The following is a 288358-nucleotide window of genomic DNA, read 5'->3' on the forward strand; positions in this document are numbered from 1 at the left end:
TGGGCACATTCCCAGTGGAGGGTGTGCAGGAGGCAGCTGGTCGATGTTTCTCTCTCATTGATGTTTCTAACTCTCTATCCCTCTCCCTTCCTCTCTGTAAAAAAGAATCAATAAAATATATATTTTTTAAAAAGAGCATATCATTATTTTGCCTAGCAAGTTACCAAATAATAAAATAAAATTACACACTTCTGTGGCAAATATGTGGAGATATTGACACTCATTTTCACTAGTAGGGATGAAAATTGGTACAGCTCTTCTAGAGTGTAGTTGGCAATTTTGATGCCCTTTAAATCATTTTTGGGGGGAGGAAAAGATTCTATATAATAAAAGGCTAATATGCAAATCAACCGAATGGCAGAACAACTGGTCGCTATGATGTTCACTGACCACCAGGGGGCAGATGCTCAACACAGGAGCTACCCCCTTGTGGCCAGTGCACTCCCACAGGGGGAGTGCTGCTCAGTCAGAAGCCGGGCTCACAGCTGGTGAGCATGGCGGTGCCTCTCCCACCCCCGCGGTAGCACTAAGGATCTCTGACTGCTGGTGGGGAGTGGGCCTAAGCTGTCAGTTGGACATCCTCCAAGGACTCCCAGACTGTGAGAGGGTGCAGCCGAGCTGAGGGACCCCCCCTGAGTGCATGAATAATTTGCAATGGGCCTCTAGTATTAAAATAAACAAAACAATACCAGAGGAAAGATGGAAATGAAAAACTATACCAAGCAGTAGAGAGAAGCAAGGGAGGAGGAAACTAAAGTAAAAGAAGTATGGGTCTTCACCTGATCTTTGCCAAAGAGTCAATATTTGTTGGAACTCTGAGTACCTTCCCACAGGATCTAAATTATGTAAAGTATTGCTCTAGGTTAGAAGTCCAAATCAATTCATGGTCTCACTCTTCATCAGACACTTAAGGATCTGTATGCTAGTTCAACCAGTTTTAATAATGCAAGAATCCAGTGATCTATGCTGAGAGGGAATTTTTTTTTTTTTCCAATCGAAGCCAACATGATTAATTTTTCAGCAGCCATTATTGTGCTAATGAGCCATTTCTTATCATGTTTAGATGCTCTGGGTATGGGATTCCTATAACTTATGATAACAATTTAAGTACAGGCCATGTGAAAGTAGTCAACCAAAATGAAATATACTGTCTCACACTTTTGCTTCCTTTTTTGATGTTGGTTTTTTGTTGTTGTTTTTTGTCAATACTGACACAGTCTAGACCAAGTAAAGTCCACAACTGAGGAAGTTAGACAGATAACTCAGCCCCTACCTATACTATCAGATGCGGAACTTCCTCATGTCAACCTTTTCTTCCTGTGGTGAAGTTATGCACTAAAATACTGAATAAAAACGCCATCAATAATAGACTCCTCCTATGTTGCTTTAAAGACTAAAGCTTTCAGTAGAACGACAGAAAATTTTAAGAATGAGTTGTGAATTTCTAGAGAAAATGGTAGCTTGATCATAGTAATTTAACCCTGACTCCTTCTAAGAAGCTTACTAAAATGGATCTATATCCATACAGATTTTTATTGGAGCATCCTTAAATCCGTGTTGTACATTGGAGAGGATTCAGTCTAAGGTGAAGGAAACTCACACTGTCCTTTCTGATTCAGCATCCATGTTTCACGGGAAGACAGAAAAGATCCTAGCAGCACATGACCACAAACATCCTTAACTTGAACAGTCAAACTTGGAGGTAAAGATGGGCCCTGAGACAAATGAAGAGCAATCCTCTTGAAGCTCACAAACACTCCTACAAAACATATCTAAATATAAAATGTAAAATTAAAATCCGTAAAAGGAAAGAACATGAGAACAGCTTTGAATATCTCTTCCCAATACTGAATTCCAGAATATAGCAGTGCAAACTTTTCAGAATACATTATTGTGTCTCGAGAGTCTATATCTAGCTTAGTCATTCTTTAAGTGAAGCCCCCTCCCATAAATATTATTTATCTTTGTTCTGAAGGATCTAGTTGATGGGAGAGCATAAGGGATATAGACAGAACCATAAAAATAACCATACAAGCTGAAACTGTGCAAAGAGATCTTTGTTCCATGACCTTTAAAAACTTTCATCAAGACATTAAAAACTCAGTTGCTGTCAGTTAGAAATTTATAAGGGAATAAAAAATAATAAAACCAATATTTATTTGATACACTGTAATTTAAAACGTTAGATGCAGTGAGAATGTGTGTTATTTCTTTGTAAATAACCTTATCAAGTTTCAACTGTGCTTCTCATGGTATAGCTTACTATACAGAGCAAGCATCTTCTCTATACTTTGGTAAATTATGTTCTTTTCTGAATTTGGATCATCTTCCAACATTTCATCTTTTGCACTTTCAATGTCATAAAAAAAAACCTCTGAATGTTCCTTTAATGGGAAGTTGTTTCTCTGAGTCACCTCCTCGCAGACATCTCCATTCTGTCCATGGCAGCCACTGTCCTCATCCGTGTCGGTAGGTTGACCTTCACTAACTTAGTCTGGTTGCACATCTGGAACCACTGGAGCAGCAGCAGTGTCTGCCTTCCCATGGTCAGGTATTTCTTCTCTAGTTCCATTTATGTTCTCTTCAAATTTTACTTCCGGTGTTATCACTTTTTGTTTCTTTGTGCACTTCCTTCTTTGTTGATGAAAGAGAGCCACTTCCCTCTTTCAATTATTCATTCCTGTCAAATGTCACATGGGTTTTTCATGAGGAGACAGTACAACTATGTGATGTGTGTGTGAACTAACAGGTCCACAGTGACAAGTCACCCACAGACTGTGAAAGAAGCGATGCGGCTGGCCACTGAACATAATGTGCATCTGTTATCAGGGAACAATTTGTGAACTGAAGAGCTAGCAGAAAATTTGTACTTTTTGCAATTACAGTTAATATCTCATGGTCACTGAAATTTGACCTGTGTTGTTGGGGGCCTGGTGTTATTTAACTAAACCATGGTAACTGGCCAATATTATGATTTGAAATCACAAGAATGAACTGAAAATTTACAACTATTAGTAATTTGGCAACATGCAAGATCACAAGGTAATTTTATAAAATGTAGTAGCAGTCCTATATTGTAGCAATTACTTTTAAAATTTAAGCTTGTCATTGGGTATCACTTTCAGCTGCTTTGTGGTAATTTAATAACCATTCACAATAGCAGCAAGATGTGAATTGTGTAGAATCACAGAAGTTGTAAACCTTCTCATCAGCACCCATTTCTACCTCTTTCTAGGTTGCCTTCCTGTATAATTGAGGCTAGAAGCCTTAAAACTATGTGCTCCATCCTCGGTTACAGGTCAACTTGGATAGGTGGCCTGGTTTTCACTAAGCAGAACCACTAAGTGGAACCTAGGTTGGGGGGGAGAGTAAGCAGCATGAGGCAGCAGGTGCACAGGAAAGTCAGATCTTCTGGTGACCTTGATGACTGAGGACTTGTGTTCCTCCGAAGCGGCTGTGGCAGGGTTGCAGGCATCCCGGACGTGTCAGAGGTGCTGATGGCAGGGACACATCCGCAACATGCTTCTGCTAGAACAGCCCTGTGGTGTGGTCCTGCCATTCCCATCTGGCTGCTTGTTCCTGCATATCTCGCATCTCAGCCTGGTTCTCCAACTTCTCCAGAGGTTCTGAGAACAACTCAGTCTTTTTTTCTTTTTAAATAAACAATCCTTTTTCTGCTGACACTTACAGGAGGATTAAGCAAGAGCCCTGACCAATACACTTAGGAAAAGATTTACCAGTAGATATTTGGTATGATCAATCTCACTTACTGAGATTTATGATAATGAAGACATTAGTAAATGGAAACTGCATTCGATTTCTTTTGCTGTGTAACAAATTACCACAAAGCAGCTGAAAATGATACCCATTGACAAGCTCAGTTATATGTAGGTCAGAGGTCTAGATATGACATGGCTGGGTTTACAGCTTGGGATCTCACAAGGCCAAAATCAAGGTGTTGGAAGGATGTACTCTAATCTGGATCTCAGAGTCTTCTTCCAGGCTCATGTAGGCAGATTGCAGAATTTAGCTCTTTGCTGGTTGTTGGTCAGGGTGCTGTCAGTTCCAAAAGGCCATTCCTTGGCCCTTGCAATATGGACCCTCCATCTTTTTAAAAAAATATATTTTATTGATTTTTTATGGAGAGTAAGGGAGAGGGATAGAGAGTTAGAAACACCCATGAGAGAGAAACATCCATCAGCTGCCTCCTGCACACCCACTACTGGGGATGTGCCCGCAACCAAGGTACATGCCTTGACCAGAATCGAACCTGGGACCCTTCAGTCCACAGGTCAACGTTCAAGCCACTGAGCCAAACTGGTCAGGGCTTGGTCCCTCCATCTTCAAAGCAGAAGTGGAGAATCTCCCTCATATGGAACACCCCCTTAAACTTTAATCTCTCTTCCAGGAGGGGCCCAAGTCCTATTAAGGCCACACCTGGTTGGGTCCAGCCCACCTGGATAATCTCAATTTTGACGAACTCAAAAACCAACTGGTTAGTAACCTAATCATGGGAGTGATCTCTCCTAACATTCCCAGGTCCTGCTCTCATGCAAGGCCCTGACTAACACAGAAATCAGGCCATGGGAGGGCATAAAAACCCTAAGTTATTTCACAAGGAGAATGCAAATGTTATTACAGTCCTACCAGAATATTTAGGTACAACTTTAAAATACACTACTTTTCAAATAAATAAAAAAAAGAGCAGGTAGAAACATGCTATCAATTTTGAAAAAGAAAATATTTAATGGATTTTACAGAGTCAAATACAAAATTATATTATTCTTGTATTGATTTTAAATTTTTCATTTCAAAGTCATACAACTGAGAGCGCTGCACTAAAACAGCAATAAGGGGAACAGCTCATTGGAACAACAGGAAAAAACAATGGAAAGACCAGAAATAGTGGAAATAAATCCAAATATTTATATTATGGTTACATTTGATATAGAGTTTATGTCTAACCCATAAGAGAAGAATTGATTATTCATTAAATAACGTCGGTAGAACTGCTTAAATATCTGTGAAAAATAAAATTGTAAGCCTGATTTTTCCTACACACTAAAATAAATTCTACCTAGATTATAAATATAATTCATAAAATTAAAGTATGAAAATGCAAAAGGGAAAATATATGAATATCTCATTACTGAGTGAAGAAGAGAAAAACATATAGAAAAGCACATATGTTTGATGACAACTGAAGACCTTTTGGGCCCCTAAACCACCACTTAACAGGCAAACAACAAAAGGCTGCAAGTTTTATGAGAGATGTTTTAATAGTTCTTTAAAGATAATATGGAAAAGCGTGTGTGGCAGGGTTGCAGGCATGAACAAAAACAGACAATTTACTTAAGGGAAAACTCAAATTGCCAACAAGTTTTCAAAAAATATTTAGTCTAACTATTCATCAATCAAATGCAGTTAGTTAAATAATAATGAACACTTTCTTTTTTTTTGCCTTGCAAAATGCAATGAATTTAAAGTATGTTACTAAAGATATCCAGAAGCTAACCTTCTTTTTCACTGCCCATGAACATACAAGCTGGTGATGTTTGTGAAAAGCAATTTGGTCTTGCTAAAGGCTTTAAAAAATGTGTATACTTAATGTCTCAGAAATTCTACTTATAACTATTTGTAGCATGTTACTTTTATATGTATTTAGCAAACATATAGTGTGTACTATCTGCCAGGCTCTGTTCCAAGGACTTTGCAAATATTGACCCATTTAACCTCATGAGACAGGTACCATTATCATTATCCCAACTTCATAAATGGTTTAAGCAAGGCACAGCGTGGTTAAATAACTCACTCGCTGTTGTCACACAGCCACTGAGGGCAAGAGCCAGGATTTGAACCCAGGCAGCCTGCTCCACAACCCAAACTTCACAACTCTGTGCTCTATAGCCTCTCATGGAATCCATGGAATTCAAAATGAATATTCTCAAAAGTTGCCCCTCAAGAATTATCCCACTGGCACTCAAATTATCTTTATAAGGCTCTCTTCAAAATATTCTCCTTCAGCTAATACCAAACTTGCTGCTCACAGGACAACTTCTTGAAAAAGTTGTTTACATACATTTTTCCTCCTCTTCAACTCCCATTTCTGCCTGGGCTCACTCCAATCTGGCTTTCACACCCACTACTTTACTGAAATGCACTTCTTCAAACTCATCAGTGATCTCCTGCTGCAAACTCCACTAGACACTTCAAAGTATTATCATATTTGAGGTCCCAGCAACATTCAACAAAGTTGACCCCTCTATCCTCCTTGTTGTACTTTCCTTACAGCTTCCATAGCACTTTCGTTTCCTAATTTGCTTCCTACTATTGGAGCAACTTCCTTATTGTCTTGCTTGCTATACCTTCTCCTTTACCCCACTTCTCTACCAATACCCTCTCCTTTGATGATTTTAACCTATCTCTTGCTTCAGATTTCATCTATGTGCTAACCACTCCCTAATTTATTCTCCATCTCAAACTTTTCCTCTGAGCTCCAGACTCACCTGTCCAACTACATATTTGGCATCTGTAATGATTGATTTTATGTGTCAATTTGACTGGGCTAAGGGATGCCCAGATAGCTGATAAAACATTATTTCTGTGTGTGTCTATGAGGGTGTTTCTGGAATAGCTCAGCATTTGAATTGGTGAACTGAATAAAGCAGATGGCCCTCCCCAATGTGGGTGGGCAGCATCCAATCTAGAGAGGGCCCAAATAGAATGAAAAGGTGGAGGAAAGGCCAATTCTCTATCTACCCTTGAGCCAAGACATCCATCTTCTTTTGCCATCAGCCATTGGAGCTCCTGTTTCTCTGGCATTCAAATTCAGATCATAATTTACACCAACAGCTCCCCAGTTCTCAGGCCTCTGAACTCAGACTAAAATACCACTGGTTTTCCTGTTCTCCAGCTTACAGATGGCAGATTGTGGGACTTCTGGACTTCCATAACCACATGAGCTAAATCCTATAATAAATCTCTTTATATCTCTACTAGAGGCCCAGTGCACAAAATTCGTTCATGGGAGGGGGAGTGGTCCCTCAGCCCGGCCTGCACCCTCTCACAATCCGGGACTGCTGGTTCCTAACTGCTCTCCTGCCTGATTGCCCCTAACTGCCTCTGCCTCTGCCTGCTGGTCTGATCACCCCTAACTTGCTCCCCTGCTGGCCTGATCACCCCTAACCACCTCTGCCTCTGCCCCTTTCCTAAGCAGCAGCCTGGCCTCCCTCTGCAGGAGGCAACCTGGCAGATTAGGGGAAGGCGCCGCCCCCATTTCCCCACTGCTCCTGCCACTGCCATCCTGAGCCTGGACCCTTCGCAGCAGTACCTTGGCCCTTCACAGCCACTGTGGCTTTGTCCGGAAGGATGTCCAGAAGGTCATCTGGAAGACATCTGCCCTAATTATCATATTACCCTTTTATTAGTATAGATATCTATATCTATATCATCTGTATCTATATCTAATCTCTGATTGGTTCTGTTTCTCTGGAGAACCTTGACTAATACAGCATCTCTACATGGATATGTCACAACTTATTAAAGCTAAATTGTCATAAACAAAACTCCTGAATCCTCACACCCAAGTACTTCCATCCACTCCCCTTCCAAATCATTTTCCTCCACTACCGACCTTATCACAGTAAATGGCACCCTGTTGTTCAAGGCTTGAAGTTAGTTGGAAATTCTCTACTCACTCCATTCAGCCACAAAGTCCTAATCATTTATCTCCTAAAATAATTTTTTAATCATTCACTTTGCTTCATCTTTACTGCCACCCCTCCAGCCCAAACCATTACCACCATATCTCTCCTGGACTTCTGGGATAACTTCCTAACTGTTCTCCCTTCTGCCATGCTCAGCCCCTACAATACAGTCTCCACATAACAATTAAAGTGGTCAGGTAATGTCAGTCACCTGCTTAAAACACATCAGTGGCTTCTGGCACCCAAAACACAATGCAGGCTTTTAAGACCTACAGGATCTAGTCCAGTGGCCACAACATTAGTAACAAAGAAACAGAATTTCCAGAGGATGAGGCCCAGAAATCAGGATTTTAAAAAGATTCCCAGGTGATTCTAATGTGCAGCCAAGGTTGAGAACCACTGATCTAGTCCTTTCCTGCTTCAACAATCTCATCTTAGTGCCCACTCCCTCTCTCATGACCTTCCCTTGGGGTTTTTTACTTCCACGCATTATTGCATTCATAGGCTACTGCCCTGGATCTTCTACTCTTAACCTCTCAATTTATATGTCATTCATCAGAATAATCCACCCTGACCACACCAACCTAAATAAATCAAAAACAAATACCTCTAGATTAGTGTTTGTTTTTATAGAACTCCTCAGTTTGTAATTACCTGTTGCAATAATCTTTAAATGTGTGTGCAATAAAGAGACTGACATCTTTCCTTTTATTGCAGTATAATTGACATATAGCATTGTGTACATTTAAGATGCACCATGTGTTGGTTTGAAATGACTATATATTGCTAACGATTACCACCATACTGTTAGCTAACACCTTTATCATCTCATACAATTATCATTACTTTTTTCTGTGGTGAGAAAAATTAAGATCTAGTCTCTTAGCAACCTTGAAGTTTATAATACAGGCTTGTTGACTAGAATCACTAGAATCACTGTGCATTAGATCTTCAGAACTTATTTATCAACTAATTACAAATTTGTATCCTTAAAAAAATATCTCCCCAATTTCCTCACCCCCAGACCCTGCTAACCTCCTTCTACTCTCTGTTTTTATGAATTTGACATTGTTAGATTTCCCCCAATATATGTTATCATACAGTGTTATTTTTCTTTTTTCTTTTTTTTTTTTAGCTTTTGTCTTTTTCTGTCCAACATACCTCACTTAGGATAATGTCCTCAAGGTTCATCCATGTTGTCACAAATGGCAGGATTTCCTTCTTTAACAAGGTTGATATACCACTTTGATATTTTCTGCAATATCAGTATCACATGTGACCATTGATATACCACTTTGATATTTTCTGCAATATCAGTATTACATGTGACCTTAATTAGCTTCCAGTTCCACTTTTGTTCCTCACACTAAATATGCCTATGCTTGCCCCAGGATTCAGCTTTATCCTGCTTCAGTCCGAGGTTGACTCATACAGCCTTGACAAAGCTCTGTGACCTCACTGGCTATGTGAGAAGAATGAACAATGGAAGAAAATTAAGCCAAACAAAGTTAAGTCTCCTGTATTAGACTCTTCTGTTCTTCTGGGAGGGGGCAGAGGGGCATCACAGGCTGAAAGAGCCAAATGGACAGCCTTGTAAGATCTTATACTAAAAAAAAAAAAAAAAAAAAAAAAAAAAAAAAAAAATTTCCTTGCCCTAGCTGGTCTAGCTCAGTGGATTGAGCATCGCCCTGTGGACCAAAGGGTCCCGGGTTTGATTCCTTGGTTGTAGGCTCCTCCTCAGCCTAGGCCCTCGTCGGAGCATGTGCAGGAGGCAACCAATTGATGTGTTTCTCTCACATGGATGTTTCTCTCTGTCTTTTTCTCTCTCCTCGACTTTCCCTAAAAATCAATGGAAAAATATCCTCAGGTGAGAATTAACCCCCCCCCAAAAAAATCATTTATATTACATCTAAAGTCTACCTTTTCTTTTGTTAACATCAGCACATATTTTAAGCATATTCTTAAACATCATTGCTCTTTTTACCCCCACATGCTTGACCAACAACAGCAATTTGCCACCAAAGCTCAGTATTCATTTTGCAAACTATCTTTGTTAAGTGCTCCAAATTCCCACCCTACGGGGTGGGCGCAGTCTCGATCACCCACCTTCCCAGACTGTGCTCTATGATAAGTCCCAAAGAAGCGCCGTATCTGCAGGGGATACGGCTTGCTCAACCCCATTAACAGTAATAGTGTGAACCATCATAAGCCATTAATTTTGATGAGATCAGGTTCGGATCACCTCAAAGAGTCAACGGAAGCCACAGGAGACATTGAAGTATTCCCACTTCGGTTCCTGTAATGAATAAAAATGTGAAAGTAGTTACAGTCCACCTGTCAGCCAGGCACCACAGGCCCAAGGAAAAGTTCACCCTGTCAGCAGCTGCAAGAGAAAAGTGCCAAGGAATTATTGCATTAGCCCTGTAAGAGTCCAACAGCCAGAAGATGGGGGTGAAAGGCAGAAATTACCCTGGGGTCCTGAAAAGACTTTTTTTTAAGGGTGAGTAATTTTTATTTCTTAAGAATTCAGCAATCCGGAACAAATTATTTGCTCGAGAGTCTGCAGTAATCCTGGGGAAATATATGAGGGCCCCAGGGCTCACTTAACCAACCTCATGGACATCTCTTTTCAACAACAAGAGGTGGGGAGAGAAGACTGAGATGTTGTTCTCATAACTCATGAGCACATTTGGAACAGGCAATTTTGTTTTCAACGTTCATTACTCATTAATATTCAATTTAGGTTTTATCTTTGTAGATGTGTATGACAGACATTTGGGAGCATCTAGTTTAATATAAGGGGTGTGCAGCAGCTTGCTTGAGCATGAGACAGGTTCTCTCCTGCCGAAGAATGAGATTCACTGGCCCCTCCCAAGGGAGTGGGGGAAGAGAGAAAGCAGTGATTTTGCTTTTCTGACTTGCAAATATCTTATAAGGGGAAAATCATAATTCATAGCCCCATATGTATAAATGTTTCCAGCAAGTTTCATTTTGGAGGTATCAGCAATGAATTTTCTGCTAAATAAAGCAGATCCAGACACTATCCTTATAAAACAAAATGCATTTAGATTTTGACTATGAAATGTAATCTCTGGGTGCAGCTAATTCCAAATCAGCATTAAAAAAATATATAAGAGCCACAATAGAAAAATGATCCACAATTACTAATTATTGTACTATTTGGGATCTCATTTCTTTTCTTGTAAGTTCTGCTCGGGTAACCACTGTGAATATTTGGTACAGAGATGAATCAATAAACATTATCCCTAATTTTTGTCTCCAACATTAGAGATGCAGTTTCGCTATTTTTCATGTAACTAGTATGATGAGCTCAGTAACAATTCCTAAAAATATCCAGGTCCCAATTTCTGGTACCTGTGAACGTTACCTTATAGTGAAAAAAGGTGACTTTGCAGATGTGATTAAGTTAAGGGTCCTGAGATGTGGAAATTAGCCTGGATCATCCAGGTGGGCTCCAAATGCAATCACACGTGTCCTTAGAAGAGAGGCCCAGGGAGATTTTATTAAAAAGATAAAAGAGGAGAAAGCGATATAACAAAGAAGCAGAGAGAGACCTGACCGTGCTACACTGATGGCTTTAAAAATGGAGGAAAAGGCCACAGGCAGAGAACACGGGGAAGTCAGCTCTAAAAACTGAGGGAGGAAAAAAATAGATTCTTTACTCGAGCCTCCTTCACTTTGACCTCCAGAACTAGATGAGAATAAATGGTAGTTATAATCCACCAAAATTTAGGGCAATTTGTTGCAACAGCTGTAGCAAACTAATACAAGTGGTTGTTGTCACATTTTCTGTTTTTATACTACTGGTGGGTAAAAACACAAAAGAACTTGGACTCACAGACATTTGGCTATATGATAATAAGGAGAAATCTCCAACCTACTGGTCCCATACTTTACAATAAGAGGGTGTTTTAACTTCATTAAATTAAATGACAAATTGCTAGTAAATTAAGTTTAGAAAGATAAAGATAGATAAGGAAAAAGAAAAAGAAGAGGGACAAGGAGAATGAATAGGAGGAAGATGAAGAAAAGAAGGAAGGGATTGAGAGCGGGGCGAGGGTGGGGGGGATGATAGATACTTGTGCTGTTTACTAGTGTGTCCGGTTCATCCCCTTCAGGGTGCAAGAAAGCACTCCCCTGCCCCTGAGGTTTAGATTTGAATAGTCTATTTATATAGTCTAGCAATGGGTTACAAGCAAAAGGAACATGCATCATTTCTACATCAGAGCTTTTAATTTCCTGTGCATCACCCTTCAGCGCTCTCTTCAACTTACTGCAGTGGCCAGTAGAGGCTGGTAGAGGCTCCAACAACCTGTGTAGATTTTTAAGTGGGAACAACATGAAAAAAGCCCGCCCCCATAAGACGTCTGCAGTTTATTTTAATCAAAGAATACATTTCTATTGGCCAAAGTCACTGATATGGTAGTTATTGGTTGCAGTAATTCAGCAATAACTGTTACAGACAGATGGGTGGGTGGGTGGATGGATGGATGGATGGATGGATGGATGGATGGATGGATATAGAAATGGAATGATAGATGGACAAATACATATATCAACACAAAAAATAGGTACATAGCCTTAGGCGGTTTGGCTCAGTGGATAAAGCATCAGCCTGTAGACTGAAGGACCCCAGGTTCGATTTCAGTCAAGGGCACATACCCAGGTTGTGGGCTCAATCCCCAGTGTGGGGCATGCAGGAAGCAGCCAATCAATGATTCTCTTTCATCATTGATGCTTCTAACTTTCTCTCCCTCTCCCTTTCTTTCTAAAATCAATAAAAATATTTTTTTAAAAAATAGGTAGATAGATACATAGACAGATTAAATTATAGTGACCAATAAAAGACTAACTGGATGATACAGTTTCTGCAGGGTGGCAGGGTGGAGTCACTGTGAGGAGGAACATCAACCAGTACATGAAATATCCACTCCAGGAGTAAAGAGAGAAGCAATGAGTCAGAGAGCAGTGCGTCTGGATACAGGATAACAGAAAACTCTTAAATAATTATGGTTTGGGGGCTTAATTGGTGGGGTGAGTTTTCTGGGTTTTATTCTGGGGGATTTTTTGCATAATAAATCCAGTCAACCATTCAGTGCCAGAATTTCCAAAGTTATGTAGGTTTCTCCCTCATAGTCAGAAGCGGGCTGCTATATCACCAACCATCGCCTCTGTCATCCAGGTAGGAAGAAGGAGAAAAGGGAGGGGATAGTGCCTGGAACAAGAAAGTCTGACTGTGAACCGAATATCCACATGAAAAAATATGAAGCTGGTCCCTTGCCTTACACCATATGCAAAAACTAACTCAAGATGCATCAAACACCTACATGCAGGAGCTAAAACTATAAAACTCTTAGGCCCTAGCTGGTTTGGCTCAGTGGATAGAGTGTCAGCCCACAGACTGAAGGGTCCGAGGTTCAATTCTGGTCAAGAGCAGCCAATCAATGTGTCTCTCTCACGTTGATGTTTCTCTCTGTCTCTTTTCCTCCTTTCCACTCTCTCTAAAAATCAATGGAAAAATATACTCAGGTGAGAATTAACAAAAAAAAAAAAAGGAAAGAAAGAAAGAGAGGGAGGGAGGGAAGGGAGGGAGGGAGGGAGGGAGGGAGGGAGGGAGGGAGGTTAGGAGGGAGGGAGGGAGGAAGGAAGGAAGGAAGAAAGGAAGGAAGGGAGCTCTTAGAAGAATATATTAAGTATAAATTTTTGTGACCTTGGATTAGGCAATGTTTATTAGATACGACACCCAAAACACAAGCAAGCAAAGGAAAAATGTAGATACATTGGACTTCATGAAAATTAAAAACCTTGTTTTTCAAAGGAAAAAATCAAGACAGTGAAAAGGCAATGCAAAGAATGGGATGAAACATTTGCAAGTGATATATCTGATAAGGCTCTAGTATCCAGAATACATGGCTATCAAAATGCAACAATATTAAAACAAATAATCCCATTAAAAATTGGCAAAGGAACTAAATAAACATTTATCCAAAGATATGAAAGTGTCTAATAAACACATGAGAAGAAGCTCAACATGCCATTCTTAATGGGAAATGCAAAGCAAAACCACAATGAGATACCACTTCACACCCACTAGGATGCCTATAATAAAAAAGGCGCACAGTAACAAGTGTTTGCAATGATGCAGAGAAATCAGCACCCTCACATGTTTCTGGTTGGAATGTAAAATGATGCAGTTGGTTTGGGAAACTTTTTGGCAGTTCTCAAAAAGTTTAGCATATGCACCAGAAAGTCCACTCTAGGTCCAAGAGAAATAAAAGCAACGTCACACAAAACCAGACACACACATGTTCATAGAGTAATAAGAGAAATTGTAAACAACCCAAATGCCCATCAACTGATGAGTGGGTAAATAAAACTTGCTATATTCTTACAATATAATATTATTCAGCCATAAAAACATGTGAAGTACTAATGCATGCTACAATATGGATGATCCTTAAAAATATTATGCTAAGTGAAACAAGCCTTACACAAAAGGCCACATGTTATATCTTCCATTTATATGAAATGTCCAGAATGGGCATATGCATGCCAACAGAAAGTAAACTATAGTTTGCCAGGATATGAGAGAAGAGAAATAGGAAGGAACTGCTAATGAGTAGGAAGTTTCTTTTTAGGGCGATGAAAATATTCTAAAATTAAATACTGCTGGGGGTTACAAAACTGTGAATATATTAAGTCATTGAATTGTACACTTTAAATGGATGAATTGCAAGGGTTGTGAATTATACCCCAATAAAACCATTAAAATCAAAATATACAAACTAAAAAAAAAAAACAAACAAACAAAGAAGGAATGAAAACAACAATAAACTCCCCTAGGAACCCCAAAGCAGAATTGTTCCCCAGTCTCATTGGCATAACTGTTTTTACAAGTAGATGAAAGCACCTTTCTGGGATGATGACTTCAGGGACCCTGGAAAAGTCTCTATGTCACCCACAAACACTGCCCAGGACAACTCAGCATTACCTGTAATGAGAAAGACAAAGACCCAGGCTTAGAAGTGAATCAGGCCCTGGTTTTCATTGCAGTCCTGCCGCTGTAGAGAAATTCACATCCTCTCATTAGTCTCTGGAGCATGCGGTCAGGACTCAGCCCATTTCCCCTCTGGTCCCCTTCCATTTTTGTGCAGATGGGCCTATGATGTCTTCCTTCTCAAAGGCCTGCCAAAGCTGTCCTCAGGCTGTCAGGGCCCAGAGTGCCTGAGGATGCTCCCAACCTTTGCCCAGTGACTGATGGTACAGGGTAGAAATGCTGCAGTCACCTAGCCCCCTTGAAGACATCTCTGAATTAAGACCCAGAGCTTTGTATTAAGAAGAGAATTTGCCCTAACAGGTTTGGCTCAGTGGCTAGAGCATCAGCCTGCAGACTGAAAGGTCCCAGATTCTATTCCGGTCAAGGGCATGTACCTTGGTTGGGGGCACATTCCCAGTAGCGGGTGTGCAGGAGGCGGCTGGTCGATGTTTCTCTCTCATCGATATTTCTAGCTCTCTATCCCCCTCCCTTCCTCTCTAAAAAATCAATAAAAGTATATTTTTTTTAAAAGACCAAGATAATTCTAATCAAGATTTAAGAGCGTCCTGTTTCTGAGCCAAAGCTAAGCACCTTTGCTTGACTTCCTGCCCTTCTCTGTCCCAATTTCCCCTCCCACCTAGGAATATTTTCTAGCATCCCTTCCCCATGAACCTTCATCTCAGAGTCTGCTTCTAAGCTAGCCCCAGTTGCCTTCCCTACGAAACGACAATTATAAGGATAACAAGAAAAAAGCTCTATGATAACAACACGGTAGGTCCTTGATAGAGATTCTTCTCTGACTTCCAGCATCCTCACCAGTGAGAACATTTCTGTCCTTAGCTAACTTCTTGTAGACCACGAACAGAAAGACCATGGGAAAATGAAGGATATAGTGGAATGAGTGAGTGAATAAATGGGCAACACTGGGAAAAGGAAATCTTGGATCCAGCATAGCATAATGGTTGGGAGTGCAGACTCAGGAAAGCCAATCTAAGCTTGAATCTCAACTATTCCAGCTACCCTGGCACATGATTTCTCTGAGACTCAATTCTCCCCTCTGTAAAATGGGGATTATAATAGCACAGCTCATTAAATTGAGAGGATTAAATGAGACCATGAATTGACAGCACCTAGCCTAAGGAAAACTTAGCTGTTGCAATTGTGGTGGTGGTGGAGGTAGCTTGTATTATAGTTGTAGTAGCAGCAGTAGCAAAAGTAATCTGGGGGCACCAAAACAAACTTTACTGGCTTCACAATTTTGCCACAATTGACATTAGATCCAATTTGACAACCAGGCTAAATTCCAAGCACCTTACAGGAGCTGTGGTTTTCAATTTCATTCCAAAGGATGAAACCCTGCACCTCATGTTGAGTGCTGGAAGGGTTTTGCCTGGTGACAGAAGGGACTAGGCTTCTGTTTCAGGCAGGTAACATGAGGCAGAGATTTTAATCAGCCCCCAAGGGGTCTTCCTAACACCAACCAGGCTTCTGGTACTGGGAGAAGCACCGAGGCTGTCAAACCGACACTTTGCTGAGCAGGGAAGCCTCATAAAATAGTATAACGTGTGTATGTGTGTGTGTGTATGTATATGTACTTGTTTTTAATTTTAAAAGGATGGAAAATGAGTGGCAGTAGGACTCAGAGAGACATAAATTATACAGTGTGGCTTGTCAGTCGGCAAGCACAATGAGACAGAAGAAGTTTGAGGAGTCAGTAAACACACAGCTCAGACACAGCTCCCTGGAAGGGCACGCTGTGGGCATGAGTGCTACAAAGGGCATCCCAGAAAGTGGCGTACACCTCACCCGTCTGAAGCAACTTTCCTGGGCAACCAGAGACAAGTGTCAGTGGACCTGGGTAAAGAGAGGCACTTCAGGCCGTCTGACTCAGGTTCAGTTCAACAAGTCTATTCTCCCCCAAGAGCCAGAGGGATCCTTTTCCAACCAATACCAGTTCATGTCACACCCCTACTCAAAAATCCTCTAGTGGCTCCCATCACACATTGTATGAATCCAAAATTCTTACCATGACAGGGAAACCCCAGCATAATCTGGCCCCTGGATCCTTAGTTTACCTCATTTCCTGCCCCTCCTCGCCTCTGGACTGGACTGCAGCCCACTACCCTCGTTTGTCTTCCTCAAATTTGCCACGTACACACCCTCTCCAGGACCTTTGCTTCTGTTGTACCCTCGACCAGGAATGCTTCCTCTTCCCCTCCCCAGGTATCTCTGAGGCTTGCTCCTTCTTGCATTCAAATCTCTGCTCCAGTGTTATCTCTCAACTCAGCTTGCTACCCAACATATAATGAATTTATTTGTGTGTGTGTGTGTTACTAGCCTTTCTTACCCTAGACAGTACGTTCTATAAGGACAAGGACTTTGTTTATCCCCTGTGCCTGGAGCTGAGTCTGACATTAGTCGGCACTCAGTATTTGTTTAATGAATAGGTGATTGAATGAATTAATTCACTGAGTGCATGTTACATACCAGGCAACTGTGTTCAACAATAGAATTCCACAGATAAAGGACCTTAGAATCCAGATCTACAGTGTCCACACGTTCACAGGTAGCTACTGAGCTCCTGGAAAGGTGATCATCCAAACTAAGATGTGTAGTAAGTGTAAAATATACACTGGATTTTGAAGACTTAGTATGAGAAAAGAATGTAAATTTCCCCAATAATTTTCTATATTGACTACGTTTTGATATGATAACATTTTGGATATATTGGGTTAAATGAAATATATGATTAAAATTAATTTCATCTATTTCCTTACACTTTTTTAAATGTGGCTGCTGGAATATTTTAAATTACATATTTAGTTTGCATTTAGGGCTTGCATTATATTTCTATTAAGCAGAGATGGTTCAAGGGGAGCGGTGGCTAGTAAATGGGTTATGTCCAAATAGTATGGGTTAAGAAAGAAAATAAAAAGGTTTTTTTAATTGTCAACAAGATGATATAGGGAGCTTAAGTGAGAGACGGTGTGAACAACCTGGGTCTTCAAAGCCTGCTGGGGGAACTGATGTATTACATGTGTTTATAAAGCAACTCTACTCAATTGAGTATCCACCAAATCACCTGGGGGATATTGTTAACGTGCCGATTCTGACGTAGGTCTAGGATGGGGCCTGAGATTCTGTGTTTCTTACAAGACCTCAAGGTTTTGTGGACCACACTCTGAGAAGAGAAGTTCCAAAGGTCTGTTTAGAGTTGGCCAGGTGGCCTTTTCCAGGGCGGATGGAAAAGACTTCGGATCATTAGAAGCCTCAGCCAAGCTCTTCCAGCATCTCCCTGCTGCTTGTAGCAGGATCCAATTTCTCAGCTGCTAACGCTGCGTTTCAAAAATTCCTCACCGTCCAAAGCTGCTGCCCTGCCATGGATGCCTGGAGGAAACGAATCAGAGAAAGTCGATTTGGGAATTCATATGATGTGTAATTTACTAAGACACCGCCAGACAGATACCCAGGGCTTCACTGCTCATGTTGAGCCTGGGACTCGGACTGCCATAACTTCTCCCAAAGTCAGCGCCCTCCATTCAATACCCCTACCCTCTCTCTCCAGACTCACATTCTGCACTCTGGGGTTCCCTGAGGAGGAAAAATGGGGCACTTAGGGTCTAGTTAGCCAATGACTTAATCTAAGTAGTTATCTTGCAACTCACCTGCTTTCCCATCAATAGGCGAAATGCCAGGCAGGCTTAGGGGATTGTAGGCTTGTCACCACAAAGAGTGTTCAGGGTCTCAGGTAGGCATTTATGTTCAGATTATCACATATAATATTTTTGGAACCCAGTAAATTACAAGGCAGAAAGAAATATCTGAGAGAAAGGCTATAGGAGAAAGATATGTAAACGTGGATGTACATGTGCCAGGGAGTGGGCTGCTGGTGACATGGTAATCACGCAGTGTGAAAGCAGAAAATAATACGGGGAACAGTGAAGAAATGTAATGCGAAGGCATAGAAGTCCCATTAAGGTGCATGAACTTTATCCTGAGGGCAAAAGGAGCTGATGTCATAAAATAACAGGGAAAGAATTGATTTGGGAGGGACCACCCTGGAAGTGGAGTGAAGGGAAGATTTAGGATCAGCAGAACCAGGCACAGGACCAGTTGGCAGCTTCTTACATCATTCTGGCAACAGAAGATAGAGACCTGAACTTGGAGGACTTCAAGAAACTTTAAAGAAATTAAGTCAACAGGACTTGGAGATTGAGAGTGAGGAGATGTGCAGAGAGAGGAATGCAGCCTGATTCTCTGGTTTTTAGCTCAGGTAAAAAGACAGATGACAGTGCTATAAAAAGAGACCACACACACATACCCCAAAGTTAGTGTTCTTAGGCTTGGGCTTGGAGAGAAAGATGAGCAGTTCACTTCGGGACATGATGCTTTGCAAGTGCCTAGAGAATAACCAAGTTCACTGTTGCAGCAAAGTCTTGGATACATGAATCTAAAACTCAGGAGAAGTCACAGCTCGAGACAGATTTGAGAGTCATCCAACACAGGTGGACATTAAAATCATGAGAGTAGATAATACTGCCCAGGGATAGTACACAGGAAAAGGAAGGCTATGAGCAAAGACAAGGCTGAGGAGGAGAGGAAAGGTAACTGGAATGAAGTGAGGTATAGGCACCATCAAGAGAAAATATTGATAAGGAATGAAGAAGGGCTTCAAGGCCTGGGGGTGGTTAACATCATCAAATGCAGAATCCACCAAATAGGAAGAGCAGAAGTACATTAGATTAGGTTGTCAGGTCATCAGGGACCTGTTCAATAGCTGTCTCAATAGAATATTGGTGTCAGAAGTCAAATTACAGGAAATTAAAGAATAATGAAAAATAAAAAATAGAGAAAGTAAATGTATTCAGTTCATAGAAGCATTATTTGAGGGAAGGATGGAACAGAACAGCAACTCAAAGAAGACATAGTTCATGAGAGGGTTTGAAGCCTTTTCCCCCGTATTTTTGGTTGTTTGTTTTAGAATGAAAGCACATTCACTCAAATGGAAGAAATCTGAATTTGAAAGAATATGTAAATTCTGGGGCTAGGGTCTGGTATCTGGGAGAGAACTTTTGATTCATAGTTATAACATACAAACACACACACCAGCATATCACATAGTGATAACATACATACTCATGCACACACACACTACACATACACACACCTTAAAGTTATCGCAGTGATATATACACATCAAAGTTATGTCACAGGGTGATAACACACATACACATCAAAATTATTTTTTGACCATAATCTTAAAGTCCATGCATTGCTATCCTAAGTTTGAACTCTAATAGGATTGCGTAGATTATTTGATCAGAAAATCAAACACCCAGGTTAGAGTCCTGGCTCTTCTTTCAAATGGTCGTGTGGCCTTTCCATCACTTTGTTCTTCTGAGATTCAGAAACCTTACCTGAAAAATTAGACAGCTGAACTGGATTAGGAGTGACATCTTAAACACCAGCTCTGATGGGTTACACAGGCTGCTCAGCCTGCTGTGTTGAAAGGTTTCTGAGGCTATGTCTAAGTTTAGCAAGCAAGACTATTATAACAGACCAGCAATGTCTGCCATGAGCAGGAAAATAGTAGTGCTGAGTGTTTATCATTTCTCAACCCCTCAATTAGAGCATACTATGATTCATTGCATGCACTATCATCCTATCATACATTATGACTTTGGCCCAGTAAAATGCCCTATAGTCATTTTTACCACTTAGTTAGTCCAAATCCCCCCCCCACACACACACCATTTTTTAACCAAGGGAATGAATGATACTGAGATCACTCCTTCTGTGATTCTATTCAGAAATTAGATCTGAAATCCTGTTTAGATTTCTATAGGCTTCTATAACAGCTAAACCATTTATGAAATAAATCATTGGTTGTAAAATCTGCCTTCAGAAATTTGAAAATGCATTGATTACTGACTATAGGAGATAGAGTCTAGAATATCTTTATTGTGACAAAACTTCTTTTCAAGCCAGATCTGCTGATCCTTTCTTGCTAGATTCAAATGGCATACTTACAGCATTTCTAATACCCAAGTGCGGGATCCCATGCCCTGTTCCCTACATCAAGGTCCATTGCTCTACAATAATGCAGGTGCCATCACAGAAGTGTGTGACAGCTAGTTCTCTAAAGCACAGTGATGGAAGATTCCCTCCTCTCTCAGCCGTCCCCAAACTCCCATCTGCCTGTCCCCTCAGGAGGTGAGTAGGCAATCTCTGGCTGTCTGCGAACATCGCTTCCGACCCATTTGTTCCTTTAGCTCCTGGAGAAACTCCACTGACCTGTGTGCTTCTCCTCCATTGCCTCTCTTTGATATCTTTCTTCTCTCTAGTCATTTCCATCTCATTGCTCTTTTCAGCATTTGGAGACTCTCTCGGGCGAGTTCTCCGTATTACTGATGCAATTATCCACAGGGTCTACTGGGCTATTCCTAACCCCTTCAGGATTCTGCCAACTCATTTTTTTATTTCAAAGGCATTATTCTTATTTGTCTGGCTTCTTTTTTTGATTTTTTGCCTTCCTATAAGCAACCTTACTTTTGATATTTATTGTCTTATCTCATCTTTAATCTCGTGTTTCATGGAATCCAGGCTTAATGGAATTATATTGAAAGGCCAAGCAGATGCTGCTGTAAATTACTTTTGTTTCCTGCGGTAAATCTTTTTTCAAGTATGTCCTTCCCTTGCCTCCTGTGAGTTCTGTTCTTCTTTTATGCGTCAAAGACTTTTCAGAGGCCTCACACTGATATGTGTGGATTGTTCCTCCAGCCTATCCATGCTCAAAAATGAGAATTCTACTACACAGGACTGCAGTCTTCAGAAATGGGTGTAATTAAGGTCTACAAACCAGATGCTTTCTCAGTTTCAAAGGAAGCCCCCACTTTAATAGGAGCAACCAGGATGAGCTATATAATTTCCAAAGTGTAAATACAGGGCCCCTTGTTCAAAAATTATTAAGTTCAAGATGATGACAGCAATATATTAATCCAACTATAGGGCCCTTCTAAGGGAGGGATCCTGTGCTGCTGCTGCAAAGGTCATATACCCTCAAGGACCAGCCTATGAGGGCAGGGCATGGCCTCCACCATCCAAACCAAGGTACTGGACCACCAAGTAGTTCTTATCAGGAAGTCTCTGTAAACTGGTGCCTTTAAAATGATTTTCAAATCTTAGCGCTGCCCCCCCCCCACACACACACACACACACACACTCACCTAAATGGTATAAAAGGGTTGAATGGTAGTGGCTGAAGAGTGAGGATTTCTCTAGAGCAAGGTATGAGTGTGCTGTGAGAAGCCCCCTCCTCAGTGAGTGTGGCATTAGGGACATCTCTTGAAGAGATGTGGACAGGGAGGAGATGTGAGCAGTAGTGAGGGAGCAGCTGCAATCCAGAGAAATGCAGTCGTGTTTCAGGGATACGTTTCAGGTGTGTCTGGGAAAGAGTCTCGATCTTGAATGTCTGCCAAGCCAGGAGAGCACCAGATAATGGGGGCACCGGCCGAGAATGCCCTATCCTGCCCCTGCCTCCTGGTCTGGGTGCCGGGTCCGAGCAGCAAGCAGAGCAGAGAGAAGGGAAAGGAAAAGCTTTATATTAACATTTAAACTGTTACCCAGCACTGAAACGGGATGACTTTGTGACTGGACCAGGCAGATAGCTCACCAGGGGCCGCGGGGAGGAGCCAATATGGGGGGCTTGCACGGAGTGGCTTTCTAATTGGCCCTCCTCACATTTCGCTTGTTTAAATGCATGGTGTTTGTGCCTCTTTTATGGATCTTGTTAAGTTCTGCCTGTTTGCTGGAGAGAGACCTCTTGTTGGGTCTTTGGATTAAGCACCAGTTGCTTTTTTTATGATCCAGCATCACAAAGGGAGCTGGAGGGAGCACGGCCTCTAGCAACTTCCCTCAGTTTGGTGCAGCGTCAGGTCCCGGTGCCAGGCCTGGGGAGATGTACCTCCTGCCTCAGGACACCCTCCCAGGTCCCTGCTACTGCCTCAGCGGGGCTGACATGCCTTCCTGTCCCATTTCCCACCACCTGCAAGCCTTCCACTGCAGGAACAGCTTCCGCGAATTCTGTGCCTAAAGGTTGGAGGGGTGGGTGCTGCTGTCCACACTGAGTGTAAGCTGCAGAGACTGGGCGCCACTGGGGAGTTCCCCACTCAGGGTGACCTGAGCCCTTTGTGCACCAACAAATCTCTTTCACTCTCTGCCCCTCAGCCTGTCCCTCCCTCCAGCCCCAGCCCCTTCTGCTCTGAGCCACTGCCCACCAGCAAGCTTCAGGGAGGGCATCGGATCATCTAAAGAGCATTTCAAACACCGATAGCTGGGCTGCACCCAGACCCACTGCAACCAAACAACCAGGGAGCGAGGCTCAGACATCTGGGCTTTTCATTACTCTCCAGGCAATTCTAATGGGCGGGGTGACTCACAGGCTGTTCCATATTTTGCTCAATTCAGCCTCATCTTGCAGAAATTTCTCATAGCCTTTGGCATGTGGGTGACAGTGTTTCCTATTTTTCAGTGCTGACAGGGATTTTTCTCATATTATTATATTGAGATCAATTCAGATTTGTCTGCAAGACAAGGAAGACTCTCCTAACTGTCAGCGTTAGGAAATAACTGTGTGACCGAAGGGAAATATGAAATCTTCCTCCGCAGAGCTTGGAAAAACAAGCCAGAGTGGCCTCATTTTCTGCAGCTGTTTGGGGGGACAGTTACTGGGCCCAGGTCCCTTCTCAGGCTGTGGATTTACACTGGAACCCTAATCAAGCACAGAAATAAGAGTCCCTCCATCATTAGGAATTCCCCGGGGGCAATCCTTCCTTACTGAAGGGGTAGAAATGAAGGATGATCCCTGTGTACAATGAGTAAACAAATCCAGAACCTTGGTGATCCAAATTCCTCATCTCTCCATAATTGCAATATTTTATTGATGTTTGAATTTGAAAAATGCATTGTTTACTGCAAGAAAATGTAGAACTTCCCCCAGAGAAATCAAATCGATCTTGATGTCTATTCCATGCAAATTTAAATATTAAAATGCAAAGATCACAAAATGTGTTGGATTACATTCAGGCTCTAACTTGTCTCTGTCCATTACCCTAAGCATCAGCAATTATTGTCACTTTGTGCCTTAATAACCTGGCACATTTGTCCACTCTTTAGGCAACTGAGCATGCATTTCCTCAAGGATTTTGTTCACCTTCATTTACCTTCAGAGCTTGGAATGGAAATCGCACCATCTCAAATATCTGGCTTCCTCACGCAGACCTTCTCTACCCCAAGTACAGCAAGCAGATTGCTTTGTTCCCTTGCCATCCTGAGCACTATCCAGGTGCTGAACACAAGAGGCCGTGAATAAATGATGAGACCAAGTTTTAGCTTAGAGCTTGCTGAGTTCCATTTGCATAGCTATAATGTCAGATTCATTATTCATGAGCATATGCTACAATGGCCCTCCCCTTATAGCACAATCCTCCACTGCCTCTCACTCCCAGATGTGTAAGATGAACCACCTCTCCTGCAGCTTGGAGCAATTTCTCCTTTCCAAGCGCACAGAGGAATGATGGCCCTATTTTTTATGCAAGTGTGGAGTCTTAGATGCATAACATTTACAACCTAACATAAAATAAAACTGAAGGTTTTGATACTGAAAGTCATAAGCATATTGGGTCAACAAAAACAGCAACAAAAAACTAAGGAGCAGGGACTCCCTTTAGAATTATGGTGGAGGAAAGGATTGGCCTGCTCATAAATAGAAGTAAACTATGATGGTGTATTGTAAGGGGCATGCTGTAAAGTCTTTCCTAATTAAAAAAAAATTCTGCCCTAGATAGTGCTTCTCATGCCTAGGACTCCACTACTAAAAATTGTCAGGAAACATTGTCACTTATAGAAGGAAAATAATCTTGAGAAGAATGACATTCTGGACACTGTGATTTACTTTAGCAGATCACTATCCTCTCTGTTTATAAGACTAGTCCACTCTTATGTGGCATTTCCTATGTGCCAGGCTGTATTGTTCCAAGTGCCTTCCACGTACTAAATCATGTGATACTTAAATAGCCCTAGGATGTAGATGATATCATCATCATCATCATCATCAACATCAACATCATCCCACCACCATCTTTATTTTTCAGATGAAGAAAGTAAAACATAGAAAGGGTGGGGAACTTAGCCAAAGATACATGAAAGAGTCAGGATTTGAACGCAAGTAGCCCAATTCCAGAATCTGAATGTAAGCACTATCTACTTCTCTCATATGTTTAGCACATAATTGGTTTCTCTCATGGCCTTCAGGGGGCACCATATATGTAAAGGGCCTCTTTCTGGATGTCTGGAGATAACAGAGACAGTAGAAAAAATTCTGAAAATAAGAAATGGAAAAACATGCTGGGTGGGTCAGGGGACAAAGCACTAAGTTTACTATTGTGCATGATCTGCCCTCCAACCCTATGACCTTTGTCCTCATCTCCTACCTGTCTCCCCTTAACTTCCCTTCTGACCACTCTGTCCTCCCTGGAAGAATTTGATGCACCATAAATGTTCCCACTTCAAACCCTTCATGCTCACTGTTCTCTTTTCTTGGAATGCTCAGAGGTCCCCATTGATCCCACCTTTACCTCTTTCCATTGTCACCCCTCAGAGAATTCTTGTCTAACCACCCCATAGAAGATAACGCCAGACCATCTCACTCTCTAATCCATCATCCTCTGTCCCCTTTCCCTGTTACAATTTTCTTCACAGTGCTTATCACCATCTGACATGCACATTTACTCATTTATTTGCATATTCGCTAACCCCTACTACAATGCCTCTGCAATGTGAACTTCATGAGAGAAAGAACTTTTTGTTCACTTGGTTCACTGATGTACTCCCAGCACCTAGAACTGTGCCTTCCACAATAGAAGCTCACTACACATTCATTAAATGAATGGATGGATGACTCTGAGCTACTTGCCTTACAATTCTTCCAAAGCCTTATCTCCAACTGAAAGATAAAACTTGAGATACATTATAGGTCTGCCATGTTATATCTGGTTATATACATCTAAGGCAATAATTTAACAAGGCCCAGTGACAAATCACTGGTCTCCTTAGTAGTGATGTTTAGACCAGATACATTTTTAGATGGAAACAATATAAATATGATTATTGCACAAGTACAAGTCTTTTGGCAGAGATGCTGGTGTGTTGTTCCTGGTACAGATCTTGGAAGCATTAGGCATGCACTCTATGGGAAATAAAAGTAAAAAAAAAAAATAGATTGGATGTTGCAAAAGTCAAAGTCTTACAGTTAAATGTGGGTTTAAGTCTGGGTCTCCTGCTCATTGTTATATGTCTTTTGGCAAATTAATTAACTTCACTGGGCTTCATTTTTCTCATCTATAAAGTGGGAATGCATAGCAATCTGGCAACATTGACCTTGCAGAGCTATTGGGAAGATCAATATAGGTGCAAGTGATTAGCACATAATTGGTTTCCTATAATTTCTCTAAGTCTTAAGCAAAGTTGGCATGATTTAGTCCTAGGTTGAAAGCATAAAGCAATCAACAAGACTTTATTTAAAAGGGAAAAATGAAAACATAACATTCACAAGATCTCTAACCAAGTATAACCGATCTTCTTCTTTGTTTCTAACAGCTCCCACAGTTCTACTTTATTAACTTACTTAACAAATCATTAACAAAATTAATTTATTTACTGGGCTCTCGCTAAATGCCAGGTATCACCATGTAGGAGTTGTGTCTTACTATCTCTCTTTTATGATTAACACCTATGGTTAAAGATACCTTTACTGGTCTTCCCTTTCCCAGATGCAAATGTAGAATGAGAAAACATTATCAGTACTTAAGATGCGCTGGGTTGGGGATATTGTATAGTGAGACAAACAACTAAAACTGCCTTGAGAAATACTTATTTTAGTATTAGATTAAATCTATGGATAGCAAAGGGTAGATAATGCAGCTGCAGCATAGAGCAGACATGAAATGATTAGTTTGGGCCCAGAGTCATTTGTTCTTTTAGTTTATGTCTAATCACTGTCTACTTCTCTCATGGGACCATTAATTTCCACATGCATGGCCTCAAGTCGAAGAAGAAACGTTGCATGCCGTAAAGTCTTATTTTATTATTAATTAGCTCTCTCCAGGCTCAGTGGATGCTCCACGTCTTTCTGTTTCTGTTGGGGAACAGACTGTCTCAGAGCTGTTATTTAACAGCCCTTTAATGGCAGAACTGCATGAACAAAGGACTTACATTCATTTCATTTCAAGTGGAGAGCTGCTCCAAGCAACTCCAGGAAGGGGTCCCTGAAAATCCCAGCAGAGGTAATAGGGGGCATGACACTTGCATTACACAGCACTTTTCCCCTTCTAAGTGCTATAGATAGTATCTCATCTAGGGTAGGCGAGTCAGGGATGTGTCTTGCCTCTCCCTGAACAACTCTAAGTCTGGGAGGCACTGGGGATGGTCTATGAAGTCAAATCCTTGTCCCAGGACTTATAACTAAATGGAGACAGAGTTGAAACTAGATTGCAAGCTTTTCAATCCTTGTCAATTGCTCTTTTCACAAGATCCTTCCCTCTCTCACCCATATTCTTTGGTCCACATATTGAGCTTTTGTGATTTGTCTCTGTCAGAGGTGGCCAAAATTTGATAGGCCAGGTTTCTTTGAGTGACACCTCTTTGATGTGGTATAACTGTGAATCACACAGAGCAAAATTGTTTCTAAGAGAATCCCTGAAGGAAGTAGGAATTATTCAGTCTCATAACTATTATGGTTCTTGCTTGTATGGTGGGAAAAGTGAAACACGGTCTTCAGGAACTGGTAAAATTATCGTTGGAGAAATTGTGGTGTCCCTTTCCCCACTGGATGCTGGGGGCGGAGTCCTTATGATATCTTGAGAAAAAGAATTTCCCGAGACTTGCATGGGAGAGTAAATGATTTTTATTTGCGTGGATTTGCATTTCTGCATTTCCAAAGTCCCATTTTCTTTACAGAAGTGCAGCTGGGACTTCAGTAAAACTAAAAGCAAAGCCAGTGTCCAGAGCTTCTGTTCCATTTTTCAGCTGTGTCCACTTCAGCTTCAGGATAGTTACAGTCCATTAGTCCATTGTGTGTGGGGGTCCCTCGGCCATGTGGGCCAATACAGGAGAGCACATCCTGAGCAATAAGATTCCCAAGAGTATAAGAGGAACCAAGGGCACAAGAGGGAAACTTCTTTGTTTAGGGGATTAAATATCCCAAATTTCACACCATGGCAGGGGCCATGGCCATGACCTGTTCCCGGGTATGACTGACAGACAAGTACCTTCCTGACATCACCCCAACTTGACTGAGCATACATCTGTTCTCCTCCCTGTCCCATCCCTTCCTCCAGCAATCTACAGGGAATAGACCAGTGGCTCCCTGGAGAATATAAAGCTTTAGTTTCCTGGTGAAGCTGCCCAAATGACATGCCTATAATGTTTGGACTTTATTTATTCCTTTCCTATTATTAATAACTTGGTTAATTGCAATGTTATCAAAATGTTTTTCATAAACTAAGTGAAGAGTCAACCAATTACTGTAAAAGAGTAGTCTATTGGTTCTACCTAAAAGGCAATAATACTTCTTGATTATAAGCATTTATTTAATTAAAATTTTGGAACTCATATTGTTAACAGAAGACAGCAAGAACCAGGGAGTCAGTTGCTTTGATGGAAATAAATTTCATACGATCTCATGAAAACCAAAAAAAGGAAAAGGAAGGAAAAAGAATACCCCCAAGATTTCTAGTGGATTTTCACCTTATAGAAAGAGCTGCTTTTTTTTTCTCTTTTTAGAAAATGTAAACAACACATTTTCATTACCATCAAATTTGTAACAGGTTTTACTGTCCAAAACAATGAAGCAGTGTGAACTATCTCAGAGAGATGACTGATTTACAATTTAAAAAAAAAACTTTTCATTAAGGGGAAATGGGTCTAAATTATCAATAAATCTAAAAACAAAATAGTTTTAACTATTATGTTATTTCAAATATATTACAGACAAATTGGAATTAACAACCATATCTTTTTGCATGGTTGGTTTAATGAATGAATGATCATTTATAATGAGCAGCACTCCTGGGCATTAAAAACAATCTTGTTTAAATTTTTTTAAGGTTACTTTCTTCTTTTATTGGGAAGCATACACAGGTCACATCACAGAGTGGAAAGCAGCCTGATGCCACTTGGCAAGATCCAGGACAATGGTGGGCAGAGCCAGGGATACTCACAAAGGTGAGAGAAAGTTGACCTGACTGGGAATCTAACCGGCAACCCTTTGGTGCACAGGATGTCGCCCATCCAAATGAGCCACTCTGGCCAAAGTGTTTACATTTTTAAAAAATTTATTTTCTTAGTAAACACATCCCCTCCTCATTATCCCTACTATCATCATAAAAAGAGAAAACATGTTGACACTTGATATTTTCTCAGTAGTCCTTTATTTCTAACACCAATAGAATTATCTCTGAATCTTACTTCTAGACCTTAAGTCAACAAAATTGAACAGTATATGAATTTAATTCTATAAAAGTTTCAGTTCTCAGAAAGTAAAGCTTTGAAGAAGTCACCAATAGTCTCTAGCACCTGAAGACCTAGTGTATATACCTACGACGTTCATTCACAAGGTTCCAAACGTACTCTGGCTTCTTGGAGCACTTGCTCTTGGGTTGCTCCTTCTAGGAACCTAGCTACTATACTGAGGGAAGCCCAAAGCACAGGGGATGTCATGGGAGGTGCTCCAGTCTACAACCCCAGATGAGCTGCCAGCTGAGTTCTCAGCAACAGCCAGCATCAACTGCCAGCCACGTAAATGAGCCATCTCAGATGTGCTTTGCAGACAAGATTTCAGAAGACTTCGACTTCAGATAAAATCTGGCAACACCTTCAAGAGAGACCCTAAGCAAGAACACTCCAGTTGAACCTAGTCAACCCAGACTGATGGTAAGATGATAAGACATTGTTGTCTTAGCCACTTAAGTGTTAGAGTGGTTTGTTATGCAGAAATAAATTACTGGAAAAGTCCTATGGCTAGACATTTTGGTCTTGATTTCATTTCCTTTGGTTCCCTGCTGCTGGGTTTAAAGTCAGTCTCTGGATCTGCTTGTTTAAATGCAGACAACTTTCTGATTTCTAACTAGCCCCATCTATTTCCCTATCCCACAGTCATCCTTTCCCCACAAGTGAAATCACTGGGCACACTCCACAGCTCAGCCTTCCTGTATTCTGAAACCAAGTCATCTTTCTGGACCTCTTAAATCTCAACTCCTTGTCTTGATCAACAAATCTACCAGTGGTTCTCAACCTTAACTGCATATTGGAATCACTTAAGAAGTATTAGAAATATCTATGGTTACTAGTTCCCACCTCAGAGATTCTCATCTCATTGGTCTAGAACTCTAGATAGAACATGGTTTCTCTGTTGTGGCACTATAAACCTTTTGGTCCAGAAAACTATGTCATGACGTGCTATCTGCTATATTGTAGGATCTTATAAACCCCAGTAGCACCTTTACAGTTTTGACAATCAAAAAAGTCTCCAGATGTTGCCCGATGTCCACTTGGGGGTAAAGTCACCCCCAGTTGAGAACTGCTCGTCTAGGGATTAGCCTGGGCATCAGAATATTTCCAAACTCCAGGGAGATTCTAACCTGGGGTCAAGATTGAGCTCTAGAGTATGCTGCTTTTTCAGTTTAAATTTGTACATGAATCACGTGGGGATCTTGTTGAAATGCAGATTCTGATTCCGTAGGTGTGTGCTGGGCCCAAGATTCTGCATTCCTAACTTGCTTTTGGGTAATGCCAATTGGGTTCTTAATCCATTCACTGTGTAGCAAGGAAATAGGCTTTGCAGCTTGCCTAAGGGCTGTACTTACACTTGGTATTTTCACTTGGGTACTCCCAACTACCTTACTCCAATTGCCGTCAGAGAAAAATGGTTATTGGTGATCGTTGAAACAGGATGCCTATATTCTCCACAGTAGGCAAATATGCCAGAAAACATGGTAGCGGAGAAATTACTCTGAGTTAATTATTCACTTCTTAGGGAACAGTGTACCACAAACTGCATATTGAATTTCACCAGGGTAGAAAGTGCCAGCAGATTAGGGGAAAACTTCCCTACAGTTTGCTGCCTGCAGTTGCCAAGGAAGAAAGCCAAACAATGCCTTGAGCTGCCAGCCTTTTTCAATAATACACTTCACGTTGCCAGTCGGCAGAAAGGCTGTGAGTGGGACCAAGATTTCCCCCTGCTGCTCAAGCCCACCTTCAGCATCCCTCCCGCATTTAAACGTTCACAGCTTTAACATATGTCACAGGGGTTAAACAAATGAGTTGAGAGAGTAGATTTTCAGTTTGAAGAGGGATTTCAGGAAGTCAATTCTAGTCCCTACAGGACAGAGGTCAATCTACAACTGAGTCAAGATGGACTAGCCTTCTGGAATTTACACAGAATGTGGAAAGGTTACATCTTCCTGCACTCACAATACGGGGATGCAGAGGGTTTGTACAACTCTGTTCTGCATTGGCTTCTACCCAAGAGAAATGCTCTCGTTTCATTTTGGTGGTATTTATTTGTACCAAAATCACTTCAGAAGTAATTTCTCTTTCACCAATATGTTTCAAGGAACGTGACAATGCTAGTGGCTAAGGGATCTTCTGAGCATACTATTTAAATCATACTGACTCCAAAGAAGAAAAAGGCATCTCGGTGTCTGGGGATCTATAGTGAAATACAAACATATCTATGGGTCCTCTGATAGGCTCAATGTGTGACATGCAACACCACTGTACTTGGCACCCAAGAGAGAAGGGGGGAGTATATAATTTTGACTATTGACTGTCCAGAGAAATAATTCTAATTAATTTTAGAGAGTTTTTAAATTTAGAAACTGTAAAGATTTCTCATCTTCTACTTTTCTGCATGTCCCTTAGAGAAAATTCTAAACAAATATAAGTACATGGACATGACTTAATTCTGAATAGATCTGCTCTGAAACTCATATCTACTTTCTTACTATGGAGAAGGGGATTGACCGTGAGAACAAAATCTCAAGTTCTCATTTACCTCTCTTTTTTTGGAAATCTTATACCCAATCAGACTCAAGAATTGGCTCCTGGCTGCCTTCCTCTTGACTATACAGAGGCCGCCAAAAGTAGGTTTATAGCTGTGACTATGCAAAACACAGAGTTTATTCTTGTATTATTATTTAGTAATTATTGTATTATTTATTTGTATTAGAACTATAAACCTACTTTTGCCCACTCCTGTGTGTGTGTACATGCATATTAGAGGCCTGATGCACAAAATTCGTGCAAGAGTAGGCCTTCCTTCCCCCTACTGCTGGCACTGGCTTCCCTCTGACACCCGGGACCCAGGCTTCATCAGAAGGTCATCTGGTCTAATTAGCATATTACACTTTTATTATTATAGATATATCCCAGCTCCTCTCAGATAAGCCTCCAGGAACATTTAGCAAGGTCTGGAGACAAGATTGCTTGTCAAAACTAGGGAATTGCTATGTCGTGGATAGGGACCAGCGATGCGGCTAGATGCCCTGTAACACAAGAAAATTCCTCACAGCAAAGAATCATCCAACCCAAACTGTCAGCTGTGCTGCTGTTGAGAAAACCCGTCTTAGATTTTTAGAAGTTCTAAAGGCTGCTAGAGACTGTCAGCCTCCTCTTACTCCCCAAAATTCTACTCTGAGATAGAAGATATAAGAAGAGGACAAGAAAGAAGAACAACTCATATAAGTAATTCCTTTGCTTCTCCATGAGGACAGAGATCTTCTCACTGTTGTTCCTCTCTGTTACCCCGGAGAGGAACAGTGACTGAGACATAGTAGATACTGAATAGACATCTGTGGGAGGAAGGTATCAGCCCCACCCCTCAGCTCAAGGATGTCCTCATATAGAAAAGCTATAAAATTAGCTGTCTTGTGGTCAGCAGGCTTTTCAGGCAGCGTGGTACAGCACAGTGTTTCCCAGCCTTTAATGTGCATATAAATCACCTGGGCTCTCGTGAAAAATGCATAGGTAAAAAAAATGTAGGTTTTGCTTCACTAGTTCCAGGATGAGGCCTGAGAGTCTGCATTTCCCACCGGCTTCTAGGTGAAGCTGACAAGAGTGTCAGTCACATTGAGCTTCAAAAGTAAGCTACCTCTAGACTTGACCCAGGACATCGACCAATTTCTCAGCCTCCCTGTCTTATTGTAGATAACAAGAAAATAAAATCTCTGCTTTGCCCATATAAATTGTTGTGATGACTATGATCCCCGGGGGGGGGGGGGGGGGGGCAGGAAGACACCTACTAAGAAGGACTCTCAGTGGCTAACTGGGCTCAAATTTTAACAAAGGGCCTAGCAGCCATTTCTGCACAAGGGCCTCTCAATCAAACTGCCCTTCATGGAGAAGCCAGCACTGAACTGCCTGCTTGCACAGTTGTCACCTGAGCCAGCCCTTATAATGGAGTTCCTAGAATCCTATTTCACCCAATAAGACTGGGACTTTCCCCATTCATCGTAGCTGTATAGCTCTGGCCAATCAGAGTGGCTCTATTCTGACCAATCAAGACAGTGCTTTTTGGACCAATCAAACTGCAAAGATTTGGAGTCCTTATATCCATGAGGATAGAGCAGTCAGGCAGGAACCAGGGGAGGGGTCTCCTGCCCATATAAGCCAGCTCCCCTCTGGATAGGAGAGTGTGCTTTCACTTTCCAGGGAGGAGTAAAGATTGCATCTCCCTGGCTGAGCTGAAGCTTGGAAGATGTCTCATCAGAGCAGAGCAGATCAGGCAACACCATGAGGAGCAGAGCTGTCTACCTAGAGAGGAGTCTGGCCCCAGGGCCACCAGGACCCAAGGCTGCCTGATAGCCACCTCACAGCCCTATTTTCTTAGCCATGCTGTATCCACAGTCATGCTGTGTTACAACTGAGCTGTTTTGCAATGAATTAAGTTTCCTTCTTTACCGCACCCAAAATTGGGGGTTCCTGTTTGCATTGAACTGGTGCCAGCTAGTCGACATGACCAGATAAAAAGATTATGTCCTTCCAGGCTGGTGTGGCTCAGTGCTTGAGCTTTGACCTATGAACCAGGAGGTCATGATTGGATTCCAGGTCAGGGCTTGATCCCTAGTAGGAGGCATGCAGGAAACAGCCCATCGATGATTCTCTCATCATTGATGTTTCTATCTCTTTCCCTCTCCCTTCCTCCCTCTGAAATCAAAAAAAAACTTATTTTTTAAAAAACAGATTATGTCCTGACATGATCTAGAAATTTCATAAGGAACATCAGAAATCATACAAACCAAACTCTTCAATATTTAAGTGAGGAAACAGGCCTAAAGACCTTAACTTGCCCAAGGTCACACTGGTGATTGGCTGTACAGTTTGAACTAGATCCTCCCCAACTCCAGCTCCTGCCATCCTCCCCCGACCCCTCCTCTGCTTGCTGGCTGCACACACTGCCTGGTGCCTAGCACTGCAGGTCTGGCTGCTGTTTCGTTGTCTCTGCTTTTGTTGCATAATACCTTGGCCAAAAAATGAGCCAATTGCTCCTTCAAGTTCACCTGCTACTCCATCCATGTCTAATTGCCACATCCAGTAGGACTGTTGGCTGTGGCCATGTCTCTGAAATCAGTCGTTACATTCTACTGTTCCATTTTGTGCATCACGATGTCCTTATGCTGGGATTAGCTCCCCTGATGTCTGAGAGGAGCACAAACCAAATTAACCACAGGCAAAAAGAACAGTGAGCCTGGTGCCAATCAACAGAGCAGGCACCAAGCTGGGATTAAACCCCACATTTAAATTCCCTGCGCATGCTCCAGACCTCTTCAGAGGGAACACAGCCCTTCACTGTTTATACCAAACCCTCATTAGTCCAACAGCCTGTTGTCTTAATACTAAAAACTTGTTCGTCAATAGCAATTTAGGTGAAGGGAAATTACATTTAAAGAGAAATGTTCTATCATTTATAGGTTCTCTTTAAGAATCCTCTTCTCCAATTCTCTCAAAGTAATCTTGGGTCTGCTTTTCTTCTTCTCCTGCAAAGTAGATAATAGCCTTCTGAGAACCCAGGTTGTATTCCTGTCCAGTGTCTTTTGCCTCCCAGTTGAAGCGTTCCTCAGAGTCTCGTGGATTTTAAGTGCCATCTAGTGGTCAATCTTCAAATATTAAAAATAATGCTATGAAGTTTAACAAGCAGCATTGGGTCCCCGGGTGATGGGATAATCTCTTTAACTAAGAATCACCAGATGTGCCTTATGTGAATTACCAATATTCAAACATTTTAAATACTTTTTTTCAAATATTATGCATATAGGTTTAAGCATCCTTTTTAAAAACTGTCTTGTAACTTCTCAATTAAAAAGCAAGATCCTTATAATTAGACCTTGTCTATTAGACACTAGAGACAAACTGGAGCATTCTGCCTAAATTTTTAATTTGAAAGATGGGTTTTTAAACCATAAGAGGAGCTTTGCCCTTCAGGGTATCTTTCATCAGTGTGTTCTATTTGCTTTGACAACTCCACCCACTTCTTTCGTTACAGAGAAGAGAAACAACTCAAGATTTTATCCTACAGAGAGACAAAAAAGTCTTTCCTTCCTTCTTTTTTCCTTGGAAAAGGGAGAGACTGGAATGATGGCAACTCCCTTCCCTTCCTCCACCCACATAAGCCCTCATAACTGCCCCTTTCTAGGTTTGGATTCTCCTGACCCACCACCTGTGGGAGAGTGAATCCGGCCGTGTGCTATAGTACTTTGGGCTCCACTGTCCATATTCTGTCCAATGGCATGCAAGCCAGGGTGGGCAGAAGTTAAGAAATGTGTGTACAGACTTCTCACCAGATCATAACAGAGCTGGAGTTATGATTTTGATTTCCAACTCCTGGTCTGACGCTTCTTCAAGATCAAAGGGAGTTGTAACAGAGTGCACTTATAAAAGTAGACCCAAGGTACTCAGAGAAAATATATATAAGTTAAATATACAGCCAGAGAGATATGAAAACAGATGTCCCTTTTACAAGACAAATGGAGAGTTCAGAAGGAATTTTCATTTAAAAAGTTAGATAGCCTTGAACAGCAACTACTATTAAATGCTAGCTCAATATAATTTACTTCACTTTATTTTTTTAATAACATTTGGTTCTTCTGAATAAAAATTTTAACTATAGAAAATATAGAAAGTAGCACAAAGTAAAATATTAGTTATCTCTCATACATTCTGTAAACACACCCCTATTAAAGTATTTTTTTCTATGTATGTCTAGATATGAAGATTTAGATCATATATATATATATATATATATATATATATATATATATATATACACTAGAGGCCTGGTGCACAAAATTCATGCACAGGTAGGGTTCCTAGGCCTGGCCAGCGATCAGGGCCGATCTGTGGGGTGACTGGTGGGGGAATCAGGCCCCCGCCACCTGCCTTGGCTGGCCTGGCCCCGCCCACTCACCGGCCCACACCCTACCACCACCAGGCCAGCAGACTGGGGGCAGCTCCTGTGTTGAGCATCTGCCCCCTGGTGGTCAGTGCACAGCATAGCAACTGGTTGTTCCACCGGTAGTTCTGCCCTTTGGTCGATTTGTATATTAGGGTTTTATATAGATAGATGACTCCTAGAACTTGCCTTGCTGGGTCAGAGGATATGAATGTGTTGAAGTTTCAGGCTATATAGCAACAAACTGATCAAAGGAGTGTAATATCAATGTACTCTCACCTGCACCTTGTATGAGTATAAGGATGTCATTTTCTTTGATATTTTCTGCCAACCCACCCTCCCCTCTCCCCTCATCAGGATATCTCCTTGAGCATACAGTAGGCCAATTAAAAGGCTCAATCATCTGTTAATTTCACAGTGTACACTTGTGGGCCTTCTGACCTTGAAAGTGTTAGAATTAGCCCAGGGTCTCTCACAAGGTGCATATAGGACAGTCACAGTGAATCCCCTGGCATCTCAGGAATCCCCTGGCGTTCTGACTTTTTTGTATAAATGTGTGTAAAATTCTGTCTAAACTTTGCAGTCACTTTTTTTCTCATGTAGTGCTACCTTACATACATGCAAGTCTGATAAGTAGCCAATATGAAAATTATGTTCTCTCTCTTCCATGTTGGCACAAAGGGTCTTTTGTTTGTGATACTGTTTATTGCTCTAACAACCTCATGAGAATACCTATGTTCCACACACCAGAGTCTCTGTGGGCATGGTGACAAGTAGTAATGATAGAAGCCGACAATGTAATATGGAGACATTCCACCTGATTTCACTTGATAGAATATTTTACAACTGACACATTTTAAGAGCTACCATCAGGTTTCCCTGACTTCTTATACATTATTATTTTCTGGATAACAGGTGGTATTCCCCTATTCAAAAAACAAACAAACAAACAAAAAAAAATCTTGAAATATTTTTAAGTATGTACCAAAACCATTCCTCAAATTGATAAATTCTCATCCAAATTTAAAGAAAAAAAAACATCTTCTTGTTAAAGTTTGCTTTTTCATCTCTGTTTAAGTAAGCAGGGGAAGCTCATCAGTTTTGCCTACAGCGGAAATCAGGGACTTCAAATGAAAACCCCCAAGTTTTCTCCTCTCCGAAACTGTCAGATGAGGTTTTCAACTCTGAACTCTAACAAAATAACAGGATTGGTCGAGAATGACTAAATCCACATTTAAATTAGGTTTAACGCTATGGACTTCCCGATATTTGACCATTGTTTATTTAGGAAAAAAGTGGCCATTCACATGTCAAGAGCTAATGGAATAATTTATAATTTATAATTACCAAATCCTAAGTAGTAGTTCACTGGAAGCAAGCATCCTGAGGTGTCACTGCAGTGGGTTGCCGTGTTTGCTACCAGCCCCTCGTTGATGTGCCGCTGACTGCCAAGCAGGGAGGGGCTGGAGGAATGTTGTCTATGAGAATCATCTCTGATAGAGATGAGAATCATCTCTGTGGGGGCTAAAAATTTTAATACTTTTCCTCCCACCTTCTAAGTTCTTTTAGCTGGGCTAATAATCAAATTAACAAAGGCAGATTAACAGGAGAAAATCCGATTTTAACACATGTGCACGGGGAATTCACAGAAGCATGAAAATTCCAAAGGCAGTGAGGTAACATTGGGTCTATAAGACATTTTGGACAAAGGAGAAAAAGATGGGGGCAGAGTATTAGATTTCAGAAGTGAAAATGGGCCATGTAAAGGTAGGTAAGGAAAAGGGGAATATACAGGGTGGGTCAAAAGTAGATTTACAGTCCTGAGTACACAAAACACTGCATTTATTCCTGTATCACTACTTATTAATTATTATATTATTTCCAGAAGAGTAACTATAAACCTAATTTTGCCTCACCCTGTACACATCAGGCAAATTCTTTCTAGGTGACTCAAAAACAGTGGGACACAAAGGGTATCTAGCTAAGAGGCCCTGCCGGAAGCCCTCTTATTTACCATACTTAATTCTAATTAGGCTAAGGCAGCATCCTAAGATCTCCTTCCTGAAGCAGTTTTCTCTGTCTCCATCTCTCAGGCAGGAAATGTGGGAGGGTCAAAGGTTCTTTCTGAGCCTTGTTTCTTAATAAACAGCTTAAAATCAGTATCCCTCAGGGCAGCAACACTTTGTTTCCCGTCTTCTCATTCAATTCTGCAGATTCCAATTCATGGCCCAGGCTGGTCTGGGCTATTGTCATCAGGTTGGTCATTTCCTACTAGAACAGATGGTTAAGTGGAGGCAAGGACAAGGGAAGGATTCCATCATTCACATGGGAAAGGAAAATGACTGAGCTGGACACATCCTTGGACAGAGCAAGAGGCAACACCTTGACCCATCTATGCTCCACCTGCCATCCTCACTTCCTGTGCTGGTTAGCAAATGACTAGGTGGGGATCCAAAAAAGTCATAAGACATGAGAGGAGTCCATCTAAAGAGAACTTTAGCTTTTCCTTTTCACCGCATAGAACGGAGAGAAGACTCCCTCTGGGCCCCAAGCTGAGATGCAGAGACCTGTAGGAAGGGGAGATGCATCTCATAATGAGGCAGTGTTTGAAGTAGACTTGCTAATTAAGTCTTGACCCTCCTGTGCCTGAATGAGCTAAAGGGATAAGAATCAGTGAAAGGTGGCAGGACAAAAGGGGACATCACATCAGGAAAAACCTGCAGTCCCACCCTTTGTCATGCCCAAGATATGTCTTTTCCATTGGGTTAGAGCGGGCATATCTGCAAGGTAGGTGGGCCTGAGCGGCCTTATTATTATTCAAGTAGGATCTAGAAACTGTGGAGAAATGGCTGGGAAGCAAGAAGAGAGAAGTGGTGTGGAAAAGCAGAAGCCAGAATCACAGCTCCTAGGGAGGCCAACTGTGCACTTTGGAGGCCGTCTTGCAAAGGCCTCAGAAAAACCCAAACATAGATGGATCCCAAGATAAACAGCCCCTTATGCTTACACACAGAGAGATCAGCCATCCAACATAGTTGGCTGGGAAAGCTGCCGTGTGTAAGAGAGGATTGCAATGGTGCAAGTAGCAAGGCCTCTGTCTTTTTACTCTGTTCCCTACCCACTGCCCCAACTCAGAGTAGCCAGGAGAAGTGTAGGAGCTAACCACCCCACCTTCCCAGTACTAATCTGTCCAGCTATAGGCCAGGCATCTCTTGGGAATAAGGTAGAAGATGAGGCTTGAGTTGAACTGGATTGAGCTTTAACACCTACATGTGCCCAAGAGATAGTTAAGAGGCAAGAAGGAAAAATGCAACAAAGCATGATTAAAAGCAATGGAGGGAGAAAACATTTTCATGCTCCTATGTCACCAGATTCAGACTGTTCAATAAGCCAGTCACACTAGTATCTGGACTGCTGAACTCATTGAAATTTCTGGGTCTCCGTGGTTTCATTTGCTCAAAGTTCAGTTTTGACAGTATAATTGAGTTCTAAGACAAAGAATCACCAGTAACAAGTATAAAGGAGATGAAGATAAACTTCATTTGGAAAAAAAAAAAAACTGCATCAAATTAAACTAAATAGAATTTGTAGTTTTGTTTCAGCTCATGCCTGTCACGCACAATGCCCAGGGAGCAGAAATAATCAAGTCCAAATAGCATTATCAACAGAAGGGGGTCGTGGGGGAGGGGGATGAATTTGGTTTATTTAATTGGTGGGGTATAGAAAAAAGAATAAAGCTAATTGGACCTTGTATTCAAAAAATATCTAGTTGGTTAAATGATTTTTCACACTTCAGTTGTCTCAAAAATTCTGATGTATAAGTCACAGGTCACAGTAATACATTTATTCTAACATGGCTGCCTTTCAGAATTTGATGTCCTAAAGTTGAAGACATTGAAGTCAGATATAATGAGGCTACTTCACACAACGCTTTTCCAAGGTTAAAAGAGGTGTTAACTACTTTACAAATCTTCACCATAGTCCAGCCCCACCACAAGGTAAAAATCAAATGGACATTATTTACTCATTATTAGAGAGATGTCTTTTGTTAGAATCATTAAACCCAAATATTATTTTCTCCAGGTCATTAAATTGGAAATTTTCTTATGAATGTTAATAATATACTTAGCTTCCTGCAAGACCTTGTAACTATATTAGTTCTTTTACTTTCTTTGCCTTGAGCATTTAGGATCTTGGAGTTAATATCCCTGGAAATTTACGAAGCTTGTCTAAAGAGATGGCCACAGTGATTTAACTTATATGTTAAATAGCAACTAGATTATGGGTAATTCCTCATCCGTCCAGAACTTCTTGAACTTCAAATTGTCACACTTACCGATTTTCTTAAGACAAATCTCTGCTCTTCAGACACTTGAGACAAGTATGTTTCTTCAAAGCAGTTTTAAAGTTCAAATATAGCACATTTCTAACCATCTGCTTCTACAAACCTTCAATGGATACTTCAAACATTAGCCAGTTTTCAGTCTCCTGTAGCTGAAAGCAATGTCTGCATGTCCTTGCCATGAGAAACGCGTGTAGCTTCTATCTATTCAGCAACATCTAAGTAATGGAGAGTTGAGACAGGCATGGTATTGACAGACTATACTGTTTATGGCATAAAAATTATTATTTTCACTTCTTCAAGGTTATGATTCTTTTTCATTTCTTCAGGGTTGTCGTTGCATTTCATAATTTGCTAATACTCTATTTCACTTTCAAGGATCAGAAAGCGCTTGTGTGACTACCCTTTGAGTATGACTAGCTCTCCAATGCTGTTACGTACAGTACAAACCCAACAATTTCAATTCTTGACGGCACTCTGCCTAGACTCTGCACTGATTTTGCCATTCATTATGCAAATCTCAAATTAATAAGATGGTGTTTTTCTCTGAATGATATATAATTATAGTCTTTCACTAATCTAATTCAATTCAAATTGGTTTCTCCTATAGTAAGTACAAAATAGCTCAGTTTTACTCTCCATGACAAAGCGAGATCCAATCTCTCTTCCTTGTAAGATTAGGCTGACAGGAGCATACTTGGATGGCCTGAGGTTGCAGGGTGAGAAACAGGGCTGTATTTGAGGCAAATTATGTAAAAGCCAAGCAAGGAGTCTTAGGGATCAATGTGAAAAGGCCTGGTGGAGAGCTAAAAGCATCAGGAACACCAAACAAGAATAAGAACGTACCCAAGGGGTTGTTGGAGGCTGAGCCTAGATAAATCTCCAAGTACTGGCAAGCACTTATAGGTCCTTTTTTATATAGGACCATGGCATTAATAGAACATTTAGAGGCCTCACCAAAACATGTTCACATTCTTTTTTAAAGATGAGACTCAAAAGTACAAGGTAAATCTTGGCCTCGATTTTCTGGAGATTACTCTAACCTTAATATCTTTGGAGTTAACTTTTCTCATTTCGGAAGTTTCTCTGCTGTTATAGACTGAATTTTGTCCCCTCCCTCCCCTCCAAAACAATCCATATATTCAAGTCCTAACACCCAATGTGACTGTATTTGGAGAGAGGGTCTTTAAAAAGGTAATTGGGGTTAAGTAAGGTCATAAAGGTGAGGCCTTAATTCAATATGACTGGGGTCCTCATAATAAGAGGAAGAGACACTGGGAATATATGCAAAAAGTGCTGGGGTCCTGCCCCAGCAGGTTCAGGGGTTCCCAAAGGTGTGGACGGAGTTGGCGAAGAATGAATGACACAGAGACAGTGTTCAGTTTATCAGCGTAGCAGGGTTCTTCTTTTATTGTCCTGTTACATCTGTATTTATACCATTTGATCCTATAAGCATGCCTCTATAACCACATCGTGGTATGTTTTGGGTAACCTTCTACAGTTCCTTGTTTCATTACCATAGTTTCTTATCTGACCTTTACCAAAAATCCTGTCTCTAGTTCTGTTGAGTTTAATCCTGTCTAGGTTAATCTCTGTGTTCCATTATAAGGGCTATTCCAAGATCGCCGCTATACTGATAAGCTACAAGGAAGTGACTGAAGGAGATTATCCTACCCAGAATAAAGGTTATGTCCTCCCAGCCTTGCTGCTTGCCTTCCCTGGGACTGCCCTGTACCAGTGGATCTCCAAAGGTATAGGCTTTGGTGCTTTCCCTGGTGGGCAGACCCCTGAGGATGTGGGCCCAACAAGTCCCAAGTTTATTGCCAACAGTCTTAGTCCAAGTTCTTTATAAGTAGTACATGATATTTCTGTAACACTAGGGGGTTTCACCGATTTATTTTCTTCCTTAGTCCTGTTAATCCCTAACTCCAGGGGAAAATCCTCACCTGGGGAAACTACCTTTCTCCGGGAGGTGGTCCTGTAAGCAAACGTATGCCATATATGCCAGGTCCCTTGAAACATAAGCTGTGCAGATGTTTCTTCCCTGCAGCGACTGTGTCAAGCAGCAAGGCCGGACCGGCTTCCGGAAAATTCTTCCAGTTTTATTTTTTAAATGACAGCACATGTAAATCAGCGGCCACCTCTGGGATTGGATTGTTTAAGACTCCAAAGACCTGTTTGTGACTTTGCCAACAGGTCAGTCCAAGGCTTAACCCTATATTGGCTCCCCACAAAAAAAGAGAAAAGACCATGTGAGAACACAGTGAGAAGGCAATCACCTGCAAGCAAAAAAGAGAGGCCTCAGAAGAAACCAAATCTACCAACACCTTGATGTTGGACTTCCGTCCTCCAGAACCTGGAGAAAGTAAAATTCTGTTGTTTAAGCCTTTTGTTATGAGATGCCTCAGAGATATTGCTCATCAGGTTCCAGACCACCGCAATAAAGCAAGTATCACATTCAAGTGAGCCATAGTCTTTTTGTTGGCAGAGGGTCTTGCCTTCAATTTGTGAAATGCAAATTATCTATTAAATCCAATAAAGCAATGTGAAATATAACGAAGTAAGCCCGTAATTTGTTATGGTAGCCCTAAAAACTAAGACATCTGGCGTATCATAGATATATCAATTTCATAGATCCTAATAAAAACATGCAAGTATTTTTATTTACCATTGTGGCATCTAATTTAACAAATGTTAGTCCATTTGCGAGAGACTAGAGTTCCTGTAAGGGTTTTTTATTGTATAGCAAAGAGTATCATAATTATTTTTATTGTTTCTACATTCTGTGTAACCACTTGGACTGCTGTAAGATTTAGTATGCAAACTAATGAGTAGGTGATTTTCACCACTTCACCACTGGGGTTTAGCCTAGCTCCTCGAGCTTCCATTCTTGAGCCATATCTATTCTTTTTGTATCTTTTTTTTTCTTTTTAGTTTTACTGTCATTTTCTTCTACTCTCTCATTCATTAACTCATTCCACTGGTATTTATTGAGCACCTATTAATGTTCCAGGCACTGTATTAGATACTAGGTATAGATACTTTCCTACCTACATGGAATATATAGCCCAGTGGGCGGTACAGAAGAGGAGAACTAACATAAATATATAACTTACTAATGTGCTGTGAAGAAAATGCATAAGGTGCAGTGAAAGAGAGTAATGAGAGGTGTGGGGTGTTAGGCAAATGGTTTCTAGTGCTTGGCATGACCAACGCCATCTAAAGAAGCAAGTTGTTCTCAGTTGTTGGGGTCCAACGACTTTTTTATTTTTTAAATGATTTTCTTTTTTTTTAATTCCCATTATGAACTGGTTTGCTCAAGCAACTACAACACTTGCTAGCAGACATACGGTGAAAATGGCCTGGCTCAGAGTCGCACAGATCTCTCACTATCTCTTGACCGCCTCCTGTCACGCTCCCATCCCCCACCGCCTCCACCACCGCCACGACCACGGTCTCTACACCGAGAGCGACGCTTCCGGGACCGGGACCCGGACCTCGATCGGTGCTTCTTGCGCTGGCGCCCATACAGCTCCCGCCGCAGCTCTCTGGAAATGGGCTTCAGATGCATGAAGTTGCAGAAGCCGCCTCGTGCACACTCTCCCATTTCATATTGGCGGCAACAGGCTTCCCGGAAGTCGGTCACGGGGGAAAGCTCAGCGTAGATGGGCTGCCCGTTGAACCAGCGGTTGTTCAAATCAAGGACAGCTTTCTCCGCATCTTCTTCACAGCGAAACTTCACATACACGTTTCCAACGAGGTGATCTCCAAGGTTATCACAGACATTCATCTCCTCCACCTCGCCGTACTTCTCCTCCATTTCTGTGAAAACCTCCTCAAAAAACTCATCATAGTGTTCCTGCCTCTCGACATCGCTCACAGCACAGTGCAAACCATCAGCAGACTGGGAAGAGTTTTGAGGCTTATGATAAACGTTCAAGAGGGCAATGGTCTGGCTAAAGGTGGGTTTATTGTGCAACCGAGAGCATCTGTCTCCATGACGACATGCTCCAATTTTGAAATAAAATGAACAGTTGACTTTGTCCTTCTCGGTGCCGAAGATGGAGGCCAAATACTCCGCCATTTCCCACCAGCCAGCAGCGCCAGTTGTTGGGGTCCTGCCCCAGCAGGTCCAGGGGTTCCCAAAGGTATGGACAGAATCCACGAAGAAGAAATGACACAGAGACAGTGTTCAGTTGATCAGCAGCCTAGCCAGGTTCTCTAGTCAGGGTCTCCAGCCAGGTTCTGGTTCTGTTCTTTATTCTCCTGTTACATCTGTATTTATACCAGTTGGTTTTAATCCTATCCATTCTATTCCAAAGGTTAGGGCGTTTGTTAGCTTAAGCGTGATTGTTCATAGTTAAAGTGATTAACTACCCGCCTGGCACTTAGTTAAGGGGCTTTACTGATTTATTCCCTTCCTTAGTCCTGTTAATCCCAAACTCCAGGGAAAAATCCCCACCTGGGGAAACAACCTTTCTCGGAGAGGTGACCTTGGTTTAAAACACATAGCGCTAAGTAGGGAAGCAAACATATTAAGAACAGTAAGCCATATACGCCAGGTCCCTTGAAACATCTGCTGTGCAGATGTTTCTTCCCTGCAGCGACTGTGTCAAGCAGCAAGGATGGACCGGCTTCCGGCACTCAGTGACTTCCAGTTCACCCTGGAAGGGGCATGCAGGAGGCAGCCAATCAGTGATTCTCTCTCATCACTGATGCTTCTAATCTTCTCTTCCTCTCCCTTCCTCTCTCTGAAATCAATGCATACCCTCTACTGGGAATCAATCCACAACCCAGGACTTCCTGGGAATTGAATCATCACCTCCTGGTTCATGGGTTGATGCTCAGCCACTGAGCCACACCAGCTGGGCAATAAAACATATTTTTGAAAGAAAGACTCTGATGTGGATAAGAAAAAAGAATAATTTACTGATGTTGAGATGGATCTGTCAGCTAATATAGGCCACATTGGGAAGTTTTTATCCTTCAAATATCAAAATGTTTTTAACAGCAAAATAATCTGATCCAAGTTAATTTTTTAAAATAGGTATTTAAAAGTCTTGAGAAGATTGTCAAGGGGCAAGAGATGAGATTGGGAGACCCAAAACAAGACTCTATCATTGTCTAAGCCAAAGGCCATTGTGGATGAAATGAGTGTAGAGAAATGGAATGGGATGAAAGGAAACTGGCATGTCCAAAAAACCGTAGGTCATTTACTTAACAATGTGTACATCTTGCTGGTCTGATGGGAGTCCTATGGCATATGGGTAGCTGCCGGACCTTGTGTTTTGGCAATAGTCAGGCACGCCCAGAGGTTCTAGGATTCAGGTGGCTAAAATAGAGGCCCCAAAGTGATGCAGAAGAGACACATACAAGGTAAAGGAAATGGCAGCATCCTGGCGCACACATTTAAGAAGAAATTCTAAATGACAGTGAGTTTAGCACATGAATACTGACACACCAATAAGAAAAAATCTGTTTGTCTCCATGAACACAGGCAAAAAATAATTAACGACCTGTGTTTCCAGAGAAGCCAGGCTTCTTTGGTATTTATCAGGCTTAGGCAGGAGAATGCCTTTCCTTTATCTGGACTTTCAGAATGCTGCTGGGGATGAGAGTTTTAAATGTGAAGGGATATGCAACTTCTGTTTGATCTCCGACTTTGATTTTGAAAAGTAAAAATGTTAGGGTTCCTTTTCCACATCGAAATGTCTCACCCCATGAGGTGTATCTGAGCATCAAAGGGTCTGAGAAAAGAAGGTGAAGATCATCCAAACGGAAGGGGTCCATGAAGACACTCACGTCAGAGGATTCAGTGTGCGGGTCTGCCAGCTTAGCTGCCTCTGATGAATTTTTTGAGAAAAGAATCCAGCCCTCCAGCCTATTTCAGAAACCCGTGGGTAAGAGGCTCATTAGCGCTGCGCTCTGTTTCTGGTGTGTTTTAAATAAGCCAGGATTCTATGTGCTGTGTACACAGCGCTTTCAAAAACACAGAGAAGATTTGTGTCTGCCTTAAAAGGCTAAGGTACAGGTAATTTGTCAGAAGACCTGCTTCCTAGAGAAAGGATGCGTGCAAATGGCATGAAGGGGAGTGAGATTGGAGGGCTTTACCCAAGCCAGGCAGCACATTATCTGACATAGAAGCTATTCCATTCCCAGCAGTAGGTATAACAACAGGAAAAGGAGCCCAACATGTAATTACTGGGGAAAAAGGAAAGAAGAATAATCATAATTTCTGGGGGGAAAAAAAAGCAGTCTTTTGGTAGAAATTCTGGATGATTCTACTAGACTTTCTCACTTAAATCGTATTACTTAAAGAAATACCCTGGCGCCTGGCCTGTGGAGCTCAAGGGTTGAGCATCAACCCATGAACCAGGAGGTCGCTGGTTGGGGCACATGCCCAGGTTGCAGGTTCAATCCCTTAGCTCTCCAGTGGGGGGAGGGAGGTGCGGGAGAGGACCAAGTGATGTTTCTCATTGATTGTTTTTCTCTCTCTATCCCTTTCTCTTCCTCTCTCTCTAAAATCAATAAAAATATTGTTTTTAAAGAAAGAAATACTCTGGCAATTTTTACTAAAGCTTTAGAAGATGTGCAAAGGCACCAGTGTGTGAACATGGGAAAATTTTGCTGCAAACAATATTTGTGTTGTTTTGTTACCTAGCCTCTCCGCTGCAAGGACCTCGGTTGTTTTGCAAGAACCTTTGTTGAACTGTTTTGGGAACAGACTGACCTGCCAGCTACAATTAACAACCACAAACGGTTGTAAACCATGTACAGTCTTCTCCGCAGGTTCCAAACTCCAAGCATAAAGAAAAGACAACCCCTTCGCCTTCATTGGCAAAGGCAGTGCTGTGGACGAGGCACTTTTACCCAGGAACCAGACCATCTTGTCTTGCCGGTGGGATGACTGGCAGGGTGTTGACCCTCTCCGAGCCACACCTTCCATTTCTACAAAGGGAAGGAGTTGGAATAAATGACCTCTAACCTCACTGCTTTCTGTTCTAATGTGGAGCCTCTGAGTCACAGTAATGGACTGGAAGCTTCACGCTGAGAAGCCAAAGATCATAGAAAGCGCCGCTGAGGAAGGTCATGGGAGACACGGGCAGATTTGGAGGCTTTGTCGGTGTCTCCCTGGATGGGAGCGCCACCTGCGGAGGCTCCCGGTTCCAGTGCTGAGCTTCCACCTGCAAATCTAACCTCTTACACCTTTGGAGCTCCAGCCAACGTGAAGGGAGCCTGTGTGCGCACATCAAAGCTGGAGCAACGTGCTGCAGAAACCCCAGCCTGGAGCCAAAAGCAAAATCGTGGCTTTCATTTGAAACCTGCCTTCTGAGCAGACTAAATTTGTGTTTAGGAGGAATAAAATGTCCCGGTTTTATCGCCTGCCTGAAAATACTTACATTTTACCTCCTAGGCAAAAATAGAATTAGAAAGCATGATTTTAGTGAATTAACGCTCTCAAAAGAATGGACTCAAAGGACAAAAGAGTTTCTCTTGGTCTCCCAGTGTTTCTGGTTCACGGTGTGGCTTGTCTCGTTTTGTTGATGGTGGAAAACAGGCTCTTCCAGGGGATCCCTAGGAAAGAATCCTGAGGATCCATCCAGGGGAGATTTGTTCAGGAAGTCTGCCCCTCCCCTGGGTTTCCAGGGTCCCCTCTACCTCCATCCTGCCATGGGAACTGTCCAGCCACGTCTTCAGCAGGGCCAGAATGAAAGCCAATGTCCAGAGCGTTGGCTTCATAGCCCTTTGGAGCCCGGGTAGCCTTCTGCAGGCCCCAGGCAGCCACCAGGCCTGCATGGTCATGTGTTGCCAGGCGAGAGAAAACGTGCAAATGCATGGGGCAGGTGCAGGTGAGTGAGAGAGAGAGACCTCTTTGCCTCTTGTATTATAACCAGGAGTTTTTTCAAAATAACCAAGCATCTTCCCAAGTTTTTGTGGGCTTGCATTGGGTCCATCCCCCCAGCCAATGACCTTTCCCCAGGTTAGACTGACAGTGTTTTATGCTGAAGTACCTCCCCCTGCACCATTTTTACTTTATTACCCATGTGCTAATCTCCTCCCTGCCACCCCTCCCCCCCCACACACACACAATCCTTTACCAGAGCAGGGAGGGGATGGGGAACAGGGAGGGGTATTAATCCCCTTGGAGAGACCCTGGGTGCGATTCCTTGGGTGTGAAGCAAACAGGCTGGGTGTCCCCAGCTGCCCATGCTTAACAATTTCTGACTTCCCTTGCTTTCTTCCTTTTAATAACTAGCTGACCACGGTAACAAGTTCATGATAATAATCTGGAATGCAATGCAACAGAAGAGGGTGCAGAACCGTTTTTAAATCATTGTTGTGTTTGTTGTCACCAGGTGGCATTTATAGAATTAGTAGCACCCCCGCCCAGAGCTTTGCAAACCTCAGTCAAGAAATCATTTCAATTGCCTTTTCCGTTTTTGATAAAAATTAATTTGATGATGAGCCAGATATCATCAGCATGTGAGATGCTCAGTATATAGAATATAATATGAGAAGCCAAAGCAGAAAATAGCTTTTCAGAGTTTTCTGGGGTAGGATGCAATGTTTCAACAGATAATGGGAAATAAAGAACATACGTCATGGAATAAGGTTATGCTAAAAGGTGTTTCTAGTTTATCTGAATATCTAAAAGAGGCTATTTTCTATCCACTGCCTTTTAAATGCACCGAATGGCTTCCTTTGAGTGCAGCAACAATAATAACTACCACTTGAAAGGTTAAAGTCCGTGGTGGGGGGTGGGAAGATTGGGGCAGGCTAAATAGCCATCTCAGGCAGTGAACAAAGAAAAGTTGAATTTATTTAAGGAAAATGGGATGAGAGATGGGGATATCCAAAAGGAAGGGCTACACAGCACTGAGCCAAATGGTTTGGCATCCATGATGGCAGCAAAAATATACTTAGGACAGTGAAACAAAGGAGGGCATAGATGAAGCAACAGGAAAGCCTGGGAAAGCCCAGGCTGGGCTGCTTCGGCTCAAAGGGGGCCTTGGAGACATGTTCAGGGAGTTATCCTGGACGAGCTGCCGCTGCCCATTGCTCTTCTGGTTGCAAGTCTCATGGGGTCTCTTAGAGGTTGAGGATATGTTCATGTTGGGGGAAGGACAGGGGCATGCTCCTTGGAGGGAGAGCGTGCACTGGGTCCTTTGTCCTGAGGGTATTTATCTCTTTTTTGCAGGTGGAAACCTTAGGGGAGGACTCAGGGAGGGTCTTAATAGAATATTCATCAGCTTTCCAGGTGTGCTCTTTCAGGGTCATGCTCTTCACTGATTAGTCAGTGCCAGGGCAGGGGTCATTAGTCAATATAGCAGTTCCTGAGACAGCCATGGTGCCACGTGTCTGATCTTGCTGCTTTTTTGGAGCCTGGAGTTGAAATACAACTGAGGCCTCCATGTTATCTTTAGGGAGGAAAAGGTCAGGGGATCTAAACCACCTGACCAGCGATATGAAAAATCAGGGGTCCAAACTGCATGACCAGTGATATGCTAGGGGAGGATAGGTTACCTGGGGCAAGGTTCTTGTTCTCCCAGTTTAGCCCCTTGCCAGGCATTCAGGGCTTTCTGCCCTGGTGACTTTCTGTAGCTGGCCCATTGTCCTTGCTCTGCTAATGTCTAATATCATCTATTAAGTGCTTTTCTGTTTGGGATGTTATTTTAAACATTTCATTTACTCATTCAACCAGTAGTTATTGAGCACAGACTACTTGCCTGGCACAGTAGGAGGTGCCAGGCATAGAGTGGTAAAATCCTCCCCCACCTACACCCTCATGGACTGTATACCCTAAAGCAGTGGTTCTCAAACCTGTGGGTCGCCAACCTGTGGGTCGCGACCCCTTTGAGGGTTGAACGACCCTTTCACAGGAGTCGCCTAAGACCATTGGAAAACACATATATCATTACATATTGTTTTTGTGATTAATCACTATGCTTTAATTATGTTCAATTTGTAACAATGAAAATACATCCTGCATATCAGATATTTACATTATGATTCATAACAGTAGCAAAATTACAGTTATGAAGTAGCAACGAAAATAATTTTTTGGTTGGGGGTCACCACAACATGAGGAACTGTATTAAAGGGTCGTGGCATTAGGAAGGTTGAGAACCACTGCATTAGAAGGTAAGGCAGAAATTACATATACATACTCATTCATACACGGTTACAAACTATGACTAGTGTAATTTAAATTTAAAAAAGGTAAGATGCTAGTCTGGGACATTATAACTGGAAGGTAGTGAGGGAAGCCCTCCTGAGAAAATGTCTTTTGAGCTGACACCATCTAGTGACTGGCAGGAGGAAGAACACCAAAGACAGAGAGGGAAGGCAAAGGCTTTTGGGGGTAAATATTACCCTTATCCCCATTTAACAAATAGATAAACTGATGCTTAGAGAGATTAACTTCGCCTAAGGCAATGTAGCTAGTAAATGACAAGCTAGGAGTCAAATACAAGTGTGATACCAGAGCCCCAATAATGAAGGAGCTTGTGGGAAATTCATTCTTAGTTATTGCACTGGTGAGTTCATCACATCTCATGCTTCAAATAGAAAGCCTGTCCTCCGAAAGTATCAGAAAAAACTCCCCACATCATGTACAGCATCTTACAGTGTCTGGCCAAATCATTATTGTCATTATTATTATTTGGCTCCTCAGAAACTCCAGGCGTTGGAGCACTGCCAGTGGCAGGGGATATGAGATTCACTGAACCAGAAGCATCAGATCATAAATCCTGATGCCATTTTGAGAACAGTAAAAAGCAAACAGCCCATAACACTATAGAGCACGAAGATGAACAAATATCACCTTCCCCCTGAATATCAGAATAAAGTGCATTAGACAAATAAAAGGCTTTTATATATATAAATAAAAGCCTAAGCGAGTGAATGATAGAATGACCGGTTGACCGGTCGCTATGACGTGCTCTGACCACCAGGGGGAAGACACTCAATGCAGGAGCTGCCCCCTGGTAGTCAGTGCACTCCCACAGCGGGAGCACCACTTAGCTGACAGACAGGCACCAGACGCATGGTTCACAGCTGGCTGCCGCAGCCCAGAGACCACGGTGGAGCGGCAGCAGGTGCAGCAGGGCCGGGATGAGCAGGAGCAGCAGGCAGGAGCGGCAGGCAGCTTGGACTGCTGGTTTTGGCCCAATCCCCACAGGATACTCTGAAGGACCCCACCGGTGCACGAATCCGTGCACCAGGCCTCTACTCAAATATAAAGGACATCGAAAACCACTGATGGAAAGCAGGTGGACAAAATAGATCCCATTCTTCTGACTGGGTAAACCAGGTTTCACAGGAGTTATCTATGGAGCTGTCAGAGGCATCTGACCAGGTTCTGCTCCTGATCAATGCCCATTTCTATTTGTTCTTAAGTAGTACTAAAAAGATAATAATTTATTAGCACAGGGGTCTCTCCAAAGTCATACAGTCCAGTTTAGAGCTGAGAATGGACCTCGGGAATGCTGATAAGACTGGATTTATGCCAAGTGTTAAAAGGTAATTTTCAAAAAAGGGAAAATTCTGACTCTTATACAGATATAAAACGGATACATGTTAAAGGTTTTACTTAATTCATTATTCAGTAAAGAATCTGGTAAGATGGAAATTTGGTTCAAATGAGAAGCCAAACAAGAAACAGATCTATTGATTGGGAAGATTAAAATGAACATGCAAATGGAAGCCAAACTGGCTTCTTCCATAGTAGAGGAGAGGAATCAATTGCACTTCTACTGTACAAGACAAAATTCACATGTCTACATACAGAAGTTGTTTTGCATTGCTCTCAGTTATCTACTACTTATACAGTAGCAAAATAATGTGAAGACAATGGAAGTCTATCCTGAAAATGGGCTTTAAAAATTGCATGACCCAAGCACAAATTTTTTGCCCCACATAGATGAAATAACCACCATAGCAGAACTTGTCATCTCAGCCAAATCAATGCATAATCTAAGGACAAAGGAAAATTTAAACTAAGAGGCTTACTTCTCCCTGTTGAAAATAAAGAGATTTCCATCCTTTCCTTTTTCTTGGAGCATTGACTTTAGAAAACATAAAATTGTAAGTACTTTCTCCTTTCTTTGAAAGCTATATAAATCTTTTTGAAAACTAGATAGGCTTTTTGTCAGCTTTATAACCCAGAAATGTCTTTTTCAAAGACCTGGGCACCGCTTTTTGAAATGCAAACATCAAGGGAGATAAGCTAGAGGCCTAACTTTGGTGGGTGCCTTGCTCCAAGTTGCAAAACTACCTCTTGTCATAATCATATGAGAAGTTTGTTTTTTCTCTAGATAAAACCGATGAGCTAAAACAGATGACCATCCAATTACAAGATTAAGTGAGGATGAACTATGTGTGACCAAGCGTTCTGACAAGTCCTCTTGAGAACAAGATATTGTTTATCTTGGGGACACGTAGGTGATGAAATGTATCTACTTGGCTATACAGAGGGGTGCATTTCCTTTCTGCCTTTGCCATCTTTTAGCAGATTGCCTGTGAGGAGCATCACATTCTGGCTTAATCCTTATTCAATAATAAAACAGTTTCCTTTTCCTACTACCTTTGTGGAGATTTTCTGGATTGGGGGAATAGTTTTGTTTTTAGCTACATTTCCCCAACAATCATCAACCTATCCAGCTATACCATGAATCCCAGAAGCATCCAACTAGATGAAAACCCCGTGAACCAGACTGCTTGCTTCTGATCATTGCCTCCTTGTCTCCAGGCTCAATGTGGACCCCTTTTGCAATCAACAAAAGAGCACTGAACAAGCCACGCCCACGCCAGGCTTGAAGTAGACCATCAGTAACGCATCTGGGCTGGAGGAAGCAGTCAGGAGGCCTGAGGACATAAGATAGCCCAGGAAAAAGGGAAACACGGGGAGCAGGGATGGCATCCCTTGATTGTTTTGTTAAAGAGAAAACCACAGGCCCCAAATGGTGTCACTCGTACTAAAGCCCATGACAGCAAACCTAGATTTAATACCTGATCTAATTGTAGTTTCAACCTGTCCCAGAAATGTAATTTTAATCAACCAGTCTGGAATTTTCTGGTCAAGATCCATAAGGTAATCTGTCTCATGGTCCCTCCATCCACTTACCCCATAGTAAGAAGAGGCAATCTGCATGATAAAACCCCTTGCCATTCCCTCCTCCACCCCAAATAAAATGTCCTGGGGTAAAATAATCCTTTCTTTTCTTTTGTGAATAACTCCCTTGCCCCACCCTTCTTCTTACAAAACCCTGCCATTTTGTGCAACCCCTTCTAGTAGCTAGAAGAGCTGCTGCCTGATTCATGAATTGCTTAATAAAGCCAATTAGATCTTCAAATGGACTCTGTTGAATTTTGGTTTTCAATAGTTGTTACTGTGATTGATGAGGAATATAAGACATTTTGGGGGAGTAGACAGCAGCCTGACTCTGTACCTAGTTAATCAGTATCCCTAATGAACATTCCTGTTAGCCTATCATCACTGCCCCTTCCTTAATTATCTGGTCTTGCAAGGCCTGTTTACCTAAATACTCACATTTTACAGAGGCCATAAACCATGAAAAATACATAATCCCTGGAGGGGGTTATCAGCACTAGAGCTAGGCTAGCCCTTTAGGTGTGGTCTCATAGCCCCCATCCCAATACAGGGGGCTTTTTGCAAAGTCTGTGAAAGGTCTGGAAGTCTGATCCTTATTTGGGGGACAAAGAAACCAAAGGGTATAAAGATAAAGCTTCCTCCATATTGGTTTGCTCAGGGTTTGGAAACAGGCTCCCCTGGGTCACGTACTGGCATATCTGGAAATAAATGAGTTTCCCTGTATCTCCCAGTACTCCTGTGTATTTTTCAGTTGCCTGGTAAATTCTGTAACATGATCACCAAGCATGGTAACTTGGCTCCCCAAGTATCACCAACACAACCTGTTGGTAGACAAAACTGAGTTTATGGCTCACCACCATCAAGGGAGAAGGCCACCTGGCACAACTTGTCAGCGACTGAAACGGAGTAGGTAAGTCAGAATGTATTGAGAAGTGGAAGTTGGATTTATGGCAGGTCTTTCGAGGGAGATTGAAAGACAACCTTGGGGCTTGATGGGGGTTGTGCAAGGATTACAATGCAGCAGTCGAGGATTGGTGAAATCAGCAAGGTGAGGATTTTGAGAAGAGGGATTTACTTTTAAATCTTATGGTTCAAACCATCTATTGATGTTTTCCATTAAAGAGTTGATGAGTCTTTTGGGAAATGTCCATAATGAACACTCAAGCCATTTGCCTGAATAGAAAAGTTATGCTAATGAAGACAGAAATAGTACAATGCCATATTAATGAGAACAGTAAGGCACAGCTGTAATTCTAGATGTCCAGCCTGCATGTGGGGGTAGATGGTTTTGACTATCAGCAGTACAGGCCAAAAACTCCTGTGCAGGAAAGAGTCTCTTTATTTTTCTCTAACTCAGCTTATTTTCTATTTTGGACCCTGTTCAGTTTTTAATATCCATACTTATTAATATTAACCTGAATATACACACGAGGTTTCTGAAGCAGAGCAGATTATCCATGAACACAGACAAATATAGAAAGATTTATGTTCCCAGAGATGCTGGTTATACTGGAAAATTAATCTCAGTGTATTAGGGTCTATCATGCCACTTTCCCAAGGCCTCATCTGGGTTTCAGGGGCTTTCAAAGTACAAGGCAAGGAGAAAAAGTGATTTCTGGTTGTCTATGCTGTCTGTCCTCCAAGGAGCCCTCCCTTCTGGCCCTTGTTCATCTGTCCATCATTTATCCCTGAGGTCTCCCTTCTCCCTCTCACCTGGCATGGTCACCCTACAGCAACTCTCTCTCTCTCTCTCTTTCTTTCTCTCTCTCTCTCTCTCTCTCTCTCTCTCTCTCTCTCTCTCTACCTCTCTCTCTCCCTTTCCCTCTCTCTCACTCTCGCTCTCACTTCCATGTTGGGATAACGCAGCTTTGGGTAGGGTGGGGTCATTTCTCTGAAGCTGTTCAACTGTCCCTCTTGATTCAGACTCAACTTGCATCCTTCTAAGTCAGTGGTTCTCAACCTTCCTAATGCCATGACCCTTTAATACAGTTTCTCATGTTGTGGTGACCCCCAACCATAAAATTATTTTCGTGGCTACTTCATAACTGTAATTTTGCTACTGTTATAAATCATAACGTGAATATCTGATATGCAGGATGTATTTTCATTGTTACAAATTGAACATAATTAAAGCATAGTGATTAATCACAAAAACAATAGGTAATTATATATGTGTTTTCTGATGGTTTTAGGCGACCCTTGTGAAAGGTAGTTCAACCCCCCCAAAGGGGTCGCGACCCACAAGTTGAGAACCGCTGCTCTAAGTCCTGCGGTCTATCCAGGGAACATGGCACAGGTCCCTCCACATACCTTTCCTCTCTTTCCTTCTACCTTTACTCCCCCAACCCAGTGAATCTTAGAAAATGGAGGAAACCATTGTTGCCTCAAACTCCTAACATTGCATCTGTGTCTCTCTACTCTTCTATATCTCAGCCTCGGCACTACTAACATTCTAACAGATCATTCTTTGTAGGTTGAGGCTTGTCCTGTAATTCTAGAACATTTAGTAGCATCCTACATATACCCATAAGATGCCCCCTACTTGGAAAATCAGAAATGCAACATATTTCCTGCAGGGAAAATAGCCCCATGTTAAGAACCACTATCCTAAAAACTTGAATTTTGATGAAGCAAAAGCCAAGAGAAAAATCCTTAAGTATTTCCCTTTCTGTGTGCTTCATTTCTCCCCTGAGATACTAAACTCAGGATAGCCTCCCTGTGTGGACAGGAGCAAGGCAAAGGGAAAGAAAATTTGGTGAGGGGAGAACATAAATTAATATTTTATAATGACACTCCTTCCTCTGACCACTCCATCTCAGTGCTACTCAAGGTCATCTGGGGACTCATTAAAAACTAGAGGCCCAGTGCACAAAAATTTGTGCACTCGGGGGGGGAGGGGGCTCAGCCTGGCCTATGCCCTCTTGCAGTCTGAGACCCCTTGGAGGATATCCACCTGCTGGCTTAGGCCCATTCCCTGAGGAATCAGGACCAAACTGGCAGTCAGACATTCCTCTGGCAGCCTGGCAGCCCTCGGGGGATGTCTACTTGCCAGCGGAGAGCAGGGCTAAGCTGCAGTTGGACATCCTTAGCGCTGCTGAGGAGGCGGGAGAGGCTCCCACCACCACCGCTGTACTGGCAACCATCAGCCTGGCTTGTGGCTGAGCAGAGCTCCCCCTGTGGGAGCGCACTGACCACCAGGGGACAGCTCCTGCATTGAGCATCTGCCCCCTGGTGGTCAATGTGTGTCATAGTGACCAGTCATTCCCAGTCATTCTGCTGTTAGGGTCAGTTTGCATATTACCCTTTTATTATATAGGATGCAGAATCTCAGCCCCCATCCTGTACCTACTGAATTAGAATCTTGGAGATTGGAACTCAGCACCCTATATTTTAACAAGACCACTTATTAATGATTCTTATGCCATGTAAAAGTAAATAAAAACTTCCAAATGAGAACAAGCAAAGGCTATTTATCCAGAATTTGTTCTAGCAATGGAGTCAGCCACCATTAGCTACATTTGGCAGCCACTCAAAAAACAAGCACAGGAATAGGAAAGCTTTACAGTGGGGAAAAAAGGGAAGGCTTTGAGTATGCACGGATTGGAGATTGTTAACGTGAGGAAGCTGAAGAAGGCTAACTAGGGGTGGGGTTTCCTAAGTCACTGGTTGGGAAAATAATTTACTTTCTTGATTGATTCTGAGCTGGAAGTGGGGGCAAAAAAATCGATGAAAACTGGCAGTTATTGACCAAGTTCTAACGGTTCTGGGCTGATTGCTGCAGAGCTTGTGGTTGGACTTCCCAGGCTGGTTGCTACAGAGATTGTGGGTCAGGACCTTTTGTTCTATACAGTCTGGCCATTGTCTGTTTGTATATTCCATCCCTCAATGACTAAAACTTGAGAATCATTCTTCTTCTGAAAACACCCGCTGAGCTACTTCCAAGAAGGTGCTGCAGATTCCACGAAGGTGCCCTTAGGGGACTGGCAGTTGAGTGGCGAGGAGAAGGACACTGAAAGCACCTGCTGTGCAAACCACAGGGAGGCAGAGGGCCATAAGGGAAGCCCTGAGGACGGGGAGGAGGGAGTCATTCCCTCTGACAGAAAGATCAGGGAAGCCTCCCAGCTGGTGTAGCATGTGTGTTGAGCCGTGAAGGATCATTGGGATTTGAAAACAAGAAGGAAAACTAAAACCTCCTATTTCTGAAAAAATAAAAGATTTGTAATCAAAGGAGACAGTCTGTAAGGCTCAAAAATAAAATCTGGTTTCTTTAGGTTGGAGACAAAAGACTGGTCATGCTATTCTCCTAGCGGTCCAACTATTGTTCTTTGCTGTATCTGTCTCTTTGTACCAGAAAAAAAAACATAAAGGTCAGAGCCAGTTACAGACTGACGTGTGTTTAGAAGCAACCAGCCCTTGCCTTCTGGCAGGGGGAGTCTCTGTCCCTGGCCAGCCCTTACAGATTAAAGACACTCAAATAGCAGCACGTGTGTCCCAGAGGGAAGCCTGGGAAAGCCCCAAATCCTAGAAGGGGGAAGAAGGTGGACAGTCATATGAATTGAGAACTGGAGAAGGGACAAAGAGGAAGGGTCGAGAGGAAAAATGGATCCCACCCAAGGATAAAAAAGATGTGAAATGTGAAAGGCTGAATGAGGCAGGAAGGGCCAGAGGAGGAGGAGCCTTCCCCAAGAGCCAGTCAGAGCCTAGGAGGGAGACGGAAGCCAAGTTTCCATGGGGGGAAAGTGAAAAGGCAGGGGACTATTTCATACCATTGAGATTTCAGAAAAAGCAGAAGAGTGGCAAGTGAGCATGTCTCCAGGGCTATGTCTCCTCACATGTAGAAAGTTCTAATGCTCAGAGCCTGTTAACTACCATGCCCACCCACAGCACAGAAGTGGGGAGCTCATTGGTTAAAGCTGCTCAGTGAGTCCCAGAGCAGGGGAGGAGGAGGAGGACCAGTAGGGGCAGTAACACAGGGATCTGCCATGGCTTCCTTGCCAGGGAATAAGGAGAATGCAGCAGCCTGTCTTCCATCTCCCTCCCAGAACCAATAGTTCCTCTGCCTTTCCCCCTGTCATTCCTGAGCACTCAATTTTTATCTTTATCTTTGCAATACGAGGAAAGCAAAAGGAAAACTATTCTTTTAAGTTCTCTTGTCTTCCAAGAAATAGGTTAAAAGACAGATCCTCTTAGATCAGTGGTCGGCAAACTGCAGCTCACGAGCCACATGCGGCTCTTTGGCCCCTTGAGTGTGGCTCTTCTTAAGCCTTAGGAGTACCCTAATTAAGTTAATAACAATGTACCTACCTATATAGTTTAAGTTTAAAAAATTTGGCTCTCAAAAGAAATTTCAATTGTCGTACTGTTGATATTTGGCTCTGTTGACTAATGAGTTTGCTGACCACTGTCTTAGATATTAATCAAAGTTCAAATGTGGATACTCCCTCAAATCCACAAAAACATTTTCTCTAACTCATTTCTCAATAGAAAGCATTGTTTCTGATTAATTTTCCCAGTGAGTATCCTGAGCATAAAGACATGGCACATTGGTTGGGCAGGCACAATTGTCACAGAGAGGACCAGCCCTCAGCTAAACGGTCAATTAAGTTAGTCTTTCTATGAGGGAAAACCATGCAAAGAAATTAATATTTGGTAGCAGCTGTATGTGCCAAGCACTGGGATAAGCACCTTTACATAAACCCACATTTAATTTCAATAACAACCCTGGGAAGTCAGCACTGTGATCCGTGATTGACAGCTAAAATACAGGTTAAACTAGGTGGTTAACAAACCAAGTCACCCCATCAGAGAAGGAGGCCTGCACGCTGCTGTGCTGAATCTCAACTTCTGCTCCCTTTGCCTTTATGACAATTTTTATCTGCCAACCTAGGTGCTCAGCTTTCACCGTGTCTCCTTCAACTCCCACAGAACCTTGCGCATTGAAAAGAATTGGTTGCTGATCCTTTCAAGCGATGTTTTCCCAAATGTGCCCTAGAAAACTGGTACCATAAACTATGGGTTCCACAGGCAAATAAATTTGGAAAGCACTTGGCTAAACCCATGTAAACATGTTTTCACTGCAGGACTTCTAGCAGCCTGGTTATGCACATTGTGAAATAAAAAGGCAGCTATAGCAATAAGGTGGAGTGAAATAAAAAAGCAGATATAACAAAAAGCTGAGTGCAATTTGATTCTCCAAAAGGGGATACTGTGAAACAATATAATACAGTGGTTAAGTTCCCAGGCTCTGGGACCAGGCGGATTAGGTTCAAATCCCAGATCTGTCACTAGGGTCTTGGGCAAGTTACTTAGCCCCCTATGCCTTGTAAAAGCAAGATAATAATAGAACTTACCACTTTCATAGGTATGGCAAAATGAAAGGATACCTTAAAAGTACCTTTAGAATAGAGCCTGTGCAACTGCCAGGAAAATGTGCCTCTCAGACCTCCTGCTGCAGGGAGCAAAATTGACTATCTGAATAATGATAGTTCGTTTAAATAAAAACAAGTGATTTTGACTCAGCTGCCAGCCCTCTGGATCCATCACTGTATTTGTGCTGAGACCACATTTTCTCTCTGGCAGTGCATAGAAAAGGCATTTTAGGCATTTCTTACTGGGGAGGGAAGATAGAGGAGATAAGAGCAGAAGAATCTTCAAAATCAAACTGCATATCTACCAACTACCCAGCTAAGCATATATGACTGGCTCTATCTGGCATAGGAAATAGACTCTGCTGGAATTTGGAGACATAAAATAACCTGTAAAACTCTAGTTCTCTTCCTGCCTTTGGACTCTATGAATCTGAATTCTCTCCATGATAACCCAATTTGCCCTGGTGGAGCTAGGAATAAAATGGGGGTGGGGGTCAGGCAGGATTGTATAACAGCAGTTCTCAGTCATTCATGGGCTCATTCACTCACTTAACAAACAAGTAAACAAACTATGTACTTCCTGGTTTCATTCCTAAGTGCTGAGAGGTAAAGTGATACAAAAGTCAAACATGAAAGCAACTTCAACAAATTCTTTAAACACTGTAAGAGAGTAGTACGCGCTACAAGAATGCTGAGGAGAAAGAATTTGACTTTGCCTAACACTGAGAACAAGTTTTTAGGGTGACAGAAAAGTAAAGGGCATCCAGGCAGAGAGAACACGGTGTGGAAAAGAGTGGAAATGTGAAAGAAAGAGCACAGGTTGCCCAGAAAGCTGGTGCTAATCTTAACATTTAGAATTAGAGTTCATGATGGGAGGACAAAGTAGAGATGTGCAGAGGTCAGATTTCAGTGGGCTTCCTACAGCATGCTAAGGGCTGTGCACTTAGTGGTCCCAGTGAGCTAGCTGGACATAGTGGTTCTAGAGATCACGTTAGTGAGGATGTGCGTTTACTGCCATTTGGGGAATCCATTGGAGAAACAATGTAAAAACCTGTTGGCAGTATCTACTAAATTGGTACATATGCATGTTCCATAACACAACAGTAATGCATGCACCTGTCTATTAAAATAAAAGTAAAATTTTAAAGATGGTGTTCTTGTCATGTAAAAAGGGCAAAGAGCCATGCAGTCCTACATGGACTTGAGCCCCAAACACTTGGTATAAGAGCACTGAAAGTCTCCCTTGAGTGGGTTGGGCCCAAACTGGTTGTTGTAAGGCCCTATTGGTTCACTAGAGGCCCAGTGCACGAAGTTCTTGCATTCGGGGGGAGGGGTCCCTCAGCCTGGCCTGCATCCTTTTGTAGTCTGGGAGCCCTTGGGGGATGTCCAACTGATGGCTTAGGCCCGCTGCTGCGCTCGCCAGCCATGAGCCCAGCTTCTGGCTGCACTGACCACCAGGGGCCAGGTCCTGCATCAGGCATCTGCCCCCCTGGTGGTCAGTGCATGTCATAGCAACCGGTTGTTCCACTGTTCAGTCGCTTTGCACATTAGCCTTTTATTATATAAGATGACATGCATAAAAAGGCAGGAATGGAGCGCATGAGAATATGCATGGGAACACATTGCATTAGTGCTTTGTCCCCAGAAGAAAGTAAGCCCATTCTGTTGAAAACCATCTGTATACAATCGATTTGAAGCACTTTGAAATTATAGGAAGGCCTATGTTTTATCATAACAATGCAATAAATACTAAAAAAAAATATGACCTCTAATAGAGTTGAGATTTCAGAGAGGCCTCTGAATTTTTCTCTCTAACAAGTACCAGGGTAAACTGTTGTTAACCAAAAGGAGAGAAATATTCTAAATTTGAAAAAAAAAAAAAAAGTTCCAGGGTCCTTGTATTCTGTGACTGTTCTTTGGGCCCTAATTTTATACTCTGTGCTCAACTTTTTTAAATCCACATTTTAAAAATCCATGAATATTTTATGAGCTCAGCCTAAATGTCCCATCATCACCGATTTCTTAGACTCTTCTGCTCCAGAACTGATCATTAGTGAATTCATTCTGTATTCTAGTGGTTGTCAAAAGCAGTTCTGAAGGTGTTACATTGAAGGGTTTTTAATGAATTTATTGGGGTGACATTGGTTAATAAAATTATATAGGTTTCAGGTGTACAATTCTATAATACATCATCCATAAATTGCATTGTGTTTTCACCACCCCAAGTCAGAGTTTTGACATTAATTGATGATCGCTTAAACTCATCATAACTCTGCTGGGATTCAGAACAGCAGAAATTAGAAAGATGAATTTCAGGAGATGAGTCCATTGAAAAGAAATGGAACTTCAGAATCATTACTGTTGAATGCTCAGTGTTCTGTGACATCCACATAGAACGTAATAAGGGCTCCTGGCTGCAGTCAAGCATGGGGCCCTGGTGGAAAAAGGGTTTATTCTGCATGTGTCAAGCAAAGCTGGACCGAATCAGCAGTCCAACTTCACAGTCCTATGTCCTGGGCACACATGAGAAATAGGTTTGCCTTATCCTGTTAACTCGTTAAAGATGAGTGTCTCCACAGGGTGGGGAGGAAACTATTTAGGTGGAAAAAATGAAGAGTTCTTATTTCAATTACTACCAAAGGATTTGTAGAAATGGAAAATGTCAGTCTGAAGCTAGCAGACAGGAATCAGGGCCGTGGAATTCCATCAGCTTTGACAAGCAAGTATTAAATGAAATTATGGAGCTGAGAAGGAAATAGAGCAGTTTTCCTTGGAGACAATGGGCACTTGCCTGGCTGTGCCTTTTGAATAGCTCATTGGGAGCTGGATAAGTTTCTTGATATTACAGAGCTTTCTGAAAACAAGCAAAGATAATGAAATGATGATGAGATGTGTTAAAATCAATAAGTACTCAAAATCCATAAGTGCCATCTCAGTGTGGGTCCACATTTCTCTGGGCTCACATCCTCAGAATCAAAATCCAATGAACACATTGGCTTTCCTTTAGTTTGCTTTACTCTTCAAGACTCCACAGTTTGTTTTGTTTTGCTTTGTTTTCATTTGTACTCTAACCTAACAGGCTTTCCTGATCATGAGAAAGGCCATGTGCCAAAGGTATGGAAAAATATGGAGGAATGTCAAAGGTTTTATGAAGACCCTAACTCAGTGACAGTAAGAACATAATTCGCTAAGCTTTTAAGAAATATTGAATTTAGCTCCCTCCCTCCTTCCTTCCCTTCTCTCTTCCCTCCCTCCCTCTTTTCTGTCTGTTACATTTTAGGCATAAAGTGTGCTTGAAGTGACCTATTCGGCTGACCCCCATCATGAACCGTGCTTTTAGAAGAAAGAAAGACAAAACATGGATGCATACGCCTGAAGCTTTATCAAAACACTACATTCCCTACAATGCAAAGATGGCTACTCACTAAATTCCCGGAGTTCGGATGGGACATGAGAATGACTGGGATAATCAGCATGACCAATACCCTTTCCTCTTCCCTTGCATTTACAGAATCCCAAAGGAAGGAATAAAAGCCAGCAACTAATTAAAAAAAAAAGAAATATTGAATTTATTAAAAGAGTTAATAGCCACACCTCCTCTAGCCCTCTCTATCCTTTTACTTCTCACAGCCTCTGCATGAGGAAAGGGATACATTTATGCCTAATTTACAAATGAGTAAGCTTCAGGCCTAATAAAAGACTATTGAATATTTTAAGTCACAAAATGGGTTAATTTTGTACCAGAGTTTCAATCCCAGGCACCTTCATTCCAGAGCCCAATATACCATTTTATCTCCCAACTCCTGGCTCAGTTGACTTGTTCATGAGGGATGTCCAGTGAGCCCTTCCAGCAAAAGGCAGAAAAGAACTGTTCTCGCTACCACTAGTGTCCCATGCCGCCAATCAACTGATGGAGGTCAGGTATCTGAGATGCAATAGTAAGTTTTGGAATAGATTGACATTCTCATCGATTCCAATGGTGTTACCAGTGACCATAGTAATGTAAATCACAGCATTGTCAAATAGCTTTCTTGTGCACATTGCATTTAACCTTGCTCCTCAAACCATTTATAAAATTGGAAGCTAATATATAAACCATCACAATGATTATATTTTCATGAATCTAGCATGTACCTCACATTCCTGTGAGTTTCTTGTCCCTTTTAAATATTTTTTCTGGTAATGAAAATACTATGAGCTAACACAAAGGATCATATTGTCAAGTTAGATTCACAAACACAGAGATCTGATCTAGTTTTGACTCTCAATAACTTTAAGAATTCAAATAATTACAAGGCAGAGATCATGTGAAAAAGTCCCAACACCATGGCTGAGGTTCTTTTTGCTACATTAGGACATGCTCTGGCCCAGATTAAATATTCAAGGTCTTTGTGAGATTGGTACAGGTAGCATTTATACAAAAGGGAGCTAATTTAGTCAGGAAGCATTTCTATGTATTTCGATAAGTACATAATTTATGTGATATCTTCCCATGACTTATGCTCCATAAACCCATAGATTACAGGTGTATTTTACTATAAGCAATTCTAAACAGACCAGACATCTATTGCTGGAAGTATGTCATAGATGAGTATCTCTCACTATTAAATATCACTAATCTGTTTGCCAGAAGGTCTATCATTTACAAAGCACATTTATAAAGGAACTGGACCAGGTCATCTTTCTCTTTCCCCAATCTCCCCTCCATAAAATACTAAGAGAATAAAAGCAGGGTTGCTGCTAACCCTTTTTCTTCCCAAATACTAGTCATCTTTGAAAACAGAAAAATGCAACATGAGAATAGAAATCACCTATAATTACAAAGCATCCTCTATCAGAAATATTTACTATTAAGAATAGTTTACTTTGCTTCACTCTAATCATTTTGCTATGCAGATTACATTTCTATGCAAATTGTTATTGAGAATCATATACTCTCTATGTGATGCTTTCAAAATAGCTTATTACTCTTGAAAATACATTGAAACTATATTCCTATTTTTCTAAATAGTATTTTTAGTGGTGTTATACTATTATGCATTTGAATAGATTATTCATATTTAATAAATAACCATATATATATATATATATATATATATATATATATATATATATATATAAGGTTAATATGCAAAGTGTCCCCTTGGGAGTTCGACCAGAAGACTGGGAGTTTGATCGCTTGCTATGACGTGTGCTGACCACCAGGGGGCAGCGTGGAAACATGTCAGGTGACCAGCAGTGGTGGTGGGGTGCTAAAGGAGTGAGGGAAGGAGGAGGCAGGGAGGTGGGGAACCTGATCAGCCCTGATCACCAGCCAGGCCTAGAGACCCTACCTGTGCACAAATTTCATGCACCAGGCCTCTAGTTATTGTATATTTAGATTATTTTACGCTGTTGTTTTCCTCCCATAAAATTTTCAATGTATTCTAAACTCCCAGTGAGGTATTTAAATAGTAGGACTGAGCTGTTTCCCAATGCTAGATGTTATCACTTTTTAAAAAAATTTTATTACCTATACCAGCCTAGATCTCTGAGTGGCTACCACTAGTGGGCCCTCATTTAGCTCCACACTGGCCATGTTACAGGAACAAGAGGTAAACTATTGTGTTAAGTTTTTGATATTTAGGGGCTGTTTGTTACTTCAGGATAACCTAGTCTGTTCCTACTGTTACATTTACAATTTTTTTCCAGTGTTTTAAATTTAAATTTAACTAATAGTGCTTTTACTATATAAAAGTATGATGGCAAATATCTTGAGCTTTTTCAAAAATTGTGGGTTCCCCCTTTGCTTTTACTAATTAAAAGCGTTTTGCTAAGTAACAATGAGATAACCAACCATTCACCTGTGTGTCTTCCTAAGTCTTTTACGGCTTTGGTTTTTACATTTAATTATTCTTTTCTACCCAGCATTGTTTTTCCTAATCGCTGGATTAACGTATACTTGAAGCAAATAAATTGTGAAAAATGTAACAATGAACAAATGAAATAAAGACAAAAATCATGTTATTTAACATCCAAAGATAACCAGTGCTAAATATCAAATTAGTATGTTGTCAGTAAATCTTTTTCCTGTGCAGAGACATACATTTGAGTGAACAAATGGAATAATACTTTATGTAAATTTTTGAAGCCCACTTTTCAACTACATAGAACATAAATGTTTTCAGATAAGTACTTTTTAAAAAATGTCTGCTTAGTATTTTGTTAAGTGCATATACCAAACATATTTTTTATTTAAAACGAATTTTTTTCCAGATTGTCAGTCTCTTGCACTGCAGTCTCAGTTAAAACACACACACACACACATAAAAAACTATAAAATCAAAACTAATAAACACTTAAAAATGTAATTTTTAATTCATCAATAAGGGGTCTTAAAATTGTTCCAATGTTTCACTATTATAAATAACAGTGTAAAGATTATCCTTATTACATATGCCAGGTAGCAACGAGAAGGACAATGGGGCACCCACTGAATCCTGGCGTTAGCAATGGAGTGCTGCTCCTTTGAAGATTCACCACCATCTTCAGATCTTACATTCTTCTGTCTTCATATCCCTGCCCTACTCCCCTTCCCTTGCCTGGGGTGTTGTTATCTAGCCCACATGTAGAAAATGTAGGATCTCTATCCACCTGATGATTTGATTCTCTCTTTGGTCTTGTTTTTAATTTATTCCAGAAATATTATTATGACTTGTGCTCATCATTTCAGAAAGCCTCCTTTGTGTACATTTTTATTGTCCCAATCTTATTCTGGTTACATACCTCATGTCTAATTAGTTCCATATATTTCAATAGCAGATGATAGTCTGGCTCAGCTTAATTACAGCTATTGATTCAAGATAATGATATAATGGTGATAAAAAGACCACATCTTTTTTTTTTTCATATTTTGAAATTTACTATAAGCTCTTCTGTAGCTCAAAGAGGATCCTGTTTTAATTGCTCAGTTCTGATGTGTCAAAAATCACATTTTGGTATTATTTTTTGCCCAGCTGGCTGTGTGAGCTTTTAGATTGCAATCTAATCTGTTTTATAAACTTTTTTTTTAACCTAATTCCTGGCTTTATTCCAAAATTAGATATACTGAATACAGTTTTAGTTGCTAATTCTCTTGAACATCAGTACAACAAAATAGAGGCAATATTTCTCTTTGTAGTCTCTTCTCAAGTCCAGGGATAACTGGTATAGTTTGCAGTAATGCCAGGAAAACACATTTCTTAGTATCCCACTGTTTATAGATCTCTTAAACATCATCCAGTAAAGCAAAAAATAAAGGGATGGACAACTGCCCTATAAGAAGAGCCAAAAACAATTGGGAATCCTATATAATAAAAGGCTACTATGCAAATTGTCCCTTCAACCGGGAGTTTGACCAGGGGGCGGGGCTGGCCAGCCAACCGCCCGTGGCCCCTCCCTCCTGCCGGACCCCACCCATGCATGAATTTGTGCACCAAGCCTCTAGTATATGTATAAAATATATGTACAAAATAATATACATATTATATTGAAATGTCTCCCAAAATAAAAAGATTCCATTTAAATTCAACTGGTGGATTCTGCCCAATATTCCTCTCGTTTTAAAAGACTATTTTTTTTTGTTTTTTTTGTCTTCTATCTCATATGCTAAAGGACACCTATTTAGGTTATACTACACATAATTTGTGTCTAAATCACTGAAAGTGAGCGAGGCTTACTCTTGTCTCCCTGACTCATGTTCAAAGGGTGTCTATAGAATTGCATTTGTGAACTGATGAATACTGGCTACATTAGCTTTAGTTTGAACATAGTTTACCTGATAAAAAATATATAAACAAAGTTGAACAAAGGAAACCATGTAGTTAAGGGCAGATCAGCACATATCTTTCTCTATGGCAATGGTTGGTGCAGTCCTTTCTTTCCCATCTCCCAGAGGAATAATTACTCAAGTTCTGCTTTCTGCTCACCTGCCTCCTCATGTCAAATTTGGCATCTCTATTGCAAGATAATTGCTGCCTAGAATATTCAATTAGCTTTTAATTAAATATTGCTCATTATAACTGCAAGACAATAAAACATAAGTCATTTGATTAGCCAAAAATTCAAATATAAATTACATTCATTTTTATGCCAACATGCACTTTACCTAATGAGACATTCGTCGTCCTGTTATAAAAAAGAGTGTATGTCATCTTATTTCCTTTTAGGATTTTTTTAATGCCTGCAAGTAAAGTTTAAATATCGCATGCAACAATTCATATTTTTTTCTTTATCCCTGCATTAACTATGTAGGACAGAAAGTTATATACAGTTACATACAATGAAACTTCTTCATCACAGCAGGTGTTTAGATATTAGCTTAATCCCTAATTTTTGACTATGTCACTTTATATATCAAAATTTATTATCTGTTAGAAGAGAGATGTCTTTTAACTTAACAATGTATTTTTTCTGATTGTAACAGTCATATAATTATATAAAAACTTTTGAAAATAGAAAAGAGAAACCTATTAATAGATGGATGTATTTTCTTTGGCTCTTTCTTTCTAAAAACTTTTTTCTATGTTTCTTACTCTGCTTTTTAAAATTAAAGTTATAGTATGTATTGTAGCATTTAATTCTCCTTTTAAAATTTAATATTATACTATGACCATGTACCATGTCACTAACTACCCTGAAACGAAAAGCTACATAATATCCCATCATACAAATCAAGTATGATTTTTGGACATTAGGGTTTTTCCATTGATTGTTCACTAATATAGGTACAAGTTAGACAAATATATTTATGCCTAGATCTTGACCACATCTCTGCTGATTTCCTTAGAATTGACTTCCAGAAATGAAATTATTGGGTCAGAAGTATTAAAGGAATATTGTAGTCTCAACTCCTTGTGTCTTTACAGGATTTGGACAGACCAGGTACAAACACTTTCAGCCTCTGTGTAGACCTTGAATTTGATCTTCCCATGGGAAGGTTGATTGACAGGGTTGGAGAATTGGAGGGAGCTGATATCCTCTGATATAGGTATGGTTTCTGTGATGTGCACTCCACCACACTGCCACCACCACAACCCCAGCAAGGAGAGACTACTATTTAAAGTGTCAGAACCTGTAAGAGATATAGAAAGGATGTCGGCAGTAGGGAGTCAGAGCTAGTAGAGCCCAAGGTCTAGGACTGGAAAGAGGGAAAAAAGCCCCAAATTCTCTGATACATTTTACTTGATGAGCCTCAACTTTGGAACACTTCGTGCTCCTTGATTCAGTTTGGGACTCTATCCACAAACCCAAGTGGACAACAGGGGCAATTAGCAGGATTCAGGCAACAAACTCTTCACTAAACCTCCAACAAAATGTTATAAAGCAGGAGCTCAGGGAATATAGGACAATAAATTCACACTCTGAAACACTCTTTCTTATAATGCATAACAGTGATAGAGAAAAATATGAAAGCAAGCAACAAAACAAGTGAAAACTGTTCAAAAGCAGCAGATAAATGTACTCAGACAATACAAAGAAATGCAAAATGGGAGCTGGGCTAGACTCTAGATCAAGAAATAAACAGGAGTAATTAGAGATTCAGTTCCTATGAATTCATGGGGAATAAAAATGATATATTGGTCTGGGCAGGAAATCTGAGCAAAACCCGCTGCCTAAGACAGGGTTTGGTGAAGGATCTCCAATTTATGAAAGCAAGCTAGCACTATCTACTATCTGCCTAGGACTGCAGATTATGGAATCCATGGGAGGACAAAAGAATAGGTGAAACAAATTCCAAACAATGCTTAGAGAGACATTTAATAAACTTAGTATGTCCCAAGTGGAACTAATTTAATAAAAGAGTCTGAATTACTTTTAAATAAATGGGTCCTTCAATGACAAAAGTAAAGGAAATACAGTCATAAAAGAGAAAATGAAATTATAAAATAAAAGTAAGAAGAAATTTTAAAAGGACCAGTGAACATAGAAAATAGAAATCTTAAAAATAAAAATATGAGCATAAAAACCTTTTAAAATCAATGAATAAGATAAATTCTAGAAAGGATAGATAGAGTTGAAGGATGAATTAACTAATCAGGAAATAGTCTAAGGATTCACCAAAAGCACAGCAGTGAAGACGGAAAAAATTGTACACACATACACATATGTGCATGTTCATATATACCTGCACATACACATGCATGCATATGTATAGAGCAGTAAAAGACATGGAAGAAAATTTTGAGAAATATCAACTTTTGTCTAATAGGAATCCTGCAGACTAGAGAAAGAGTAGGGGAGCATTTTTTTGTAGGTTAATGCCTGGAATTTTTCCAGAATTGAAAGCATATGTCCTCAGATAAAACATGGGCTTCAACTGCTAAGATAAATTAAAAATAAATTCATATTTAACTACAGAGTAGAATTATGAAACATCCAAAAAAATCTTAAAAGCTACCAGAGAGAAAAGATATATTATTTGAAAGAAACACTAAGATTGACAGCAGATTTATCATTTTCAAAAGAAGATTTCAGAAGATAATAAAATCTTAAAAGCATTGAGGGATAATAACTGTTAGTCTTGTTCTTATTTTTATTTATTTATTGACTTATTTATTTATTTTGGTTTGTTCTCTACAATCTCTGCAACATTTAAATGTTGAAACATTTCAGGGCCCAATTCTTGGACCTCTTCTTTCTTTATCTCTTCTTACTGCCATGAACTGGCAGTATCATCTGTGTGTCCAAGAATTCTGTTTCAGTTTCCTATTGTTGCATAACAACAACCTGGACAAAATGGATAAATTCCTAGAAACACAATCTTCCAAAACTCAATAAAAAAGAAGCAGATCTAAATAGGCCAATTACAACTAATGAAATTGAAGCAGTAATCTAAAAACCCCAACAAACAAAAGTCCTGGACCAGGTAACTTCACAGGTGAATTCTACTAAACATTCAAAGAACTAACGCCTATACTTCTCAAACTATTCCAAAAAATTCAAGAGGAGGCGAGACTCCCAAGCTCATTTTACAAGGCCAGCACTATCCTAATTCCAAAACCAGATTGACACTACAGAGAAAGAAAATTATAGGCCAATATCCCTGATGAATGTAGATGCTAAATCCGCAACAAATATTAGCAAACTGAATCTAGCAATACATTAAAAAGATTATACACCACGATCAAGTTGGATTTATTTTGAGGATGTGAGGTTGATACAATATCTGCTAAACAATAACTGTGATACACCACATAAACAAATTGAAGGATAGAAATCACATGATCATATCAATATATGTAGAGAAAGTATTTGATAAAATCCAGCACCCATTTGTGATAAAAACTCAGCAAAGTAGGACAAGAGGGAACATAATAAAGGCCATATAAGACAAACCACAGCCAACATCATACTCAATGGGCAATAACTAAAAGCATTTCCCTTACAATCAGAAACAAGACAGGATGTCTGCTTTCATTACCCCTATTCAATGTAGTACTAGTTAGAGCAAGAGACAAGCAGAAGAAATAAAAGACATCCAAACTGGCAAAGAAGAAAAACTGTCATTATTTGCAAATGACATGATACTGTATATAGGGAACCCTAAAGACACCACCAAAAAACTACTAGAACTGATAAATAAATTCAGTAAAGTAGCAGGATATAAAACAAATCCCCAGGAATCAGTTGCATTTTTATACACCAACTAGTGGCCCAGTGCACAAAATTCGTGCACGGGGGAGGGGGGCGTTCCTCAGCCCGGCCTGCACCCTCTCCAATCTGGGACCCCTCGAAGGATGTCCTACTGCTGGTTTACAGGGATCGGGCCTAAACCGGCAGTCAGACATCCCTCTCGCAATCCGGGACTGCTGGCTCCTAACCACTCGCCTGCCTGCCTTCCTGCCTGATTGCCCCTAAGCACTCTGCCTGCTGGCCTGCTCACCCCCAACTGCCCCCTGCCACTGGCCTGCTTGCCCCCAAATGCCCCCCCACCAGCCTAATCACCCCTAACTGCCCCCCCTGCTGGCCTGCTCACCCCAAACTGCCCCCTGCTGTCCTGATCACCTCCAACTGACCCCCACTGATGGCCTTCTTGCCCCCAACTGCCCCCCCCCCCGCTGGTCTGCTTACTTCCAAAGGCCCCACCCCCCACCAGCCTGGTCACCCACAACTGCCCTCCCCTCTTGGCCTCTAACCACCTCTACCTCGGCCCCGCCACCATGGCTTTGCCCAGAAGAACGTCCAGAAGGTCTCCAGGAAGGTCTCCCAGTCTAATTAGCATATTACCCTTTCATTAGTATAGATAGAGGACTGGTGCACGGGTGGGGGCCAGCTGATTTGCCCTGAAAGGTGTTCTGGATCAGGGTGGGGGTTCCCTTGGGGCATGGGGCGGCCTGGTCGAAGGGCCTGTGGTGGTTTTCAGGCCAGCCACACCCCTATGGGTAAGGGTCCCCGCTGGGGGGGCATGGCCAACCTAGGTGAGGGGCTGATGGCTGTTTTCAGGCTGGCCAAGCCCCCCAGCGGGGACCCTCAACCCATGAGGGTGTGGCCAACCTGGTTGAGGGGCTGATGGCTGTTTGCAGGCTGGCCACATCCCCTTTAGGGTAGGGGTCCCCACTGGGGTGCCTGGCCAGCCTGGGTGAGGGGCTGAGGGCTGTTTGCCAGCTGGCCATGGTCCCGGGAAACCCAGGCTCCCAGACCCTCCTTGAGTGGAGGCCACAGCGGCTGGAAGCAGGTATCTGGGATTTATTTGTCTTCTATAATTGAAACTTTGTAGCCTTGAGCAGAGCCCACTGCCTGTCAGGGCAGGCAGGAAGCTTGGTTTCTTCCATCGCCAGGGGCAACCTAAGCTTCCTATTTCTCCAGCTCTGTGGCTGCCACCATCTTGGTTGGGTTTATTTGCATACTCGCTCCTGATTGGCTGGTGGGCATGGCTTGTGGGCATGGCTTGCAAATGTAGTGGAGGTATGGTCAATTTGCATGTTTCTCTTTTATTAGATAAGATAATGAGTTACCAGAAAGGGAAACTAAGAAGACAATCCTGTTTACAATTGCATTTTTTAAAAAAACAAACACAAAAACCTAGAAATAGCCCAAGCAATCAATGATTGGCAGCCAATCAATGATTCTCATCATTATGTTTCTATCTCTCTCTTCCTTCCTCTCTGAAATCAATAAAAATATATTTTTTAAAATTCTAGAAGAAAACATAGGCAATAAAATCTCAGACATTTCTCTTAGCAATATTTTTTTTTTTCTGATATATCTCCTAGGCAAGGGAAACAAACAAACAAAATAAACGCATGGCACTATATCAATCTAAAAAGGTTTTTCACAGGAACGAAAAGCACCAGCAAAATGAAAAGACAACCCACTGAATGGAATAACATGTACCAATGATACACCTGATAAGGAGTTAATATCTAAAACTTATTAAAAAAATTATGTCCATCAGTAGATGAGTGGATTAAAAAACTGTGGTACATCTACACAATGGAATACTATGCTGCAGTAAAAAAGAAGGAGTTCTTACTATTTGCAACAGGATGGATGGAACTGGAGAGCATTATGCTAAGTAAAATAAGCCAGTCAGAGAAAGATAAATATCACATGATCTCACTCATTTATGGAATATAATGAACAACATAAACTGATGAACAAAAGCAGATCCAGAGACAGAGAAATATCTACCAGACCATCAAACCTCAGAGGGAAGGTAGGGGAGGGTGGGGATAAGGGGGAGAGATCAACCAAAGGACTTATATGCATGCATATAGGCCTAACCAATGGACATAGACAACAGGGGGTGAGGGCATGGGTGAGGGCATGAGTGGGGGGGATAGGAGGGTAATGTGGGGAAAAGGACACATGTAATAATTTAATCAATAAAGAAATTTAATAAAAGAAATTATAAAACTCAACACACACACACACATATGCACACACACACACACACACACACAATCCCATTAAAAGTAGACAAAAATCCTGAATAGACACTTCTCCAAAGAGGGCATATATATGGCCAATAGACATATGAAAAGATGCTCAACATCACTAATCATCAAAGAGATGCGAATGAAAACCACAGTGAGATGTCATCTCATACCTGTCAGAATGGCTATCATCAATAAATTAACAAACAAGTGTTGTCCAGGATGTGGAGGAAAGGGAACCCTCACGCACTGTTGGTGGTAATCCAGATAGGTGCAGCTATTGTGGAAAGTATGGAGCTATGTCAAAAAATTAAAAATGGAACTGCCTTATGACCTAGAGATTCCACTTCTGGGAATATATTCAAAGAAACCTGATACACTAATTAAAAAATATATATATGCACCCCTATATACGCTGCAACATTATTTACACTAGCCAAGATTTGGAAGCCGTCCAAGTGCTCATCAGTAGTTGAATGGATAAAAAAGCTGTGGTACATGTCCACAACAGAATACTACTCAGATTTAAAAAAAAATAAATCTTACCTTTTTCAGCAACATGGATGGATCTGGAGAGCATTGTGCTAAGTGAAATAAGCCAGTCATAGAAAAACAAATATCATGTGCTTTCACTTATATATGGAATCTAGTGAACAAAATAAACTAAGAGACAAAACAGAAACAGTCTCATAGATACAGAAAACAGACAGCTCAATCCATACTGGGGATTGAGCCTGCAACCCAGGCATGTGCCCTGATGGGGAATCAAACCATGGCCTCCTGGTTCATAGGCTGATGCTTACCCACTGGATCACACCAACCGGGTACAAGTGGAATATTGGCAATTGATGTAGCTGCTTGTGAAATAGACAATGAAGCTACCTGATTTACACTGCGGGCTTAGAATGCTTAGAATGGTGGCACCGGGGATCGCTGAAATGAGGAAAATAATGAAAATTATATAATGTAAATAGAAAGGCTGGTTGAAAGGGTTTAAAAAGCAGTTCCCCCAGATCCTCTCAAAGGTCTTTTTAAGATTGTGTGAATAATATATGTGAAGCACATAGAAAAGTGCCTGGCACAAAGCAAGTGTTCTAAATATGTTTGCTATTATTACTCCATAATACGAAGCTAATAAAGAATTCTATAAAAAAAAAAGTGGAGAAATACTAATATTAGCATACCATATAAAGGGTGATAAATAGTAAAGGACTCATCTAAAAGAATTTAAAGTTGTTTCATCTAGGTGGAGGGAAATACGGTGTTACTAGAGTTTTTTATTGGAAGCCTTATGGAAGATTTGCCTCCACAATTGTGTTATAAATAAAAACCTAAAGGAAATAAGTAATAAAAGGCAGGGAAATTGTCTGGTATACTGGCAAATACTCCCCAGAAGAAAGTTGGTATAACAATATTTATACCAGATAAAATAGAATTCAATTATATAAGAGGGATAAAGAAAGGCATTACATAATTACAAAAGTATAATACTTTTGAACTTGTGTGTTCCTAGCAGCATAGCTTTACGAGAGATGAAGCAAAAACTGACAGGATTATAGGGAGAAATGTTTTTTAAAACATACAAAATCTTATTACCACAGTCAGAAGTTGATATATTAAGCAAAGGAAAAAATAGGATATTGATTATTTAAGCAATAACATTTACAAACTGTTAGATATTCACAGAGCCCTGAACCCCACAAGAATTTAATTACATATGGGATACTTACAAAAGTTGGCCAGGCTCTGAGTCAACAAGAGAGTCTCAACAAATAAAATGAAAATTAAAACTCCAGATTATATAGACCTCATTCTATGACCACAATAAAACTGAATTACTTATCAATAGAAAAAAAAAGAACATTTTAAAAAGATATCCACATGTTTGACAACTTAGAAAAATGGCCTCTTAAATAACTCATAGGTTAAAAACAAAATAACAATAGAAATTGCTAAACAGTGGTTAATAATGAAAGCTCTATATATCAAAAGTGGTGAATACAGTAAAGCAATGCTTAGTGTTAGATTTGTGCTTTTAAATGCATATATAAAAAGCCAAAAAAGATATAAATTAAATAAGCTAACTGTTCATCTCAAAAGCCAAAGTAATAATAACCATAATAATAATGAAAGAAAATACCTAAAGTAAGTAAAGACTTTATCAATGTCAACACCCTGGTTTTAATGTTGCACTATACTTTTGAAAGATGTTATGTTTGGGGGAACTAGGTAAAGGATACACAAAATCTCTCTGTATTATTTTTACAAGTACATGTGCATCTATAATTATCTCAAAATAAAAAGTTTATTTTAAAGAAAAGACTCAAAAATTAATTAATTTTAAAAAGAAACAGACCCAATCAATAAAACAAAAGACACTTAAAAATATCTTCACAAATCTCTATAAAATTGATTTTCAAGAGTAAAAAAAAAACATTGCAAAAATTTACACATAGAATTGAGATTTTTATATAAAAGATTTTTATATAATATGAAAACTTTATCAGACTAGAAGTATACACTTGAATAACATGGACGATTTTCTAGAGAAATATAAATTAGCAAAACTGACTCAATATAAAATAAAAACCAAAATGTACCAATAACCACTAAATAAGTAAGTAATGAAGTTTTCCTCACTCTCCCAAGTAACAACTGCCTACATAGTTTCATGGATGAGTTTCACCCACACTTAAATGAGCATGTAATATAGTGCTTTTTCATAGAATATTATGAAACCACAGATGTAATTTTATATTCTCTAAGAGTCACACTAAAGAGGTGACATTAATTTTAATAATGCATTTTATTTACAATAGCCAAAATATGTCATTTTGATAAATAATAATAAATAGAAATTTTATTTTTAAAGTATTAATGAGATAGTTCACATACTTTTTTATACTAAGTCTTTAAAGTCCAGTGGGTATCTTATATTTACAATATATTTCAATTCATGCTAACCACATCCAGTGCTCACTACCACACGTAACCAGTGATTACCATATTGTACAGCACAGCTCTAATCTCTATTTTAGACACGCTGTTTCATATAATAGAAGAGGGAAAGCCTGACACCAAAACAAGAAGAGTACAAGGAAAAAACTGTAGACCAATCTCACTTGAAGCATAAATGGAAAAATTCTAAAATACATACTACATCAAATGCATGTGAAAAAGCTGAAGGTCAAGAATATCTAAGACAATTTGAAAACAAACAAGGAAGTAGAACTTGGCCCACCAGATATTAAAGCTTTTATGAAAGCTAGGGTAAGAGAATTGTGTGATATTGGTGTAGGACCAAATAGGCCAAAGGAACAATATTGGGAACATGGTATGTGACAGAAGGCAAGAATGTCCTGTTCAGTTTGTAGAGCTAAGATAATTTTTTACCCATAATTTACATTTTAAAAAATTAGATCTACACTTTACATTCTACATAAAAACATATGCTAAATGTTTTAAAGACATAAATATGAGTGAGAAATGACATTTTAAAACTCTAAAAGAAAATATGACTTTGTGGTAAGGTCTCTTAAACAAGATCTCTTAAACAAAATCCCAAAAGCACAACTTATTTAGACAAACAATTTATTTAGGTACATTTTACTACATTGAATTTAAAACTTCTGTAAAACAGAAAACAACACGGAAACAAAATTTAAAAATCATTCCCAGGCTGGGAAAATATATTTACAATGATAAGACTAACAAAATAATAGGTCTAGAACATATTTTTTAAATGCCCAAACATTAATAAGGAAAAAATTAACACACAGTTCTAATCCTATTTTAGACACACTATGAAAAATAGACAAAGAATATAAAATAAAATAAAAATACACAACAACAACAAAAGAAACAGCCCAGCTGGTGTCTGTGATTCAGCGGTTGAGCGCTGATCTATGAACCAAAGGTCACGGTTGGATTCCCAGTCAGAACACATTCCCCGGATTGCAGGCTCCACCCCTGGTACCGGATGCACAGGAGGCAGCGAATCAATGATTCTCAGCATTGATGTTTCTATCTCTCCCTCTCCCTTCCTCTCTGAAATCAATAAAAAAAATATATATTTTTAAAAAGAAACACATGACCAATAAACATGAAAAGTGTTCAACCTCACCAGTGATCAGATAAATGCAAATTAAAACAATAATGAGATGGCGTGCACACTCAGCAGATTGGTAAAATTTCAGAAATTGATGATTCTGGGTATCATTGAGAATGTGGAGCAATGGGAGCTCCTACACTGCAGGTGGGAGTATGAATTTGAATAGGCACCCTGCAATTAACAATAGCTCATAAAGTTGATAATGTGCAGGCTCCATCACCCAACAATTAAGCTTCTAACTAAACACCCATAAGAAACTCTTCTTATTTATTACACAGACCAATTGAATCCTCACTTTGGGTCCTGTCTTTACCCCTCCAGACAAGGCCCAGAGGAGGCTCCAAGTATATTACTGTGCTTTCTCGTAACAAATACAAAAAACCGCTTCCTTGAGATTATGCCACTGCGCAACAATACAAAAGTTGCTACAGTAAATTTTGTTTAAAATAGCAATTGTCCTTCCTATCACAGATATAAATTTCATCATAGTAAGAAATTGTTGCCAGGAGAAGTAATAAAAATGCAAGTTATCTTTAAGTGCAGTTGCATTGAGAATAAAGTCCTACATCCTTAGCAGGCCGTGCATGCCCTCCTACTGGCCTGACTCTCCATCATAATGTTGGCCCACTCTCCCCTAGCTCTTCCCCACTCCAGCACATGGAGCATCACCAGCTCCTTGAACTCACCTTGTCTCTCCCACCAAAGAGATCTTGCTGTTCCCTCAGCACGAAAGCTTTCTTCTCTACCTCTTCATCTTGCTAATTCATGCTCAATTCACAAGAAGCATTTCTTGGCAAACAATAAATATTTGATAAGTAATTTTGGTCTGACATAGACTGGCCAAATAATCAAATGATTCGTCCTGTTTAACTATTTGTCTTCAGAGTTGAGTCTAGCCTAACACCCGCTAAAATCAGGTCACAAACTAGGAGCTGCACCCCGTCCCAAGAAGAGACAGGTGAGTGTGGTATTAAAATGCCAGTGGGAACAGGTGCAGGATCAGAAAGGTGAGCCATCTTTGAGAAAATGTCCATCACTATTGAAACATGACATGAATGGGACTATTAAAAGGAATGTCCTCTAAGGCAAGACCATCTCAAGGGCACACAGGAGTTCTTTTAGGTGTAGGGATCTTGTCATGGTCCTGCTGAAAATATCCAAATTGGTGTTTTTAAGACTTAATCTGAGCTTACAACCAACAAAAACTCCATTTGGATCATTTTGGGGGATTTACCTAGCCACGTGATGCCATGGCATAATCAAAGTACCTGGGTGGGGTCCCCCAGAAGGGACAGCCTCCCACCTTTGAAACCAGACCACCTACTGTTTGGCCCTGGCCAACCCGGAAGTTCTTAGTCACTGGTTCTCAGAACAGTGTTGTTCTGTGTGGTTGTCTGCCTATTTGCTCTTGCCAAAATTCCCAGGCTGGCAGGTTTCTTAGGGGGCCAGCTATCTGTGTGAACCTGTAGCACTCTAGATTCCGGGATTAAATAGGCTGACAGATAAAGGATGATATGATATTCAAATCGTACCTCTCTGGAGCACTGTGAATGTCCCAGCCTCTCTCAGCTGCCCCAAGCTTCGGTGGTCTACATGTTTTGTTCTGGCATGCCATGCCCTCCTAAGGCAGACTTGTCCAGCTTCCTGGAAAACTGGTATATACACATTGGGTCAAGAAGTTGACCAGTGCCTCAGTCCATCATTATTTAAATGAAAAGAACCAACCACCCAGAATTCCATGAAACATCCTGTCCTGGTACCAGGACTGAGGGTATGGTAGAAAGTTTCACAGTGTTAAATCCTGCAGCAGGATGAAAGTTCACCCATAACCCAGCACTCTAGGAGGAAATGGCTGGGCTCTCTCTCAACTTCTTGATGATCAATCACCAAAAACAACCATATATATGTTATCTTATAAGTTGTTCTCTTATTTCAACTTAAAACATTTTTCCTGCCCCCCCTTTCCTCACTGTACCTTAGTTTCCGCATCTAATAAAATATAATAATACTGACCTCCTGGAGTATTTGTGGTATTAAGTTATCACTTAATAAATGGAATATATCCCATGTAAGGCTTTGTAAAAATATTTATTGCAATACAATCCACACACCATAAAGTTCACACCTTTAAAGTCTCAAAGGTCAATGATTTTTAGTTTAGTCACAGAGTTGTACCACAATCTTAATTTAGAACATTTTTATATCCTAAAAAGAAACCCTGTACCCAGTAGCAGTCACTCTCTATTCCCCTCTCACCGTAGCCTCTGAAAGCCACTAATCTACTTTCTGTACTTTTCATCTAAATGGAATCATACACTATCCGTTCTTTTGTGGTTGGTACCTTTCATTTAGTACAATGTTCTTCAAAGTTTGATTTGCAAGACATTTAGAATCATCTTTGGCACATGGTAAGTGTTCTGTGACTGCTACTGTTTGCAATTATTTCCTGGGCTTATTCTTTTTCAACAACTAAGTTCCAATTCTTTCTGAAATTCGTGATTTTCCTCTCTCTGCAGTATTTTCAACTCTTCTTTTCTATTTTCATCTTTGTCATGACATATAAACCCTCTCAAGCCTATCCAATATCTAGTTACTTCCTATCTCTCTGTCCAGAGAAAATGAATTTAAAAACTAGTCGACTGTTAATGCCACATTTTCCTATTAATTTCTCATAGCTAGTCTAGCATTTGGTTGTACAAAGGGCTTCTTCTCTTAAAATTGCCATTGACTCTTTGAGATAGAACCTCAAAACCACCATGTTTGATCTATTAACTTGAACTTCATGAAATGACCAATATGCAATCACTTTTGTCTTACAAAATTTGGAATTTTATATCATTCAGTCTGTCGATGCCTTCCAGCCAAAAAGTACCAGGACCACCCTAGCCGGTTTGTCTCAGTGGATAGAGAGTCAGCTTGCAGACCAAAGGGTCCTGGGTTTGATTCTGGTCAAGAGCCGGTACCTTGCACGAGCCCGTGCACGAGGCAATCAACCAATGTGTTTGTCTCATATCAGTGTTTCTCTCTGTCTTTCATTCTCCCTTCCACTCTCCCTAAAAATCAATGTAAAAATAGCCTCGGGTGAGGATTAACAAAAAAACAAACAAACAAAAAAAGAGTACCTGGATTACACCTGCAGTTGAGCAGGGTTGATTGCTCCTTGCGGTGAGGGAGAATGAATATACACCACGTGAGTTAGAAAACATAAGATTTGAGCTTGTCTTAGATGCTAACCCTCCGTAGAGGGAAGGAAACAGGGCTTTGCTCTGGGCTGGATGTTGTCAGAAAGCAGAGACAATTCTGTAACCGGGTATCTTAACAAATCTAAGGTAGGAGGGGAAGTTAGGGTGAAGCTATAGCTGTAATGGACAAAGAAGCAGGAGTCACTCACATCAGCCAGGATAAGGGAATGTTAGTTTCTTCTGTGATTTGGACAATGTTCATAGGCATGATTACAGAGTAGTCTTGTCTTTGTCTTGATCCCTTACGGCCACTGAATGACTTTGTCTGATGTTGATGTCCTGTACAATTGTTCGTGTTCAACAGAAGAGCCTAGCTGCAAGTGCTGGGTCAGTACGTAGCAGCATTGTGGCCTGATGATAGCATCAGGCCAACTTCTGGATGTCAGAGACTGCATTTCTACTTCTCAATCTTCCTTCTTCAGCAAAGGCAGGTGATATCCATGATATTCAGGTTCTCACTGCTGCTGAGATTTTGCTGACCAAAATCAGGGATGTTCAGAGAACAGAGCCTATAGTTCAACTAGGGTTAATCCCTCCTCCTTCTGTCATAGAATGAGTTGTTGAATCGTCTAACACAGTGGTTCTCAACCTTCCTAATGCCGTGACCCTTTAATACAGTTCCTCATGTTGTGGTGATCCCCAACCATAAAATTATTTTCGTTGCTACTTCATAACTGTAATTTTGCTACTGTTATGAATCGTAATGTAAATATCTGATATGCAGGATGTATTTTCTTTGTTAAATATGTTTTATTGATTTTTTACAGAGAGGAAGGGAGAGAGATAGAGAGTTAGAAACATCGATGAGAGAGAAACATCGATCAGCTGCCTCCCGCACATCCCCCACTGGGGAAGTGCCCGCAACCCAGGTACATGCCCTTGACCGGAATCGAACCTGGAACCCTTCAGTCCGCAGGCCGACGCTCTATCCGCTGAGCCAAACCGGCTTTGGCAGGATGTATTTTCATTGTTACAAATTGAACATAATTAAAGCATAGCGATTAATCACAAAAACAGTATGTAATTATATATGTGTGTTTTTTTTTTTATTGCTTAAAGTATTACAAAGGGTATTACATATGTGTCCATTTTATCCCCACGCCCTAGACAGTCCCCTAGCCTCCCCTATCCCCCAATGTCTTATGTCCACTGGTTATGCTTCTATGCATGCATACAAGTCCTTTAGTTGATCTCTTACCCCCCTACCTCCTGCCCCGCAACCCTCCCTGGACTTCCTGCTGCAGTTTGACAATCTGTTTGAGGCAGCTCTGCCTCTGTATCTATTATTGTTCAAAAGTTTATAATGGTCTCTATTATCCATGAATGAGTGAGATCATGTGGTATTTTTCCTTCATTGACTGGCTTATTTCACTTAGCATAATGCTCTCCAGTTCCATCCATGACGTTGCAAATGGTAAGAGTTCCTTCCTTTTTAGAGCAGCATAGTATTCCATCGTGTAGATGTACCACAGTTTTCTAATCCATTCATCTACTGATGGGCACTTAGGCTGTTTCCAGATCTTAGCTATGGTGAATTGTGCTGCTATGAACATAGGGGTGCATATATCCTTTCTGATTGGTGTTTCTGGTTTCTTGGGATATATTCCTAGAAGTGGGATCACAGGGTCAAATGGGAGTTCCATTTTCAGTTTTTTAAGGAAACTCCATACTGTCTTCCATAGTGGCTGCACCAGTCTGCATTCCCACCAGCAGTGCACAAGTGTTCCTTTTTCTCCACATCCTCTCCAGCACTTGTCGTTTGTTGATTTGTTGATGATAGCCAGTCTGACAGGTGTGAGATGGTACCTCATTGTTGTTTTGATTTGCATCTCTTGGATGATTAGTGACTTTGAGCATGTTTTCATATGTCTCTTGGCTTTCTGAATGTCCTCTTTTGAAAGGTGTCTATTTAGGTCCTTTGCCCATTTTTTGATTGGATTGTTTATCTTCCTTTTGTTGAGTTGTATGAGTTCCCTATAAATTTTGGAGATTAGGCCCTTATCAGATATGACATTGGCAAATATGTTTTCCCACACAGTGGGTTTTCTCATTGTTTTGTTGATGGTTTCTTTTGCTGTGCAGAAGCTTTTTATTTTGATGTAGTCCCATTTGTTCATTTTCTCTTGCGTTTCAAGTGCCCTAGGAGCTGTATCAGTGAAGAAATTGCTTCGGCATATGTCTGAGATTTTGTTGCCTTTGGATTCTTCTAGAATTTTTATGGTTTCCTGCCGTACATTTAAGTCCTTTATCCATTTTGAGTTTATTTTTGTGTATGGTGTAAGTTGGTGGTCTAGTTTCATTTTCTTGCATATATCTGTCCAATTTTCCCAGCACCATTTATTGAAGAGACTATCTTGGCTCCATTGTATGTTCTTGCCTCCTTTGTCAAATATTAATTGAGCATATTGGTTCGGGCCGATTTCTGGGCTCTCTATTCTATTCCATTGATCTATATGCCTATTCTTGTGCCAGTACCAGGCAGTTTTGAGAACAGTGGCTTTGTAATACATCTTGATATCTGGTATTGAGATCCCCCCTACTTTGGTCTTTTTCAGGATTGCTGCAGCTATTCGAGGTCTTTTTTTATTCCAGATGAATTTTTGGAGAGTTCGTTTTAGATCTCTGAAGTATGCCGTTGGTATTTTAATGGGAAGTGCGTTGAATTTATAGATTGCTTTGGGTAGTATGGACATTTTAATGATGTTGATTCTACCAATCCATGAACACGGTATGTTCTTCCATCTGTTTATGTCTTCCTCTATATCTTTTTTCAACGTCTTGTAGTTTTCTGAGTAGAGGTCTTTTACCTCTTTAGTTAAGTTTATTCCTAGGTAGCTTAATTTTTTTGGTGCGATGGTAAACGGGATTGTTTTTATAATCTCTCTTTCTGAAAGTTCACTATTGGTGTATAGAAATGCCTCGGATTTCTTGGGGTTAATTTTGTATCCTGCTACATTGCCAAATTCATGTATTAAGTCCAGTAGCTTTTGGATGGAGTCTCTAGGGTTTTGTATGTATAATATCATGTCGTCTGCAAATAAGGACAGTTTTACTTCCTCTTTTCCAATTTGGATGCCTTTTATTTCTTCTTCTTGCCGAATTGCAATGGCTAACACTTCCAGTACTATGTTGAACAGGAGTGGTGAGAGGGGGCATCCCTGTCTTGTTCCTGTTCTTAGGGGAAATGTTGTTAGTTTTTGTCCATTGAGTATGATGTTGGCTGTGGGCCTGTCATATATGGCTTTTATTATGTTGAGGTATGATCCTTCTACTCCCACCTTGCTGAGAGCTTTTATCAAAAATGGGTGTTGAATTTTGTCAAATGCTTTTTCTGCATCAATTGATATGACCATGTGGTTTTTTTCTTTCAATTTGTTTATGTGATGTATCACGTTTATTGATTTGCGGATATTGTACCATCCTTGCATCCCTGGGATAAATCCTACTTGGTCATGGTGTATATGATCTTTCTGATGTACTGCTGGATCCGATTTGCTAAGATTTTGTTGAGGATTTTGGCATCTATGTTCATGAGGGATATTGGCCTGTAATTCTCTTTCATTGTGTTGTCTTTACCTGGTTTTGGTATTAGGGTGATGCTGGCTTCATAGAATGAGCTTGGAAGTGTTCCTTCCTCTTGAATTTTTTGTAGTAGTCTGAGGAGGATAGGTTTTAGTTCTTCCTTGAATGTTTGGTAAAACTCCCCTGTGAAGCCGTCTGGTCCTGGGCTTTTGTTTGCTGGAAGCTTTTGATGACTGCTTCAATTTCTTCCATAGTTATTGGCCTGTTGAGATTTTTAGATTCTTCCTGATTGAGTTTTGGAATGTTGTATTTTTCTAGGAATTTGTCCATTTCCTCCAGGTTGTCTAGTTTGTTGGAGTAGAGCTGTCCATAGTATTTGTTAACAATCATTTGTATTTCTGTGGGGTCTGTTGTTATTTCGCCTCTATCGTTTCTGATTTTGTTTATTTGGGTCCTCTCTCTTTGCTTCTTGGTGAGTCTGGCTAGAGGTTTGTCAATCTTGTTTATCCTTTCAAAGAACCAGCTCTTGGTTTCATTGATTTTCTGTATTGTTTTTTTGGTCTCTATGTCATTTATTTCTGCTCTAATCTTTATTATCTCCTTCCTTCTGCTCACTCTGGGGTTTTCTTGTTGCTCTCTTTCTAATTTTTTGAGTTGTAGAGTTAGATGATTTACTACCATTTTTTCTTGTTTTTTGAGATAGGCCTGTAGAGCTATAAACTTCCCTCTCAGGACTGCTTTCATTGTGTCCCATAGGTTTTGGATTGTTGTGTTTTCATTGTCATTAGTTTCCAGGATGTTTCGAATTTCTTCTTTGATTTCATTGGTAACCCAATCAATATTTAATAGCATGCTATTCAGCTTCCAGGTGTTTGAGTATTTTGGGTTGTTTTTATTGTAGTTTATTTCTAATATTATGCCATCGTGGTCTGCGAAGACGCTTTTTATGATTTCAATTTTCTTGAATTTGGGGATACTTTGCTTGTGACCCAATATATGGTCTATTTTTGAATATGTCCTATGAGCATTTGAGTAGAATGTATATTCCCTGGCTTTCGGGTGAAGTGTTCTGAAGATGTCTATTAAGTCCATCTGATCTAGTGAGTCATTTAGGATTGCTGTATCTTTGCTGATTATTTGTCTAGAGGACTTATCCAGTGCTGTCAGTGGTGTATTAAAGTCCCCTTATATATGTGTTTTCCGATGGTCTTAGGTGACCCCTGTGAAAGGGTCATTCAACCCCCAAAGGGGTCGCGACCCACAGGTTGAGAACCACTGGTCTAACATGACCTGCTCAGTAACACTGAGGACTCTGGATGAGACATATTGGTCAACTGCATAAAAACCAAGTACCTGAAACAAGATCATTATTTATTCACCTTTGAGTACAAACCTCAGGTAATTGTAACACCTGGAGCTGTTTAGAAAGCCAGGTACCTTTTTTTAAAAAATCTTAGTTATGAACTATTCTACTTGTTCTCTAGTATTTAAAAAAATACAAAGTTATTGGTATAGCACAAATTTTCCTTCACTAGTTAAGAATAATTCAAAGGCTATAGGACTATCCATGATAATTCTAGTTAATGAATTTAAATTTAAATGAGTTTATTGGGCTTTCAGAGACAAAGTTGTGTAATTTTTGCTACTCTTTTCCAGTAAGGTTTTTTTTGTTTGTTTGTTTTTTGTGTGAGAGGTATAGCCCATATGCATAAAGGGAGTTTTCCTTACAGGAAAATTTTCCACGTTGCCTGCACTTGCCTATTTTTACAGGTTTCTGAGCATTCTTTTCAGGAAAATATAATTCCTAGTACTTTTCAATTTCTAAAAATTTCTAACAATTTTTCTGAAAACACAAGTTAAATTAGCATGTGGCAGAAAGGTATATTTCACATACATAGTACTATACTAGTAGGTACATTATATTAAGAACAAATTCAACTGGAGCAGACCAAATGTTTGTCGGTCAAGTTGGGAAAATGCCTTGAATGAAGTTAAATAGGTTGGTGTGTCTCTGAAGAGCATAAATTGATTGTTTCAGGAAGATCCTAATATTACTTCTCATTCCTGGGTTTTGCTGGTAATAACTTTAGCAAAAGTATTTTGCTAATATAAGATCATGGCTTAATTTTTATAAGACTAAATAGAAGTTAGAATTAATGATGTGAGTGAAATTTAAGTTATGGACGGTCCTATAAACGATAATCTACCTTTTGAACTGCTTGAAGGAATAGTTACTAAATTAGTCTGATGACACGACACCTATTACTTGAGAAAAACACTTCATAAAGTTTTGTTTTTTCTTAAGTGGTCAAAGGCCATACAGAATCCACATAATAGGATGAAGATAAAGGATATCATTGAGAAGTCTTTTTGTTAGTTTAATAAGGGCTATCAAAATAGAACAATAAATAAGATTACTAGTAAAGAAAAAGCAAACGGGTAATGAAGAATAAGAAAATTAATCTTCCATTGTCTTGGGTGGAAGCTGCTTTTTCTGTAGTCAACAATGTGTTCCATCATCTTGGGTGGAAAATTTCTATAGTCAGAAGCTTCTGGATAATTCCTAAAAATCCTAAATTTAAAGTCAGAAGAAAGTATATGTCTTTTAAGTTGAGATCAACATCCCGGAGTTTTAGTAGGGTGTGGATGGTTAACATTGCCAGGTGAGCTGTATTCCATTGAGGCTTCAAGGCAGTTTTTTCTCTAATACCTCCTTTGGAAAATTCCATATCCAGGTTTCAGAATATGTAGAGTCTACTTAGGTAGGTGTTTTAGAAATGCAGCTTGCTGGTGAAAAAGCTGCAGGCATCATATGAATCTCCTGTAGCATTCTGTCATATCAGCTTGTAATAAGTTAGAACCTACTATTGGCAATAACATCCAAATGCATGAGGCAACCTGATTTTAATTCACAAAGAGACAACTTGCAATTTTAAGAAGAGATTGATCTTACTGCATCAAGGCTAATGGCAATAATTTAGGTATTAGAAATTTGAGGTTTTATAGAGCTTTGATAGTTATAGCCTTAGAATTTTGTGTGTTCTCATTTTTCCCGGAGTCGTAGATAAAGATAGTGAAGACTTTGGTAAAAGATAAAGCAAGAATGAGATAGATGTAAAAGATAAAGTAAGAATGAGTAGATAAAATACCCTGTATTTTTATAATGCCTTTCTCTCTCTCCTCTCTCTCTCTCTCTCTCTCTCTCTTTCCTTTCTTAAGGAGCTTGAATTGATGTATGTTATTCAGGTATGTGAAAGATGCTCAACACCACTAATCATCGGGGAAATGCAAATGAAAACCATGATGAAATATCACTTCACACTTGTTGAAAGGAACACAATTTAAAAAAAAAAAATAGGTGTTGGCAAGTTATAAAATTTCAGTTATACAACAGGTATAAAACTTCAGTTAAACAAAATAAAATTTTTTTCTGGAGATCTGCTGTACAACATTGTGCTTATAATGAACAATGCTGTTCTGTACACTTAGAAATTTTTTAAGAGGGTGGATCTCATGTTAAGTGTTCTTACCACAATCAAAAAAACTTTCAGTAAGTAAACCTACTGGCTAATTTGGTTAATAGCACAAGACCATTGGGAGCAGGACCCTGTATGTTGTGACCCTCTGGTTGCAGAACAAGGCTCCTATCGTAGTAAGTGCTAAAAAAATAGATGCTGAAAAAAATGAAAAAAAAATTCAGTGCATACTTTTATGGATACATTTTCACAATATATATTTTTTAATTCCCAAAAAGCGTATAAACATGACTTCCCAAAATGTTGTCTTCTGAGAACTTTTGACATAGACTGCTTTAAAAATTAAAATATATCCATTACTTATAACAAGAGAGAATAAAATAAATAGCTCTCTAATAAGAAAGGAAGCAATTTCCCAAAGATTATTTGACACAATCCTTCTGTAAGTAGCATCTTTCTCACTAGAGGGAGCACAGAACACACTGATCAATGGCAAGAGAAGCTGAATAAAAAGCCGTTTCACTTTAGGGGGAAATGGTCTGTTTGAGTATATATGACATCTATTTCCAGAAACTGGGAATTTTTCATATGTCAATTTTCTTCAATTATTAACCGCTGAAATTTTAAATTGTACAAAAGGCGATTAATGCAAAGCTTCCTAATAGTCAATAAGTTAGCATTGTAAGTAAGTATACTGTGGGTCTAATAAGAGATGTGGCATTATCCTTGTTCTCTTATGAGAACATATTCCTGGCGTTCATGAGAAAGAGCAAATACTATAAGGTAGTGATGATTATGGCTACCCAGAAAGGCTGTTTGAGGAAATTCTTGTTCTCTGGCTGCTCTTTTCCTGTTTCCATGTATAACCCTGCGAGGCATTTTAGCCTTTAAAGTTGCACCTTCTTGGGTACATTTGAGGAAGAGGTCTCTCTCATAGCCAGTCCTAAGCCAGTGTGTCCAGCAGCCTGTTTCTATCTCCTCTGGCACTCTCAGCTCCAAAACTGAGGAGACATCAAGAAGGTGCTGCCACCACCCTGACCTCAGGGGCCAAACCCTTCATTCCCACTAAAGACCGTGGAAGAAAGTTTCACTAAAGGCTTGGGAGGTGAGAGGGGGGAGTGGGGCAGCACTATATCTTAAAGTCCCTGTCCCTTTACCCTCTGCAACTGGGAACTTCTCCCTGGCCATCATTATTCCTCAGGTTCCATCCCACTACCATCCCCAGGATGTAACACCTTACTCTACCCTTTGAAAATTTTCCCATTTCTCTTGATCTTGGACTAGAGTTCCAATATTTCCTATGCAAGTATGTCCCCAAATATTAAATGGGACATACCTTAAAAATTCCTCACTTATCTGAAATTCAGATTTTATTAGACATCCCCTCCACCCCCACCCCCACCCCCACCCCCGCCTGCCCCTAAATGTAACAACCCCAGAGCATTTACTCTTCTTTCCCTGGGGTCAGGGGAGGACGCCCACGGTTTCCCCCTTTATTAAACAACTTCTGTTTCTTTCGTCCCCTCCCATCCAGGCCACACCCAGAGAAAACCACTTATCTCATTTCTCTCCCTTAGGACAAATATTTGGCTTATGTTTTAAATAGCAGAGTTCTTTTCTGTCTGTCCCGGTAATCTATCACCTGTTTGTTAACATATTTGCAGCCTCCAACAAGTTGCAGGGATCAATTTGTTCTCGGGTTTCAGAATAGCGTCATCCACACATTTAGTCCATTGAATTCATGTTCACTCCGTCTTCATATAGTAAGTGCTGGCCATCAAGATGCCTAAGAGAAGGGTCTGTCTGCGGAGGCAATGCGGTTTAAAACCAGCAGCTGTCCCACATCGGCGGATGGCTCTGAACCTCGCTGAAAACACTGAAGTCACATTTCTCTTGGACGTAGATTGTAAATGGGTGACATTTGAAGGGAAAGGACAGCCTTCTGGAACGCCAACGTCACACATATTTTTCTTAAATTTCTCCCTTTCTGAGCAAAGTGTTTGGAAATGTATCCCTTAAAATAATCCTTTCTATGAACCTTTTGGAAAGTCTTGCACTTTAAAACAGGAAAGGAAACATCAGGAGTATGAGCCGAATCCCAGCAAGAGGAATTGAACTAAATGTTTGTTTGCCCCACAGGGATATATGGTCAGAGGCACCGAAGTAAGAATGGGTTTACCAAGGGGACCAACCACTCTGAGTCCATGGTGAGAGAACTCTCTCTTCCTCCCGCTCCCCCCGCATCTTTCTAAATTACACCCCTTTTTCAGATACAGTTTGTTTTCTTGTGGACCGAAGCGTTTAACCAGGTTCTATGGATGCCTAGAAGCAATCATAAGATTTTCACTTATTTGTACACCTATCGTTTATATGTAGATCTTACTGTTCAGCTTGCAGAAGCAATACACACACATCCCACACTTCTTTTTGTTTAATTCCTGGTTAGAGGGAGAACTTCACTCTCTCCAGAAAGCAGGAAACAGAGACTGGGTTCCAGGCCGGGACGCGGGCAGAGCGATTCCCAGGCAGGGTGGCACCAGGACACCTGGGAGTGCTGCTCTCCAAGGCACTGAGTGCGGGCGCCAGGGGGAACCTGCCGGCACCACCCGCACGGGCCGGCCTCCCAGCGGGAACACAGCCTCCCGGGTCCCAGGTCCACCCACTCCCAGGAGGCAAGGCACGCATGCGCAGAGCGAAGAGGGCGTGGCCAGTGCGCGGAGCGGGCGCGCGCAGGCAGTGGCCGGCGGGAGGCGGGGGCGCGCGCGGCGTCGTCCGGCGGTGACCTGGTTGGCTGCGCCGGAAGTGGGCGCGCGCGGGGCTCCCAGGTCTCGGCCATGGCTCACAGGCCGAAAAGGACCTTCCGGCAGCGTCGAGCCGACTCCAGTGACAGCGACAGCGCGGAGGAGCCGTCGGTTGAACCCGGGGCGCCGGGGGAGCAGGCAGTCCCGGGCCCTGCGGAGGAAGGGCCGCCCCCTGAAGGAGGCAGCGCGGAGGCAGCAGCAGAAAGGCCCCTTCGCGTCCGGGGCCCTCGGGGCCGGGGCCGGGGCCTGGTCTGGGCCACTTCTCGGCGCGCGGCCCCCGGAGCTGCTCCCCGAGCGGACGGCGGCTCGGGCGCCCCAGGTGACTTGGGACGGCGGGGCGGGCGCCCCAGGTGACGGGGTATGGCGGGGCGGGGAGAGGCCACTAGAGGTTTCTGTAACCCGCTGCTGACCACGAGCGACGCGCAATCGTGGGATGGTGAGCGCGTCGGCCGGCCCGCAGCCCGCATCTCCCCTTTGGGCGCCCGGGGGGAGTAGAAGGGACCCAGCGCGGTTTGGAGGCACATCTGCACCATCAGATGAACCATCACCAGTTATAGCTTTAGTGCAGGACTTGCTGTTTATCTTAAATCGTCACAAAAGAGTTATTTGCGAAAACTGAGATAAAAATAACTATATATATATATATATATATATATATATTCAGTAACGGTACATTGATGATACTGTGGACTGTGTCAATAAAGGCGTGAAATACAGTGCAGTAATTTTTAAGTACCTATGTGTTCCTAAGTATAGGATTCAGGCAGCATAAATGTGTTTGCATAGAATGTGTGTTTTTCTACTCTATGTAAGTCATCTTGTCACCAGAAAGGGACTGGTTCTGGAATGGGTCTGCCCCTGCCATGGTCTGGAACGTGTGGGTTCTTGATTTCGTAGGACAGGAGTCCAGGTGATTTTGAGAGTGTGTTTATTACACGTGGAGCAGAGAAACAAAAGAAAGGCTTAAGGCAGACGAGGCAAGATCACAGCAGCAGGAGTGAGCCCAGCCTGGGCTGCGTGGACTCGGGGAACGCGTTCCCCAGGCAACAGGAGAGCCCTTGGAGACAGGTGCAGAGCGGCTGCAGCCTGCTGCTCTCCTGGTTGCAAGTGCCCTGGTTGCAAGAGAGAGCACACACTGGGTCCTTCGTCTTAAGGGTTTTTATCTGTTTTCCAAAGGCCAGAGATTTAGGGGAGGTTTAACAAGTGGCTCTCAATAGAAGATTCAACAGCTTTTCTGGTGTGTCCTTTGATATATGCTGATGAATCAAAATGAGCCAGTAGGGGAATGTGGGACCGTTTCTCTGGTCAGCTTCACTGCTTTACTTTTATCTTGAATTTGTTTGTCCCTAATTGGGTTTTGGTATTTATCATTCCCTGACACCCCCACCCCCCACCCCCATGAAATTTAGTTGAAAGCCCTGCTTCTCCACTGGTTAACTTTGTGACTTTGGACGTGTTATTTAGCCTCTCCAGTCCTGATGAGGACACTAGTTCTCCTCAGTAATAGCACTTACTTTATAGAATTGTGAATATTAAATGAAGTAAACTATATAAAACAAATTCCAATGTGCCTAACACATTCTAAGTGCACATTCACTTTGTTGTTTTATACTTATTCACTACAACTATTTTTTTTCTTTTTTGTTTGTTTTCTCTGGTGTTCCCTTTCCTCTTCTCATTGCATCCTTTAAAGGAGTATTGTACTCCTTTAAAGGAATACAAGTAGGGTAAGTCTTTGTATATTTTTTAGACCATCCATTGGTTTCAGAGAGAATGGAAGTTGGAGAAAGATCTGTATGTCTACTTTAAGTTTGTGGAGTAAAGTTAGAACACCATATTATACATATGCCATGGTGTTGCTCAGAATTTTAATTATTGATTCTAATATCCTGTCTCTTTTTGTTACATTAAAAAATATTCCGTTAGAATGCAGAACAGTTGATCTTTCAACAGATGAAGAGGATGGAACATACGATGCCTCAGAAACTAAGGATGATCAGAGTTCATCTTCCAACAGCTCTAGCTCTCTGGAAGAAGAATTTTCATCAATAGGTTGGTAATTTTTGTGATTGTTGTTTAAGAACTTTATTTCTAATATCAGTATTTTCTGTACCATTAATCTTATTATTAATAACATAAACTGTAGTCAAGTATGAGGCAAGTAGGTCATTACTAATGATGGTCAAAGTTTCTGACCATTACATTTCTATTACATAACATGCCCAAGGTCAGACAGCTAATAAGAAGCACAGCTAAGATTCAAACCCAGTCACTGCCCTAGAGCCTATGCCTTTTTTTAAAAAACATGTTTTTTATTGATTTCAGGAAGAGAGAGACAGAAACATCAATGATGAGAGAATCCTTAATCCGCTGCCTCCTGCAGGCCCCACACTGGGGATCGAGCCGCATCCTGGGCAGGTGCCCAGACTGGGAATCAAACCATGACCTCCTGGTTACATATTGGTTTCCAGTTACTGCCACGGACCAGAAGTAGCACTTCCATAGCTAATGCTTCATAGCACTTTTTGTTTTTCTTAAGCACTGGTTATTTGAAATCCCTCTCTTTTTTTTTCTGTTTAAAAAATTGGAACATTTCTGCATCTCCAGGAATTTCACCTTTTTGTAAATTTACTTTCAAAGGAATTTGGACCAGTCTGTGGGAAAGGTTAGAAAATAATTACTTAAGCCTCAATGACTTGACACCCCTCATTAATATTTTGAAGTGCTTGAAATGGTAAAAATTTCTCTTGCCATTTTGTTTACCTTAGTATTTTGCTGATGAAACCATTTCTTCCCACCGTGTAAAGATTAATTTCAGTTTAGATCATGCATGAAGAAACGTGTTTTGAATTTAAAGAGTCCAAATTAATAAGGTTTATACTGTATAAAATAAAGAAAAATAAAACAAAGCTCTATTTAAAAATGTTACTTAAATATTTTTTCACCTGGTAAATGAACCTGATTATCTCCTGTGCACTTTTTAACATCTCACATTTATTCACATGGGAATCACCACACTACCTTGAAGGCTACCTTGGCTCTGTGATGATTGTAGTATGTTTCTCACTTCCCTATATGCCTGGATGTCCAATGGAGAGGGGTGGATCATAGTATAGTGTCCCTGTTACTTTGTATGTCAAACTAGTCTATCACCAACTAACCTGTTTCTTCCTGGCTGAAGAAACAAGTACATATTTAATTTATTTACAATACATGAACATTAAGTCTTTGTATTAGGTCTATTACCAACTAACCTCTTCAGTTGTAACTGACTGAGCAACTCCTGCTAGGCCCTCTCCCATCTCTACCCTGACAATTCAGAGCTTCTGGAAATGAGAAATGGCTAGCCCTCAATAAAAAGTCAGCAACAGCACCTGATGACTAAAGAATTAAAAGATATATTGGAGTGGTTTCAGTGTATTATCTAATACTTCTTCATTTGGTTCATTTAAAGATAAATTTTAAAAATTAAATAAAAATTATTTAATCTCTGTCAAAATAGTTTTCTTCTATTACAGAAGTATACTGTCATTTACATTCATATCAAAACAGTGAAAAAAATTTGAAAACCAGTTTGTTTTTTTTACTGTGAAGAATATTTATATCTGTTGGTTTTTGGTTTTTAATATCCTCCTCTTTGTTTCTTTTAGTAAATATCCCTGATGCAGCTTTTATTCAGGCAGCCCGCAGAAAACGTGAATTGGCCAGGGCCCAAGAGGACTATATTTCTTTGGATGTAAAACATATTTCTACCATTGCTGATACGAAGAAAGATAGTGATGAAGATCCTGAGAGTGAGCCCGATGACCATGAAAGAAGAATACCATTTACCCTAAAGCCTCAAACACTTAGACAAAGAATGGCTGAAGAAACAAGTACATATTTAATTTATTTACAATATATGAACATCAGGGCTTTTTATTAGGATATAATATTATGATTAAAATCTCCATAAAAGCATAATGTAGTGTCTCATAGTCTAAAGCCGTGGTCAGCAAACCATGACTCATGAGCCACATGAGCCACATGTGGTTCGTGAGCCATGGTTTGCCGAGCCGCAGTTTGCCCACCACTGGTCTAAAGGATATTAAAGTGTTTTTTATTTAATACCAATTTGGTCCATGACATCATGACCTCTAAAAGACATGTTTGTATCAAAATTTTATCAAAGGGTATTATAATATTATTTACTACTAGAGGCCCAGTGCACGGATTCGTGCACGTGGGGTGCGTGGCCTTCAGGGATTGGCCAGCTGTGGGAGCAGCCACTCATCCCAGTCAGCCAAACGATGCTCCCACTATGGGAGCTCACTAACAACCAAGGGGCAGCTCCTGCGTTGAGTGTCTGCCCCCTGGTGGTCAGTGCACATCAGAGTGACTAGTCAACCAGTCATTCTGTTCTGGTTGTTCCGCCGTTCGGTCGCTGGGCTTTTATATATATAGACTAGAGCAGCAGTCGCCAACTGGTGGTCCGTGAGGTTCGAAAGTTTGGCGACCGCTGGACTAAAGGCCCAATGCACAAAATTTGTGCATGCGGGAGGGGGGTCCCCTCAGCCTGGCCTGCGCCATCTTGCAATCCAGGACCCCTTGCTCCTAATTGCCCGCCTGCTCACTCCTTACCACTTGGCCCGTCACTCCTTACTGCCCGCCTGCTCGGTCCTTACCACTTGGCTCACTGCTCCTTAGCGCTGCCGTCGAGGCCGGAGAGGCTCCTGCCACCGCCGCTGTGCTCGCCAGCCATGAGCCCAGCTTCTGGCTGAGCAGTGCTCCTGCTGTGGGTACGCACTGACCACCACGGGGCAGCTCCTGCATTGAGTTTTGCCCCCTGGTGGTCAGTGCATGTCATGGCGACTGGTCGTTCTGGTTGTTCCGTCCTAAAGGTCACTGGGCTTTTATATGTATAGTAGAGGCCTGGTGCACAAAATTCTTGCACAATTAGGGTCCCTAGGCCTGGCCGGCTATAAGAGCCGATCTGCGGGGCTACCAGTGGGACAATTGGGGGGGCCTTGGCTGGCCTGGGGCATGTGGGCTGAGGGCAACTCCTGCATTGAGCATCTGCCCCCTGGCTGGTCAGTGCGCATCATAGCGACCAGTCATTTGCTGTTCAGTTGATTAGCATATATTGGGCTTTTATTATATAGGATAGATCATTTGATCTCCACTTGATCTTTTTGACAGGTTAAAAAAATTTCAAAGTCTTATTTTTGGTATTGAAAACTTTCATTGTCACCTTTATAAAGATGTGTTTTTATTGATTTTGTGGTGTTTGGTTTTTTTAGAGTGAAAGGGAGAGGGGCGGGAGAGAGAGAAACATTGATTAGCTGCCTCCCACACACAACCCAATTGGGAATTGAACCTGAAAACGGCATATGCCATGGCCAGGAATTGAACCAATGACCCTTCAATGCACAGGACAATGCTCAACCAACTGAGCCATGCTGGCCAGGGCATATAAAGATTATTTATTAAACGTGTAACATCTTCAGGGATTTTAGGTGTCAGGTATTAAAATCTTCCCTGCTATAATAAACAATTTCCTCAAGCAATAATCTTTAGATCTCAAAGGACCATTTTTACATTTCTCATTTATAAACAATATTACGTTTTGCCAACATTTTTGTTACTTCAGATACTATTATTTCAGAGTGAGAGTTGGTTCCTTGTAACCCAAAAATTATTTTTAAATATTTAGATTCTCATGCAGAATTGAGAAACTGATAAGAAAAATCAAATGTTTCTTTTTTTTTTTTCCAGGCTTTATTTTTTATGAGTCTATGATGTTTTGAGTGGGGCAGTTGGGTGATGAATACAGTTTCTGGAATTAAATTGAGAGATTCAAGGCCCAGCTTCAACACTGTCTTCAGACAAGTTATTTAACCTTCTAATAATTGTGTTTTCTCATTTACAAAATGAGAGTAAATATTGTGAAGAATAAGTTAACACATCTAAAAGGCTGCTAAGCCAGCACATAATAAGCCCCCCAAAAACATTAGCTGCTGTATTAGACTTGGAAAAATACTGAATATTTATACATGAACTGTTGTTTTTTTTCCTAGCAACCGGAAATGAAACAAGTGAAGAAAGTCAGGAAGATGAAAATCAAGATATTTGGGAACAGCAGCAAATGAGGAAAGCAGTTAAAATCATAAAGGTAATATTTTTTTATGTCATGTATTAAGTTTCCTGTGGCTCCTATAACAAATTGCCACAAATGTGACAGCTTAAAGCAAGAGACGTTTATTCACCCACAGTTGTGGCGTCTGGAAGTCTGAAAACAAGGTGTTGCAGGGCTATGCTCCCTTTGAGGGCTCTCAAGGAAAATGCCTTTTTTGCCTTTTCTACAGGGATAAACTAGAACACACCGTAGAGGGCTTGCACCTCCAAGTGTTCCTTGCTTTGCGACTACATTACTCCTTTGCCTTCTTCACATGGACTTCGCTGTGCTTCTACACCAGTGGTTCTCAACCTTGGCTACATATTAGAATCACCTGGGAATCTTCTTAAAATCCTGATTTCTGGGCCTCATCCTCCGGAAATTCTGTTTCTTTGTTATGGGGTGGGGCCACAACATTAGTAACAAAGAAACAGAATTTCCGGAGGATGAGGCCCAGAAATCAGGATTTTAAGAAGATTCCCAGGTGATTCTAATGTGCAGCCAAGGTTGAGAACCACTGTTCTACAGTGTCTCTTGTAAGGACACTTGATGGATTTCAGGCCAACTTGATAATTTAGGATGATCTCACTTAATTGAGATGCTTCACTTAATTATACCCCACACAGACCCTTTTTCCAAGTAAATTCATATTTGCAAGTTCCAGGGGTTAGAACATAGACATATCTTTTGGCAGGCCACCATTTAACTCACTACACTATGTACATACATGCTTTTCCCACTAGATTTTAAACACTTTCCACATATTTATTACAAGCTACTTGAATGTGTCTTTATCTATTTTTATTTATGATTTCAGAGAGGAAGGGAGAAAAAGAAAGAGATGGAAATATCAATGATGAGAAAGAATGATTAATCAGCTGCCTCCTGCATGCCCTACCCTGGGATCAAGCCCACAACCGGGGCATGTGCCCTGACCGGAAATCAAACTGTAACCTCCTGGTTCATGGGTTGATGCTCAACCACTGAGCTATGCTGGCTGGGCTGTATCTTCATCTTTAATTGTATAGTAACTGACAGTACTAGTATATAGTATATGGTAGGTTTCTTAAATGTGAAGTTTAAACAAATGGGTTTAAAACAAAACTCACAAACAAAAAGAATATTGTACTTGGGATCAGAAGTTCTGAATTTGGGTTCTAACACTACCACTAAAATATACGTTCCAGCCCAGCCAATGTGTCTCAGTGGTGGAGTGTCAACCTAGGAACCAGGAGGTCATGATTTGATTCCTGGTCAGGGGTTTCTGGCTCCATCGCCAGTATGAGGTGTACAGGAGGCAGCCAGTCAGTGATTCTCTCTCATCACTAATGTTTCTCTCTCTCCCTCTCCCATTCTCTCTGAAATCAAAAAAAAATTATATTTAAAAAATTAAATATACGTCCCATGAAGTTAAGAATTATTAACTATCTTGTTCAGTGTTACATCCCCCAGTCCCTGGTATTGTGAGTGCTCTATAAATATTTATATGACTTTGAGCAAATTATGTAATTGTTCTAAATCTCAGTTTTTTAAATCAATAACATGGGAATGATAATGTTACTTAACTGAGTAGTCTGTAATGCTCAAAATTACAATGATCTAAATCACAGTGCTTATAAAAGGTTTTATTTAATCTTTTAGTAAAAACTAAGAAAGTATTATAAAAATCTCCATGTTATTAAAACTAAAAAACTAAGTAAAGGTTGGTCTTTGGTTGTAATTTAGAAGTTTCTGACCAGGGAAATGATTTAGAAGGCTATTTATGACTATAACAGGCTTAGTCCTATTTTCCTCCCCTCCCCCCTTTTTTATTAAAATTAGTATAACAACATTAAAAAAATACTTTTGAGGAAAAACATGCCACAGTACTTATTCTTAACTACTCAAGTTTGCATAATTCCTTTTTACTTTAGATAATAAACCAAACTAGCTTTAAAAACACCGAGAACCATGCTTTTGTGAAATATAAAATTTGTGCCCTGTCCGGGTGGCTCAGTTGGTTGAAGTATTAGTCCATACACCAAAAAGTTTCAGGTTCGATTCTTGTTCAGGGCACACACCTAGGTTGTGGGTTTGATTCCCAGTCAAGTGCATATGGAAGACAACCAATCAATGTTTCTTTCTCTATCTCTCTCTTCCTCTTTCTTTAAAAATCAATTTTTTAAAGCCATGTCCTCAGGTGAGGATTAAAGAAAAAGAAAAATAAGATTTTGTAATTTGCTGCTTATATGTTAACTTAAACTTCTTTATTTGAAAACTGAGAATTTAAAAATATTCTATTGTAACTATGAAAAATGCCAATGGCATAGAATTTTAAATTGATCTAGTGAAACCTTGAAGCATATAATCTGCTTTTATGTTATTAATAATTGTAAGATTAACGAATGTTGAAAACTAATTTTAATATTGTTTTTAGGGAAGAAACATAGATCTTTCTCACAGTAGTGAATTTCAAACAGTGAAGAAGTTCGATACTTCCATTTCATTTCCACCAGTAAATTTAGAAATTATAAAGAAGCAATTAAATAGTAGGTAAGTAATATTCATATTAAAATTTACACTTGTCCTAGATACTTAATAGTGAAAAGTTAGCACTATATGTATATTATTTTAAACTATTAAATACAAGTATTAATCTTAGATTGATAGGAAAAATAGCATCACCTATGTTACCACACTAGCAAAACTGATTTCTTTTTTCATATATGTCTTTTTAATCTTTATAAGAGGTATGTATTACATGGCTACATTCAATAAATTTCAAATTCTGCGGGGTAGGATATTTTTCCATTGATTTTTAGAGAGAGTGGGAGAGAAAGATCGATGTGAGAGAAACACATCGATTGGTGGCCTTCTTCACATGCCCTGATCAGGGCCCAGGCTGGGGAAATTCTGTGGGTTTTTTTACTTAGTGTTGTTATAAACATTTATCTGCATTGTTAAATAGCCCTTAATTTTTTAAATATTATATTGGGAGTGATGACACCAAGGTGCCAGAATACAAAACTCTAGATGTTATTCCTTCATAGAGATACCAACTTAACAACAATATGTGTTTTAAAAGCCTTTTGAGAACACCAGAAACCAGTTAGGAAGTCACAGTACCCCAGGTAGGCTCAAAGCCAAGAATAGTCACATTGTAGTGGGTAAAAAAAGCCATTTCATTTCATCTGCATCAGCCCCTCCCATAAGCCATCACTCAACTCATGGCTTCTCCATTGGAAGGGAAAAAGAAGAGTGGAACATACATCCAACATTCTTTCTTTTAGGGAGACTGCCCAAAGGACTAATTTCTGCCTTGTCTATCTTGGAACACTAATGGGGAACTGTCATACCTTGAATGCCTGGGGCCACAGAAGATAAAATAGAGTTCAGTGGCTTACTGCAGAGCCAGCCAAAGGGAACAAGAGACTATGAACTCCTGACAAAGAAATCCACAAACCTCTGTATTTGGGAAATTTCATGTAGAAGCCCAGAGAAGATGCATCCCCCTTAAAAAGTTTGAGAAAACACCCTCTCCCTAAAGAATCTCTAGCCAGGCTGATTGGTGAAGTTCCTCTCCAGTACAAAGCATTTTCAAATACACAAAACAAAACAAAAATAAAAAACACATTCAAAAACGGAGAAATTGCTCAAAGAAACAAAGTAGATCTTCAGAACCAATCCTGAAGAAACAGAGATCGTGAATTACCTAAGAATTTATACTAATCCTCTTAAGCTCAGTGTGCTATAAGAGAACACAACTAAATGAACTCAAGATAATACATAAACAAAGTTAGAATATCAACAGAGAAACTATAAAAAAAACCATTCTGGAGATGAATACAGTAATTGAATTGAGAAGCTTGCTAGAGGAGATCAATGGGCTTGATCAAGCAGAAGAAAGAAACAGTGACTAGTAAGACTGGTCATTTGAAATTATCAAGTCAGAAACAAAGGAAAAAGAATAAAGAAAAGTGAAGAAAGTTTAAGGGATTCATAGAACACCATCAACCAGAACAATATATACATTATGGAAGTCCAAGAAGAAGTAGAGAGGCAGAATCGGGCAGAGAGTTTATCCTATATAATAAAAGGGTAATATGCAAATTGACCCTAATGGCAGAACAACCAGGAATGACCAGTAGTTATGACGTGCACTGACCACAGGGGGAGTGCCGCTCAGCCAGAAGCCAGCTCATGGTTGGCCAGCATAGTGGCGGCGGTGGCAGGAGACTCCCGCCTCTGCAGCAGTGCTGAGGATGTCCTACCCACAAGGAGTAGGTCTAAGCTGTTAGTTGGACATCCCCCAAGGGCTCCCAGGCTGCCTGAGGGATGTCTGACTGCCAGCTTAGGCCCAATTCCCCTAGGAGCGGGCCTCAGCCAACAGGTGGACATCCCCAAGGGGTCCCGGACTGCAAGAGGGTGCAGGCCAGGCTGAGGGATGCCACCGAATGCACGAATTTTCATGCACCGGACCTCTAGTGAATATATAATGACCAGAAACTTTTAACAATCTGTGGAAGGAAATGAATTTCAATAACTTCAAAGGACTCCAATGAGATGAAGCCAAAATGACTTACACTGAGACACATTATAATAAAATTTTCTAAAGGCAAACAATTTTGAAAGCTTCTAAAGCACCTTATCACAAACAAGGGAGCCCCATAGATTTCTCAACAGAAACAGGCCAAAATGGAGTAGGATGATATATTCAAAAGTTCTGAAAGAAACTGCCAACTGAGAATACCACATCCAGCAAAACTGTTCTTCACATATGATGAAGAACTACAGATCTACTCGAATAAATAAAAACTGAGGAAGTTCATCACCACTAGATCTGCCTTAGAAAAACTGCTATGAGAAGTCCTTCAAATTGCAATGAAAGGACCCTAGACAGCACAAAGCATACACAAATATAAAGTTCTCTAGTAAAGTTAAATATATAGACAAACAGAATTCTGTAATACTGTAAGGGTGGTATGAAAATTACTTTTAATTCAGATATAGAAATTAAAATATAAAAAAACAACTATGTTGAGTGTTTCCTTCCACGACTCGCGTGGAGTAGGGTTCGGTATCTGAAAGAGGAGCCACACAGCAAATGAGAGAAAAAGACACGAGATAATTTTGCAATATTGGGGGACCAGGCGGCAAGTCCCTAAGGACTTCTCCTCTGTGCTCAGGCCTCACCAAGCTTTTATTGATCTGGGATGCCCCTATAGCATAGCCCTAGGCAGGTGACCCCCTGCAACAGGCAGACTAGCCCATCAGCAAGGATTTACATAATAATAAATGGGGGAGCAGTTTCAGCTACCACTGTCTGGACAAACAGAGGTGGCGCCTAGCTCCGACCTTTGGGAGGGCTTCAAAGGCACCCAGCCTTCGGGGGGTTTCGGGGAGTGCTCTGTCTATGCTTATCAGATAGTGAAGGCAATAAACAGTTTCCCACACAACTATATATTAATGAATATAAAATTTAAAAATGTAATCTAGGACTTTAATAATAAGTGGAGGGGAAGATGTAAAGGAGAAATTTTGTATGTGATTATTACCAAGTTAGTAGATTATTACAACTTGAAAATGTTTTGTAGCCCTAGCCAGTTTGACTCAGTGGATAGAATCTCAGCTGCAGATTGAAGGGTCCCGGGTTTGATTCTGGTAAGGCCACATACCTCGATTGCAGGCTCCTCCCCTTCTTGGGCCCTGGTTGGGGCTCATGTAGGAGGTAACCAATGGGTATGTTTTTCCTCACATCTAGTTTTCTGTCTTTCCCTCTCTCTTCTACTCTAAAAATCAATGGAAAAATATTCTCGGGAAGATTTAAAAAATAAATATATACATACATACATACGTAAAGTGTTTTTGTAATCCCTGTGGTAAATACAAAGGAAATACCTATAAAAGAGGCACAAAAAAAAATGAGAAAAAACTCCAGAGCATATCACTACCACCCTCTCCTCTCCCCCCCCAAAGAAAGCAAGGTAGAAAGACAGAAAAAGAGAGACAAAATTGATATAAAATGGTTTACAAAATGGCAGTAGTAACTCCTTCCATTGCAGTAATCACTTTATATATAAATGGATTAAACTCTACAATCAAAATACTTCCAGTGGCTGAATGAATTAAAAAATAAAAAAAATAAGATCCAACTATTTGCTTACATTAAAGAAGGGATATCTCAAATCAACAATCCAATTTTACACTTCAATGAATTAATTAAACCTAATTGCAGACCCTAGCCAACCATAATTTTTCTGGCTATGGTTTCTATATCATATAGTTTTACACTACATTATCTACCAAATATAGAATTATATGATCCAGCAGTCCCACTTTTGGATACATAGACAAAAGGATTGAAAATAATTGGAGAGCTATTTGCACATCCATGTTCATTACAGACCTTAATTGTAATAACTTAGAAGTGGAAGCAACCAAGTATTCATCAACAGTTGAATAGATAAAGAAAATGTGGAGGTGTCCGAGCTAACATGTGAACACCGGGAACGGGTAGGCCTAACACACGAACACTGGGAATGGGTCCTGCTCCTACAGGGGCCCTGGCCTGGGAGCTAACGTGCGAACACCAGGAATTTGTCCCGCGAAGCGCGGGCCCAGGGACCCCGATTCTCTGGGCAGGAGGCAGCACCAAGCACCAGTGACTTGACTGTGTTTCTCATCACCTGCACCTGGGATCTTTGATTCCCTGTGCATTCATACTAAGAGCCAGTGACTCCAATTCTTGGTGCATGGGCACACAGGGACCCTGATTCTTAATGCGAGGTCACGCGAAGCAACAGAGACTCTGATACTGGATTCTTGGGGAACTCTGACTCCTAGTGCATGCTAGGGAGCTCTGATTTTCAACACGCTCCAGGGGGGTCTCTGTTTCAGCATGGTGCAGGCAAGGTCTCTGATTCTAAGGACGCACATGAGGCCACATTGAGCACTGGCAACACTGACTCTGAGCAAGCCTGGTTCCCACCAACCCACAACAACCACACATCTTAGTGTCAGAGCTCTTCAGTGACACTAGGGTGGTGTGAGGCTCCCACTGCACACGGCCCAGGCCCACGCAACTCAACGTTTGAACCATTGGGAGATAATCAGAATGAAGAGACGACACAACACCCAGAGGAAAGAAAATGAGGAGTCGCCAAGAAAGGAAATTAATGAAATTGAAGCATGCAACATGACAGAAAAAGAATTCAGAATAATGGTTGTACAATTCATTCACCAGATGGATGAGCAAATCAACAACCTATGCAAGAATCAGGAAGAAATGAAAAGTGATATAGCTACAATCAAAAACACCATGGAAGGTTTCAACAGCAGAGTAGAAGAAGCAGAGGACCAAATTAGTGAGTTAGAAGATAAGGTAGAGAAACAAGCTCAATCTGAACAGCAACTGGAGAAAAAAATTAAAAAGCAGGAGGAGAGCCTAAGGGAGCTTTGGGACAACATGAAATGAAGTAGCATATGCATAATAGGGCTGCCAGAAGGACAAGAAGAGCAGCAAGGATTAGAAAATCTATTTGAAGAAATAATGACAGAAAACTTCCCAGATATGGGGAAGAAAAAGTTACACAAGTACAGAGAGTTTCAAGCAAGATGAACCCCAAAAGACCCACACCAAGACACGTCATAATAATGATGGCAAATGTACAAGACAGAGAATCTTAAAAACTGCAAGAGACAGAGAGTCACCTACAAAGGGGGTCATAGTTGTTCAGTTAAATGGTTTGACATAGGAAACATTTTATAGCATTTTATAGTGAAATAAATATATGGAAATCTTCATTTGTAGCAGTTTTTAAATATTATGTTATCTCTGTATTCTAGCCCATGGCTATTTTTGTAAATAAAAGTTTTATTGGAACTTATGCTTGTACATTTATGTGTTGTCTGGCTGATTTCATGCTATAACACAGAATTGAGTACATAGTTGCAACACAACCATCTAGCCTCCAAAGCTCAAAATATTTACTATGCGGACTTCATAGAAAAAATTCTCCAACCTTAGTTCTACATCAGTGCTTTTCGCTAGTGATGTTAAATAATGAGGTTGCCTTAATTCAAATTATTTTTGTAACAACTTAACTATCATTTATTGTTTTCTTTCAATACTCTTTTAGTTGGAAGAACTAGAATTACAACTATTTCATGTGGTATTGCATATAACTCAGGATTTTATGCAAAAGGAAAGGACTGAAAATACCCTGTTATTAGCTTAAGCACCTAAAAACCTAAGTGTCCTTTCCCACCTTTCCCTTCGAGTCCGCTTTCTTTGTGATGCTCTCCTCTGCTCAGCAAGTCTCATAAGCCCAGGTTTATGTGCTTGTCAGTTTCCTTGCTGGTCTCTGTAAGGTAGCTTTGAAAAACTTTCATCAGACTGATACTTACTATAGTAGAAATGAAAGTATGAAAAATAAGTCAGTTTTTATTTGTCTTTATTATATTTCTATAGATTAACATTACTACAGGATACTCACCGCTCACATCAGAGGGAATATGAAAAATATGTTGAAGATGTCAAGAGCTCAAAGAATGCCATCCAGAACCTAGAAAATTCATCAAATCAAGCTCTAAATTTTAAATTCTATAAAAGCATGAAAATATATGTGGACAATTTAATTGACTGTCTTAATGAAAAGGTACATAGCTATAGATATTGATATCATCTATTTTTTATAGAGAAATTCTCATATCATGTGATTTACAAAAAGCCTAAATTCCACAACTAAATACTTACCTCTAGTATTTTTCCTTATACATTTTTATATACTATGATATTAAGCATTCACTTAATGTTGGATAGCTAGGAAAGTATAAAGTTTTGTATATAAATGTTTGCGTTAAACTTTCATCTGTTTAAGAAAAATTCCTAAAAAGTGAATTATTAAGTCACAGGGTCTAAATATTTCTAAGGCTTATGAAACATTGCTAAACTATCCTCAAGAAAGATTGTATGTTTTATTTTTAGTTTACTACATTAAAAAAGGTTATTTTTATATATTTACTTTTATCTCAGACAGACCCTTTGTTTTACTAACACATGTAGTTTTTCTTCTTTTGAATTATTTTTCCCCTTTGCCCGATTATCTTTGGTTCAATTGGGGATTTTTTCCCCCTTTTTTTCTTGTTTTATTTTTTTTTCCCCCCCAGCTTTTTATTGCTTTAAATTTTTAATTCTTTATCCTACTTGATGTAGATAAACTTTCTAGTTTGTTTTGTCTTCTGGTTTTGTTTTTGCATTGGTTTTCCAGCATCCACTTTTTTGAAATACTGTGTTAATCAGATTCATGAATCATTTTTTTCCTTTATAGTTTCTGTTTTTTTATATACACTCTAAGTCCATATATTAAGATCTTGAGTTCCTTTTTTTTAACCATTTTAGAAATACAGTACACTCTACTTTCTGCATTTTTTATTTACTATTATTTTAAGTTGACCACCTTTTAATATCACTTGGTAGTTACTTCCTGAAGTATTTATTACAATGTAGTTTTCGTCATTCATCCTTAAAAAATCACACCGTTAAAGTCTTACTGGTCTACACATTGATGTGCCCATAGCAACTGTGAAACATCATTGGAGTAGAGGAAATTACCTCAGAAATATAAGAATGCCAGTTTCAATTAATCACTCATTTCTGCCTCACAGCTTTTTTACCTGTCTAGTCAGTCTCTTCCATTCTCCACTTTTTATAATTTTACCAGTTTCCTCAAGTCCCCCCCATACCACAAACAGGCTGTTCCCTCAGCCTGTAAAAATGGCTACACCCAACAACCCATCATTTTCTCCTCTTCTATCTCAAACAAATAAAATTCTTCTTATCTATCCACTCTTATCTATGTTCCTGACTTCAGCCCATTTGGTTTCATTATTTATGATATTTATAGCTCTGCTAGTACAGTAAGGTGATTTTCTGGTTTTATTAATATTGACAATATTGGCAGCTAGGTCTGTTCCTCACAGCATTCTTTTTTTTTAGCTGAGAGGTGATAGATAGTATGCAAATGTTTGTATGAGAATTGAGCATATATACATGCTAATACATAAATAATTACATTTTATTATTTATTATTGATGATCCACAAAATGTTACTTATATATGTATTGCAGATTATCAACATCCAAGAAATAGAATCATCCATGCATGCACTCCTTTTAAAACAAGCCATGACCTTTATGAAACGCAGGCAAGATGAATTAAAACATGAATCAACGTATTTACAACAGTTATCACGTTAGTGTTTTACATCTTCAATATAATTCATTATTCATTATGCCAAATTATTAGCTAGAGAATAAAAATATTCCTGTATTTAAAAATAATGTTTTTAAGTATTTTTCCATGAATCTTTAACTGACTCCATTCTAAAAATCCCAAAACATTTACAGCTAGGGTTTTAAAAGGTCTTAAGTCTTAAGACTAAAAAATAAAAAATATAACTTCCAATTACTTCATATTGAGACAAAATATGTATATGGCCATTTAATGACTATTTTGATATGAGTTGACATAAATTCATAGACTTTGTCAGAAATTTAACTTTATAAAATTTCCATGACCCTTCCACAGATTGGTTATGGAAGTTAAAGAAATTCTGGTTGATTTCAGTATAGACTTACCTATAAAATCTCATTAAGATTGGGATGCTTTTAGTTCTCACACTGGTTTTGTATTTTCTAAGTTGTCTCCCTTTGATTAAGGTGCTCAAGGACAGTGAAAGTAATGGGACTATCAAGTAGGTGATAATAGCAAAAGCAAAATGACTTTCAAACAGGACATTGAGTTGGTCATGCATTATGGTATATGCCAAAATAGGAAATAATATGAATAACATATTGGTAATGCAAATGTATCTAGCACTTAGCTACATGGACCACAAAAAACTGGTGAAAACTATTAAAACAGGATCTGAGACAAAGAAATTAGAGGAATTTTGTTACTGTCCTCAATATATATTTTCTTAAGTTCACAAACTCAATGCCTATTAATATTGTGATAGGGAATTAACATTGCACTTTCATTGCATGATGTAATATAGAATTTAAGCATATGTGTTTAGATAGATAGATAGATAGATAGATAGATAGATAGATAGATAGATAGATAGATGTAAATATATATATACATACACACCCAAGATATTACTTTTGTTTTCAAAGTATTTCACTTTATTTCTTTTGAAAATAGGCAAAGCTGAGACATCAACAAATGGAAGCTTGGCTATAGATGAAAAAACTCAATGGATTTTAGAAGAAATTGAATCTCGAAGGTAGCTATATAAAGTGAAGACTTAAAAGCACCATTGAGCAAGTATTTTTCACTATTTAAATATAATGAACTACATGGTATAATTAACCATAACCTAACAAATTAATTTGTGAGAATGATGTAAAACCAAAATATAGCTTAGCAGTCTTAATTAAATATAATTTAAACCCTCAGTCCCAGGGTTTAAGTACACACTGGTGTATTTGGATCAGTCAGAAGGAATAAGTAAAATGGCATTTATGAGGCTGGAAATTGCTGCTAAGTAGAAGCCAGTCCTGATTGTATTGTTACCCATTCTTCAAAGTCTGTAGCCTATGGGAATATCCTAAATGGGAAGATAAGAAAAAAGAGGGAGACAACCAATTCAAAATAATGAAGCTTAAATGTCAAAAACATTAACATAAAATTGTGTGCCAATATAATGCTGTATTTCTGAGCATTTTAAATGAATTATGACTTCTACTTTCTGTTTTAAAGCATTTACTTTCAGCAGGAGCTATTTGTTTTTCATTGATTTTCAGTTTATTGAAAAATACAGGGCACAAAGAAGACAAGCAAGGGCACTTTCTGGGAATTGTGATCATCAGGAAGGGACATCTAGTGATGATGAACTATCTTCAGCAGACATGGCTGACTTCCAAAAAAGTCAAGGTCAGCCACCAACTTTTTAATGTATCTTTATTCGAAGTGGGAATTACTTCGTATTGATTGCTCTTAAATGCATAAATTGTATAAAATAGGAAATTTTAGGGGGGAAAAAGTGTTCTTGGAGACTTTTCCTACCTTTGAAAAACTGGGATAAAATGGAGGAGCATTATGAGTATCACTGCATGTTTATAGTTTTTTTCCCTCAGCCTTCCTCATTTCCTGTTATAAAGGAACCATGAACATTATGGGTTTCATTGCTCACCACGTACTTTCTGTAGTATTATCACTTGTAATTTAAAATAACTGAATATAGTAAAGCCATTTTACCATTATGAGAAGGTAAAAAATGTATAGTTGAAAGAGTTGTGGGCTTTGCAGTCAATGAGATGGCTTTGAAGAGGGCCTCCATTCAAGTGTGATCTTGTACAGATTCCTTGACTTCCCTAAATCTGATGGTGTTTGCTTGCTTGTTTATTGTCTGTAATAGGCTAGTAACACCTAACTTTTAGGAAAGATAGTTATGATGAAATGAGATCATGTATTTGTAATGTTTTGTCATATAGAAGGGGTTCGATAAATGGTAGATTTTGTTAGTATTGGTATTACTAAAGTGATTTTTTTAATAAAAACTAGTTTATATGTCAATATCAAAGGAAAGTTTTCAACTCAGTTGATTTTGTAGTTATATATGATTGCTTTATAGGAAGCTCGGTTAAAATGCGTAACAAAGACTCATTTTGTTCACAGATGACATTTTACAGGATCATAAGAAGATCTTTGAAGATGTGCATGATGATTTTTGTAATATCCAGAATATTTTGTTAAAATTTCAACAATGGCGAGAAAAGTTTCCTGATTCTTACTATGAAGCTTTCATTGGTTTATGCATACCAAAGCTTTTAAATCCCCTAATACGAGTTCAGTTGATTGATTGGAATCCTCTTAAGGTATTTAAGCTTAACATGTGAAAAATCCTGATCACATTAGTTACTTAAATTCCCTTGTTATTAGGTTAGCTATAAAATACCTCACCTTTAGAGTTGGAGTTGATAGTTGGTGATTTGGAGTAATAGTCTACATCTACCTTTTCTTGGTTTACACTTTATTTTTGAGGCTGAGTGACACTAAACACCAGTAAAGGAAACATTTTTTTTTTTAAAGCTGCTGCTTTGGTAAGTTTAAGGTCACTCAAAAAATAAAGGTAGTTTTAGGCCTTAAGAATTTTACAGTCTTGGGAAATCGACATGTACCAGTTCTGAAGTTGGAGATGACATCTTGGGAATAGTTAGTTAGTGAAGCTAGTGCATTGAGGAGGAGGAGGGATTTTAATGGGGATTTGAAAGGTATACAGGACTTAAACGGGAGGGGAAAGAGGAAAAGGTATTTTGTAAAGGTGCATAGGGAGAAATAGAGTTCAGGAGGTAGACCCTGCACAGTGTTCAGGTCCTAAATTAAGATGTATGAACTTGCTTTGGTAAATAATGGGAGGAGTGACATGATGAAAGTAATGGTTTGGGAAATCCTAGCAGTAGGCTAACTTAGAGGGAAGGAAGATAAAAGGTGGGGGTATATATTGGAAGGATTTGCTGTAGCTCAAGTCCAAGGTGATGAATTTCTTACGTAGGGTGGTAGTAATGAAAAGAGAAAAAAGAGTTGATTACAAGAGGTGTTATAAAGCAAGAATCTGTAAAATGCTAAGTATAAACCTAACACCCCACATCCATATATACCCCAACATTTGGATTCTGGGTTGTTAGAACAATGGTAGTTTCATTAATAGAAATGGGGACTTTTCAGAAAGGGAACAGTTTTTGAAGGAAGTTTCACTTTATAGAGAATGAAATAATAACAGGACATCTGTCTAGATATGCCTGATAAGGAAACAGAAATGAGATCATGAAATTCTAGGAAGAGAGGGGAGCTGAAGGTGAAGATTTAACAAAGAGAAGAATGGCGTCATGTCCTTTTATCTTTCTCTGCCCTAGTCATGCATGGCTGTTGGCTCTGTATTAGGTTCAAGGCCATACAGTCTTCATAGTATAGGAACCAAGCTTCTCTCAAAGTGGTAGGTAGTTGATGGCACAGCAGCCTAGTTGTTAACCACTCAAGCTGAATGGAGTACTCTGTTAGGTCCAGCAGAGATCCATTAATTCGTTCATTCAACAAATAACTGGCCATTTGTTATTTGCCTAGTAAGCTAAATCACAGGCAAAATACACATTTGTTCTTATGAGACTTGAGGGAGCCAGAAATGAATTTTGCACAAGGTAAATAAATTTGTATAAATAAATAAGAATAGCACTTATTGAGTTATCTTCTTAAAAATGTGTATTTTGCTCCTGACAGTGCTTGCAGTATAGTCAGCTTTTAACATACAGCGGGCATTTTGGGATTTGTCATAAAAATGTATGAAACGCATGCATATTGCATAGACATCCTGTCTTACTCTTGTCATCCTGCCTAGCTTTGGTGTTCTAGTACTGTATATATGGAGTTAAAATATGGAATTATTTGCTTTTGATCCTTAGAAAGCTCCAGTAGTTACTGAAAAAGTTAGCCATTTAAAAATAAGCTAATGCATAAGAATTTATTTATAACTGATAATTTTATTTATAAGTTTGATTCCATAGGTTTAAAACAGATGCCATGGTTCACATCTATAGAAAAATTTATAGATAATAGTATGGAAGATTCAAAGAAGGAAGATAGTTCTGATAAGAAAATCTTGTCTTCTGTCATCAACAAAACAATTATTCCACGACTTATAGGTACTGATTAAATTGTTTTGGGGCAAAATATAAGATCATTATTTTCTGTTACAGTTACAATTTTTTTTCTTAGAAGTTTTTTAATACAAGAAAATGTAATAAGCAGTAAAAATCAACAGGTGTCATAATTTAAGCTGGTTAAAAAATGCTTGTTGGTGCAGTTAATTTGCTATCAAACTGTTGATAATCTTTAGCCTTTAGCATTTGTGATATTAGTATTGCTTTTATAACTCCTAGGTCATTAATTAGTGGCACATTTCTATCCCTACTACCTGTATTATTTTCTCTTCCCTAACTTGTCCCCTTAAGTTTCTCCTCAGTACTGCCCTGGCCAGTGTAGCTCAGGGTTCACTTGAGTTTCATGGTGATGAATTTAAAGTGTTGTTTTTTCCAGCCACTTTTTAGTTGCATGATTGCAAGAACAGACTCAGTGACAAGGTGGATTTAACAAGGGGTGGTTTAGCCAGAGAAATTCAGCAAAACCCAAAAGGACAAGGAAATTGAGGATGCATGCAAATATGTAATGGTAATGATTGGTGTGGATTTTAAACCACAAAAGGCAGCAATCTTTGCTAAAAAGCTTCAGTTGTTTATATATAACAAGCAAAGCAATTGAGTAAATAATTGTGCACCACTGAAATTTTTGTTTCAGACTTTGTAGAATTCATATGGGATCCTTTGTCAACCTCACAGACAACAAGTTTAATAGCTCACTGCAGGATGATTCTTGAAGAACATTCCACTTGTGAGAATGAAGTTAGTAAAGGCAAACAGGTAATAATTTCTAGAGTTATAAATTTCTTAATTTATTTATAAATCAATATAATTTATTATAAGTCTTTGTTTACAGAAGAAGCACAAGAAGTAATTATCAGAAAACAATTTGGGGGGAAATATACTTAGTTCTGATTTATAGAAACTAGGGCTCTGGCCAGTGTGGTTCAGTGGTTAAAGCCTCAGCCCACCAAAGGGCTGTGGGTTTGATTCCTAGTCCAGGGCACATACCTCAGTTGCAGGTTCAATCCTCCACCCAAGTTGGGGAGCATTTGTGAGGCAACAAACTTATGTATGTGTGTCTCTCTCCCCATTCCTCCTTCCTTCCTTTCACTCTGTCTGAAAATCAAGGGAAAAAGTATCCTCAGGTAAGGATTTAAAAAGACAACAACTGCATTTTAATGAGGGTGTAAGTAAATAGGTTTTCTCATACAGAGCCAGTGGGACTATAAATGGGATACCACTACTACTTCCTAAATACATGGGCAAGAACTTTCATAGCAACGTTATTCATAATAGCCCCAAACTGGAAACCATCTAAATGTCCTATCAGTAGCATTCATGCAACAGAACACTGTACGGCAGTGAAAATGTACCAACTACAGTGACATGCAATAACATGGATGAACGAAGTTCTCTGGTACCCAGTTGATATTTTAACACCTAATTCGGTGTGTGTACAAAATAAATTACTTCTTTTGGTAAATATATTTCAACCCATGACTATCACTGATGCTTTTAAATTTTCAAATAATAGGACTTACTTAAATCCATTGTTTCAAGAATGAAGAAAGCAATAGAAGATGATGTTTACATTCCTCTGTATCCAAAAAGGTAAGAGCTATTAATGTCTAGATTGTATAAAATAATCATGTAATACAGATTTAAGAATGCAATACAAAAGAAACTATACTAAGTATTTTCAAAGTATACATTCCCTATTTAGACACAAATTAAGATTTCAATATTTCTCAGTTACTTTCTATATACCATGTCCAAAGCTTGACACTTGGAGATAGGGTGGTTTGTTTTTAATGTTATTCTTAAGAACATGATAGGTGGCATAGCAGAGTAATGAAAAGCCCAGATTCACCATTTATAATAATAAAAGGGTAATATGCTAATTAGACCGGACAGGGCTCGAGGGAAGCCCAGGTCCCGGGTGCCTGCGGGCAGCCGGAGGGAAGCCAGCTGGGTCCCAAGTGCTAGAGGGAAGCCGGTGCTGGCAGCCCGGGGAAGGAAGGCCTACTCTTTCACAAATTTTGTGCATCGGGCTTCTAGTTACTAGATAATGACCTTGGGCCTTTCTCTGTCCTCAAATGTAAAATGGGACATTAAATTAATGCCCACATTAAAGGACAGTGTGAAGATGAAGAGTGCGCCAAACAATGCCTGGCACAGAGAAAGCACAGCAGAAGGCCTGGAACATCACTGTGGGGCCAGAAACTGCATCTGTGAATTCTGTATTTACTTAAATTATGAAAGTATTATTTGATGCATGTTTATACATTTGCTAAGAAGACATCAGTTATAGTTATGGATCATGATCTGAAGCTACTCAGCAAGTACTCACAGGATTGAAGAGTTAAATGTTATATTTAAAATAAAAAGTCTTAGTCCATCCCACTCCTGACCTCCATCCACCCAATTTTTGACCTTTCTCCACTGTGTACATGAATGCATGCAATAATAATAATCAGTAATTTTTTTACCTTTCCAGTTTCTTTATGCAGTTAGAATTAAATACTTATATATTGTAATCTTATTTCCTCGCCCTTTCTAGAGCAAAGAAAGTATATTGTAAATAGTTGTACACTGGTTTTTTGACTTAGTACATCTTTGAAATCTTCATCTAAGTAGTTTGTCATCATATATATCATCATAAAAGTAGTTTCCTCATTTCTTTTTTAAGCTGCATTAAATATGCTATCATGTAGGTGTACTGTAACTGATGGGCATATAACTGGCAAATTATTACCAACAGTGTTGTGAATAATGTTATAGATATTCTGTACATGTGTAAGTATATCTACAGAAGCCATTCTCAAAAATAGGTTTGTTAGGTCAAAGTGTGCATGCATTTGTAATTTTTATATTATATTCCATTAAAGTTTAGTGTGATTGGTTAAAAAATAACACTCAGTTTTTTAAACTCTGTTTCTGAAAGATTAACAGTTCTTTGTATTTTCTCCTTTGTCTTTCATTTCACATTAGTGCTGTAGAAAACAAAACATCACCACATTCAAAGTTCCAAGAAAGACAATTCTGGTCAGCTCTAAAGGTAAGCAGAGAATTGCAAAAATAAAAAAGAATTTTCTTTTATCTCCAGTTTACTATATATTCCACTAGTAGCCCACTGCACGAAATTTGTGCACATTGAAAGGGAATTAATTAGAGGAACGTAATTTGGACTCACTGTCTAATATCAATAATATGTAAGCGTGAGGCAGTCCACGTTTCTGAAATTCAATGACATGAATTTTAGCTATTACTTTGCCAAATAAATGGAATTTACAGATATCATTTAAAAGAGCATTCAGCTTAATATTAAAAACTGGCTACCAAGTCAGGTCTGTTTTCAACTTTTTGTCAGCATTGTAAATTGTTTGCAGTATCTGCCCATTTGGGATTGCATGTCATGGTTACAAATAAATCGGGCTTGCCATACTTCGTTACAATTGCCATAGCATCCTGATATTGCTGCTGCATGTTTCTGGGACTACCCTCAGAAGATGATGGAAGTATTATCATTTTACCAATCGGCACATTGTCATTTTCAGATCTAGATTTGAGATAATCCATCAATCCACTATATTTTTCAACTCTCAACTTAGATTGGTTTGCTTTGATAAAATTTATCTGATTGGCCTCCATTTTTTAATATGAATCCATGATAAACTGTTGAGTTAATTTTCCTGCATTTAAAATAGGATTGAATGTGTCCCGCACAGAGAGCTCAAATCCATAATACTGCATTTGTGTGACTCGTGTCCTTACATTTTGTCTAGTATTATCGTTGATTACACTGTTGTCTCTGAGTCTTAATGCAATATCTGTTCCCCAGCCTTTTTCACCATGTGGGAAAAGAATAGGATATGTCATTGCATCTAATGTAGGAAACAGGATATTGATTTGTTTCATTTTAGTGGCATTTGGATTATTGGGATCTGGTTTACAATGAATGAGCAAGTCCCTTTCAAAAGGAGGTTCTCCATCTTGGTTTCTGAATATGACAGCAACCTCGGTTACACGGAGAGAATTATATCTACCTGGGTCACTGTTACGATCGTATTTAATCGCCATTGTTACTTCTGTGGGAGCAATACCTTTTGCTGCTTCAGATTGGGCTTTTCTACCTGATGTAGCATCTTGTACGATTTTGTTAATTCATTTATGTCATGCATGAGGTTGTTGATGTTGATCAGGAGTCTTTCTGAGAAGCCCTGGTTTTCTGGTATTGCTAATCTTTTACTTGTAGCTTCAGCTGTATCCAAAATAAAGAGTTGAGCAAACTTCTGAGAAACACCATCCGAAGGATGTAAAGTTCTAGTACAGTGATAAACTTGTCTGTGTATTCTAAAACAGTATGGCCCATATCCTGATGGTGATGCAATATTTGCACCCATGGAAGCAAAAGAACTATTTATGGAACAAATATTTTCCATGAAATTTTTACTGTCAGAATCTTCATTTGTCATTAATCTTTTTAAATATGTTGGGTAATCTGGAAAATGTATATCATTTGGACAGACTTTCCCTTTGCTATAACATCGAGTAAATTTCCCATCGGATGGTTTTTCATCAGAGAAATTTAGTGATAGGCAAAATTCACATCAGTCATTCCACCACAACTATGTTCGAGAATTGCATCCTCATATACTCCATTTTCACTGAGAAGGCAGTTCCTACTGATATTGGTAGTACTTGTTAATGACTATTTTCTAGATATATTCTGTCATCGCCACCGCTTTCTTTCAACTTCAAAGGCACATTGGTCTTTAGACATTTTCTGTCAATAATGCCGGTGTTTTTTGGCATCAGAGTGACGTTTTTACAGTAGCTGATGTTCAGATACATCCTGTCGCAGGCGCTGCCTTCTTTCAAGATCAGATGCACGCCGCTCTGCAGACATATTCTGTCGATAACACCAGCATCTTTCGGCTGCAGAGCCACGTTGTATCAACAGTTGTTCTTTAGACGTAGTCCCACCTCTCTACTGTCACAGTCTGAGATGCAGGTGAATGAGAGTCCTGGCTATCAGGCTGCTGAGAGCTGTCTGACCAAAGGCTGATTCTGGCTGATTCTGTGGTGGTGGGACTTCCTCCTCCCTGCTGTTAGTTTCCACAGCTGTGATGAGGAAGGTGGGGTGACAGAGGGAGCCGTGCCCTCCAAGCTGCCCTCTCTCTCGCTCTGCTCTATGTCCAGTGGTCTCCTGCTCTGCCAAGCCCTCCAAACCTCCACGCTCTCTGCCAGCAAGGTCCCAGGAGCCCGCAGGCATGGCTAGGTGCAGGCGGCCTCGCCTCCCAGACCGGTGAAGGTCCTGGGAGCCTGCAGATGGGGCTACGGCCTCACCTCCCAGGCCTGCGAAGGTCCTGGGAGTCCACGGCCACGGCCACCCTTGCCTCCTGGGGTGCCTGACAACTGCGTATGCAAATTAACCGCCATCTTTGTCAGGTTAATTTGCATAGTCACTCTGATTGGCTTGTGGGCGTGGCTTGAGTGTAACAAAGGGGTGGCTAATTTGCATGTTCCTCTTTTATTATATAGGACTAGAGTCCCGGTGCACAAAAATTTGTGCACTCAGGGGGAAAGGGGGGGTCCGTCAGCCCGGCCTGTGCCCTCTCGCAGTCTGGGACCCCTCAGCGGATGACCACCTGCTGGCTTAGGCCCACTACCCGGGGAATTGGGCCTAAGATAGCAATCAGACATCCCTCTGGCAGCCTGGCAGCCCTCGGGGGATGTCCACTTGCCAGCAGGGAGCAGGCCTAAACTGCAGTCGGACATCCTTAGCGCTGCTGAAGAGGCAGGAGAGGCTCCCACCACCACCGCTGTACTGGCAGCCATCAGCCTGGCTTGTGGCTGAACAGAGCTCCTCCCATGTGAGAGCGCCCTGACCACCAGAGGGCAGCTCCTGCATTGAGCGTCTGCCCCCTGGTGGTCAGTGTGTCATAGTGACCAGTCATTCCCAGTCTTTCTGCTGTTAGGGTCAGTTTGCATATTACCCTTTTACTATATAGGATAGAGGCCTGGTGAATGGGTGGGGGCCGGCTGGTTTGCCCTGAAGGGTGTCCCGGATCAGGGTGGGGGTCCCCACTGGGGTGCCTGGCCAGTCAGGGTGAGGGGCTGAGGGCTGTTTTCAGGCTGGCTGGTGACTGAAGCTCCCAACCTCTCCTTTTTTTTTTTTTTTATTCTGGGATTTATTTACCTTCTATGGCTGTCATTGGAACTGAGAGCCGGCTTTAGCTCTGAGGCTCGGCTCCAGCTCTGAGACCTCGGCTGCTGAAAGCAGGTTTCTGGGGTTTGTTTAGCTTCTATAATTGCAACATTATTTCTTAGCGCACAGCTCAGAGGCCGGCAGTGGCAGGCGGGGAACCTTGGCTTCCTCCATCACTGGAGCAAGCAAGCCTCCTGTTCGCTTCAGCTGTCTGGCTGCTGGCCGCCATCTTGTTTGGCAGTTAATTTGCATATCGCCCTGATTAGCCAATGGGAAGCGTGTCAGAGGTACGGTTAATTACCTGTTTGTCTATTATTAGATAGGATTACTATGTCAATGAACTTCTATAGAGGACTAGACTATCCTTGCCACATAGTCCCTGTTGAACTATTCAGCTTTGGTGCTGTAGTGTAAAAACAGTCACAGACAATTCATAAACAAATGAGCATGGCTGTTTCAATAAAACCTCACTATGGACACTGAAATTTAAATATCATATAATTTTCACGTCACAAAATTTTCTTCTACTTTTTTCAATCACTTAAAAATATAAAAACCATTCTTAGTTCACCAGCTCTGCAAAAACAGACAGTAAGTTGGATTTAACCCACAAACCATAGTTGGCTAACTGCTGGTCTAAAAGGTAAAAGAAGAATTCAATGCTAATCAGTGGCAACGGGGATGATAAAGAGAAGATGGGTTCAAAAGATATGTAGGCTGAACCACTGTAAGGACTTTGATGACTGATTAGTAACATGTGAAGGATGTAGAGTGCTAGCCAAGGTTCTGACGTTAGCAGCCTGGTAATTTATGACATTCTTTGGGGACATTGGAGGGGATATAGGAAGAACAGGTTTGGGAGGAAAGATAAGATCTGTTTTAGACATAGTAAACTGAAGATTCCTGATAGAAGGTCTAAGAGGCAATTGGATATGTGAGTCTGAATTATAAGGGACAAATCTGAGCTAGAGATTTGGGGATCAACCACATGTGGTATTTGGAGCCATAGTCATGAATACAATCTTTGGAGAGATTAGATGAAGCATGAAAAGAAGGCCAAGGACAGGCCTTGGGAAACACTGACACAACAGGTGGGCAGAGAAAATGGAGTCTCAAAGAAGCCTTAGAATGAACTATGAAACTTAGAATGGTCACAAGAGAGTTCTGGCATCAGGGAAACTAAGCAAGGGGTTATTGAGAATTAAGACAGTGTTAAAATGCCACTGAAAAGAATTAGGAGAAAGCCTGAAAATGTTTATCAGAGTTTACTATTAGGAGATCATAGGTGAGCTCAGCAAAAATAGTTTCAGTAGGGTGAATTCATGTTTGTCATGTGGTTGAGGCGGGAAAAAGGCTTTCCAGGAAGAGGGAGCAGTATCACAAGGACAATGTATAAAAAAGCATTGCATATTAGTACAATTTCATGTAGATTAGCACTTAGAAGTAATAAATACAGTACTGGAAAGAAAGTTGAAAGCACTAAAATTCACAAATAGTTCTGGATTTAGAGGAGGGAAAGGCAACCCATATTAATTGTATTAGAATTTCTTTTGAGTATTTTATCCAAGTTATCTCCAAACTTACAGGTTATTATTAATCTTATATATACACACAATGAGGCTCTCGGGTTTGATTGATTTCTGAAGGTCCACATTGGTAGCAGCGGCACTGGCTTAAATGGCAGTCCTTTGAATCCTGGGGCCCTGTGGTCTTGCATATAGTGGCTCCAGACTCTGGGAGAGTATGGATTTATAAAGGCTCCCAGCAAATTTATTTGAGATGGATTTTGGATGGTTGTCCTAAAAAATGAAAATAGGATGAGCAATTATGTGGAGGTTGGAATGTATATGTATCAGGCATTTATTTAGACATACTTTTTATTCTAAAATTGACAGTTCTAATTAACTATTTGTAGTGAAAGATTAAAAGAGTTTGACCAACTTATTATGTTTGTTGGAGACTAGTCTAGTTTTCCTTTGGAGATAAGGTACATAGTCACTTGACATGTTATTTTTTGTAGCTCTTCCGTAATATTCTTTTTTGGAATGGACTCCTCCCAGATGATACCTTGAAAGAGCTAGGCCTGGGGAAGCTACTAAATCGTTACCTTATTATAGTTCTTCTTAATGCCGTGCCTGGTCCAGATATCGTTAAAAAGTGCAACCAGGTGAGTTACATATGATTCTAACTTTATTATCTTTTTTTAATTCAATTTTTTAATATCTATCTTGTTGCAAAATAATTAAAATTGTAATGTTCACATAATAATACACAAGTCTAACAGACTAGAAATCCAGAGAGACTCCTCAGTATTTAAAAATTAGTATATTGGTTAATTGTTTACAAAAAGAATGTTGGATCCTTATCTCTCACTAAATACCTACATAAATTTCAAGTGAAATAAAAAATTAAGTGTTAAAAATTAAATAAAATATTGTACTAAAAAGATAAATAACTGTGATGATAAGGGAGTCCTTCCTGAACATGAAAGCAAAAGAAATTATGGAAAAAAGTGATAGATTTGATAAAGATATAAAACTTCAGTGGCTCAAAAAAATATTAAAAAAGGTATCAAGATTTTTCACTGTTAAAACTGGAAGATGGGTTTATTGAGCCCATTATACTTATTCTTTCTCCTATTGTTTATGTTTGAAATTTTCTACAATAAAAAGTTAAAACAAAAGTGAATTGAAATACAGAAATAAAAGTTGTCAGGGGTGGGCAAAAGTAGCTTAATACTAACCTATAATAAAAGTGAAATATGCAACTTGACCAAATGGCCGAACAGTGGAACGACTGTCTGGACAACCACTATGACACCCACTGGCACCAGGCCAGCCAAGGCAGGTGTGATGCGATTGGTCGGGGGCCCAGCCATTGTCCCAGGATCGCCCCGCAGAGGGAGGCCCAGGCCACCAACTGGCTGGCTGCGGCGGGTGTGCGGGGTACAATTGATCGCCCCAAAGAGGGAGACCCAGGTCACCCTCTGCGGGGTGATTGATGGGGGGAGAGGGGGCTCTGCAACCAATCGTCCCACAGAGGGAGGCCCAGGCCACCAGCCGGGGGTGATTGATGGGGTAAAGGGCTCTGCAATTGCCCCAAAGAGGGAGACCCAGGCCACCCTCTGTGGAGTGATCAATTGGTGGGCTCCGGGGAACCAGGGTGGGAGGTGGGGGGCCAACATCATGCAGCCCTTCTTGATGATTTTTCTCCCAGAGAACAAAATCCAGTAGGGGCCTATAGGGCAAGGAGCCCCTCTCCCTGTCTCCTCCCTCTTAACAGCTGCACCCAGACTAGTTATCAGCGGAGGCCCCGCTGCTCTTCTTGGGAGCGCTGGTGGAAGACGATGGTGATAGCAGTCGAGGCAGGATCCCAGGCAGCCTGGAGTACCTCATCCCTGAGCCCCCGCTTATCAGTGCCAGGCCAAGGTGGGGAGTGGAAAAGTCCTCAGGGGCGATTGGGGCCCACAGCCGCCGCTTGCACCCGCTGACAACGCTGAGCAATCAGGCCAGTGCTGGGCACCGGCAGTGGGTGCAGGTGGCAGCTCTGGCACTGGCTGCAGGTGCGAGTGGGGCCGGCGCTGGCAGCAGGTGTGAGAGGCGGCTGCTGACCCCAATTGCCCCTCAGGAGGACGGGGAGGTGGAGAAGCCCTGAGGGCAGATTGGGGCCCATGCCAGGCGCCGGCAGCAGGTGGGAGCAGGGCTGGCACTGGTAGCAGGTGCAAGCGCTGGCAGGGCTGTGGTGCGTGGGAGCAAAGAATTTTCAGTAACCACCAGAGGCTCACCCCGATAACAACCAGCACCCCACCTTGGTCTGGTGCCCCTGCTCACTTGCTCCACCATCCCACTGCTGTTAATGCCCACCATGTCCCACGTGCACCACCTGGTGGTCAGTCCACATTATAGTGACCAGTTGTCCTGCTGTTCGGTCTATTTGCATATTATGATTTTATATATATAGATAAGGAAGAAAGGCTGCATGCAAGGGGGAAAGGGGGAGGGATGGCTTCAGTGTCTGTGGTCCAGGATCCTGGAAGTCCGATAACAAGGTAGTTAATTTTCTGTGATGTTAGCAACAGATCCACCTGTTCCTGGGACCTTAGAATGGTCAGCCTTCCTGAGGCAAACTACCAGAGGGGGTCAGGGTCCAAGCATAGCAACCAAATGAAAGTGTCTCCTGTCCTTTATCTGTTCTCAAAATGTATTCTTTTCTGAGTAATGGAACCATCGAGCCCAGGTGTCTCTCTCCGTTTACAGCCCTGCTTTCTTCTTGTAGCACGGCCCAATTTCCCAGGGTCTGTAGGAAAACCTCTTCCTTATAGTTAGTAAGGTGAATAATCATTAAACAACTGTGGTCCTGTTCTTATTGTGTGCCCTTCCCCCATCGCTAGATCACCCAATATCTTAGTGAAATAATACTAAATGTGTTTTATAGCTGTGTAAACTAAAAGTGTTATGTGTGGGCATTTCTAGTGTTTAGTTGTAGTGTTTTGTACAGATTTAATGGCTCAGGAATACAGAGTATAGGAAGTATTACAAGTACCACTAGAAGGTATTCGTAAAGAGTAGTCTATTTTAACCTCTTAGTATTAAAATATAATTGCTTAAAAAGTGTATAACCCCTTGACAAAGAAAGGAAAAATTCTCAAAATTTACCTGCATGATCATTATGAAGATTAACTGGCACCATGTTAGCAGAAGTTCTTAGATGATAACTGTCATTATTAAAACCAACCATGTGTTTTGATTAACAGATAGCAGCATATTTACCAGAAAAATGGTTTGGAAATTCTGCTATGAGAACATCTATTTCCCAGCTAGAAAACTTTATCCAGTTTTTATTGCAGTCTGCACATAAACTATCTAGAAGTGAATTCAGGTAATGCATATTTAATTGTACCTCCATAAGCATAGCTCAAGGATTCTATTATATTCTCAGCAGTTTTTAGAAAGACTTATACTTTTACAAACCTGTTGAGACTATTGCTGTAGAATCAGTAGGTATTTTTATGTGCAACCTTTGGAATCACTATTTTATACTCACACCTCATGCATCTATATAGTTAATATTTTTAAATGTAAATCTCTTCCAAAATAAGCACTTCCAGAAAACTATAGCACAGGGGAACTTAGGATTAAAAATGTAAATTTAAAAAAAATGTAAATCAAAAGTTTTTAATTAAGCATGTTTTTTTTAATATGTTTTTTAATTTTCCTGGCCATTTTTAAAGTCTCAACACTTTTTAAGTACAGGTCTGCAGTTTGCAGCCTGGTGTTTACCCACAGTAGCCAGATCTCTGTTTTGCATATCTTACTCATAACATTGGATGTTTGGGGCTTAAGAACAATAGTGATCTAGTGAACCACGTCTCCGAAACTAGAAAGCCCAGACCTGTGTTGTGGCTTTAGATGATGCCTGTGGGGTAAATACTCCCACTGAGGCTCCCACCAAACTAGCCCATAGAAGCTGGTAGCAGCATACCACAACTCAGATTTCTGATGACAGATCTGCTCTGTGCTTTTCTGGATTTGACATTCACATTAAAATGTGCCAGAATACAATACACAAAATAGTATGAATTTATAAGTATGTGGAGAAAGTAGTAGCATCTGAATGTATAATGCTATTTTAGATACTGGTTTAAGGTAAAGTTTTGTTTCAGATAAACAAATGATGATTCACTGTGCTCTCCTACATTGCATTTTTAAGGGGGAAATGCGTTGTGGTTTTTTTTGTTTTTCAGGGATGAAGTCAAAGAAATAATTCTTATTCTGGTGAAAATAAGAGCTTTAAATCAAGCAGAATCGTTCATAGAAGAGTATCACCTAGACCATCTTAAACCAGTAATTAACCAAGTTTGAGTAAACTTTATAGGGAAGTACTAACGTAGATTTAGTACAGTCACACTCTGCTCCTTTGCTGGGGGCGAAAAAAGCTGGTGCTTCTTTATTCCTAGTAATGGAGTCAAGGATTTGAAAACAAAACAAAGCACGGGTTTCATCCCTTCACTCCCTGTTTCAGGAAAGGCTGCCCTCCTGATTCTGTGGAAATGAAGCACATGGGCAGTTAAGAGTTTAACATACGTATTTCCCTTTGATTCTTGTGGCAGCTTTTCCAATTTAAGGGAGAAGTTGGCGAGACCTTGCTTGTAGCTGCTTTGACTTTAGCGAGTCTTCTGTCCTGGTCCACAAAAATGCCTTTTAGTTCTCTTCAATTTAATTATTTAAAAGTGTAAATCAAAAGCTTTATTTACAAATCAGTTTAAATGGAAATCTTAATTGGAATGAATGAATGATTTGTTAAGTATTAACTGATTACGGCTTTTTAAGGCTTTGATAATTAATGATTATCAAATTGTCCTTCAGAAATATATACCAATGTATTGTACCAACACAAATGCAAGAGAGGCCAATGAATCCCCCAGCAATCATTTTTTAACTGCAAATTTAATAGGTGAAAATATCTTATTTGAATTATGTGTTTGGGCTATTACAGAGTGAATACTTATTTTTTGGCCATTTGTAATTCTTTTTGACATGTTCATTCATTGTTTTCCTATGGATTTATGAGAGCTTCATATATTTAAAGATAATGTTTTGCATGTCCTGTGTCAGTTGCCATTTTTCATTTAATTTTGTGTATATTTTGGTATAATAAGACATTACTTGTTGGGTAGTTTTTGTCGTAAAAAGCCAATTTAGATAAGAAATAGGTATTTTAAGTATCAGACCATGTAATTCATTTTCTGGATAAAATATTTGTATAATTAAGAAAGTCTGAGGCAAGGGTTAGAGTTGAATCTTTTTCAAAGTAGAGATTACTAATATTTCTTAAATCTATTTGTAAAATAATTCAGTGGCAACCCTAAAGATTATCAGGAAAAAAATGGATTTTTTTGTAGGATTTCAGCATTTGACCTCTGACACTGTCACCCCTAACTTCGAAGCTGCATATATTTTAATGGATTAATGTGTTTTTTAAGTTTATTTTATTACACAAATTATACAGGAATAGAATCTCATCTAAAAGATTCAAACCATTGCTGAAAAGCATTTAGCATTCCCACACAATTATTGTTCCCCGAGGTAATTGCTGTTTTCATTTCGGTGTTACTCAGTGTTACTCTTTCAGACCTTTTCTCTTTTTACAAGAGCAAGAGTGTGTGTGTGTGTGTGTGTAGCTGTGTTGTTTACATAAATGACAGTATTTTATTGCTCTATTGCATATGAAATTTGTAAAATTTTTTACTCTTTAAGTAATACACATTTGGAAACTTCCCTCTGACTTTGCATTTTTATTGATGTGTTGGATGTGTTCTGATATTTTTAGCTTGGGCAGAGAAAGTTCGCTTGCTTTTCATAAATTGGAAATAAATTTTTATAAAAATAAAATTTAAAAAGACATACATTGCCCTGGCTGGGTGGCTCAGTTGGTTGGAGCATCGTCCTGTACACCAAAAGGTTGTGGGTACAGTTCCTGGTACAGGCACATACCTAGGTTGCAGGTTTAATCCCCAGTCGGGGCATGTACAGTAGGCAACCAATTGATATTTCTCTCACACAATCAATCTCTCTCTCTCTCTCTCTCTCTCTCTCTCTCTCTCTCTCTGTCTCTCTCTCTCAAAATCAATAAAAACATATCCTCAGATGAGGATTTAAAAAAAAAAAAAAAAGGAAGACATATACTGAGTCTAATCGGGCAGAAAAAGATATTTCAAGCAAATGGTCACACAAAGTCCTAACTGGTTTGGCTCAGTGGATAGAGCGTCGGCCTGCGGACTGAAGGGGTATGTACCTTGGTTTCGGGCACATCCCCAGTAGGTGGTGTGCAGGAGGCAGTTGATCGATGTTTCTCTCTCATCGATGTTTTTAACTCTATCCCTCTCCTTTCCTCTCAGTAAAAAATAAAATATACATTTTTTTTAAAAATGGTCACACAAAAAAGCAGGAGTAGCTATACTTGTATCAGACTAAATGAACTTTAAAAATGATAAAAGAGACAAAAAAGGTCATTCTGTAATGATAAAGGGGTCCATCCATCAAGAAGATATAATTGTAAATATTTATGCACTCAAAGCAACTAAACATTTAAAATTACCAGCTAAAAGGAGAAATAAACAGCAATATAATAAAAGTTGAGAACTTAGTACCCAACTCTCAACAACAGATGGATCATTCAGACAAAGAATGACAGTGGATTTGAACATTAGAGACCATGTGGAGCTAATAGACATATACAAAACATTCCATCCAACAACAGCAGAATACTGTTTGTAGTATTTTCTTATTTAGAGGAGAATAAAACACTTTTGTGGCTCTTACAAGGCCACAAAATATAGAACTCTTATAACTCAATAGCAAAATAACAAGCAATCCAATTTAAAAATGGGCAAAGGACATTAATAGATTCCAAGTAAGATATAGGAATGGACAACAGGTACATGAAAATGTGCTGAACATCACTAATCCTCAGGAAAATGCAAATCAAAATCACAGTATCACCTTATGCATGTGAGAATGGCTCTCCTTCAAAGGGCATAACAAATGCAAGCAAAGATGCAGAGAAAAGGGAACCCTCTTGCACTGCTGGTGGGACTGCAAATTGTTATAGCCACTATGGAAAAACAGTATGGAGAAGCCTCAGAAAATTGAAAATAGAACTAACACATGATCTAGCATTTCCACTTCAAGGTATATATCTTGAAGGATTATAACAATTATTTACAGCCGCCAAGACATGGAAACAACCTAAGTGTCCATCAACAGATAAAGAAGTCATGACACACAACACACACGGTAGGCTATTAAAAAGTAAATCCTATGTTTTTAAATTTTTCATCTTTTAAAATAAATGCAAGGCTCCTATTTTAAAACATGACTCTCACTTCCTTAAATTCTTTACTGGTATAAACGCTCTAAAAATGTCATTTTTCATGTGCACTGAGATAAGCAAAAAAGCTAGAAAGTTACTCTCGACTGTACTCATACTCTAGTATAATCTGAAGACAATTATGCTTCATAATGACAAGCAGAAAACTACATTTACTGTCTGTATCTTTTCCAAGATTTTTCTTATGATAGAATTCCAAAGTGCAGTTTCACCCAAGTGAAACAATTTGTAAAATATGTGCTATGGTTGCCTAGTTTCAATAAAGGGGAAGTAAACTGGAATTCTTTCCTCAAGTCCAGTCCTGAGCCTAAGCAAAGAGCCCAAGAAAAAAAAGAAAATGACACCGCCCTTCAGTGGGGCCTCACTCACCTGTGCCTCTTCCCCATGTCAGGGTCACTCTTCCTCCTGACATCCCTGGCGTTCGCACCCATATTCTCCGTATTCATAGTGGATACTTTCGAGTAGGGAGGGGCCGGATATGTTGATTTTTACATCGCTAAAATGCATTTCCCTCAAGTATATGACAGCTCAACAGAGTATGGTAGGAAAAGTAAAATTTGTTTCTTGCTCTGTAGGACATCACCAGTTTTTTAAAGCTCTTTTTGTCACCCATCACCTCTTTGGCTTTAAAAGCATTTCTAAGGAAAGGAGGAGCTACTCAGTGCAGAAGGCCCTTAGGTGTCCAATGGGCACATCTAGGCTAGCACTTCTCTCAAATTTCCCTTGATTCAAGTTCCACTTTTTTAGCCAGGATCTTGGCTCAGTGGTTCTTTCTCTAAATTTTCCTTCTCTTAGCTCAGTTTGGTGAGTCTAACTCTCTCAGTCCAATTCCTCAGCTGCCTGCTCATTCAGGGCTCTGGAGTCTGCTTTTAGTAGACTTCACCCCACAGGGGGATGGGAAGCTCTGGAAGCATTGTAAGCACTTAAGACAAGGACCGATTTAGGTTGTAGAAACTGATTCGGGTCTTATCCAAGGGTAATAGACATGGAGACCTGTGAGGCCGGAGCCCCTATAGCCGTGGTCTCCTGGCCTGGCTGTGGGCACTGGTTCAGGGGGACTTGTGAGAGGGGAGGACAGAGATTGGGAGACCCAGGGAGTTGGAGTTAGATACCTTCTCTCCCACCCTCTTCTCTATCCCAGTGCCTCCCGAGGTGACTATGTCCTGCCACCTGTCCTGCCCCGCCGCTGGCCTTTGCTCCTGCTCCGTCTCACTTCACTGGAAGGGCTGGGTACTAGGTGAGTGGGAATGGGGACTCTGATGACTCCGAACAAGGAGACACATTCTACCTGTGTTGCCCTGGCACTACTGAGTGGAGGTGTAGGGTGGGCTGTGCCTGCCTGATGGGGCAGATCCCACTGTCAGGGCTGTTACCTACTTCCTTGTTCAGATTTCAGGCTTACATTAGGGGATTCTATAATACTTTGACTCTATTGTAGCTCTGCCTCCAGTAACAGAATAGACACCAGACCACTTGGCATGTACATTTCTCTTTTTAAAGTAATAAACTGATGTGCTAATTTTATTTTTTTTATAACAGTACTCATATAATGAATAGTTGATTTAATGATATGTCCTTATATATGAAATTAAACTGGTCTCTAAAAAAATACTCTGAGAGTCAGTACATCTTCTGCAAGGAGCTAAATACATGTTTAGATCACGACTTTTTTGATGCTTCAATTTCATCCCATATTGCAGCTTCAATTTTTGAAGTATCATATTCCCTCATTATATCAAACTCAAGTTATGGCTGACTCCACTTCTGAGTTTCTCTCATTTGCTCTTCAATTAAATAAAGATCAAATCTGATTCCTTTAATATTAAACTTTGGGCGCTCCCAGCGTTTGGACCAGGGCCTCGGCTTCATCTTTACTTTCAGCTAAGGAGGATATATTTTAAAAAAAAAAAAAAAGGAATAAATTAGGCTGATAGTCACAAGCAAAATTCTTCGAAAAGTTTTCATTAAGATGGCTCATATTATACTTGAACTTCCAGTTCCAAATGTACAACTCATACCTGATTAATAGGAACTTCTTGGCCAGAATCATGCAGTACTGGCTTCATATTAACATCAAAAGTGCTGTACTCAGGAAGGGCATCTCGTAAGTACAGCAAGCTGTCATCCAGCCGCTTCTCTAATTTGACCACCTGGATCTCCTGGATTCTAGGATTGTAAAGTTCAAAGCAAATCTCAACACCTACGGAGAGAAGAAAACATTCTTACAACCTACAGCCAGATCCCTGCAGGAGCCTCCCACTATAGTGAAAGCTTTGTCGTAAAGGAACTCACGCAGGGTTTTTGCATGTAGGAAATGTAGCATAAATTTGAATCTTTAAAATGAAGATGGTTGAAAGAAATAGAAATAAAGTAAAATCTATATAGATTAAAAATAAGAAAATATGAATTAGAATGATAAAGTCAAAAGAATGTCTTCTATACATATTCTGAGTCAACATCTCCAATTCTGATAGCATTAACTTAGTTGGAGAAAAGTTGAGTAAATTCTTCACCATCATGTGGTTTATTTCCCAATTACTTAAATAAAGTTCTATCTTCTACATTAAAAACAACAGGATTAATGATGAGGGGAAAAAAGTACATTTTTAAGTTGTAACTGGTTTAGAAGCCCTCTTGAGGATGGCCTAGGTGTTTAACACTCTGGAGCCTTCCACAGGAAGCAAGCTAAGAACAGCCTTGAGTGTTTCCAAGAGGCTACAAGTGATAGCTGAAAATGCAGCATCTGTATCATCAAATGCTTAAGGGCAAGAGTGTATTCTGAGCTCTCCTGAATAATCCCAAAATAAATATAAACAGTAAAATATATGATCTACACTAACATCTAGTGTTTAAGACCAGGATTTACTCCAGTATTTACTGTACAACTATTCTGGTTCAGGCACTGATTTGGGAGCTGTGCCCACAGCAAAACCCAAATAGCAAGAGCCTTCTCATAAAGCTTACATGTCAGTGGATGACAGACAATAAATAAGCCAACAAGGGAATGTCATGTAGTGAAAACAACACAGGCTGACGGCACTGTGACTGGGGAGGGGCAACTTCAAACAGTACAGCCAGGCACAGCCTCTGAAGGGTGGCATTTAACACACAATGAAGGGCCAAGGAGGCTCCAGGCAGAACGAATGGGGAAGGCAAAGGCCCGGGTTTTAACAAATTTGCCATGTTTGAAAAGCCAGAAAAAGGCCCATTTGTCTGGAACACAGTAACTTGGTGAGGAAGGGATTAAACCAGCAACACTACACAGTTACAAGCAGGAGAAGGTGGTGGCAAGGATGAGAGTGGTAGCAAAGGAGATGGAAAAGTAGACAAAATTGAGATATACTTTTTGGGAGATTGAGCCATAAAAACCTGCTGATTGACTGGGTGTATGAAAGAGAATTAAAAACAGCTATTAAATTTTTGGTTTAAGTAAATGGATTTAAGTGAAGCCACTGGACTAGAAAGAACCACCAAAAAAAAAGGAGGATCGCTGGGGAAGGTCTAGGTGGCCGACAGCCACAATGTAAAGAATGACAAGAAGGAGCTAACACTTTTGAGCATTGTGTCCAGAACTTCACATACAACATCACAATCAACTGACTACAACTGAGAAGTGGAAACTATTATCTCAATTTTAAAACAGAAAAACCTAGTTCTGTCTGACTCACACCTGTGCTCATGTCTTTCTGTGACACGGTTTCTCCAAGCACAGGACCTGAATGGAGGCACCAGTTTCTGTAATCAATCAATTCCAGCTGAGTTCTTACATGCACAGCACCCCAGGTCATTAGAGGATAAAAGACAGCAGCTCCCCTTGTTCAGTTTCTTTGGAATTCAATACTTCGCTGCTGGAGATCATGAGGGACAAACATTAAGGATGAAACTTTACTGTTCCGCCACTGTGATTCGTCATCTGTCTAAACTATCACCACTTGTTCCTCTGCCTTATTAAGCAAATGGAATATTGCCTTTAAAGAAAGTTCTCTGGTTCTTATAAAACTGATCTTGTGGTGACTGTTGTAATAGAAAGCAAATTGGGACCATTCGCTTTAGGAGAAAGTAACTCATAGGATGTCATTATGTTTATAGTGTTCTCAAGGGTTATTTGCTCCTAAAATAACTGCTTTAGTCCCTTGTCTCCTCCTGTGATACTGCCATAGTCTGGGAAGTCTACTTCTAACAGTTGTTGACCTTATGACACAAGAAGCCTTCCAGAGAAAGCAAAGCACCAACTGCATTTAATCAGCAACCTCAATTTTCAGACCATTCTTAGTCCGCAGGGTCCTTGTCATCCCTCGGAGCCCCCTTGCAATTTCACGTTGCAGATGTCCTATCCCAGGAGCAGGAAACAAAAAGGAGTCCTGAGGTGACATTTTCCAGAAAATCCAAAGAATGGGAAGGAGCCTACCTTGTCCTTCAATAGTATTCCTGAGGATAAACGTCGCTCCAAGCCCTCTTCCTGACCTCTGGATGCAAATCCCCAGGAACTGGCTGGTTTTCCCACTGGCGTATGGATCGGCCGTAGTAACACGAAGAATGCTTCCTACGGATTCAAAAATGTAAGATGCAGAAATAAGCAACAGAATTTCTAGGTAACTTCAGAACTCCCTAAAGATTTTAGTATACTACTAGAAATAAGTACCTCATCTGGCCAAACCCAGGCATGTGAAAAACAATCCTCTCTATGCCAAGAAAACTGACCCTCCAGCCACTAATAACAACAGCACCCAGCTCTTACTGACCAACATAGAACTCTGGGATGTGGAGCACTTTCCTCCTTTCTAACATATCTTGTCTTTCTATTTGAAATTTCAGAGGATTTGTTCTTCCTCTTGGAGGAATGAATTCAGGACTCAAGAACCTGTAGGGGGACAAATAAAATAAAAGCAAACTTTAAAGACCATTAAAAAAGAATCTGCTGCTTTCTTAAAAAATAAATAAATAAATTAAGATTATGATTTTGAAGTGTTTTATTCTCTAAATAAGAAAAATCAGTCTTATTTATAAAATTGTTGTCAGTGCTTATGAAAATAGCTAATAATCCTGAGTACTCACCTGGCATTGTGTTAAAAGTTTTATTAAACATTTATAGCATAAATTAAACCTTACAACAGCCAGGTGGGCTTGGTGTCCTTACCTCCTTTTCACAGATGAAGAAAATGAAGCTTGGAGAAGATGAATAACCTTCTAATTATATTAGCTATAAACTTATCAAGTCAAGATTTAAATGTCTTGTCAGACTCCAAAGCCTGTGACCATAACCACAGGCCTCATGTTGAGTTGTATATGTTATAATAAATTATGTTGGAAAGGATATAAACATAGGAATCATCAATGGCAAGCTGACTTTAAAAATAATTTCCCTAGTCTCTTTAACTGATTCCAAGCTCATTATATTTAACCTACAGAAAGGTATGAATGGCATTGCAATGCAAATTCATCTCTCTCTCACTCATCTCAAGAATTAAACAAACAATATGGTTGAAGCCCTTGTGACCCCTCCCTCCCCCTAAATTACTATAGTGTAATTAACTAAATTTGGTGATGATTTTTCCTATGAATGTCTTCCCTTTTCTCAATTTCCTACTCTGAACATTTTCCAATCTACCAAAAGTTGAAAGAGTAATATAATGGATACCCAAATATACTTCACCTGGTTTCACCTACTGCCAACATTTTGCTGTATTTGCTTTATACAGGTATAATTCTTTTCTTGAACCATTTGAAAATGACAAGCAGCAAGCATTTCATCCCTCAATACTTCAGAAGGTGTCTGCTAAGAATAAGGACATTCTCCTACATTTATCACAATTCCTTTATGACACCTAAGAATTTCAGCATTAATTCAATAATCTAATATATAGGTCATATTTAAATGTACCTAATTGTCCTGGAAAAGGTCTCTTACAGCTGTTTTCTGCCCAATCTAAGCTACAATCAAGCTGCACACATTGTATCTGGCTGTTAGTCTCTTCCGTCTCTTAAACTAGAACTCTTCCCCATCTTTGGATTTTTATAACACTGACTTTTTAGAAGAGTCAAAGCCTATTGTCTTATATACCTTCCCTGGAATCTGGATTTGTTTCCTGTTTCCACATGACTAGACCAAGGTTAAATATTTTTGGTAAAAATATTACAGAGGTGATGATGTGATCTTATTTTTTTTTTAAATATATCTTATTGATTTTTTACAGAGAGGAAGGGAGAGAGATAGAGAGTTAGAAACATCGATGAGAGAGAAACATCAATCAGCTGCCTCCTGCACATCTCCCCACTGGGGATGTGTCCGCAACCCTTGACCGGAATCGAACCCGGGACCTTTCAGTCCGCAGGCCGACGCTCTATCCACTGAGCCAAACCTGTTTCGGCGATATGATCTTATTTTGCCACATCACCAGGCACATCATGTCAGCTTGTACAGCTATTGCGAAAGCTAGGTTTGACGGCTCTGTGAAAGTGGAGAATTCCTCCTATACATTTCTTATACTTTGCATACGCATGTATGCCTGGGAATATAAGAAAGCTATCATACTCTCAGTTCTTCTGCAGGTTGCTTTTTTTCACACATTCTGTGAGTTCATATTAGCTCTAGCTCATTCATTTTTCACTTCTGTATAATAGTCCACTATGGATGGATATCTAGGCTGCTTCTTAATTTTTGTTTGTTACAAACAATACTTTTGTGTGCATTCTTGTACATTTCTTGTACTTACTACTCTCTAAGTTTTATACTCTTGTGGGTCTAAAAGTATACACAACCCAGCCCTAGCTGGTTTGGCTCAGTGGATAGAGCATCAGCCTGCGGAATGAAGGGTCCCAGGTTCGGACAAGGGCACATGCCCTGGTTGTGGGCTCAATCCCCAGTAGAGGGGCGTGCAGGAGGCAGCCAATCAATGATTCTCTTTCACCACTGATGTTTCTCTCTCTCTCTCTCTCTCTCTCCTTTGCTCTCTGAAATCACTAAAAATATGTTTTTAAAAAATTAAAGTATACACAACCTTAAGCATACTAAATTGTTAAATATTTTTCCAAGGTAGTTATGCAATTTGCTTTTAATTTAACTGAATTACATTAAATGCTGCAATTTAGGGGAGATATTCCTTTTCCACCCTAAAAAAAAAAAAGTTGGCCCAGCCTGTGTGGCTCAGTGTTCAGCGCCAACCTGTGAACCAGGAGGTCACAGGTCAAGACACATGCCCTGGTTGTGGGCTTGATCCCCAGTGTGGGGCTTGCAGGAGACGGCCGATCAGTGATTCTCTCTCATCATTGATGTTCCCATCTTTCCCTCTCCTTCCCTTTATGAAATCAATAAAAACATTTTTTTAAAAAAGTTGTATAAGGAAATCTTTTCTTAATTTCTAGATTCCATAAATTCAACTTTTTTTCAACTCAGAACCACCGAGTATTTGAAATGTCAAACACACATACACGCACGCAGAGATAATAAGTCAGCAACCTAGACCCCTTTCAGAAAGCCTCTAATCACACACACCAAGCTCCCACCCGACCCCAAACCTGGCTTTTTAACTAGGTCGACAGGAACATTTGCAGAAACGTTTTCTGCAGATCCTAAGTCATCTAAATGTACATGTACCTCTAAAGCTACCACCATTCTTTTAAGTAAACCCTGTTTTAAAGAGCAAATTTCAAACCCAAATAGGCAGGAATTTTGACCACTGTACCCATTTGCCAGGAAACTGAAACACAGTGAGTGGAGAAGCTACAACACCGAGTCCTGGCTAACCCCTTTCTGCCCGGGCGAGGAGAGCGCGGCTCCTGGCCGTAAACGGGAAAATAGGACACGCTTCGGAGAGAAATGCCACATGCCGGTGGGGAGCGCTTCAAACCTGGGGAATGCCCAGCTGAAGCTCCGATTTACGGCTGCAGAGCAAGTCAGTCCCGGCTTGGAAGAAGCGAGGGAGACAAGCCTGAGCTGGGGGGACACAGGAGCTCGCGCACGTGCACCGGGAGCTCCGGCCCCGCTCGAGCCGAGCCCCGGAGCGAACGCAGGTGCAAGAGCGCAGACCCCACGAGCGGGAACCGCGCCCCGGTCCCGGCCTCACCGGGTTTCCGGGCGCGGGGGGCGGCGCTTGTCCACGATCACTGGCTTGGGGGGCGGCTTGAACGCGTCGGGCTGCGAAGGTCCAGTGCTCTGCTGCCGGCCCGGCCCCGCGCGGGCGCCTGCGGGGACACACACAGGGGTCACGACTGCGCCGGCCCGTCCGGAGCTCCCGGGACCCTGTCAGCACCCCCAGCTCCCGTTCCCACGAGGGCCCTCCGCCAAGGTCGCCCCAGACCTCACGTCTCGCCTACCCCCGCCTGGCCCTGCACTCCTTGTGCGCCCCGGCCCTCAAGCCTCACTCCACTTACAGCAAGCGACGGAGGTCGGCGCAGGGCGCAGCGCCCTGGCGGCTCCAACGCTCCGGGCTAGACCCATGGCTACTCCACAGCCTCCCGCCATGGAGGCCGCCATGCCTGCTGGCACAGGTAGAGACTACAACTCCCAGCAACCAGTGCGCGATCGTGGCCTTCTACGGCCCTATGGCAGCTACTAAGGGACAAAATAGACGTGTGGTGTGTGTTTTTTTTGTAAAGTTCCTAAAAACTACATCTGGTACCATCAAATATCTTGAGAATCCGTATTTTTTCTTATTCTGCCATCTACAACTTTAATCTAGGTCACCATCATTTCTCCCCAGGATCACTGCTAACCGCTGCAACTGCCTTCTCCTGGCTCTTCCTGCCTCTGCTTCCCTCCAAGCCCTGCCAGTCCTCCACATAGAGAGCTAGAAGGACAGTATAGAATGCATCCCGAGCCCTTGTCTCTTCCCAGTTTAACGCTCTCCATGGGATGAAAATCAAGTTCTCAAAAAGTAGCCAACCTCCGCAGCCTCCCCCACACTCGCCGTTGCCATCCTGCAGATGCACGAACTCTGACATCAGCCCGAGAAGAAGGCCATGTTTTGAGGACAGAATTCAAGGTACTATGAGGAGATAAAAACAGTCACTACATACACATGTACTGATGTGGACATTCAGTGAGAAGATACTGATTCAAAAATGAAACAGTATTACACACACACACACACACACACTAACAGTATTACATACTGTTATATAAAAATAAGCTGAATGGCCCTGGCCCAGTGGCTTGGTTGGTTGGAGCATCATCCCATACGCCAAAAGGGTGCGGGTTCGATTCCCATTCAGGGCGTGTACGGGAGGCAACCAATCAATGTTTCTCACGTCAATGTTTCTCTCTCCCTCTCAAAAAAAAAAAAAAAATCAACTAAAAACAAAAAACATATCCGTGGGTGAGAATTTAACAAAAATCTACTTACCTTAAAAAAAATCTGCTTTCCCTGACAAAGGAAATTTTTGGTAAAGAGTATCAATGAGGAGTTAAACCTTTCCTTTACCTTTGTGAGCGTTTTGTTACAAAATACACCAAACAAGAAATTGAAATAAAGGAATATAACCAGTTGTTACCCCTTCCCTTGACGGGAAATGAAACAACCATGAGAATGAAGAACAAAATGCAAGCAGTTACATCAGAAAGAATCCCTCAATCTGTGTCCTCTGCCTCTTAAGGAAGAAAAGAACAATTTTCAACAGAAAGGCAGAGGTCCACCAGGTGGCACCACTGGCCCACTGCACAGCTCTTCTGGGGTTTCTAATGCCCCGATGCTCTGCTCTGTTCAGACACGTCTCTACTAGCACAGGATGAACAGTGGTCCCTGAAAGTGTAGTCTTCAGCACCTGCCATTTGCCTCTGTTAGAACTGGAAGGTCTATTTATATTTTGTTGATGGGAGAGTTCTCCCATTCTCCACCCCCACCCCCATTGGAAAAATATAGTTATCATTACACTATGCAAATTTAACAAAGCACTTTGGACTCCAGAGAGATCTTAGGACACTCGATACCAGTGAGCAGGCAGTGATATGTCTGTGGACAATCGATGATTAATTCCCAATGGCACAGAGGCCAAGAGCTGTGAGGGGGGCAGAGAAGGGCCACAATATTCTGGGATTAAATTTCCACTCTTCCTAGGGAATTAGTGGCAGTGCTGATGGTGCTGGGGCTCCGAACAGAAACAGAGTGAAATCTAGATAAAACTATATTTTTTACATGGATTTCAGGAATGAAATTTCTCCCCGAAACACGGACAGGTCTTGTTTTCTTAATGCTGCACAGCAATACTAATTAATGGAAAAGAACCTGGAACATCTGTGCTTATTCATCAGGAGATGGCCACATGACTCCCTTGTTTCCTGAATGAGGTCTGGAAAAAGAATTACAGATGTGGAAGGAAACAACATACTAGTTGAAAACTATAAGCAACAAGAGGTCACTGTGGGTTGACTGCAAGTAAACAAAGAACAGACATAAAGGATCACACTCCACTCACACTTTCTGCTTCAGCTGGGATCCCTGCTGAGCAGAATGTGTTGCCTGAGGAAATAAGGCTTCCATGGGAGCCCTAGGAGATTCTCTGAAAGATACTGAAGTCCTCGAATAACGTTATATTGTTCAATGTCGTTTGGTTATCATGTTTAATGAGTTGCTGTAGGAACTTGACTCTTGTTTGCATCAGTTGTCCTGTGATGAAACTGGTCCTGTTGTACATCACTTCACTTAGAGTCCAGGACTTACCGAAGATGTTAAGTGAGGACTTGGAGAGTATAGCAATCTTTTCCTTCATGGTTTCTGGACTTTGTGCCTTCTCAAGGACTCCTCATACCCAGAGTTTTCAAGTAGTCTTCTCATACTTACATAAATACCCTCATCCTGTGTGATTTTCATCTTTTCTCGTGTTAGTTTTCTCTCCCTTGGTAGGGTGCCCAAAAAAATGGGATATTTCCCTCCTGTAGCCTAGCAGCCCTTCTGATTCTCAGGGACTCTGAAGTTGGCAGAAGCTCTCAACTTCACTGGAGCAGGGTATTTGGTGACGTCATATGCCAGCCGTGGGCAAACTACGGCCCGCGGGCCAAATCCGGTCTGTTTGAAATGAATAAAACTAAAAAAAAAAAAAAAAAAGACCGTGCCCTTTTATGTAATGATGTTTACTTTGAATTTATATTAGTTCACACAAACACTCTATCCATGCTTTTGTTCCGGCCCTCAGGTCCAGTTTAAGAACCCATTGCGGCCCTCGAGTCAAAAAGTTTGCCCACCCCTGTCATATGCCAACCAGGGGCCAATGCTATAATGCCCAGACTCTGGTGATGGGGGATATGGGTGGAGGAATAGAGGCAGAGAGGCGTGGCTGAGGCCAGCTGGCATGGGATTTAGCACCCTAAAGAGGCATTGGAGTGGGCAGAGAGTGGCTGCTGAGGACCCACTTTTAGAAAGACCTCAGATGCCCACTTCATGTTGGGTCAAAGTGGCCGCTGCCTCTGTCTCCCGGAATGATACCCGTCATGGAGGGTAAGGCGGGTTTGAAGACTTCCACTCTAGAGCGGAAGACAATGAACCTTGCCTTGTCAGTGCCCACCGTGTGGGTGTCCAGCCTTTCCCTACACCTGTGAGCCCACGCGAGACAAGAGCTGAATCTTCCCTGTTCCTGTTCCCTCCGGGATACCAGCAACACCTGTTACTTCCCCAGGTGTGGCCAGCGGGCCCTGACTCTGGCCCTGTCCACGGTGCTGGAGATGCTCATCACACACTGGCCTCTCACAAAAACCCTTGCTCGACACTGAGCCAGGAGGCAGCCCGCGGATGAAGCCACGGTTGGGCAGGCCAGGCTTCCTGCGTGTCCTTAACTGGCCCTGTGTGAGATTGGGCACCACCGAGGAGCAGCTCTTGTTCGGAGGACGCACACGGTGCCACATCAAGGTAAGCGCAGGAGGGAGACCCGCGGGCTGCTGTGTGGCTGCTCCCCTGCTCCTGGTGCTTCCCCTTGGTCCTTTTTGCCGTTATGACCTGGAAACCCACCACCCTCTCTATGTAAAACACTCCCATCTTCCACTGCGCTAGGGAGTATGTAATTCTACCACGGAGTATTTGCTCTATCTCTTTTCTCATTCCTACAGTCCTGCACAAGATTCTTGTGTAGCATGTGTCCACCACAGACCTCAGGAGAGCCGGCTTCGCTCACGTCCCAAAGGACAGCCTTGCTTCGCCCTCCCTGCCCCACGCACCCACCCACTCTCTGTCTTTCTTGCTCACCTCACGCCACTTCTTAGGATGCATGTCTCCCCCCGGGCCTGAGAATCCTCTCTGGAACATGGTGCTTCTCTCTTGTTTCTTCAGCTGCACTGGCATGGCGAAGCTCGGGCCAGAGTTGCTCATGTAACTGGATCTTTGGAATAAACTAAGAATGCCGCTTCCTGCCTTGTTCAGGGAAGGAGATGGGCAATTTTGGCAAAAGACAAAGGAAGTGTAGGCAGAGTCGATGGGGAAAGACCAGGAGAGAGTGGTCGCATAGAAGCCAAGGGAAGGAAGAATGACGAGAAGGAGGACGTTCCCTGTGCTTAGAAAAGGCGACTCCCCGGCAGAGATGAAGAAAAAGTGGACATTTCAAGGTGCCTGCCCACTCTGGGTTTCTAAGTGGAGCGCTGTTTACCAAGGTGCCGGCAGGGTGGAGGGAGGGGACAAGAGTAACAATGGAGCATGCCCAGTAGAGAAGAGTATTTTTTTTTATTGTTGATACTATAACATATGTCCTCATTCCCACTTCCACCCAACCCTCAACCCCCCTTCCCTCTGGCCATGGCCACCCTGTTGCCTGTGTCTATGAGCTATGCCTATGTGATCTTTGGCTCCTCCATTCACCTTCTTTCATCCAGATCCCGCTTCCTCCCTTGCCTCAAGAGGAGTATTTTATCATTGACATTTTTTACAATTGCTGGTGCATGATGATAATAGAAAGCAGACCAACATTTAGTTAGGTGTATTCTTGTTTTTAAATTCTTTACCAACAGGGCACTCTCTGATTGCTTGCACCCAATCTCATTTCCATCACTCCCGTGGTACACCACTGAAATGGAGGAACCTATTGGGAATATTGCATTTTCCCAATAGGGATGTGTTTGGGACAGGCAGAGAGAGGACCAGAACTAGAAAGAAGGAGAACTCTAAAATTACCTACATAATAAAGCAAGTTATTGATTCTTAAAGCATGCCTAAAGAGAGGCTCATGTCTGACCTAAAAAAAAAATCTGAAAAATCAGTAATATTTAGGAAGAGAACACCTAGAAATGTGGTCATGTAAACCCTCTCCATCACCCCAAACTTTGGGAGAAGCCCTGTGGATAGGCTTGAGGTAGGGGTAGACGGCAAATCATGGAAATGGGGCAGAGGAAAGAGTCCTGCATGGGGCATAAACACAGTGATATTAAAAATTCTTGGAGAGCCCTGACCGGTTTGGCTCAGTGGATAGAGTGTCGGCCTGCAGACTGAAAGGTCCCAGGTTCGATTCTGGCCAAGGGCATGTACCTTGGTTGCAGGCACATCCCCAGTAGGAGGTGTGCAAGAGGCAGCTGATCGATGTTTCTAACTTTCTATCCCTCTCTCTTCTTCTCTGTGAAAAATCAATAAAATATATTTTTAAAAAATTCTTGGAGATTTGGGACTCAGAGACAAAGAGACCATGAGGAATCTGCGGGAATCTTGGAGAGGGCACCCGACTTCGCACAGCGTAGTGTGCAGGACAGAGCCTTGTGAGTGTCCGTGTGAGGAGGTAGAGGGCCATAGGTTCCCTCCTGGCTTCAGTGTAGTAAGAGGGTGAGGCAAATGGGCCCGGAGCGGGGAGAGGACAATGAAAGGAGGCATGGAGCAGGCAGCCCTGCCTGGCCTCTAGGCCTTATGTCATGGTGCTGGGTCCTTGAGGCTGGAAATTGTAGACCCGACAAAGGGACCTGAGCTGGAAGACTAACAGTGATACAGTGTGTCTTTGGCTGGTGGGTCCTGTCGGACGAATTTCTCAAGAACTAAATCTGGCAGATAGAGCAGTAAAAAACAATTTGAGATTTCCATTTCAAACATTACTCACAGTGTGCCTTTAACAAAAGTGAATTGCATGGATTAAAAGAAAAATAGACATTACGGGAAGTGAAAAGTGATGAAGGGGGGGGGGGGCGGGAGGACATAGAGTCTCAAATTTACATAATTTAGTGGTGAATAGGGTTGGGCCCAAATAAGTCCTGGGGTAATTACTGTGGGAACCCACACCAAGCACTTAGTGAGACCTGCTGGTGTCACACATGCTGAGAACTGGAAATAAACAATCGAATAACACCAGTCCTCAGCCTCCAGGAGGTTCTGTTATAGAGCATAGATTTCTGAAAGGGAGTGAATCCCACCTTTCTCTTGCTTCTCTACCAATGATTTCCCGACAATCCTTCAAGATTCGGTCAAATCTTACTTGCTCTATGAAACCCTATCCAAGAACTCCACGAAGAAAAATTAGTCCTGGCCGGTAGCTCAGTTAGTTGGAGCATAGACCCAATACACCAAGGTTGTGGGCTCAATCACCAGTTAGGGCATATCCAAGAAGCAACCAATGAATGCATACACCAGTGGAACAATGAATCAATGTTGTTGTTTGTCCTCTCCCTTTCTTTCTCTGTAAAAAAATATATATTTTTTAAATTACCTCTTTTTCCTGTTTGCTCTTAGAGCATTGTTTTAAATCTGTATTCTGTTTGTGTTTGATTGCTACTATCTATTTCTATGTTTGTTCTCATCAGTAGACTGTGAAGAAGAGAAACATTTTGTGTTGTTTGGATTTAAATCTGTTGGATGGTGACGTTTACTGCGATGTGCACATTGACTCACGAATGGGTGGTGTAAACAGTAGATGACAAGCAGTATATTCTAAAACGGGAGACGAAGAGGAAACCATTTAAGTGATCCACACAGCATAAAGATGAGTAATGTTTCATAAAATGTGTTTCCCTTATCTATGTGGGTGTTCTGAGTCACAGTGTAAAATGTTCTTAGTGAGGATTATTTTTTTAAAAATATCAAACACTGGAAACTCAGTTATGGGTAGACACTAGGAAGAAAACCAAACCCAGAGGTTCTGAAGCTTTCAGACCACAGCAGACCTATACCCCACACAGAGAACAGTAGGTGAATTTACACATGTTCATAGCTTCAGTGAGCAAATAAAATAACTACCACGTCATCTACGTTATGGCAGAGATCACAAACTAATACCCCAGAGATATTTTGGGTTTGGTTCCAGACCACTGGCTGCATCTCTTGACAAGTTCCTCCCAGCCACAGTGATGGTCTGGAGAGCCACAAATGCAGCCTTTTATTTGATGCTCCTCTGCCTGTAATAATGTCCATAAATGTCATAAAGGGGGTATCACAATAAAGCAAATCATAATCTTTTTGCTTGTGGAGGGTCTGGTCTTCAATTCATAAAAAATGCAACATTTGTGAAATGCAGTAAGACAAGGAATTGGCTAACCCTGGGTGGGGTCCTCAAGGCCCCAGAAGCCAAAACGTCAGAACACAGAGCAAAAGGCTTGGTTAATACACATGGCCATACAGAGACGGGGCAGGCCTGATGGGGGCCATGGGCTGGATTGCCAATGAATGGGCTAAGAAAACAAAGGCAATGTCGAGTATCTAAGGTGTGAGTATCGTGAAAAATAAAGGCTTTGTAGTGAATGTACTACTCCATGAAGCTTCTGTGATCCTTGCCAGTAAACAGTGAGGAAAGAAATAGTAATTTATGCCAGTAAGAAACAACCTATGCCCGCTTACATTTAAGAAAGACCTTTCCCTATTCTGCTGATATAATCCGTTCATTCTGTCCCTGTAAGGCCCAGACCATGATCACTCCCTCTCCTGCTCGTTCTTATCTTTACTTAGAAGGGTAATAGCCAGAGAACTTGGAATTCTAAAGTAGCTATCAACTTGATTATAGCTTCGCAAGCCCTCTAGTAAAATATCAGTGTGATCTTTCATCTCTTCATTCTAACCAAAGCTAAATTAAAGTTTTGAAGCTCATAACCTAATCATAGTGTTGGGAATTCCTCGAGGGCACAGATAGTTATTTCCCTCACATGCTACTTCCTGCCTCACATCCTTTCACTGTCTGTGTGTTGCAGTCAGGAGAAAACCCCACGTCCTGTCTGTGGCCCTGCGCCATCCGGATCTGCGCTTGCCCTCGCCTGCTGCTCTGGGTGCATCTCTTGACAAGTTCCTCCTTCTCAGTAGCCACAGTGATGGTCCGGAGAGCCACAAATGCGGCCTTTTATTTGATGCTCCTCTGCCTGCAATAATGTCCATCTCACTCCTCATTCTTGAGGTCTTACCCGTCTCATCTAAATCTTATCCATCTCCTCTGCAAGTCTTTCTCATAGCTGCCTCTTCTCTTCCTTCACAACTTGCTTCGGTACAATTATCATTGTAATACCCTTTTATTTATTTATTTTTTATTGATTTTAGAGAGGATAGGAGAGGGAGAGAGAGAGAGAGAAACATCAATGATGAGAATCATTGATCAGCTGCCTCCTGCATACCCCCTACTGGGGACCAAGCTTGCATGTGACCTCCTAGTTCATAGGTCAACACTAAACCACTGAGCCACACTGGCTGGGCTGTAATACCCTTCTAATGTGTCCGTCTTCCATTAGGTCCCAGGTCCTAGAGGGCTAAGGATCTGGTATACGGTAGTCACTCAATAAATATTCACTGAGTGAATGAATAAATGAGTGAAAGAATGAGTGAGTGAGCAAAAGCAAATGCCTAGCAGCTTGAGGAGCAAGGAGAAGCCTGGGTGCAGGGTAGGCGTGATCCCTGTGCTGTGGGTACGGGGGTCACTCCCAGTGGCTTTTAAATCCTCCTTCACATCTGAGAGATTATGAAGCAGCAGCTCGGAGAAAAGTGTGTCATGCGGACGCTGGGAGAGAATTCTCAGGGAGGGAGGGAATGAGAGAGAACTTTAGGGCACTTAAAGGATGATCCAAAGGGTACATATGGGGGTGAGCCAGGCCCCCCCATGATGCTCTGTGACTGCATGAGACACACAGTCCTTACTTAGTGTGATCTGACTACAATCCTAATACACCCTTTAGACACTCTCCTCAGCAGCAACCTCTTGTCACAGTTGCTTCACTGTCACCCAAGCACCAGTTGATGGCTTTCCTAATATGCATAATCGCTCCATTATTCTGGATATTATGCGCAAGGGAGGAGTATCCACACAGTGGGCAGATTTAGTGTCCCTCCTTTTTTCTGTTTTATTTTCAATATGTTCTATATTCTATACTATGTGTGTGCTCACTGGGCAACAGAATAAGAAGTGACGCACAGTTCACACTCAGCTCTCCTTTTCACTGCGAGCTCTTTGTGTAGCGTTGCCTGGACAGCTGTAGGGTGGTGTCAAGCACGTGGGCTCCAGAGCGATGGTGCTGGGGTTTATATGTTGTGCTTTGTGACCCTGGGCATCTCACTTACCTTCTCTGAGCCTCGATTTTCTCACGTAAAAAATGGGGATAATAAGAGCACCCATCTCCTATAGTTGTTATGAAGAATTAATAAGCAAATAGATATACAAAGCTCAGAATGGCGTCTGCAGCATAGTAAGTAACAAGAGTAAATGCTAGCTATCATTACAATTTGTATCTGAAGTTAAGATGTTTCCCCCAGTCCACTGGAGCCCGCCCACTCCCCACCCCCCCCCCCCCCCGCCCCAAAGAAAACATAGTGAACCTAATTGGACACAAAATGTTAACAAAACTGTTTGCATTATTGTAGTCATTTACAAGACAGTTTAGAAGGATTTTTATTCAAAACTAGAGGCCCGGTGCACCAATTCATGCACAGGTGGGGTCTGGCCAGCCTGCCCTGATAGATTGGGGCCAATCAGCTTGGCCGGCTGGTGGGAGGGGACGTGGGAGGTTGGCTGGCCGCCCCGCCCCCTGGTCAAACTCCCAGTCAAACTCTTGGTTGAGAGGACAATTAGCATATTAGCTTTTTATTATATAGGATAATAAAAATAGCCCTGGCCGGTGGCTCTGCTGGTTGGAGCATTGTTCTGTACACCAAAAAGTTGCAGGTTTGATCCCCGGTCAGCGTTTGTACAGAAGGCAGCTGACAGATCTCTCTCTCTCTCTCTCTCTGTTCATTCCCCTTCTTCTAAAGATCATAGAAACATATCCTTGGAGAACCAAGATGGCGGCATAGGTTAACGCCGGAGTTTGCTGCTTTGAACAACTACTTCAAAAGTGAAACCAAAAAACGGAAGGGACATTACCCAGAACCACAGGAACGCTGGCTGAGTGTAAGTCCTACAACTAGGAGGAAAGAGAAACGCATACGGACACTCAGAGGAGGCGCAGTGCTGAAGTCAAATTCTGAGGTGCGGAGTGCGCGGAGCGGGCTGGCGGTGGAGGGCGCGGTTGGCGTTTTCAATCGGGAGGGAGTCGCAGACCCTGAGCTCCAGATCCGGGCGAGTCTTTAGGGACCCAGACTCAAACGGGAGAAGCGGGACTGTCTGGCTTCGGTCAGAGCGAGTGCAGCTTTCTCTCTGAGCTTTGCAGCGGGTGCTGGGACTCAGAAAGGTAGAGCCCCTGGGGACAGGACTGAGAGCCGCCATAACTGCGCTCTCCGGCCCACCCTGTTGATCCTGTGCGACCCGCCCCGCCCAAGCCCTGCACACAGGCATTTGCCGGATAGCCTCAGGCAAAGGCTAGATTAGCACCTCCCTAGAGGACAGAAGTTCTCTCACTCTGACACAGCTGATTCTCATAGCCACTTGGCCTGGAGGTCAAACCCTCCCTGGAATTAGCTACAACAATCAAGATTCAACTATAAGACTGCGAACAAAGACCACTAGGGGGTGCACCAAGGAAGCATAACAAAATGCGGAGACAAAGAAACAGGACAAAATTGTCAATGGAAGATATAGAGTTCAGAACCACACTTTTAAGGTCTCTCAAGAACTGTTTAGAAGCCGCCGATAAACTTAATGAGATCTACAAGAAAACTAATGAGACCCTCGATCTTATATTGGGGAACCAACTAGAAATTAAGCATACACGGACTGAAATAACGAATATTATACAGACTCCCGACAGCAGACCAGAGGAGCGCAAGAATCAAGTCAATGATTTGAAATGCGAGGAAGCAAAAAACACCCAACCGGAAAAGCAAAATGAAAAAAGAATCCAAAAATGCGAGGATAGTGTAAGGAGCCTCTGGGACAGCTTCAAGCGTACCAACATCAGAATTATAGGGGTGCCAGAAGATGAGAGAGAGCAAGATATTGAAAACCTATTTGAAGAAATAATGACAGAAAACTTCCCCCACCTGGTGAAAGAAATGGACTTACAGGTCCAAGAAGCGTGGAGAACTCCAAACAAAAGGAATCCAAAGAGGACCACACCAAGACACATCATAATTAAAATGCCAAGAGCAAAATATAAAGAGAGAATCTTAAAAACAGCAAGAGAAAGAAACTCAGTTACCTACAAGGGAATACCCATACGACTGTCAGCTGATTTCTCAACAGAAACTTTGCAGGCCAGAAGGGAGTGGCAAGAAATATTCAAAGTGATGAATACCAAGAACCTACAACCAAGATTACTTTATCCAGCAAAGCTATCATTCAGAATTGAAGGTCAGATAAAGAGCTTCACAGATAAGGAAAAGCTAAAGGAGTTCATCACCACCAAACCAGGATTATATGAAATGCTGAAAGGTATCCTTTAAGAAGAGGAAGAGGAAGAAAAAGGTAAAGATACAAATTATGAACAACAAATATGCATCTATCAACAAGTGAATCTAAGAATCAAGTGAATAAATAATCTGATGAACAGAATGAACTGTTGATTATAATAGAATCAGGGACATAGAGAGGGAATGGACTGACTATTCCTGGGGGGGAAAGGGGTGTGGGAGATTCGGGAAGAGACTGGACAAAAATCGTGCACCTATGGATGAGGACAGTGGGTGGGGAGTGAGGGCGGAGGGTGGGGCGGGAACTGGGAGGAGGGGAGTTATGGGCGGGGGGAAAGAGGAACAAATGTAATAATCTGAACAATAAAGATTTAATTAAAAAAAAAAAGAAAAAAAAAAGAAACATATCCTTGTGTGAGAATTTAGAAAGGTACAAAATAATAATAAAAGAAAACAGTTGTGTTGCTCAAAATGTTGCTGTGGGGAGAATCCAGTCTGGGCTTTGGGAGAACGAGGTTTGGGCCTGTTTAGACCACCCTCTGGGGAAGACCTTGTAGGTCAGCTGGTGGCTGAAGGACCACCATATTCTAATTTAACAGAACAAAATACTGTACACACAACTCCTCTTCCCTGCATGGGCAAAATGATTTTTTAAAGGAAACTTTCTGTATTAGTGAACGGCCGGAGAATGGGCTGGAGGGAGAAGGTGTGGTATGGACTCCAGGTCTGGTTGTCAGATGTGCCTCCTGGTGCAGACCACGGATCTCCATCATGCTGTGCAGCGAGTGCACAGAGCGTTCGTTTAACCCTTCGGGCAACTCTCGATGGGCGCACTGATCCCGGTTTTAATGATGAGGACACTGAAGGGCAATGACATAGTAAACAACACACATCAGCGGGTTGAGTCATTCATTTATTCAACATGCAAAGTAGATTTGGGAGCAAGGAGTCGGATTCATCCATCACAAGGGTGCAGAGTGCTCTATGAGAAAACCATCACAATACCATATCGTGATTCCTGGGAAGAAGTGGGGGGTGGGCTCCAGTAGACTGGGGGAACCCTTGGAGATGGCATTTTATACCGGTTTCGCAGGAAGAGTCCCCAGAAGTAAGGCAATTGAGCTAAGACTCTTTTTTTAAAAAAAAAAATTTTAGAGAGAAAGGGAGGGAGAGAGCAAGAGAGAGAAATATCGATGTGAGATAGAAACATCTATCAGTTGCCCCCTGCATGCGCCCCAACAGGGATTGAACCTGAAACCTGGGTATGTGGCCTGACTGGGAATTGAGCCTGCCACCTTTTGGAATACGGGATAACGCTCCAACCAACTGTGTCACACCAGTCAGGGTGAGCTAAGTCTTTGTCACCACTGCCAGGTGACAAAAGCTGGGGAATCCAGGCCTCCTGGCTTGTAAAATCTACCTCGTAATGTAATACCTTGTAATATCTGCACGACCCATGATAAACTATAATACTATATATTTAATCTTCGTGCTTTAAAAGTTTAACTTTTAAAAATTATTTCTTTTTCACAATTTGAGTTCATGATTAAAATCTTTGAAAATTTTAGAAATAAGAAAAAATAACAAATATGTTTGGTTTTCATATTTCAGATCATTTTTCTGCATAAAGAACCCTATGTGCTTCCACCTCGCAGGATGTCAGGAACGTTCTCCCCTGTCAGCGAGCATGGACCTTTGACACCATTTTTACTGTTTGCAGAGTGTCAGATCCTGTGCTTGCACCACAAGTCACTGGGCTGACACCCTGCTGATGGACATGGAGGCTATTGACTGAACAACTCTGAAGCTATGCCAACCTGAGCTGGAGAATGTGGCCGAGACAGAGGCACCTGGGGACAAATCAGGTAATAACCATTCAGGGACCCACCCTTGTCATTCTTGTAAGTTATTTGCCTTAGATTTAGCTGCAATTTTGAAAGCTAATCTGGGTGTTTTGCAAGAAAAACAAATAAGCAGAAGTGCCCTCGGGAGCCTGAGATGCAGACATGATTTGTGTGCAGTGAAATCTCAGAACCTTGCACAGGGAGGGGAGGGGAGGGGAGGGGACAGGCTTGAAGAAGCCAGAATCCCAGACTCTTCATTTGTTTGAGGATGAGTTCATTATAGGGGTAGATTCTGAAATGCAATACAACCTTGAACAACAATGAAAAAACATAGGACATTTTCCATGTCACCAAATCTTGCTTTGAAAATGAAATGCATGTCCACAAAAAAATAGTGTGCTTATATCATAATAAAGCATTTAAATAGTCTCTGAGTCCAACGTAAGTACTGTGAAGTCTCAGTGGTGTGACCTTGAAATCAACCGCTGGCTGCTTCTTCCTTCCTTCCCTCCTTCCCCACCCTCTCCCAGCTGTTTTTCTCTGAGGGCCCACTTTGTGTCAGGTCTTTGCTGGCACTAGGAACACATAGTGGCATTAGGCAGACCAGACTCATGAGGACCTTTGGCACAACCCCTCAAGGCAGTGGGCACAGAAACAAATCCATGGTGCGTGTGTGAGCCCACTGCGCGTGGGTCCGAGGGCAGCATCACTTTGACCAGGGAAGACAGAGAAGTTCACAGACGCTTGAGCTGAATCACTCCAGGAAACAAGGAGGAAAGGCTGTGCAAGGCACTGAGGGTGAAATCACGAGCCCTGCATGTGCAGAGAAAAGTACAAGGCATCTGAAGTGTTGGGGGCCCCCTGGAAATGGGGCTGAGGCTGGAGAGTGAGCAGGGCTTTGTGCCACATGGGGAGGGAGCCGTCTGAGGATTCTTCGTGGAGAACATACATGATTGGTCATGATCTTTCTTAAATCCTCGCCTTCAAGCAGACTCTCCCCTGAAATTGCCTTCCAGTCTCCCCTTCCTTTTCATCTGGTTAACGTGCATTCATCCTTCAAGTTTCAGCTCAAATGTCACCTCCAAGAATCGGATGCCCTTCCCAGCGCTCTGCTAGCCCGCATGTCCCCTGGTCACTCACCACTCTCACTGTAAATGCACAGCCTGTGCTGGAAATAGGCATGTTTGCTCTTGGATTCTTGCAGCTCCCTGCTGTGCATCCCACCCTCCAGCTCTTACAAATGACATGTCCCAGGATCACTTGTCAATTGGCTTCCTGCTGGGTGTTTGGCCAATGGGAGGCACAGGTGGGAGAGGGAAGGCCAGGCTGTGTCTCTGCCCCTCTCTCTGCTTGGAACAGCACCACTGGCAAAGGTTCAACTCCTCCCAACCTCCAGCTCCTGCAGGACAACCTCCTTGCCACAGGCAAGCTCCTCCCTTGTGGCCCCTTCTTCCAGGCTCTGATAACACCCCCCCCTTCCTTGGGTACCTCCCACTTCGGGGACCTCCTGCTGCCCTTGTAATTCTGGGTTGCTTCATTGGTCTCTGCTTGCCTTCTCAGCTCATCCATTCATGGTAAGTGGTCCTCTGCAATCTGTTCCCTCTGTGAGCTCCCGGGCGTGGATCCTGCATTTCAACTGGATGCTGATGCACACATCGCCCAACAGGGGCGCTCGGTCCACATGAAGTGAATTGGGCGAATGCTCAGGAAGAACACTCCCCAGTATGTGTGTGTGTGGGGGGGGGGGGGGCACGGGACAGGGGGCGCAGACTGCGGGGAGGGGACTGATGCAAGGAGGTCACTTGGAGGAAACTGCAATTGCCTAAGCCCTGAGGGCAGGGCTGAGGCAGATGCAGCAGAAATGACGAAGAGGAAGGGAGAGAATCCTGAGGCAGGAAAAGTCCCACCCAGCAGGCCTGTGGTGGGTGGGAACCCTAGTGGGCCGGGTCAACTCAGAGATTCTCAATTCACTCACTCAAAGGCGGGCTCCCTGTCACTCCGCTGCACCTGTCCTTTGTCAGGAAGCTGGAAACCCCCCGGGGACTGGACAACCCTGATGTATAAGCAGTCCCTATTCCATCCAGTTTGGATTGTCCTTCATTTTAAATATGTTTTTATTGATGAGAGAGAGAGAGAAAGATGAGAGGGAATCTTTGATTGGCTGCCTCCTGCCAGGGATTGAGCCCACACCTAGAAGTGTATCCTGACCAGGAATTGAACCGTGACCTCCTGGTTCACAGGTCGACACTCAGCTACTGAGCAAGAACAGCTGGGCAATTTGGATTATCTCTAAGTGATCAATTAATTCTTAGGCAAGGCTACTGGCTGGGACTCCATTCAGCAAAGAGCATGGAAGGGTTCAAGATTGCTCCACCACCTCGGGGTGCAATGTGGGCAGATGTCTCTCGTTTTTTTCCAGTTTCACGGCAGGTAACTTCCTTCTACCGAGCAGACAGTCAACTTCTCCTTGAGGTCGCTCCTCTCACCTACCCTCTAAGATCCCAGGTCAGGTGTGTGATGGAGAGCGCGCTGGAATCGCTGTGCCCGCCGCTGCCACACGGTGGCGCCATTGAACAGCCCCTCCGCTTTCCACAAAGCGGCTTTTGTCCGTGTCCCCAGCCGCCTTGCAGGTTCTCCCAGGGAGGATGACCCCATTCCCTCCGGGTAACCTCAGCCAGGGGTGACCCCTCTAGAGCTCACGAGGTTGCCGCTCAGCTGAGTTCTGCGGCCGGTTTTCTCTCCCAGCCGCCGTCCAGGTGCCAGCTGGTCCCAGGAGCCCCAGGGCACACCAGGCTCCCAGGATCCCAGCAAGCCTTTGTTTTCAGCTCAAAACACAGAGCACCCCTTATCACCTCCTCTTCCGGGATATCTGGGCTGCTTGCCACCCATCTAGACCTCTGAGATGTGTCCCGTTGGTGCCTCCCTAGGGGATTCCAGGTGCCCTAGCTCTTCCCTCCCTGCCCTTGGCCTCAAGCGAACAGCCCCGGAAGGCCAGTTGGTTTTCTGTTGGAGTCCACAGGCTGAGAAGTTGGCGCTTTTCTCACTAAAGAAAGGGATTGCAGATGTAATCTTTTAATCTTCCACAGGCACCCTTCTTGTAAGTCACGCTGTCTCAGAGTGTGTCTAACAAGCTGGAGATCTAGAACAATCTGTGGCCCTGACCTTCACCGCCCTGGGAGCGCTTTTGACAACCGCCCAGCAGCCCGACCCCTCTGGCTTCAGGAAGTGACCTCAGATTCCCAGGGCTTGCTCATGCATGGCAATGAGTGTTTCATGCTTCCAAGAGCAAAGGGGAGACTCCGTGGAGGTGCAGAGTGGAGACCCAGTGCTTTTGTTTCAGCGATGGAAGTCACAAGGTGCTGGGTGTCATGCCGGTGACTAAGCCGCCTCTCACCTTCACTGAGTCAGAGTCAGGCACTGAGGGGAGCACAGGGCCCCCGGGGGAGACAATACATCCCACGATTCAGGTAGTAACAGCTGCCGCCTTTGAACATGGGCTGTATGCAAAGCATCTGGGGGAGCACGTTGCATAGGCTATTTCTAATCCTCATGACCACTCTATGGGTGGATGTTTATTATCGCCATTTTACAGATGAGGGGGTGTGGCCCAGAGAAGTTAAGTACCCAGTCCAGTGTCACACAGCCAGCCATCAGTGACGCTGGGGTCCAAACCCAGATCTCAGGACTCTGCAGCTCATTCATTTCCTTTAGTCCTATGTTATCTCTCGAGAATGGTGCCCACCTTGTTCATCTGGTGTCTTCTTTTACCTCTCTGTGCCTTTGCCCTGCTGCTCCCCTGCCTGGAGTCACCATCGCCTCCCACCCTGCTCCATCTGGAAAGTCTGACCGTCACCTGGGTGGATGAAAGAAGGCCCCCGAGGCCTCCCCCAGCAGCAGGGGGAGTTAGGCATCTTCTCCTCTGTGTTCCCATTGTTCTTGCCCAGGCACCGAGCATTATTGGAGGCACAGTCATTGTTTGTTTAGGCCTGGGGCTGCCTGGGTGGGAGGGGAGTTCCCTTTCACCCAAGACAAAAGCAGATGCCAGGAATGATCAGAGCCCCAATCACTCAAGAACGAAGATCTGAAGGGAGTCTGCAGAACCCCCAAGCCAAATGGGGTGTGGAGGGGGTGGGGGAATGAAGCTGGGGCTTGGAGCCAGGAACCTGGAGAGGCTAATGGGAGCTGGCACTAGCAGGCAGGCCCCAAGGCGCAGATCTAGCACGGTGCCCACAGATGGTGGGTTCTCGGTAAGCGGGTGATGAATGGCGGAGGAATGGATGAAATAGGATAAACAGCCTGCATTCCGCCAAACCTGAGGCTGTGTTGGTCACAGGCAGTTACCGCAGTCTGGGTTGAAGTCATAATTCCCCGGAGAACTCGTCATGCTTCTGGAACTTCCCATGTGCTTCCCACCTGCCCTCCCCACCAGTGTGACCAGAGACCTGGGCCCTTGAATTGGTCAGCACACCGGCCATCCTGGCGAGGCGCACTCTGCACAGAGCCTCCCTCTCCAGGCGCCTGTGTGCAGAGCTGGGCAGAGCTGAGCCCTCCATGTGAGACAGGGTGACTCAACCCCTCATTTGGGGGCCAGGCCATCAGTCTAATTGTGCCCAGCACCCCTTTGTTTTTCTAACTGGGTGTTGGGAATTTCCTTGGTTAAGCCTCGGGTCTTCCCTCTTTCCGGGTTTAATGAGCTCATTTATTTTTCTTTTTCACTTAACAGGTTTTAGGGCTGGTTAATGAGTGGTGGGTTCCCTTTAAGAGCCAAGTTGGGCCGAGCTCAGGGCGCTTTTCTTGCCGTTTCCAGCTCGCAAGTCCCCAGTGTCTCATCTCTGGAAGTTTCTGGAATACAATGACACACAGGCCTCTGGGCTTGTTTTATTTTTCTTTCTTCATGCATCTTCCCTGGCACAGTTGTTTCCAGATGAGCTTGTGCTTTCTAGAGAGCAGAAGCTGTTGAGCATCAAGAGAAGAGATCGTTCGTTTAAAAAAATATTTCCATTGCTTGATTGATTTTGGAGAGAGGAAGGGAGAAAGAGAGAGAAAGGCATCTATGTATGCATTCACTGGTTGACTCTTGTATGTGCCCTGACTAGGGATCAAACCCGCAAACTTGGCGCATTGGGATGATGCTCTGACGAACAGAGCTACCTGGCCAGGCTGAGAGAGCGTCCATTTTTAAATACAGCGTTTCCCCTCTGAGTTTTGTCTGAAGCCTTTGGAAGATTTTGGGGTGGGGGTGCTGGTTGTGAATTCCAGGGAGACTTGCCAGAAGCTGTTTAAACCTCCTTTGTGTGAAGCTGTTGTGAAGAGCTGCCAGGAGGGAGCACTAATGGAAGGAACTTGGACGCCTGGCTGTGGTGGTTGGCACTTGGGAAGCTTCCAGCCCCAAGAGGATGAGAAGGAATGCAGGGGCTGCATGGCAAGAACAGGAATCCACAGACCCAGAGACTGACTCCGTTCCTAGAAGCTCCTTGAGGTATTGACTTCATGGCTGCTTTGTTGAATCATGTAGCACAGAAGGTTTATCCCAAAGAGTCTCCTTGTGCATTTATCTATTCATTTATCCATCCATCCATCCATCCATCCATCCATCCATCCATCCAATAAACAAAGTCTGAGCACCTACTGTGAGGCACTGTGATTGCAGGAGGAACGCCTGGGTACAGCCCTAATGAGTGCTCACAGGTCATCTCCAGACGTTTCCTAGAGTGAGGATTCCTGTGTGGTGGAGGCCAACAGAGAGTTGGGAGGCACTGAAGGCTAAGCCACAGAAGCCTGGGTAGTCTGCAGAGCAGTTGCTAATTCCTTGGCTCCTGCTGAACCCTTGACGCTTGGGCACAGTGCCCCCCTTTCTAAGCTACACTCCCCACCGTGAAGCCACAGCCCTCAGCCTGCGTCTGCCTGGGGTCCAGGCTGCAGGTGGCAACTGGAAGCCAGAGGTGCGTCCATCCCAGATAAGAGCCACAGCTCTGGGGACCCCTGCCATTGAGGCCAAAAACATCGCTCACCCAAACCTGGTAAAAATCAGAGCAAGGGGCGCAGGCAGGGAGGCAGTCCGGTGCTGGGGATAGTAATTTGCTGGGGCTACTGTAACAATGTACTTGACCAACAGAAATGCGTTGTCTGGAGAACCAAGATGGCGGCATAGGTTAACGCTGGAGTTTGCTGCTTTGAACAACTACTTCAAAAGTGAAACCAAAAAACGGAAGGGACATCACCCAGAACCACAGGAACGCTGCCTGAGTGGAAGTCCTACAACTAGGAGGAAAGAGAAACGCATACGGACACTCAGAGGAGGCGCAGTGCTGAAGTCAAATTCTGAGGTGCGGAGTGCGCGGAGCGGGCTGGCGGCGGAGGGCGCGGTTGGCGTTTTCAATCGGGAGGGAGTCACAGACTCTGAGCTCCAGATCCGGGCGAGTCTTTAGGGACCCAGACTCAAACGGGAGAAGCGGGACTGTCTGGCTTCGGTCAGAGCGAGTGCAGCTTTCTCTCTGAGCTTTGCAGCGGGTGCTGGGACTCAGAGAGGCAGAGCCCCTGGGGACAGGACTGAGAGCCGCCATAACTGCTCTCTCCGGCCCACCCTGTTGATCCTGTGCGACCCGACCCGCCCCGCCCAAGCCCTGCACACAGGCATTTGCCGGATAGCCTCAGGCAAACGCCAGATTAGCACCTCCCTAGAGGACAGAAGTTCTCTCACTGCTGACACAGCTGATTCTCATAGCCACTTGGCCTGGAGGTCAAACCCTCCCTGGAATTAGCTACAACAATCAAGATTTAACTATAAGACTGTGAACAAAGACCACTAGGGGGTGCACCAAGGAAGCATAACAAAATGCGGAGACAAAGAAACAGGACAAAATTGTCAATGGAAGATATAGAGTTCAGAACCACACTTTTAAGGTCTCTCAAGAACTGTTTAGAAGCCGTCGATAAACTTAATGAGATCTACAAGAAAACTAATAAGACCCTCGATCTTATATTGGGGAACCAACTAGAAATTAAGCATACACGGACTGAAATAACGAATATTACACAGACTCCCGACAGCAGACCAGAGGAGCGCAAGAATCAAGTCAATGATTTGAAATGCGAGGAAGCAAAAAACACCCAACCGGAAAAGCAAAATGAAAAAAGAATCCAAAAATGCGAGGATAGTGTAAGGAGCCTCTGGGACAGCTTCAAGCGTACCAACATCAGAATTATAGGGGTGCCAGAAGATGAGAGAGAGCAAGATATTGAAAACCTATTTGAAGAAATAATGACAGAAAACTTCCCCCACCTGGTGAAAGAAATGGACTTACAGGTCCAAGAAGCGCGGAGAACCCCAAACAAAAGGAATCCAAAGAGGACCACACCAAGACACATCATAATTAAAATGCCAAGAGCAAAAGATAAAGAGAGAATCTTAAAAACAGCAAGAGAAAGAAACTCAGTTACCTACAAGGGAATACCCATACGACTGTCAGCTGATTTCTCAACAGAAACTTTGCAGGCCAGAAGGGAGTGGCAAGAAATATTCAAAGTGATGAATACCAAGAACCTACAACCAAGATTACTTTATCCAGCAAAGCTATCATTCAGAATTGAAGGTCAGATAAAGAGCTTCACAGATAAGGAAAAGCTAAAGGAGTTCATCACCACCAAACCAGGATTATATGAAATGCTGAAAGGTATCCTTTAAGAAGGGGAAGAGGAAGAAAAAGGTAAAGATACAAATTATGAACAACAAATATGCATCTATCAACAAGTGAATCTAAGAATCAAGTGAATAAATAATCTGATGAACAGAAAAAAAAACAAAAAAAAACAAAAAAAAACAAAAAAAAAAAAAAAAAAAAAAAAAAAAAAAAAAAGAAATGCGTTGTCTCACAGTTCTGGAAGCTGGAAATCCACGCTCAAGGTGCCTAGAGCTGCCTCCTCCTAAGGGCTGAGAGAAAGAATCTGCCCCAGAGCTCTCCCTCAGCTTCTGGTGGTTCTCTGGCAATATTTGGTGTTTCTGCGACACCCCAATCTCTGCCTGTATCTCCACATGGCATCCTCTGTGTGTGTCTCTATGCCTACATTTCCCCTTTTCACATGGACACCGGTCCTATTGGAGAAGTGCCCACGCTCAGGACTTACCAATGCCCTCTGCAACAACTCCACTTCCAAATAAGGTCACACTCAGAGGTCCTGCGGGTTAGACTTCAACGTGTGGATTTCAGGAGCCAGTGCAGCCCGGGCCCGTGTTTCTCACTTTATCCTTCTCCTGCTGCCAGCAGCGCCTGTGAAGAGGAGGCCCGAGGGACTCCACCCCCAGGAGGGTCAGGGGTGGTGCCCAGGGAGATACCAAAGAGAAACTTCTGCTAGAAGGAGGGTTTGTGCTAGAGAGCAGCGTGGCCCGTGGGGGACTCAGGGGCAGCTGCAGAAACGGGAGCAGCAGCTGCTGGGGAAGGGATGTGGCCCTCCTTGCCTCTGTGCTCACAGCTGGCAGGAACCTGAAGGGCAGGAAAGCCCCCAAAGGCCTGGGGCAGAGTTGCCTGAGTGAGGGGGAGGGAGGGGGGCAGGATGCCCCTGGGATCTGGGTGAGGCGACCCCCAGGGCTGGAGGGAATGGGAAAACAGTGGTTAGGGTCCAGTGTCCTAGGGGACTTGAGGCTAGTCTGGTGAGCAGGGAACCAGCCTGTGAGACTGCTTGGGGTGGGGGGTGGGGGAGCGCCTGGGGTGACTTGGTTTTCATTCCTGCAGCCATCCAGGATTCGCTAAGACTCTCTTAACCACATCCTCTTTGAAAGACATGTGAACGTAATTAAAAGGGATAATTATAGTGGAGCGTTGTAGAGCACTTGTAGAGTTTGACAGATAATTTTTGGTGAAAAAAAAGGAAATAAGGGACATGTGCCTTACCAAATATTAAAACTTAAAATACATATTCAAAAGTATATATTTTAGCCCAAGAATAAATAGCTCAATGAAATAGGTCAGATTTCAGGAATGGACACAGTAGGTTTACATACTTAAAACTTGATAAAAATGACATTTCCATTCGGTGGGAAACTTGTGATTGATTTAAGAAATGGTCTTAACCTAATGGGCTCTCCATCTCGGGGGGGAAAGTGAGGTAGACACCCTTTCATACCATAGTCAACAATGAATCCCAGGTGGTTCTGAGTATAAGATCTAATTGTAAGTAAACAAATAAATAGCTACATAAAGTATTTAAAGAAAATGTAGTGGGAAATTCGTTTTCCCAACTTGTATAAACCTTGGAGCAGAAGGGATATTTTTAATAACAGTGGAAATCCCAAAAACTGTGAAGGGAAAAAGAAAACAACACACGTTCATGCATATTCTGTTTTCCAATTTGAAGAAGAAAACACAGATACCAAACTATAGACTCAGATAAACATTTGCAGCACATATGAAAGATATTATCCTTAATCTGCCCCAAGCTCATATAAATTGGTAATAAAATGGCAAAGGGCAATGAGAATATAGGAAAAAATACGAACAGGCAATTCACAGAAGAGGAAATGAAGATTTAATGGAGTTGAGAAGGATTCGTCAGAGAAAGTCAAATTTAATTATTTATTCATTAGATTGGCAACAATTAAAAAAACCGGGAACATCCTGTGCTCGAGAGAATGCAGGGGAACAAGCACTTTTATACGTTGAAGTGGGAGTGTGAACCGCTGAAACCTCCAGGGAGAAACGCTCTGGCAATGTTTATTAAAGGTCAAAATGTGCACCAGGGCCTCAGCAGCCCCACTGGGGGCCATCATTCAGGTTGATATAAAAGCCCCAGTACCGCCCTAGCGGTTTGGTTCAGTGGATAGAGCATTGGCCTGAAGGGTCCCGGGTTCAATTCCGGTCAAGGGCACATGCCTCGGTTGTGGGCTGGATCCCCAGTAGGTGGCATGCAGGAGGCAGCTGATCAATGATGAGATAGAATTGATGTTTCTATCTCTCTCTCCCTCTCCCTTCTACTCTGAAATCAATAAAAATATATTAAAAAATAAAAAGAATAAAAATGCCAGTACCTAAGAATATAAGGACAGGGGTGTTTATAGAAGCACTGTTTGCTGAGGCATAATATTGGGCAATTCGTGACAGTCCATCAGTAACAAAATGACGGAGTAAACATAGCACCTCCCTCAACATAGTCACATGGAGAGATGCTAATATATTAAGTGCAAAAGCAAGTTGTAGAAAAATGTGTTTACTATAACCCTATTTTTGTAAAAAAAAAAAAAAAAAAAAAAAAAAGCCGAATAAGCAAATAAAATCCAATATGTATGCCTGTTCTGTGTTTGCATGTATTTACACAGCTTGGAGAAGCCAGGCTTAACAGCACAAGTTACCTCAGGGCGTAGGAATGATGGGGAGTGATTTTGAACTTCTTGTTGCTATATCTTTGGCTTTTTTGCTTACTATAAGAATCATGGTTTTTCTTTCTTCTTTTTTTAATTAAAAACAATTGGATAAAGACCATTTTAAAAGGGAGAAAAATGGCCAAGTGCCTAAAACGTGCCTGTGACTCATTGGGCTCTCAGGATAAAGTCCTCTCTCTTTAAAGGACTTATAAGGCCCCTTATAAGAGATCTGGGGTCTGCATCCCGCACCGGAGTCCTTTTCCTTTGTTCTACCCTTTTCCCTTTGCCGCCCAGCTGTGACCAGGAGCACTCTTGATAGGTCTTGCCTTCCCCACATACCTGAACCTTTCTTCCCATGGCGATCCCTGAGACTGGGCGAAGTACATGCCTACCTATTCCTATGGCATCTTGTGCCTATGCCCCTGGTGGCATTGCTAGCCTTCCTGTAATTGTCTGTCCCTTAGTTTTAGCCCCCACTGGACAGTAAATACCCAGAGAGCAGGAGTAGTGCTCCTCATCGGATCCCCAGGGCCTTCCCTAGCTCACTGCAGATGCTAAATACATGTTTGTTGAATGAATAGAGAAAAGAGGAATGAAATGAATGGATGCTAAACATTAGAGATACAAAGAAGAAAATCGTCTGTGCCCTCAAAATTGTGTGGTGGACAGACAGGCCTGTAAACACTCCAGTTATAATACAAGAAGATGATTATCCTTGCAGGACAGAGGAAACATGAGCTACGCAAACTTGCCTGGGGAAAGACTGGACGGTTTCACAACTGAGAACACATTTAATCAGAGATTTGAAGGATGAATCGTCATTTACCAGGAAAATAAGAGGATGGATGTTTTTGGCACAAGGACCAGCAAGGGCGTGGAGGCACGAAAGAGCATGACATATTCTGAAAAGCTCAAGAGAGCATATCGTTGGTAAGCGGAGGCTGTTATCATGGAACCAAATCATTGCTGAAGTTCCCTGCAGGCTATGCCCATGAGTTTGGAGTTTACTGAGGAAGGTTTTAAGTGGGGGTGTGACATCAGGGGTTTTAGCTCACAGGGGCAGAATGTGGAGGATGGGTTGGGCTGGGGGCAGGAGACGATCAGATGGAGGGAGATTGGCCAAATGGAAAGGCGGTTACTACAGTCTTCTACTGCAACAGTTATCAGGGCTGAGCCAGGTCAGGGAGTGGGCTCGAAGGAAGATCAATCAGTCACGTTGACATGACTCGGTGCTTGATGGGCTGGCGTGGGGATGAGGAGGAAGTCAAAGTGGATTCTCAGCTTTCTGACTTGGTAACTTGTTTCATTTATTACAATAAGAAGCTCCAGAAGAGAAGCAAGTCTGAGAAAGGTAGAAAATGACAAGCTCTATTTGGGCCATGTTGAGTGTATTTATATCCCAGGGTTGTTACATTCCACAAATGGAAGGGCTTAAAATAACAGAAATTTAACCTCTCAGAGTTCTAGAGTCTAGACCAGTGATGGCGAACCTTTTGAGCTCGGCGTGTCAGCATTTTGAAAAACCCTAACTTAACTCTGGTGCCGTGTCACATATAGAAATTTTTTGATATTTGAAACCATAGTAAAACAAAGACATATTTTTGATATTTATTTTATATATTTAAATGCCATTTAACAAAGAAAAATCAACCAAAAAAATGAGTTCGCATGTCACCTCTGACACGCGTGTCATAGGTTCGCCATCACTGGTCTAGAAGTCCAAAATCAGAGTGTCAGGAGGACCATGCTCCCTCTGAACCTGTAGGGCAGCGGTTCTCAACCTGTGGGTCGAGACCCCTTTGGGGGTCGAATGACCCTTTCACAGGGGTTGCCTAAGACCATCGGAAAACACATATATAATTACATATTGTTTTTGTGATTAATCACTGTGCTTTAATTATGTTCAATTTGTAACAATGAAATTGGGGGTCACCACAACGTGAGGAACTGTGTTAAAGGGTTGCGGCTTTAGGAAGGTTGAGAACCACTGCTGTAGGGGGAGAATCCTTCCTTCCGAGTTTTTTTCTAGCTTCAGTGGTGGCCGCCAGTCCTTGGCCTTCCTTGGCTTGCAGCTGCGTCACTCTAATCTCTCCCTCTGTCGTCACATGACCTTCTCCCTGTGTGTCTCTGTCTTCAGATGGCATTTTTCTCTTTTTGTAAGAACACCAGTCTTCGTGGATTAAGACCCACCCCAATGACCTCATCTTAGCGTGGTTATAGCTGCAAATTTCCAAATAAGGTCGCAGTCACATGTACTGGGGGTAGGACTGCAACACATCTTTTGGGGGACACAATTCAACCCATGACACTGAGTTTGAAGAGCTTGGGTGGACATGTCCAGGAGGCCTCAGGATAGATGTGAGTGAGAGCTCGGGACAGGGAGAGTCCTGAGCTGTGGATCTCTCTCTCTAGCGTCTGCCAGCAAAGAGACAACAGCAGGGGGTGATCACAGCACATAGCAGAGCAGACTAAGAAGGGAAACCTTGGGAAAGGTCATGGTTAAGAAGCTGCAAGGGGTAGAGGAGTCCAAGCAGGGGGTGCCTGAGAAGGAAGGGCCAGCGTGTGTGCGCCTGAGAGGGACTCCGAGGGCGTGGCCATGATGGAGCTGGCCTGCATCCATCCTTTGCTAAGAGCTGACAGTTGCCCACCAAAGCGCCAGACTGTGTTTCCTGTTGCCTGGTTCGTATGTCTCCCCCATATGCTACGCGGCTTTTCTCCCTTATTCAGGAAGCACGGGGGCCCTGCAGCCATCTCCCTGAAGGAGGCAGCAGGGCCATTACAAGCTGTTGTTGGGGCAGCCGCCTCCCTAAAACTAGCACTACAGTACGGCATTGATCTAGCAAACAAGGCCGGCTTGTTTGTGTTTTGCATTTCTTCAGAAATGAGCTGGCAGTTCTGTAATAACATTGAGGAATTGCACTTTACTACTTCACCAAAACACTCCCACATGGTCATAAAAGTGCTGTCCAGAGCATGTACAGTCTTTCCCTCCGACCCCCCACCCCCACCCCTAGGAGAGGCTGCAAGGCAAGCTTTCAGGTATCAGAAAAGTTGCAGATTCTAGAATGTGAGACTGAAGGTCAGGGCACCCAGAATGGCTCAGCCGTGGGGCTCTGAAAGCAGTGCTTCCCAAATGCGGTCGAATAATAGAAGGGCTCCCCATGAGGGCAGGGGTCTTGGCTGCACTGTTTTCACTGCTGCATCTCCAGCATCTGGGAGGCTCATGGTGGACATTCGACAAAGGCTCTGGGTAGCCGAGGAGGTGAGAGCTTCGTCCACGCTGGGATCAGTAAATGACTGGCCAGCGGTGCTCAGCTAATGGGTGAGCAGACTTGAGATGTTTGCACAGTCATATTTTCTTCTTCCCTGAGGAGGCCAGAGGTCAGTGGCCAGGTCCACTGTAGCATGTCTTGGGCCTCACATTGCTAGCAAGATCTGTCTTCACTGGTTCTGGAAAATACACAACAAGCCATGACCAGAGTGACTATTGCATTAGGACAATAAAAACACTGCCTGTTTACCAAGTGCCTGCTATGGATCAGGTTCTGTGCTAAGTGCTTTATACACTTCATTGCAAATAACTCTTGAAACAACTCTATGAGGTAGGTGCTATTTATATCACCACTTAAAGTCAGAAAAAATGAAATTTAAACTGATGAAGTCATTTACCCAAGTTCTCACAGCTAGAATGTAGTGTTGGGTGGGTGTGTTTGAACCCAACTGTCTTGAAATAGAGCCCATTCATTGAAGCCCTTCATTGCATTCCTGAGCTTTGCCAATCTTGTGTTGACATTTCTTGTCCACTCATTGCATGTGTAGCTTATGAATTATTGTCCAAGAGATGGTGTAATAATTATGTGGATGGTTAGGGCAGCTGCTGTCAGGTTCTGGAGATTAAGATATGGCTTTGGCTTTGTACTGAAAAATAGTGAGCCTGAGTTTAGCTGTCACCACATGCAGGCCCAGACAGCAAGGACTCACAGACTGGGCTTCTTTGTCAATCAGCAAATTATGCCTCAGAACCTGTGACTCATAGGCTTTGGGGATTGGCAGGGCCCTTGGAGATAATCCAATTTCACTCTTTGATTTCACAGGTGAGCAGCCTGATGCCCAAAAGGTAGAGTAAGGACTATAGCAGATTAAGGATGGCTGCAATTCTTTGATACATCTCCCACTGAGTGTGAGAGCTCTGGCCCCTTGAATCTGGACAGGCGTTGTAGCTACTTAGCTATGAGAGAGCTGCATGAGTAACACTGTGCCAGTTTCTGGACTGAGGACTTAAGGGACTGGCCGCTTCCACTTTCTGCTCTGTGAACATGGACTCTGGAACTCAGATGCCATGCTGTGAGGAAGCCCAAGTAGCCCCATAAACACACACACGGAGAGGAATTGGGGTTCCTGCTCAATAGCCCGTGCTGACAGCCAGCATTTTATGGCCAACTTGGAAATGGATCTTCCAGGTCCAGTCAAGTGTCCCTTGCTGGAAACACTTGGAACAAGAACAGCCATCTATAGGGCCCTGTCCAAAATGTGGATTTATCAGTGAATGCAATGCTTGCTGCTATTTTAAGCCACTAACTGTTGGGATGGCTTGCTATGCAGCAATAGATAATCAGAACAAGGACCAAGTGGCAGGTGTTATAGCCCTCAGCCAGTGTTTCTTTCTCTCTAGTGTTTGTATACCATGGTGCTCAGTGGTTCCCTTTGGGTCACCCAGGTCACTCACCAGTCTCAGTGGTCTGTGAAGTTGGAAAGGCTGGTGCATTGCCTTGCATGAAGACTGCTGAACTGAATGTCTTCAGCAAAAGTCACCAAACCTAATAATTATAGGAAACCCTGGAGCCCCAGGGTGAAGTATATAGAACCGTGAAGCCCACTCCAGTCATGTATTGAATTAGAATCCTTAGGAGTGAGACCAGACATTTCTAGTTTTTAAAGCCTCCCAGATGTGCTGGATGATTAGCCAGCTTTGGAAACCATTGGTCATAAATTGTTAGTGAGCAGTTGGGAGGAATATCCCAGCAACACCCACATGCATAAATTAATTATCCTGAACTGGACATTACTGAAAATGTTTCTATTTATGTTAAGGTTCCTAGGCAGAATGAATTATTTCTACTCCCTGGTTAAGTCAACCTGAAGCTCAAAGTTTTTTTTTGTTGTTGTTTTTTAACATACTCACCCTTCATTTAACTTGGTGGTGGCCTGAGGTCCTTGGTGTAGATATCCCTGACACTCCTGTAACACCTAAGGTGACAGACATTAATTTTGTTTGCTAAATATGTATAGTTCTCTGCTTGGCACATCATAGAATTAAAATTCCTTGCCCCTGCGATTGAGTGGGACCATATAAATAATTCTCATCAATGAGCAGAAGTGATGTGTGTCGCTTCTGAGCCAGAGCATCTTATTACAAATGCAAGACTCTCCAGGATCCTATCTTCCCTCTTTCCATCTGCATTGTGAGTAGCGATGTTCCAGATAGTAGTTGTTCTATCAGCACAGGCTCTTGAGTAACAGTGATGTATAGGGCCTCCTTGCTGACCTACAACAGATATATGATATTAGCAAGAAAGGAATTTTTGTTGTTTGAAGCCACTAAAATTTGGGGGATGTTTGTTATTGTAGCATAATCTAACCTAACCTGACTGATATAGCCAGTGATGATAAACTTACCACTACGAAGCCTCCTCCCTCTTCTGTGTCAACTGGGAAGGAGCATGCCCCCTAACCAATTTGAATTTTTATGTTTTTCTACTTCAAATATTTATAAATCACAAAGTTCTATTCCCCTTCTTGCATGAAAGAGCACTCTCCCCTCCCCACCCCTTTAAACTGGTCAGAGACCTATCAGCATCTCAGAACAGCCAATAAGTGTTGAGAACATGAGGTTATGTGTTGAAAGGCAATGGCTTTTGTTTGCTATCCCATGGGACTCTGAAAATTATGAATAGTGAGGCATAAAGTAAGTTAAAGAAAATGTACAGTTGTCAATGAGATACTTTGTGAAATATTATCTTTCTAAAGGCTGTCTCACAAGGCATGTTTCCAATTTTCCTGAAAGCCAGTGGTGAAATGAGAATGGGTTTCCTGCATTCACCAAGGTGAGCTCGATGTTAAGACTTTATTTTTAAAGATCATTTTCCTCTCATTTTGCAGTCGGGAGAGGAGGTGTTGTGTTGTCTCCTGAGTCAGCACGTGGTGCTCTGTCTCTGCAGCTGTGGCTTGTCCTTGGTTATTATTCTTTTCCTTAAGACAGAAATTGAGCGGCTGCTTTCTTTTATCTTGTTTGCAAAAATAGTCACCAGTGCTTTTAGGAATCCTGGGTGGCGGGTTTTCTTTATTATCTAACAAATAAGTATCTCTCTACTTGATCAATATTTGAATTTCGTTTCTGAATTTATAAGCTTTAACCTTTTATTCAAGTAATATGTGTGTGTATTCTGTTAATAATAATTCAAATATTGCAAATAATGCTGAAATCCCTCTTTGCCACCTCCGTTTCCCAATCTCCTCCCCAGGGTAAAGTGCTGTTCTCAAGCATATGTAGCCCTTCATGTTTTATGTACATACTTACATGCAAATATGTGCCTGTAAAATTATATAATATTTTTGTTTTAACTTTTTTACATGTGTGGAATTTATTGTATGTCCACAATAAGTTGCTTTCTTCACTTAACAACATTATCTTACAGTTTTCCAGGTAAGTATAAATACAGAAATCTCATTGTTTTCTATAATAAGGATGTGTCATAGTATATTTAATCATTTCCCCATTTGAAAACATTAAGGTTAGTTCCAAGATTGAGTATTACAAATAGTGTGGCCACAAATATTGTTATGTGTGTAACTTTGTGTACATATGTCAATGCTTCTCTTGAGCTGACACAGAAAAATGGGATGACTTTCTCAAAGGCTCTGGAACTTTCACTTAGTAGATACGCCTCAAACTCCTTCCAAGAGGCTGGATCTCGTACAAGAGCAGCCATTTCCCCTTATTTTTGCCATCATTTTATATTAAGAAGCTTTTATCTCAAAGGTAAAAACAATCTTTCACTTTCATTAGCATTTCTCCAATTAATAGTGAGATTACACAGTTATTATATTTTTATTTATATAAATCACTTCTTTAGAATATTTCCTCATTTCCTACTGGATTGTTCATTTTTTTACTTATTGACTTATTGGAGTTATTTTTTATTCTGCATACTCATCCTCTATCTGTCATATTTGTTGTAATTATTTTCTGAGTATCTCTCTTTTAACTTGGTTTGTGGCTGTTTTTTCTGGTTGCCTCCTTATCTCTATTTTCCATTGGCCAGTTCTTCTATTCCCTGTGCCTGGTGCCTCTTTTTAAGAGCGTTAGCTTTCCTCAAATGTTTAATGATTTGTGATTGTGAGTAGTTCTTTGTATTTGTGCTTCCCTGTTAACTGCTCTGCCTGCAATGCTTGCTTGGATCCCTGCACCAGATAGGGTGAGAGTAGGAGAGGGGCATTGCCTGCCGCTGTGCATGTGTGCTGGTGTGCACAGTGAGTCTAGGGCTGGGCATACTGCTGCTAGGTGTGTGACTTCGATAATGAGGCTCTTAGCAGCAGAGTTCCTCATACTTCAGGAGGTGGTAAGTTGCCCAGGGCAACAATGCTTCTCTCTCCAAGCACATGTGCTCATGGCTCACCTCTAAGCACAGACAGCTTTTTTTGCTGCCACATCCAAGTGGATCAATCCAAGTAGAAGATGGGAAGGTGGAAGGATAGGAAGGATTGCACACACCTGCTGGCTCTTACTTGGATAATTACCCTGTTAGGGAGTCCCGGGCCCTCCTTCACTACCCTCCTGGTGGGTTGTCCCCTGTCTTTACTTCACCTTTTGTAGCTGCTCTCTCCTGTGTGCATTTGGGTTGTGGTTTTCTTCTTCAATCCAATTCCACCTGCTTTCCATGTTTCAGTGAATTCCCCTCCCTAATTTCTGTCTACGGAGGGCACATCTTCTTGTTTTCCAGAGAAGATGATCCTTCCTGAGAATTTGGAGTGAAAGGAGAGTTGTCTGTGAGATTTTCCAGCATCTTGAGTTTGGAAGATCAGAAGTCACCCTTCCTGGTTTATGACACTGTTCAGCCTGGTGCCTCTAAAATATTAAATGCTTCTCTTGAGCAATAGAGAACGGAGGAAGATTAGAGGGTTGCTTCACTAATGTAAATATCCTTATCTAGCCATAGTTGTGCTAACCATTTATATATGCTAACAAGGGTAGATAGAAGGAAGGAACCCAGACAGCATAAAAAATCTCTCTTCAACTTTATCTCTGACAGTTTTGTCTACGGGAATTTCCCCAAAGGCCCTATCCTGACTTCTGAGCTGCATGTTTCAATTGTGTTTGAATATAATTTACATATTCATATCCTACTCAGTTTTCAAGTTGCAACACGTCTGTAGCCCTTTCTCACTAATAAGTCCTCTGGGAACAAAACTGTCCTTTAACAAACCTGAATAGAGTGAAAACAAACTGGCCATGAATCTCACAGAACAGCCTTGGCTTGTGGCTTGTGGCTTGTGGCTCAGGGGCAATATTTTTGTAAGTTGCTCATGCCCTTGACAAGCATGTGCCCTTGAAACTCCTCCTTGAGCAGGCCTTGCTGTGGGTGGGCAGGGAAGAGCCTGCTCATGGACTGTGGGCCTTGGCAAGCAGCCCTACATTTCTCTCTGTTACTCCCTCCCACCTATGAGAATGGGAAAGGGAAGGCGTAGCAGAGAGATACAGACAAAGTGTTATGTGTATATATGTTCGTGTTATTTGATCCTGGGATGCTCCCTCCTGGGTTTGGCCCCTCCTTGTTAATATACACAATACCTTAGAGAAATTGAGTTCACACGTCACATCACAGATGAGCCACTACAGTTAAAAGTAGAACTAACATCTACATGTATGTCAACAGAGAAGGTGAATGACCCCAGCTCCCATTAATCTCCTGTCGGGAAATTTTCTCAGTGAAGATTTTCTTACCTGATGAGAAAGAGAGAGTGAGGCTGACTTTTCTTCAGGACTGTGCCTTAGAGATAATTGAATTGGTTGAAGCAGAGAATTAAAGCTTATTTTGTTTAATGTCATCAGGAGAGGTTCACTGAAACCGGTTTTCAGATAAAAAATTTGGGGATAGAAATATACCCTGAGAGACCTCATTTATCAGGGTCTCCATGGCTCAGAGAATTTTACATCCTTGGTGAAATGACAAGACATTATGTTAACCTTGAAACTGTGGGAGGCAAGAGTGGAGAACCTCTAATTTATGGAATGAAGTGAAGGTATTCATATTAAAACTGGACATATTTTCCTTTGTCAAACTGCCCCGGGTTCAGAGGGAATGCAAACTTGTAGAAATTGTAGGTATTTTATGGAAATGAATTCAAAGTATTAGAAGAACGGGGGGATGGGAGCATGAGTTTGTGTGTGGGGGGAGGTTGGGGGTTAATGGGGGGGATGAGGACACATTTGTAATACCTTAACTAATAATAAAAAAAACAAAAACAAAAAAGAAAAGAAGAAAAAAAAAACAAAGTATTAGAAGAGAGTCCTAGATTTTTTTTTTAGTGCATACGCATCATTCCTTAAGTTTCAGTTGCTCTTGGAATAGAAAATTTAGGATATTCAGAACTACAGACCATCCGTGTTAACCGTATGACCATTGGGGTTAAAAGTGTATTATGTCCACTGGGAAGAAGTCATAATTCTGAAGTTTTGGAGACAGAGATATGCATAGTAGACTAAACTAGAATATATCCCATCAGTTTGATAACAACGAGGCCTGTTAGTATCAGTTCCACAATTAATAGGGAAAAAAAGTTAACCTGAGGCCGGTAACAGGCATTTAAATGTTTTATAGAAGCAACATTTATTTTAAAAAATTCCCTTTGGTATTGGAGTTAAAAAGCCCATATTTCTGGCTTGCAAACAGGCTATCAGAAAACTTACATAGAATACACACACACGTGGTTCATCACTGGAAAAATGAAATGCCTGGTGGGATGGAGGGTTACTGATTCCTGGCTGGTGTCTGCACTAGTCAGTCTTCCTAAATCCTGAGGATGACTGAGAGGTGGGCACAGGTGCTGGTCTCATCTGTCAGGCATCTTTCCCTGTGTCAATGAGATGATGCTCTCTTTCGTCTCTGGGCATGAGCGTCTGCTTCCATCCGGGTTCTTAAGGACCCTCCTGGAGAGGAGATGGCTGGCTCAGCCCAGCAAAGGCTCTCCGTGATGCAACGCAACCCCTGGCCACTTTGTGTTTGGTGTTCTGCCTGTGGCCTCTCAGCTCCCTGATGTGGATTTTCTCTGCTCTGTATTTGACGGTTGCACGAAGCATTTTTGGTAATGAGACTTAAGTCTTTGTTCTGGATAAATGCCATCCTTAAGTATATGTTTTGGGGCTTGGATTATTGCCACACACTTATTTTACGAACGTTTGTCTGCACTAAGATGTAATTTTGTGTTGTTGTTTTTGGTCCAAGGTCTGTGACAGATTCTAATCCCTCCCCACCCCCTGCCCCCCACTTTGTTTTTCGTCTTTTTGTAGGGGACACTCGTCAGCAGCTGAAATATCTTTGGCACACTCTTCAATCTTGATGGCTTTCTTGCCTCTAAGCCATTGATGACTGCTTGGAAGCACGGAGACAGGTTTTTTTTTTCCCCCAGCTCTAATGGATTAAGCCATAGTTCATGTTCTTTGAAAAAAATCCTTATGAGCTACTTTATGCTGTGCAATCTTCAGGCGTTCATGCTCAGTCCTTTAACAATTCTCTACTCAGGCAAAGCCTGGGGGAGAGAAGAGAGAGGTCGACCTCTAAACTGTTCACATAATGAAACTCGCTCAAATCTTTTTATGAGATTTCTTTGATTATGAAAGTAATATACACATAGCTTCTAGATAAAACCAGAAAATAGAGACAAAGAACTCAATAGCCAGAGAAATGTGTGTTTTCCGCATCTTTTTTTCTACTTGCTTAAATTGCATAATCGCTTAATAGAAGCTAGGGTTACAAGTCAGATTTGCATCCAGCTTTTAAATTTCATATGTCATCACAAATGCTTCCTCGTGTTAATATCAACATTTGTAACTGCTTCAAGACATTAAATCATAGAGCTGTAGCATCGTTTGACATATATTCCTATATTTTTTTTTGAATTCTAGATAACAAACCAAGCTTTATTATAATCAACAAACACTACATAGATAACATTTCCTAGCAAGGAATGCTGTCCAAATAACTTTTTAATTGCACTCAGATTCAATTCCCCTTTAAACCTCATAGTTTCACTAGAAAGGCTATGGAAATTGCGAGTTAACAGAGAAGATTTGCAAGATTTCAGCTATGTACTAAAAAGTCTAGACCGAAAGGTTTTAAAACCCTGACCTGATGGTTGGCTGTGACTATAATAAATATATATTCCTATATTGTTGAACACTTTGCTTCTAGATTTTCGTAAGTGTGCATAATGATGTAATGATTATCTTTGTGCATATGGTTTTTAAAATTCATTTTCCTAGGTTGCAGCATACTGCTTACAATTAGACTCACAACTTCAGAAGAAGTCCTACCAACATTAAGTTCAGATAGTTAAGAAAAAAAAAAAAACAGGGAAATCAGAATGCACATTTTCATAACCATGGTATTTTTAACAAAACTCAGATCATTGATATTGACTCAAGTGTGGACTTTTTTCAAATTTCCCCAGTTTTTTGTTTTGTTTTTTACTGACGTCTGCTTTCTGTTTTAGGACTCAATGAAGGATACTACAATGCGTTTAAAATTAGTCTTTTCATTTATTCAAAAAGGGAACCAAGTTGTGTGTTTTCTGGGTCATTGCCTAACTAACGCTGTCTTCCTCTTATCCTGACTCATACATGACAGCCTTGCTGTGGGTGGACTTCTTGAATCACAATTTCCCTCCTTTAAATATTTGACTATAATGATCATGTTTCTTATACATTTCTTTTTCTTCAGTCTAATCATTCTGAATCCCTCGAGTTTCCTCCTATGATCTGGTTCCTCATGTGATCCGGCTTCTCATGTGATGATATTTGGCAAAGTCTTCATAGCTCTGGTTTCGTGCCACTTGCCAGAGCCTCCTTGCTGGCCTGCTGGCTAGAACTGGGCACCGTCAGGAAGGCTCACCAACACAAGATGTGTTAGAATTTCCACTACCATATTCAACACTTGGCTTTGGGACATAGCTCATGACTACGATACCTCCTTCAGCAGCTGTATCTCTTTGTTGACTCACATTGAACGTCTATTCAAATAAAATGTTAACACCACATAAAAAGTTCATATTAATATGAGGAAATAGTCAGGATGTGTTATGAATTTGAATATTCCTTATTCAAATAAAATAAAGTGTGTGGGTTATTTATCCTATCTGAACTGGTGCATTCTTAATAGGAGTGATTAGTGAAAAAAATATCTACCTTACAATGGTTTCAAGACCGTATTTCTCTTAAAGACTCTCCAAAGCTTGGCCTTACCAAACAAAATCCTATTCCTTAGTATTTAATTTCTTTTAGAGGAAATTAAATAAAATTAAAATGTTTTCCTTAGGGAAGGTGATAAAAGTTATATAGTTATCATCAACAAAACACAGGTTGTCCCAATCTGACAAAATAATTTTAATTTTGTGGAGGCTTAAATGTATACATATCTTCATTATTTGATACAAACAATAAACATATTAAGCAAGGCAGCACCTTGGTTATAAACATCTTGGCTATCCTCAAGATTGACGGTCTTAGTGGCTTAGTATGATTATTCACAGATCAAAGATTCTTCCTCATAGATAACAATATTGTTTTGAGTTAAAAATATGATATAATGAAAGACTCTGCTAAATGTTTTAATAAAATAAAGACAGATTAGGGATAATATTATTTCCTTGGTTAATCAATTTAATAACCAAATTAAATGAAATCAGTCTGAAACAACTATTAATTAATCTTTCTCAGTCCCTAATTCTCATTGCATTCTCATTCAAAGTTTATAGATCATCATCATTGTCAACATCATCATCATTACTACATTTTTTAATCCTCACCCAAGGATAGGTTTACTGATTTAGAGAGAGAGGAAAGAAAAGAGAGAGAGAGAAAGAGAGAGAGAGATGGATATGAGAGAGAAACATATACGCACCCAGACCAGGGATATAATCTGCAATCTAGGTATGTAGCTGTACCAGGAATTGAACCAGCAACGTTTTGGTGTATGGGACGATACTCCAACCAACTGAGCCACCTAACTGGGACCATCATCACTACTTTTTATTGGGGAACTGGTATGTACAATTTTATTGTAAACTAGAAGCCTGGTGCACAAATTCGTGCATGGGTGGGGTCCCTCTGCTTGTGATCAAGGCCTGTCTGGGGCCAGCTGGCCATGGGGAGGGACCGCAGGAGGTTGGTTGGCTAGCCCTCCGATCAGGGTTGATGGGATGACCAGCCGGGGAGGAGGGGCCACAGGAGGTTGGCTGTGGGAGCACACTGACCACCAGGGGGCAGCGCCTGCATTGAGCATCTACCCCCTGGTGGTCAGTGTGCATCATAGCGACTGGTCAACTGGCCGGTCCATCTTAACGGTTGCTTAGGCTTTTATATATAGAGATACCTTACATTCATCACCACTTTTAATCCTCACAAAAAATCTTGTGTGGTAGGTATTAATATCCTCATTTTACAAAAAAGGAAACTGAGGCTCAGGAATGTTAAGTAAATTGTCAGGGCTGTATCTCTTTTAAAGGGTGGGGCAGGTTTTCAAGGCTTGGCTGATTCCAAAACTCATGTGAACATTGCCTCTCATTCATACTTTCATTTTTTCCATAGTCACTAATATGTTCTAGATTCCATCTGATTGGTATAATCCCTGTGGTCCACTTTATTCCCTGTTTGAAAATTTGGATATTATTTTATCAATCTCTATTCTGATTTCTGGGAATTACTGACTATTTCCTTGGTGATATTCTGCATGTTCCTTCAGCAAACTGGCACTGGCATGATATGGATTGGGGCTGAAGAATTAACTTCACTTAATTGGAACCAGCTTACTACTGCCAGCACGATTAGGGTTAGAACTTAGTATAGAAAGAATTTGGAACCAATCAGATTGGGTAATGCAATCCCATGGAGCTCAGCATTTTCTGAAAACAAACAACCCTTACTCCTCTCCTTATTGATCCTGGCTCCGAGAGAACTCTGCCAGGTGAATGCATGCTCTAGTTTAGGTGTTAGCATCGCTGCAAGTCTTATGAACCACTTGGCTCTCTCCTATATGCAACCATGGTCAGATTTCCTAAGTTTTTCCAATGGGTTGACCTGGCCACGTGAGGAAGGTAGGCTCTGGGAACAAGAAGACTCCTTGAAGGCAGCTAAAGTTGACAGGTTGGTGCCATTCATCATGGCTCTTGCAGGATATGGAGCCCCTGACCAATCTGGGCCACCAACTCCATCATGGCTGTTTTCCCTTAGAACTGGGGCTTCTAGCTGAGCGCAGCCTCAGCGTGTACTGCTATTCTGTTGGATTCTCAGTGACTCTTAAGACAGACAATCATTAGAACATTTAAAATTTTTTAAAAATTGATTTGAGAAAGAGAGGAAAGGGGGGAGAGAGAGAGAGAGAGAGAGAGAGAAACATCAGTTTGTTGTTCCACTTATTTATGCATTCATTGGTTGATTCACAGGTTGCATGTGCCCTGACTGAGGATTGAACCCATAAGCTTGGCGTATTGGGACAATGCTCTAACCAACTGAACTCCCTGGCCAGGGCACCTCATTAAAACATTTTGATGGATTCACATACTCTGCTAGAAAGGGCAATAGCTCTTTGATTTTTTTAATTGGTGAAAAACAAACAAACAAGCAAACAAAAGAAGTATAGAAAATAAACATCAATGTACCCAACTCCAAAAATAAATAATAAATGCCAACATTTTATATTTGCTTTAGTTTCTTTTTAAAGAAATAAAACATCACAATAAAGGAGAACTCTACTTTGCTTACCTCCCCAATTCCACTTACCTCCTCTCCCCAGAAGCAAGAACTATTATGAATCTATCATGTAAAAGCATAAATACATATATATTCACAAATATATAATTGTTATTATAGAATTTGTATAAATGGCATCATATGGTACATAATTTTATGCAACTTTTCCCACTCAACATTATGTTGTTAAAATTTATTTTTGTTGATATATAAAAAATACAGTTCAGTCATTTAAACTGTTATTATATCATATTATATACCAATATTTATGTTTTCTTTCTGATGGACATTTGGAATATTTCCAAACTTTGTAATTACAGCACTCCCTTCTAGAGCACAGGTTCATCCGAGGTATGAATCTAGAGTTGGAATTGCTGGTTGTTAACGTCCAGGTTCTAATGATTATGAAACAGGTCTCCAAAGTGGTTGAACTACGTCATAATTGTATTTGCTATATTTGACAGTTCCTGTTTTCCTTTATCCTGGCCAACAGGAATAGGTCAGACTTTCAGCTTTTATCCCATTGAAAAGTGTTACATGGAACTTCACTGTTGTTTTATTTTTCTGTTACTAGCATTTTCATATACTAATTATCCATTTATGTTCTTCTGTGAATATAAAAATGGAACACTTGTCTTTTCACTAAAGTGGTTTTTATTATACTGAAGCTTTAGTTTAAATTTAGTTCTGTTTAATCAACCCTTTATGATTTCTGCTCTCTGTATCTTGTTTAGGAGTTCCCTTTCCCTTTCCAAGGTCATGTAGATATTATTATTTTCTTAATCTGGAATTTATTTTTTGAAGGTGTGAGGTGGAGATCCAATGATATTTATGATATTTTTCAGCTATGCAGATTTCCATATGGAAATTACATTGTAGCAAGTCCACTTACTGAATAGTCTGTCTTTCCCCCAATGATTTACAATGCATCATCTACTTTATAACAAGTACTCATACTTGGGTCTATTTCTGGGCTTTTTATTCTATTCCATTGATCTATTTGTCCATGTCTGGGCTGTTATTATCTTACTAGCTTACTTGCTATATTATTTTATAGTAAGTCTATACAGCTTGTAGGGTAAGTTCTTTGTTTCAGAAATCTCTTGGCTATATCTTGGCCTTCTGTTCCTCTGATTAGAACTGCCTAGAAGTTATAGTCTAATTTGATAAGAATATTGTACCAGCTATCTTCCATTTCTTCCTTGGCCGTTTATTTTTCAGATTAGAATTGCATAGAATTTATAGGTTAATTTGATAAGAATATTATACCATATATCTTCCATTTCTTCCTTCAAATTCACCCTTTTTTAAAAAATGAATCTCTCTCTATACAAAAGGCTAACATGCAAAGTGTCCCATCAGGAGTTTGACCGTGAGACTGGGAGTTCAATTGCTTGCTATGATGTCCGCTGACCACCAGGGGGCGGCGTGGAACATGGCGGGTGACCAGCGCTGGCAGGATGCTGAGGGACAGAGGAAAGGAGGAGGCAAGGAGGCAGGGAACCTGATAGGCCCAAACGCCAGCCAGGCTGAGGGACACTACCCTTCCTCTCTTTTTAAAAATCAATTGTAAAAATCTTTAAACATTTTTAAAAACTGTTTATTACTTCCTTTGGAGCATAACAGTGAATTTCAAGCCAAAATACATAGTGTTATGCATGTTTCATTGACTGAAAACCCCCCAAAGCCTGGGAGGGATTATCTGTTGTCGGCTTTATCACCACCTGTTTCCACGGACTTCCTACATCATTAAGGAGAGGCCAAGAGTAACATTTCCCAGAATCCCCTTCTCTCTATAAGCCTAGGGTAGTGTCAGCCAATGAAAGGCGTTTGCATGAGATTGGAAGGCAGATGCATAGAAAGAACCACACTCTCTGGAAGCAGATTTGAGGTTTTCAGTAGCTTCAGGGCACTCTCTAGTAGTGAGTGGCCCTCTTTGGTACTGCAGGCAGCTGAGATAGCCAGCAGAAGCCTGTAGAAAATCTCTCACTTTAGAATTGCGGGCTGAGATGGATGGTTGAAATTTCTCAAATTTTTCTGATATTTGAAGCGGTTTTCAAGTAAGCTCTTCAGAACCTCTTATGATGACGATGCAAGATGAGATCATCACAAATGGCCTCCTTGACCTTTGCCCCTAGTCCTGCAAACATGTGAAAGCCTCAAATATCCTTTCTTAAAGCCTTTAATGCTTGGAGTAGATTGAGGAATGTGGTAGCCAGCCTCCAAAATCCACCCCTCTCGCCCCCTGCCAATGATTACTTTCTCCTGGTATTTGTGACCTTGTGGAGTCCCCTCCCAGACTGAGTCAGGGCGGCCTGGGTAATCCACAGAATAAGGTGGGCGGGGTGGTGTGTGGCTTCTGAAGCTACATCATAAAAGGCATCGTGGCTTCTGCCTCTATCTTTTGAAAGAAATGCTCCGGGGGAAGCCAGTTTTCAAGACATGAGGACATGCAAACAGCCCTCTGGAGAGGCTCGGCTAATGGGGAACTGAGCCCTCCCACCAACAGCCAGCACCAAGTTGCCAGCGGTGTGAGTGAGCTGCCTTGGAGATGACCCTCCAGTTCCAGGAAATTCTTCAGATGACCTACACTGCAGTCAACCTCCTGAGATACCCCAAGCTAGAATTTCCCCGTTGAGCCACTTCTAAATTCCTGGCCCATAGAAACCATGACAGATAATAAATGATTATTGTCATATACCACTGTATTTTTGGGGGGGAAGGGGTTATTCTGCAGAAGTAGTTAATACAGCAGCTTCTATTTTCCTACCAAATCCCCATTAAAAACTTTTAATTCTCAGTCTTTCCAAATTGTCTTATGTATCTACCAGGGGTGGGCAAACTTTTTGACTCGAGGGCCACAATGGGTTCTTAAACTGGACCGGAGGGCCGGAACAAAAGCATGGATGGAGTGTTTGTGTGAACTAATATAAATTCAAACTAAACATCATTACATAAAAGGGCACGGTCTTTTTTATTTTTTTAGTTTTATTCATTTCAAACGGGCTGGATGCGGCCCGCGGGCCGCAGTTTGCCCACGGCTGATCTATACAGTCGCTGAACAAAGGGAGGGCGACCCATGCCATTTTCTGGCCGGGAATTATTTGACAAGCCCGGGCAGCTTGTGTTTTCCCAACTGGCTGCCAGTTTCCCGCTGGAAGAGGTGCTTGCGTCTCCCAAGATGACCAGCTTATTATTCTGATAATAAGCATTACTTATTCTCTTTGCAGAAAGAAGATGACAAGTTTGAGAGTGGTCAAAATATAGTTGGTTGAATCCCATCTCGACTATTTTTCTGGATGTATTACCTTGAGCAAATTTCTAAAACTTTCTAAATTTTCATTTTCTTGACTGTTAAATATGAATAATAGTGAAGTATGGTAGCAATCATCTCAGGTAGAAACTATAGTTTAACTTTAACCCTGCTGTTTGGCTTCTATACTTATTTGCTTTGTTTAACAATAGAAAAGTTATTTTGATTTTCTGAATTATATAAATCACCCCATTCGATTGAATACCCTATTGATTGTAATGTGACTATCCCATGGGTTGCGGTCATACTGGTCTTAGAAAGCACATTTTCCTTTACCTGGGAAGGACAGCACAGTTATCCCAAGGTCAGAGGGCTCCAGTTAACGTGCCCCTGTTGACTCAGTGTTCTGGAGACCCAAAAACTGTATTTAGATAACATGAAACTGCTTCTGCTTCTGTAAACTGCGTTTTTGCAAATCAGTTTCCTCATTCCAAACCTTGGGATGTAATCAATACCTTTGTGATCTTTGCCTATATAAATCTGGTGTTTCGGCCATCTTATCACTATGAGATTTGGAAGAGCCAAAATGCCCCCTCATAGTCCCAGATTGCAATAAATGTGACTCTTCAACTTCTTGAGGCATCCTTCTGTGATTCGCAAGTTAAAAACTTATTCCCAGTCTATTCCCGGTCAGGGCACATACCTAGGTTTCGGGTTCTCTCTTCCTTCCTCTCTCTGAAATCAACAAACATACCCTAGGGTGAGGATTTAAAATAACTTACAACAGTATCTGTCACATAGTTTTAATTTACTAATGATTTCTATGATGATGATGATGATAATGACAAAGTGTAGACTTTGGTGTTTGGTATTCAAGGCTTCCCACAAGTTCCTTTCTGTTGTTTTTTTGTTTGTTTGTTTGTTTTTTTAATGTATTTTATTGATTTTTTACCGAGAGGAAGAGAGAGAGAGAGTTAGAAACATCGATGAGAGAGAAACATCGATCAGCTGCCTCCTGCACACCTCCCACTGGGGATGTGCCCGCAACCAAGGTACATGCCCTTGACCGGAATCGAACCCGGGACCCCCCAGTCCGCAGGCCGACGCCCTATCCACTGAGCCAAACCAGTTACGGCTCTGTTTTAATTATCTATTATTGTATAACATATCACTCCAAAGTTTACATCTAAGAGCAATACCATTCTATATTATTACGATTCTGTAGGTTGATTGGGATCAGTTGGGTGGATCTTCTGCTCCATATGGGTACCAACTGCAGTCATCTGGGGACTTGACAGGGTTGGAATATGCAAGATGGCTCACTCACATGGCTGCTCTTGATATTGCCTGTTGGGCAGCTTAGTTGGGGTTTTCATGGCTTCTCCATATAGCTTGGGCTTCTCACAGCCTGGTAGCTGGATTCAAAGAGACAAAGTCTTAAGAGCAAAAGTTCTAAGAAGCAGGAAGTAAAGCTACTGATTCTCTTAAAGACTAGGCCCAAAACTGGCACCGTATTATGTCTGCTATGGTCTATTTGTTAATCACTCATGGAACCAGTCCAGATCAAGGAGAGGAGAAGTCAAGTCTGCCTCTTGATTGGGACAGTGACAAAGAACTCGCCGCTGTCTGTCCCATAGCCCCCAATTTCCTTTCCAAATATTTCCCAAATTACCCCTAAGGGGATCCTCTGAAACACAGTAAGTCTGTTAGCTTTTCCAAAACACGTCTGGTTGTTCCTTGGCGCTCTGTCCAGAGCAAGCCCAGCCCTCCCTAAAGCTTCCCTCCCAAGCCCCTAGCACTGCCTGTCAGCACTGGCCATTGATCAGCGCCTCCTGTGAAGTTGTATTTATGACAACACATGTACCTGTTACTTGACACTTTCCAGACTTGATTCCTTATTTTGTATGTGGTTTGCCATTGAGTGGGTTTTATATGTCTTGGTTTTCCATATAAGCCTGGGACAAGGCTTACCGTTAATCAGTGCTTAGTATTTTCTGATTTGAGTAATACACTGTGTGCACGCAGAGGCGGAAGGAAACTGGCACTTATTGAACACCGAGTCGAGCAAAAGGCCAGGTTTACAGGCAGCATTTCAGACTGCTCATGCGCATCCTGCAAGCATTATCATTCCCACCTGGCAGGCGAGGAAACCAAGTACCTCACTTGCCTGACTTCACAACAAGCAAGTGGAAGAACCAAAACGAATGGCAATTCTGTTTGATGCCAAGGCCCTTATCTTTCATTGGTGTTGTCCCGCCCGAAACTCCCTGGAAATAAAGCTGCCTGGGGAAAGCCAGGAAACCTGTGTGACTATGGACTGTGGTTTCTAGAGCATGTGAACCATAAACTCCCCGTGGAGAGGGCATGCTCGCCTCAGCCTGGCTGCGTGCAGGCATTTACCACCGCCTGGGACCAGAGCTAAACATTAACCCCCCTTGAGCTCTGCTTTTCCTTAACTTGCCAGCTCCCAAGGCTCCCAGCGGCTTTGGTCACAGACCCTCTCCATGATGGCTCCGTTTTAAACAGCTTCTGGGCATCACGATGACATGTTTGGAAACACTGTGGCATATTTGTGGTGATTAAACGTTACGAAAATGTCTAGCTCCTCCTCCCTCCACAGGCCTGTGGCTCCAGCATTGCAGGGAGCCCTGCTGATGCCTCCATTGGAGGACTCTTAAGGGAGTGCTTGGGGCCCCTTCTCCCCAGCCTCCGAGGGGAGCAAAGCTGCTGGCCAGGCATTTCCAGAGGGTTTCGAGGGGATCAAAGAGAGAAAAGCAAACACTGAGGGAAAATGTGCTATTTATTCTTGGAACAAAGTTCCATTGGCAGCTCTCTCCTCTCCAATAATGCGTGTTTTCCTGAAAGGATTGCACACACGTTTGCTTCCTCCCCTAGGATTTACCCGCTGCTCAATGCCTGACCTGCACTGTCTATCTCCTGCCCCCTCCGAACCAGGCTTTCAGTGTTCTCACAGGCTGGGCAAAAATGAGAGAGATTAAAATCATCCATGAGAGAAAGTAGGTGAGTGCAGCTGCGGCAAATGCCCGCGTCAGCAACCCAAGTCAGCAGCTCAAATAAGCCCGGCCACGTGAGTGGCCCTCCTGGGCCACAGGCGGGAGGATCCCTGGGGTGTCGGGCCTCTTTCCCAGGGAAACAATGAGAGGCTACAGTTGAGTGTGGAGTCCTGCCAGGAGGAGGTGTCTCTCTTTGGAAGGGCAATTGCCTTCATTTTTTTTTTTTTTTTCATGGACATTTCAGCTTTTGTTAAATAACTGAACAAACTCATTGAAGGTTCTGGGGCAGAATAGCTTCCTGAGATATCCTTTTGTGTCTCGTTCTCTTCCCAATAGCTACCCTTCCCTCCTCTGCCTCAAGGAGGTAGTAAGACCCTGGTGTGCCCTTGTCTTTGGGGTCTTGTGTTGCTGCAGAGCTGAAAACAGACGTTCTAGTCGGAGAAGACATACTTCCTCCTGCTTTTGTCTCTGCTGCCTGTACTCATTGAGGGACCGGCAGGAAGGGGGCTGTGGGTTTCTGAGGGTGCGCAGCCTGACTGAAGACTGAGTCCCTGAGAAGGAAAGAAAGAGCAGGATCACTGGGGTACTCATGAGGTATGGACACCTGACCCACAGCACCCACAACCGGGGCAGGAGTGGGGTGGGGTAGACATGACTAATTAAGAACTGTGGCCTTAAAATTCCTGTGTGTGGGGGCGGAAAATTTCCAAAGCCCAGGCCTCAGAAGAACCTGCCTCCTGGTTCCATGCCGGCTTGGACTGAAGCCTGGAGGAGGTGCCAGTGCAGGCAGAGTCCGGAGGGCCCTCTTTGCATGCTGTGTATGGCACAAGTCACCAGAGACTGCCCCGTGAACCTGGGGAGGAGGTGTGCCCCAATAATGACAGATTAAATTTCAAGGGGGAGAGTAGAAAGCTCAGGGCAAATTCAATTCAATTGAGAGAAATACAAGAAGTGTGAGGTTTCTTGCTAATCAGACATTAGCACCTACTCAGTGCTAGGTACTCTACCAAACTCGAAACAGATAAACAAGCACCTATTACCCTCACAGGACTTGGATCCAGGTGAGGTGACACAGTGCAGACCTCAAAGTGAAGACGTGTCACAGACGCCAGGGGCTCCCAGGGAGCACCGCCTCTGTCTGGGGACAGGGAAGGCTTCCAGAATGGCTCACCTTTGTTCTGAGTCTTCAAAGATGAGCTGGAGGAGGATGGGGGTGGAGTTGAGAACATTCTTCAGGGGAGGATGGGAGTGGAGTCAAGAACATTCTGTACAGAGGAACAGAAGCGTGAAATAGCCTGGCATGTGTGGGAGACTGTAAAGAGATGGATACTCGGAGAGCGTAAGACAGGTTGTTACAGGATGCGGGGGGCTGGGGGGGGGGCGCAGGCATGGCCAGGGGAACGGCTGTGCACCCTGCATAGGAGTCTAGACTCACCATGTGAGTGAGTGGCTGACCCCTGAAAAGTTCCAGTGATGTGAACGGATGCCTTTGCTATGAAGCAAAGTCAGTTATGGGAGGTCACAGAGGAGGAGTGCTCCCAGCGGTGGGCGGGGATCTGGAAAGTGGGGAAGCTCACCCTGAAGAGAGGAGAGCCTGGGAACGGGGAAGAGGCCAACAGGAAACGCACTGCCAGAGGTCACCGCCACAGGCAGCAATGCAAACGCTACCAGAGGTCATCAACCCCAGCGCAGGGGCAGCCGCTGGATTTCGACACTGGGAAGCTATTTGGGACTTGAATGAGGGCCGTTTCCCTGGAGTGTTGGCAACAGAAACCAGACTATAGTAAGTTGAATGACTGAATGGACGTTAAGAAAGTGACTGATAATAAATACACCTATTTGTTGGAGGTTTGGTTACGAAGAGAAATAAAGGTGGGAAAAGATCGATAGATGGGTGCAGAACGTGGAAGACCTATTGAATAGTAATTTGTTCATGTGTTTTAAATGATGGGGCAGGTTTGGGCAAGTTCAAGGTTGAGGGGAAGGAGGCAGTGGGAAGATCACAGACAAGGGATGAGGAAGTCTGTGGAGGAAGAAAGGCCCAGCAAGCAGGGGCCTGAGGCACAGAGAAGACCCCCTGACCTGACCAAACTTCCCCTGTGGCCCCGGGCTGGGGAGTTTGAGGTCACACATCTGCTTGGAAGCTCTGTCACTCTGTATATCTCATTATAGTCGTCCCTCCCCCCTTATCTATGGGGGATATGTTCCAAGACCCCAGTGGATGTCTAAAACTGCAGGTAGTACCTAACCCCATATATCAGTGGTTCTCAACCTTCCTAATGCCGCGACCTTTTAATACAGTTCCTCATGTTGTGGTGACCCCCATCCATAAAATTATTTTTGTTGCTACTTCATAACTGTAATTTTGCTACTGTTATGAATCATAATGTAAATATCTGATATGCAGGATGTATTTTCATTGTTACAAATTGAACATAATTAAAGCATAGTGATTCATCACAAAAACAATATGTACTTATATATGTGTTTTCTGATGGTCTTAGGCGACCTCTGTGAAAGGGTCATTCGACCCCCAAAGGGGTCACAACCCACAGGTTGAGAACCGCTGCCATATATACTATTTTTTCCTATATATACACTAGAGCCCCAGCGCATGAAATTTGTGCACTCGGGGGGGGGGGGGGTCCCCCAGCCTGGCCTGTGCCCTGTCACAGTGCAAGAGCCCTGTGATCAATCACCCCAAATAGGTAGGCCCCGCTCACCCATCTGGGGCTCCTCAATGGATTGCCCCAAAGAGGTAGGCCGGAGCCAGGGTTCCTGCCTCCGCCCCACGCAGAACCTGGAGGTGGGACCCCCAGGACCCCGGGCAGGCCTAGCTGCGCAGAGTAGGGAGGATGCAGGACCCCCAGGCAAGCCTTGCAGTGCGGAGCTGGGGGACCCTCAGGCAGGCCTAGCCTGCGGAGTCAGGAGAAGGCAGGACCCCCAGGCAGGCCTCACCGCGCTGAGCTGGGAGGAGGTGGGACTCCCAGGCAGGTTCCGTGCCATGCATGCAGCTTCAAGCCCAGCCTTGCCCACCTGTCGTGCCCGCTGTACAAGCAGCCATGTTGTGAGGGCGTGAGGGCATCACGTCATGATGACCACTTAGGCTTTTATTAGTAAGGATAGCCATGATAAGGTTTAATTTATAAATTAGGCACAGTTCAGGATTAACAACAACAATAATAAAATAGAACAGTTATAGCAATATGCTTTAATAAAAATTATGTGAATATGGTCTCTTTCTCTCTCTCAAAAGATCTTATTGCACTATACTAGTATGGACCTTTTCACTTAAGGAAGTCCTTAAGAATTCTCTTTTGCATATCTGAATTGCCAGCATCGCTGCGCTTGCACCTTGGGGCTATTATTAAGTAAAATAAGGGTCCCTTGAACCCAGGCACTGTGATATTGAGAGAGTTAATTGGAAAACCTAGATGGCTACTATGTGGCTAATGGGCAGGTAAGCATAAACAGCCTGGATACGCCGGGCAAGTCCCATCCTGGGTGGGCAGCAGTGGGGCTGGGTGAGATTTCAGCATGCTACTCAGTACAGCACACAATTTAAAACTTATACAGTGTTTATTTCTGGAATTTTCCATTTAATATTTTGGACCGCGGTTGGCCACGGGTAAATAAAACCGCGAAGTGAAACTGCAGATAAGGGAAGACTACTGCAAAGTGAACCCTCTGCTTCTGAGACGTATAGTAAACCATTAAAAACAAACCAAAAGCATCTATATGGTAAAAGCCTAAGCAACCGTTAAGGTGGAACAACCAGAACGACCGGTTGCTATGATGAGCACTGGCAATCAGGGGGCAGACGCTCAGTGCGGGAGCTGCCCCCTGTTGGTCAGTGCGTTCCCACAGGGGGAGCACCGCTCAGCCAGAAGCTGGGCTCACCTCATGGCTGGCGAGCCTCTCCTACCTCCTTGGCAGCACTAAAGAGCAGCGAGCTGAGCGGTAAGGAGCAGCGAGCAGGAGGGCAGCTAGGGCGAGGGGTCCTGGACTGCGAGAGGGCTCAGGCCGTACTGAGGGAACCCTCCCCCCCCCGCCCCCCCAGTGCATGAGTTTCGTGCACCGGGCCTCTAGTCATATTATAAATACTTTAATAGCTAATTTAAAGGATTCCCAGTGTGGACCTATTAGTGAAGAAAATGAATCAGACTTTCACATCCAAAGTATATGCCCCCTGTCCTTCCCCCTCCCCCCCAAAGAAAGCAGCCTGGCTGGGTGGCTCAGTTGGTTGGACCATCGTCCCATGCACCAAAAGGTTGTGTGTTCTATTCCTCATCAGAACACATACCTAGGTTGTGGGTTTGATCCCTGGTCAGCGGAATGTGCGGGAGGCAACTGATCCATGTTTCTCACATCAATGTTTTTTCCTCTCTCTCCCTCTCTCTCTTTCCCTTATTCTCTCTTTCAAAATCAATAAAAACACTATCTTCAGGTGAGGATCAAACACACACACAGACACACACAGCCAACAAAGTAGATCCCAAACTCCATCACTGTGTACAGACACTGAGGGCTGACTGGTTGCTGGTGGCAAATGGAAATCACTCCAATTCGGGCACCGGGGTAATGAACAGAGTGCCGTGCACTTGGTTTGATTAGATCTAACACACCTGTGGTAAGGACACTGTGTTCCAGAACGTGCTACCATGAAATTTATGAATCTGAGAAGTGGATGCTCTGTGGGGTTTTCGGAAGTTCCAATGCCTGCCACCACCATCTCGTCTAGTTAGTGCACACCCTTCAAGAAAATGAATAGTTTGGTATGTTTTGTCTTCTGTTCTGTGTTTGCCCATTTATCTTTCCAAACAAACCACTAGATTAATTTCTCAAGCTCACACCTTCCACAGTTACAGGAAAGAAGTCTCTGAGGAATCTGGAAGGGTTGCAGGCAGCCTCGGAACAGGGCTCAGTTATGCTTTAATTCGAAGTTTATACTTCATCGTGAACGCTAGTGTTCCTTATTCCTCTAAAAATGTGACTTTTAATAGTGTGCTACCTATGATGTACAAGTTTTAATGGGTCATGGGTGTCTCAATTTTATGAGGATCAATGGTATTTTTGATATAAAGGAAGACGTGTTTATCTAAGAGACAGCTATCTAGGGTCATATGTGTGGTGGTAGGGATCTAACAAGCATTTTCTTAAAGATCAACTATTAGCAGTGTCACTGGGCATGTTTTTTTTGTTCCATTGCCTCGTTTTTTTATGATTGAAACCTCTCATTTTTACAGTGGCTTCCTGTTGGTCATAACAGAGTGTTTTGTGTGGATGATTTATTCAAGTGACGTTTATGCTTATTTAACCTTGTTGGCCAAGATGAAAAACGTAGAGGAGGTGTCAGCCTGGGCATGAAAATCTCCCTATGGAACATGAAGGGGGGGAAAGAAGCAAAATTTACACTCAGCTATGTTTATAGTTTAACTGGGGAGTGTGTTTTGATTTAAAACCTGTCATTAATCAGAGGTAACGTTGTGTTGGGCAGCAGCAACTGGCTAGAGAAATATTTTGATTTCTACTCTATTACCCCCGAGCAAGATAAAGTGGTTTAGCCAAGAGTAGTTAGGTCTCTAGTCTACTGACTGGGGCCATGAGGAAATAACTCCACGAAAGATAAGCTCCCACTTCGAAGTAGATTGAAGACGTGCTTAATTGATGCTCGTTCCTCATTATCTCATCCCTTCTGGGCACAAAACATTTTAAGATAGGTGGGGGAGGTGATTAGAACACTGTGGGGACTGGGCTGTGCACTGATATTCTCTGGGATTTTTATTCCTGTTAAAATTTCACTGAAACAACTGACACGGTGTTCCCAGCATCCTCTCATATTCCTCAGTACAGGAAAGACATCGCTCTCTGAAAAGGAACAGAAGGCCTGGCGAACATGGATTTTATAATTTAGTTGTCTACATCTGGAAGCTAGGACTTCAAGGGGGCACAGCCGTCAACATTGATTTATTTGGTGATTAAAGGCATCCATTAGACCTTGTAAAAAGTTGGACTGTACATGGGCGGTGCTGTCTCCTTCGACCTTTGGTGTCTAGGAGGTGTTAGTGGCTAAGACTATCAAATGACCAGTTTCATTTCAGCAGATGCTGTGGAATGAATGAATTTAAATGCCTCCTGGTTAATGTCTATGCATGGACCTTAACAGAAATCCCATTACTTGGCCAGGGAATTAAATGGCAAAAGTGAAACAGTGGGTTAAAAAAGAAAGAAAAAGAAATCGTCCTGCTTCCCTACTATTTTAAACAAGTACCCGTTTTCTTTTCAAGCTTACTTTTGCTAGGGTGAACAAATATGAAGTGACCGTAGGGCAAAACATTTAAGTCCTGGCCTCCTGATTTTCCTGAAGTGACGTAACTAACGGTGGCACATTGGTCTCCGTCTGCCCATCCATTAGCCTCTCGTTGGGCCATGAGGCACTTTCCTTGGCCTTTCATTATTTGGTTCACATGGCTGCCTTGCTCCTGGAGATCATTGGCCACTTCTGGAATTCATAAGCACTGACTGCTTAAAGGCTTCTTGTAAATAGCAGTGCCACAGGAGAAGGGGCAAGGATTCTGGTTTCAATCATTTGTGCTTTCTGGAGATGGAACGAGAATTCCTACCCTTGACCATGTGGGGATGACCTCACTCACTCAAGGTTGAGATACGTCCAAGAATTTTCCTCAGCCTGGCATTGTCTTAGGATGCTGTGGGCCAGGGAGCAATTTTGACATTTTTCTATTCCTGATGACTTTTGGAGATCACTACTAGAATGGGCTCCTTGCTGTTTTGTAACCTGCTCATCTGTTAGGGCCCAGGCTCTGTCTCTGCATTTCCTATAGAAGCAGTGCTCAAACCTCTCTGCACGTTTTAATTACCTGCAGAGGTTTAAAAAAAAGCCCCCTGGAGATTCTGATTCAACGGGTCTGGTCTGGAGCCCAACGTGTTATTTCAAAACACTCCCCAGGTGAGGATTAAGTGTAATGTGCAGGTTGCCTATGGTGTCTTGGACACAAGAAACTTGGGTTGCAGTGACAAACAGATCTTCATTTTATGATGTCTCAGTTTATCCTATATAATAAAAGGCTAATATGTAAATGGACCAAACAGCAGAATGACCGGTTGCTATGACGTGCACTGACCACGAGTAGGCAGACGCTCAATGGAGGAGCTGTCGCCTGGTGGTCAGTGCGCTCCCACAGGGGGAGTGCTGCTCAGCCAGAAGCCGGGCTCACAGGCTGGCGAGTGCAGTGGTGGTGGTGGGAGCCTCTCCCGTCTCTGCGGCAGTGCTAAGGGTGTCCAACTGATGGCTCCCAGACTGCGAGAGGGTGCAGGCTGAGTGACCCCCCTACCCAGTGCACGAATTTCGTACATAAGGCCTCTAGTTTATAAAATAAGAAAACACGGGTGCTTAACCTGTCAGGATGAAAAGAAATATATCTGAAAAGGACTGGGGTTTGGCACCTAAGAGGCTCTGGTTAAAAGGCAGTATGTGCACCCTCATGTACGCACACACACATATGCACCCATGAAGTGGGTAGCTTTGAGGAGTCCCTTTCCAAGGCTTAGCTGTGACCCATGGATTCCCAGATAGCTTCTGGGAGCATCTGTTTCTGTAGGGCCCTGGAATGGTCATTCTAAAACCCTTTCTTCAAGGCTGCATGCTCTAGAGAATGACCTGTAAGATGCTCCAGTGGGGCTCTCCAGCCACCTGTGTCCAGTTGCACAAGAGGCAAAGGCTGCTCTAGATGGCAGTTCACATCCTCCATGTCTGTGATTCTTTAACCAGTTGGAGTGCAAGGGTTCAACAATACCTTCATCATTGTAATAAAACTAGAGGCCTGGTGCACAAAATTTGTGCATGGGTAGGAGGGGGCCCTCAGCCCAACCTGCACCCTCTCCAATCTGGGACATCCTCTCACAATCCTGGACCACTGGCTCCTAACCACTCACCTGCCTGCCTGCCTGGTTGCCCCTAACTGCCCCCTGCTGCTCACCTGATCGCCCCTCACTACCCCCCCTGCCAGCCTGGTTGTCCCTAACTGCCTCCTCCTTCCAGCCTGGTTGCCACCATCTGCCCCCCCCCCTGCTGGCCTGGTCACCCCACGCTGCCTGCTGTTTGGTAGTCCGAATGGGTTGTTTCGGTTGTGACAGCCCCTGGCTTTTTATATATTAGGATGAGTATATACAAAGTAGTATCTACAATGCTTAGTACATACAATGACTGGTATGTGCTAAGCATTCAACAAGTGTTAGCAGTTCTTAATAGCAGTAGTTTTAAATCCAAAGCTAGATTTATGGGTCACAGTGCTTCCAAATATCCTTCCTTTGGCTCAGGGGGCAAGTGCAGAGGCTCTGGATTGGGGCCAGTTCACCACAGAAAGTCTATGCCACCTCCTGGCATGTGTGCCCTATTTATTTATTCATTCATTTAGTACACATTTATGGAGCACCAGTTATGTGTGTGGCCCTGTGCTTGGCATACAATCCTTTGATCTCTGGTGTTCATTCATGGATGTGTACATGGCAGGTACACACAATACTACACCAGGAAAACCCTCCTCTCAACACCTCCGCTTCCTTGGTTGCTGATAAAACTGGGGAGCCAGGGAAGCTCTGATGGCACCCTGCATCCCGGGAGGTAGAGTGTAAAGTTAGTCAGATGTGTATTTTACAGATGAGGGAACTGAGGCCTGATAAGGGAGTACTGGTCCACGTTCAGACAGTAATTTAGTGGCCATCTGAAGCTAGAATCTGGTTCCCTAAACAGAGGCCCTTTCCAGGTGACGGTTGCCTCTGTATTAGGGCTACAACTTGTCATTGTATTTTCACCCCCACACAGGTGTTCTTTGAATAAGTCTAGAACAGTGGTTCTCCACTCTGACTACATTAGGTCATCTGGAAAGCATTTAAAAAATACTGATGTTGTAGCCCCATCCCAGACCAATTAAATATGCATTTGTGGGGGTGGAGCAGGGGCCTCATATTGGTTTTTAAATCTCTCCAGGTGTTTCTAATATGCAGTCAGTAATATACAGTCAGTGGTTTAAAGAGCAGTGGTTCCAAAATGCTAATGAGCTTTTGAACCCTTGAGGTTTTTTTTAACATTCAGGTTCTGACTCAGTAAAACAAATGGAGCTGGAGAGTCCCCATATCTAACACACTCTGGAGTAGCAGCTCTGGAGATGCTCTGGGCTTCTGGTCACCCACTGTCACCATGAGCCTCTAGGCCAGTGATTCTCAACTTGCGGGTTGCGACCCCCTTTAGGGGTCGAATGACCCTTTCACAGGGGTCGCCTAAGACCATCGGAAAACACATATATAATTACATATTGTTTTTGTGATTGATCGCTATGCTTTAATTATGTTCAATTTGTAACAATGAAAATACATCCTGCATATCAGATATTTACGTTATGATTCATAACAGTAGCAAAATTACAGTTATGAAGTAGCCACGAAAATAATTTTATGGTTGGGGGTCACCACAACATGAGGAACTGTATTAAAGGGTCGCGGCATTAGGAAGGTTGAGAACCACTGCTCTAGGCTCTTGGTCACGAGGTCTTATCAATGCTGCCCCACTGCTCCCTGCTGCTCTATCCTCCCTTGATGGACTGGTTCAACATTCTCTTCCCCCTTTACCCACCACCACTTCCCATCCTGACTGGGTTCTCTACTGGACTGCCTCCCCATGGGGCTTTCTCATGCCTTCTTGCCGCTGTCCAGGCTGTCTTTACTCCACAGAAAGTTCTCGACCTATCTCTTAAGAGACCACAGCACCCTTGCTCTCTGTCTGTACTAATCACCTATGTCGATTTTAGGAACAATATTCCCTTCTGGTTCATTTCTGCCCAGCTCAGGGCCTAGTAGGCTTCCAATACTCATTCAATACTCAAAACCCCACTCTGAATGAGCAAGGCCAAACAAAGACTGCTCTCCTTCCAATCAAAATGAACTCTCCTTCGGGATTATACATCAGGTTTTAAACGCCCCACTGGGGAAAAAGAAGTTGATCAAATTTAACAAAGTAAGTATTTATTTCCTGTCTGGGTAGAGTGGTGGTTTTTACAGGCTCAAAGCAGGCAGCGGCACAGGAATGAGAGGAAGGATGCTGGCAGGCACTGAGGTCTGCTGTTAAATCTGGGCTCATCCCAGCGGGGACAGACCAGAGCACCCAGACAGGGGCACTGCCGACGGGGAACTGTCGGGGCCCTGGGGACGGTCGGAAGCGCGGGGAGGCAGGCAGGAGGCTGGGAGCGTGAACTAACTTGGCCGGGAGGGAGGCGCCGCACGCTGCAGCCGTTCAGGTTTCGCGTCTTCCCAGCGCCCACACGGGCCGCCGGCGAGGGGAAGGGGGCGGGGGAGAGGGAGGGCAGGTCCGGAGCAGAGGGGGCGGAGGAGTGGGGAGACCGAAGGAAATGAGACAACCTTTTCCTCCCACTGACTCGGGCTCCTCCGGCGTCTGCGGGACTCGGCGCGATCGCCGGCGAGCGCCGAGGCCGGGACCCCGCTCCCCGCGCGGTCCCCGGCGGCTCCTCCATTGGGGTTTCTCTCCCAGGCGCCCGCGGCCGCCCCAGCCCCAGGCACCGGTTAGTCCCGCTCTTCCCTGGGGGACCCGCTGCAGGTCCCCGGGCTCGGACCCGCGCCCCCAGCGCGCAGCCCCCGGAAGTGCGTGCGGGCGGCCCTGGCGAAGGTAAGCGGCGCCCGAGAGCGCGCCCGGGGCGCCGGGACGCCCCGCATCCCCAGCCCCCCGCGCCTCCCCAGCGCCCCCTCCGCGGAAGCGCCCCGAGCACTTCTGACCCGAAGCCGCAGCTCTGTCCCCATCCCTGCCCAGGTGTTGGAGGCTGGGTGCCCCCGCGAACTCTGCTTCCCAGCGCTTTCTTTTTGCCTCCTCTTCCTCCTACTTTCCTGTTGCTTCCCCCGCCCCCTGTTTTTTTTTTTTTCTTTCCCTTTCTTTCTTTCGGATCCAATAACTCTCAGCTCCCTGCCTTTGCAGCCTGGCTTCGGGGTAGGTGCTTTCCAAATCTCGGCGCCTCTCTGCCCTGGGTCTCCGGGGGCAGCGACTGGCTTTGACCCGCGCCGGCCGGGTGCGGACCTGCCTGAAACGTCCGTGGCTCACGTGGAACTCAGTTACCTGGCTCCTTTCGGAGGCACCCAGCTACTCCCAGAACCCCGCAATCAGAGCGGACTGGGGAGTGAATAGGGCGGCTGTGGGCGCCGCCTAAAGCCCTGGGGGGACGCTCTGCTGGTGGAGAGAGGCGCAGCGGGCTCCCTGCGGCTCTGAGGTTCCCAAGGATTGGGTTGGGGCGGGTGGGGGGTGGGGGCGTGGAGAGGAGTGCTTGTTACAGACGTTCACCGGGCCGAGGAGGTAATAAGGACGGTTCCCCAAGGCGAGGGGGGGTGGGCGACCCCATCGTGGGAAGCTTGGCATTTTGCTTTTAACTCCCTGAGTTCTCACGTCGAGTCTAAGAGCAGGAACTTTCATTCCTGTTTTGCAAAGGGCAAAGTGAGCGCAGAGAGGTTAACTAAGGAGCCCAGGGCCACACAGCTGGGAAGGGGCCCAGCCGGGATTTGGGTACCAGCTGGTTTGCAGAACATATCCACACCCAGTCCTACAGAGGGCTCCTCTCTCCAGTCTGAGCAGGAACCCACCACCTCTTGCTGGCTTGAGGGGGGGATGGGGGGGGGGGACACTCGACCAAGTTTTTTCCTTTTGGAGCCAATTATTCTTGATTCTATTCAAATCTAAAAAAGACGTATTTAGTACCTACTATTCTCCCAGTTCAGTGGCCAGCACTGAGATTTCACCTTTGAACCTCACTCTTCCATCCTCTTCTCATCCAGTCTGTCACCAAATCTATAATCTGCTTCAGAAGCCTGGCTTGGCCTCCCTCTCCTGGAAAGGCAGTCGAGCTAGGTGGCTAAGAGTGTGGGCCCTGGAGCCGGACCACCAGCGTTTAAATCCTGGCTGTGGCCTCTCTGTGGCTGAATTTCCTCATCTGTAAAAGAGGAATGGGAGGATTTAAAGCAGTGGTTCTCAACAAGGGTTTTGCTTTCGCATCCCAAGTGACATCTGGCAATGTCTGGAGACATTTTTGGCTGTCTACATGTAAGCGGGGGAGGATGCTATTCATCTGGTGGGCAGAGGCCAGGGATGCTGCTAAATTTCCTAGGATGCACAGGACAGCCTTCCCCCCCCCCCCCCACTAACCCCCAACCCCTGCGCACAAAGAATGATCAGTCCCAAATGTTAATAGTGCTGAGATTGAGAAACCCTGATATCATGTAGCAGTTCATGAAAAGCGCTATTATTTCCAACTCTCATCCTCTTATCTGCTCCAGTTTGGACAATTATACAAGCTTTGTCCCCAATCTCCCTTCATTCCTGGGCAAGAATTCTGTTGTTAAAACCCCAGCAGGCCTTGCTACTGCAGTCCCTTAAGACTCCTGTTCCCCCCCCCCCCGCCCCCTCCCCCCCCCCCCCCCCCCCCCGAGCTAACAGCAGGGGTGGGAATCTACACCTGTTTTACGAAGGTAGATCCTGTCCATAATAAAGTTGACAAATCACTGTCTCACAGATAAAATCTAACTTCTGATGTTGGCACACATGGCTGTTCATGACCGGCCTCCACTTACCGTCCCAGCCTAACTTTATGCTGTGTGTGCCTGCCCTACCATACCACCCAATTCACTATTCTTTTTTAAAAAATATATTTTTATTGATTTCAGAGAGGAAGGGAGAGGGAGAGAGAAATATCAATGATGACAGAGAATTATTGATTGTCTGCTGTCTGCATGCCCCCCTACTGGGGATCGAACCTGCAACCTGGGCATATGCCCTTGGCCGGAATCGAACCCCAGACCCTTCAGTCCGCAGGCTGACGCTCTATTCACTGAGCCAAATCAGCTGGGGCCCAACTCACTATTCTCAATCTCTTATCTGCTCCAGTTTGGACAATTATACGAGCTTCTGTCCCCAGTCTCCCTTCATTCCTGGGCTATTCTTTTGCTATTCTAGGTCCTGGCTTTTTGGAATTCCCTTCCTCCTTGGTTGGCAAATTTCTCATCATTCTTGGGGCTAGAACTCAAGTCCCCTTGTGGGTGGAGCATTCTTCAGGTCCTGCAGACTGCTGCTCCCTGTTACCGGAGCCCCAGCCCTCCTCCCCCCCTTTTTTCTTTCAATATCTCTCTCATGTAGTGTATACTGCACTGCATAGGAATCCCTAGTTCATCTCCCACGGCTCTTTATGTACCTAGAACCTAGCACAGTGCCATGCTCACGGTGTTGCTTAAGATTGTGGGCTTTGGAGTCAGGCTGCCTGGGTTCAGGTCCCAGCTCTGCCACTTATTAACTTTGCGGCCTTGAGCAAGTTGACTCACTCTCTCAAAGCCTTATTGGTAAAATAAGCAGAAACAGCCTGCTTTATCTGCAAAGTAGTGTGACTAACTAAAGGGATAATAATTGTTCATTTTAGTACTGAGTGCTTATTCTGTGCCAGGACATGGTTCAGGTTTAGCATTTTATGCTTTTACTCATTTAATCCTCATAACAACGCTCTAAAGTTAGTACTGTTATTACCCTACTAGAGGCCCGGTGCACGAAATTCATGCACTGGCGCGGGGGGGGGGGGGGGGGGCGTGTGCAGCTCCCCTCAGCCTGGCCTGCCTCCTCTCACAATCCAGGAGCCCTCAGGGGATGTCCTACTGACGGCTTAGGCCTGCTCCCGGAGGGCCTATGCCACAGTCTGGCCTCCCTCTGCGGGAGGCAACCAGGCTGGCCAGGGGAAGGTGCTGCCCCCATCACCCCACTGCTGCTGCTGCCATTGTGGCTTTGTCTGGAAGGATGTCCGGAAGACGTCTGGTCTATCTGGTCTAATTAGCATATTACCCTTTTATTAGTATAGATTTTGCAGACAAAGAAACGGAGGCACAGAGGCTAAGCAGCTTGGCCAAAGTCACACAGTGAATGAGGGCTAGGGCCAGGACTCACACAGCTATCTCTTCACACTATTCAGGTAAAGGGCATAACCTAATGCCCTGCATATAGTAAGTGCTCAGTAAGCATGAGCTGAGCTCTATGTGCATTAATAAGAGCCGAAATCCACTGGGCTTTCCACCTACACCGTACTGTGACCTCACACTGTGGCGTTATTTTTTTACAATTCCTGCTCCTTTCCTCTCCTCCTTACCCTGCCCTCAGCCACAGAGGAGCAGGCCATTGGGGTCAGTCCCCTTCACAGTGCCAGGTCAGCACCAATGAACTTGATGCTAAATGAAGCCTTAAGTTTGCGTGGTCAGGATCAGAAGAGCATTAACCCTTTGGAGCTGGGGTGTGGAGTCAACATAGCTAGGTGGAGGAGAGAAGTGCAAAGTTGGGGCAGGAACTACCTGACCCCCAGCCTTGTCCTTTCCAAGCACGTGCCCCCTGCAGTGTGCACCCAGCACATAAATATTGCTGACATCAGTCAGCGAATGTGGGACGAGTGGGTGAATGCCACCAGCTGGGTCTCCTACTTTATACTCGATCAGGTACAGAGTACGCCTTCTCTGCAAGTATTACGAGGAACCTTTATATATTAAAGGTAAACCTTGTTAAGAGAATTTAATGACCCATATGGCGTTTTGGAGAACTAGGTTTGAACCAGGCACTGACCCGCTGTGTGTGTTGTGTGTGACTCCTGATACTAGGTTATGGCGGATCACTTCACCAATTTGGAACCTTTTATTTCATTGAATGCAGCCCTGGGCTTTGAAAGCTGAGTGCCTTGTTGCTGGTGCCTTGGCCACTTGCTCGGTAGGCCAGACTGCCTTGCCAAACTACCTGCACCTTTGTGTACTCTGGCTTCCTCCACAGCTGCTCCGCACAGCTGTGATCCCCCTAATTTGCTTTTTTTGGCAGATTTTCCCCCAAACTTCAGTGGGATGAAGTTCCCTGGTGCATGCAATGCCTTGCAGTTTTGTTCGGGGTTGCAGAAATACTCTAGCAAGCCCGCTTTTGAGGGTGGACAGGGTCAGACTTCCCTGCCCATCAACACATCAGAGACCCTTCAGACCCTCCTCCTCCCCATCCCCCATGCCTTTTCCATTCAGATGAAGACTCTTACTGCCTGCTGGCATTATCCTGGTCTCCTGAGTCACCAGCTGCCTGATCTGAGAAACAGATTGCCCTTCTCTGGGGTGCTAAAGCCTGGAGGAAAAGTCAGACCCCAGATCTTTGGGCATCACTTGCATTTTCAGGGAGGCTTTCATAGCCTGGTCCAGAAGATAAACTAGCCCAGCAGGGCCTGTCCGGCCTGGGGCCAGGCTTCCAGACCTCTGATGTCACACTTTGTTGGCTGCCCTCTTGGGAAGCACCACTTAACTAACCAGATTCTTAATGAAGCTGGTTTCTGCTTGTGTGTCTGGTTCCAGGAGAGACACCTCACCCTGTTAGGTCTTGGACTATTCCCTGTGAAACGTACCTTTATGTTTGACTCTGTGTGAAATCCTGTTTGGAGCTGTAAGGGGCATTTGCTCTGGACCAGATTAGACTAGAGTGGCGATGGGATTTTGAGGTGTTAGGGTGTGCTTGGGGGATGAGTAGCTCTGTGTTAGACACAAACATGATGAGGACATGGTCCTTATCATCAGGGTCACAGTGCATGACATGATGGACACATGAACAGGTCACCAGGGTGTATTAAATAGAATAGGAGAGATCTGGGAGCTCAAAGGAACCAGCCACAGCCTCTGCTGGAGGAGTCAAGAAAGGCTTTAGAGCAGCGGTCGCCAACCTTTCCGACCACCGGTTGGCAACCACTGCTTTAGAGGGAAGATATTTGAGCTGGGTCTTAATGTAGGAGCTTGCTGGGTTTGGTGGGACTGGCGTTCGTGGCTGTTACAGATAGGAATCTGCATGTACACGGCCCAGAGCCAAGGAAGGGCCTGGCAGACGTGGAGGTGATGGTGGGACTGGGTCGCTGGAGATGGGCCTGAGGAGGTGACTTTGACTTTTCAGCGGTCCAGGAGTCTGTTCCTGCTATTGGGAGACAGTGGGGTGACCTTTAAAGCTCAGGTGTGCTGGGCTCTTTGAATGGTGGCCCTGCCTTCTGTCTCTGCTGGCCTGCTTCCTCCTGGGGCAGTGGGACTGGAGCCCAGGGGCCAGGGGAGGGACACTCCCCAGTAAGCAAAGAAGCCACAGTCACAAACAAAGCTGTGCTCCATGATAGGGGACTGCTGTTTTGTTTTCTTTTCAAAGCCCTGGCTGATGAACTGTGATGGCCCCTTCCCAGTTTGGACTTGTGAACATTACTTTTAGAGCATCCAAAAGTCTGGATGAATTGCTAAGTAATTGATAAGTTTTTCAGGACTTAGAGGGAAGGAGGGCGAGCAGGAGTAATGGAAGTGGGGAGGGAGGAGAGAGAGAGAGAGAAAAAGAGAGAGAGAGAGAGAGAGAGAGAGAGAGAGAGAGAGAGAGAGAGGCAGAGAAAGATATGTACACACACACACAGGTAGAGATCAGATCTGGCTTAAATAAACTCAGCATGTGACCCAGCAGATAACTATCAGGATGGACACATTTCAAGTTCACACTTGCAGTTCTCTTTGAACCCAAAGCCTTTGCATAGGTTTCACCGCAGGTGACAGGTACATATCCTTGTTTTCTTTTTATTTATTATTATTTTTGTTGTTAATCCTCACCTGAGGATATTTTTCCATTGATTTTTAGGGCAAGAGGAAGAGAGAGGGAAAGACTCTAGAGAGAAACATTGATGTGAGAGAAACACATTAATCGGTCGCCTTCTGCATGAGCCCTGATCAGGGCCCCGGGCCAGGGAGGAGCCCGCAACCAAGATACACACCCTTGACCGGAATCGAACCCGGGACCCTTTGGTCTGCAGACTGACACTCTAATCACTGAGCCAAACCGGCTAGGACTACATATGCTTGTTGGTTCGATGCTCTATACAGGTGTTTCTATAGGTTGTCCCCAGACTTCATTCATTTACTCACCACTTAGTGACCTGCTAGTATATAGTGAGTGACAAATGAGCGAATGAATGTTCTAGCATGAAAGTCACATTCTGACTCAAGGTGCTCATGCCTGAATGGGGAGACAGACAAGAAAACAGAGCACCTCAGCACAGTGGACCAGGGCCAGGTCAGAGGAAGACCCAATCCAGCCCGGAGTCAGGAACAGATGCAGAGGGAAGGGTGGTCTCTTCCGAGCATCCTCCCTCCAGGGAATGTGGTCCCATGGGTGGTTCCTAGTGTAGGCTTATAGTAGTGATACCTGGGGTAGGTGCCAGGCCCCATGCTGAGGACTTTATGTGCCTGTTTTGTGGCGATCCCCACAGCCACCCTCTGAGGTCGGTATCAGAGGAGGAGAAAGGGTCCCACCCATAGCCCAGAGGTGGACCTGGGATCATATTCAGGCCACTGGACTCCCAGCCCTTCACCACCAGTGGTTCTCAACCTTCCTAATGCCGCGACCCTTTAATACAGTTCCTCATGTTGTGGTGACCCCCAACCATAAAATTATTTTCGTTGCTACTTCATAACTGTAATTTTGCTACTGTTATGAACCGTAATGTAAATATCTGATATGCAGGATGTATTTTCATTGTTTGCGACCCACAGGTTGAGAACCGCTGCTAGTCTCAGGATGGTCATATTATCATCAAAGATGCTTTTAGAGAATCTAGTGTTCAGAAAGGAAAGTCCAGGTGTGCGGGCTGCTGTGTCCAGGGAGGAAACAGCTATTTCCTCCCAGGTTCCCCCTTCCCCTCGCCCCATCAAGCCAGCCTGATGTCTGACGCCGCCCGGGAGCAGTTGGAAGCTCTCTGCTCTGGGGTTCAGCACCTCTCCTTTCCTCCTCCCGCCCCCTCTTTGATCACCTGGGCTGCTTGCACTTTGCACACACCTCCCACCTCGCCCCCCGTGAGAGGAGGCGGAAATGCCGCTCAGCAGAGAAGTCCCCATAAACTTGGGAGGAAAAGAAGGCTTTTACCGAACACCTGCTGTAATTTAAGCCTCTCCACTTTGCCCTGTGCCCTCCTGTCTGTGTCACTCAGACGGCAGGGAACAGCTTTCAGGGGATCTTGTTTCTGCACAGGGACCCCGATCAAAAGGGCTGCCTGAGGCCGTCTTGCCCTGGGCACGCACACAGACACGGCTGGCTTGTCCTTTCACTCGCACATCTTGTTAGGACAAGACAGGCCCCCGCTGCCCGTGGGAGGGGACGGGGAAGGCTCGCCCTGGAAGACACGTGCGTTTGCTTTCTGAAGCTCCTGTGCTGTGTGCCACATGGGTGAGCAGCCTTGACAGCAGCTCCCTTTGCTGCAGCGAGATGGACAGTGAGCCAGTGGGGGGTCAGCACCGCCACTTTCCCGCTGTGGGGACTTGGTGACTTCTTCTCTTAGCAGGTCAGTTACAGGGGCAGGGAAGGCTGGCCTGGCGGTTCTCCAACGTCAGAGCCTGCTGCATGTCAGAGCAGCAGGGTGCACTGGGAGGACCTCGTGAAAATGCAGACACCGACTTGGACGCTCAGAGTCTGGAGAAGACACACGTGAAAGTGGAGTGTTCCTGGGGGTGGGCTTGTGTGCTCACAGATAGTTTGGTAGCCTTGCGTGTCTGCTCAGCTCAAGCCGTCAGTGTTGACTGACACCCTTGTGTGCCCAGCACAGTTCTAGGCCCTGGGGACACAAGGATGAACAGATGCTCTTCCTACTCAAGAACCTTAGCAGTCCAGCGTGGAGATGGGAATCAGAGGAAGTAGCGCAGCCCTGTACTGTCCATCTCTCTCGTGAAAGAGAGTTCTCAGAGAGCATGACACATGTCTTGTTGATTCCCAAATCACTGGAGTCTAATGGGAACTCTGGCACATAGTAGGTGCTTTATCAGTGCATGTTGCACCACTCTCAAATGCTGTGCTGCAGGCCTCACAGAGTGTCCTGGGCTTCCAGGTGAGAGGTGCCTAGATGAACTCAGTTTGGACAGCAGGTGGTTCCAAGAAGACGTGCATCTAGGAGGCTGAACTGGAGGCACCCGGTCTGATGAGAGAAGGGCATCCCGCGCAGAGGGACGGGCGAGGAGGACAGCATGGCTGGGTGTGCTCCAAAGAAGGACGGGAGGGAGGCACGGTTGGAGAGCAGGGAGACAGATCTGTAAATGACAAAGTGACCACATCAGGAACAGCCTTGCTGAAGAATTTGTTTTATTCTGCAGGCACTGGGGAGCTACTGTAGGATTTCACACAGAAGAGAGACAGGGTTAGAGTGTCATTGTGAAAACAGACCTCTCTGGCCATAGAGTTGATATCGAAGAGGAATAAGACTGGTGGCAGGAAGACAAGTTCGGACACCAGTGCGGTTGATAGAGTGGGGAAAGCTGAGGTGAAGTCAGCCAGACCTCAGCCTACATCCCAACCCCACAATGTCTTTGTGTAGCTTAGGCTGTTAATTAAATGTCTCGGAGCCTTTGTGTTCTCATCTGAAAACAGGTACTCTAATTCCTCCCACATGGATGGTATGGACAGTGGTCAGGATTGTGTACAATGAAATATGTGAACTGTCTATTACACTGATCAATCTGTAATTGGCATGTGATAATAGTGGCCAATATTATTTTTAATATTATGGTTACTTATTATCATCCAGGTGAGAAATAATGAGCTTCTATCTAAGACACTGATAATAGGGGTGGAGAATTGGGAACAGACTCAAGCAATACTTTGGCAATAAAGTCCACACGACTTGGTGACTGATCTAGCGGGGGAGGAAGGGTGGGGCAGGAGTCTTCGATGACTTGGGCATGTTGGCCTGGGCAACCAAGAAGCAGGATCGTATGGCTATTCATTATGAGAGGTAACGGGGGAGGAGGAGGAGGAAGGAGCAGCATTTGCAGGAAAAGATGCCTAGCTCAGTTTCTGACTCACTGAATTTGAAGTACCGCAGGGATGGCCTGGGAGACACATCTAGTGGGCACATGGTTCTCTATGTTTGACGTTCAGGAGAGAGGTTTTAAAGCAGATTCATATGCAAACTTCTAGCAAGAGGAATGAAGTCACAATGTGACTCAGTTGCTCAAAGAGCGTGGAGAGCACGGGGAGAGGAATTACAATGGCTCATGCTATTATATAAGACTATATTTATACCTATTTTTAAAGGAATAAGCTGAGGCACAGGGATAATAAGTAACTGCCTAAGGTCATACAGATAGATGTAAGTGGTGGACCTGGGACTTTAGCCCAGGCAGTCAGGATCCCGGGCCTATGCTATCAATGTCTACGCCAGATTGCCTCTGGGAGTGGGGGGTTGGGCACAACACTGACCTCTGGGGACGGTGAGGAGAGGGCCTGGTGGAGGCAGTGGGGAGGGGCTGGGCAGAGAGGTAGGAGAAAATGGGAGACTGGAATGTGGGAATCAATAACCTCAAGGGATGTGGAAATCACCTAGGAAAGAAATAAAATATCCTTGGATTTGGGAATTAGGGAGCTGTTGGTGACTTAGTGAGTTTGAAAGACAAGGTTGGTTGAGGAGCAAATGTAGGGAGAGGAAGTGGAGACGCCAAGCATAGACTGTTCTTTCCAGAAGTTTGGCCCTGAAAGTATCAGGGAGAGAAGATGATCACTAGGGTGTTAGGTAGAGGAAATATGTTAGAGATGGAAAAGGCCTGTTAGTTATAAATGGGGAGGGGCAGAGCCAGAGGAGGCCCCACAAAGAGGCCACAAACGCACCTTGCACACTGGGAGAAGTATCTGTATGTTGATTTCCTCCTTTCACACAGATCTGAAATGCTTCTCCCCATGTTCTGGACAGCTCGCATGGAGACGGTTAGGAATCACTAACAAGGCCCTGATAGGTGTTTTGGATTGTCAGTCTTTCGGTGGAATAGAGATTTCTTCCCTGATACCGCACTGTGGATCATTACATGTTAAATCCAGACCATATCAACATCTCCTCTGAATTGTCTTTCAATCATGCACAGGGAATTGGTTTCTGCTCTGTGGACCTCAGGGTGGTATGGTCATGGGTGACACAAAGCCTTGAGAGGAGAAAAAGGGACCCAGCACAGTGGCGGGTGGGGGGTGGGTGGATTTGCAGTGGGTAGGGGGAGGGGACACTGGCTTTGAACCAGACATGAGACACCTGATCCTCTGAGCAGAAGGAAAGGTGATTGGGTAGAAGGTAAGTCTATAGAAGGAGACAGTTGCTTAGATCTTATAGGAAATGGGAGACACATTATAAGGAGGTTTGCTGGGTGACAACCCTATGCTTGGAATAACCCTCAATGATTTGGCTGCTGCCATTTAAGTTCTCAATAGTGGAAAATACTGACATTTCCTTATGAATGCTTTGTTACCAGGCTTAAAGGACACAGGTTCAACAGGCTCTGAGAAGATGTATTTATCTAGAGCCAAAGACAGTCTCTGTGTTTTAACACATAAGATTCTTTGTTGTTCAGACCACAGGTAGGGACCATGGGGAGTTAATGCTGACTTAAACAAGTATCTCAGGTTTGCCTTAGTTCATGGTGCTGACATCTCTGAGGCTCAGGGCTGGAATCAGGGTTTGGCTGCCAACTTCATGAAGTTGCCTTGGTTGAAAAGCATCTTTGCTCTTCTTGGGAACTTCTCATTAAGTGCACACACCTCCGCAGAGGGCCTTTATGGATGTGCTTCTACCAAAGACACTGTCCAGATTAGAAAGGCCACACAGGAAATGGCCTTGGGATATATATATATATATATATATATATATATATATATATATATATATATATTTTACAGACATTGTGTGCATATGAAGTAGCAACTTAGCTGAATTATTTGCTTGATCTTGAGCTTTGGGTATCAAAACCAGTGAACAATACATCTCTCAAGGGTCACATTTCAAGCGTGAAGTTTCCCTGGGTACTAGACACTGTGCGAGGCAGGGGAGGATCATTCCTGCTTGACCCTCTCCCCACGCCATCTTGCCAAGGTCTCCCACCTGGATGTGAGCATGGAGCACAATGCCTTTGGCTGGGTGTGGGTGTGGTGGACAGACAGGACACTCTCCTTAGGGACAGAGGGATGAGGCTGCAGGAATCTTGCCCACCTTTTTCAGTCAGTAAGGAATGGAGGATGTCCTTTGCCCAGAGGGTGCGGCCGGGATATTAGATGGTTCAGTGCAAACATGGACTCAGTGATATCATCATACATGGGGCTTTATTCCAGTTCCATGGGTCTGAATTTGCTCTCCTGGGAAAGGACTATGTAAACATTCCACACCGATTTCAAGAGTGAGTGACTAAGGCTGTATACATGCTCCAAAGTTATTTGTGATGCTTATCACCAGCCAACCTTCTGGACCGTGGAGCTGCAAGAGGGTCTCAGAGGCAGAATTTGGCATGCTCAGAAAATAACAGCTTTGATACCTTAGCTTCTTTCATTTGTATTTAATTCATTCATAAAATTTTTCATTCAACTACTATGTGGCTGGCTCCAGACAGGTGATGGTAATGTGGTGATGAATCCAACAGTCTTAGTTCCTGCCTTCCTGGAGTTCACAGTTGTTAGAGAAAGAGATTAAAGAAACAAATTCACAAAGAAATGCATGAATACTATGGTAGGTACTATGCTGGAAAAGAACAGGGGAGGGAACGGGAGAGAACAGTTAGAGTGAGGTGTCTAGTGAAAAAGACAGATATGTAGACTCATGCTGACAGTATATGACCTGCCATTTATTGGTGGGATATCACCTTCTAATAAGTTAGTGCCTGACCCTTGGATAGGACTGAGGGGGCAATTCGGGAAGGCTTCATAAAGGAAGGGATACTTAAGAAGAATCTTGAAGAATAGGTAGAAGTCTTCTGTGCGGAAAAGGGCGGCAGTGTCCAAGGTGAAGGGAACCTGGTGTGTTTGGAGGACTCACATTCAGCGAGGATGGAGTTTAGGCTGCATGGGGGGAGTGGGGAGAGATGAGCCTGGAAAGCTAGGTGAGGGCCCATGAACACGGCTTAGACTTCCTCTTAGAGACAAGTCACTGGAGGGAGGGATGAGCTAGCAAGGGAGTGTTCTGGAACACATTACCAAGGGTCCAGCAGACTTTTTCTGTCAAGGACCAGATGGTAAACATTTTAAGCTTTGCTGGATGTGTCGCAACTACTCAGTTCTACCACTACAGGGCGAAAGCAGCCAAGGACAGTATGTAAATGAACGAGCGTGGCTCTGTTCCAATAAAACTGTATGTACAAAGAACAGGCCATGGGCTGGACTTAGCTGTGAGCTGTAGTTTACCAGGCCCTGCTCAGGAACGATAATTCTGGTGGCTCAGTGGAGGTTAGATTGCAGGGTGGAGAGAGAATGGAGGTAGGGGGGCCAGTTAGGAGATGCTGCTTTCATTCAGGGGAACTAAGGGAGAGACCATGGGAGAAATGACCTGTGACACGCTTCAACATTAAAACGACAGGACTGCCCTGGCTGGTGTGGAGCAGTTAGTTGAGCAACAGTCTTTACACCAAAAGGTCGCGGGTTCGATTCCTAGTCAGGGCATATGCTCAGATTGCGGGTTCGGGGGATACAGGAGGCAACTATCGCATCGGTCTCTCTCTCTCTCTCTCTCTCTCTCTCTCTCTCTCTCTCTCTCCCTCTCCCTTTCTCTAAAATCAATAAAAATATATTTTTTAGAAAATGACAGGACTACATGACCAATTCGAAGGGAACGTGTCTAGTTGTTTCTTTAATGCTTAGTGGACTGATTCCTCCAGTGAAGAAAAAAGTTGTGGCCGTTCTGGATGTGTGACTCAGAACCATGTGCACATCCCGGGAGTTTATCTGCTGGTGCGTCACGTGGATGACCTCATTGTCAAGCAGAATTCTTAAGGCTATTAAGTTGTATTTAAGTGGTAGGTCATTTGCCCAAAGTCACACAGCTGGTAAATGGTGGAACTGAGACTGATCCCTCGTCTAGTGTCAACATTCCTAAAATGTAGTCTTCTCCCCTCTTTGCCTGTGCAGCTCCCTCCGCTCCCTTCTCTGTCCCTGCTCAGACCCATCTAGCCGTTTAGGGCTCTTAATAGGTCTCTGGCATAGGAAGAACTGAAGCTGAACCCTGGCTGGTGTGTTCAGTGGTTAGAACGTCAGTCTGTGGACTGAAGAGTCTCAGGTTCGATTCCTGGTCAAGGGCACATACTTCAGTTCCAGGCTTGATCCCTGGCCCCCAGGTTGGGGTGTGTGTGGGAGACAACTAATCAATGTGTCTCTCTCACATCAATCAATGTTTCTCTCCCCCCCCCCCCCACTCCCCTGACTCTAAAAATGAATGGGAAAAATATCCTCAGGTGGGGATTAACAACAATAAACACACACACACACACACACACACACACACAAAAGAAACAAGAACTGAACCTCTGTTTTAGATGCAAAAACTGTTAGGTGTGAATTATTCTGTGTTTGATGAAGGACACACCTGGACTTATAGTTCTAACCTGACGATTTTGTTCATGTTACAATCTGGAGAAGACAGTGTGATATTAGGTTATGGACTAGAGAATCCCTGAACTTAAGTGCCTAGATTAGAACATTGTCTTATTCACTGAGTATTACAGAAGCACAGGAGATATTTGTCAAATTGAGGTAATAATATCAGAAACGGGAACATTTGTAGGCTTAAACCCTGGAGGTCAGGTTTAGCATCTGAAAGGACAAATCTAACAAGTTTCAAGGAAGTCAGTTCAGTTACCATTGTCTATCAGGTTGTCTAGTAACCCCACCGATCATTAGTTTAGTGTCTGTCCAGGTTCAAGTAGAGACGGCCTCTGTGCTGAACGTTTTAAACAGGACTTTAGAGACACAGAAATAGTCGAGAACAACTGAATTATATCATGGATAGAGGTCCTTCCAGTGAGACTCATGGGCCAGGATTGGTTCCCATTGTAAACCAATGGCAAGGAGACCCCCATGAGTGATGTGAATCAATTGCGTGACCCACGCCTTGGGCCAGGGAGGATGGATACACAACAGAAGTGGAGCTCACCCAGCACCGAGGGGGGCGATGCCTGCTGGGGAGATGAATGTCAGTGTCTGCCATAGTTGTTGGTCTGTTGACTACCAGTCTGTAGTAATTTCCTAGGCCGCCATAGCAAAGCACTAGTGGCTTAGGCTTAGAATAATGGAAATGTATTGTCTCACAGTCCTGGAGGCCAGAAGAGGGATCGGTGGGGCCATGCTCCCTATGAATACACTCGGGAAGGATCTGTCCCATTTTTCCTCTGGCTTCTTGTAGCCTTTGGCACTTTTGTCTTCCCCAGGTGGCTCTTAGCATTATCTTCCCTCTGTGTGTGCCTGTGTCCGAATGTCCCCTTTTTAAAAAATATATATATTTTATTGATTTTTTACAGAGAGGAAGGGAGAGATAGAGAGCTAGAAATATAGATGAGAGAGAAACATCGATCAGCCACCTCCTGCACACCTCCCACTGGGGATGTGCCCACAACCGAGGTACATGCCCTTGACCGGAATCGAACCTGGCCCCTTTAGTCTGCAGGCCGACACTCTATCCACTGAGCTAAACAGGCTAGAGCTGAATGTCCCCTTTTAATAAAGACCCCAGTCATACTGGATGAGGGCCCACTCTAATGACCTCATCTTCACTGAGTTAAACAGAAAAGACCCTATTTCCAAATAAGGCCTCATTCTGAGATACGGGGATTAGGACTTCAGCATATCTTCTTTGAGGGATATAATTCAACCCATAGCACAGTCCTTTCCCATGAAGAATTCAGACTGCTTCCTCAGACTGGGGTGACTAAGTGGACTCAGTCCGGATCCTACTTCAAAGTATTTCCATCTGTGGTCATTCTCTGCCCACCTCCTCCACATGATGCTTGGGAGCTGGGGGTTCTGTCTCTCTTTACTCATAATTGATCATATTTCAGATGGTTTCCTGTCCTCACTGCTGCCTTGGCACTGGCCAGCGTCCTCTTGGTCACACTGCATTTGTGCCCCCAGCCTCTCCTTTATCCACTTTTCACTTTGCTCATCCACTTACAAGTTCACATAACAATAAGTGTTGAGTTCTTATTGCATTCCAAGCATACACTAAGCTCTGAAGATATAAAGGTGAAAAAGACAGTTCATGCTCTCAGGGAGTTCTAGAGGGAGGCCACACAAGCAATAGTGTGACACAATTGAAAACAAAAGATTTCTACTGGGCTGTTCCCAGCGTAGCATCTCCCTTGGCTCCCCAGTGCTGACAGAAGAGTTCAAGCTAGCAGAGCACACGAGGCCCCTTCAGCAGCTTCATCTCTTGCCATTCCTCCCCCTTCACTTTATGCCATACCCAATTTTGATCCACTCGCTCATTCCCAACTATACAGTATTCTGTCTCCAGTCTTGTCTACACGAATGCTCTCTCTGCTGGAATGCATTCCCCCTCACTATCCTCAGCTGTTACCTACTTAATTAACTCCTATTTCTTCTTAGAGACTCATCCCTGGGGCTGCCTCTTCCAACAATGCCCCACACCACATCCTCTCTTAGTTCCTCTGTGCTCCCTTCCCCTAAAGAGACACTGAACCAGGGCCTGTTTATCTTCATAACTCCAGTTACTAGCGTCATGCCTGTATTGATGGTGCTTCATCAATAAAAGAGGAAATGAGTGATTCCTAGTCTGTGCTTTGCTTCTGCCCTCCAGGCTGTACTTTGCCCTTGGCGTCCTCCCCTCAAAGTCATGTGCCTGGTTGCCACTTTTTTCTCTACCACAAATCCAGAGGCCTCACTGCTCAGGACATTCTTTCTGTTTTGCTGACACCTCAGCTATGCTGGCTCTAATGGTCTGTGGCCACATGCGGTTTCCCACTGGCCATCATCTCTTTGGTCTGCCCTGCTTCACACAGAGAAAGGCCTGCGGACTTACTTGTGGAGAAGTGGTTCTCATAGGACAAGCAGAACTTCCTCTATGGCCCCGTTTCTCCATTTCCAAAAGCCCCCACCCCAACTCCAAAAAGCAAGAAACACACTAGTTCTGTTTCACTAATTAATTCAACAAGATTCTTTTTTTTTTTTTTTTTGGCCCCCAGGTTTGCATCTGGGGCTGTGTGTGAAGCACACTAACTCACATCTGGTTTCTTCCTTTCTAACCAAAAGATCTCTTTCTTTTATCCTTTCTTGCTTAATATATTGGGTTTCTCTTATGTATTGAAAAACACAGTGATTATCAATTTAAAAAAAAATTTTTTTTTATTGATTTCAGAGAGGAAGGGAGAGGGAGAGATAGAAACATCAATGGTGAGAGAGAATCATTGATCTGCTTGCCTCCTGCCCACCCCCTACTGGGGATCGAACCCGCAACCCGGGCACCTTTGACTAGAATCAAACCTGGGATCCTTCAGTCCGCAGGCCAACACTCTTACCACCTGAGCAAAACTGGCTAGAGCTGATTTTCAATTCTTTAGTCTTAAAACTCTTCAAATGAAATCTTATATGGAATATCAATGAGGAAAGCAGGAGAAACAAATATTTTTGTATACATCATCATTTTATTTGATCATTCTAATTAGTAACATACAGTTAATGAGTGAAAACAATGAGATTGTTATGATGAGCTAGAAAATTTGAAGTTGAGGGTTTGGGATGACAGTTGCAGCCTCATAGCCTCCTCACTCTTAATGAGTCCCTGTATTTTGTATGCGGGCTGGACGGCCTGGAGAGAATTGTGACAGCTGGACACTGGAAGTGGTGACGCTTTTAAATAAGAGACCTTGCAGGGTCAGGTTATTCTGACTAAGGTGACCCAGAAACTTGAAAAGAATATAGCAAAATTTGGTTTTAAAATTGACTCACTAATGCTATGTGACTGTTTGCATCTCTTAATTATAAAGCATCTAAATGAAATGAATAGATGAACAGGTTCTTCATCCAAGTTATACCTTTGTTGGACAGAGAATACTTCCTCAAAATATACTTGCCATTACGAGTTGGGAATTATGTTACTTACATTATTTTCAGAAGCTTCCGTGCCTGCTTCTCTGTAGTAATCACTTAAAACCTTTAACACAGTAAAAAATAATTAAGTTAACATGTTGAGTTGAAACTCATCAGGACACTTTATGGGGTGAGGAGGGATGGTCATGGCATGGCCCTGAATTTCTGAGTTGGTCTCGTTTGGATTTTTAAAAGCCCGCCAAGCACTCCAAGGGTTAAACAAGCATGAAAGCTGCTGACAATACTTACCATTGTGTCACATGTCACTTTTCACTGTCCAGTGTATCATTAATCTTCACATGAGCCTGGGCACCCCAAGCCTTGCCTGCATTTAGTTGAGTGTGGCACAGGTGAGCCCGGGTGGTGGATGCACTTGATCGGACAGTTTCACAGCAGGAGGAGACTTGTATGGGTGTGAACTGTTAAAATACATGTTTGGAACTACAGCTTTCCTCATTCATGTCCTATCTGCCTGTGTTCAGACATATTCATGGTGTTGGCAAGAGAGCCTGTATTTGGAGGTGGGTATGACTATACTAACCTGTGGTTCGTGGGGTCTGTGATGGTTTACATTTGGCATATCACACACTTGAGTGTGTCTGTTTGAAGTTTTAAAAATGATTTTTAAAATGGTATTTAAATCAAGCCTTGGTAGAAGCCTAGAAACAAGCAGATTGAACCCCATTGTGTTGGGGGGAGGGCGTGTAAGGCCACTGTGCTTTCAAGGGAGCTGCTGAGCTGGCTTGATGGGGCTCCCTGTTAGAATCAGAAAGGTGTCTGCCCAGCTCAGGGTTGTCACATCCCAGGTGCTCAGCACCTTGTCTGTATTGAATTGAATGGGCGCAGAGCCAGGCCTGTGTGGCTGTGGGACTAGCTCCCCCTGGTGAGGAGCCATCAGGAGTCTCAGGTGGAAGCTTCTCGCCTCCCCAAGGATCCACACAGTTCCTGCAGGAAGACTGGTACCTGCTACCTAGGATTTCCCTTTTCTCCAGCTCCATGAGGGGTTGCCTGGGCTTCCAGACTTCCTACAGTCAGGGGGGGTTTTAAAAAAATATTTTTATTGATTTCAGGGAAGAAGGGAGAAGGAGAGATAGAAACATCAATGATGAGAGAGAATCATTGATTGGCTGCCTCTTGTATGCCCACTTTGGATCAAGCCCACAACCCAGGCATGTGCTCTGACCAGGAATTGAACCATGACTTTCTGGTTCATAGGTCGACGCTCAACCACTGAGCCACGGCAGCCGGGCATATAGTCAGGGTTTTTGACCCATCTCTCTGACTTCATCAGGGTCCCTGTGCTTATGCTCTGGTTTTTATAATTGTAATACGCTTAGAAGTCAGCTTGGGACTAGTAGGCCAAAACAGAAAAGCATCAGAACCCGGAATGCTCCTTGTTCCCCTTTGCACGGTCCTGATTGGGCATTATTTCTGAGTCCACATTTGCAGATGCCTCCGTTATGCTGGACTTGGGAGGTCTCCCTGGTGGTAGACTGAATGAAGCCTTTGCTTAAATACTGGTTAGGAATAAAATGGCAAGTGAATCGCCTTTTTAATGGCCTGGGATAAGGATCCACAAGTCTGCCAACATGTCCTGCCCTACTTGCAATACTAGAGAGAAAGCCACACAGGATTGGTCATAATTATTTAAGCACATATGGTGGGGCTGACCAATGGGGCTGAAATTCTTTTCATGCCCAGTGTGGTCTGAAGGCTGTGATTCTGTCTGACCACTTCCTGCCAGTCTCCATGACGCGTTCTTCCTTCTCCAGGATCCAGCCTTGGCCTTTGTCAGGGTTGCCTCATCTATTTTCATATTACAGATAATGACTCTGAAATGGCTTTAATTATCACTCCAGGATCTCAGTATGACTCCAAGCTTCCTTTCCAAAGCTTTCCCAAAAAACTTCTTTTTAAAAAAATATATATTTTATTGATTTTTTTACAGAGAGGAAGGGAGAGGGATAGAGAGTTAGAAACATAGATGAGAGAGAAACATTGATCAGCTGCCTCCTGCACATTCCCCACCGGGGTTGTGCCCGCAACCAAGGTACATGCCCTTGACCGGAATTGAACCCGGGACCCTTCCGTCCACAGGCCAATGCTCTATCCACTGAGCCAAACTGGTCAGGGCTCCCCCAAAACTTCTTTATATTTCTTACAAGCTGGACAAACGCAGTGTTCTTGAGTCTGCTTTTGCCTCCTCTATGAAGGAGACTCTGATGTAAGGCCCCTATTCCCAAATAGTTTATAGCCTAATATAAGTAGATAAAAAGCATGGACTTTTACGGTCTGCAAAAGATTGGCACACAGGATTATGAGAGTCCAGAAGGAGGGAGCAATTATATACACAGGGAAGGATCAGAAAAATGTTCTTGCAGGAGAGGACGTGGCATGGATCTTGAAGGATGGGTAGGATCCAGAAATGCAGTCATGTAGAGAAGTACATTTGGCAGAGCAAAACCCAGAGGTAGAACCAGGTGGGAAGGGTATGGAGAGGAGAATGACTCCATTGGCCTGGACGTTGGGCTGTGTTGGAAGGGCTGGGAGGAACCCACGAAGAGCCTTGATCTGCAGGCTCACATTTGAATTTTACTCCCCAGGTGACAATTTTAGAACAGAATAATGGCATTATTAGAATACTTGTTTCAGAATGCTCCGGCACCAGTATATGATATTAGGGTTGGGGGAGAAGAAAGGGAAGGAATTCCTGAGTTCGGTGAGTGGTAGTGGGGATGGAGAGTTAGAATGGACATGAGATAGATAGACACCCAAGTTTGAGCCTGAGTGATCGGGAAGCTCAGGATATTATGAACATTGTAGAGAACAGAGAAAGTGGGTTGGTGGGGGCAATGAATTTAGGACACTTTGGGCTGGAAAGCTCTCTGGGAAATCCAGGTAGAGTCTTCCATCTTCCCCTTGTCCAACCTCAATGTTCTGGACTTCCCTTTCAGGTCAGGGTGGTATGGCTTTCTGCCCTACTCCTCCCAGCTAGTACCAGACCCATCTTATTGCTTGAGTTTATCTGACTTGAAGCAGTAAATCCTTGAGACCTGACCCTCTGGGCATAGGTATCAGGGCATCGATGCTGGTAGGCCAACCCAAAGCTCTAAGGCTAGTCATGAGAACCCTCCTGCCCATCTCCAACCATGTGCTTTGCCTCACAGGGCCAGATTTTGCTTGTCTCTTTTCCAAACTCATGTCCATTTCTGATGTTCTCCTTTGTAGAGGCCTCCTGACACCCACGGACAGAACCCAGAGGCTGAAAGCTAGTCTATAACTTCCTGGGTTTTCTGTCTGTTCCACCAACCTAGGGGACACCTTCTGGCTTCTAATCATTGATCAGTTTTAAGACCCATAGTGTTAGCTCAACTCTTACCTTCAAGGACCAATCTCCAGTGCCTATATCATCCTCAGGGATGGGTCCTGGCCTTCTCCTTACTCCCAGGTGCTACTTCAATTCCAGCGCTTCATCAGAAACTCCAAGGAGATGTTAAGTGTTCTGCAGACGCACAGCAAACACTGCATCTTGCACTCACCTGTGAACTCTGATGAAACCAGCTTGCATCCTGCCTCCCAGGTTTTGAAAATTCCTTTGGAGCCTCACCCCTCCTTCTGTCCCTACCTTGGTGGTTCTTCCCCACTGGGCATCTGACCTTCACACTGCACTGGAGGCCTTTGGACTGCTGGTGCTGGTGTTTCCTGTGTTAGCTGTCTTTCTGCTGGTTGCACTGTGGTTCTGACAGTGCCATCATCCAGCTCCATGGGAGCTTCCTTCGTGTTTAAGGTTCGGGGACTGCAGAAATACATCGAAACTGGGGAGAGAGCTGGGAGCACCCAGAGCTTTTGTGATGTAGTCAAACATCATCAACACTTGGTTCTCATTCTGAAGACTTCACCTAATTAAAACCGTTCCTGGCCAACACTAAATACATTTTGCACATGCTGCTTGAATTACTGTGCAGTCTTACCCTAGCGTGGCTTTCTCAGAGATTAATATTTCACTGAAACGATTCCTCTGGGTAGACTGCAGCCAGCAGCTGTGAAAACTCAACATTTGCTTTATACAATGAAACTTTAGGACAGGGCTGCTTTTCACGTTTCTCAGATATGCTGCTCATTTGTAAAAAAAAAAAAAAAAAAAGCATTCTTGGCAGAGTGTTTATGGCATGAGCCAAATATCCCCGCTTGAGCTTCTATGTATTCAGCTACAAAGTAATGAGAAACTGTGGTTCAAAATGCCCATTACAAAAGTCTGGCCCATATAAGTTATAATTACCATTTATTTATTGAGCACCTATTATGTGCTAGGCATCTTACACATTCTGCGTCCTCACAAACCCCCTGTGACTGTGCCAGCCCTGGGTCTGTTTGCCTCTGACCCCTGCTCTGCCCTGGAGAGCAGGAGCTGACCTGGAGGCTGCCCCTCTCAGGCTCAGGGGTGCTCTGGCTTCCTGTTGCGTTTGGGCAATGGAGGCACCAGTGGCAAGTGGGGGTAGAGGGAAGGAGGAAGGTAGAGCACATCCTCCCTCTTTCTCTTCATCGAGCATCTCCTCCCATTAGTGACTGCATCTCCATGGCTCCAGCTCCCGCTGTTAGAGTCCTCCATGTTACCTGGTGCCCCTGGCTCCTGGGTAACACTGCCTCCTCCCTTTGTTCCTTCAACTGCCTGCTGCTTGTTGTTGCTAATCTGTGGATTACCTCAGGGTCCTATCCTGTACCACCTTACTCCAACGAATTCGTCTTTTTAAAGCCATCCCAATTTAAGATCTTTACACTCTTGATTTTGCCGTCATCGCAGCAATCTGCAAATCTCAGCTTCTCTGTCATCATCAACATGGATTTCTATCTTTACCACTGCAATCAGTTCCCTGCACTACATTCCTTCTTTTGCTAGTACTTGGCGCCGTTTCTGTTTCTCTGCTTAGCCGCTGATGGATGGATTGAGATAGAAATCATAAGCCTTGTTTTACTGACAAGAAAACAGAGGGTCAGTGTTAACTGACTTGCCCAGTCTTAAAATAGGAAATAGTCCCACTTGGGGTTAAACTCAGGCCTGATCAATGCTGAAGCGTGTGCCCTTTCCCCTACAATCAGCCTCTCCGTTTCCTGGTGTCACACAAACCAAATGTAACTCCTCTTGTTTAATCCCTTCATATTCTGGGAAAAGAAAACTTTCATAATCTCCAAGATTTCCCAAGATGAAATGTTCTCTTCCCTTCAACTGCTCCTCATGAAAATGAAGTTTGAGTTTCTCCTAACATCCTGGTTGAATATTCTAGATGAATGCTTTTTAAACTTAAATGTGAAGGTTATGATTCAGAGTGACGCTGGAGATCATGCACACTTGTTTTTAATTAGACTTTTTTTAGGGGGGGCAGAGGAAGAGATAATTTCAGAGTTACATGCATTTACAAGAATTAATATAGAGACCCCATGTTCCATTTAACCCTAATAGTAACATCTTGCAAAACTATAGTACAATATTACAACCGTAATGTGACCTTGATAGAGTCAAGACACAGAACACTTCCTTCATCACAAAGATCTCTCTGTTCCCTTTTTATAGCTACACTACCTTCCCTTCTAATCTCACTCTTTACTGAACTCTTCATTTGTTACCAAATTAGAAACTACTCATTTGTTCCCATTTCTATAATTTTGACATTTCAAGACTACTATATAAATGAACTCATACAATATGCGACCTTCTGGGATTGAGTTTTTTCACTCAGAATAATTTTCTAGAGATTCCTTCAGGCTGTTGCATGTGTTAAATATATGTTCCTTTTTTTCTTGCTGAGTAGTGTACCATGGTATGGATGTGCCATAGTTTATTTGAATATTCACCCATTGAAGGAAGTTTGAGTTGTTTCCAGTTTTGGGCTATTACAAATAAAGCTGCTATAAATATCTGTGTGGGTTTTATGTGGACATAAATCTTCATTTCTCTGGGACAAATCCCAAAAATGCAATTGCTAGGTTGCCTGATAATCTCATATCTAGTTTGTTTTTGTTTTGTTTTGTTTAGAAAATGCCAAACTTTTCCAGAGTAGCTTTTTTGCTTTTCTTTCTTTCTTCTTTTTTTTTTTTTTTGGAATTGCTTTTGCACCTTTGTCAAATATCAGTTGGGCATAGTTGTGTGGGCCTACTAGTATGTATGGGTTCTCTGCTCTGTTCCATTGATCTGCCTGTCTATCTCTCTGCAATAACACACAGTCTTGATTAATATAGTTGATGGTAAGTCTTGAACTTGAGTGGACTAACTTCTTCCACTTTATTCTTTTTCAAATTAGCTCCTTTGCATTTTTATATAAATTTTAGCATAATCTTATCTATAGCTACAAACAAATCTTGCTGGTGTTTTTAACAGAAATGGCACTACACCTGTTTACAAATTCGGGGAGAATAGCATCTTTATTATGTTGAGTCTTTAAGTGTGTGGCCATGGTATGTCCCTTCATTTGTTTATATCTTTCATTTCCACAGCATTGTTTTCAGTATTCAAGTTCTCCACATGTTTTGTTATATTTATACTAGAGGCCCGGTGCACAAAATTTGTGTACTGGGGGGTGGGGGGAGGAGGGTCCCTCAGCCGGGCCTGTGCCCTTGGGGGATGTCTGACTGCCACAAAGGCAGGAGAGGCTCTCGCTACCGCAGCTGCGCTTGCCAGCCATGAGCCTGGCTTCTGGTTGAGCCATGCTCCCCCTGTGGGAGCACATTGACCACCAGGGGGCAACTCTTGCATTGAGTGTCTGCCCCCTGGTGATCAGTGTTCGTCATAGTGACTGGTCATTCCAGCGTTCAATCAATTTGCATATTACCCTTTTATTATATAGGATCTAAGTTTTTTTCCTTTCTTTGTCCTCACCTGAGGATATGTTTATTGATTTTTACAGAGAGAGAGAGGGGGGGAGGGGGAAGAGAAACATTGATGTGAGAGAGAAACATGGATCAGCTGTATTTCATTTTTTGAGCAATTGTAAATGGTATTATATTTTAAATTTCACTGTGCACACGTTCTTTGCTAGTATACAGAAGTAAACTTGATTTTTGTATGTTTTGATTGTCTCTCCTGTGACCTTACTGAATTTACTTATTAGGGCTTTTTGTTTTGTTTTGTTTTTGTTTTGGCAGATTCCTTGGGATGTTCTATGTAGACCCCCCTGTCATCTGCAAATAAGGACAGTTTTACTTCTTTCTGATCTCTCTCTGATCTATAGCTAAGACATCCTTTTTCTCAGGCTGCTTTCAAGATTTTTCTTCTTTGTTTTTTATTTTCAGGAGTTTAATGAGCTTGTTTGGGATTTGCTCAGCTTCTTGAATCTGTAGGTTTATGTCTCTTGTCAAATTTGGATAATTTACAACCATTATTTCTTTTATTGATTTTTCAGTTTTGCCGATTTTCTCCTTGTCTTCTGGGGATATATATATATATAGTCTCATAGATCCCTAAGTCTCTGAGTCTCTGTTTAAATTTCTTTTTTGGTCTATTTTCACTTTGTTGCCCCACTGAGTAAGTTTTATTGTTCTATCTTCCAGTTTACCAATTCTTTCTTTTGTCCCTTCCGTTCTGCTATTTGAGCCCATTTACTAATTTTAATTTGGTTATTATACTTTTTAATTCTAAAATTTTAATTTTTTTTAAATGTCAACTATTTCTTTACTGGGATTTCTTTTTATTTCCTTGCTGAGGATTCCATGTGTTTTGTTTGTTTGTTTGTTCCCATTTGTTTCAATTCACAATTGCTCATTGAAGTGTTTTTATCATGGCTGCTTTAAGTCTTTGTCAGATAATTCTAACATCTCTGTCATCTTGGTGTTGACATGTATCGATTGGCTTCTCATTTCTGCTGCCTGAGAAGCAGAGTTCTGGTCCCATCTGTTCTCCACTGACATCGTGTTGGGGCTTGTAACCAGTGGAGGTGATGAAGAATGGGAAAATGTTTGAGAGAAAGAAATAGATGTGTATATATGAATATATACACATAGATATATACATGTGTGTACAATGTACACCTGTATGTTTATGCATATACTCCTCTGTGTATATATATTTCATATATACAGAGAGAAGGGGACAAGAGGAGAAGGAAGGGAGAGACAAAGTTTAAGGTAGTTTATAGCTATATAGATATAGATATATAAACAAAATCTATTTTCTCTTATCTATCTATTATCTATCTATTATCTATCTATCTATCTATCTATCTATCTATCTATCTATCTTTCTATCTGTCTGCCTGTCACTATAGAGAGAGATGGAGATCAGTCAATAAAAGGAAGGTGAAAGAAAGATAAATCATTGATGGAATGGAATCTTATAGGAAGAAGGAGGAAATTTGATTAAAAGCATAGGTAAAATCTTCCTTAGAGATGGGAGGGAGGAAGGTCAGGATCAGATGAAACAGGGGGAAATTATAACTCATGGAGGCTGGCCCCGATTTTCTCTGGGAAGATGTTGCACATCAGAGAAGAGGACTGGAAGAAAGAGGTAGAGGTTTGGTACATTTCCTCTTGAAAATGAGAAAGTGCCATGCCAGGGACATGTAGAGTTTCCTAGCAACACAAGGCCTCACTGAGGATATAAGCCAAACGTTTGCAATGATGCTAATAAGAATGATCTTTTTTTTTTTTTTTTTTTCCCCAGAAGCACTCAGCCTGTGGGCAGGAAAGTAGGCAGATGAGGGCTGGAGGGGTCCTGTGCTTAGGCCTGGGGGGTAGAGGGAAGGCAGCAGAAAGGTCCTGGTAAGAGCCGAGTGCGGTGTAGTTACAGTAGCCAGGCTGTGCAGAGAAAAGTGATTGTAGGATAAGACTTGTACCCTGGGTGAGCTGCAGAGTAGAAGGAGCCAGAGATCTCAGACAGGTTGGGAGCATGTTTACTTTGATTCCAAGAGTGAAAGGCAGAAGGATGGTAGTTCTGGTTGGAGAATGGGATTTCTAAGTGTGAGTCATTCATTCATCAACTGTCACTCAACGTCAGCTCTGGGCACTTACTGTGGGGGACTCTGGGAACACAGAGATGAACCAAAACACAGTCTCTGACCTGAAGGAGTTCACAGCCCAAATTCCAGAGTCAGCACTTTGCAGGTGACGACAAGGTCCAGGACATGTCCCTGGAAATGGTTTGCTGCAGTGGGCTGGGGGAAGGTTGGCCGAGCCAAGGGAGCCGAACAGCTGGCGGGCCGGCGTGTTGGATGTGTCCTCCACAGGTGTTGTCAGTCCCGCAGAGAAAATCGGTTTCCCTCTGCTCAGTTGGGGCCCACGTGTATCCTCTTTCCATCCTGTGCTGTGGGAGCTATTTTCCACCGAAGCCCTTGCATCTCAGACTGTGTGTGGCCACGCTGGGGTCAGTCCTTAGGGCAGTTTTCCTTAGTGTGGGGTGGAGGCTGAGCACGGCTCAGAGAGCTGCTTCCACTCTTTGTTGCACGCGTCTCCAAAGAACTCCCAGGGCTGTGCTCCAAGTGTCCTTCCTTCACTTCTTCACCAGTAACCTGGCGATAGGAAGGTGCCGCAGGTCCTGGTGAGGCAGCGGCAGCGGAGATAAGTTCCTATAAAGACGCAAACAAACCATCAGCAGTCGGATGCTGTGGGAGTCAGCAGGAAGCAGTGATGACAAATGAATGAGGGTGTCTGGGTGGGACCCAGGCCTCCCAGAGGCCCCACTGGCTTCCCTTGCTGGGTGAGCAGAGGCCTTGAGACTTCTGGATGGCAGGCACAGGCTGCGGGAGTCCGCGCATCGGTGTTCCCAGGTTTCTCATGCCCACACAGGCTTCCCGAGACTTCATTTCATGGCCCATCTGGGCATTGCTCTCTGGGAACCGAATCCCCTCCCTTCCTGTTCCAGACAGGCTGTCCTCAGACTTCACTGACGAGGGCCCATGCAGACACATCCCACTCTAGCTGTTTTGTGGGTTTTGGCTGACAGGAGGGAAGAGGAAGCATGTGTCTTTGATCTTTTACCCGTTGCTTTCCTTTCTGCTACGGCCTTGGGAGGCCGGTTTCTCTGGCCGTCTGGTTCAAATTCCAGGTTTAATTGGCCGTGGGCTTTGCCCTCTCAGGGTTGGTATCCCATCTCTATAGGGATCCAGACAAACATCACCAAGGCACTCTGCTCAGTGGTTCATGATGACACCAGGTGCAATGCGTGCTGGGACCTCCTGGGCGTGTGATGCTCTCTGATGGTTGTTGTGCCATTTCTGTTTTCTTTCAGAGCCCGAGAAGCCAACGGGGGCCAACCAAGTTTCGGGACCTGTACTACTGGGTACTAATGTCACCAGAGATGAACTGTTCTTGCCAGAGATTCCTCTGTTCCTGACAGCACACCTCCCCCAGGTAGCTAAGGGGCAATGAGATTTCTTACCAGCCTCTGCACACTATGATGTAAGAAGACAGTTCCCTGCATGGGGGCTTACATACCAGGGGTGCTCACTGTTGATACTGCAATTTAAGATGAAATGTATCATCACGAAGTACATTTCATTTTATACATTCAGTGATTACACTCGATGTAAATGAATCGAGAGAAGATGAATTTGCAGGATTGGAAATGAGGTTACCTTTAACATGAAAGCCAGTGAAAAATAGCATACAATGCGTGCAATCAGCCATTCAGTCTAGAAGGCAGTACCCATAGGATGGGTTGTTATTTTCATCAAGGAGACCACATGTGTTCAGGAAGGCAAAATTCTGAGATGTGAGCCATCTCTTTTCAATCATGTTGCAGTTTGTCAGCAATTAGGTGAAGGAGCTTTGGGTCACAGGTGAAAGGAAGCTGTCAGAAGGGAAGATTTATAAGAATTGGTAGGCTCTGTCCAATGAGAGCATGCTGTGATGCTGTGTGAATGGGCCTAGAGTTTTCTCTAGACCTGATTTTCCCCCAGAATAGTGTAAGATTAACCAAGGGGTCGTCACTAGAAGAAGAAAGCCTTAGCTTTGGAAATCTACAGCTCCTTAGTCCTAATTTTGCCCTCACCAAGATAATCCCCAGGGTCACATTATCTGGAGGAGGACTTGATCTAGAACTTGTGGCAGGTGGTTCTCCAGTTATCCTATATAATAAAAGGCTAATATGCAAATTGTCCCCTCCACTGGGAGTTCAACCAGGGGACGGCCCCTCCCTCTTGCTGGCCCCACCTCCATCAGCCCAGATAGGGGTGGGCTGGCTGGACCCCACCTGTGCACGAATTCGTGCGCCAGCTTCTAGTGAATGAATCAGCTGGTATTGGTTGATGTTCTGTTCTCTTGAGGGCTTGGTTAATGTGAGTTGTTCTCCCAGAACCTGTTCACTCTGGTTGCTGGGAACACTGAGTTGCTGGCCCAGGGCTTGGATTTGTGATGCCCTGATCAAGGCTGCCAGAAGCTGCCATGCAGCCTGTCTCTCTGACACATTTCTGATTGTATTGGTGATGTGCATGAGGTTTGCAAACACTGAGGGGCACTTAGATTGGTCGGTGAAGTAATGATGTTTGTTCTAGAACAGGGTTTCTTAACCTGAAGATATTACTATCTTGGGCCAGATAGTTCTTTGTTGGCGGGGGGAGGGCTATTGTGCATTGTAGGATGTTTAGAAGTGTCCTTGCTCCCTACCCACTAGATGCCACATCAACCCTCACTGCAATTGTGGCAGCCAAAAATGTCTCCAGACATTGTCAAATGTCCCCTGGGGGGCAAACTGTCCAAAGCTGAGAATCACTGTTCTAGGAGCTATAGGCAGTGACAAGGAGCTTCCTTGAAGAATAGAGCACAAAACTGCACTTTGGGGTGGATCAGTGCTTCATGCCCCTTACCTTTATGTTGGTAGATGTATTAATCAGGGTTCCCCAGAGAAATAGAACCAGTGGGATGGAGATTTTATATATATAATTATTTTTTTAATCCTCACCCAAGGATATTTTTCCATTAATTTTTAGAGAGAGTAGAAGAGAGAGGGAAAGAGAGAGAAACATCAATGTGAGGGAGACACATCGACTGGTTGCCTCCTGTACGTGCCCTTGACCAGAATGGAACCCGGGACCTTTTGGTCTGCAGGCCAGTGCTCTATCCACTGAGCCAAACCGGCTAGGGCTATATGTGGATTTATTATGAGGAAGTGGCTCATGTAATCACAAAGGCTGAAAAGCCCGAGTCTGCAGGCCTTCGAGCCAGGGGAGCTGATGGCCTGAAGCCCAATTTGAGGGCCAGAGAAGATGAGATGAGATGGGATGTCTCAGGCCAAACAGTGAGGCAGGAAACAAGGAGCAAATCCCCTCTTCCTCCACCTTTGGATCTATGCAGGCCCTCAGCAGATTGGATGATGCCCACCACGCTGGCGGGGGCCATCTACTTTCGTGAGTCCATCAGTTCAAATCCTAATCTCATCTGGAAACACCCTCACAGACACACCCAGAAATAATGCTCGATCTGGATGCCCCATGGCCAGTCAAGTTAACTCATAAAATTAACCATCACAGGAGGAGGTGGGGTAATGTTTTAATTAGAGGGCAAACTGCCAGTGGAAAATGTGCAGAGCTACCTGGAGCTGTTCCACGACTCCTAAGGGAGGGCTCAGGGAGAAGAAGGGTTGAAGCACAGGGTTTGGAGTTCTTCACTTCTCTGACTTCTCATGGACTTGTCTCATTGGCAGCTCTCCCGAACAGGAGCTCCTCTGCCCAGTCCTGCCCTCGGTCTTGGTGTCCTCCCTAAGGTGCTCTGAGCCAGTTGGAGAACGAACTGTATAGCAGGGCCAGCGAGGAGTGCTCTCCTGCCCTCGATCAGATTTATAAAGGAGGCACTAAGCGAAACTCCCCCTGGGCCTGTGCTGTTATAGCATTTTAGTGCTCAGGCTGAAGCGGGTCACAGATCTACTGGGCAAACTCTGCTGGGCATCTTGTACAATGAGACTTTGATTCCGAGGGTCTTGGGTGGTGTCTAGGATTATGCAGATCTAACAAGCTCTCTAGTGGTGTCAACGCTGCTGGTCCTTGAACTGTATTTGAGGAGTAAGAACTAGGCCAGAGGTCTGGAAACTATGGTCCGTAGGCCAAATTGGGTCCACTTATTTTCAAAAGTAAATTTCTATTGGAACACAGCAGTACTTACTCATTTACATATTGTCTGTGGTGGCTTTTGTGCCACAATGACAAGGTTGAGTAGCTGAGGCAGATTCCATGGCCCTCAAAATTTGAAATATTTACTCTCTGGCCCTACAGTAAAGATGTCCTGACTCCTACTCCACTGTGTCCTGAGTATCTTTAGGGTGGACCACCTAGAGGTTGTTTTTCTTCACCCTTGGCCTGCTTTCTTTTCCCTCTTCCTCCTGCCTCTGGCTCTTGCAGGCCTCTCGGTTAGCACCTGGGGCATGAGGAGAGGCAGGAAGAATTTCTGTGCCACTTAAAGCTTCCACCTTGCACGTGGTCCTCTCATAGACCTGAGGAAGGGCTGTACTTGGCACCCGGCTCAGTCAGTCAGTCCCGGTATCCTTTTAGAGTTCAAGGAGGCTCACCCTCCGACCTGTTCAGAAATATGCTCTGAGACTTAAGCATACACAGCTCAGGCCTAATTGTTCTTTCTGTTTTCCAGCCAGCAAGTCAGCTAGAATTCACTTAGAGCCTCCTTTCATTAGCGCTGAGTTAGGTGCTTGAGTAAAAGGATTTATATCATGCCTCTTTAGTCTTGGGGACAGACATGCAAACTGATCATTCTAATTAGTATGCCATAGGTGCACTATTAGAAGAATATTGGGATACTTTGATAGCAAAAAAAAAAAAAAAGAGTCAGAAGGATTTGGAGCTTCACTGCAGTAGACTTTTTTTAAATTATGAAATTTTATTAAATTTTACACAAACACATTTTTGCATTTATTGATGCAATATGTTTTTATCTATTAATCTATAAATCTTATAGATTTTAACTACTTACTATCCAATTTTTGATATGTGAGATAATATTTTTTTCTAAAAGTCAAGCCATATTTATAGTCTGATATAAATTAGAATGTTATTGTCTTCAACTGTAATATCACTACAAAATAATTCTGATACCATTCCTGTTAACACCAAAATCTGACATCAGGATTCGTTATATGAATTAACATTCAAAATTTCCTGTTGTGCATCATCAACACCTTATTTTTTATTAATTTTAAAATTTGTGGAAAATACATGTAACATAAAATTTACCATCCTAACCATTTTAAGTGTATAGTTCAGTGACATTAAGTACATTTACATTGTTGTGCAACCATCATCCATCTCCAGAATACTTTTCTTCTTACAAAACTGAAACTTTGTACTGTGTACCTATTAAACAATAACTTCCCATCCCCCTCTGACCCTCACCACAGACAACTACCATTCTACTTTCTGTCTCTATGAATCTGATGTTTCTAGGTACTACTTCATATAAGTGGAATCATACAGTACTTATTCTTTTGTGATTGGTTTATTTCACTTAGCACAGTGTCCTCAGGGTTCATCCATGTTGCAGCCTTTGTCAGAATTTCCTTCCTTTTAAGGCTATGAGTAGTATATACCACATTTGGTTTATTCATTCATCTGTGGCTGGACTACACTGTTTTGATTACTACAGCTTTGAAATAAGCTTTGAAATCAGGAAGTGTGAGATTTTTAACTTAGTTCTTTTTCAATATCGTTTGTCTGTTTGGGATTACTTGAGATTCCGTGTGAATTTTAGTATGGACTTTTCTATTTCTGCAAAACAAATCATTGGGATTTGGGGACTGCCATAGGACTTTTGAATTCTCTCTTAAAGGAAACATTTGCCACACAGGTGAAGGGAGATGGGCATTTTAGGCCAAAGAACAAGCACAATCAAATGCACAAAAAGATAAAAGGGCTTGATGTATTTGGGGCACTAAAAAAAATCTGAAATTTTTGGAGCATTAGGCAGGCTTGTATCTCTGTACATATGTGTGTAGCTGTAGACTCTGGTAGGAGATGAATTGGGAGCTGAGGTAAGGATCCGATTTCGTGGAAGTGGATGTGTGTTGTATTAAGTGTAATGGGGATTAGTGAAAGGGTTGGGCGGTGGAGCGAAGTGGTCAGGTTTACACATTATCAAGATGACCCTGTTGGTGAGAGTGGGTGCTAGATGGAGCAGGAAGTAGGTGTTGGCCAAAGGACTAGGGAGGAGACTGGTGCACAACTCCCAGAAATGAAATGATGGGATTTGCTCTATGGTAGAACGAGTGAGAAGAGATAAGAGGGAACAGGTCTGAAATAGCCTGGTCCCTCTATAGGTGGAATCATGGAAATGTGGGCGGGCCCTAGCGCCCAAGTTCTTGGGGCATTTTAGAATGGGAACCATGTTGTCAGGTCTGGAGTAGCCAGCTCAGACTCATTGCCAAGGACACACATTTGGTGATCTGTGGGATGAAGCAAGCTGATCAAAGTACACAGGTGCAGTGGGTGCAGGGGAAGCAGAGCCCGGCGGAGAGCCAGCTGGGCGTGGGGCGACAGGGCAAATATTAAAGTGACCGTGGGCAAAGGCAAACAGGGAGAATACAATAAAAAGTACCAGGAAAGGTGAGGGAGGAGTGCTAAAATGTAAAGTTGGGAAGATACGTGGAAGAGAAGGGAGAAAGGCCAGGCAAAACAGAGACATAAGGAGGTGCTCCCTTCCTGGAAAGCCAAGAAGCTCGCCAGAGCAAAGAGGATAGGACCTAGATGCCTGGTGGGAGGCTGGCTGGCATTTAGGAGACTAGCTCTTTGTTTTGGGCCCGGGCTACCTGGAACACAGCCTCAGGACAGAGGGATGTGTTCTCACCACTCACTTTGTGTTTCCAAACAGAAGAGAAGAGAGGGAGGGGCCACACTGATCCCGCTGAAGCATCTCTGGGAGGTGCCTCTGGATGCCACGTGGAGGCTGCCCTTCCGCCGCAGCACGGAGCCTCTGACTGCCCAGCGCATGGACATGGCTCTACTCAGCAGCATCCTGGCCACCTATTCCTTTATCTCAGGTAGTTCTCCGGTCTCAGCTGGGCCAGGGCTGAGGCCTGGGGCTGGGTCCAGGGGGCATCCAGGAGAGAAATGCTGTGCAATGACAGCAGAGGGGCTCTGCTGAGTTATGAGATGAAAGGTCCTGTGTTTTGAGAGTGAAGTATGGCAGTCTCTAATTGGGCAGATGGGGTGACAAGAGCTTATCTTGCTGAAAATGTTTGGTTTCCTTTTGGGTTTAAAAGAGTGAATGAAGTAGTTTGAGGCTATTGTGTGCATCTTTTACATTTAACTCTGATGTGAAAGACCTGGATGGAGTATCCTCAGCCTGGCCTATTTCTGTGCAGTGGTTCTCAACCCCACCCAGTGTGCGTGTGCATGTGTGTGCACACATGTGTGTGCACATGTGTGTGCATGTGCATGTGTGCACGCGCGCATGTGCATGTGTCCTGCGTTCCAGGGCTGTGTGAGGTGCTTCATAACCTTCTGGGAGACATGGAGACAGAAGGTGTGTGGGTCTGGGAGAGTCTGCTATTTGTCCCATCCCTGGGTCAAAGTTGTTCTCTTTTCGGAGGATGGCTGACTTTCTGCTCAAGATCATTTCTTGGGAACAGATGCTCTTCATCTGGAGTCATTCAAAAACACATAGAAATATACCTGAGTCAAGCTGACATTTAGAAAAAATACATGACAATGCTTACTGGCTTGAATGACCAAACGGATTTCCTACTGCTTGAGTGCGTTTTTAATTGTTTGCTGGTTTGTTTTTACTTCGTTCTGCTTCACCTGAGCTCTCTGGATGTTGCATAGAAGGAAAGGGGCTGGAGTTCCAATTGATATCCTCTGGGCGAGGACTGGCTTTGCTTTCTAGTTCTCTAACCAGGGTCGATATGCGGGGACTTCAGAGTTCAGACGCAAAGCCTGGCATTTTGACTTACAATGGAAACTGTGAGCCAGGGTTGGGGAAAAGGGAAGCTCGTGGCTTCTCTTTGTGAGATGATCTTGGATGATGTGCAACCTGATTTTCGAAAGGAGGGCTTCTCAGGGCATACCGGGCTCCTTTCTGTTTCGCAAGATGCAACATGTGGTCCACATGTGCCTCCAGTCCAGGCTCCTCCCTTCTCGGATCAGCAAAGACCGGGGCCCTCACTCAGCTCCTTGCCTCCCCAGGGAAGGAAGCTCAGTGCCTGGGGCCTCCCTCCCCTGGCGCCCACCATCAGAGGCATCCCAGCTTTGCTCTTGCTTCACGGCTATTCTTGGGGAAAAGGACCCTGGGGCTGGAAAAGAGATGTTTGAAACTCTGGCCCCATGTTTTTACAAGCAATTGAATATGGTCCCTCAACTCTATAGTGAAGACACCCCTGAAATGAAGTGTGTGTCAGAGAGAGTCTGGAGTTTTCAAGGCCTCAAAGGACACTTGCAAATCAGCTGTTGCAAAAAAATATCTCTGGTGAGAGCAAACAGGGTACTGGACTTTGGAACTCTTCTCGGCACAGGAGGTTCCTGGCAGCCTTCCATTTTGGCCAACAGGACCCTGAGTTGTGACCATCGAGCATGGTAACTCATTGAATAGCTTGGTGTTTACCGGGTGTCTTGTGATCTTGTTAAGGCTGAAAGGGTGCTTGGCCCTATTTTGCTCTCTCTTCAACTTTTCTCCTTCCCACCCCATATTCTGGAATTAAATACTGCTTGAGATGCGGGAAGACAATGCTTCTATTAAGTGAGTATGGGCTAAGATAAAAAGAGGATACAAGGCCATGGAAAGTTGAGTGGCTAAAATAAAATGCGCTCAATCCAATCAATAGATGTGATGGGCGAACATCGATTCTGATTTTGATGGGGAACACTGCCTGACTGTAAAGGAAATGAATGAAGAAACTGTAAAATGTGAAGGTAAATGTAACAGATACAAATACATTGTTGTTTTAAAAGAAGAAATAGAATAAACGGAGCAGAAGCAATAAGATAAGTTTACTGGAAGAAAATTGTAGAAAATTTCCTAACCTTGTAGCTCTCTCATGATCTCATTCTGCTGTGTCTGGCTTTCACCTACAAGGAGCCCTGACCCTTCCCAGCACATCCGTTATCTCTTATCTTGTCCCATGTGATCCATTATTTCAGCAACAAACTTGCTAGTACACATAACTCTCTTATTCCTTTGTGCAGGGTCTGATTAAATCAAGCAAATACAAACTCTGAGTGAATCTCACTTTCTCCGCTTTCTCCCTCTGCACTCCAATAACCAAATGCTGGTCCAACTTTTCAGATTGACCTCATTAGAAATGCATGGTGTCCAGCCTCAGCTGAGCCTTTCAAATAGGGTTTGAGTCTCTGTGTTTGCTTTTGGATACATCCTGTTCCCATTCTTCACAATAGCCAATTCAAACCATGAACATTCCAATACTTTTAAGTATCTGCTGATCAAAACGTGCCCTCAAATTAAATGGCAAATGCAAACTAAGAACTGTAGCATTGACAGAGGGTTAAAGTTTATAACATACAAAGAGCTCTTACAAATCAATAAGAGGTAAATATACCAAAAGAAAAGTGGACAAAGGACAAGAATCAGCAGTCTACCAAAGAAAAAATACAAATGGCCAATAAAGCACAAAGAGCTCAAATTCTAGCACTTAAACCAGCGGTTCTCAACCTGTGGGTCGCGACCCCTTTGGCAGTCGAGCAACCCTTTCACAGGGGTCGCGTAAGACCATCCTGCATATCAGATATTTACATTATGATTCATAACAGTAGCAACATTACGGTTATGAAGTAGCAACAAAAATAATTTTATGGTTGGGTCACAACATGAGGAACTGTATTTAAAGAGCCAGAAGGTTGAGAAACACTGACTTAAACAAATGCAAAATGAAATCATCAATCAGATTAACATTTTATTTTACAAATTTCTCAAAGATTAAGTATTTAACTTCTGTTTGGGGGAAAGTGTGGGGAGGTGAGTACTCGTATGTAGTGCTGATGGGATTGTAAATTGCTATAACGTCTGTAGAGAATGATTTAGGAGCATCTGGCAAAAGTCTTAAAAACACATATACCATATAGCAAGCAAATCCACATCTCAGAACTTATCCTAAGGAAATAATTAAGGATATGGGCGAAAATTTTATAATGAGGACAGTTGATCTCAGAACCATTTATAATAGTAAAAATACCAGAAAATTGAATGAATTTTAACTGAAGTAGAAAGATGTTTATGGTATGTTGTTAACTGAATAAGGCCTGTTATCATTCAGCATTTGAGGTATAATACCATGTATGTGTGTGTGTTTGCATGTCCATGTAACCACATTTTACTGTAAATTATACCTGGATGCTGGGTTTGTGTGAGTATCTGTGTATTTTTAATTTTATTTTGCTTACCTATATTTTAAGTATTCTATACTTCATTGATACTACTTAAGTAATAAGTGGCATTATTTTATTGGCACTTAAATTTTTGAATTCTATCATACACATATTTTTTAAATTACTGCTATCTTACTCTTTTCTCACTTTCAAATTGTGTATCTAAATGCCTTTTACATTACCAGTTGGATGTGCCACAAGCATTTGAAATTCAACCTAGCCTAGAATGGAATATTGTTCTTCTCTTTAAACATGCTCCTTCTTTTGTGTACTGTCTAGGGCAGTGATGGTGAACCTATGACACGCGAACTCATTCTTTTGGTTGATTTTTCTTTGTTAAATGGCATTTAAATATATAAGATAAATATCAAAAATATAAATCTTTGTTTTACTCTGGTTGCAAATATCAAAAAATTTCTATATGTGACACGGCACCAGAGTTAAGTTAGGGTTTTTCAAAATGCTGACACGCCGAGCTCAAAAGGTTCGCCATCACTGGTCTAGGGTACTACCTACACAAGAAATACAGTTTTTAGCCTTTGATACACCTTCTTCACTGCCTATATCCAATTGCTTAGGGTTGGTCCATTTTGCCTCTTAATGTGTCCTCTCCACTTTATTCTCACCGCTACTGAGATGGTTCAAACCCATCATGTTTTTGTCTGCCTGGCCATAATGGCATTTCCTATGACATCTGCATCCATTCTTGCTCCATAGATTGTATTTTGTAGCAAAATGATCTTTTCAAAATGTAGGTGTGATGATCCACTTCTTTTTATTGTTTAGAATTCTTTAGTGGATCCTCACTATCGCCCGGATAAAACCCGAAAACTTTTGTGTGATTTCACAATTAATAGAATTGTTTTCAGCTACAAATAATAGAAAACCTTAACTTGGTGGCCTAAACACACAGGAATTATCTTACCCACAAAACAAGAAGTCTGGAGGTACGTGCTTGCTAGCATTAGCCCACGGACTTAAATATGTAGGGGTGAACCTCAGTGTGATTTTCATGGTTTTTCTTTTATGCTTGTCATCTCCTGGCTGCAAAGTGGCTGCTGTTGCTGTTGACTTCATTCAAGAGCAAAAGAAGGCAGTGAAAGGAAGGATTTTCCAGTCCATCTACTGTCATACTGGTATTTCATTGGCAGGGAATGTGTCACATGGCCATCTCTAGCTGCAAGAGAGGAAGGAAAAATGAGAATCTTCGCTTTTTTAACCTCTGAACCTGTGGTTCACAATCAGGGGTGATTTTGCCCTATGGTGGGGTTTTAGGCAACGTCTGGAAACACTGTTGGTTGCCACAACTGGAGCAGGGAGGGGTGGCTGCCACTGATATCTAGCAGGTAGAGAAACAAATTTGCAATTTGCACAGGATAACCCCTGCACCAAAGAATTACTTGGTTAAAGATATCAATAGTGCTGGAGTTGGAAGAACATGCTCTAGAGTAGAGGCAAGCCAGGGAGAAGGGGCTTGGGGATGGTTCAAGGTACTCCAATCTGCAGTTTGTTTCGTGCCTTCCCAGAGCTTTTCCTGTCTGACCTTGACATTTCCATGTCCTTGTTTAGCTATAGCCCTCCCTGACCAAGGCCTCGCTCTAGTCCTTTTAAACCATTTGCCAGAGCTTTCCTTGCCTCTTTGCTTTTGCACAATCATTTTTTCCCCCTCAAGAATTCTTCCCTCCAGGCCTGGACCGGCTAACTCGCTCCCAGTCTTCAGGACTCTCTCAGTGTCATATTCTCCCTTCACTACCCGCTTGGGCTTAGGGGCCCATCTGTGTTCTCCACACACAATTGTTTTGTTTCCCTCTATCTTAGCACATAGATTGGAGGAGTTAGCATTTCTTGTTTCAACAATTTGCAAGCAACCCCTTGGGATCGTACTACAATAATTTATAATGAGAGTGATCATTTTGTTAATAATAATAACCGCAATAATAATTTATAATAAGGTTGTTAGAAAATTTAAATGGAATAATTGCTTTTTTAAAATTAATTTTTTAAAAAAAATCAATGGAAAAAATATACTCTGGTGAAGATTAACTAAAATAAATAAAATTTTTAAAAAGATAAATATTACCAAATTGCCATTTAAAGAGTTTTATCAGTTTACTCTTTATAAGAAGTATGAGAAGGTCCTGCAATAGTATTTTCAAACTGATGAATTTTCAACAGCCTGATAGAAGAAAAATAACATTCAAATGTCATTTAATTTCTGTTTTTCTAGGTCACGGGTCAGCATACTTTTCCTGTGAAGGGTCAGATCGTAAAGATTTTCAGCTTTGCAGGCTGTAGGGTCTCTGTTCTAACTGTTCAACTCTGCAATGTAGCCTGAGAAAACATAAATGAATGTGCATGGCTCTGTGCCAATAATGCAACTAGCTGGCCAGGTTTGGCTTGTGAGCCACAGTGTGCCGACCCCTGCTGTAGGCGAGCATCTTTTCATATGTTTAAGGACCATTTGTACTTATTATTCTGTGAACTATTCATATCTTTTGTCCATTTTCTTTATTGGTTGTTGCTCTTTTTCTTAATGCTCTCCCTAAGTGCTCTTTATATACCAGTCCTTTGCCTCTGTTACATATTTCAAATATCTTTCCTATTTGGCATTTGGCATTTGACTTTGCTTATAGTAATTTTTTTCAATTCAGAAGTTTTGGGGGATCATGTTTTTTTATTTAACCAATATTCTTTGCGAGTGCAGCAGTGTGGGCATGTAGCAGTTAGCCAGAAAATGAATCACTTTTCCTATGAGCTTGTCATGAATAAGGTGGTCTCTTCTCAGCAGGAGACCCTAACCCACCATAACTCAATCATTTCATTAATTTGGGGATTTTTAGAAAGTACTGTGGTTTCTGTTTTATATTATTTCCCTTTATACTGGGAATCCTGTGAGGGCTGAGAACCTTTATGGCTCCAGCCCCAAAGGCATTTCAGACCCACAGTAAATTTTTGTGGAATAAATAAAGGAACTATTTATTGACCTATAAAATTTTGGGGGAGAATTTTAGCAGTGGAATATCCCCTCCTGGAGAGGGTCTGCTGAAAGTGGTACTTTCATACACAACTAAGGGTAAGATAAATGAATGTATCTGAAAAGCCACTTGGCAATAGGTATCAAAAGGTATAAAAGTATGTATTCCGTTTGATACAGATATTCCTTTTCTGAGGATCCATCATAAGGCAGTAAGTAAAAGAAACAAGCAAAATTAGAAGAGTGTGAAGCACAAAAATATTTCTTCCATCCTTATTTTTAATTTTAAAAAGTAGCCACCTAAATATCCAAAGATAGAAAATGCTTTTTGTAACTTGGGGTGTATTCACGGGGTAGAATGCTATGTAGCCATTGTTAGGCCTCATTGAGGGGAAGATGATGGACCAGTAAAGAAAGATGCTGGACAGTGTAGGAGATGTGCATCCTTGAGGGAGGGAGGAATAGGTGGAGCACAGGAGATTTTTAGGGCAGTGAAAATACTCTACATGATATGAAAACATGTCACTATACATTTGTCCAAACCCATAGATTGTACACCACCAAGAGGAAACCTTAGTGTAAACTATGAACTTTGGGTGAGAATGATGTGTCATACAGGTTCGTCAATTGCAACAAATGTACCACTCTGTCAGGGGGATGTTGATAATGGGAGAGACTAGACATGTGTGGGGCTGGGATTATATGGGAAATCTCTGTACTATAATCAAGTAAATATAAATAAATATCTACAAATTTATATGAGGGAAAATAGAAGAGAAGGAAATTCACTTTACTACTATTCACTTTGTGAGACTGTGGTGATTTTATAAATGTTTTCCATCCTCTACTCGTTTAATGTTGTACTATTATATATAATATATGTATTATATATACATACACATGCATATATACACATACATACATCTACATACATATTTATCCGCATATAATAACACTATTAACTGGACTTGTAGAGCTTGTGTATTATTCATGATTTAATTCAGTAATTAAAGAGATATACGCCATAAGCAAGGCACTGTGCTGGATGCTCTGGGAATCCAACGTGACTCATGGATTTTGCCTTCAAATTTCTCACTGTTTATGTGGGAAAAATGATGGTTACATAACTGATTGTAATACAACTACGTAAAGTGCTGCCTAGTTTGGAGGGGCTAATTAATCACACTCTTCCTCCCTTTCAGACTCAAAGGAGCGGGAAGAGCATCAGAATACAGTATCAGCTCCTGCAGCCATTAGGCCAGATCAGAGAATGGGTCAGGGCTTCTGTCTAGCTCCCCTGAATCCTAGGGCTGCAGGACTGCAGGTCTGTCCCGCTGCAGGTGAAGAAAAGTGAGTGGATGGGTCAGGAGGGTGGCCGGGCAGTGGACAGCCTCTCCGGGGGTCTGAGGGGGGGAGGATAAGGGAAGAGGGGAAAATGAAAGAGGTGAACGCAAAGGAGCACACACCACAGTCGCCTATGGGGACATAGGCCTCAGTGAGGGGAAGATGCTTCTCCAATACGCCTTCTTCCTGGGAAACAGCAGGCAGGGGATGGGAGGAGGAGGAAAGAAGCTCCTCCAGCATCCGGGGAGGGGAGGGCAGGAGGGTTAGTGGGAGTCTTCACTTTTCTATGCGGAGGGGCAGAGCCCCATTAAGAGACATCCTATTGTGCCTTACAAGTTCCGAGAAGGGATTATGCTGAATACTCCCTGATTCCACAAGGGCTCCCATTAGGATCATGAAGGCCTGTTTTTAACACTTTTTTTTTTTTCCCACTGAAGGGACGGCAGGCTTTGGGGCCCACAAGAAAATTCAGGGAGGGAATTAAATGTTCCACCTGCAGGGCCACCAGCAGACCTGGCCTGGACTGGTGCTGCTCTCTGCCCCCTGGAGTCTGCAGGGCACTGTCTGGTCTGACCTCGGGGGTGCAAATGATATTAGCCCCAGGACCTCCACAGAGAGCCTCTTCCTGCCCAGGAAAACAATGATGCTGCAGGAAGCGAGATACAGCAATACATGTATTTTTATTTATTGAGGGAAAACAATGACAATAGCCCTCCCCACTCTGCTTCCTGGGCCATTAACAGCTGTCTGGATCTGCTCAAGACCAGGGTAGATCACTGGCCAAGAGGAAGTGACCTGGAGCGGAGAAGAGAAAAACACAGCCATGAGAGAGCTCCAGTTTTGATGTTTGCAGAAGAATGACGAAGAAAGACAAAACAGTTTATGCTAGCTCTGAAAATGAGCCCTGAGTCACTGTGCAGGCCCCGGGGAGGCCCCATAAACTCCCTGGTGCTTTGGGCTTGCTTTTAGCGGGCTTCTCTGGGAATCCATGTCTGAGATTGCTGTAGGCAAAAGAGGATGTTTCTGATCGGCTGGCAGGACAGGATGGACTAGTTAAGCTAGAGGGAGAACAGTGGTTTCCAAGGTTCAGTTCAGTAGCCATCTTCAAAGTGAACCTTTATAACGGGTGGGGTGAGGACAGGGTATGAAAGAAGACAGAGACAGACGCTCAGAGGGATGAGAGGGTGGGATGAGAAAAGGAAGGAAAGTAGAGAGGGACAGAGGGAGGAAAACAGGTAGATTAGATAGATGGGTGGATGGGAGGGAGGGAGATAAAGATGATAGATGATGATAGATAGATAGATAGATAGATAGATAGATAGATAGATAGATAGATAGGTGATAGATATGAGAAGGGATGGATGGAGGGAGGAAAAGAGGGAGGGAGGAAAGAAGAAAGAGAAAGGAAGAAGAAAAAGAGGAAGGAAAGAAAGAAAACAGCCCTTACCTGGTTTGGCTCAGTGGGTAGAGCATCAGCCTGTGGGCTCAAGGGTCCCAGGTTCGATTCCCAGTCAGGGCACATGCCTGGATTGTGGGCTTGATCCCCAGTGTGGGGCGTGCAGGAGGCAGCCGATCAATGATTCTTTCATCATTGATGTTTCTATCTCTCTCTCCCTCTCCCTTCCTCTCTGAAATCAATAAAAACAATATTTTGAAAGAAAGAAAGAAAACAGTGAGTTATTTATTCAATGCCTCTCTGTGCCAGGATCTCGGATAATCCCTTTATGCTGGTCACCTGTCATACCTCTAACCTTTACCACAGTTGAGCAGGCTAGGTAGGTAGTGTTATGTTTGTTTGGAAGATGAGGCTGAGCTAAAGCTTCAAATGCCGGTCTGCCTGGTGGTTTTCCACTCTGGTCAAAGCATCGGTTTGCAAATCTTTTCTAGAAAGCCCTCTCAGAGCTCCATATCTCCACTTCACTTTTTTACTCACTTTTGTGTTTTCAGAGATCCTTCTTCATGCTCCTATTGCAGCACTTTCTTTGGTACTGGAACCAATGGGTCACTTCCCTGCTGGAATGTTAAGCTCCTCCAGGCAAGAGCTCTCTGAATCCTCCCAGTGTTCATTGAGTATCAAGTGGGCAGAGTCAGTTTCAGCCCCCTTCATTGCAATATGAGTCCCATCGTCACATTAGCTAACACCTCTAGCATGTCACACAGTTATTATCACTGTTTTGTGCTAGAACAATTAAGATCTGCTTACTCTCTTAGCAACTTTGAAGTCTGTAATACAATATTGTTGTCTATAATCACTACGCTATGCATTAGCTCTCTAGGACTTATCTACTAATTGCAAATTTGTACCCTTAAACATCTCCCCAATTCTCCTGCACCACAGCCCCTGGGAATCAGCATTCTACTCTGTTATGAGTTTAACTTTTTAATCCATATATCAGTGATATGATACAGTATTTGTATTTGCTAATTTATCTCAATTTTAGCATAATGCGCTCCAAATCCATTCATGTTGTTGCAAATGGCAGAATTTTTTCCTTTTTATGGCTGAATTTTCTTTATTTATTCTTCTGCTGATGGGCATTTAGACTGTTTCTATGTGTTGGTTATTGTGATTAATGCTGCCATGAATATGGGAATGCAGGTGTCTCTTTGAGATAGTGATTTCATCTTCTTTGTCCTTGATCATCTCAACAGAGGTAGAAAAAGCATTTGACAAACTACAGCATCTTTTGATGATAAAACCGTCAACAAATTAGGTATGAAAGGAACATACCACAATATAATAAAATCATAAATGCCAAACCCACAGCTAACATCATACGCATTGGTGAAAGCTTTCAATTGCATAAGCAAAAGTTCCACCCTTTTACTTCCCTCTGTATATTTTTGCTATCACAATTTACCTCTTTTTATATTGTATATTAACAGATTATAGTAGTTAGAGTTATTTTTATTACTCTTTTCCTTTAACCTTTATCTTATAGTTAAGTGGCTCACACACTCTCCTATTACAGAACTAGAGTTTTCTAAGTCTGACTGTATATTTACCTTTACCAGTGTGTTGTACACTTTCATATGTTTTCATGTCTCTAATTAGCATTTTTAAATTTCAGCTTGAAGAACTTCCAGCATTTCTTGTGATGAACTCCCTCAGCTTTTGTTTCTCTGGATAAAGTATTTCTCCTTCAGATCTGGAGAGCTTTTCCAGATAGAGTATTCTTGGCTGACAACTATTTTCTTTTAACACTTTGAATATGTCATTCTACTTTCCTAGCTTGAAGGGTTTCTGCTGAGAAATTTGTGGACAACCTAATGGGGGTTCCTTTGGAGGTTGCAATATTTTCTCAGCTGCTTTCAGGAGTCTTTCTTTTTCTTTGATTTTTGACAGTTTCATTATAATGTATCTTGGAGAAGGTCTTTTTGCATTGAGGTAGAAGGGTGATCTATTAGCTTTGGGAACTGGGATATCTAAGGCTCTCCCCAGGTTTGGGCAGTTCTCAACTACTACTTCTTTAAATAAACTTCCTGACTGCTTCATCCTCTTTTCTCTTTCTGGAACATAAATTATGTTAATATTTATAAGATGTACTTCCCCCCACCCCCCGTTCACCTCTAATTTGGTTATTTCAAGGTTTCTATCGTGTAGGTTGCTTATTCTGTCTTCCATTTGATTTATTCTGCTACAGATTCCCTGTATTGAATTTTTTTCAATCATTGAATTTTTCAGCTCCAGAATTTCTGTTTGGTTCTTTTCTAAAGTTTCTATCTCTTTGATAAACTTCTCATTTTGTTCATGTATTTTCTTTTCCTGATTTTGTTGAATTGTCTTTTGTGTTTGTCTTTCATTGTTTACTCAAAACAGCTATTAAATTTTTTATTCACTAGATTGCAAGATTCTATGTTTTGAGCTTGGTTATTTGGAAGATTATTATCGTTTGGTGATGATGTGTTTTATTTATTCTTCATGTTTCTTAGTTTTGCATTGTTGATTTTGCCTTTGATGTAGTGGACACCTCCTCAAATCTTTACTACTTGTCTTCACCTGGGGTACACTGTTTGTTGATCCTGTTATATCTGGGGTACTCTCTGACCTTGTATTTGTACACCTGTTCTGCACTTCTTGCTTCTTCTTGTAGCAAAATTCTTAAGCTTTTATGTCTTTTCTGCTTTTTACAACTCACCTAGCAGGTTGCTGGAAGTCATTCTTTTATTTTCCAGAAGGTGGTGCTATAGATCAAGTTTCTGTATTGACAATGTTTTCTACTTTATTATCTACTCTTCTCTTTGTACCTATAATTTTTATTTATTTTATTTACATTCCTATCATTTGGTGGGGATTTCACATATGTTTAATATGCTGTGTTTAGGCTGATAGAATCTTTTTGGGTGCAGTTTAGAAAGCATAAAACTTTGAAATGCTATGCCCTTTGATGCAGCTATTTCTAGATAACGAACCTGTAGAAATAATTCTGCTTGTACCTAAAGAGATATATACAAGGATGTTGACTCCTTGGTAGCATTGATCATAATAGTGAAAAATCTGAAACAATAAGAAAATGATTACATAAACAGAACATCATTGCAGCAAGCAAAAAGAATACTGCCCTGGTGGGGCAGCACGGTTGGTTCGAGGGCTGTCCCATACACCAAAAGGTTCGATCCCCGGTCAGGGCATGTACTGGAGCAACCGATTGATATTTCTCTCTCACATTGATCTCTCTCTCTCTCTCTCTCTCTCTCACTCTTCCATCCTCTCTCTCTAAAAATCAATAAACATATCCTCGGGTGAGGATGAAAAAAAGTTTAAAAAAGTGCTGTTGATGTGTCTGGAAATCTCTATAAGAAACATTCTTAAATTTAAAAAGCAAATGTATATCACATATTATCCCATTTAGAGTCTTAAAAACCCTGCAAAACACTGTATCTTTTAATTCATAATCACCAATGAATATAGATTTTGGGAAACTTAATTGCTGGTGTCAGTTGTAGGTCCTGTCAGATTGACCATGCCCTCTTACACAAGGCCAGGCATGTCCCATGTTCTCATACTTACCTAGAAAAGGAAAGCTGTTCACTCAAAGGCTCTCATTCTGTGGAGCACATCATATAGCGATCATCACTGGATGCACTAGGCCTATTGCTTATCTATAGGATGATTATTTTCTTTTCTCACCAAAGAAGGACTCAGATTCCTCCTCTGCAAATTAACCTGTTGAGGTCATTCCAAAATGCCTACACTGGCTTTCAATACGTGATTGTATAAATTATCTATTAATGCATGGAAAATGACCTCAAAACTTAATGAATTAAAGCAACATACATTTACTATCTCTCAGTGTCTGTGGATCAGGGATCTGGGTTTGGGTTGGCAGGTTCTCTGGTTCAAGGTCTCCCACCAGGCTGCTTTCAAGGCCAGGGCTGTGGCCACCTCAAGACTCCACCAGGGGATTCACTTCTAAGCTCACTGACGTGGCTGTTGACATGATTCGGTTCTTTGCAGGCTGTTAGCCAGAGTCCAAGCTTAGTTCCTCGCTTTGTGGGCTTCTGTCGGGCAGCTTGCAGCATGGCAGCTGGCTTCATCAGAGTGAGCAACTAAGAAAAGCCAGAGAAAGAGCACGAGCGAATTGGAAGTTAACTTTATGTCACCTTATCTTAGATTCATCCATCATGCTTGCTATTTTCTATTTATTGGAAGGAAGTCACTGGGTCTAGCCCACTAGGTCCAGCCCTCAAAGGGAGGTGCTTGCATTAAGAGTGGAATACCAACAGGTGGGGGGCATCTTGGAAGCTGCCTACACTTGTTGACAAGGCCTGTGATGCTATATTCAGAATAAACAAGATAGTTTGACCTTGCCTTTATTTATAAACTAGAGGCCTGGTGCACAAAATTTGTGCGGGGTGTGTGGGGAGGTCCCTCAGCCCAGCCTTCACCTTCTCCAATCTGAGACCCGTCGGGGGATGTCTGACTGCTGGATCAGGCCTAAACTGGCAATCAGACATCCCTCTCACAATCCGGGACTGCTGGCTCCTGACCACTCACCTGTTTGCCAGCCTGATCGCCCGCTAACCGCTCCCCTGCCAGTCTGATTGACACCTAACTGCTCCCCTGCCACCATAGCCCCCAACTGCCCTCCCCTGCCAGCCATCTTGTGGCGGCTACCTGTGATGTTCATCTTGTGGCGGCTACCTGTGATGTTCATCTTGTGGCGGCTATCTGTGATGTTCATCTTGTGGCGGCTATCTGTGATGTTCATCTTGTGGCGGCTATCTGTGATGCTATGGGGCGGCCATCTTGTGATGACGTGAGGGCCTCCCGCAAGGGCAAGAGGGCCACCTAGGCTTTTATTAGTATAGATTTCTCATCAAAAAGGAGGAGGGGGGGGTGGGGGAGGAGGAAGAGGAGAAGGATGAAGGAGGGGGAGAAGAAAGAAGCCCCAAACATGTGATGAATAGGTTATTCAAGGGGCTGCAGGAGTAAACTCAAAGGTAAAGATTGTTCTAGCACAGGCTAAAATAACATTAGGCAGGCGCATCTCTTCATGAAATGATATCTTGCTTATCATGGCGTTACATATTTTCCTTTCTTTTAACTTTTTGAAATAATTTCAACTTTAAAGTTGCAAGAATAGGAAAAGAATCTCATACCCTCGTTACCCAGATTCCTCATGGGTGGATACTTATACTTTGAATACATTATGCATTTTGTCAAGCGGGAAGGCAGTCTTTGTAACTCTCAGCGCTTTGGGGCCTGGTGAGCGGTGTACAGGGCGGGCTGGAGCTGCCACCTCTCCAACGCTCTCTCCTCTCTCCTCCTCCAGAAAACCCGGAGCGAGCAGCGCTGTACTTCGTCTCGGGCGTGTGCCTCGGGCTGGTGCTCACCCTGGCTGCGCTGGTGATGAGGCTGTCCTGCCGCGTGGACTGTCGGCGGCGGTCCCGTTCCCGGAAGAAGTTCCTGCCGGACCAGGAGAGCAGCAGCGACAGCAGCGACAGCAGCGACAGCGAGGATGGCAGCTCTGACATCTCGGTGCGCAGACACCGCCGCTTCGAGAGGACTTTGAACAAGAACGTCTTCACGTCGGCGGAGGAGCTGGAGCGCGCGCAGCGGCTGGAGGAGCGGGAGCGCATCATCAGGGAGATCTGGATGAATGGGCAGCCCGAGGTGCCCGGGACCCGGAGCCTGAACCGCTACTACTAGGGCAGGCGCAGGCCCCCGCACCGCTGGAAGCAGGACCCCCACCCCCGGGAGACGGGGAGCGGGGCTGCAGGGAGGGTGGGCGCAGAGCCGAACGCCGTTCTGCTAAGGTTACCGCGGACACCCTGAGACAAGCAGGTCACCCCCGCTTTCTAGCCAGGAGGACTGATCCCTCCTTCTGACTAAATGTGTGGCCAAGTAGAAAACCCAAGTCGGTCCCCCCACCTTTCCGGGTCTTGGAATGGTGCTGAAAATCCCTCTCCAACAATGTGGATGGAGATGAGAGAAACAGGACTGTGGTTTCTCTTGATTTCTGAGGATCTCAGAAGTTGCTGCAGACTTCATGGCTATGTGTTATTCCTTTACAAAAGGAAAGATGTGCCTAGCGCTAGGGCTAGGGGCTGCAGGGTGAATGTCACCCAGTAAACGCAGTTTTCTAAGTGACTCCATGGTGTGGAAGGGATTCCGATGCCGATAGCATGAGCCATGCTCATTATTTAAGGCTGATTTTTTTAAATCCTGTGTTGCAATGGCAACCTCGTCCATTTTAACTGGCACCTCAGGGATTAAAATCCTATATTTTAGCATAGTTTCCACTTCATTCATGAAAAATGAATAGAACTAATGTATTATGGGAGATGTGTCAGTGAACTAGACAAATGTCAGTAACCTCAAAGGATGAAGGGTTTTATTTTAAATAGTTTATTAAAAATATATATTAACATGGGTATTTGAAAAATGCTGCCTAAGAATAAAAGCTGTGTTTTCCCCCCCTTTTGGAGAGCAGAAAATTTTGTTACGACTTTAGATAATCATGATTTTAAACATGTTGTTTAAAAACCCCCACAAGTTTGGATTTCCAAGAAAAGAATTGAAATGGAAGGTGAGGAATAAAGTCAAAATTAGGATGGGAGGAAAAAAAATAATGTCACATGAAATCTTTTTTTTGTTTCGTGCCTGTCTCTGTGGTTATTTTCAATGGCATCCCTTTGGTCAGACCCTTCAAATAACTGGTGAATTGGTAGAAATGGAGAAACTGGAAAATGGAGCAATGCCCCTGAGTGATTAGGGGTTTTTCATTTTCTGTTTGTTATGTGCTACTAGAGGCCTGGTGCACGAAATTCATGCATTGGGGGGGAGGGTCCCTCAGCTCAGCCTGCTCCCTTTTGCAGTCCGGGAGCCCTCGGGGGATATCCAATTGGTGGCTCCCCAGGGGAGTGGGCCTAAGCCAGTCAGTCCGACATCCTGAGCACTGCCAGGGAGGAAGGAGAGGCCCCCCCCATCGCCGATGCTGCCCTCTCCAGCCGTGAGCCTGGCTCTAGTCATGAGCCTGGCTCCTGCGTTGAGCGTCTGCCCCCTGGTGGTCAGTGCATGTCATGGCGAGCAGTTGAGTGGCCTTAGCATATCATTAGTATATTACGCTTTGATTGGTTGAACAGACAACCGGACGACCAGACACTTAGCATATTAGGCTTTTATTACATAGGATGGTTACAGTCCTGTTGAGTAATTGTTAAGCAGATGGAGAACTAGAAGACTTACCTACAGCTGGAATAAGATGGTGGGCCCACATGGAGAGGAGAAGTTGGTAGGGAAGGAAGAGGAAACACCTCCACCAGCCTGATAGAAAGCGTGCATTCTGTCTGCTCGCTCCCTTCTCCTGACATGCATGGGTTCCACAGTCTGTCTGGATGCTGCAGAGCCTTCCCACTATCCACTGGCTTCATCACCATGCCTGAGAGGATGGACCGGAGCCTTCCTCTGCTGGTAGAAATGGAGAAACTGGAAAATGGATCAATGGCCTTGCTTAACTAGGAGTCTCTGAGGCCTCTACTACTTTAGCAACCAAGTCTCTGAGATCGGGGCTTGAAGGCTTGGAGGACTGTCTTAGAAGTGAACAATCACAAATCTCTATTTGACAAGGGGGCAATACAGTGTGCTTGAAACCCTCAGTGGCTGGTCCAGTTATATCACTTTGGGGGTTCCATTGACTAGTAACAACTACCAAAATTAGCATCTCTGAAGCTGGGTCCCAACCTTGTGGTTTCAGTCCCTGGACAGCAATGCAGGAACCATCCCATTCCTCTGGGCTTTAGGTGAACAGATCTATCTTCATCTCTGGCTCTTAGGAAAATGACACAATGGGGCGCTGCCTCCATCCCCTGGGTGCTGCCTCCATCCCCTGGCAATGAGGAGGGATACGGCCCTTGTAAAGCAGCGGCTACTGGAGATGTTTGGGGAGACTCTGGGCATCTGGCTTTCCCAGTTCTCCAATATCCTGATGCCTTTCTACCAAGTTGGTAAGGTTTCAGTTTTTAGGGTGCTGGGGACTTTGTCTGAGGGAAAATGCACCAAGTAACAGTTCCACCCACTGCTTTACTTCTATATGCCAGGGATTCCAGCTTTTCAGCCAAAGATAGGGGAAACTCCACTGTTATCTTCCTCGTCGTGACTGAAGCAGTTTCACAATTTAGGTCTGTCACTCACTCCTGAGTCCAGTTTCTATATTAGGACACTTTAATTTGCAACAAAAAAAAATACCCAACGTAAGAGCATTTGTTGGTTTATATAACCAGGAAGGGAAGCCCTGGATCTGGCTTCAGGGATGACTGGGTGCCAAGGCTCACATGCTATCAAAAAGGTTAGTCTTCCTCAGCTCTCAGCTCTGCTTCTCTCTTGCTGGTATCATTTTCTTCTACTTCAGATGAAACTGTAACACATGTACCAGTATAATGTGTTGGATTGTTCGCTACCATTCAAGCTCCCACACAGCTCACATGTTCTGTGTGTGTGTGTGTGTGTGTGTGTGTGTGTGTGTGTGAGAGAGAGAGAGAGAGAGAGAGAGAGAGAGAGAGAGAGAGAGAGAGAGAGATTGCCAGTTTACTTAGTTCGGAAGATAGCATGAAAGGGATGTTTTCAGTGCAGCTTCCCTGATTGTCTTCCATGATTCCACAGAGAAGCACTCGCTGACAGTTCAACATCTGAGAAGACGTGAGGAAGTGTAGGTGCCTTAGAAAGCTCCCACCAACTTCCCTCAGAGCCTCTTCCTGTGCTGCAAGGCACAAGTGGTGATTATCAACTCATGGCACATGTAAAGCCACAGCTGAACCTGCCATTGGCAGGGAGCATACCATAGGCACTTCTGGGTTCATTGACATCATTCCAATATAAGGAAACAAGGAAAGAAACATCTTGCTTCAAGGTTCAAAATTAAAATCACAGGGAAGGACTACTTGGCCTATCTTTTGTAGTGTGGCCATCCATGGACCAGCCACTGTGGCCCAGCAGTGGGTCTCTCTAAGGAGAGAGTAGAGATAAGGTGCTGGGCAGACACTAGCAATAGCCACTGCACCACCCTTTCCTTTCTTTCTTGGTTCTCCTACTATCTCTCTTGATTTTTAAAAAATTTTTCTTTTAATTCTTTGTTTGAAGTATTACATATAGTATTACATAAGTCTCCTTTTTCCCTCATTGACCTCTCCTCGGCCACCCCAACCTCCCCTGCACATGCCCTCCCCCCACCACCCCAAATGTCTGTGTCCATTGGTTATGTTTACATGCATGCATACAAGTCCTTTGGTTGATCTCTTACCCCACCACTTTCCTGCCTTTCCTCTGAAGTTTGACAGTCTATTCCATGCTTCTCTGTCTCTGGATCTATCTATGTTCGTAAAAATCTGGAACGCTTCAAAAATTTGCGAGTGATCCTTGAGTAGGGGCCATGCTAATCTTCTCTGTATCGTTCCAATTTTAGTATATGTGCTGTTGACACGAGCACTTTCATTTATCTTTCTTAATGTTATCCCTTTTTCTTACCCTCTTCAATATGGATCTGTACTTCTAGCCTTGACCCTCTAATTTTCTCATTCTAAATATCCCAAGGCATCTCATAGATTGCAATGGCTCTAACGACCTCCCACATGCTGATGACTTGCAAAGTCATTCTCCAGTCCTGGCTAAGTTTCAGGCACATGCAGCCCACTGCTCCTCAACTGGCTATCATAGGAGATAGTTGTCCTTCCGGCAATATTGTCAATGCCAGATAGTTTGGTTGTCACAAGTGGGTGGGCGGAATGCATTTGTTATCTTGTAGGTAGAGGGCAAGGATGCTGCTGACCATTCTATAATGCTGAACTCAGCCTTCTAACCATTCCCATCAAAGCCCCAGCCTGTGAGTGAAAAAATCTCCTATGATTCCAGCCATATGTTTCTTCCAAACTAAAGCCCCAGATATGGTAGAGTAGACATAAAGCATTTCTGCGGAGCCCTGTCCAACATCTTGGCCTGCAGAATCCATGAGCATAGTAAATTGGTGGTTGTTTTATGTCACTAAGTTTCGAAGTAATTTGCCATGCAATATATGACTGGACAATTCTCCAAACTGCGCTCACCTTCTCCCAGACCCACTGCTCTATTTTTTTAAAAATATATTTTATTGATTTTTTACAGAGAGGAAGGGAGAGGAATAGAGAGTTAGAAACATCGATGAGAGAGAAACATCAATCGACTGCCTCCTGCACACCTCTTACTGGGGATGTGCCCGCAACCAAGGTACATGCCCTTGACCGGAATCGAACCCGGGACCCTTGAGTCAGCAGGCAGATGCTCTATCCACTGAGCCAAACTGGTTAGGGCTGCTCTATCTATTTTTATAGGTTTATGTTTCTATGTCAGTCCATGACAAGACAAGTTGTAGGGTTACCCAAGTCAGAAGTCTGGGGCTGATTCCAGTCTCTTTTATTTTAACCTTCACATATAACCAATTAGCAAAGTTTCCCAGTTTTAAGTTATTTATATTTCTTGCATCAATCATTTCTTTACAGTCTAATTCCAACCCTTATTATCTCCTGCCTGGGCACTTGTCAAAACTTCTAAACTGTTCTCCAAGTCTTGCCTCCTTCAATATCATCCTGAATATAGATATCAAAGTGATCGCTATTAAACATGTTTCTGCCCATGTGTCCATCCCTCCCCTCCCCAACTTTCTTACCGTTGCTTATTGAAACTCTTCAATTGCCTCTAAATTTCATGCCCCACAGCTTCATCTCCTGCTCCTCCTTCTTGCCCATTCCTTTCACTCTAACAATATTGAATTGCTTATAGTCCTCTTCCACACAGAATGATCTAGTCTGATCATGGTTTTGCCTAAAACACCTCCCCCCAATCCATTTCGCACCCTTCTACCCATCCTCAAGGTTCAGCACAAGAGTTTCATCTACCAGCGAGACGGCCAAGCCTTCCCCAAGCTGAGCTAAGTATCATCCTCCAAGTGTCCATGTCTTCTGTGTTTGTGATGATCATTGCTCTCACCACGTTGCTGTGAAATCATCCATCTGTGCTTCAAAGGCAGGGAGGATACCAGAGCCTGCCACGTCATATGCTTTCAGCAATTACTTACTGAACTGTGGTAAGGCCTATGATGTATTCACCAAACACTATTTCCTCTGCCTCCTGGGCACATAGATGGGCTGCATTTCCCAGTCTCTCCTGTAGTTAGCTGTGGCCACGTGACCAAGTTCTGCCCAATGGATTACAGCAGTCTTCCCTAAGTGACATTTACTGCTTTCTCTACTGTTAATCATCTCCTCGTGTCTTTCAGCTTTAGAGTCTCCCATCTTCTTCTACATCAATTCATATGTGACCATGTGGTATGGCTATCATTGTACTTTTCAAGTTCAATTCAGCATTGAGAGTCTTACACAGCTCTTACAGGTTTATAAGGATTGGATGTTCCTTCTTGAAGTTACAATGACTGCTCTTAACCTCACTGTGATCAACTTTCTAGTTCTTCCGGCTTGAAGAAGTAAAGGGAACGGTTTAAAGCTTAACCATTGGGAGTGTGTCTCTTGTTCCTCCAAAATAGTCACATCATATATCCTTTTTATTCCTACTTTCAAGATCATCTTAGTATCACTTGATCTGAGGCACTTGACCCTCAGATGCATTTAAAGTCTCCTTTGTACTGGAAAAAACATCATTCAGCCAGCGCAAGAGGGACCTGCCAGATGAAATTCTCTTTTCCTGGCCATCTTTCCTTTCTGTTTTCTTTCTTTCGGCAGTAGGAAGAGATCTGGGACTATCAGTGACAACAATAAAGTAAAAAGTGACTTGCACTTCCAACTCCCATTTGAAAAACACAAGGAACTCAGAAGCACCAAGAAGAAAGATTTATCTGGGCCTAAAGCCAGGCCCCATAGTGGGGTGTCCATTCAGACTCTGAATTGCACAACCAGCTCCACATAGTCAAAAAGATGTGGTGAGGAGCTGAACATTTTCCTTTGTACTCCTGTTAATTTACATTTTTTTCATAGTTTCTGGTCTTTTCATGGTGTCTTATACCGTGTTATGATACCAGTCTTGTATATGTCTTTGGAATGGAAAAACTGTTACCACTCCATGCAATATCTGTATGTTTGTGAGTGAATTCCTTGAATGGGAAGAATGCATTCCTGAATTAGGAACTTTTGATAGAAAGGAGAGACGCATGAACAGAAATACATTTTCTCTTTATGACGTTACAGCTACTTTGCAGAATTAGAGTTCTGCATATTCAGGACTAAGAGGCAGTTCCTGTTTTTTGAGATATTTCTCCAGGTGAGTAACTCATCAATAGGTATGGCAGTCCCCAGCATACCTGTAAGGGACAGGCAAGTTAACATAAAGGAGATTTGAATGACATGAGCGTCTAAGAAAGTATTTTATAAGAGACTGGAGAGTAGAATTTGGCAAATTACAGTCTATGGGCCAAATCCAGCCCGCCACCTGTTTAGATGCCACATGCAAGCTAAGAATGGTTTTTACATCTTAAAATAATTACATTTAAAATGGTTATACAAGTACCCACGTAATAGCTTTGATTTTGCCTCAGGGCCCACAAAGCCTAAAATATTTACTGTCTGGCCCTTTAGGGAAAAAGTTTATTGATACCTGTTGTAGAGTAATGGCCTGGAAATATCAACAGAGAACAGGATTAGTGCAGAATTCTATCCCCTCCCCAACTGTGGTAGGCTGAATAACAACCCCAAAGATTGAAATCTGTGAATATATTACCTTACATGGCAAAAGGGAATTTACAGATGTGATTAAATTAAGGATTTTTTTTAAATATGTTTTTATTGATTTCATAGAAAGAGAGTTAGAAACTCAATGATGAGAGGGAATCATCCATCAGCTGCCTCCCTCATGCCTCTACTGGGGATCAAGCCTGCAGCCTGGGCATGTGCCCCGACCTCCTGGTTCAAGGGTCAATGCTTAACCACTGAGAAACACTGGTGGAGCTAAATTAAGAATCCTGAGATGTGAGATTATTTTGGATTATCTGGGTGAGCTCAATGTAATAACAAGGGTCCTTAGAAGAGGGAAGCAGAAGGGTCAAAATCAGACAGGATATGTGATGACAGAAGAAGAAATTTCAGTGATGCAGCCATGAGGCAAGGGAGTCTAGTAGCCTCTTGAAGCTGGAAGAAGCAAGGAAACAGAGTGTCCCCTGGAGTCTCCAGAGGGAAGCAGCTCTGCCACACCTTGATTTTAGCCACATAAAATTCATTTTGGACTTCTGAACTCCAGAACTATAAGATAATAGATCTGTGTTGTTTGAAGCCACCAAGTTTGTGGTAATTTGTTATAGCAGCCATAGGAAACCTATACATTTATCAGCCCTGCACTCCTTGGGTTGTAGAAGAATCATAGACTTCACCTTAGAGTCTCGCAAAATATAGTGGGTTCCTATAGGCAAGCTGGGTAAGAGGAAGAGGTCAAGTTGTGAGAGGAAGTTTAGAGTGTAGGACATTAGGACATGTAGCTAACTGAGACGGATGGGTTAGAGAGCATTTGGAAAAGGCACCCAAGGACTCAGTTGTAAGTCCTTAGGGAAGGAAGAACTGCCCAAGGAATGTGACTGAAAGTCAAAGAGGGGGGGTGGGGGGGGAGGAGGGAGGGCTAAATGACTGAGGACCTGGAAGATGAGACATAGTTGCAGTAACTAGAGTCAGGTTTCAAATGGACTCCACCCAGCTGTCTATCTGAACTTAATGATATCTCCAGTGGAAAAAGAAGAGAGAGGAAGAAAGCCCTTATAGTTACTTACAAGGGCGTGCTTTTGTCAGCCATATAAACCCTGTGGATTCTCTTCCAATCAGAATATTTATTTCCACCTGCCTCTTACATTTAGATGAATTTTTATCCCTCCAACTAAGAATCCATCTGTTCATTGTGTTTTCTGTCATTTGCTGTCATACTCAGTGGTATCCTTGGCAACCAGTTAGCTGTTGCAGATACAACCCTTAGAGTTCAAAATTATGTTCTTATTTCAGAAACTATTCTCTAAACAGAACAATATCTCTTAAGACAACATTTCTCAAATTATGTCCTACAGATCCCTAATTACCATCCCCTGGAATCGGGAGTCCACAGAATACAGTTGGGGAAGCACCTTCTTAAATCATTAAAACTGAATGCAAAACACAGATTGAAACCAAAATTTGGAGTGAGTTCCTGCTTGTGTTCCAGACCTTGGAATTCCTGAGGCTTTTTCAGAAATTGTGGTCTATACTGGAATAGATTCTACAATTTAAATTATTTATGACCAATGTGAATTGAAAAAGCATGAAAATACAAAGATACTTTTGGAGGTTCTCTCCAAATATCTGAGTCAGTTTCAAACTTTCTGAACCAACTTGCATGTGGGTACAAGGACCCACAATGTCCCTTTTCCCAAGATGCCTGCAGGCCACAATCACCAGTTCCTTTTAGGGGATGGGGACCATAGGCAAGACTTCTCTAGGGACCAGGAAGACAGCAGGTGCTGCAACGCTGCCCCTTTGCCTAACTCTGAATGTGTGAAGGATCATAAGAATGCTAGTGTTTCCTGATTGGGTATTAATCAGAGCCCCTGAATCAACTTTAACATATTCAAGTAGAGAAAGAGGCAATTTGTCCATTGAGTTTAACTGTTTTCTGTCCCTGGTACGTAAGGGGTATTTGACAAGTAATTTCTTATTTGTCTGTCTCCTCCAGTAGATTATAAATTCTATGAGGTCAATAAATTAGCAAAGTCCTTTGTAGATATATCAGGTGTTCTCAGATATGAGAGACTTTGACTTAGAAGGGTAGAGTTTTGTGGGAATGGGTTTAGGTGGAAGATTTTTGCTATAGTTTTGTTACAGGATCTAGAAGGTCTGACAACGGATTAAATGTTGATGGATGGGAAGCAATGGAGAGAAAGATGAAGTCAAAGAGAGATGAAGGTGTTGAAGTCTGAATTATTTAAACTTGTGATATTAAAATAGTAGTAAGATTAATAACATTTGAGGAAAGTTTCATTTACATAATGTTTTTACATACATTATATTGTTTAACAGACACAAGTAAATCAGTGGGGAAAAATTTTTTGGGAGGTGGGGATTGTAATTAATATCTGTTGCTTTTGTCTTTTCAATATATTTTTTCCCTTTTCTCAATTTTTCTATATTGGACTAAAGATTATGTGATTGAAGCTAATCCATAGCTTTAAAGTTTCAATAATTAGCCAATTTTCATCCCAGTAGAGGTGGTGCTAAAGGTGGTCACTGAGATTAAGAAGATTTTTGGGTCCAGCTGACGTGGCTCAGTGGTTGAGCGTTGAGCTATGAGCCAGGAGGTCATGGTTTGATTCTGGTCAGGGCACATGCCAGGGTATGAGGCCTGCACAAGGCAGCCAATCAATGATTCTCTCTCATCATTGATGTTTCTATCTCTCTCTCCCTCACTCTTCCTCTTTGAAATAGATAAAAATATTCTTTAAAATATTTTTTGAATTATGTGTGACTTAACATCAAAGCCCCCAGGAACTACTGATTGGGAATAATACACTTTTTGTTCTATTAAAAAATATTTAACATATTTCCACACTTTAGTTATGTGATTGGGTACAGGATGGCCAGTCCCAAGTTAGCCCAATGAAATTCAACTATAGGTTTCCTAAGGCAGTGAAAGTAGAGCCTGACTTAGAAAAAAGGAAGTCAGCATGTACAAACACACACACACACACACACACACACACACACACACACACACACACAAGATAGGGAATGTGGGTGAAAAGGGAGGAGAGGAGAAGGAAAAGAAGGTGGGGGGAAGAGAAGAGATTTAATTTTAGACAACACCATTTGAGTTTCTAGATTGAGCTCAGGTCTCTTGTGGTTACAGAGGAAAATATTCCTCATCCCCATTTAAGCTACTTTAAGTTAGATTTTTCATTTGCAATACAAAAAATTTGGTAAATACAGTGATGATGTGTTTGACTTCAAACATATAGAATCTCGGTTTCCAGAATGATATTTTGGTGAACTATAACGCAGGAGAGAAGTTATAACCAGGGATACATATTTGAGACCCATTTGAAAATGATATTAAATCTCTGGTAGTGACTGAGGTCCACAAGAGAAAGGATGTGGAGAAAGATGGGTGAAAACAAAGAGTGGGATAATGCTTGGTCATAGGAACTGGCAGAGGCCACTGGAGAGAAGAAAGAAATGGTCCTTGGGGTTAAGTAGAGGTCAAATAGAATGAAGATTGCCACTGAGTAGCAACTGGAAGTCATTGGCTGTCATCGAGGCAGTGATTTGTAGTCATGGTCTTAAAAATTATTATAAGAGGATAAGATTTGGATCTCCCCTTCTATAACACTTTATCCTCCATTGACATTTGTATAAGACTTGACTGAGACATTATGATCTTATCAATCTTTAAAGCTTTGTATCTGACATCCAGTAGGTGCTCGATAAATGAATTAATAAAATGCAACTGTATGCACAGAATGTTTTACTTGTGAAAATGGATTTTGTCAGGGAAAACATGCTACTTACAATGTGCTTCAGGTTGAGATCTGAGACTACGCCTCTGGCATAACAACATCCATGATTTAAGGCCAGTAGTTAGGATTAATCAGCCAAGGTAACTGCAGAGCCCAGTGAATGTGAACAGGTCAAAAAACACTGGAGCAGTGAATTATAAACTCAGACATACAAAATAAACATTGTGAAGGGAAGGAAACATTTTGTACTTATGACAAAAGAAGGGAAGAGGACAATCAGTTCTGCATCTTTAGGCTCTGAACAAGGATGAGTAAAAGCTGGTCCCTAAATCATTCTCTATTTTACACTTTTCTCCTTGCTTTAGAAAGGAAGGCATTTTTAGAACAGGATGGAAAATAGGTCTAATTCTACATCTTGACACCAGCCAAATGGCAGTGATGACCTGGAGTGCTGTGAGAATTGCATGAATCCATGGAAAAGAATTGATGTCTGTGATTGATTATTGATGTCTGCCATGGACAAGAGAAAGGAGAAGGATCCCTAATTTCATTCAGATCTTTGCTCAAATAACACCTCCTTAGCGGGGTCTTCCTTGATTATTCTGTCTAAAATTATCATTTTATTTTTCTTTAGACACTCAGTATGTGCCAATATTACCTCATGCCTACGTGTTTTATTGTCTGTCTTCTCTTCACTGGAATATAAGATCCAAAAGAATACACTGGTATATTCCCAGGTCCTAAAGCAGAGCCTCTCCAACAAACATTTGTTGAATGAATAAGTGATTTTCATGCTCTGTTTTAGTCAAACTGGACTAAGACAAAATTTACCTTTGAGACAAGAGAACTCACAAGTCAGTACAGTAGATAGATGGTTGCACCCCTTTAAAAAATTTTTTATTGTTCTTTATTGAAAGGCGAGTACAGTCCCTATAACCCACGTGTACAAGTACTGACACCCACTGAAAATTAAGTTCCAGGAAAGGATAAACAAGAATAACTTCCCTCCTCTTCTCAGAGGCTGTATTTGGAGCACAAGGCTGGACCACCCACTGAGTTGGGGGGGGCAGGGGGTGTTGGCTGACACATATTGTGTGTGTTCTATGCTGGCTCTTCCACCTTAATGGAAGAGCTGCTTAAAAAATAACAACCAGAATCTTGAGAGAGAGTGAGAGCAATGAATCATACCATTGTAGTGACACTAATTTAAGATTCAAAGGGTTTGGGAGGCACAACTGTCAAACAGCAGGATGAGCGATGCTTGGCTTGAAAGCCTGAGTTATAAATGAGCGAGCACACATTTACCAAGCAGGAACACACAGAGGGAGGCCCTGGTTGAGTTATTTCATTGCTTGGGGGTTGGGAGCCAGGGTGCAAGAATCCTGGAACTAAGCCCCACTTCGGTCTCCCCTAACTGAATGCTTGATTTCCCTGGGGGAATCCTTTGTGGACAGAAAGGTGACTCCGATCCCATTCAAGTGGAACAGGTGTCGTGGTGGCCAAGATCTGGGAGGCAGAGTGAGGCATCAGAGCCAGGAAGAACGCAGAACACTAAACATGGGGGCAAGGGCAGGGTGTTGGGGGAGTCTCAGCAAGGCCAGCAAGTGGGGAGCAAGGAGAAAATGAAGGGAATGAGAGGTTCCAAGGGCATGTTGGTGCCTACAGTGAAGAGTAACAAAGGATTATTGTGGAGCCTGGGGGAAGGCCAGAGGAGGAGGCAGTGTTTACATGGCAATGTGACTGCAGTCATGGGAGTGTTAAGGGATTGCTGGGTGGGAGAAAAATGGACACATGTGTTCTATTTATTCATAATTTATATCTGCATAAGACTTCCCAAAATTTAAGGCAGCTTTCAAGAATAGAAACAGTTGCAGTACAGCTGTTAAAATATTAATAAAAATATATATGTTTTAAAACAAGAAGGAGAAACAGGAAACAAAATTACAAAATATGTAGGAAAATCTGTTTTAACTGGACATTGACCTTAGCTCTGAATTTCCCAGTAGCCAAGGAAGGGGGAGCATGGGAGAGGACAATTTTCATGGCTGGCAGTCAAAGAAAAGAGAGCAGAAGACTTAAATACCAGGTGTAGGTTTTTTTAATTCAAAAATCAGAGAAGGCAACCTGCCTGTAGGAAGAGGTGGGGTACCAAGAGGAACAGCAAAGGGAAATGGAGGGAGGAAGTGGGCAGGGCCACACCACACAGATGTCTCTTTCTTCCTCTGACGTGGGCTCCACACTCGTGCTCACTTCTGGCCATAAACGTTCTAGCTGCTGGCTGCACCATGGGAATGCAACTTCTTACGACCCCCTTTCTGCTGTGCTCCCAGCAAGCCCACCTCGGTTTTGACTTTCTGGCTTTTACTGCTTGTTACTCTGGGTGAGGCTTCGAATGCCACAGAGACTGGGAAAGTGGCCCACCTCCAGCTGACATTGACATGGAAATGTCAATTATCATGGAGGGAGAGGGGTCCACTCTGCCTCCCACCGCCCCTGCCCTGAGTCTTCTACGGTCTGACAGTGTGTGAGTGTCCATGTGTCCGTACCAGTGCAAGGTGGGGGGACATCTGCACCTGAACGATAAATATGGGAGTGTCAATCCGTAACAAAATTACCATGCACAATATTGGCAAGAGCCCAGCGGCCTTCAGGTTCACATCCACAAACCCTACTATTATTCTCACCACCCTTTATTGTCATGCTCTTTACACTTTATACCAATTGCTCGTTTAGTCTGCCAAGTCTGTTGTCCCCTACTAAGCTTACCCAGATACCCAAAGCCATGAACCCAATGGGCCAGCCTGGTTTGTGGAGCATCCCCAGCGCTTAGGCTAGTGCCTGGCACAAAGTAAGCATTCAAAAAGCATTTTACCTAACAAGTATTTACTGCCCTAGCCAGTATGACTCAGTGGATAGAATGTTGGCCCACGGACTGAAGGGTCTCGGGTTAGATTCTGATCAAGGGCATGTACCCTGTTGCAGGCTCGATCCCCCATCCCAGGTCAGGATTCATGTGGGAGGCAACCAATCCATGTCTCTCTCACATGGATGTTTCTCTCTCCGTCTCCCCGCCTCACTTCCATTCTCTCTAAAAATCAATGGAAAAATATCTTTGGGTAAGGATAAACAAAAAAAAACTCCAAAAAAATCCAAAACTCAAATATTTATTAAGCAATTACTATGTGAGTACTCTTCTAAGAATTTGGGATATATCAGTGAATAAAAGACATATCTGCTTTTCCTTGTAGATCTTCCTTTCTCCTGGCTCTTGGTAAGTGAATGCCTGAAGGCATGGAGGAAATAAGGAACCATCTATTAGGGAGAAAGGACAGCAGAGAGGACATTCCAACAGTGTGCTGCCCAACAGTGCGGGAGAGCACATGGGGGGACTTGATAAACATTCCAGCTGCGAGGCTGGGAGCAGGGGCTCTCTCCTGTGGGTGGTCCTCGGACCACACTGGGAGACACCTTGCCTGGTGGAGGAAGCTTGAGAGGACGTTATTGATGAATGGGGTCAGGCTTCCCATTCAGGTCAAAATTGACGTTCTTGACAGCTCACTGCGCTGTAAAATGGTTTAAAAACGAGGAAATCAGGTGAGGCTGCCTTTGGTCACAAGTGAAAAGACTCTGGCTGGCTTCCGCCCTAGATCGCATCGGGATCTCGGCACAGAGCACTAACCCAGGTCCCGGCCCACTCGGGCTCTGGGAGGACATGGACAAAGGCTGGGCCGTACTTTATGGAGAGGCCAGGGGCCACCTACCAGCTTCTGGCTCAAGGCTCCTGCTTTCTACTCTCACGTACATGACAGTGGGTAGAGAGCAGATCCTTTTTTCCATGTCCAAGTTCTTAGGAACTTGAGGCACGTGGGTGGGCCGCCCAAAGTCAACATTCCCACCCCCCACCCCCGCCCCTGCTTTCTCTACCCTACACAACTTTCCTGTCTCCCCTCAATCCTTCCTGTGATTCACACACACATTGGAAATGAAACAGAGAATCATCCCTCCATTCCCCTCTCCCCTCCCCCCTCCTCCCTTCCCACTGGGCCCTAGTCAGCCCAGACCTCAGCAACTGAGGACCAAATGCCAGCACTCTGGAAACCCAGCCTAAACTGGCCAGGACACACTCCAGGGGGTCTGTAGGGTGGGTACCTTCCCCCCCCCCCCCCCCAATGCCTCCAATGCCTGCAATGAAGCTCTCAGATCCCATACAGTCCTTGCTGGCTTTCCTCTCTCCTTTCCAAACCTTTTTCCTATGCCCGATGGAAGCCCCATTATAAGGTAAAAACAATTTATCCCAGATCATCAACCTCTTTCCCAAGGGTTTCCTGTAGGAAGAGGCGGGGTACCAAGAGGAACAGCAAAGGGAAATGGAGGGATGAAGTGGGCAGGACCACACCACATAGAAATATCTTGTTGGAACAGAAACCTAATTTCTCTCTGGAGCGCCCCTTCTCGCTGCTGCCCTGGGTGGAGGCTGCCCAGCTTCCCGGGTACAGAAAGCACAGGCCCCAGAACCAGGAGAGATCTGCCTTCCCCACGCTCCTGCTGCTTCTTTAAAACCAGCCTCTGTTCTTGTGTCAAAGCTCCATCTCCTCTCCACCTCTAGCAGATACTGCTAAACTTCCCTGCAAATGACTGCTTTCACTCCTAGCATCTGCATTGAATAGTTCCCTGTTTTTCCCGCCCTTGACAACACCTGGTATTATCAGCTCTATTCATGTCATCACTCGGGTGTATGAAATGCTGCCTTGGTATTTTAAATTGCATTTCCCCGATTACTAGTGATTTTGAATATCTTTTCACGTATTTATTAGCCGTCGAGGGCTCCTCTTCTGTGAATTACCCATTCATATTCTTTGCCCTTTTTCCCTTCTGGGTTATTTTGCTCTTTTTGATTTGTGGTAGTTCTTTACAAATTCTGGATGCAACCCTTTGTCGGTTGTATGCTTTGTAAATCTCCCAGTCTGTGGCTTGAATTTAAATTTGTTTGTGTGTTCCTGTTGAATATACGTTTTTATTTTAGTGGGCTCGGATTTATCAGTCTTTTTCTTACAGTCTGTACTTTTCTGTGTCTTGTTTAAGAAACCCTTCCCTACCTTGAGGCCAAAATAATATTCTCTTATATTGTCTTCTAAAAGTTTAAAAATGCTATTCTTCATACCTTACTTATCTTAGAGTGAATTTCATTGCTGAGGCGAAGGAGGAGTCTAACTTCATTTTCCCCCTAAGGATAACCAACTGTCCTAGTTTATCATTTATTGACTATTCTATCCTTTCTCCCTTGGCTTTGCAGGGGAACCACACTGGCCAGGGTTACCCTTTGTTTTTTTCTTCTTCAAAATTGTCTCATTTGTCCTTGGTCCTGACTCTTCTTCATGCAAAGACCGAGAGTAAACCAAGGAGCGAGGTCTTCCTCTGTCCATTTCTTCATGTTGTAGAATTTCCACTTTTTCCTCAGGGAACTTCATGCATTGCTTGTAACACATGACCACAGATGCACAGACCAAGTGAGGGGGCCATCATCAATTCCTGTGAGAAGTACTTACAAAGCTTACATGTCTCCTTTCTTTTCTAAATAAAAATAATATAGAAAGCAGTTAGACGATTTTCTCCCCACAGCTTAGTGGATACTTACCCTCCCAAAGAGTGCAAACCCCATTTGAAGACCTCTTGTCAAGATTAATGTGCCTCTTCGACTTTAGCAGATATTGCTAAATTGCTCTCTAAAATGTCTGGACCGGGTTATACTCCCAGCATCTGCAAAGAAAAGTTCCCCTTTCTCCCCACCCTTGCCAACACATGGTATTATCAGCTATATTAATTTTATCACTCTGGCATATAAAATTGTGCCTTGTTATTTTAGGTTGCATTTCCCCAATTACTGATGATTTTGAACATCTTTTCGCATATTTATTAGCCATATAGGTCTCTCTACTGTGAATTTCCCATTCATATTCTTTTAAAATAATAAATTTCTGATCCCATCATCTGACTAAATCAGAATTTCTGGAGATGAAGCCTGAAAGTTTTTTATACAGTGCCCTGGCCCTGGCTGGTCTTGCTCAGTGGATAGAGCATCAGCCTGCAGACTGAAGGGACCCAGGCTCGATTCCTGTAGGGGGCACATGCCTGGGTTGCGGGATAGATCCCCAGTAGGGAGTGTGCAGGTGACCAGTGATTCTCATCATTGATGTTTCTCTCTCTCTCCTTCTCCTTTCCTCTCTGAAATCAATTTATATGTATATATAACAAAAACAAAAACAAAAAACAGTGTCCTGTATAATTCTGTTGTACTTCCAAGTGTGAGAACCAGAGTAACTAACTCAGCTTGAGCAAAATGCATCATTGTTCTAGGAGTGACATTAGATTTTATGGCCTCTAGGTGGCGCTCAGGCTTCTTCCTTCCCCATCTACCACTTCACCGCTCAGATTTCCAAGTAGGACTTGCAACACTCCATAACCCCAGGGCCAAATCCTACTGACCTGTCTTTGTATGGCTTGTGAGCAGCGAATGGCTTTTAAATGAACTTTAGGTGGTTGAAATAAACCAAAAGAAGAAAATATTCTGTAACACATGAAAATTATGTGAAATTCAAATTTCAGTGTCCTTGTTGGAATACAGCCATGCCCATTATCTGTGTAGTATTAGCTGTGTATGTATTATCTGTGGTAGCAGTTGTACTACAATGGCAGAGCTGAGTAGAGTAATGCCTCTTAACCACGATTTTGCTTTCCGCAATTTCAGGCCAATCATGATTTGAAACTATTAAATGGAAAATTCCAGACATAAACAATGAATACGTTTTAAATTGCATGCTGTTCTGAGCAGCATGATGGCATCTTATGCCACCATCCCACCTGGATGTGAATCATTTGTCTCCACACATATGCTACCCACCTGTTAGTCAATTATTAGTAGTAGCCACCTCAGTTATCATATCCACTGTCACAGTATTGCAGTGCTTGTGTTCAAGCAACCCCTATTTTACTTAAAAAGGCCCCACAGTGAAAGAGTAGTGATACTGGCAATCCGGATATGACAAAGAGAAGCAATAAGTACTTTCTTTAAATGAAAAGGTGGAAGTTCCCAACTTAATAAAGAAAGAAAAAAGATTGTATGCCGAGGTTGCTAAGATCTACAGGGAAAATGAATCTTCTATCTACTCGGTACTATCTGTGGTTTAAGCATTCACTTGAGGTCTTAGAATGTACCCCTCCACCGATAGGGGAGACTAGTGTACTTGCAACAGAACCTGTGTGGCCCGCAAAGCCTAAATATTTGCTATCTGGCCCTTTGCTGAAATAGTTTGCCACCCTTAGTCTACGGTGATTGGCAAGGCTGTAATTGGGTCATGGAACAGGGATGGTACCTGCACAAAGGCCCGAGTCCAAACAGTGACTCTCCCCTGTAACTTTGTGCCACTTTCTTCTCAAAGTCTCTTATAAGGGTCTTGGGGGCTCTAAGGGCCTCGGGTCAGAACCATTTAAAAACCTTTGCAGTCCCCAGCCCCTCCTGCTTTACCACATCAAACTTTACTAAGATGTAATATATATGCAACTTCAGAGTTGTGCTGGAGTGCAGTTTTCCCCAGGTGACAGAACATGAATCACATTTTGTAGACATTTTAATTAAAAATGCGCCACTTAGAGGAGTTTTCTGGCTTACATTCAGAGTCCAGGACTCAGAAACCAGATACTTGCATTCAAATCCTGGGCCTACCACTTTACCGGCAGAGTGACCGACCACGATGCGCCTCAGTTTCCCCAACTGTAGCATGGAGATAGAAGTAACAGGACCAGAGGGATGCTGAGGAGTAAATGAGTTAGTGAGAGAGAAGCTCTCAGAACAGAGCCCCGGGCATAGCCAGTACACAGAGTTGTTTGCCAACATTTCAATTTCATTTTGTAGTTCTCTCTTCATAATTCAGAGCCTATACAATTTTCAAGTTCGTTCTCACACACTTTTTATAACAGGCCCTTGAAAAGTCCATTGGACCACATGCGCTGTGTCTGTGGTACCAAACGGTTTAGCTGTGCCCATCTTTAGGGAGCAGCGGTCTCCCTGCTATTCTGAGTGCGTGCTTTCCTTGGGTTTCCTTTTTGTTTGGTTCACCCTTAGTCACCATCAGAGAAACAAGACTGAAATTAGGGTTACACCCTTTGGAGAAAAGGACCAGGAAAGACATCAGACCTGTGTTTGTCCTAACCCTTGGCTTGGGACTCCATGAAGTCAGCTTACTTCACCAGGAGTCAGCATCGAAGCAGTCAGACAATTAGGATGTGCTGTTCTGTAGGGTGTGTAGGTTTAGAGGCCTGGGTGCTAGTCCGGACATTAATATTCAAGATGTTTCTTCACAGAATATATCCTGTAGTAAAATAATGCATCTGACCACCACCGTCTCTGACTGGGAATCTTCTAGATCTCATTAGCTTGAATTTCTTAGGCTGGAGACCTGGCCCTTTGCTGGCCAGTCCTCCCTCAAATGGGGCTAGGTGCTACTATTTTTCTGCAGCCGAGGCACTCTCTCTGTACTGGAGAGACCTTTGCAAGGGTCTTCGGGTGCTTAAGTGCTGTGTTGTTCTGTTTCCCTTTTCTGTCTGTTATATTTAGGTAGACTTCAAACCAACAATAACCCTAGTTGACACGATTTTATACCAAATCATTTTTCAAGTGCTTCTCATGCTCCCCCCTGTAAATCTGAGTGTTACTGGGTAATGAATAGTATCTTTGTAAGCAAGTGAGAGACCTCCCTCTACTGGGCAGACACACAACTGCTGCCCATATTTACAATGAAGAATACTTGTTTTTATGTTCTATATTGAAAAGGAAAATAACTTATGTCTTTAAAAAAAACAAACTTAACAATACAGTTGGTCTTGCTCTAGGATGCATTGTCACCAGGCCTCTGCTCCTTCTCTGCTGTCCTTTTTCCTTTGCCCAAAGCAGCTGCATGAGTTTTGCAATGACCAAAACAACACCAGGCTGTTGTCAGCTTTTTTGGTGCAATGACGTGAAGAACTGATGCAATCCCAGCAGGCAGGGTCCAAGTGCCCTTAAGTTGGTCTTAATGGAGGAGCTTATTCTAGAGCCAATTCAATTGTAAATTCAGACTGTGCACCGGTTCAGATGGGCACTGAGTTCCGCGGCTTCCTAATGCAGGGCAGTTTGTAGCGCCTTATCTAGGGAGAAATTCTGTAGCTTTTTACAGCTTGTTCTCGTGACTTCCCTCTCCCCCCACAATGCTTTTTCCTCATTCTTAACAAACAGGTGTTGGCTGGCAGATGAAACAGCATGTTCATGGGTTGAGAGGTAGGAACAATGGGGTATATTATGGCCATCTTTCATGAACTCAAACTAACTAGAATACTGGGATGCAGAAGAGAGTGCTGGCGAAGTGAGCTGGGTACAGGCTGAGCACATCTTTTAGGTTGACTTTAGACTTCATCCTGAGACAAGGGTCACAACCTTAAAAGCCCACATGAAACAGATAGACTTGAAAGTGACCCAAACAGCTGAGTGGAGGTGGGAGAGAAATGGATCCATTCAAAGGTCACAACTATAATATTACCCGCCAATGGTGGCCATGTGCAAGTAATTTTTCCGAACAAATCTATTTTTTCTAAATTTAGGCAATGAATTAAAACCCCTCACAGTTCAGGCTACCTTGTGAGAAAAGTCAGTAAGCTATTGGGACAGACAGTGACAGGGAGTCTAGATTAGGGTTTGGTCCGTGAAAATTAACCCATTTCTATTGTTTTGTTCCTAGAGTCATCACTACCTGGTTAGTTCTTTTTATGGCAGATTTTGGGAATGGTAAGGGGTGAGTTCCTAGGTTGGCAGAAACCACTCAGCTTCTCCTCAATATGTCTTGTCTAACCATAGAAGTAAGTCTAGTGTTTATGACAAACCTCTTTTTGTCTGACTGTGGACCAGTGACTATGCACACAGTGGGTGCTCAGTCTGCACTGAATAAGTAGATTAATGCAAGAATGCTTCATGTTCTCTGTTGGAAAATACAATCTTTTGGATTAGATTAAACCCTGTGCCTTCCGATATTATGACAGATGACTAGAAAATAAAAATTTGTATTTCCAGCTCATGGCGGACTCAATTATATGCCAAAAGAGGGTGCTGAAACCTCTTCTTTTTATGTGGGAGGAAGGGTAGCTGGTGAGAAGAAATGTCAGGATGGGCTGCCTTTGCAGGATCTTGGGAATAGTCTCCATGCCAGAGTAGCAGTACTTGGAGCAACAGTGAAGTAACACTCTCAAGGAAGTGAGGGAGATGGTCTTCTTGGAAAGGGGGTTCTGTTGTTAGACCGTGCTGCTTGGGGGGACACTTTCTTTTGCTCATTCATCCAAAGTGCCAAGAAAGCCCTCTTGTCAGGTGCCAGGAGTGTGGCAGCTGCCTAGGCCCTTATAAGCAAATAGTCATAACACAGAGCAATGAGCGATGGAAAGGAAGATGCAGCAGGGTGTTTGGGGAACTCTTATGAAGGTGGGTGGGAGTCCTGAAGGTGTTTTGTGAATAAGTGAAAGTAATCCAAGAGAAGATGATTTTGGGGGATAGATGGGGTGGGTAGGGGAAGTGTACCAAGAATAAGGGGGGAGAAACCAAGATGGCGGCATAGGTAAACACCGAAAATTGCTGCCTCGAACAACCACTTCAAAAATACAACTAAAAGATGGAACGGACATCACCCAGAACCACAGGAAGGCTGGCTGAGGGGAAATTCTACAACTAGAAGAAAAGAAAAAAGCATACCGAGACTCAGGAGGCACAGTGCTGAAGTAAAATACAAAGGTGCGGAGGTGCACGCAGAGCGGGCTGGCAACTGAGGGCGCGGTTGTCTGTTTCAATCGGGAGGGAGTCTCAGGCTCTGAGCTCCAGTTCTGGGTGAGTCTCTGGGGACCCAGACTCAAACGGGAGAAGCGGGACTGTCTGTCATCGGTCAGAACTCGAGGGCAGCTTTCTCTCCGAGGTTTGCAGCGGTTGCTGGGACACTGAGAGGCAGAGCCTCTGGGGACAGGACTGAGAGCAGCCATAACTGCTCGCTCTGCCTGCCCTGTTGATCCCCTGGGACCCGCCCAGCCCAAGCCCTGCACAGAGTCATTTGCTGGTTAGACTCAGGCAGAGGCTAGATTAGCGCCACCCTAGAGATCCAGGACAGAAGTTCTCCCACTGAAGACACAGCTGATTCTCACAGCCAATTGGCCTGGAGGTCAAATCCCTCCCAGTGTTACCTACAACAATCAAGGCTTAGCTACAACAAGACTGTGCACAAAGACCACAAGGGGGTGCACCAAGAGTGTCTACCTCAGGTAATTGGGACACTTAGCACAGAAAGCCACTCTATCGACACAGCGAAGCATAAAAAATGCTGAGACAAAGAAACAGGACACAAATGACAGAAATGGAGGAAAGCAGGCTGCTGGATATAGAGTTCAAAACCACACTTTTGAGGTCTTTCAAGAGTCTTCTAGAGACTGCCGATAAACTTAATGAGATGTACAAGAAATCTAATGAGACCCTCGATGTTGTGATAAAGAACCAACTAGAAATTAAGCATACACTGACTGAAATAAAGAATATTATACAGACTCCCAACAGCAGACCACAGGATCTCAAGATTCAAGTCAAAGATTTGAAATACAAAGAAGCAAAAAACACCCAACCGGAAAAGCAAAATGAAAAAAGAATTGGAAAATACGAAGATAGTGTAAGAAGCCTCTGGGACAGCTTCAAGTGTACCAACATCCGAATTATAGGGGTGCCAGAAGATGAGAGAGAGCAAGATATTGAAAACCTATTTGAAGAAATAATGACGGAAAACTTCCCCTACCTGGTGAAAGAAATAGACTTACAAGTCCAGGAAGCGCAGAGAACCCCAAACAAAAGGAATCCAAAGAGGACCACACCAAGACACATCATAATTAAAATGCCAAGAGCAAAAGATAAAGAGAGAATCTTAAAAGCAGCAAGAGAAAGAAACTCAGTTACCTACAAGGGAATACCCATACGACTGTCAGCTGATTTCTCAACAGAAACTTTGCAGGCCAGAAGGGAGTGGCAAGAAATATTCAAAGTGATGAATACCAAGAACCTACAACCAAGATTACTTTATCCAGCAAAGCTATCATTCAGAATTGAAGGTCAGATAAAGAGCTTCACAGATAAGGAAAAGCTAAAGGAGTTCATCACCACCAAACCAGGATTATATGAAATGCTGAAAGGTATCCTTTAAGAAGAGGAAGAGGAAGAAAAAGGTAAAGATACAAATTATGAACAACAAATATGCATCTATCAACAAGTGAATCTAAGAATCAAGTGAATAAATAATCTGATGAACAGAATGAACTGGTGATTATAATAGAATCAGGAACACAGAAAGGGAATGGACTGACTAATCTTGGGGGGGAAAGGGGTGTGGGAGATGCGGGAAGAGAATGGACAAAAATCGTGCACCTATGGATGAGGACAGTGGGTGGGGAGTGAGGGTGGAGGGTGGGGTGGGAACTGGGAGGAGGGGAGTTATGGGGGGGAAAAAGAGGAACAAATGTAATAATCTGAACAATAAAGATTTAATTTAAAAAAAAAAAGAATAAGGAAGAGCCCAGCCAGTGTGTTTCAGTGGTTGAGCATCAACCTATGAACCAGAAGGTCATGGTTCGATTCCCAGTCAGGGCACATGCCCTGGTTGTGGGCTTGATCCCCAGTGTGGGGCATGCAGGAAGCAACTGATCAATGATTCTCTCTCATCATTGATGTTTCTATTGCTACCCTATCTCTTCCTTTCTGAAGTCAATAAGAATATATTTTGAAAAAAAAGAGAGAGAGAATAAGGAAGAGTTTACTCAAAATCCAGAAGGTGAGAGCAGTCTTAGTCTGTCTTTAGAAGGGAAAGAAGTTGATTCTAGCTAGAGTTTAGAGTGTAAAAGGGAAATTGTAATTTTTGAGGCTAGAGTCATAATTAGGCTATAGATCCTGCAGGACCTTGTGACCACATTAAGGAGTTTGAACTTTGTCATAAGAACAACGAGACACCATAGAATTTTAATCAAGAAACTCATCAAGGGATTCACACAGTCATGCTTACATGACATACATTGTAGAAAGGTCACTTTCTGGGAAGGAGCGTGACCGAATTGGAACAAGCTTGAGGCAGAGGGATCAATTAGGAGAGGGACAGCTGACAGTGGCCTGGAGTAGCAGAGTGGCAGTGGAGTTAGAGAGAACTAAGTAGATGTGAAGGGTTTTTTGTTGTTGTTGAGTGTCACTTCGGATTATTGGTCTGCCTCCTGTGTGGAGGTAGTTATTGGGAAACCTGTTTCCCCCTATGGCTGTGATCTCCTTGACCACCTTCTCACTCATCTTGGTTTCCTAGCAAAGTGCTGACCTCATGGAAGGACACAAATTTATTAGTGGTTGGTGTGTAAATTAATAAGCATGTAAATGAACACCATGTTTTATCCCTGGTACTAGGGATGAAAAATGCAGTCCTGAAAACAGGATATGGTCACTGTACCTGGTCCCAGTGGAATTAAAGGTGAGATAGACTAGATCTCCATGAGGAATGATGTAAGCTGGTAGGATGCCCCAGAGATTTATCACTTCGGGAGTTAGAAAAGAAGAACGAGTGGTCTCTGTGCAGACTGGACCTTCCTCGCCCCCCTCCTCACCCTGGAAGGAAACTCCGCTAGCAGTCTACTAACGCGGGACTTTTCCTGGCAGACTTTGTGGAAACTATGCCCATATGGTCAGCTAAACTGTGTAGAACCATAAATGCCACTTAAAACATTTCTTAGATTTAATGAGCTCCCACAGCGTTATATGGCAACCTTAGGGAGAGAGACTTTTTTGGCAAGGGTTAGGGCTTAGAGCCTCAGCAATCTGGAGTGTGGGTTTTATTATCCATGTGGCAAAACCTCTGAATGCCAGGGTGACATTATCCGTGAAGCAGCTCTTTATTCCCTATCCTGTAGAGGGGAAAGCTACACTTCAACTCCAGCGAATTCCCACTAAGTCAGTTAGGACTCTGGCATGCTAATGAGACGGCCAGGCTAGACGAGCTTAAATAGGGAAGGGGAAATTCTTGCAAGAGTGTCAGACTGTCTCATGGAACCCAAGGATGAGGATGCAGTGACCCCAGTGACCACGCCCCAAAGGGCTCTGGTTCACCAACTGTACCTTCCTGCTTCTCAGCCGTTTTAATCTTCTCAACTTTGTATCTTTTGTGGATCAGCATCTCTCCTTGTATATGAGCAAGTTTTTCTTTTTAGCAGTTTTGAAATTTTATTTTTAAAAGTATTATACCACAACTTCTTCATATATACAATGGAATACTACTCAGTCACAAGAAAAGATGGCATACGGATATTTGTGACAACATGAATGGATCTTGAGAATATCATGCTAAACAAAATGAATCAGACAGAAGACATCAAGAACCATATGACTTCACTCATATGTGGGGTATAAAACTGAAAGCAACAAGTGACCCAAAACACCAATCAGAAAGAATGTACACATCCTTATGTTCATGGTAGGGCATTTACAATAGCTAAGATCTAGAATCAGCGCATCAGTAGATGAGTGGATAAAAAAGCTGTGGTACATTTACACCATGGAAAACTATGCAGCAGTGAAATGGAAGGATCCCTTACCCTTTGAAACCAAATGGAGGGACCTGGAGAATATTATGCTAAGTGAAATAAGCCAGCCAGAGAAAGACAAGTAGCACGTGATCTCACTCATATGTGGATTCTAACGAACAAAATAAACTGATGAACAAAATAGATCCAGAGACATAGGAGCATAGAACAGACTGCAGAATCTCAGAGGGAGGGTGGGGAGGGTGGATAGGTGGAAAGTGATCAACCAAAGAACTTATATGCTTAACCCAAGGATACAGATAATAGGGTGGTGAAGGGGCGGGGTTAGAAGGAGTCAATGGGGTAGGAGGGGGCCATATGTAATACTTTCAACAATAAAGATTTAAAAAAGAAAGAAAGCAACAAATGTCCTTGAACAAACAGGACAAGCAAACAAACAAAAGCTTATAAATACAGACAACAGTATGGTTGGTTACCAGAGGGAAAGAGGGAAAGGGGAAGGGTGGGTAAAGCGGGTCAAATAAATGTGTGAGTGGCAAACACAGTGCTGTACAGATGACATATCATAGAATTTTACACTTGAAACCTACACAATTTTATTAATGTCACCCCAATAAATTTAATTTAAAAAGTGTCACACAGTAAAATTTTCTTGTGAAAAGTATTTAGGAATTTTGTGAATTTTAAGACAAGTATAAATTTGTGTAACCACCACAATCAGGACACAAAACAGTTTCTTAATCCCCTAACTGCCTTATGCTATCTCACCCATAACCCCTGGCAACCACTGTCTTCATCACTATAGTTTGCCTTTTTGAGGATGTCATATAAACAGAATTACACCGTATGTCACTTCTAGGGACTGGCTTCCCTCAGCCAGCAGAGTGTCTTTGAAATGAACTCAAGTTGATGTGTGTATCAATAGTGTCTCCCTTTTTCAGCTGTATAGTATTCCACTGTGTGGATGCACGGGAGGAATGCCTCACCCATCCACCTACTGAAAGATGAGGTAAAGTTTTAAAGCTTATTTCTTTCATAGCCTGAAATAGATTAACTGACGTTTTTGGTTTCAAATCTAGAAACCCTGGGGAGGTACTCATAGGATCAACTGTTGTGCCCAGATTTCAAGATTCCCAAGAACCCACAGGGAGCCAGCGAGTCCGATGCAAAAGCAAAGAGTCATTTATTTCAAACCTAGGTTTGGCTCCCCTGCCCCCCCCTTACTGGCACAGCAGCAAGTGGCAGAGAGAGGGAAAACTCTGTGTGGAGAGAGGTTTTATAGGGGGTTGGGGTAAGGGGAGGAGAAAGGACTGTGGGCCCTGCCGATTGGCCAGGCGCGAGTCGGTGTCTCATTACACAGGATGTGGTCATAGTGATGGCGTGCACTTCCCTTGACTATCATTGGCCAGTCCAGAGAAATCCTGGGCGTGGCCAGCAGCAGCTTGGCTTCCTGGAAGAAGCCTTGCTGAGCACATGGCCAAGGTAAGATGGAGGGCATAGCCCTTAACCTGGGGCAAGGTGGAGGGCGTAGTCCTCGCCCTTTCACAACATGGATTCGATTGCCATCCCTGGAGAAATATACCATGATTGTGTTTGAAATGCTAGGATTGGTCCAGCTGAACTATGGTAGCAATCATCTCAGGTAGGAACTATGGTTTAACTTTAACCCTGCTGTTTGGCTTCTGTACTTATTTGCTTTGTTTAATAATAGAAAAGTTACTTTGATTTTCTGAACTTATGTGTGCCATCCCATTGATTGTGATCTTACTGGTTATCCAAGCATTCTTCTGTACCTGGGAACCAAGACAGCACAATTATCCTAAATTGCCTCAGTGGCCACAGATAATGCGTACCGGTTGATTCAGTGGTCCCAAGACCAGGACAGCACAATTACTCTAAATTGCCTCGATGGCTCCAGATAATGTGTTCCTGTCGACTCAGTGGTCCCAAGATCCAAGGGCTCTAGATAATGTGTTTCTGTCAACTCAGTGATCCGGAGACCCAAAACTATAATTTAGCTAACATGCTTAAGTCTGCTTCTGTAAACTGCTTTTTGCAAACCAGGTTCCTCATTCCAAACCCTGGGATTTAATCAATACCTGCGAGATTTGGAGTGCATGGCCCCCTCATAGTCCCGGATTACAATAAATGTGACTCTTTAATTCGACTTCATGAGGCATCCTTCTGTGATTCGTGGGGTACATTACGACACAGCTTGGGCCCATACTCAGCCCCGGTGTATCACCTGAAGCCAGGAGTGCAGAGTCATGAGAGAACAGGACAGCTACCACAGAAACCATGAGGAGGGAGAGGGAGAGGGAGGGAGAAATGGAACTATAATGCATTCTTAACCTAATCTCCCATGAACTTGTTCTTCGTCAAACCCCTTCCCAGACAAATCAGTCTAAAAGGTATGGCTTCCCATCCTTAATTCATAAGCTAGAGAGCTGTGCTGAAAGCTCAGTTTGGCAGAAACAATTACATTCCTTCATTGTCTGAGCGGTAACAGACAAAGGTAGTAATTGCCCGAGTGGCCCAGCCCATTCACCTTGGCTGGACTGCACTTGCTCTCTGAGCACCGTGACTTGATGAGATGTCCTTAGCAATGACAGGCGTCAAACAAAAGATCAAAGATACACCTAGTTTAAGCCCAACCTCAGGCCGGCACTTTGCTTGCAACTCATGTTCTCATTCTCTCACTTGTCTTTCCTTCCCTTGAAAGATGAAAGGTTTCTTTTTCCTGTTTTCCCAGCTAAGACATCTGTTTAATCAGTGTCGCGCTGCCTTCAAAAGCCATTGTTCTAGTCAGTGCACAATAAAGGCTGTGAGGGACTAAAGGTTGAAGCCAGGCTTCTACTCAGCTTTGTCTGTCACCCACATATCGCATGCATCAAACGGAGCTGCCTCTGCTCAACACCCTAAAGCCAAACAAACAAACAAAACAGAAGAGAAAAGGCCTAACCATTGTTGATCTCATTCTTAGAAGCGCAGTCTCCTTTGGGGGTGAGATAGAGCAGGGTCCCTCAGGCATAAATGGAGCAAGCGGGGCTCAGGGCCTCCCATCCCTTCACCCAGAGCCCTGCTCCTGTGGCCTCTGTTATACACGGGGCTTCTGTGTAGATTTTATTGGGAGAATAAATTCCAACGCTGAAAACAGAAATCTGGCGAGCACTGCCCTAGCCAAACACAGAGACACAGAGATTCCGACTGCTTATACATGCTGACAGCTGGCCTTTCTCCTGCTTCACCTACTTTGCTCTTCTTTTGAGCAATCTTCTCATTGGATAGTTGTTTCTCCAGGATGTGCCTTGTACACAATCTCATTATCCCTTTTTGGTGTATTTAGGAAGAACAGCCTTTGTTTAGTTTTTAAAATGTTAAAGGAATTATGGAAATGATCAATGTTCATTGTAGAAAAATTATAAAATGTATCCAAGTAAAAAAGAGGTGACTAAAATTCATCCTCCCATTCCACCACCCAGAATCAGCTATTTTTAGCATTCAGTCTGATGTTAAATTCTATCACTGGTACATTCAATATATTTGGGAAATCCTTCCATTTTATTTCATTTCTACTGTCCGCACCCTCGTTCCAGTCTCTTATTCGGTTAAAATAGAAATCCAACTTATCAGTCCCCTGGTTAAAACCTTTCCATGGCCTCCATGGGCAAGCAAAACACCCTTCCTATGAGCCATAAGGGGTGGCATGCTTTCGCCCTGGGAACTTCTTTAACCATCTTTCACTCTCTCCACTATGTTCAGAAGTGTCATAACTTAAATTTCCATTGTTTAAACCACCTGGACTATGCTATTTTGTGAAGGTAGCTTGAGTTACTTTAGACCAGGGGTGGGCAAACTTTTTGACTCGAGGGCCACAATGGGTTCTTAAACTGGACCGGAGGGCCAGAACAAAAGCATGGATGGAGTGTTTGTGTGAACTAATATAAATTCAAAGTAAACATCATTACATAAAAGGGTACGGTCTTTTTTTTTTTTTTAGTTTTATTCATTTCAAACTGGCCGGATCCGGCCCGCGGGCCGTAGTTTGCCCATGGCTGCTTTAGACACTGGTCCAGCTGTAATCCTTAATCATTGAGACTCTCATCCAACACATTTCCATCCCAGGTGTCCTGAAGCAAAGGAGGGCTTCAGAGACCCACCTTGTCATGGACTATCAGTCACATCAATAAAGCCTACACTCCCTCCCCACAAAAGAAAAAGTGAAATGCAGAAAACAGAAGAAGAAGAAGAAGAAGAAGAAGAAGAAGAAGAAGAAGAAGAAGAAGAAGAAGAAGAAGAAGAAGAAGAAGAAGAAGAAGAAGAGGAAGAGGAAGAAGGAGGAGGAGGAGAATAGAAGAGAAAAAAAAGAAAAGAAAGGAAAAGGAAAGGGAAAAAAAGGCTAAAATCTCTCACTTGGGGGTAAATGAGATTTTCTGAGCAGAATCAGTGTCTATAGCAGGGGTGGGCAAACTTTTTGACTCGAGGGCCACAATGGGTTCTTAAACTGGACCAGAGGGCCGGAACAAAAGCATGGATGGAGTGTTTGTGTGAACTAATATAAATTCAAAGTAAACATCATTACATAAAAGGGTATGGTCTTTTTTTTTTTTAGTTCTATTCATTTCAAACGGGCCGGATACAGCCCGCGGGCCGTAGTTTGCCCAAGGCTGGTCTATAGCTTGGGGTCTTCAATGGAAGATTTTTTGATAGAGAAAGAACCAAACATTAGACCTGAAGCTTCTTTCTTTTCTGACAAACAGATAGAGGCAACTCCTGCTTTTAGAATGCATGGTTCTAGTATCTGACAGGAATAAATTAGCTTCTGTAAATGAGCTGTCTTGGGACCAATCTTCCCTCACACTTCACACATCACTCTATTTTTGTTTGAATATGTATGTAGCAATCTAAATATCTGTGTAGCAATATGTAGTTACAAATGATTTTCATACATATTATCTATCTAATTCCAGTTCCTATATTCAGATACAAATTAGCCACATCTCAGGAATCTCCAGTCTTAGGTCTCTAGTTCCAATATTTTTAATAATTTGCATTTAAATTTGCATTAAATAGGTGGGTCACCTTTGAGCATCCTCCCTTCCCTTCCTATGCTCTAAGGCTCCATTCTCCCCTCTGCTGCCCTGTGGTCCTTGTCTGACAAATGCTCCATCTATATTTGTAGAGTGAATAAGTAAACACACGAATAGGTCTACATATAAATTAAAAGGAAAAAAAGAGAGAGAAAGAACTCATGGACATAGACAACAGTGTGGTGCTTGTGAGGTGAGGGGGAGAGGGTGGGTAGAGGGCATAGAGAGGATAAAGGGTGATTGAAAAAAAATAAAATATAAAAAAAAACAAAATAAATTAATAGCTTAATGTATTTTTTCTTCTTGTCTGAGCCCTTTAGTTAATTCTCCCATAGTTTCATCCCCTTTGTCCACATCTCTTTCGTATCCTGCTTGTCTATGTTTGAGAGCACAGCAGGCACTAAATTGCCCACTGAAAGTGCCAAGTACTTTCCCTCTAAGCATCTGCATGCGAGCTTTTCTCTCTGCCCCAAATGCCTTTCTCTCCCACACCCTATCCACGGAATGAACTCCATTCATCCATCACTGCCAGTCTGAACATGTCTCATCTGTGGATTTCCCACTCCACCCTCCTAGTTCATATTAATTGCTTTCCCCATTGCACTTTATCAGTGCTTCCATTGTAGAATTTACAACACTGAATTATAATAACTTATTTTATGGATGTCTTTGTCCCTTTCCTAGATTGGGGAATTCTAACTCAGACTGCATAGCAAAATCATGGGGAGAACATCTATTGAATCAATTCTCTGGGATGAAGCCTAGGGAAGTTTATTTTTATTTAACAAGTACCTCAGTGGAAATATTTTGCACGCCTTGGGTTGGTTTTAGAAAATTGTTGCTTAGACTATGGGGTCCTTTAATGAAGTTATGCAACTCAGCTTTGTATCCTAAGCCTAGCATAGTATTGGTCTACAAGAGGCACTCAATACATGTTGATTGACCCAAACTGAACTGATTATAACTTCCTGCCTACAGCTTTCAAGTTCTTGAGTTTAACAGACGAAAAGGGCAGGATATAAAGGGGGGAGAATGCTAATTGTGGAACTTCCAGCAGCAGTTCGGTAGATGTTGGAGGCAACGCAGTCTTCCCAATGACTGTCAATCTGACCCATAAATATGGCCTTTGCATTAAGGAGTGAGTCTCTCTCCCCAAACTTACTAGAGACTCGCATCCTGACTTTGATCACAGATGGTATGAACTGGTTACGGTCGTCGTCCTAATCATGTATGTGCATTTATGGCTTTCTCTCATCCTTCCCTGTGGTTACCAGATATAGAGGCTCAGCAAGTGTTCATTGACCACCAGTCGGTGGGATAGCTTATTGCTACTGGTCAAGTTATAAGAAGCATCAAACATCAGAAAATGAATTCTCTCCTGCCGCACTTCAGAAAATTTAAATTAAGAGCTCTCAGTAGTTCTTTGCTGTCTTCTTCTCTGTTTAAGAGCAGCGAAGTTTCCCACCCAGTGGTAGCGAACCTTCTGCTCCAATAAAATGAAACAATAAAAGAAAGCTTGAGAGTACTGGTAACCCCGAGATCCCTTTATCAGAGTAGCTCAAGAGCACTTGGAGCATATTAGCCATCAGGACCATAAATAACAGTCAAATCTTCATATCTAGTCAGATTATTTAATGTTGACTTTGTGCTTCATCACACATTGTAAAATTATACATTCCTTGAAGGGAGGGTATATGTCTCATTCCCTTCAATACTGACCAGTCAATTTGAACATGGGATGGTCAGAGGAATGTAAATAGGAATTTCAGGGATGGAGCTGATGTCAATGGGAGGCCTGGAGGATGAAGCAAGGGTTGGGCACAGGGCAGGCAGAGATGGCAGGAGATGGAGTGCTGGCTCTTAAGTAGAGGCAGTTGGGCCCTTGACTGCCTCCCCTTTATAGGATCCTCTCCTATAAACACAAAAATCTTCTAATGCTCCCATCACAGCATTTATGTTCTAAGGTTATCTATTTACCAGCTCTCTGCCTCTGCATTTTATTCATCTTTGAGTCCCTATGGCCTGAATAGTAGAAAAAAGACATAACAGCAGGCATTGGCTGAATGAGGGATTGAATGAATACTGGTTGGGATGGGTAAAGTGTGTGTAATCTAGATACATCAGGTGAGATTAGATCAAATGTATCCTAACACACTAATGTCATTTTATTGGGTAGCTGGGATTGTTAGTGGCTAAAGAGACTTTAGAGTCTAGACATGACCCAAATCCTCCCGAATACCTGATAGAGGAACCAAAATAATTCTGAACCAAGGATTTAACCGAAACCTGAGGACAATAAGTAGATGGTCTGATGTCTCTTTGGAATTCTGATTTCACCCCTTATTTGCTCTATGTCCTTGGGCAAGTTACCTCCTGTCTCTGAGCCTCAGTTTCCACATCTGTAAAATGGAGCTATATTCTAACATACATCATAGAGGTTGGGGTGAGATATAATTGAATTAAGTCATGTAGTGCTTAAAATAGAACCTGGCACATATTAAAAAATCATTATTATAGTACTTACTAATTCCCCACCAACCACATGCCTGTGATCCACCATCCAAGGTACATGTCATTGCCACCAACTTCTCCCAGGCTGTCATCCTTATCTGCTTCTCTGCTCCCCTTACTGACCTCTCCAGTTCTGAAAACTTTTACTATGTCCTATGAATGATTAAAATAATAGCACGTCTTTATAGAGTATTTATCCTATTTCAGACACAGTGCCAAGTGCTTCCCAAGAATTATTTTATTCTTCTCCACCACTTTATGACTTAGGTGCCATTATTTTCTTCAATTTCCAGAGGAAGAAAGAGAATCAGGTAACATGTCCAAGATCACACAGCTTGTGATGGGTAGAAACTTGGGTAAACCCAGCCTTTCCTCTCATCCACTTCATTAACCTTCCTCTCCTGTAGGGTCAAAAAAAAAAACCCCTTCTTCATTCCCTTCACGTGGAACTCCCTGAACTACACCAGGATACTCTGCTTCTTGGGTTGCATCATTTTGGGGCAGACGCTGCCGAGCTCTATTCATCCCAAGGCCTTTTACTAGCTGCTAATACCCAGTTAGGTCTGGATGCTACTCACCCCTTGGGCTGGGTTGAGTTTCAGGCCCCAGGTCTTACAGTTTTCCTGGTCCTGCTCAGATAACAAGATGGATTGGCAACAAGATGCCCTCTCTACTTTACAAATTACATCTTCTCTTTGATGCTCTCTCTACCCCTGCAGAATTTGTGCGCTTTTCAAAAACGGACTCCCTGCCCCTTATTTTTATCTTGTATGTTTGATGCTTTCTACAACTGTATATCATGACACAGAGGCGGAACCATGTCACACTTTTTTGTTTTATTCTGTTCAAATGCACCCCATTACAACAGAACTGTGGTTCGGGGGCCACATGGACCTGGGATCTCTACTTTCTGACTTCATGATTTTGGAGCATGTTACTTAACTTCTCTGTGCCTCGGGAATTCCATCTATATAACGATAATAACACCAACTTCATAAGGTTGTCATGATGGTAAAGGAGATAATGCACTTGTGAAATGCTGTGCCTAGTCAGTACTCAATACATCACAGCGACAACTACTTGTGGTAGCATTTTGCCTGCCAGGACCAGCTCCACCCCACTGAGTTGGGCCTGCATGCCCTGACCTGGAGTGAATGCTGGCTGACAGCTTGAATCGGCCGGATTGAGATGTGTTTTCTGCCCAGCGACTTCCTCCTCCGGCTGTGTTTGAAACTGTGGCTTTTGTTCTGCCTCAGCCCCTCTTTGAGAGTCAGGCAGAGAGCATTTCAGTTGTTCAAGCATTTGGGCTTGTGTTTTCCATGTTAAACAGACCCCTTCAGAACTGAAGTTAGCCGGTGAGTGGTGCTAACATTTAATACAAAGTTGTTGATTATGCTGCAGCCGATTTCTCACCTGGGTGGGATGGCACCTCAATCAGAAGCTATTGTCCCACACAAGCCCCCATTGAAATTACACCTGTGCACTTCTTGCTGGCAGCTTAAAGGGGATGTCAGACTACAAAGCTATGGGTGAGGGCACTGTTGGGGGACTAATGCCAGTCAGCTTGGAGGCATTGACAGCCGTGTACCTCAAGCATCTCTACATGTGAAAGGAAGGTGCCGCTCACAAAGCCCCTCCTTGTCATGATCTGGAGCACCATGAATAGCTGAGTGATTTCATTCTCCAGGAGCTTCTGTGAGGTGGTTTCAGAGGAGCAGACAGGGAAATACACGAGGATAAAGCTGAAGAGTTCAATTCAGATGGGTCTACAGTAACACAGACTCGAGGCATGCCCCTGGGAAGGGACCTTAGGCCACCTACTTCTAATGGCTGAAGATGAAGTGACTTCCACCTGCTCAAGGTCATGTTGGAGGTGGGGTGGGAGGTGGGGTGTGGGGGAATGGACCCTGCATTTCTTGAGTTCTTCCGAGGTAGCTTTCTTTGGACTGAAACACACCTGGCACAGTTTGCCTTCATTGCCATTGAAGTGGTACCTGGACAATAATGAGATAAGTGAAATGCAAGTGGCTGAGGAGTAGGAAAGGAGTGGTCAGTGAGGAGTGGTCAGTGGTTCTCAGACCCGGGCAAGGGTAAGAATAACTAAGGGAGCATGTTGCAAAGACACACTCTTCCACCCGACCCCAGGCCTGCTGAATCAAAATTGTTTGGGGTGGGGGCGTGTGCCTGAAAATCTTAATTTTAAACTTGAATGTAATACTGAGGATAATATAAGCAACCAACTCTTTTTTTAAAATTTTTTAAATTGATTTCAGAGAGGAAGGGAGAGGGAGAGATAGAGATAGAAACTCAATGATGAGAGAGAGTCTTTGAACGTCTGCCCCCTGCACGCCCCCTACTGGGGAATGAGCCCCCAACTCAGCATGTGCCCTTGGCTGGAATCAAACCAGGGACCCCTCAGTCCACAGGCCAAGGCTCTATCAGCAGACCAAACCAGCTAGGCCCTAGGGCAACAGCCAACTCTTAATATCAGCACTAGATGGCAAGCACTGTCCAAAGTGTTCATATTCATTGACTTATTTAATATTCATAACAGTCCTATAAGTAAGGTGCCTTTTTTTCACTCTAATTTACAGATGAAGAAACAGTAGGTAAGTAACTGGCCCAAGGTCACATAGCTAGTAAATGACCCAGGTGTGCAAGGCCTGGACTAGGGTGAGGTCCCCAGACATAGTATCTAACGAAGTACTTACTCTCAGAATTATGCAAGTGACTCTCAGGGAGTCAGGGCCTCCTTAAATTTTGTGCCCAGGGGTTTCACCTTTCTCACTTGAGTCCTGGCCTTGGAGCTGGGATTTAAAGCCATGGAGTCTCCAGAGCACAGGCTCCTACCTGTGGTGCCTACAAATCTAACATATGGAGACAGTTTTCCCTTGACCTCCATTGTGACAGGCACCAATCTACCTTCGGGAGAACCTGGTGTCAGAAGCTCAGTGGGTAGACAGTCTCCAAAGTGACATTTCAGAATCTGCCATCTCTTTCATGTCAAAATATGTCCTCCCAGGTTGGGGGTAATTTTTGCTGGATCATTTCTGCCCAACACAGAGCTGCTCTAGAAGACAAAATTTTCTCTGCCATCGTCATCAGCCTAGCCAAGACTACCCTACCTGTTGTAAGCTGCACTATGGGCTAAAGCTCTCTCTGCCCAAACCACCTACCTTCCTACCCTCTCTCCTTTCGGGGTGCCAGACTGCCATCTCAGTCTGAACCCTGCCTTCTCCTGCTCCCTCCCTCTTTCTCCTGCACAGTTGTTTCCACCAATAAATCTCCTGTATGTTTAATTCTGTCTTGACATATACTTCTTGGAGAAAGTGAGGTAAAATACTGCATCTCTTTCTTTTATACATCAGTGGCTTTGAAATATTTTTAACTGAGACTCACAGTAAAGAAAGTATATTGGGGGTGAGGGGGAGAGATCAACCAAAGGACTTGGTTATGCTTCTATGCAAGCATAGAAGCATAACCAATGGACACAGACACCAGGGGGGTGAGGGAATGAGTGGGGACAATGGGGGAATAAGGACACCTATGCAATACCTTAATTAATAAAGAAAATTTTTTTTAAAAAGAAAGTACGTTTAATCTTGTCACAGTGTGTGTGTGTGTACATGTGCACATGCTTTTACATGTAGTTCTGGTTGTAACCCACAAAATTACAATCAAGACCAAACACATGCCAGAAATGGCATTTACTGTCAGCTACTGGCAGCATTTGCTGATCACGTGACAGTAGCGCTGACATTCGATTGCTCCATCATCAGTCAGTTCAGGAGGCTCCTTGCCTTGTGTTGACTTTCCCTATGGGCTGTTTCTTGTATTGGCTTCTTCCCTGTGAAATGGAGCCCAGCTTGGATTAGTGTATTCCATGGCCTCCAGGAATAGATAGATGCCAAATAAAAAGATTTATATGTATAATTTCCAATTGATTCCAATGTTGGGAGCACCTGCAAATCAGAATAGCTTAGATTTGAAAAGTTTGAGGTCATGATTTACATGTGTATGTGTATATGTTTACTTATTTAAAGAAAACATTTCTACATTCCCCATGAATACCGCTCTCTTAATTGTTCATTTGATCCTAGCTAGGGCTCTTTATTAGCAAACAGAGGCAGGTTCTGAAGATTAATATTTATTGGAAAAAATTAAAGTCAAGAAATTCTATCTATTCAATTTTTGATTGATTAGGAAAAGATTGAGTTTTAAAGTTCATTTTTTTTTAACTCAGGAATGTCTTTTGTTTCTAGAAGTGTGCTTTGAGAAGCAGTGAGTCATAGACTGGACGCTGTGTTCCCAGCCTGTGTGATCCACCCTCAACTTCTGCTCATGCGTTTTAAAGACCTTTCAGTTCTGTTTGGTTTGCTAATTCTGTTTTGGGACATCTATCCTAGAGAAACCATTAGAGTTACAGAAAATGATTGATGCACAAGGATGGCCATCATGACATTATTTATAATGGTATAAAATTGGGAACAACCTTAATTTTCAACACTGGGGGATGGCTCCATAAACCATGACATATCCATAATAATATGATTTATTCCCAATGTGCTGTCAGAGAATTAAAGCAGGAGCCTGAATGGAGCACAGAATTTAAAATCTACATTACAAAAACATAAAGACTGGTGGTAAATGTCCAAAGTGTTAACAGTGATATTTACCATATTGTAGAGCAGTGGTTCTCAACTGGATCAATTTTGCATGTCTTCCCCCAACTACCCTCCCTACCCCCACCCCCCTGAGGATATTTGACAATTTCTGGAGGCATTTTTGGATGTCGTGACTGGAGTGGCAACTAGTGGGAAGAGGTTAGGGATGCTGCCTAACATCCTACAGCAGGGGTCCTCAAACTTTTTAAATAGGGGGCCAGTTCACTGTCCCTCAGACCATTGGAGGGCCGGACTATAGTTTAAAAAATAACTACGAACAAATTCCTATGCACACTGCACATATCTTATTTTGAAGTAAAAAAACAAAACGGGAACAAATACAATATTTGTATTTGCATGTGGCCCGCGGGCCGTAGTTTGAGGACCCCTGTCCTACAGTGTACAAGACAGTTCCCTGAGGACAACAGAAAATTAATTAGCCCAAAATGTCAGCAGTGCTGAGATGGAGAAACCCTGCTCGAGGAGCATGAGCCATTTTGATTTTCTTTATTATACTTTTTCCAGCATTTTCCAAATGATAGACACATATTACTTTGTTAGAAAACACATGAAGGATACGTATTTTTAAAAACTCTATGGAATCCAATTGAAACCGGACAACCAATGGGTCTATGCTGCCTGTCACTACTTGAGCCAATTAAGCAGAGACAAGGTTGAATCATACATGAGCGTTTATTTCAGTAAGGCTGGCAGTATGGGAGGGAAGCAGGCCATCCACAAAAATCTGTTCTCCCCTTCCCCCATAAGCCAATTGCTTATATTGTGTAAGACTAGGATTACATGGGGAAGTAGGCAAAAGAAATAAGAACAGGATGCAAAATGGGTATTACAGGCATTGTGGGCTGGGGTGGGACTCCATTGTTTGGGCATCAAGGTTGTTAATCTTTCTGTTATAATGGACTGCATTCCAAGATTGGCTCCCAGGTCCAAGGTTGACTCCCAGGTCCTGGCATGCAATTCCCAGCCAGGTTACAATATGCTTTCTTTAATTAGAACAAAACAATCAAGGTGTAACAGAGCATATTAACATTTCTTATAACTATAGCTAGTCCCCAATATTCTACTTCTGCCCCTACCACAATGAATAAAATAAACTAACAAAACAGACTCATGGGTACAGAGAACTGACTGACAGCTGTCAGAAGGGAGGGAGGTGGGAGGGGAGCCCTGATGAGAAGGGTGAAGAGATTAAGAAAAAAAAGACTCACTCTTGGACATAACAGTATGGTGATTGCCAGAGGGAAGGGAGTAGGGGGAGATACAAGAGTGTAAAGAGCGGATAAATGGTGATGGAAGGAAACTTGACTTGAGAGGCAAACACATAATACAATATACAGATGAAGTATTGTAGAATAGTACACCTGAAACCTATATAATTTTATTAACCAACTAGTGGCCCAGTGCATGAATTCATACACATTGAAAGGAAATTAATTAGAAGAAATATTGTAATATTCCTATCCACTCTTTCTCTATAATAGAAGTGTCAACCAAATTCACGATCAACAATGACAGATGGAAACACATGCATGCAATTGGCGCCAGCAAGAGCTTTATATGTATTGTGCACATGCAAGTCAACTTAGCCTTTTATAGATATAGAATAAACTTGTTTAATTAGGCCTGCTTTCTGAGTTAGCTAAACTTTTTCCAGCCCAGTGAAGCACCCCAACTTCTCTTCCAGGTAATTGTCAGCAACACAGCAGTAAATGTCAACATGAAGTAGATTATTATTATTATAGATCACACAGGGAGAACAAAGGGTAAAATATATAACTGCAGCAGTGTTTGACTATATTCTGCACAGTGAGAAAATCTGAAGTCATTTTCAAGGTTCACCATTTCTTACTTCTTTTTAGTCAGGTCAAGTTTCTAAGCTTTCTAAATCTCTGTTTTCTGGCTAATGAAAAGAAAATAGGATTCCACGGAGTCTCCTCTCTACCTACTCTAGGACTTCTGTGATGATCAAATGAGATGAGGCACAGGAAAACGCTTCACTGACATTTGGTTAAAGTGTAAAATGTTTCCACCTGTGTTCCTGGGCTGAAGAAACTGCAAGGAGGCTAGTTGCTAGGGAGAGGAAGCTGGGCATTGCTACGTGATGTCATTACCCGGAGCCCACAGTGACCGTTTCCAGGCTGGACTGGGCTGTGGGCCGCATTTTGCACGATGGGATCTTGGCAGCATTGGCTGCGATTTAGTGGGGGTGTTGCTCTGCAGTGGTGGTGGGGCCTGTGTCCTGCTTGGGGGAAGCCGAGTGTTGCTTTGTTGGCACCAGGTCCATGGTGCTGGCCAACGAGCATCATGGCAGCTCCTGTGTGGAGTGTTTGCCCCTGGTGGTCAGTGTGGGTCATAGTGACTGGTTGGACGGTCAGACACTTAGCATATTAGCCTTTTATATATATAGATGGCACCCGAATAAATTCAATTAAAAAACTGTCTAAATAACAAGTCTAAAGAGTTCATATTATGTTTTTTCTTCTTCTTTTGTAATTGGTGCTCTTCTTATCTCTCTATCCAATTTTTTTCAGACTGTTGTAGGCAGTTAGATAGACATGAGCAGAGCAAGGACAGTGAGCTGAGTACAGAAGCTCACCAGGAAGGAAAGCCCCAGTGCCTAGCAATGGACAATCAATTGTAGGGAGGAACCTTGCCCCCAGAGTGACTTCTCTCCCTTAGCATATAGCTGGTCTTGTGGTTTGGACCCCCTGGACTTTCCTCCCTAGAAATAACATCTATACCTTGAATTGTATTTCAGCTTCAGGCCCAGATAAGCAACAAAACCAGCCTCAGGGCCAGCTGCATTGAATAATGACCTGGTGTCAGCCAATTAATCAGTGGAGACCACAACCCTGAATGGACACACTTGGAAAGCTACTGAATATTCTTTTTTTTTTTTTTATTGCTTAAAGTATTACAAAGGGTATTACATATGTGTCCATTTTATCCCCCCGCCCTAGACAGTCCCCTAGCCTCCCCTATCCCCCAATGTCTTATGTCCACTGGTTATGCTTATATGCATGCATACAAGTCCTTTAGTTGATCTCTTACCCCCCTACCTCCTGCCCCCCAACCCTCCCCGGCCTTCCTGCTGCAGTTTGACAATCTGTTTGAGGCAGCTCTGCCTCTGTATCTATTATTGTTCAAAAGTTTATAATGGTCTCTATTATCCATGAATGAGTGAGATCATGTGGTATTTTTCCTTCATTGACTGGCTTATTTCACTTAGCATAATGCTCTCCAGTTCCATCCATGACGTTGCAAATGGTAAGAGTGCCTTCCTTTTTAGAGCAGCATAGTATTCCATCGTGTAGATGTACCACAGTTTTCTAATCCATTCATCTACTGATGGGCACTTAGGCTGTTTCCAGATCTTACCTATGGTGAATTGTGCTGCTATGAACATAGGGGTGCATATATCCTTTCTGATTGGTGTTTCTGGTTTCTTGGGATATATTCCTAGAAGTGGGATCACAGGGTCAAATGGGAGTTCCATTTTTAGTTTTTTGAGGAAGCTCCATACTGTCTTCCATAGTGGCTGCACCAGTCTGCATTCCCACCAGCAGTGCACAAGTGTTCCTTTTTCTCCACATCCTCTCCAGCACTTGTCGTTTGTTGATTTGTTGATGATAGCCAGTCTGACAGGTGTGAGATGGTACCTCATTGTTGTTTTGATTTGCATCTCTCGGATGATTAGTGACTTTGAGCATGTTTTCATATGTCTCTTGGCTTTCTGAATGTCCTCTTTTGAAAGGTGTCTATTTAGGTCCTTTGCCCATTTTTTGATTGGATTGTTTATCTTCCTTTTGTTAAGTTGTATGAGTTCCCTATAAATTTTGGAGATTAGGCCCTTATCAGATATGACATTGGCAAATATGTTTTCCCACACAGTGGGTTTTCTCGTTGTTTTGTTGATGGTTTCTTTTGCTGTGCAGAAGCTTTTTATTTTGATGTAGTCCCATTTGTTCATTTTCTCTTTCGTTTCAAGTGCCCTAGGAGCTGTATCAGTGAAGAAATTGCTTCGGCATATGTCTGAGATTTTGTTGCCTTTGGATTCTTCTAGAATTTTTATGGTTTCCTGCCGTACATTTAAGTCCTTTATCCATTTTGAGTTTATTTTTGTGTATGGTGTAAGTTGGTGGTCTAGTTTCATTTTATTGCATATATCTGTCCAATTTTCCCAACACCATTTATTGAAGAGACTATCTTGGCTCCATTGTATGTTCTTGCCTCCTTTGTCAAATATTAATTGAGCATATTGGTTCGGGCTGATTTCTGGGCTCTCTATTCTATTCCATTGATCTATATGCCTATTCTTGAGCCAGTACCAGGCAGTTTTGAGAACAGTGGCTTTGTAATACAACTTGATATCTGGTATTGAGATCCCACCTACTTTGATCTTTTTCAGGATTGCTGCAGCTATTCGGGGTCTTTTTTTATTCCAGATGAATTTTTGGAGAGTTCGTTCTAGATCTCTGAAGTATGCCGTTGGTATTTTAATGGGAAGTGCGTTGAATTTATAGATTGCTTTGGGTAGTATGGACATTTTAATGATGTTGATTCTACCAATCCATGAACACAGTATGTTCTTCCATCTGTTTATGTCTTCCTCTATATCTTTTTTCAACGTCCTGTAGTTTTCTGAGTAGAGGTCTTTTACCTCTTTAGTTAAGTTTATTCCTAGGTAGCTTAATTTTTTTGGTGCGATGGTAAACGGGATTGTTTTTATAATCTCTCTTTCTGAAAGTTCACTATTGGTGTATAGAAATGCCTCGGATTTCTTGGGGTTAATTTTGTATCCTGCTACATTGCCAAATTCATGTATTAAGTCCAGTAGCTTTTTGATGGAGTCTCTAGGGTTTTGTATGTATAATATCATGTCGTCTGCAAATAAGGACAATTTTACTTCCTCTTTTCCAATTTGGATGCCTTTTATTTCTTCTTCTTGCCGAATTGCAATGGCTAACAATTCCAGTACTATGTTGAACAGGAGTGGTGAGAGGGGGCATCCCTGTCTTGTTCCTGTTCTTAGGGGAAATGGTGTTAGTTTTTGTCCATTGAGTATGATGTTGGCTGTGGGCCTGTCATATATGGCTTTTATTATGTTGAGGTATGATCCTTCTACTCCCACCTTGCTGAGAGCTTTTATCAAAAATGGGTGTTGAATTTTGTCAAATGCTTTTTCTGCATCAATTGATATGACCATGTGGTTTTTTTCTTTCAATTTGTTTATGTGATGTATCACGTTTATTGATTTGCGGATATTGTACCACCCTTGCATCCCTGGGATAAATCCTACTTGGTCATGGTGTATGATCTTTCTGATGTACTGCTGGATCCGATTTGCTAAGATTTTGTTGAGGATTTTGGCATCTATGTTCATGAGGGATATTGGCCTGTAATTCTCTTTCATTGTGTTGTCTTTACCTGGTTTTGGTATTAGGGTGATGCTGGCTTCATAGAATGAGCTTGGAAGTGTTCCTTCCTCTTGAATTTTTTGTAGTAGTCTGAGAAGAATAGGTTTTAGTTCTTCCTTGAATGTTTGGTAAAACTCCCCTGTGAAGCCGTCTGGTCCTGGGCTTTTGTTTGATGGAAGCTTTTTGATGACTGCTTCAATTTCTTCCATAGTTATTGGCCTGTTGAGATTTTTAGATTCTTCCTGATTGAGTTTTGGAATGTTGTATTTTTCTAGGAATTTGTCCATTTCCTCCAGGTTGTCTAGTTTGTTGGAGTAGAGCTGTCCATAGTATTTTTTAACAATCATTTGTATTTCTGTGGGGTCTGTTGTTATTTCGCCTCTATCGTTTCTGATTTTGTTTATTTGGGTCCTCCCTCTTTGCTTCTTGGTGAGTCTGGCTAGAGGTTTGTCAATCTTGTTTATCCTTTCAAAGAACCAGCTCTTGGTTTCATTGATTTTCTGTATTGTTTTTTTGGTCTCTATGTCATTTATTTCTGCTCTAATCTTTATTATCTCCTTCCTTCTGCTCACTCTGGGGTTTTCTTGTTGCTCTCTTTCTAATTCTTTGAGTTGTAGAGTTAGATGATTTACTAACAGTTTTTCTTGTTTTTTGAGATAGGCCTGTAGAGCTATAAACTTCCCTCTCAGGACTGCTTTCATTGTGTCCCATAGGTTTTGGATTGTTGTGTTTTCATTGTCGTTAGTTTCCAGGATGTTTCGAATTTCTTCTTTGATTTCATTGGTAACCCAATCAATATTTAATAGCATGCTATTCAGCTTCCAGGTGTTTGAGTATTTTGGGTTGTTTTTATTGTAGTTTATTTCTAATATTATGCCATCGTGGTCTGTGAAGACGCTTTTTATGATTTCAATTTTCTTGAATTTGGGGATACTTTGCTTGTGCCCCAATATATGGTCTATTTTTGAATATGTCTTATGAGCATTTGAGTAGAATGTATATTCCCTGGCTTTCGGGTGAAGTGTTCTGAAGATGTCTATTAAGTCCATCTGATCTAGTGAGTCATTTAGGATTGCTGTATCTTTGCTGATTGTTTGTCTAGAGGACTTATCCAGTGCTGTCAGTGGTGTATTAAAGTCCCCTACTATGATTGTATTGTTGTCGATCTCTCCTTTGATATCTTCCAGGAGTTTTTTTATGAATTTGGGTGCTCCTGCATTGGGTGCATATATGTTTACCAGGGTTATATCTTCTTATTGTATTGATCCCTTTAGTATTATGAAGTGGCCTTCCTTATCTCTTGTTATGGCCTTCACTTTGAGGTCTATTTTGTCCGATATAAGTATTGCTACCCCAGCTTTCTTTTCCTTTCCATTTGCCTGAAAGATATTTTTCCATCCTTTCACTTTCAGTCTGTGTGAGTCCCTTCTAATGAGGTGGGTTTCTTGTAGACAGCAGATGTATGGGTCATGTTTTTTTATCCATTCAGCCACTCGATGTCTTTTGTTTGGAGCATTTAGTCCGTTTACGTTTAAAGTTATTATTGAAAGGTACTTGTTTGTAGCCATTTCTGTTTTTGTGTGGCTGTTTTCTTTCTGAGCTTTTTATTTCTTATTTTTATACCAGTCCCTTTAGCATTCCTTGCATTGCTGGCTTGGTGGTGATAAACTCCCTTAGCCTTTTTTTGTCTGTGAAGCTTCTTATTTCCCCTTCAAGTTTGAATGATAGCCTTGCTGGATAGAGTATTCTTGGATTCAGTCCTTTGCTTTGCATCACTTTGTAAATTTCCGTCCATTCTTTTCTGGCCTGATGTGTTTCTGTTGAGAAATCATTTGACAATCTAATGGGAGATCCCTTGTATGTAACAGAAAGCTACTGAATATTCTATTAAGATCTTTCCCTGAGGCTTCCCCTAAAATCTCTGACCTTAAAACCCTTAGGTCTGAGGACCCAGGGCCCTCCCCTCCTGAGATCTTTCCCTCTCCTTCTTCCCCCACCCTTCTGGCCCCAGGCACATTGCCATTAGCTTCTTCATTCCCAAGAACTAGGGGCCCTTCCTTTACCTCTAGAACAGCGGTACTCAACCTGTGGGTCGCAATCCCTTTCACAGGGGTCGCCTAAGACCATCAGAAAACACATATATAATTACATATTGTTTTTGTGATTAATCACTATGCTTTAATGATGTTCAATTTGTAACAATGAAATTGGGGGTCACCACAACATGAAGAACTTTATTAAAGGGTCGCGGCATTAGGAAGGTTGAGAACCACTGCTCTAGAACTTGTTTGCTAAGCCCAGTTACTATAGTACCTCTGTAATTTACCCAATAAATGTCCTCTTACAATTTGAATCTTGCTCTGAATTCTTTCCTAGCCAGCATCTAAGTACTGAGGTTGCTGAACCCAGGTTTAGTCTGACCCCATGGGTCAGACACCTGGTGCCATTCTGCCGCCTACAACAAGACTTCCTCCCCAGTCCCAAATGAGAAATAAAGTTCCCAGGACTTTGTGTTCAGGTAGGCAAGCATCCGTTTCTGTGCAAGTTCCTGTGGGAATGTCACCCTTCTCTGGGTTCATTCCTATACAAAGGCTGCAGAGCTCATGTGCAACTTTGAGTCTTGTGGATTATTCCTTAGGGATATTTCTTGAATTCATTCTTCTGTTGACACTGACTCCATCATGGTGCAACAGGAATTTTTAGGGGTGAAAAAGACAGGTTTTAGGAAATTTTAGAAATTAAGGGGACCAAGGAATAAGCATAGGGCTGCAGAACAGCAGAAGGTATATTTCCATAGAATAGGAAAGCTGAAAAGCTGCAACAGGTACATTTCCATAGAATGAGGGAGCTGGGAACAGCAAAAGGTCTATATTTACAAAATAAAGGGAAGGAAGCCCTTCATCCAGAAGGAGAAGAAGAAAGCCCAAAGGGAATAGGAAAACAATAAAGAAGGGGGGGCGGGGTAGAACCTCACCTTTGAGCCCAGGAGTTACTATAGTAACCAGTCCAAGGGAATAGTGACCAATCAGAGGGGATATCAAAGCACAAAGATCTACAGCCTTTATAAGCTGTAGGAAAAAGGAACTCAGTGGGACTCTTTCCCCCTCCCCACGCGGGAGTCTGTGCTGTGAAATTCTTTCCTCTTCCCCATGTGGGAATCTGTACTTGTTCTTGAAGAAATCTCCACCTTTGCTATACCACCTTCCATCCGAGGATTCATTCTTCAACTCCGACGGACAAAGAGCCCAGGAACCAGTCTGCTCAAGGGAACATTGTGTGTTCCAGTCCAAAAATTCCGTTTCAATTTGCTGCAACAGGTTGAATTAACTTCAACCTTCCCCTTAATTCTCATTTCCTTCTCTTTGCCCCATTCTCTGTAAACCATATAATCTCTTCACCCCAAGTTACTCATCCTTCCCCAGGTCACCATGTTCTTCATGCCTTCATGCTTTTGTGTCATAATTTTTGCCTAAAATCCCTTTCTTTCCTCTCTGTCAAGCTTCCAGAAGATAAGGAGGGGATGCCTTTCTTAATATCAATAACTAATAAAAGAATTTCTACCACCTGTAGTATAGATAAGCTGAGATAGATGAAAGACACCAAGGATCGTCCCTCAAGTTTCCTACTTGAGAAAGTAGAGCACATTCGAGAGTAGAGCCCCGTCAATATAGCTAATTTGGAAGGAGTAGAGGTGGAGGGGGAAGCATATTGCAGAGCAGGTGGGAGTTCTTGGCATGGAAGTCCTTTGGGCATTGTAGAGCAGCAGCCCTGGGAAGCCACCCTCGTGGGAGGTGTGAGCATGAGCTGGAAAATGAAAAGATGGTCAACGGTGGGGCTTCCCAGAGACACAGCTTCTCCGTGCCTTTTTGGGCTTCTTAAGTTTGAGTATTTAGCATTTGTAGTTAAAATATAGTTAACTTAAAAAAAAGAGTTGGAATTGCAATCAGCCCATTTCTGTTTCATTTGTGATCCTGGTGTGCTCCACAGGAGGTGTCTGTCCACTGCGGGACAGACAGAACTGCTCCACCTGGCGGCACTCACATCTACACTGACTTAAGGAAGACAGGGACACCTCCTCCACCTTCCCGCGTGAGTGGACTGCTCTTGGGCTGGCGGGCACCCCTTGGTCAGAGCCTTGGCTGGGCTCACTGCCAAGTCTGCTGAGCTGCTCTGTTTTCCAAGCTCACCAGTGCCACCAACAGGACCTACCAATGTTGCTGAGGCCCCTGAAACATTTGGCCAGAGGTTCCAGGTAAGGCAGGGAGCATGTACCTAGGGAGGACACAAATTGAGACTTGTGTGTGGTTCCTAGCATTTTGCCAAAATTGCCTCCTTTGGGAGACATTTTCAATTTCAGATCTGGGGCTCTCCATTTAAGATGCCCATTCGCTGTACTCTAGAGCAGTGATTTGCAACTTTTCTCATCTCATGGCACACATAAATTAATTACTGAAATTCTGCGGCACATCCAAAATAGATATATTGTTTGTTGGTTTGACAAAACATAGGTATAATTTTGATTCATATATACTGGACGGCTATTACTGCGTTGGCTGTGGTCACTTTTTAAATTTGAAAATCGAAGGGAAAAGAGGTCAGTGCCCCTGACTGAATAGCCAGGTCTTGCATGTTTTAAAAATTCTTGTGGCACACCAGTGTGCCTGCCGCCGCACATGGGTTGAAAATTGCTGCTCTGGGGAGCTTCCTTTTTCACAGGCATAAGCCCCAGTGTGTCTCTGTGGGCAAACTACGGCCCCTGGGCCGGATCCAGCCCGTTTGAAATGAATAAAACTATTGAAAAAAAAGACCGTACCCTTTTATGTAATGATGTTTACTTTGAATTTATATTAGTTCACACAAACACTCCATCCATGCTTTTGTTCCGGCCCTCAGGTCCAGTTTAAGAACCCAATGTGGCCCTCAAGTCAAAAAGTTTGCCCACCCCTGGACTAGAGAATCGTCTTGCAACTCTACACTGTTTGGTATTTCAAGAGTCTTTCACTAGGCTTCTATGGACCTACCATTCAGGATTTCTTCTCCATATTGGCCCCTGTCATACATTTAGACTGTTGTTTTCAGGGAGTCGTGGACTCTAAAAACTGTTTAGGAATTGGTGGAGTGGTGGGTTGGGGGAATACAGCATTACAGGAGCCTCAAAAACCAGCCCAGCTCTGCAGAGGTAAAGCAATTTAGGTTTGCTGATACTCACCTGAAGCTTTCCAATAAAGACACAGGCAGTGGGCGAGAGAGGCCACGACCCCCTCCCCATGACTTTTTTCTGTGGCCAGCAGGTTTGCTCTATTTCTGATAAAGCTTATGTGGGCTGCCCTATCAAATTCTATCTCTCTAAAACCTTTGGGATAGATTGATTTTCAATCCAAGTTGATGAGATTTTATCTTTTCTCCCACCTGTGTCCTCACAGGCTTGTTTAAGTGGAAAGTTGAAAAAGGCTGTATGTGGGCCTGCTAGCAATCCATATCGCTTGCTAAATTGAAATTTTGTAGCTTTCCAAACCCTGTTTTGTTGTCTTTGGTTCCTCCCCGCCCCCCATGTTTGTCTATTCAGACAAGCCCATTTTATGGATTGTAGAAGAGAGCTAAATGGAAGTGATTATTATAGAGAATGAGGAGCTTCATTCAGTACTTACCTTTTTTCTTAGAAAAAAAATTCTGATTTGAAAGGACTGCGGAGAAACCTTTAGCTTTTTACATTTATATACTAGCTGGAATTTTGGTGCCAATTTTTATTTCCTTTGGATGGGAGGTAGGTAATTTTTAGTTGATTGTGCTTTCATAATGCAGTGCCTGGTGTCTCTGTTAACAACAAAACCCCCAGATTGCATCATATGTCAGCTAATGACATACCCTCGCCCATAGTGTATGGTGATTCTTGAATACTGAAAAATTATTTTAAAATTTGAAGGATTTTCTTTGAAAATCTAGCTGCCACTCTATTTCCCTACTCCTCTTTCAGTCTTGGTCTTTGAAAGAAAAATCTGCACCTGGTGCCACATTCCCACACCCAGTTACCCCTTTGCTCTCTGGATCCTGTGTCACCATCACCTCAGAGGTTGCCGTTGAATTCCTAATGGCTGAATTCAACACTTTTCAGCCCTCTGCTCTCACATCTTACTTCAGAGGGAAATATATGTGAACCAACTTGACTTTCCCAACTTACTATCCTAAACTCATCCATTCTTACTTTCTTCCCTGTGGACTGAGCCCATCTTTTGTTCAAAGTTTCATATTTGATACCATTCCCTCCCATTTCCCCATTTCCTCTGGAATCTCACTCCATCAAAAGCTCCTCTGTTTTGCCTTCCTCTGTTTATTGCT

The 288358-nt window shown here is 42.7% G+C and overlaps 4 protein-coding genes and 1 non-coding gene across 28 annotated transcripts; 2 read left to right on the top strand and 3 right to left on the bottom strand.

Annotated features, from left to right (window-relative positions):
- Positions 1–43971: 43971 nt before the first annotated feature.
- LOC118669392 (splicing factor U2AF 35 kDa subunit-like) lies at positions 43972–44690 on the bottom strand. Its single transcript, XM_036335510.1, has one exon. It carries the CDS (start codon positions 44686–44688, stop codon positions 43972–43974), a length of 717 nt encoding a protein of 238 aa, XP_036191403.1. The 5' UTR covers positions 44689–44690.
- Positions 44691–91072: 46382 nt separating this feature from the next.
- GCFC2 (GC-rich sequence DNA-binding factor 2) lies at positions 91073–148982 on the top strand. Of its 24 annotated transcripts, XM_036333994.1 has the most exons (17): positions 91078–91452; positions 93060–93185; positions 94784–95008; positions 97190–97284; positions 99704–99819; positions 105737–105923; positions 107395–107518; positions 108473–108554; positions 109092–109204; positions 109949–110148; positions 111819–111969; positions 112622–112743; positions 113501–113577; positions 114958–115024; positions 120198–120344; positions 122931–123055; positions 123921–125454. In XM_036333994.1, the coding sequence occupies exons 1-17, from the start codon at positions 91167–91169 to the stop codon at positions 124036–124038; spliced, it is 2361 nt and encodes a 786-aa protein (XP_036189887.1). In that variant the 5' UTR covers positions 91078–91166; the 3' UTR covers positions 124039–125454. The 24 variants fall into 24 exon arrangements, 14 of the variants coding, with proteins under 14 accessions (XP_036189902.1, XP_036189901.1, XP_036189897.1 ...); XR_004971765.1 differs by lacking the exons at positions 120198–120344; positions 122931–123055; positions 123921–125454 and adding exons at positions 138674–138903; positions 148321–148454 and having other exon boundaries at positions 91077–91452; XR_004971766.1 differs by lacking the exons at positions 120198–120344; positions 122931–123055; positions 123921–125454 and adding exons at positions 138674–138903; positions 141762–144659 and having other exon boundaries at positions 91077–91452.
- On the bottom strand, positions 126208–135578 carry MRPL19 (mitochondrial ribosomal protein L19). The gene is made up of 6 exons (XM_036334010.1): positions 135437–135578; positions 135130–135247; positions 131809–131927; positions 131475–131609; positions 129085–129266; positions 126208–128947 (listed from the first exon to the last, which is right to left on the bottom strand). Exons 1-6 carry the CDS (start codon positions 135537–135539, stop codon positions 128813–128815), a joined length of 792 nt encoding a protein of 263 aa, XP_036189903.1. The 5' UTR covers positions 135540–135578; the 3' UTR covers positions 126208–128812.
- Positions 148983–159748: 10766 nt separating the features above from the next.
- Positions 159749–239899, top strand: EVA1A (eva-1 homolog A, regulator of programmed cell death). Its single transcript, XM_036335511.1, has 6 exons — positions 159749–159837; positions 161635–161882; positions 190623–190892; positions 218362–218483; positions 223938–224106; positions 238541–239899. The coding sequence occupies exons 1-6, from the start codon at positions 159749–159751 to the stop codon at positions 238915–238917; spliced, it is 1275 nt and encodes a 424-aa protein (XP_036191404.1). The 3' UTR covers positions 238918–239899.
- A 2686-nt stretch (positions 239900–242585) lies between these two features.
- Positions 242586–242692, bottom strand: LOC118669599. The gene has a single exon (XR_004972051.1). It is a non-coding gene; the product is annotated as a U6 spliceosomal RNA (small nuclear RNA).
- Positions 242693–288358: the final 45666 nt, after the last annotated feature.

The sequence above is a fragment of the Myotis myotis genome, unplaced genomic scaffold, assembly GCF_014108235.1.
Source record: "Myotis myotis isolate mMyoMyo1 unplaced genomic scaffold, mMyoMyo1.p scaffold_m19_p_14, whole genome shotgun sequence".
NCBI lineage: Eukaryota > Metazoa > Chordata > Mammalia > Chiroptera > Vespertilionidae > Myotis > Myotis myotis.

Excerpts from the sequence above, each read along its gene's own strand:
- MRPL19 (XM_036334010.1), bottom strand. The coding sequence starts at position 135,539 with ATGGCGGCCTCCATGGCGGGAGGCTGTGGAGTAGCCATGGGTCTAGCC. Across the intron at positions 135,248-135,436 it reads GCCGACCTCCGTCGCTTGCT|GCGCCCGCGCGGGGCCGGGC; the intron begins GTAAGTGGAGTG and ends GTGTCCCCGCAG. Across the intron at positions 129,267-131,474 it reads GAATACTATTGAAGGACAAG|GTGTTGAGATTTGCTTTGAA; the intron begins GTAGGCTCCTTC and ends TTCTCTCCGTAG.
- EVA1A (XM_036335511.1), top strand. The coding sequence starts at position 159,749 with ATGGATGTTTTTGGCACAAGGACCAGCAAGGGCGTGGAGGCACGAAAG. Across the intron at positions 159,838-161,634 it reads CTCAAGAGAGCATATCGTTG|GAAGCACGGGGGCCCTGCAG; the intron begins GTAAGCGGAGGC and ends TCCCTTATTCAG. Across the intron at positions 190,893-218,361 it reads TGCGGGCGGCCCTGGCGAAG|AGCCCGAGAAGCCAACGGGG; the intron begins GTAAGCGGCGCC and ends GTTTTCTTTCAG.
- GCFC2 (XM_036333994.1), top strand. The coding sequence starts at position 91,167 with ATGGCTCACAGGCCGAAAAGGACCTTCCGGCAGCGTCGAGCCGACTCC. Across the intron at positions 113,578-114,957 it reads ATTCCTCTGTATCCAAAAAG|TGCTGTAGAAAACAAAACAT; the intron begins GTAAGAGCTATT and ends ATTTCACATTAG. Across the intron at positions 120,345-122,930 it reads TCGTTAAAAAGTGCAACCAG|ATAGCAGCATATTTACCAGA; the intron begins GTGAGTTACATA and ends TTTGATTAACAG.
- LOC118669392 (XM_036335510.1), bottom strand. The coding sequence starts at position 44,688 with ATGGCGGAGTATTTGGCCTCCATCTTCGGCACCGAGAAGGACAAAGTC.